This window comes from Copadichromis virginalis, linkage group LG14 (genome assembly GCF_057382275.1).
Source record: "Copadichromis virginalis isolate Kocher_CV1m ecotype Utaka linkage group LG14, C_Virginalis_male_GT1.1, whole genome shotgun sequence".
Classification (NCBI taxonomy): domain Eukaryota; kingdom Metazoa; phylum Chordata; class Actinopteri; order Cichliformes; family Cichlidae; genus Copadichromis; species Copadichromis virginalis.
In genome coordinates, this window is record NC_140631.1 from 15,671,806 (window position 1) to 15,960,163 (window position 288,358).

General features: G+C 40.8%; 3 protein-coding genes, 2 long non-coding RNA genes and 1 pseudogene across 18 annotated transcripts in view; 1 reads left to right on the forward strand and 5 right to left on the reverse strand.

Annotated features, from left to right (window-relative positions):
- Positions 1 to 1,208: 1,208 nt before the first annotated feature.
- mecom (MDS1 and EVI1 complex locus) lies at positions 1,209 to 126,673 on the reverse strand. 12 transcript variants are annotated; one of them, XM_085429571.1, is made up of 18 exons: positions 126,404 to 126,673; positions 86,542 to 86,888; positions 26,611 to 26,745; positions 19,568 to 19,670; positions 19,323 to 19,436; positions 18,933 to 19,044; positions 18,665 to 18,812; positions 18,375 to 18,528; positions 13,910 to 15,296; positions 13,638 to 13,725; positions 12,189 to 12,215; positions 8,797 to 8,963; positions 8,446 to 8,523; positions 6,854 to 7,023; positions 5,691 to 5,835; positions 3,663 to 3,908; positions 3,358 to 3,550; positions 1,209 to 3,190 (listed from the first exon to the last, which is right to left on the reverse strand). In XM_085429571.1, exons 1-18 carry the CDS (start codon positions 126,438 to 126,440, stop codon positions 3,056 to 3,058), a joined length of 3,786 nt encoding a protein of 1,261 aa, XP_085285697.1. In that variant the 5' UTR covers positions 126,441 to 126,673; the 3' UTR covers positions 1,209 to 3,055. The 12 variants fall into 12 exon arrangements, with proteins under 12 accessions (XP_085285697.1, XP_085285695.1, XP_085285692.1 ...); XM_085429569.1 differs by having other exon boundaries at positions 13,638 to 13,728; XM_085429566.1 differs by having other exon boundaries at positions 13,638 to 13,728; positions 18,351 to 18,528.
- A 10,986-nt stretch (positions 126,674 to 137,659) lies between these two features.
- Positions 137,660 to 154,740, reverse strand: LOC146693723 (sodium channel regulatory subunit beta-4-like). The gene is made up of 5 exons (XM_085429577.1): positions 153,883 to 154,740; positions 146,150 to 146,313; positions 143,504 to 143,723; positions 143,143 to 143,272; positions 137,660 to 141,849 (listed from the first exon to the last, which is right to left on the reverse strand). Exons 1-5 carry the CDS (start codon positions 153,974 to 153,976, stop codon positions 141,756 to 141,758), a joined length of 702 nt encoding a protein of 233 aa, XP_085285703.1. The 5' UTR covers positions 153,977 to 154,740; the 3' UTR covers positions 137,660 to 141,755.
- A 6,915-nt stretch (positions 154,741 to 161,655) lies between these two features.
- On the reverse strand, positions 161,656 to 179,466 carry scn2b (sodium channel, voltage-gated, type II, beta). 3 transcript variants are annotated; one of them, XM_085429578.1, is made up of 6 exons: positions 179,189 to 179,465; positions 167,829 to 167,989; positions 167,525 to 167,741; positions 165,899 to 166,091; positions 164,983 to 165,039; positions 161,656 to 164,738 (listed from the first exon to the last, which is right to left on the reverse strand). In XM_085429578.1, exons 1-5 carry the CDS (start codon positions 179,262 to 179,264, stop codon positions 165,030 to 165,032), a joined length of 657 nt encoding a protein of 218 aa, XP_085285704.1. In that variant the 5' UTR covers positions 179,265 to 179,465; the 3' UTR covers positions 161,656 to 164,738; positions 164,983 to 165,029. The 3 variants fall into 3 exon arrangements, with proteins under 3 accessions (XP_085285704.1, XP_085285706.1, XP_085285705.1); XM_085429580.1 differs by lacking the exon at positions 179,189 to 179,465 and adding an exon at positions 172,954 to 173,094; XM_085429579.1 differs by lacking the exons at positions 161,656 to 164,738; positions 164,983 to 165,039 and having other exon boundaries at positions 165,895 to 166,091; positions 179,189 to 179,466.
- A 48,869-nt stretch (positions 179,467 to 228,335) lies between these two features.
- LOC146693725 (uncharacterized) lies at positions 228,336 to 229,344 on the reverse strand. Its single transcript, XR_014914788.1, has 2 exons — positions 229,044 to 229,344; positions 228,336 to 228,659 (listed from the first exon to the last, which is right to left on the reverse strand). It is a non-coding gene; the product is annotated as an uncharacterized LOC146693725 (long non-coding RNA).
- An 18-nt stretch (positions 229,345 to 229,362) lies between these two features.
- LOC146693726 (uncharacterized) lies at positions 229,363 to 231,192 on the forward strand (annotated as a pseudogene).
- Positions 231,193 to 285,301: 54,109 nt separating this feature from the next.
- LOC146693727 (uncharacterized) overlaps positions 285,302 to 288,358 on the reverse strand; it is a 3,709-nt gene continuing 652 nt past the window's right edge. The window contains exons 2-6 of the long non-coding RNA XR_014914789.1: positions 287,278 to 287,409; positions 287,061 to 287,160; positions 286,702 to 286,942; positions 286,378 to 286,535; positions 285,302 to 285,823 (exon numbers count right to left, since the gene is read on the reverse strand). This is a non-coding gene — a long non-coding RNA (uncharacterized LOC146693727). The remainder of the gene's footprint in view (positions 285,824 to 286,377; positions 286,536 to 286,701; positions 286,943 to 287,060; positions 287,161 to 287,277; positions 287,410 to 288,358) is intronic.

The window sequence follows — 288,358 nt, forward strand, 5'->3', positions numbered from 1 at the left end:
TTTTAAGAAAGGATACCAGTGACTATGAACAATGTAAAAGAAATGTTTTGTAAGTGTAAGCAGACAGAATTCAAATCCTGCTCTGAAGTTCCCCGTGAGCTCCAGAGAGCTTTATAGTTTTATTCAGGTCATTATTTTGGCTTTGAGGCCAACAACTTGACTGCTTTGGTTGACTTTCACTAACCTTATGGTGGTGGTTTTGGCAGAAGTGAGTAAAAAGCTGTAAATATTCATATTTTCTGACTCAGTCAGTTTTTCAGTTTCCAAATGATTCAAAGTTTCTTTTTTTTTAATTGGATCAGCAGATACAAATGTGTTCTGGTTGCTGACAAACTTCCGTTGTCAGATAAGCTTGAATGAGTCCCCAATAGTGCAGATGGCACAACCCATACTCAAGACCAATATCATGTCACTTCATTATGTTCCTAGCTTGCAAGATCACTACCGCTGACCTCATCAAAGCTGGACGACCCATACTGACCTCATCAATGCAGCGTGACCCACTATGACCTCGTCAAAGTTGGGCACCCCACAGAGCCCAGAGGGCTGACGATGGGCCTTAGAAAAACAACCCATCCATTAGGGTGCCAAGAGCACTGTAAATGTAGAGTGTCAGCGCCAGCCATCTTCACTGTCATGCCCAATTCTCCAACCCCCCACTTGAGCTACTCGCTGGACAATGGGGCCACTAAACCTCCAACCCTCCCAGCCACAATGTCCGCCCACGTTGGCTGGCAGCAAGCAGTGACGGGGGCAGGGGGGTGCCGGATGGGGAGGCCTGCTGCAGGATGGGACTCTTATTGAGTGTTTGAGCGATGAGCCAGGTCATCACATCTACCCACCTCATCCATCATGCCCCACAAACGGACACAAATAGAGAGGACACATTCCTGCCTCCGCTCCCACTACCACATTCAAGCCCTCTCCAGCCTTTTCTCTGCATCTCCGTCACTTTGTGAGCCAAGGCCTCAAAAAAAAATAAAGAGGACCAGAGTTCAGACTCTCCCTCGCTCTTGGAGGCCATGGGAGCGCCAGAAGAAAGCGCCAGGTGGTGTTCTGACTCTTGTCTCTTAGTATAAATTTTGACGTGGGTCAAAATGATGGGCAGCCAGAAGGACTGTATGGAGCGAGGAGGCGCGAGGGAGATGGACGGACAAAGAGCGAGTAAAATTATTTTCTGGAGTAATAAAGAGAGAAACGAAAACATGTCAATCCACATTGTAGTCCTTTATTTCTTAGTTGTTCCTCCCACAGTATTGAATTGAAATGCATAACAGTTACATTGTAGAAAGCATTAAAACAAAGTACCTCAACTTGCTGACTACTTTTTAAAGTCGATTATAAACAAAAACAACGACAAAAAACAAATAAACAAACCAAAAAAAAAAAAGAAAAATCTGGTCCCTCAAAACGGGAAAATAAATGAAATTAATCTGTTATTTATCATAAGTTTGGCACAAGGGATTAACATGAACCGAACATCACACAAGCTTGCAGACAACCGTAGAAAATGTCAGATACAGATCTTATCAGACCAATCATGCGCTTATGAAGAAATTATACCTGGCTTTTTTATTATTAATTCCTTATACTGTTTTTCTTTTTTTTCTTTTCTTTTTTTTTTTTTTTTTTTTTTTTTACATTTGAATCAATAAATTGTCATAGAAAAAACCCCTAAGTAATATCTATTCATCAACTGATTTCATTAGTAGAATAAGGAGTGAATTGTATGTTTTAATACTATCCGGCCCTCAAATGTAATCTACAAACCCCATTGAACTGTGGGATTGGCCCGGCTGGGAATCTCCCCCTTGCCCGGGCTAAGAGCAGTGCTATTCAGTAAACAAACTACAGTTTGCCAAGAAATAAATACAATTCTCAAAATACAACAGCAAATAACAACAACAACACCAACAGAAACCAAAATGAAAAACAAAATCGTGATTGTCTAAAAATGAAAGACACACAAGCATGGAGTAGCTAACAACTAGCATTCGGGCTATTTAGTGGTATTGTTGGTGGACTAGGATGGATTCAAGGGCTTTGAAAAAGACTTATGTCCTCGACAGAACAACAGTTAACTTCAGCACTGGATACTTATTTCAGTAAATTAAACAAAACAAAGCAAAAAAATCGTCGTGTTTTCTTCTCTTCCACTAAACAGACAATCTATTTATATCCTTTCACAGACATCGCAGGTGGGCAGGATGGAGTGCAGTGGACAACAGTTGTCAGACACTTGTGTACAGTGCTATGATTGTGCAGACACACACAGCTATGAAAGATGCAGATGGGAGACTGGCCTGATTTTAGTTGAGCAATCGCTATCTTATGTTTGTACTTCAGTTCAGTGATATTAAAGCACCGCCAGTGCTATCCTTACATGGAACGATTTTCATCTGAACCGAGGTTGCTCGCCCGACCTTTTAATGTTTTATCATCATGTATTCATGGGAAACACCTGTTGATCTCTCCGGGGGTTCAAAGGGAATTCTCGTTCTGGTTCTTATGCTTTACACACTGTGAAACATGCTAGGCTGAAACCAGCTGTCTTAGACGCCACCAGCGTTACTCTCGGTGTAAAATGTTCTTCTTGCTTTGTATGTGCCGGCCAGAAAATTCAGTCGAGTGACGACAAATCAGCATATCCACTTCCCACAACTTTCAGCTGCCTTTGCTGTGCAAAACATAGAAATTCAGAAGAATAAATACGGCTATTATTACTTTAGCATTATTATTTTCACCACATCCTGGTTGGTGTCAATGTAACAAATCAATTTTAGGGTCTCAGAGGGACATTTTTGCTCTCTATCTGCTGGAGGAATATTTTTTTTGGGGGGGGGGCTTGGGTTGGGATGGATTTTGCATGGGCAGTTGCCGTGTTTTGGGGGTAAGGCGCCTCACTCAGCAGTCGGGTGGGCTGTGGTTCCTGCTCAGCAGTCACTCTGTGGACAATCAGGGATTCCTGCAAAATAGCCCCTGCAGTGGACTGCCAGTGCCATAGGCGGATCAGGGTCGGGTTGAGAGCTGAAAAGGTAGGTGCAAAGAGGTGTCATCATACATGGCTGAGGGATTGGATGGCACTGGATTCAGCGGCAGCCCGTGCCAGACTGTGCCACATGGTGGCTGGGGTGTGGGTAGCTGGGTGAAGAGTGTCCTTTTCAGCCAGGGACAGCATCATGGCATAAGCCTGAAGGAGTAAGGGGTGGATTACAATTTACTATATTATTTACATAAAAAACATTAAGTACACTGCAGATAATCGTGTATATGGATTGTCTGTATCTAAGCGTACGCGCGTGTGTGTGTGTGTGTGTGTGTGTGTGTGTGTGTGTGTGTGCGCGCATCTTTATCTACCTGAGACTTTGATTTCCTAAAGAGCGGCTGTTTGACTGCCTCAGTCAGAGATCGGGAACCAAATGAGCCGTCCTCCTCATCCCCATCCCCATCTCCGTCACTCAGTTCGCTCTCGTCCAGCTTGCGCATTTCAGTAAAGCGATGGATGTGATCCAAGGCTGAGTAGCTGCTCTGCTCCTCCTCGTCTTTATACCTGAAAGTCATGGCAAACATCAGTTAAAAGCTGCCAGGATACTTTTGACTTCAAAGCATCGTATTTAAAGTGATGCATTTTGTTTTGGAGCTGCAACCTTGTGTCAAATTACCTCCTTGGAGAAGTTTTACAGCTGAGATTCAAGTCATTTGGCTCACTCAAGTCCATTTCGTCTTGTATGATGGGATCATCGAGGTCGCTTTGGAGCACCTTGCTTTCTGATTTTTCAGGGGTGTTGCTAGGCTCCTCCCCTTCTTCTTCATCCGCACCTAACTCTTCCGCTTCCTCATCTTCCAGGTCATGTGACCTATGGCTGGCCATCAGTGGCTTTTCTTCTTCAAATGGACCGCCATTTAGCCTGCAGATCAGGAACATTAGTTCATGAGGCTTGTTCAACGCAGTAGGCATTTAAGGTTGAAGAAATGAAACATCCACCCTGTTGGCTGAATTATGTTATTCATATACTCATTCTGTTTTTGAGAAAATATGCAGTGTGATTAAGGAATTCTTCCAGTGTTTGTAGATGAACTGATGTGAGGCAGAACAGGGCAGCTGGAATTGAGCAGAGCCGGAATCCCATTTGTCATCAAGGCTTTGAGGCCCCTTTGGGCACAGCAGCACTGGGTTGATCATTGCAGCACTTAAATGGAGTGCTCTGCCTCTCTCCTTGTTTATTTTCCCTACTATCTCGTATTCATCTAATAGGCAAAATATTTAGCTGACAGCCCCATTTGGTGGGAGAGTTATGAGAGCGCTGCCAACCAGCCCATTCCTCTATCCCTGTGGAGAGGGAAAAGGCCAGCTATCCAAACTGCCTGAGTCTTAATCTGTCCCTCTGTTTCAGTGCCACAGGAAACCGCCATTTGGTAAATCATCTGGAACCACATTAAGACTGATTCACTAATTACACTCTGGGACATCTTTCGTCAGCTCCCAAATATGCCATTTCTTGCACAAAGGATTCAGAGAAGGGGACTGAAAATTGAACGGGGGAGAAGGAGATTCATAGGAAACACAACACATCAAGCACAACACCACATAATTATAGAATGCTTATAAACAGCATAGCCGCACTGGATTTAAAAGGGATACGTTTGAGAGGGGGAGAGAGGTAATTACACCGTATTCGATTTTAGCACAAAAAGGATTTGCGTCGTTTTGTCTCAGATTTCAGGAACTGATAATGTTGTACCGTCAGCAGTGTTCTCGTCAGAGTGGAGAGTTCAGGTGGTATTCAGGGCTGCAAGGAAGAACTAGCTCCAAAAGAGGGAGTGAGAACTCTGTGATTAAGAAAACAGATTCGCTAATTACGCTTTCAAACGTGGTAATTTGCTGGGGATAAAGTATCTATCAGAAGCAGTCAGCAGTGCAGCACTTTAAAAGGAAACACAAGCCGACCCTTTGACCCCACCCCCTCTACCCTCTTCCTGTAGGCAGACATGTTGGTTCCAGATGTGGTCCTCTAACTGCTGCACTACCCCTCCTGCCTCCCGTCCCTCTGACACTCTACCGCTCGGCCCTGCTCTCACAGGCCTTCTGCTCAATCACGAGCTAGTCTGCGAGATCTCTATCGGGCCTCCAGTGATCAAACCAACATGGGGCGCGTGAAAACAAACTCAGGGACCAGAGTAGACCTCGCAACTGTTATCCGATCTGATCACAGCTACAAGAATTTGTTTGCATAAAGCCCAGATGAAGTTGCATGTATATTGATATCTTTTCCTACATGTGGTCAAGAGGCAATTGATTTAAAGAGCTTGCTCACTTTTCCAAATCTTAAATGTCATCGCAGATAAGAGTTCTTTACTCCAGACCCCCCAAAATGATGCGATTGTTATTAACAAAGCCTGGCTGGAAGGTATGAAATTGGATGTCTAAAAATGGTGGATAGTGGTCGACACATTATTGTATATATATTTTGTGTGTGTGTGTAAATCCCACACAGTTAATACATATTCAATCTAATGTAGATTTACCAGTATCTTTTCAAAAGATCACCCTTCATCTGTTTTTTCCCTATCTTTTAATTATTTATTTTTGAATCAGCTCGGGCCCTCCAGGCCAAGAAACAACCATCTCCTTGTAGAAGTAGAAATAGGAGGAAAGACGGGCACGTATCACCACATAAAGCTGCTCTCACCCTTCCTCTGAGGGGTCCGGTGATGTCTGGTTCTGGCTTGTGTTGCTGATAAAATTTCTTATTTCGTTGAAATAAGAGTCCTCTTTGTCATCCAGTATGGCGCTGCTGCTGTCCAGTTCAGACTGTGGGGACGACATTGCAGTTCCTATAGAAAGAAAATACATTCCAGTCATCATGTGTTTGAACTTGATGCCCCCAAACTGTTTTAAGGATGAAAGTATGCCGTAAAAGACATGTTTTGTTTGTCAGTCTGTCAGTGTGACATCTGTATCTGTATCTACATTACATCACTGAGGAAAATATGAATCGTGCTTTAGAAGGATGGGGGTTTGATCCCTGGCTGTATCCATGGGCAAGTTACTGAACCCCAAGTCGCACTTTGTATAGAAAAAGAAAGTGCTTGTATGAATGGATATGGATTCTTCACTCTATTTGTCATTTTTTGAGACCTTAAGACAGTTTAAAATAAATTTATGTGACATCTGAGTATACTTGGCCCCACTGAATGCTAGTAATGATACAAAAGCCGAAAGCTTAAGACGCTATGGTTTTATTATATAAACTGTGGAGAAAGAATTTTTCTACAAAGTATTATTAGTCCATAGTGTTTGTGTTTTGTGTTGAGTGGGGGGAATATATTATTTAATGCCGAAAAAAGGAAAGCTTGACAGATAATTGATTTGCATTTGATGGATTGCTCATTGTGTCTGATTAAGTGGCGACCTCCTCTTAGGCCCGCTGCCGTCGGCTCCTGGCCAGGTGTCACTGCTCGTTCTGCTGATTCAGAGTCAGAGTGATGCAACCTCTCAACCCATAAGCTGTGAGCTGTGCTGCTGATGAAAGCAGCTCATTCAAAAATATTTTGTGCTGTTGTTGCAGAGGTCGATGACAGATTTATATAATTTAATTTCTCAGCCTCTGAGATTCTCTCGATCAGGAGTATATTTTGTTTTATGCTATGCAGTGGAATGATTGATGAATCTAAGGAGTCAGCAAATGCTGCTCTCATTTTCTCTGATAATACGGAAAGAAAAAAAAAGAAAAAGTAGCTTGATTATTGTATCTTATTACAATATATATATATATATATATACATATATATATATATATATATATATATATATATATATATATGTCCACGGTCTACAAAACTTGCTACACACCTGACAGATTGCCGTTCTCGTGCTTTTTGAGGTGGCGATCCAGGTTTGTCTGCTGACCGAAGCAGCGGTCGCACAGGTGGCACTTAAACGGCTTCTCCTTGTTGTGGATGTTGCGAATGTGACGCTGTAGGTTGGAGGAGATGCTGAAGGAGCGGTCACAGTACTTACACCTGCAGAAAGAAAGTAAATGCCTTTCGTTTAGCTCAGTAATTAAATGAAGAAAACATCAAAACGCACATGCCGCTGGTCATAAATACAACTGTACTGCATAATGAATCAGGAACCTGCGGTTTGTTATGTGGGGAAACATAATGGGATACATAATGTAGGACACCACACACACACACACACACACACACACACACACACACACACATGCTCATACAGACAGTCCCAGCAGTCCCACAGTCCCAGACATGATGGAGGAGCTTGTTTAAGGTGAAACAGCTCTGCCTCTTATCTCCAGCCAGCGCAATAAAATTGCATTCTTCTCTCACAAAATAAGCACGCAACAGATTTGGTTTGAGCCCTGCAAAAATTAGGAGCTCCTGCCAAGTTTCTTCATGCAAAATTATACGAGAAGATTACATCTTTTCTTCTTGTGGAATTAGCTCGCTCGATTGGCTGTCCCTCAGGAACCCTCCCCCCCGGTTATCTCCACAAAAAATTACAATAAAAGGCGGTGATCTTTAATGGCATGCCAGCATGTAAAGTGCAGGCTATCAGGCTGGGGCAGTAGAGGCCTGCATCTGTCTTTCTCTCTCCCCTGTGGTCAGCAGGCCCCTTCCGAACTTTGGGCCAAAATTCCTCTACCTTAGTAACTACAAAGCCAAGCACCGAGGCATCCAAATGTAGTAAGTCTTCAGAATTAATTTTTGCATGGGTACTGGACCACTGTTGTATTATAACTAGTACTTCAGATGCACCTGGAAAAATCTGCTGGGCTGATAGGAGCAGAAAGGGGAGCCTTTAAACAAAGCTTCCAAAATGGAAAAAAAATAATCACTAAGAGCTAAAATTACTATTTTTTTAACCACGATTTCTGGAATAAGATGGGAATAACTGTTTAGATGGGATGTAAGCCTCTATTTGGAGTAGCCAAAGTTGTTGTAGATCACTCTGTGACCACAGCTGCCGGGTGTGGACATCTGCCTGTGCTCCTCAACAACCCAAATCCCCCCAAACCTCCCCTTTCACCCAGGCGATGGACGCCATTTTTCATCAGGCAAATTGTTTAGCAGTAGTATAATTATTCCAGGCCTTTAATGGCATAAGAAAACACACATAAACTCTGTTCTAACTGTAGACAAGAAATCCCTGGGAAAACATCCACATGCTGTTAACAAACGAGTTGTGCTGTCTGTATGTGTGGCTCAGAGTACACTGTGTGAAAGTGTGTGCCCTGCTTTCACTCATATGTGTGAGGGGAGAAAAGCAGCTCTTTTTCATGGGGTGTTAATCGGCTATGGTGCAAATCAGATTTTTGACTGGACAATTATGTGCCTGCAGACTTTTAGAGCTAAGTAAGGATAGGTTGAGGGATACAATCGCAAAGTAAAAAAACACGAGGAGCCCGTAAAAAATGCTCTTACCTATACGGTTGCTCTCCTGTGTGAGTCCTCAGGTGGCGTGTCAGGTTGGCAGAGCGAGGGAATATTTTTCCACAGTATCTATAAAGGAGTACATAACATTTTGCAATTTTTAAGTGCTTCCAAAAAAAGAACAGGAATTCTTACTGCAATGTGTTCTCACTAAAACACAACCATATAAAAACAAAAAACTACCCACAAAACGCACACCAGTCTCAGACAAGATTTACAAGAAAATATTCTGAGAAAGGAAAAAGAAAGAAAAACTGCAGAGACTACTAAAAACTATTAAAAAAATAATTTATGACTGACTTAAAAGTGAAAAATACAAGCCAAACTAGGGGCTTTAGTTACCTGCATGTGTAGCGCTCCTTTCCCTTGCGCAGTAGCGTGTCGGGAAGCGCCGAGGGCGGAGCTCTGAAGTCAAACATGGAGGGAACCGAGCGCAGCAGGTCACCAGGCTCTGGCTTCAAGGAGCCAAACGTTTCCAGCTTCTCTGCCATGTTCTCGATTGCAGTCATCTGAAGAGATAGGAAAAAGGAAGGACAGAGTGAGGGGCCATGTCAGCTAAGAAGAAATGAAATCTGACTTTTCATAAACAAGATTTTGAGACAACACATTCAGCGTGTTTTGGTTTCTGATTGCCAGATGCAATAAAAATGCAAAAACTGACAATACCTAAGAAGCACAGAAATCCCACATTCTTTACATTAAGCACATAAGCCAAAGAGTTATGGATTTTTCTTAATAGAGAACCTACTTTCTATATAGATTCGCTCACATCGTTTGAGTAATGAGTCTTGTTTACAGGCAAAAAACAGTTGAAAAGTCAAACAAGTGCCGAAGGAGAATTCTCATTATGACGCTCATGAATAATTCATACATCACAAGGTCAAATTCCTGTATGTGCATGACAAGAACACTGGAAACTGATTCATAACTTTGCCGAAAAATGAAAACCAGTTTGCTTCCATTCATGGTTAGTGGCGAGCAGGTGTGCAGCTGTGAATGTTAAATTAAGCCATTGCTTGTTCTGTTCCAAACATGCATGTACAGTAGGCAGATAAACACACACGCACACGCACATAGGAGGACTGCAGCCAATCTGCTAATGAAGCTGAACCTTTACTTTCATCGGATACTCTCCGGGGAGATATCCGTGTGTGTATGTGCGCTCATGTATGTATATGAATGAGAAACTATGAGCTGCATGGTGGTCGTAGTTGATTAACTACCTTCAGTGTGTGTAAAAAACGGAAAATATATTTGTGTGAGAGAGTGAGGAATGTTCCTGTAATGTATTTGTGTGTGTGCAAAATGTGTGTGCTTACAGGCATGTCCGTTGCATGTGATTGCACATGCTTAGTGTGTATCTGTCTGTGTGTGCGTGTTTGTGTGTGTGTGTGGCAGAGGAGTGATTCATGTCCACTGCCGGGCTGTAAACCATTCTGTGCACAATGCGGGCAGACAGCACATTCGTCAATATGAAAGATGTTGACATTACTGATCAAGGGCCAGACACGGGTAATAATGATATCGCTGTGCTGAGAGGGGCGGGATGGGGGAGGAGCGGGGGGCTGGAGGGGGAGTGAAGGGAGAACTAGAGGGAGGAGGAGAGGGAGGGGCAGGGGTCTCAGTAGGCCGCAGGGCTTGACAGGCCATCTCACACACACGCACACGCACACGCACACACACACACACACACACGCACACGCACACGCACACACACACACACACACACACACACACACACACCCTTACAAAGTTTTCTTTTTTTTAGCAGACTCACACATTTGCATTATTTTGCCTGTATTGAATTTTCAGCCTGTTTCTCTTTCTTATTTCAATAAGGCAACAAATCAATGGTGATTCGGGTCCTCCACCAGAGCCCTGCTCCGACTTTGACATTCCATCTCCTGCTTTCACCCCCTGTCACTCTCAGGCTTCACGCCAAGATCGAGGAGACTGAGGGAAAAGAAACAGAGCACGAGAATTGGAGAAGAAGCATGATGAAGGACTAGATGATAGAGGAGGGGGGGTGGGGAGGGGGAATGGAAGAAAGAGAGACAAAGAGGGAGGAAAAAAAGCGTGCAAACAAGAAAGTAAGAAAAGGCAAAACAGAGTCCGGAGAGAGAAGGACTGATGGCTGATGGATGGCAGTGGAGTCGGGTGTTGGGTGTGGCTGATTAGGAGTGACGGCCGAGTGTAAAGTTCCTGCCGCAGCCGTCGGCGTTCCCACTGAGGGAGGATGTGGAGTGTCAGGTCTGTTTGATTATGAATATGCCAGTGCTACACGCCATGAATCAAAGGCAAAAGAGAGACCAAGTGGGAGAGAAGAGAGAAAGAGAAGGCGAGGAAGTGAGAAAAGAAGGGGGGGACGGGCTGAAAGATAGGCAAGAGGGAGGTGAAATGCTTTCATATTTCTTTTGAATGTATTTCATTGGGCTCTTTTCAGAAACTGGAATGAATGCTCAGTTTGTCTGCACTGCTCAATGAGAAGCCATAACTCCTGGGAACATTAGGGCCCCTAAAGCTGTCGGCAGTATCGAACCTGTTCGATAAGACATTTTTAGAGCTGAAAGCTACTCCATCTTGGCTCCATCTACTGGGGAATTCTGATCCCACCTCAGTCTACTCATGCGGCTGCTCTCTGTTAAGACTCGTCTCTTTTTATATGAAAAAATATACATGGCGGGGTATATTTTCTTTGCATACTGACTACTTGACATGATAAAAAAAAAACTCATCACAACTGTTCTTTAAATCCGTTGCTGCAATTTAAAAAATTTTTCACTAAATGCTCCAAAAAGGAGATTTTCCTTGCCAAATAACTTGTGTGCGGGGACACGGCAAATGACTCACACGTCCAGTCCAATAGACAAGTGACCATCAGTCAGCTCCATGTTACACTTCAAACACTGAAATGATTTTATGGATGTCGAGTCAGGCTCACTTGGAAATATTGCGTGCGAAATGTTCGACATTTTGATCTACCCGCATGTACATTCAACCACACACACACACATACAGACACACACCCCTACTAAAACCCCCCTATCCCTCCCTCTGGGCAGTGTGTATGCATCTGTAAACTTGCTTGTTTCTGTAGCACCACTCTGGGACCAGCAGTTGATTGGCTATCTTCAGATGTCAGTGATGCTGTTAGGGCCCTAATTAGCGAGATGCATTCTCATTTGTTGATCTTTATCGGGAACCAGATGTTTAGAGGGAGGAACTAACCTCCCGCTCCCCCCGCCAGTGTCCCAAAGAGACTGTTACCCTCTTGGTGATGTAAAGCAGCACCCCTAAAGACCACTCACCACCCCACGTTCCACTCATCCCCCCTCCCCCCATGCCCATTTGCAAGAGGTCTGCTTCATTCTCCAAATAAGCAAACATATATTCAGGGCTGGTGCATGGAAAGGGTGTAGCTCAGTTGGAAATCCCCACTGAAACACTTTCATGTTAGAAGTAAAGATACATCAAGATCGAAAGATGTAAACAAATCAAAAAGGCTTGGATACACATACCATAGTATGTTAAACATTATAAACACTGATATGAAATTTCTTTTTATTGTCTCTGAGCAGTCGAGTCAGTGTGTGAGTGTGACAGGCCAAAGCCATGCGAATGCTGGGTGATGTCAGTTGGAAACTGTTTCGCAGCTCGTGCATTAATTGTGGGATAGGGTTTGTTTGCTTGACGTACGGACACATGGCAAAACTGTATCTTTGAGAGGAACTTACCCAAGTTCTCTGATCTGGCAAATGAAACTGAGGGGCGGAAGAGAAGGAAAAGAGAAAGCAGTCAGAACCAGAAAGTGGCGCATGAATCAACAGCTTTTGATTGGACACACATGGGTACAGAAGGGATGATGGGCCTTGGTGCAATTAACTTTGAATGAGCAATGAGCTGCCTATCTACGGAGTTATGGCGCTGGAATTATATGAGGCTCTTATAGTTTCCAACACTTCCTGGTGTTCAATAAGCTCATTATAGAAGGCTACAAATTCAATTCCAGTATGTAATCTAAGCCAGTATTGGCTAGCAGTAAAATTTCCTGCCAGGAAATAAAAAGCTGAATCACTAAAGGTTGAAAGAACTTCCAGCCCCCTCAGCTTTGCAAGCTCTCTTTTAATATATTGCTCAAGAGTGACTCAGGTGACTGAAAACAAACCTCCTCAAAAGTACGTGGAACAGCCCATCGCCTGGTCTGGCTGAGACCTACCCTGGTCTGGTATTTGCGGGAATGATTTGTGTGTCCAGACATCATAAAGTTATAAAGATGGCCTAAGCACTCAGTTAGTGTTTCTACTGATAGGACACCTCATTAAGGCATGTGGGACGGCCATGTGGCTGCTGCAGGCTGGACCCATGCAGCAGTCTGGACAGGGGACATAAATCAGACAAATGAAACAGCCTGTAAAAACCAGGCCTGAAACAGCCAGAAAAGAGAGAAAAAAAATCATGTGCCTGAGAAAGTGGTGTTTTCACTTTCCAGCAGACCGTTCTCACCCGCGGGGGAAGATTGAACAAATGAACGTCAATGCAACATGTCATCGACATGCATACACACAGACCCGTGTGCACGCATGGACACATACCCGTTAAATGGAGCCTCACGCTGGAAATACTGGCACAGAAAACCCAGGGGCAGAAACCGTTGCTTTAAGAGCATATCATTTTTTTTATATTGTAATCAAAGACATATTATAGGAAGATGTGTCACAAAGTGGCCTTTCTTTCCGAAACACATCTGTTTCGGGGAGCCAGCAGCGGGCTTAACAGGCAGTAGCTTGGGTAAAACTAGAGTCACATGCTAATCCTCATTAATCCAGTCTGGTCAGTCTGTGATAACCATTAAGGATAAAAGCTCTTTGTAGAAAGAATCATAATATGCACTGGTTGGTTAAATTACATGTTGCTGTCACTGCTGTGTACATAGGAGGCCAAGAGTGGACTTGTAAGCTTGAATTGTGCCATTGTTTGATGGCAAGACCCATGACAGCTGTGATGAAACTCGTACCCTTATAAATTAGGGCAGTATAGGCATCTAAATCATCAACTTAAATAACTAAAAGAGTAAAGAGCTGCTGAACTCGTAAGAATGCAATATTTAATCCTTTATGTTGTACCCGGTATGCATCCTTTCCCAAATTTCCCCAATTCCTATGAAAGCCATAGTTTAAACCTACCTGTGGATGGAAAAGGAAGCCCGGAGCGGGTCGCATGTACTTGTCTTTCAGAGTCTCAAACGGATCGCTCATTCTCCTCTTCTCAACCCTGCTAATAGTAGATTTCTATTAGCTCTTAGTGGTTATCAGTGAGATTATATTCAGTTTTACAAAATAACTGACAAACTTTGCAAATCTGTATGCACATTTGCAGCATATAGAAGTAATTACATTTTTTAAATACTGTTATTTAACCAAATAAAGGCTTAGAGAGTTACTGGTAATAACAATACCTATAGATGGGGTCCATGAAGAAAGGGGTGGGCCTAGCATGTTGTAAGGAAGTGTCTGCTTTTGGGATCTCCACCACTCCTTTCTCCTCTTCGTAATTTGGATTCTTTTTCGTCTCCTCCTCTCTTGGATTACGCCCACGGCCCCTGGCCCCAAGGCTCAAATCTAGTGGCTGATCCTGACCCATAGATTGGGCCATTTCTGGTTTGGAAGATGCAAAGGATGCTAACTTTTCCTCCTTTCGCTTGGTGGTGAGGTCAAATGGGGACTCGGATGAAGACTTCCCTTGGGCCTTCTTGCAGTCATCTGCAGGTGATTGTGGCTCCCCCTTCAGGCCTGCAGTTCTGAGGTCTCTGTCTGGGAAGGGGTAAACCGGAGGGGAGAACGCTGGGAAGAAAGGCAGTGGAAACATAGAAGGATAGGGAAGAGACCCAACCTTCTTGTCCTGTAGGCCAGCTAGCCCAGTGGAGCCAAAATACTTCTCGGCAATTGAGGCAATGGCCTTAATAGAGTCATTCACAGCTCCTGTTACAGCTGTGTGTTCGTCCAGCGGGGACGGGATGAGGGAAGGGCCTGGAAAGTCTTTAGCAGCGCTGCTGCCCATCAGGCCGGGGCTTTGAGGGCCTCCTTCACTGGCCTTCCTCTTTGGACCTTTTCCGTTTTCTCGAGCAGCCCCCCTCTCCCTCTCACTGTCCATGTCGCTTTCGAGCTCGGAGCCTGACGTGCTCTCTAGATCACTTCCACTGGGTGTGCTGACATCATCCAGGTCGCTGCTTTCAGACTGGTCACTCTGCTTGTTCTTTTGCTTGGTATAGGATGAGCCCTGGCTGTCTGACACTGGCATTTGACTTCCAGGTGAACCGCCGTCTTTGCGGAGAGCTTTGAGAAGTTCTTGAGACTCCTGAGCACCAGGGCTTGGAGGCAGCAAAGGACTCTTGCTCAGCTCTACTCCAGGTCCAGCAACAGGTGCGTGGGATGGCTGTCTGACAGGAGAAGTTGTGGCAGGAATGAGTGGCGGCCGGTGATAAAGTCCAGAGGGGAACAGGCCAGGGAAGCTGAAAGGAAATGCTGGGGCAGCAGGGAACGTAAGTCCGCTGTGATGTCGGCTAGCCCCAAAATAATCAGCAAGTCCTGCACTGCTGTGACCCATTGCAAGAGCTGATTTGTCCAAGCCGGGGGCCCCAGGGAGTGGCATACCCTGGGCAAACAGCCCTCCTGCTGTGAAGTGGTTCTTCCCTTCACAGAAGCGCCGGTGCTTGTTGAGGGAAGAGGTGGTGCTGAACATTTGCCCACAGTCCTTACATTTGATCTGTGTGCGGCAGTCAGCGTGCATGCGTTTGTGGCGGCAAAGGTTAGAGAACTGGGTGTAGGACTTGTGGCAGACTTCACCTGTAGGGAAACAGAGACAAGCATAGATTGCATCAGCCTCTGACATGAACTGAACCCCCACCCCTCCACCCCTCCCAACTCCTCATGCACATACACACCAAAATTACATAATTTAATATGACATTTCTATGCTTCAGGCCGGCTGAAGCAAAGGCAGAGGAAATGCAGCATGAGTGATACACTTGTGTTCCCATCAATACTCTGACAATGTTCCAGCAGAACAGAAAAGAAGAGGTGTGTCCAGATCCTGGAATTGTCAGAGAATCTATTTGGTTGATGGTGTGAGTCACTCGCTGCCACTCATCAGCTGCACATCAAACCAAATTCCCAGGCATCTCCAGCCCCATTGTCCTTCCAGGGACGCTCCCAGGGAGTCCATAAACAATCACACAGAGACACACATGTGTACATGCAGTCACATTCACAAAATATCCACACACACCGCAACGAAATTGTAATCACACACACAGACACACACAGGCATAAAGCTACACACACACACAAACGCACACACATTCTCAGCCTCATTCAGTACAATGGCTCTATTTTAAGTTTGAGAAGGAAGTGGAGTTGAATGAATCCTATCCTGCAGTCCGGTTCCCAGGGACAGGTCTCACGTCCTCTGCTGCTTCCCCCCCACCCCCCCACCCCCCCTCTCTCTGGGCCTCTCTAGTCACCCCCTCAGCCCCCTCACCTTGTCCCCATAGTTGGCTCTGTCATCCTGCGCTTACTGACCTTCCCACAGTCAACAGCCACACTCTCTATGCCTGCCTGTCAGTCAGTCTGTCTCCGGAGACGTACAATGACAACACCCAACAAAAAATCCACCATCTGATGGTATCTGTTGGTCAGTATTAATCTGTCAGCTATTTCTATTGTAAATGGATGATTTAATAGTGGGAATAGTAACCCATCATATGCTATTTTGGTTGTGCTTTTCAGTTTTGTGTCTCTGAACTTCTGTCATGCAGAAGATGTCCCTCTTTGTCACACCCCTCCCACACTATGGATTTTGTGGATTGCAGCTTGTGTTCACCCTACACTTTTAGGAAAGCAGTAAGAAGGATTTCTGGATGATTGATTTAGCTCATATTGTTATTAGATCTTCTAAACGAGGATAAGGAAGTGGTTAGGCTCACACTGTGGTTTCACTTCTGCATACTTTGGATGCTTTCCAGCCTCAAGGTGCACAAGAGGCAATTCAAGGAGATGGAGAGGGAGAACAGGAAAAAAAAGCATTTTGGAAGCACATTTGAATAAACATCCCAGAGGAACTCCAAATGGGAAAGTTCAAGCCAGGAGTGAATGTAATCCTATATTTTAAAAAAAGAAAAAAAAAGGTGAATTTTCAGGAACCAGAAAAATAAATTAAAATAAGGGTATTTGTGGCTAAGCTTTTTTGGACACAGCCAGGCTAATGAAGAAGAAGAAGAAGAAGCAGCAGCAGAGGAAGGAGAAGAAAAAAAATTCCCTGAGCCCAGACCTTTCAGTCAATTTAACCAATGAAGCTGACGTCTAGCACTGTGACATGAAACAGCAGTTTCTCAGTTTCTCTAAGCGTTACCTAATCATCACCATGGGTGTGTTAGGCCATTTTAAACTGTTTAAAAGAACACTAAAGAATTTGTATTTTAAATTTGCTTGAAATTTTAAATTTTAGCCAAAAAAAGAAGGAACAAGAGCTATTAATGATCTCTCCTTGTGACTATATTTTTTTAAATACAAGTACGCCCACATAGCCTGAGCAGACTGGAAGAAAAAAGCCCTTTGACTCAGTTTAGTTCTTGTGACATTTACATCCTGAGAACATACGCATCACACTCACACTGTGGGGCAGGATTCACCACATGTGCGTATTCTTCAGCGCTTAATAAACTGAAAAACAAAATATTATAAACATGCTCCTGTGAAAAGTGCAGCAGATAAATAATGTTCACTTGAGTGTGGGAATTAACAACCCAGCACCTCTGGGTGCTTCCCGTTCATACAAAAGCTTGTATGCACGCATCCTTGACACACTGCGTGCACTAAATCACGAATACTAGTATGCACACACAAGCACATGCATACAGACCCTACAAGAGCACTCACACAAAAAGGCACTTCGCATATGATTTCTCCCAGGCAGCCATCATGTTGGAGGCTGCTTTGTCTCTCTCTCTTTTTTTAGACAGCTATTATTTGTTTTTAAACCTGCATAGTTTCTGCTGATTATAGCAAATGGACTCCAATTCAGAGGAAGCGCAGGGAAGAGGGGCTGTACATGTGGTTGCTATTTGTGAGGAATGGTGCGTGTTCTGGAGGCAAAAGATGAGATAGGGAAATCTGAAGTCTTCACTGGAGATGCCGTCACTCCTGCTTAAGTATATGGATATTTATTTATATGTGTTTGTCTGTGTGTTTTCATGACAAAAGAAAAAGATAGTATGTATTTAATGTGCACAGATTTGTATGAGCCCACTTAAAAAAACAAAAAAACAATAAAAAATAAAACAGGGGAAAGAGGAAAGGGGCAGAGGGTGGAGGTCATAATGCTTCAGGGGATATGGAGATCAGATCTCTTGTGTGAGGTGGTGAAAGTGTGAAAGGTCAAAGGTTTTTGGATCCTGCAGGAGTTAGCGAGGACCCCAAAAAATAAGAAAAAAGAAAGTATGTGCTCAAGAAATAAAGAAACCAAGACACGAGACAAAAAAGCCTGCAAGATGTATGTCAACAAAACATTAGATTAAATCACAGTTACAAGCAAAATCAAGGTTAGACAAAGATTCAACGATTCAAACTGAATTACATGCTCGTTAAAATGCTGTTATTATTATGTCAGCAGTGTGCGAGGCTTGGTGCAGAAAACCGACTGCATGGGCCTTTCTAAAGAAACGTCTTTGCTTCGCTGCAGTATATTATCACGTGTAAACCCTGTAGAACATTACAAGATTAGTTCTGGAGAAAAAGACCTGCAGAAGGATGAAGTGATTTTTCCCCCCCCAAAAAACACATTAGAAGGCAAGCCAAAGCATGTCATTACTGTTATTCTTATAATGTACTGAGTAGACTTACATAGGTAGGGTCTTAGTGACTTACACATGAAGGGCTTGACACTGCTGTGGATGTGCTTATGCTGTTTGAGGCCTGAAGACGTTGCAAACGTCTTGCCACACTCAGAACAGGCATGAGCACGCGCCCCGACGTGCTGCGAGCGAATGTGCCTTTGGAGGTTACTGGGGTCTGTGAACACCTGCTGGGGGGAGGAACCACACAGACACACGGGAGGGTTACTATCTGCTTCTAAAAAAATGTGCAGAGGGGACACATGTGCACAAATATCTGCATCCCAAATCATGAAATATTCCCTTCAACAGTCATCACTTTACCTTTGAGCAGTTTTCACATTCGTAGTGCTTGCCACTGTCGTGCGACATCTGATGTCGGATCAGGTTCGATTTCCAGTTGAAGGCCTTGGGACACTGGTCACACTTATATTCTCTCTCCTCACTGTGGGACAAGCTGTGGGCCTCCAGGCTGCAGAAAAGAAAAAAGAAAAAAAGACAATGAGATTGGAAGGATTTGTCTTGAATCACATGTTTGTTTGTCAGCACTTGCTCGAATAAATTATGGGATGAAATGTGTCGATCCAGTTACCTCTGAACATCAGGGAAGACCTGGTCACACTCTTTACATTCGTGTAGTCCTTGGGACATGTGGAGGGGTCGCAAGTCTTGAGGTTCTTGGGCTTTCAGGTCATTGTCGCCTCCTAGATTACATAAGAAGTTATACAAGCAGCTCAAAAAAAGCTTCATTCACTCGAAAGTGGAAGGTTTTAAAGTCGTCCTCATGGCTAAAGCGTAGATCAGATTCACCTTTTCCACAGAGCACTACTCTATGATCTCATTTTCAGTTGCTCCGATGAGAGACAAAGCACTTAGATCATTAGTGTCTTGGTCCCAGTTCAGCAACACATGTTTCTCGACACTCTGTACAACTCTATTTTTATGGTGGTAGAAAAAAAGTAATAATAATGAAAATTCAAACCTGGGTTCAGGAAGGAGGAGGGGGGCATCCCACACGGCTTCTTCTGGTGGTCCAGCAGCTGGTTTCGGGACTCAAAGTGCTGGTCACAATCCTCACAGCGGTACTGCCTCTCCTCTGCGTAGTGCAAGGTGTCGGGGCGGGAGGGGGGGAATTAACATAGAAAAAAAAACATTTGTGAGATATGTTTACAGCAGAGAGAGAAAAAAACCAAAATATTTGTGTCTGTGCATGCGTGAGGTGCCGACCATGAATATCAGGAGCCATCGTATCACATGAATACTCTTCAGCCTTCATGAAAAGTAGCAGCTCCTGGCCAGGAAAAATCTCTCTGGTGACTTTGTAGAATATCTGTAAGACACAAAATATTTTTATGACTCAAGCAGAAGTTTTCAAATCAACCCTTGAATCAAAAGAGCCCCGCAGATACGTATCAAAGAATTTGCTTCAGTCCTTTGTTTTATAGTAAAAATGTTGCGTCAGTCACTTTGTGTTAACTTGTCTCTTCTAGGTTGCCGATAACAGCACGAGGCAAGCGCTGCAGAGGTCACGTGAGGTAGCTGTACTGTACAGGCATGAGCATACACACATGATTGTCATAGCACCACCGCACACGCAGAAGAGACGTATACATGAAAATACACACGGTCATTAAGTTGTAATTACTCATCCTGTAAGGCATCCATCTTCATGAATACAAAAAGAAAACACAAACAACTGCTGAATAAATATACTCGTCTGTAAATACTCTACACAGTAATGCTTGTAGTGGGCAGGAAGTGGGAACGACTATGTGGAGAGAAAGCTAATTAAACAAACAGCCAGCATAACGAACTATTATAAAATCAGCATTGTGTTGATTGACCATTTTCCCAATAGGAGAAACTTCCAGCTGTGTGATCAGTTTGTGTTATTTAATGCACCTATACTGGCTTACGTGTACAGCATTTGTACATAAATAGTTTTGCTACGGCTAAATATGGGACCGTGCACTTTGAGTGGGGCAAGTCATATTTAAGAATCAGATGAGAGTCCCTGGGACTGTGGTGCTTCCCCTGGACACACAATAGGCTTTCTTTGTGAAACAATCACACATGGAGTTATATTTGGCACGCTTTGGACGTTTAACATATTACCTTCCTTTGCTGTGTCAACATGACAATGATGATAGAGGAATTTATTAGAAATGCGACAGGGGGGTGGAGAGAGTTGCTTCTGGGAAGGCGCAGGTCACGATACGCCGCTTATGAAGGGAATTCCTGACTGGGGGAACACAAGAGCCGCCGTGGCTCCTGAGAGAGTTAAGATAAACATCTCGGTCACAATAAAGATCATGAGGTATGCTTCAGACTATAATTATTTGTGTCATTGTTCTTACTTCTGGCAACTGATATAATACTAAATGTGACACTACTGAGTCGCTGGAGTACAGGGAGCTTAAGTAAGTCGGCCGGACCAAGGCAGAGCTCTTGTGTGTCAATAACCTAGGAGTGATTGATGCATCGTAACTCATGTAGTTCTGTGGTAGCATTAAAGTATGACTTAAATTCAGGCATTAAATGAATATGACCTGCCAAGAAAATCAGTGGGAGGGCAACAGGGCCTGGAAGTCTGACTCCCATTACAGGGCTGAACCGGAGTCATTACAGTTATCCAGACCAGGGGAGACATATTACATAATAACCACCAAATGGAATCCATTTTTATGATTTATTTATTAATTTTTTAGTATTTGAGAATTTTTTTTGATTTGCCTTCATTTAACAAGGAAGGCCAGTAGTTAAAGTTAAAAGTTGGGGAATGTTTTTCCTGCTATGTTGAAGGAAGCAGATCTAGTATGAATAAAGAGAAGTGAACTGTGAGGGTCCCAAAACTATAATCTCTGTCATACCCTACTCTGCCCTCTGTACCAGAGATGCATGTGCATGAATCTGGATCGTTTTTTTGTAGATCGCACATGGGCGCACAGACAAAGGGGCTCTCAAAGGGCCTCAAAGGGCACAAAAATATTGTGATTCAGAAACAATCAGACATCGGCGCAAACAGACTCGAGGGACTGTAGGGGTTCCGCTCTGAGAGACTGATACTGAGACTGAGCAGGAAGGCTCTTTGGAAAGTCACCAGAGCGCCGTTTAAAGTGCCAAACATAAGGCCCAAGAGCCGGAATCACTCCAATTGGAAAGCTTTGGAAAATGTGAAGGAGGGCACAGAATTTGAACTTTTAATTGTATTTTCAATTGATTTACAGCTCTGATTCTATTGATAAAGACCTCCTCGGTTGCCATTCATACTACAGCAAATAAATAGGTTATAGATAAATAATTGAAAGACAAGAGAGAAGTTCCTGGTTTTCCCAGTATCGACTATATCTGCTATGGAATGTTTTTTATACCTTTATCATGTCGAAAACTGAGATGTTCTTTAGAATCCCACTTCTTTTTCTTATATTGAGACATGTCAGGGATTATGCATTCAGCTAAATGTATTTACACTGACAGAGAGGGGTGTTTCGCTGGTCTGGCTAACTTAAGGCTGACGATGTTAAATTAGTTTGACATCCCTGGACGATAGCCTTAGAACATAAAAATTAACGGACACTGTTGAATTTCTTCACATTTGTTCATAAAAAATACAAAAAAAAAAAGTCCACAAAGAACGGCAGCAAACAGCAGACAACAGCCATACCGAAGTCTCTGTCAGCAAGAAGCACTCCTGGCTCTGAATCTGACCTCTGACCTCTCTCGATTAGACCCACTCTGTACTCTTTACACAAGAACGTGTATTCTTGGAGCAGCGTAAGCACACTCAAGAGGGTGATTACGAACAGGAGGGGGATTTCTCCCCAGCGGCTCCACCCCTTCCCTGAGGGTCGCCACAGATAAACAGTGAAAACACACACACGTAAACAAAGAGGCAGCGAGTCACTGTGTGTCCCAAACAGGACACACCGTCTTTGACTCTTGGGGTCATCCTTAGCATGTCATGGCCACACACATGCACACACACAAACATTTCTTTTTCCAGCAGTCAAACAGTGGCTTAAGATAATGCTAGAGATAAGATAGTCAGGGTGTTTGAGTCCACACCGAAAACCATAAAAAGTGTTGAGATTCTAGTTCATGTTTTATCCAAAAACACCCCGATCTTCTCTTAAACATTTTATTTTATATCAATACAAAGAGCTCCGCATGTTTTTTTTTTAAAGGATATGTTGCCTTTTTTGTCTGTATGCGTTAGTTTATTAGGTCACTGCTTATCTTCCTCTCTCTGTCATACACTCTCCCTGTCAAAGGTTAAAACCACACGAGGATCAGAGGCTATAATTGGATAAGTTATTACCTTGACACCATTAGTCATTAGCAGAGTAAACACAGTCACATTTTCTGTGTCCACACCCTGTTGGCGGATTCCTCTCGCCCTCTTGCACACAGACCGCATTCAACAGGTATGTTAACCTACGCTGTCCCGTCCCAGTAAACTCTCAGTCCGGCTGTTTGTTTTAGTACAAAAACAAAAAAATCCCTTAAAGTCTCAGGCTACTTTAACACGGGGCCACACTAAATTAAAGAAGCAACATCGGATACGAGCATTCGGTTCAAACATTTCCCCAACGCTGTTTATTTTTAAGCAAAGAAGGGAAAAAAAAGTGCAAAGGATAATTACAATATAGAAGATCGACCACAACATTGTGCTTAGTCAGCAGTTGCATAACAGCAACATGTCCACATGTGTTGTGGCCTCTCCAGCGGGGTCATGCTACATGTACAGTATGTTTGGCAGTTACCATCGCTTGGCTTCTAAATGAAACCATTTCGTGACTTAGATAGCAATAAAGAGTATGAGCACACAATGTGCAGCTGCTTCCAGCAATTTGGATGAACATGCTGGCTTCCTTACATGCAAAGGAAGCAAAGCAAAAGCAAAAATTGTTTTGGTACCTCTTTAGTGGCATAGCATCAATGTCAGGTAAAAAAAAGTTACATCTGTGAATTAAAAAAAGGCTGTAAATCTTCTAAAGTTGTCATATGAAGCATTAAATCGTGTGGAATTGCACGATCTGATCTCTTCTTTTTAGCTGAATGTGGTCCAATACCTTTATCTCACTGAGCTGCAATCACCTCCAGTGTATTTACATAGTGAATGGCCGTCAGTGTTTTGCTAATATGCCCCAAAGCCACTCCATCCCACTCAATACTGAGTGAGAATCAATAGCGCGAATGAGATTAACGCTCATATCCCTCTGCACTGTCTTATAAAAGGCTCTTCGGGCCTCGTTGGATGATGTTAATTACACTTTTAATCAATTTTCCCTTCAATTGACTCAGTAGAGTCAGGAGCACAGCGGAGGGTTTGTAAGCGCTAATTCCCCTGATTATATTAACAACAAAACGTGCTGGTCGTGGATGGATCTGTGGAAGCGGCGCTAAGGCTGCATCGTCTCTGCGTGTGCGTTAGCGTGCGAGCGAGGATGTCTTGCGCACTGGGGTAGGAATTTTCAAACATCAAAAAACTATATAACCGGCCAACTTTAAAGAGTTTCACATTCATTTAGAAATAAAATGAGAACCTGCATGTATGATACTTGGCTCTCTTAATACAGCTCTTCTTATTTCTAAATAAATTCAAACCTGTGAGCTGAAGCATGCTGGATTAATTACAGATTTCAGTGTGACTCACAGACTGTGACACCTGCCATCGCCTTCCCTCTCCGCTCTTTCCTGTTGCTTTCCACTCTGACGTGTCAAATATATAAAGTAGTAAAGCAGAAAGGTCACCCAAATAAAGGCTGTCCTTGTTCATTTCTTTTAGAATGCTCAAAGTCCAGCTAATATTATTATTAAAGAACAACTTTAGCTTTTTAAATTTCAACAGCTGAACACACAGTGCGCAATATCTTTAAACTTAAAAATATTCAATGTATTCCTTTGCAGGTCCTCTATTACTTCCTGCACAGTCCGCTCAAGTTTTCCATGCAAAGGGGTAAAAATAAAGACGTTTATCCTGATGGAGGATGGCAGATGAGTAACAAATGAATTGAGAGAGAAAAAGAGAAGAGAAAGGGGAAGTGGACTTGCGAACAGTTCCTCTAGTAAGAAATAAACAGACGTTGTTCTCTCTCTCTGCTCCCTCATTCATTCCTCTCTCGCTCCCACGTTCTCCTGAGATTGCTCATAAAGTTTTATGATAACCAGAACTGGGTCAGAAATAAGAAGACGGAGGCCAGTTTTACTCATGCTGGCAGGGCTAAATTGAGGCTTGAAAAGAACCAGGCCCAAATAACGACCAACACGCCTGGAAATTGCTGTCGCTGTATGACACTGCCTTAAAATCAGGCCGTACAACAAATCATCTCTGTTGAGCGCATGGCAAGGGACGATTTGTTTAAACTTGGTTTTGAAGGACGACTTTACAGAACAAGAAATGTATGAGCCCGGGGCAGCTTAGTCAGGCTCTTCTGTGGAAATCTGGTGATGCTACACGTTATGTGGCGACTGTGTAATGTGTGGTTTCAGGCTGCGTTTGGAGTCAGCACTTCTCTGTGGCAGTAAAAACCTGTTGGAATCAGGTACTGTGTGTTTTAGCGTTTCCAGCTCAGAATGAGGAGCGCGGGGAGTCATCTGAACCGCAGTGAACAATTCACAGTCCTTGCAGAGTGTGCGTGTGGGTACACACACACAAAACACACACAATCGTACATGCATACATGTAGGAAACACAGGCACTTACAGGTGTGGGCACACACTTCAGAGACACAATAAAACACTTGACACACTCACAGCAAGTCAATGAACATAAACGTCTGTGCACACAGGGACACAAAAAAAGCCCTCATGAGCACCAGCACACACACAGACACACACACTCGCACAGTCAGTACCAAAAACTGACAGCAGCTTTGACCACCCTATTCAGTCTATTCATTTTACAGATACAGACAGGCATTGTGAGACGCTACACTGTGTTTTCAAAAACACCGATGTTGGCCGGAAGGCTTAAAGACAGCACATTGTGCTGTGTTGTGACAGTGTGTAATACTTAACAATCACCTCATCATAGCCATGTCCGTGACCTGTCGGTGCCTTACACAGCCACCCAAGCAGAACCACAGTGTTGACAGCGAGTCACACCTCGTGCAGAGGGCAGCTCAGGAAAGCTCTCCTCTGCTTGTTTGTCTCTCTGTGTCTTTTTAAAAAAGAGTGGCTAAGTACTTCTGGAAGCCTTCTCCTTCTATCCCTCTAAGAGAAGTGATACACCTTTCTCTCGTCCTTGTGAGGAAGAGAACAGAACAAAAACATACATGTCTGACAGAAGAACAGGCCAGATCTTTCTTGGAAGATGTCGATCACCTTTTTTTTCTTTTTTTTTCCAGGGAAAAGGCAAACTCGGTGCATCTTTTCCACTGTGAGAAATTTCTGCATCTAATTACCACTAATTGCGAGTGCTGTATTTAGAGCATGTTACCAAGCACTATAATGGAGATTCTGCAGAAATTTCAATGGGCGACGTTAAGCAGAAAATTTAAATGGACCACCAGTGAGAAGTGATGACAAACACGCCAGCTAGATTATGGTTTTTATTCGGGTCATGCGATGGTATGCTGCGCACACGCGTCAAATAAAGTTTAGCCTCTTGTGTTCCTGTCCCAATGTGTGTATGTGTGTGTGTGTTTCTGTGTGGGAGGAGCCCCCGCCATGGCTTTGCTGAGCTGAACAGGCCCCCATGTATACAGCACGCACCTCTGCACAGCCAGGTGAGCAGCAAAAGGATGGTGACATTCCTGGCATATCTAGGAGTTTATATCGCAAGCGTGACTAGGAAGTGTGTGAAACTATCATCTTGGCGGGCCGCCTCTGATCCTGCCCTGTGGTCCTCGCACGGCAGAAGCCAGTGCACAATTACAGAAGGAAAACACACGCAGATAGCGAGGAGTCTCTATGGTGCAACGTCACATAAGACCTGTGCGTGTGTGAGTAAACTAAAGGCAGGGTGGGCCAGCGGCTCTCGGGGCTATCTGACTTAGATCACAATAACACCTTTTAACACAGCAGCACGCAGACGGGACAGCCGTCGGAAAATACAGGGAAGCCTTCTGGCTTTAGAAAAAGGCTGAGTGCATTTTAAATGCTTGATTCATCCTGCCAGACATTTAAAAGACACATCAGCATTTGGGAGTTCAAAATCGAGTCATGCAGATGTTTTCTCCCTCTCTCTTTCCTTCACATCCTATTTATCTCGCACTTTGTTGAGGTTGTTTTGCCAGGTGGGCTGCGAGTGACCCGTCTCCTCGTACCTGATCATCTATCTGGCACGCTGTCAGGTTGTGCTGCTTGGCTGCAGGGGCAAACTGGATGTGCTTCAGCCAGCTCCCGATATCTGGTTTGCTGGCATCCACGCAGAATTTTACATGGCCTGACCCATCCAAGATCTGCAAGGAATGAAAGACAGAGAGAGAGCAAGAGATCAGACTTTGATCAGTATCAGTCCAGGTTACTGTGTCCAAACACTGACTAACCACATACCTCCCACAGAGAAAAGAACTCAAATGTTAGGAGCAGGTCTCTCTCTCTCTCTCTCTCTCTCTCTCTGACACACACACACACACACACACACACACACACACACACACACACACACACACACACACACACACACACACTTTTAATATTATTATTATTTGTATTCTTTTGAATATAAGACAGTGAACATTGTATATAAATGAAAAGAAAGAGAAAAAAGCATTCAGTACCAAAGTAATTTCATTATATATCTGAGACCTTTTTAAAGCTTCAGAGGCCTGTTGAAGAATGATGTCATTACCATTTAAGTAATAAAAATGGAAATCATATTCATAAATATTCTTAAGATGCTAAGTGACGTCAATAAGTCAGTACATAAGGAAGACAAAAAAGCCAAATAGTAGGTTCAGTAACAAATAAAAACATGAATTATTATATGCATTCATTTCATATTAGCAAAGGTTTCTTTCAGTTTCACTTTGGACCGATCGCTCCTTTATTATTTTGTTACAGAAAGGAAGAAAAAAAAAAAGAAATGTAAAAATCTGCCACAAAATGAAATACATCCCTAAAAAAAATCTATTTGCATTTAACCTGATTCTAGCTGACGTTTAAATTCGTTTCTTTAAATGTAGTTGCAACGAATAAATGAACCAAACGTTACTCATTTTAACTGCAACAAGAACAGTAAAAGATAATAAACTACACACACAATGGCTGTGACAATAATAAACCAGGGGGACAGCTTTGTTCCTCTCATTGGCGAAATCAACAGAAGAGCAACAAACACAATAGAAGTGAATTATCATGCAAATCATATCATCGGTGGACTTTTATCGTTTACAAAATATTCGCGCAGCATTTCCACTCGAACGAATCGCGAGCGCTCTGACATTTTTCATGGCGCGGCTGTAAACTTTACTGGGGAACAAATCAACTGCAGGAAACCGCGAGTGATAAGAATTATGAAGACAAGCCGATTGTTGGGATGCAAAACGGAATCTCTCTCTCAGGGTCACAAATCTGTCTTTATGTCTTTGTGTAACCTGCTGCTGAATAAATATTTAGGTTACATAAAGCCCTTTGTCCGCGCTAAGAGAGCACCTAGTCGTGTATTCTGTAAACTACACCGCAGTCTTTTAACTAATAATTTAAACGTCAAACTTAGTTCAGCAAGATGGATGAGCGAATAAACTCCTAGATGTGCTTTTTCTTTCTCTGCGTGTAAGAAAAAAGAAAGTAAAAAAATAAAAATAAAACCTCAGTGAAGCAGTTTTTATTTATAAAAGTCTGCGTGTTCTTACCGTGGTGACTCGTTTTTTTTTAAACTGGCGTGCCACACTTTGAGCCTCTTGGGATAATAACAGCGGTGGTTAACTGAGTAAAAAGTGACACCGTAAAAAAAAATAAAAATACAAAAACATCGCCCTGGGAATTAAAAATAAAAGTAGAAAAATATTTTTTTTGCTAATGACGACTTCTCCAGATTTTTTGACACATTAAAAGAAAAAAAAAAGATCGGTGTGCGGTTGTTTTTCGGTCTCTTCAGGTCTCCAATCCGCGGGACGAGTCGACTTGTCTCGCTGTCTGTGTGTGTCTGTGTGCTGTCTCTCACACACGGCTCGCTCGGTAAAAGTAAATCCCTTCTCACTACACTGTCTCACAGACAGCGCCGACTCCGCGCTTCTCCCCTCGCTGTCCCGCAGACGTCGGAACTGAAATCCCCTCCGGTGCATCAACTTGATCCTAACTTTTTTTTCTCTCGCAGCGGTGCGCTTCGAAAGGCTCGTCCGCTCCTCTCTTGTCACCCCTCCTGTCCTGACGCAACCAGGTGTCTTCTAGTAGCCATTCAACTTTTCATTTTTCTCTTCCTCCCCCCCTCCACCACCTCCTCCTCCTCCTCTTCAGCCAGTCGGGATGTGTCGTCTGTGTGATAGCGGAGATATTCGGGGTGGGGGGTGGAGGGGAGATTTCAGGCATCGCCTCCCTACTTTGCGCCTCGCGGATACTTGTGTGTGATGTTTCTCATTCAAAAAAAAAAAAAAAAAAAAAAAAAAAAAAGAGAGAAAAGAAAAAATAAAGGATGATCCATCCTTATTATAAAAAAAGAAAAAAGGAGAGGGGACTCCAAGCAGGGAGACTGTCTTTACACATGTATGTCCCCGGAAAGCAGAGACTACTCTCCGCAGTAAATTTTAAAGTGACAGAGGCCCGGGGTTGGAAAGGGTGAGCGGGGTCAGGGAGAGGTCGGGATGGGGGCTTATAAAGGGATGAACTACACACACACACACACACACACACACACACACACACACACACACACACACACACAGTCTGCACAATTTAATGAAGGAACATACGCATCAAAGTCGTGAATTATTATCCACCTTTTCTTAAACCTCTCGACATTTTTTTTGTCGTTATTAAGAATTGAATTTAAAGGGGCTGCAGTGTGTTACACGTTTCTTATTTGAGCTATCTTATCATTCAGACTTGAGCTGTATGCCAGGGGGGACGAGTGATAATAATAATAATATTAGTAATAATAGTAGTAATGATAATAAACAGCCTAATTGTTCTCACACACTGAGATCTGGGAATCTCTATACGGGCCATTTGATGCCCATGCGCCACATCTTACGACCCTGGCCTACTCACCTGCTTTCCAAAGCTCACCTCTACATACAACACAACACATTTACTTTTCAACATCAGCTTGGGTTAGTTATTTCTGAATCTGCGTTAAAAAAGAAAAGAAAAAAAAGAACCTTTTAGCTCCGCGTGCGCCTTCGTGCATCTGCTTTGCCATCAAGATGAGACCAAATGTTGGACATTGTATTTCTTGAGTGTGTGTGTGTTTTAATCTCTCAGTTTAAAGCTGAAACTGATACCGTGAACAATCTGACAAGGGTAGAGAATAACACAGAAACGTCCTTGTTGTCAGTGAGCGGAGTTTATTAGGCAGCTTATAAAGCCAGAGAGAGCGGGGCTTTGGCTGATGAGAGCAGATGATGATGGATAACTCCTTACACTGTGACATTGACCTTCCATCCCAGATAATACCCATTGTTTTGCGAAATCGCGGAGCAAATGTGCAGGAAGGACAGGAAAAATCATGTGTAAATAAGGCAGGACCCGGCCACCGATTCCCATCGTCTCGCGCGCCTTGAGAACCGAGGAGAGACCCCGGTCCGCCCGGTCATTGATTTCCTGCCTCTCCTCGACTTGTCCATTGTTGGAACCCTTTTTAATTTAGCCATAAATTGGGAAAGCTCAAGTCGAATGAGCTGTTCTATTTTCTTCCTGTCAGGATGAGGGATTTGTTTTATGATGCATTGTGTATTAAATACAAGTAATCTGGGAAAGTGATTGCTTCACAGCCTCTCCGAGTCCTGATCGAGGATCCTGATAGAGAGAGAAGTGCGAGGGGTTTTGTGAAAAGGAGGAAATGTGAGAAAAAGAGGATAAACTCTCGGGGTTTGTGGTATCACCGGGGGTAAATTGGGGTAACGGTGGTATGACCCCCGCACCAACCCCCTCTCTCACACACAGACCCACCTACCAACACTCCCCATCTCCATGCACGGGCACGTGAAGGAAAAGCTACAATTCTTTTTCCAGTCAGGAGATGGCGTGCTCAGCTGAACTGAACCTCACTAAAGAAGTGTGAGTGGAGACTTGAGAGTTAAAAAAAAACCCCCAACTAATTAGGTGATTCGATTTGTTGCTGCTGTCAAGTGAGCTAAACCCAGCACGGACTTTTGTCATTTCATAATAAAATCCCGCACGACACAAACAAATTCAGAATAAAACCCTGCACATTTGTGACGTATAATTTGGTGATTTGAATGTCTATTTATGACAGCGCTGAGCAGCTGCACTGCGTCATCTCTACACACACGAGCGATCTAAGTTTGTGTGGATATTTTAGCAAAGGGAAAACAGACTCCAGCTGTCACGCGACAAAATAATAACACAATAAAAAAATCCATTACAAATAATAATAAAAAAGTGCCCACTTTGCTATAAGTCTACTTTTTTTTTGTTGACTTTCAATCTTGTGCGGAAAACATCTACACAACAAGGCGTGTAGATGCTAGGTGGGCCATGAAAGATGTGTACGACTTGAATATATAATCACCTGAACGAGCTGCCATAAAAAGCTCTCGAGTCCGCGCTGAACAGACCGATGGGGGTGAATTTAAAACACTTGTTCCTTTAATAAACCGCGAGAATGATTTGCGAGTCGTTGCTCTAATTTATATTTTGTTTGCCGTAAACGCCGTTCTGATGTGCCCGGATTTAATAGACCCGTTTTATCAGAATTATTTCCACGCCTTTGTCATAATGATTGTGACAAACGGTGGGATGGCGAGGTGGAAAAGCTGTTTATCAACAAATTACAAACCAAACACACGCAGGCTTCAGGGTATGTTAGTTCCGACTATATCATGCAACACAGCGTTTCATACTTATTTGATTGGGGAGGATTAAAACGTACAGCATCCGGATAATGTTTAAAGTGCTGTGAAATTCTTGAAAAGGAGTCTCAAATTGCTCAAACAGGCCCCTTTTTTTGCTTGCGGCTTTCTTGTTTGTTTTTAGGAGTTCGGTCACGCAAAGACAAATTCACACATGCATGTAGACACTTTTTATTTGTTTATAAGATCAATCAGCTTCATATATTATCTGAGATTCGGCTTCATGAGCTAACACACTTCCTTCTTCTTCTTAAAAAAAATCCATTAAATATCTTTTAAGCATTTTCTTCTATTTAGAAAAAAAAAAGAAAAGTGATTTAAGTTTCGGTGCTCTGCAAAGTCAGATGGGACATGCTGGAGAAGAGGGGGGGATTCCCGTGTGGGTTGCAAACTGACTCCAGCAGCAAGCGAACTTGGAGAGCCTATACCCGCTGCAGCCGAGGGGCCACATGGAAACACTGGGAAGGCCTGTGTGGTGCATTCCAGCACATCCTTCAGGAGAGAGCGAGAGAGAGGGGAGAGAAAGAAAATATCGCGGCCAAATCCACATGAAATAGTTCCACTGTTCATGACGAGACCTCCTATTGACACGGCGAAAAGCTGCATTAAGTCTCCATCGTGACTTTATATACCCCCCCCCCCCCCCACACACACACACACAACCACCTTTTCCCCTCGCTTTTTATTTCTGCCTAAATGTGGGGCGATTCAATCAAGTGGTTAAAAAAAGTCACCCGGGGCTCAAAGAGACGTCAGGCTCCAGGCGGCACAACACTCTGCGGCTTTGTCTTTTAATTAGCGCATTCATCAGGCAATAGGTGCGCGCAGGAGAATGAGTGGCGCAGTTTCAAGAGTCTTTATTAATAGAGGATGTGCACGGTGCCAATTAGCATTAAAACACGGCGAAGGAAATGAAAGGAGAAAATGTAAATAAAATTTTTTCCTTGGGCCTGGAAGTAGGCCCGTTGTGAGCGGCGTGTTAATCTCCACCTCAGTAATTTGGTTCTGCGGGAGAAGACAGAAGCCCTGCTGCTGTGCCCTGCACTTCATAAATCACTGCTTTATGTGGACAAGGTCAGCACCCTCCCTCCTCCACACCCCCACCTCCATCTCTCTCTACTGGCCCCTCCCGGACCCTCCGCCATGTTTACCCGGCCGCCCGGGGGCTCTCAGGACCAGACCGGCTCACTTCTAATTACTTTGGATTATTTTCATTTGCCGGGGGTCAGGCAGGCATTCCGGCAGAGAGAGCGAGGGATGATTTCTTGACAAATTCTGCGGCCTGCGAGGAACAAGCCCGGTGTGTTTGCTGAATTAGCACATGGTCTTTTTCGCTTTGGCACTGTCTTTGCTTCCCTTTGAGCTCATAATCCAGGGCGCACTCTTTTTTCTCCTCTTTTTAAGAGTAGAGGATTCTTTCATTTGTGTCCTTGTGGGTAGGTGTATTTTTTAATCGTTTTGAAGTCGACACTTTAAAGTTTGAAAGTGTCAAAACTGGGAAGTAACACCAAGCCTCATGCCCTGAGTGACCCACTCAGTGACACGATGCCCTGAGTGGGATTACTCACGGATTTCTCAGTCGAAACATTAAATGAAAGAAAAATCATTTCCAAAATGCAAAAACAACAGAATTACCACAAAACGTGAAAAAAACAAACAAACTGAGAGGCAATCTCTGCTGCAGAAGCTGAAGTGCTACAAGGGACAGTAAGGGACTAAACTGTTTCAGACAATCTGAGGAGAGGGCGAATGTGAGATTAGATAAGATGCAAAGCTAACTGGGTTTAGGCAACCTGATGGTGTTGTCTGAAGGAAGCAATGGCGGCCTAAGTGACTTGAGAGTCTGTCAGGCGGAAGAGAAGTGGAGACGGGGCTGAGGGCTGGCAGTGATGTACACAAAGTAGTACAGATTGTGGTAATCACAGACACTTCCTCCACAGAGCCTCGGCATATAGGGACACACTGTATTTGGGCTATTGGGTGTGATAAAGCTGCACAAGTGTCAAAGGTCAGGTTTGTGAAACATAAATTCAGTGGGCACACAGCTCCCATACGCATTGGACAGACTGGAAACTTAAACACCTCCCCACCACCTCCACCTCCAGCCTCAGTGGAGAAGGTGGGGGGAGGTAATTAGAGCATGTTGCCTTTTGCCGCAGGGAGAACAAATTGGCTCTAAAACGCTCATAGATATCATCTTTAAAAGAGGCTTTTTATGTACAAGAGGTAAAAGTGGTATGGAACTGAACACGGCACTTCAGATGTCCAAGTGTCACACATTCATTACATTTATTGAGCTCTCTTCTCACGTTTAAAGTCAGGACTCAGCTGTAATACTGTGACAAGCTGCCTTTGACACACCGTGTCCAATTGGAAGGCTAATATTTTAATGTTGGTGGATATCAGACAAGGACGTTACAGCTTTTCGCTGCGACCGAAGAAAATGATCCCGGCAGCCTTGTGATAACAGCTAACTTGATTCTGAACAGGAAACAACTGAAAATAGGTTGATACTTCTCAGAAATCTAAATAAAAAACCCAGCAGCAGATCAAACACAGGCACTCTGTTTCTTCTGCGTATTCGCTTTTATTGGAAGTTTTTTTTCTCAAACTGAAGGGGGGGGGGGGGGGGGGGGAAGCGCTTGTTGTGTCGTAGAGAAAAAAAAGAGGGGAACATGAGTGTATAATGGCTATTTTTATATTCAACTTTGCAAGTAGTCAAAACTGAAAAGTGAGAAAGGAGGAAAGTATTCTTGTGTAAGCAGACTGTGGAAGTGTGTTCAGTCTGTTCATCATGACATATAAAGAAACCCACATAGTTGTGACTCAAGAGGATATTACACTGATTTACATTTCCTGGAGATTTTCACTAACCTTTAATATAACTGCTGCTTCACTCTAACCTAACCTTAAAACCTCTATTCATCTAAAAAAAAGCAAAAGACTTATATTTTCAGGTTAACTTAGTCCCTGTAAGGAAGACATGTCCCAGTAATGTGGCTTTCTAAACACATTTAGACCCCCTCCCAACAGGAATACCTGGACCACACGCACATGCAGGCATAGGAATCTGCTACCCAGTACAGCGTACGTGGACATGATTAAAGTCAGAATTAGCTCGGAAAACAACAAATCAGTTGCAACAACCTTAAAATGAAGGAAAGCTGAGCGGCTCACACATAACACAGGAACACAGAGTGGCTCCCATTAAAGGCTTCACTGGCTTTCAGTAGCATCAAAGAGGCCCCTGAGTTAGACTGGGATTATATTTAACCCAGGAGCTTGTTGCACTGCGGAGTACAGGGCACATGCTGATGCTGCTGCCAGAACATCATGCTTCTGGCACCGCTCTGATCCAGAGCTTTCATTAAAATGTGGCTTGGGCACAATTTTCTGCAGGAACACACACATGGACGGACACACACGGAAACAACACAGAAAAAGTCAAAAACAAAAACAACGGAGGAAAAAAAACGATTGTCATGTCGAGCAGACTCAGTGACGCGTCGTTCATATTGTATGCAACCTTTCTGTCGCTCGCTTTTACGATAAAATATCTACAAGGCTGGAGGAAAGTGATGTAGTTGACCTATCGGTGTTAAACCTTTATTTAAGAAGTGAACCTTTAAAGTTTAAGAATCTTTTTTGTTTTTATGTGTGGGCCCTGGGATGAGAAGAAAAAAAAACCCAGCTCCAGAAGCCAAGCAAGGGGAGAACATCTGCACCGAAGGGACCTACTGGGGTTTGACTGCAGGGTCTAATAGTGCAAACCCCTGAGCCACCATGCTCATATATAATATACTTAAAATTTCAAAATGCTGTAAAATCATATGAGCTCTAGTTTATACTGACACATTGCTTCATGATAAACGTGAACAGGAGCATAATTAATCAGTCTGCTTTAATACATTTGAATACATCTGTGATTTTATCGAAAGTCATCCAGACACAGAGCCAGACTTACATGAATAAATGCAAAGAGTCCAACAAAACTCCTCCTGTTTGTGTATAAGTCTCTAGAAGGCCTGGGCTTGAGAGATTGCAATCTCACTTGGCACATTTCAGTAGTCAGACTTGATATGACCCATCAGACAAGCTCGTCGATACTCCCCAAGTTCATTCAATTCCAAACCAATCATCCCGGTGTCATACACTTTTGGGTTAATATTCTAACTGTGAGGCCCGGCACTAGGTGAAGATAAATCAGCTTTTATGATGGGTTGTTATGGTTTTTATGGCACTGGGGTTGTGAGGGACTGATTTGGGGATCAATCACCTGCAGGTGTCTGGCAGGGGCCGAGGGGCTGTGAGGATCGATTGAGGATCTAGAGCTGTAGTGATGGAATAGAGGTGTATTTGTGTGTGTGTTGAAATTGGGTGCATTTGTTGGGTATGTGTATTAGTTTGTGAAGGCGTGAGAGAGACATAATGATGAAGGTGTGTATGTGAGTGCTTCGGAGACACAGAGGAGATATATCTGGGGCTGCAGCAGTGATGAAGGGCTGCTGGACTATGACCAGACCATCTCAGCTCTTATCAGAGCCCCCACCCCCCAAACCACCCATTCCTCCCACCTCCACCCTTCTCGATCCACTTCTTTATCTTGGTGGCACTTTGGAAAATCTCATTGTCACAGAACATTTAACAAAGACAAAAGTCTCCGGCTGGCAGCTGGAGATGACTGGCCTGGCAGCTAGTGTGCAGAGTATCCCTCACACGGCCTCCTTCACTCACGTCTTGCTTTTTCTTTTTCTTTTTTTTTCCCCCCTGGGAGAGGCCGGCAATGTGGGCAAAACACCGCCAAAACATACTGACAAGTCCACGTATATCTAGGTGCACAGACGGCTCGAGCGGCCATCAACACACAGACACAATAATCACCCAGAAGTTTGTCAGTTTAACTCTCTCTTTCTGCTTCCCTGGAAACCATGTTTATGCACATTCAACATCTCCCCTGACTGTCAGACGGCTGCTTCCTCCACGCTGTCAGCACAGCACCGGCTGAAACAAAAGAGGCGGAGAGCGAGGCCTAGGGTTTCTGAATTAGAGGAAGTTGGTGCTGATTACGCTGCCACTGAAGAAGCATTCCGATCCTGTTAACCCCTATGTGAGCTGCCAAACTCCAAACCATGCAGTGAAACCGCACACACACACACACACACACACACACACACACACACACACACACACACACACACACACACACACACACACACACAGCCCCACCCCGAGTGCCCTCTCCATGCACACAAAAAAACATTTCCTCCTCTTGTCTGTTCTTTCCTTTCGCTTTTTTAATGATAATCCTTTGCTTCTTCTGTCCTAGATCTTTCTACATCCATTCTTTTTTCAGCTTTTTTTTTTGTCTCCTCTCTGATGTACTTTGCGCTCTATCATCCCCTTCATTGCAGAAATACAGCAGTTGGCTCTCGTAGGAGGAGGGAACATTCCACCTTCACACCCTTACCTCTCTATCCCTGATGAATGTCTTCACTCCACTTGTTTATAAGATAGAAGGGGTTATTCATAATCAAGCCCAAGAGAGTATGTACACACTGTGGACATCCTGATAGAAAGCAACGTATTAAATTTCTGTTTGTTTGACAGGAGCGCTGTCTCTCTCCTTCTCCTTGACAGGAAGACCCCCATCCATCCAAGCCGGGGCGCGACCCCAGCAGCACTCCCCCCTCTTTCTCTCTCTCAAGAGCTAACACATATTAAGTAAATGAAGAGTCTCTTCAGGCCAGCGGGAGATAAACGAGCTTCTTAAACATTTTAGGAGTGGCAGTTTGATCTGGTGCTGGTGGGTGTTTACGACGTAACTGCAGCAGAGTTGCGTTTGTGATGTTACCCATCTAAGTGTGTTTATACTGAAGGGAAGATTGTCCCGATCTTCAAGCCAGGTGCTGAAGCTCTGTGTCTGTTTGAGATGGAGGGTATGCTTATGCCTTCTGGATGTGTGTGTGTACATTCCCTTTAAGTGTGTGCGGCTCCTAGGCCAAATCCTGTTCAGACAGGCAGACGGTGTGTTTGTCCACATCCCAAGCAGGAGCAGGTTCATGTTAGGGTGTCTGCTCTGATTCTACCCCAAGCTTTTCCTCCTGTCTTTCTGTCTCTTTCTCTTTTCTATCTTTCTCTCTGTGATTATTGTCATTGTGGTTGTTTAAAAAAAAAGAGAAAAAAAGAAAGAAAAAACACTAGCAGGGGGAAGTGTAGAAGGGGGGTGGAACTGGGGAGGGGAAGCACGACAGAGCTGAGGTGGGTTGGTGGCAGTGGTGGTGGTGGGGAGGGCTATAAGGCCCCGAGGGTGGGTATAGGGTTTTGGTGAGGGCTCGGGGGTTGGTGGTGAGGTGTGCTTGGAGAGAGGGCCCTGGTGTAATCTCAGTGCTGAATAGACGGAGCTCTTAATAGAATCCCGTCGTCCGGCTGCCACCGAGAGAAACAAGAGCTGTAATGGATGGGCTCAGCTCTAGCTCCCACTTTCCCCCCTGTGACCCCTGCGTTGGTCAGAAGTAAGAGCTAAAGAAGCATTGTAGCCTCAGGCCTGATTGAATGGGGAGGGAGGGAGGTGGCGGTGGCAGTGGTGGCAGCGGGGGTGGAGGGGGTAGCCGCGCTGATAGACCAATTTCCCACTACTGCGAGCAGCAGGGCTTGATTGATGAGGGCTGGTGCTGGTGAGAGGAGGCCCATCACATGCGATCACATAAATACTTATTCAGCTCGAATTGGGCCTGACAAGCCTTACGACAGCTTTGTGCTGTCACAGATATCATTGGAAGGAAAACGCTCCATTAATCATGTGTAATTAACTTTTCCAAAGGGAGGTTCGGCTTGGAACCAGTACTAACCCACTCAGTACCCAGATAAAAAATTTCAGCATCTTAACTGGGATTGGAGAGGTCTTATTAAAAACTCGAACCAGTTTCCCTCGAGCCGCCCCGTTTGTACAGGAAACGGCTTCATTAGTATCGGTTTAGGACTCTAATGGGCTCAATACAAAGCCTCCTCTCTCAAACCCAGCCGTGTTCAGTGGCCTTACAGTGCAATATCCTGTGAGCGCACACGCCCATAATGTTCCCTGTTTGAAGTCAGAGCAGAACCCATCTGAACGCCTGCCACTGGTTAACTACCTTGACCCTCCCATAAAGTAGTGTGGAGGAGTGAATGTTGGAGAGCCCGACAAGCTGCGTGGTGTCATTTTCTCTTTCTGTCTTTCTGTCTTTAGGTAAAAGGTACCCTACCCATGGGAGTAAACTGGACCAGGGCCCCCTTTGTCTTAAAGCAGCGGACCAAATGATCTGCCACACACAAACACATATACACAAACACGCACCAACTGATGAATGCACCGACCGAGTGCAAAATCTAATCTGATCAGCAGTCCTCCTTCAGCATTCTAATGCTGCCCACCTGCAGCTTTGTAGCTACACAGATGAATGTAATGTAAGCAGTTGCAATGGAGAGAGACAGAAAACAATAAAGGGCTAAACAACCATGTACCTTGACCTGAAACTGGATTCCAAGTTCTTTCAGGAAAATCAGATAATATCTTAGATACACCGAATGATCCGAAAGTACATTTGGTTCCACAGTTAAGAATGCACGAGATGTAGATGCGACGTAGTTATGTCAATGGATCAGGCATCAGGAATCATTTTCACCAAACATTTTGACTCTCACAGTGTACCGTGTGATTGGTCTACACTTTTAAATAACCAAGGGTGCTAAATTCAGGTGATAAGAGTATTTTCTTAAAAATGTACTGCCGTTGTGGGGTGGGACTCAGCATAGAGGCATAGTCTATGATTTCACCACACATCCTGTTTTTACACCGTTGGTTCTTGAAGGCATCATGTTTCTATGATGGAATTCAGACGTGGTCATCACATGCTTCAGTGCACACTGCTCATTAAATTATATCATTTACCTGAATGGAATAAAGTCAAGAGCAAAGCTTGTATTTTGCCAGACACGCTTAGGCATCAACCTCACAAACACGTACACAGGACCTTTCGAACTCAGTCATCTCTCTTCTCCTGTTGGTCATCGGTGGTCATTTCCTCTAGACATCATCCTCACTGTTGCACAGACTTGAATCATTTCCTTCCTGTTAATTATCTCTGTCTGGACGTCTGAGAGAAAGAAGATACACTACAACTTGTTGAACTAGTTAGGAAGATACCACACGTATTGCAGTGCAGTATGTTCGTCATTATTAAACAAAGTTATACAATGACCAAAGATAATGCTACCCGCAAAGAAATAAGGGCTACAAGAACATGAGGAGGAGGACATAAATGATTGGGATCTTTGTGAGGTACACGGTGAGGAAAAACAGCTTTAATTATTGGCTGCCCTGGTCACCTCTCCAGAGAATCATTAATTAAAGTTGAAGTCCTTAAGGTGCTTATTCAGAGTGTCTAAACCAGATTAAAGGCCTGTAAAGTAAACTAGAGACAGGTTCATTTATCATTATGTACTTTACACCGACGAGTGACTTTTTTTCCCTTATGAGTTTTTAAGGTAACGTCCTCTTTAAACAATGAATTCTAATTAATTAATTCTTTGTAATCCCAAACAGCAAAACTCAACAATAAAAGCATAAACTGAGTTTATTGTGCATTTGAATGAAAGTGATGAATTTTTAATGTTATTACACTGAGGCCTTTATATCCCATCCTGGGAGAATCCGGATATAATGTGTAGATTTTCTTTCTCACAGACAGCACACAGCAGGAAACACACAGTGCGCCTTAGAAACATTCAAACTGCTGGAAATTGTCTGTGTGGTTTAGGCAAAAGTCCTTGTGACCTTCAGCAACCGCTACAGTCTGAAATTCAGATGTATGAAATTAAAACTTTCATTGGTAAGTTGGTTTGGATTTAGTGAATGCACATTTTCCCTAGCGACTGCTGGTTGCCAAGGGGTTACTGACCAGTCTGCAGCGCTGTGTGACTTTAGCTTGATGTTCTTACATGCACCTCTGCTAGAATAAAATGGCTTAAGTTAAGATTAACTGCACTTACTGACAGAAATTCAGTGTTTTTAGTTCATCAGTTTGCTCTCTGTTGCTCTCCTGACATGATAATTTTGACTAATTAGATGAAAGTTGTGGTGGTGGTGCTTTGACACACAGTGTGAGGTAATATTAAAACTCAACCCATCACCAACGTGTCATATATGGATGCCTGATCAGGAATTTCAATACAGTGCACCCTAATAGGATTTCTTTTTCAAGATGTTGGGTTAATCTTAGGATACTCTATTTTAAGTTAAAATAAGACCTTTTCTTAAACCTAAAGCTAGACCTCTACACCTTTAACATATGCCTGTAGTTTTGTGATAACAGGTTGGTTTTTGTACATAAACCTCTGAAAAATCAAGTTTTTCATGCTCCTTATTCTGACCTGTATGAGGATTAACAGCCTGGGTATTAAAGAAGAGTCAAGGGAGAATGGGCTGTATGCATGAACAGTTGAGAGGTGACAATCTCAAAGACACAAATAAGAGAAAAATTAAGTCTTCATTCTCAGGGAGAAACAAACAGGAATGCATATGTGAAACTGCATTCAATTATGTTGGTGGAGATGTGGAACAGTTCCACAGACGGGTAGTTAAAGGCATACTACAACCAGACGAGGAATAAGTTGGAGAGTGTGATAGAAAAGAGTCACTGGGTGAAAGGTCAAATACATTCACTCAGCTTAATTTGACTTATATATAGCAAATGCAGAAAAGCTCATCTGCTCTCATACTGGCCTCCCTCTCACTCAAAAGCAGGGCTTCAGCTCTCACTTGTTACCAACAATGCCCCTCATTCTCTCAAAACTGTATTTAATTGACAATTTTCATGGCTTTCCTGTGAGACGTGTTCATAAACTGTTCAAAGAATCCAAATTGCCAGATGACACAATAACACTGCCTATTTCTCATTGTGCACATCTGGAGTCGGGCTTGGGTCTCGTCAGTCTCATTTGGCACAGCTGAAGGAAAGTAGCGATTGTTAAAACCCTTTAAAATAAGCTATCCACTGTCAACTGGAAGGGGACAGCAGACTGGCTGAAAATCGTTTTTTTCCCCCCTCTCATTTACTGATGGGACTTTGCTAAAGGGAGACATTGGCCACTGCAGTTGGTTTGTCAAAAACAGGCCATTGGCAAAGCTTATAGCTCGGGTTGTGCTCTTAGCCTGGGCTTTGCCCCCTTCAGACAGATGCTAGCTAAGTTGAAGAATGGAAAGAGGAGAGAAGAGGAACGTGAAGAGGAAGAAGGCCTTCTTGGTAAAATGGCTCTCAGTGTTAATCAGAGACTTCACAAGAGCCAGAGTCATCACCTCAGGACAGAAAGACTGAGAGAATGAGGGTAGGCACAGAGGTGAGGAAACGAGAGATGACTTTAATAAGAGATAGACAGCAAGATGGAGAGGAAAGGAAGGAGGCGAGGAGCGCCGGCTACATTCCTGTGGCCACAGCTGTGGGAGCTGCAATCACTAAAATGTAGCGCTGTCTCAGTGCTGGAGATTTCTGGACATGTTACAAACGAAATAAAACAGCACGACATGTCTGTTTTTTGAATCAAAGAGGAGACTAGCAATCAACATGCTGGGGTTTACACTACCTCCCTCCCTCCTTCATTCTTGTCCTCCCTCCATCCTTCTCTCTGGCTGACTGTCAGTCCCTCAGTGGAAGGGATGACCCCTTCTCTGTCTCTATATTTGCCCCTCTTTGTTCACCACTGGCCAGTTAAGGCAGGCATCTGAGGCTGAGGCCATCGATCATTGGCCTGACAGCGGGCCCCAGGCAGAGATGGCCCTGTTATTTGGACTCTGTGATGACTTCCTCAAAAAGGGGCCCCTCCTTCCCTCATAGGGCTGGCATGGTTGAGGTTTGGTTTGGAGCCTCCATACCTTCTCTGTATGTCCATAGAAAACACATCGAACTCACTGGCTGCATGTTTGGGTCACGCTAGGGTTAGCAAGACAGATAGAGTGTGGAGTGGGAGTAAAATAGGTCGAGAGAGCTGGAAGCTTGCTGTGTTTGAATCTACTTGGTAGCTTCTCCAGTCCCTTGGAGAACTGCAATGAAGACTTTGGCAGCAGTAATAACAGAAGTCAACACAGTAGATTTGAGAAAAGGAAACAAAAAAGCAACAGCTGGAGTGCCTCATTTGTGATTTGTCTGTGTTCTGTCAGACAAGACACAGCAACACTACTTGCTAAAGTACATTTTAAGCCATTATTTAGATCTTTGTGCATGTTTGATTTAGGTTTGCTCCCCCTCCTTCTTCTCACATGACAGTGTGTGAATGTCCTTAAAAAGATGTTAAAAAACAAGGTTTATTCCTCGCACTTTACTACTTTGCTCCTCCAATGCATCCCTTCCCATCATTCTGCCTCCTCCTCAACTCTTTAGCTCAACACCCCCTCCCCTCTGTTCTCCCGTCTCCCTCCCCACACTCCCTCTCAGGCACTAGACAGCGACTTTGTAGAGCAGCAGTTGTACTATTGTCTTGCTGCTCACATCGCATCATCATTACAGTTGGCTATAATTGAAAACAGGAGTCTTTCTATTAGGCTACATGGTGACATGGGTATCTGTCTCTTCTGATATTCCCACACTGGCTAATTTCCTCCCTCATCTGCATTCAGCAGAGCAGAGACAAGAGAGCATGACAGTGGATATGGACTCTGATAAAGACTCTGATAACTTTATGGTGATGTACTCCCACTTGCATACTTTTATATATAGGAAATGTATCAAACTTTGAAAAATTACAGAAAAAAAACATACTTCAAAATTTATTTCATGGCCTTAGCTGAGATTCATCCCTTCCATGTTTTATGTTCTTTTTGTTCTTTTTAAAAAAATAATATCTTTCTAGCCTAGAGTCTGTGCAGTAAATGCTTGCCATAATGCTAAGCCCGCCTAACAAAGGGTGCACACACTTCATTAGCACTGTCCGTGAGAAGGAAGGAATCTTACACATGGAATCACTCCTGAGCTCCCGTCTCAGGCTACTGCTGTGCAGAGCCTGGACTCGCTGGCTTCCTTCCTTCGAAATCCTTCTGGCCCCTGCCTAAACACAATGCACAATTTGTTCATATCCCGCACCAAAGAAAAGGGAGATACACAAAGCGCAGGAGATAAGGTTTCAAACTGTCTTTGCACTCGCAGGTGTGGAACTTTTAAAGCATTAAAAACGTGATTTAGTCCCCCGCCCCACTACCCCCTCCCTCTCCTCCTAAGCTTTCTTTTAAAATAAAAGAAGTGACCTGAAGGATCAATGGATGATGATGATGATGATAATGAAGAGGAGGGTGTAAGATAAGTTAATAACTGGGTGAGAGTTTAGGAAGTGGAGTCCACATACAAACCGAAGAGAGCTCGTTTAGCTTCTGTCTCACATTGCATCACGCTGCCCTACACCTTAACACTAACACTTTGCTATTGCTCTCTCAAACTCTTTGCCTTTGCCCTGTTTCAATGGCATCAAATGGCTCGAGTGGACAAAAGAAGAGAGGGAGTGCTGCCAGCTGCCAGACTATGGCCACCATGGTACACCCCACTTCTATGAGCATGCCATTGACCTTCAAAAACAGCTATTTTATTTTACTAATAAACACAAGTTGACTAAAATAGTTTTATTTTTTTTCAAAAAACCCACTCAACATATCCACAGCTCCATATTTTTCAGCTGTCGTCCTGTGAAGAACATGAGGATTGGTGTCCTTTTTTCATGTACTTTGGAATAGGCTTCTTCTGTTCCTGTACTGAAGGTGGAGTCAGTCTGGGTTTTTTCTTCTTCTGATTTTTATCTGTTTGTTTGTGCAACGCGTTACTGAGACAAAACCTGAAAAAACATACCTTTATAAGTTATATAATCTCTCTTGTGTCTGTTAATCAAATATGTAATGTCCATTCTTTTTCACTTCTTACCCCATCAATAGTTGTTCTTGTTCTTTTGCATGTCGTGCACAATCATGCTCCTCTGTTGCTTTATGCCTTCCTCCTTTTTGGAATTACCCAGTGCAACTATCCATCAATCAGTCCATCCACCCATTTATCCATCCACTTGTTCATCTGTCCATCCATCTTTACCAATATGAAGGGCTTTAATATGATGAGTCCTTTGAGTCCAAGCACGGCTCAGTCATTTGCTGTCTCTGTCTCCATTACTCTTTGCTATTGGTCCCCTGGGTTGTCACAGTGGCTGCAGAAGTGGCTGCTTTTCTTCCGCTATTATCACATAAGACTTGTTATATCTGAGATGTAATTGCACGCAAGTGAGGTAAGTGTGTTGGAATTATCAGGTACAGGCTACGAGGCAGGAAAAAAAAATATCCTCTGTCCTCTTTATCTCTTTCTGGCACGCACATGAACACTCTCAAACACACAGAATTTGGTGAGCCCTCACACCTGCTTTCCCCTTGACTAGGTCACTAAGTCCATATCTCTCCTTGGTGGTGTAAACTGTGGGTGAATCACTGTCAAATATTGTCTCAAGATTTTCTCTCTTTCTTTCTTCTTCTTCTTGTCTCTTTGTCAGTAAATGACTCTTATCACTCCTACCATGAAGGCCCTTTCTTCCTTTACTCATATCCGAAAGAGCGGAAAAAAAAAAAGAGAGCCGAGTGCCTTTCAAAAACCAAAACTTCATTGAGACCACTGGTCTGTGTACATTCCACAAATTTGAACAATAACTTATCAGAGGCGAAAGAAGGAAGGGCAAAAAGAAAGAAAGCACATATGAAAGAAAGGATAAAAGGCAAAAATGTGAGGAGATAGGGGTAAGGAGGTGAAGAGGTGATCTGTGTGTATAAGGGATCTGCTGATTTGGCTTCCTCAATCCCTCTTGGTCTTCGAGGTCAACGTGAGGTTTCTCGATAGTTGTCAACAAACTTGGTGTGTGCTGAGTTAACATCCATCCATTGCACGCTTAAAATGAATGGGTGTGCGTCTGTTAATATTTAGAAGAGAAGAAATTGAGCGGATACATTTAAAAGTGCCCCTTGAAGTCTTTATTACATGCCAGCTTGCTCAACTTGCAAATCTGCTCCAAAGCAAGGTGCTATAAATTTACAAAATATACGTGCAACTTAATCGGAAAGTAGAGCTTGTTGGCAAACTTGATATTCGAATTTGAGGCCGTTTCTATGAGGCTGCAGTTCAAAAGAGATTAGATATGCACTATTTAGTCATGCAGTCCTTGAGCCGGAATCAGTTGTGAGGGAGATCATTCCAAAGGAAACAGGATCTCATCTGAGGTGATCCAGATCAGAGACCAGCTCGTAAAACTGTCCTCCCTAATGGATCACCTCATTGGAACGCATGCACTCGCACAGCATAGATGCAAAGATGTAGACTCACGTTCACACAGACAGCACAGTGTATCCGAATACACGTAAACACGTAATACAACCATATAACCAAAGGCTAACACGCTCCCCCTTCGTTTAAACCCACATGTGCGCTCTCACCAACACGGCCTGTTAGGAGAGAAGTTGAAATTTTAAGCTTGCAAATCTATAATGTGCAAATTCAAGTAAATTGTTTACTGACCCGTGTCATATTTGCATGTGTGTTTCAAGGCAAACAGGGCAGTGTGTACTGCTCCTATGATGTGGATTGGCTCTCTCGGGGGATCACACACACACATTTACACCCTCGCACACACACCAGTAACATTCCTTCCTGCCCTCTCTGGCCAAGCCCAGAGCTTGACCTTTCTGTGTCACTCAATCCAACAGGCAATATTTGCTTTCGTCATCATAAATATTAAATATGTGCAGAGGCAAATATTTGGGTTTGGCGACCTCGAAAGTGGTAAATGAATTAATGTATTCACATGAAGAGAGCCGGGGAGTCAGGGTGTTCCTGCACACACGCAGCCTTTCAGCCTTTCCAGCTCCTTACGGTAAAGGCCTGTCAGTGGTCACGCAGGGAAAGACCCACAATTTCTGAAAAAAAAGTCATGGTAAATGACTCAAATTTGGAGGTCACTGAGTGGTAAATTCTTTTCTGTTGTTATAGTGTGTCACAACTGCATGCAACGCTAAGCCAAGTTAAGAAATGCATGTACCATTTGACATAACTGCACATGCAATATTAAAACTACTAAAAAGAGTGCTACTCTGCTCAGTATAGAAACTCATCAGCCACCTCATTAGTTACATCTTGCAAGTACAAGGTTTTATTTGGCATCAGGGCTGCATTAATTCTTTGTGGCATAGATTCAGTAAGATGCTGGACCAGTTCCTCTGAGACTGTGGTCCATATGATGGCATCACTCAGTTGCTGAAGATTTGTCAGCTGCACATTCGTGATGTGAATCTCCTGTTCTACCACATCCCAAAAGTATGGTATTTGACAGAGATCCAGTGACTGTAGATTGCACTGTCACCTTAGAAAACCAGTTTGGGATGATTAGAGCTTTGTGAGATGGTATGTTATCCTGCTGCAAGCAGCCATCAGAAGATGGGTAGACTGTGGCTACAAAGGAATGGACATGGTCACCAACAATACTAAGGTAAGATGCGGTGTTTAAACTGGCACTGAATAGCTCAAAGTGTTTCAAGAAAATATCTCCCATACCATTAAACTACCATCAGCCTGAACTTTTCATATAAGCCGGCTTTCATGGCCTTTTTTGTCAAATTCTGACAAACAGTCATCAGATTAGGCATTGTTTTTTCCCAGTCTTCTATTAACAATTTTGGTGAATCTGTATACATTTTTGGTGTGGTCTTCTGCTGCTGCTGACCGTGTGCTTTAAGGCTTCAACGTGTTCCGTGTTCAGAAATGCTCTTCTGCATATCTTGGTTCTATCGAATGGTTTTTTGAGTAACTATTGCCTTACTATAGTCTGCCTTCCTTGAGGCTATCTGGAACTCTCCTCTGACCTTTCGAAAATCAACAAGCCCCAGAGAACTGCCACTCTCTGAATATTTTCTTTTTTCAGACCATTCTCTGTAAACCCTAGGGATGGTTCTGTGGGAAAATCCCAGCAGGTCAGCAGTTTCTGAAATACTCAGACCAGCCTGTCTGGCACCAACAGCCACGCCATGGCCAAGTCACTTAAATGATATTCAGTTTGAATTTCAGCTGGTCATCTTGACCATCTCTGCATGCCTAATTGTAATGAGTTCCTGACATGTGACTGATTGATTAGATATTTGTGATAACGAGCAGTTTAACAGGGGTACCGAATGAATTTACCAGGTGATTGTAATTTCTAATGCTTTTCTCCAGTGCTGATTCACAGGCTTAATTTTCAAGGCTTTTCAAACATCCAAAAAGAATCAAATGCTTACAGTAAAATGTAAATGATATAACTCCTTCAATTGTTTGCAGAGGAGGTGATTTGTGCACAACAATTTCACAAAAATGTAAATAATAGTCAAAATTTACGGACATGGACTTAGTACAGGTGATTCTGCAAGCTGTTGCACTTTCATAACATCTAGTGTTATCCGAGGTCCCTAAACTCTGATTTTGTCTTAAAAGTTGACAATTTCATATTTTTTCCCAGGCTTAATCAAATCTTACTGCATAAATAGTACTGCATATCTTGTGGGAAACTTTGTGGGCTTTTCAAACATCTTTATGTCGATTTGTAATATATGTTTCTATAAAGGGCTTCTGCTTTTTTAAGTTTTTGGTTGTATTAACAAAACCCCTGATCAGATAGCCAAAGGTATCTAATGTGGTCAGTGTAATGGTGACAAGGGGGATGGGGGCCCAGCAAGATGACTAATCTGAGAAGAGTTGTCAGAAAGGCAGTCCAACGATGACCCTGGCCTCTGTGTATAATTGTGCCCTCTGACCCACTGGACATCCCAAATCACCAATCCAAACAATCAGAGTCCCTAGTAGGTACCCAGGGAAAAGCCCTGAAAAGCACACCAGTCTGTCTTTGCCCTGGTTCTCACATGTGCAGTCCCTCTGAAAGTTTCATATACATGGCTTTAGGAAAGCTAGAAACCCTCAGTGCAGAATAGATGCGAGTTTGATCTACAGCTGAATCAGTCTTTTCAAAGTAGGGACATTCCAAAGTGATGCCCATCAGTAATATTTCCTTTGGGGGCTTTGAACATTTTGTATGAGTGTCTGGTTTCTGTGGACATTATTTTTTGTCACTACTGTGAAAAAAATCAAACAAAAAAAGCAAAACAGTATTGAAACACTACAGGTGTGTAGTTGAGTATACACAAGTATACCCAGTTTACTCACAGTTTACCCACAATTACTTCAGTGTATTTGTAACTACATATTAGGCTAGACAAGAATCATCAAAAACTCATTGGTGATGCAGCTTGTGTGATCCTATGGGATAAGTTCCAGTTTTCTCTCTGTACATTCTATATGTGATACATCTGGATCTCTGCAAAAGCAAAACTAAAACAGGAAGGAATCAGACATTTATCCTGGCAATGCTGATTTAACTGTCATCAGTTTTTTTTCCGGATAGGGTAATCACTTTAACTGTACTCATTCAGTGACTGGACTCAGCTCATTTGAAGCACAGTTCACCTGACCGTCTCTCTTGTCTGCTCTGACATGAATGCAAGGATGCATTCCAGTTGTCCCTAATTACAAACAGAACATGCTCGGGGAGACTGAGTTCCCATCTTGTTCTCTCCAATGTTCAGGACAGGATAGAAGCACTCAAAGGAAGAGAGGATTTTATGGAGGGTGGGAGGCTCATACATTGTTGTTGGAAGGGTCTGAAGTGATGGACCTCCTGGAGTGTCTGACAAAGAACTCAACAACAGAGAGATGCACTGCATCAAACCAGGGGGACAAGAGGGGTTCAAAAGTGTTCTTTCCTGGGTCCTTTCAGCCTGGCATCCCAGCACCCTGGCCCAGCAGGGGGACAAGCTTCTTCACACAAACACAGTGGGAGGATGAGATGATTGGACAGTGAAGCACTACAATAGAGGGGGTAGAGGGAAGCTCTGAAAGACAGCGTGGAAATGAGAAACATGACACACATAATACTACAGTCATTGTACTGGGAGAGCGTCCGTTGCCAGTAACTGATAATGGTCATGGCAGCTGCACTGGGTTTGTATGATGCTCCTTTAACAACTTGTGTTTTGGGTTAAGATGGACTTTTATGTACATCTCACATGCATATTCTTCCTCCTTTTTGTTCAATGCTCGACCAGCTTCAAGAAGCTTCTCATACAAATTTTTCATCCGCGCAGAGATCACTGTCACTGAAGCCACTGATGAGCACTGCGAATGTAGCTGCCATTCATCACAATTCAGTATTGATGGAAACGCCAATCTGAGCAGCGCCAAGCCAAGCTGTGCTCTGCCAAGCCAAAAACTGCCTGGCGTTGTAACCCTTCCAGGCATGCCAGAGGAGAGCATAATATGAGTCAGGTCCAACCTCTCTTTTGGGTGCCAAGAAGAACTCCATGTAACCTAAAACACTGACAGGGAGCCAGTCCGAATGTGAATGTCCTCAAAGAAAACCAATAAAACAAGACTGTCATTGTGGCATCCCAGAGACCAGACAGTTCAAGAGGGACTTTTAAAATCCACTTTGTAGCGTATACATCTAGCCTTGACTGAATTAGATGGTTTACATTGCATGGTTTACATGCAACGATAACCTAAAAATACCCTTCACAAGCAACTGTTTTGAAACCCCAACACATCTGGTCTTTCCCTCTTTGTGTGGTTTATCTGTAAATGCTCTTCCCGTCCTGTCTATTTGTGCATCTGCTTGTCTGACTCAGTGTCTGTCATATCTGTAAACCTGTCAACATTTAATAAAGGACAGCTCTAAAGTAATTTAATCTAAAAGCTAAGGACCCTAAATATTCAGTGGTTGTTTGTATACATGCTGACACTCAGTTTTTTGCAAAATAGAAAAGCCTGTATATAAAACCAAACACACACACATTCATCTCAGTCCAGTGCGGGCAATGCGTGTCATCTGGATCACCAGCTGCTCATCTACAAGAGAGGCAAGGCTGGGAAAGGCTCAGACGCAGAGATGACTATTTAAGTGTTTGTGCTTCGGCGTCTTAAATGACAGCGTTCCAAGGAAACGAAATCTGTTTTTTTTGTTTGTTTTAATAGAAACATTTAATTAAGCAAAATGATCCTAACAGGTTACAGCTGTGCTCCCCTCTCTTGCTTTTGCCTTTATTGCGTGTGGGAAATCCATTTCCACTTTATTCAGGCTGTCTCAGATTTATAGATTTTACAATTGTCTCCTCATACACTCAGCACTTCCTATGACTTCTGTCTTCTGCCAGGAGCCTGGCTGACACTTGGAGAGTTTAACAGCAACATTAAAACTCTAAATTGTAAATCTTAATCAGCTGGTTAGAGTTATTGTTGGCTCAGGGAAAAAAGTGCCATTAAAATATATTTTGTGATGAATTTCGATATGTATGTAAATAAATTCCCTGTCTACGTACTCTATTATAGGCAGACAAGGGCAATTCTATAATAGTGCAGAATACTTTTACTAATGTAGGATCATCTTTTAAAATGCATTTTAAATGAACTTCCACACAAAACCCTGCAAATGTGGCACGCATACTGTCAAGCATAAATTAATATGGCTGCTATGTCAGTGTGTGCTGTGTGCAGTCTGCATTTTACATGACGTAAGACACGCATTGTGATGAGCTCCCATCACCATGGATTAATGCTTCTAACCTACACAGATACCCCACAAACACACAGACACACACACGGACACACACCAGTTAAGCTCAGCTTGGCCTGCTAGCCTTATGGCTGTAATTGAGAGTTAATGACGCAGTTGGATCTGTTCTTTACTTCATTTTAAACAGAGCCTGCTGCTGCTGCCTGGCTGTAAAAAAGCAGCCCACCTCCCCTTCTCCTCTTCTTCCTCCTCCTCTTAACCCTCTCCTTCTCTCCTACCCAATAATAACCCTACCTGCAGCCCTCCACACTCCCCCTCGTCCCCCCGACATTTAAGAATCTGATTTAAGAAGTGAATGGGCCGTTGATGATCTCCAGATTTAGGCTACTGTGCATGCATCCTCTTGTCCACCCACATCTCTCTTAAAAAAAAAAACAACCTAAAAAACACAGATCTACTGTAACCACGCTTGCACACACGCCCAAATGGCACATCTGTGAACAAAGACCCCAATGTACAGAAGGACGACAGGAGCTCTGGCACAAGCCGCGCCACAGCTACCTGATAACAGATCAGCTACTCTTTTTAGATTTTCCCCTCTCCCCTCTTTACAAGACACTGGCGAATGAGAAGCAACAGGACCCCCCCCCCCCAACCCCTCGCTAGAGATTCGTGTGTGTTGGGGGGGTGCTCCTGCGACTGACTGGCGCCAAGAACAGTGTACTGCCCACAGTGAGAAGGTCGCTCTGGGCCCTTCCTCTATCACTGACCAGAGCGGAGGGAGAAAGTGATGGGGTGAAGGGAAGAGGGAGCAATTGCGGAGATGTTAGAAAGAGAGAAGGAAACGGAGAGAGAGAGAGAGAGAGCCAGTCAGAGAAAACAAACAGGACAGAGGCTGCAGTGTGTGTCAGGTCAGCGGGGAGTTTCAGAATGTTCTACACCGCTGTGAAAACTCCTGGAGGGTTATCTGCTCCTGGCGCTGTCATTTATCATCAGTCAGGAGAAGCAGGGCCACCTCTTTGGCCAGTGCAGTAGACACACGCGCACACACATCCACAGACATGCAAACAGATGTGTCAGGAGAACACACATATGGATGTGCGAGGAGAATGAAAACACATTCAACCGTACATGGTTGACAGTAGCGGGGGGGATGTGCAGCAGTAAAATACATGTGGTGGATATATGAATGTCATTAAAAGTGACACTCGACAAAGTCATAAAACCCATGTGGAAAGAACTATATGCTTTCTGAGCATACGCAAACAAAGTTGTGATCGCCGGGACCTCCCTGTGTTAGAGCAACACACCAGTGGTGTCTTAATGGGTTCTCTTGTTCTCTAAAGTATGGTGTAACCATTAAAATATAAGTTGTCTTTTTCGATGTCTATGTGTGCGTAACCCTAAACCAGTCACTGCAGCCCGCTACCGATGTTTTCGACCAGTTCCCCTCGGGAATCCAGCAGTGTGCATATTTTCAGTAACAAGTCAAACACAAATGATTGAACAGGACAGTCTCCTGAGGTGCTTTTTAAAATGCACTGTATATCCTTGCATGTCATAATGCGCCTAAACAACAAAACTAACGAAGCAAGTGACATCACACATAGAAAACAGGCAACTTAAAAAAATCCTTTAAGGTGTCTCTTTCATCATTTAATGAAAAAACATGTCAATGGAGGCTTTCTCCTTCCTGGATTGTTGTTTTTTTGGGGAGGCACAGCGCTGTGGAGTATTGCTCTTGTCAGCCACTGTGAAGGCATCCCTGAGGTGTCGGTAAGCCCGCTGATTTGTGTGCTCCACTGTCCTAATAGCCCCCCGTCTCCTGCCCTTTCTTTATCTTTCTCTCCTCTGTCTCTCTGGATCTGCTCTCTCACCAGCCCCGGTCTTGCATAACCATTTATTTTACAGATTTTTTTTTCCCCCTAAAGTGCCTGAAGGGTTTAATTATATACATAGACAACCCCTATAAACTTCTATTCTGAGGACGTTTTATTGACTTTCGAGCTATGCTGCCCTCCGGCACTTCAATTAACCATTTATAAGAGAAGAAAAATACAATTAAATTAAAAAGTTTCTATAAAGAGGCTGTCACATCATTTCCATTCTTTTTTGGAAGATGGCAGGCTTTATCTAAATGAGAAGGCGTGGATATCTGAAACAGCTGGTGTGGGGAGCCTCGTTTAAGGGAAAGGATATGAGGGAGGAAGAAAAAAACACAGGTAGAGAGAGAGAAAAAGAGAAGTAATGTGGAAGGAACAAAAACAGGGGGACATAATTAAAAAGTGAATTGAACAGAAAGACAGATGAGAGATATAGCTGTAGCAGGGCAGGGCAGGAGAGGTGAGAGGGCTAGTCGCGGGACCAGGCAGCACTGACCTTGCTACTTAGGCCCTAATTACATGTTGTGAAACTTTAGTCGGCGCACAGTCATCTCGATTCACTGGGCCTCCCGGAGCATAGACAGACAGAGAAATTACAACACCATTACACACACTTTAAAGAGAGACACAGAGAGTGAGTGGAGAGGGGAGCGAGGGGAGGATGAGGGGGGGAGGAATTAAAGAAAGAGTTAAGGGATCGAGAAGGAAGGGAGGTTGATGTCATTTGGCGTTTTTGAGAGAGAGTAACAAAGCGCAAGGGCTCTCCTTTGTACGCTGCTGCTGAGTGGAGCCCTGGTATTTTTACGGGCCTAAAGATCTGTGCACTCATAACAATGTGGGTATACAGCACTCAGCAGGGGTGCCACTGTGAAATATGCCCCGCTGCACCCGCCCCTCTTTTTTTCTTAATATCCTCCATCCACAATACTGCTAAACTTCCCATCCAATACACACACACACACACACACACACACACACACACACACACACACACACACACACACACACACACACACACAGACACTGAGCTTCTTTAGCCATGAGGCTGCATTAAACAAGACCAACGGTGAGCTATTTCAAAAGCATACTGCCCCGACCCCCCAGCCCCCCTCCCCAGACACATTAGATGCATGTGCACATGCTGCTCTTTTTGCACACAAACACTTCATACTTCTTAAGGAACATATCACCTTTGAGGCTACTGTGGGTGTGGGGTTCGTATGTGATTTTTGGTGTGCTGACTTGGTGGATGGGGAATGCCATCTGGCAGTCACACTTTTGCGCAACCTTTCATCCCCCTTCCTCTTCACCCACAAAGTTCAGTGTCCGTGCCGCGTAACCTTCGTACCCACCTTGACAGAATTTGAGCAGTGGCAACACCTCAGAAAACGTCTCCAGACGTCTCGAGTCATTTACTTATTCTCACTACTGACTTCTTTTTTCCTCCTCCATTTCTCTCTCGCTCTCTCTCACCTATAGTCAGAGAGTGAGGGGAATATGTACCCCCAAGCGATGCATTGTGGGAAGGCTAGGTGGACCTCGGGGTACAGAGGTGTAAATTCCAGCACGCAGTTGAAAACCATTGGGGGGCACATGGGGTGTGTGTGTGTGTGTGGGGGGGGGGGTGAGGAGGGGGTTGGTGGTGTAACCAGAGAACAAAAGTGTTTTACTCCACCAATTTTCAGTTTTATTGGCTCAGTGTACAGTGTGCTAGCCACTCACTCACACACACACACACACACACACACACACACACACACACACACACACACACACACACACACACACACACACACACACTCTCTCTCTCTCTCTCTCTCTCTCTGGCGCATACACTTGTTTCCGATAAACTGACTGTTATAGAAGAATGACAGTTCGATATGTGGTTTTCCCAAAATTAGTCTTTTTCCGTTCATTAGGGCACCTTAGCTGCATTTTCCTGTCTTCATCAAGACCAGGTTACCTCCATGTGCCTTATAGTCCCATCACATATGTTTAAGAAATTAAACTGATTATGTTCGTAGTTTGCTTTATATATCGCGATATATAAGATCTGCAAGTACTGCTGCCCCCACAGACGATGCAGAAGGACATTGTTGTTCTTCAAAAGGTTTTTTTCCCAAGCAATTGTTCATATCTTCTTGGGCAGAGAGAGGTAAGGTAAAATATAATCCTTTTATATTTTTCATGTGCACAGTCATCACTGACTAGAGAAATTCAGTTAAATTAAGTGCTTACAATTACAACTTTTGCCAGCAACTGAAATAATTTTCCGCCCAACATATTAATTAAACAGGTCTTTTCAACAGGCTGAGACACTGTAATGTCTTCAGTCTAAAACAAAAAAAAAAGTCAGGTAATAAAACAGCAATGTTTTATTACCTGACTGATGATGAGAAAAGATAAACTAAAATTTTAAGGTAGCTACTGTTGAAACATATGCATCCTAAAAAGCTGAAAACCACAAGGTTTCCTCAAGTTCTACAACACTGAAGTGAAGCTATTTCACAAATTAGCAATACATGTGCGTTCATGAGTGTGCATTGATTAGTGCTTTACTGCTTATACTCATTTCCTGATAGCAATTACCACGGTAGGTTCTTATCTCTGGCACATTGCCTGGCTGGAGGCAAAGCAAAGCAGAGACGCAAGCAGCCGAGACACAGGAGTCACTGGAGTGGGCAGAATTGCTATCTGTAATCTGTGATCAATCTTGGCCGAAGTGGCTGGTATGAAAGGGAAGTGGGGTCGACCTCTGTGCCCTTTCAGCCGCCCCTTCTCAAATCCACCTCCCCTCCTTGCTCTGCACCCCGCTCATCCCAGGGGTGGCTTGGTCAGCCCTGAGGGGAGAACATGCTGCAGAGCAGGCAGACAATTTTCAGGCTGACTGCTTTTACTTTCGTCCCGTCTAGGGCCTCGTGAAAACAAACTGACAAAACAAAGGACAGCAAATTAATGACCCGTGCCCCCCACCACCCCCATCTCCCCCCGACAACCCTAGCCTCAATCCCTGACGATTGACTCCTGGCTTGGCATGTCCTTTCCTTTCCTCCTAGCCTCCCTCCCTCTTCCCCCTCCTCGTCCCGACTTTTGGTACTTACCAAATCATGCATGCACCGACACACACATATCTGGATATCGAGACACTGGAAACGCACATGCACGCGCATGCACATCGCTACCACCATCACCCTCTTTCTTAACTCCTTGACCCATAGCATCTGGTTTAAATTGTCACAGGAAGAGAGAGACAGAGACATACAGGGGGAAAGAGTGAGTGCGAGTGAGGGAGAGAAAAGGCCTCTCTGTCTGTGTCTGGACCTTCATTATCATGTGTTAATATTAATGCAATTTGAAAAAGAAACAGACACGGAGACACACTGGGTGAAGAGGGGCTTGTGTGCGCTGAGTGGAACAGCATGCCCTCACAGTTCAAACATGCTTCCAACCCACAGCTCTCGTGCGAGACTGCATTCCCCGAGACAGGCCCTTTTCATACATTGTCACTTCACCACAGGGTTTCAATCTGTTACCAATGCACAATATGATTTTGCATGGGTCATGGCATTGTATTTGCATGAACTTTACAGTGTAATGTAATATATTTTATTAGCTATTGTTGGCCAATTATTTAATAACTTGAAAGTTTGCATGCTGCCTATCACACCGGGGGCCTGACAGTTTAACTTTGGGATTCTTATGATGTGCGCTGTGCTTTGAAATAAAACAGATCTAATTAAAAGTGGGTGGGAATACACGGCAGTAAAAACACTGTAAGTTAAAACAAGGATTTCATCTGTTTGATCTCCTCACTGATAAAATCCATCAAATATGATTAAACGTTCTCGAGTTAACAGGAAGTGAAAAAACTATTGCAAAATAGTTATAGAATCCGGTTGTGCCCTCTTGCACCTGAAGCTGTTGATATAGTAATATTTTTTAATGTGTATGCATTAGCAGTAGCAAGAAAACATGTATCTGGAGGACTGATAAGTATATCAATACAGAGCGTGATTATGGCCTAATCCCAAAGGAAATGCCTTAATTGTGAACGTCTTCTCAGATCGTCATGTGCACGAAGGCATTATTAAGAGGAAATAGCTACTTCCTTTTTTTTGCAAGTACTATAAATCATGAAACGCATTAAATATTAGCTGTGATGGTGTAATACACATGGAAGGTCTGATAAAAGTAGAAAATAATTCAGATTCCTTGTCTGTCCGTTTGACAATCGCACCACTTGTGGGAGTAGCTTAAGACCATTCTCTGGGCTCAACAGAGCAAAGCTGTGGAGTCCGACTGCCAAGGTCAAGCTGTCTGCTCATAGTTCTCATCGCCGCCTCCCTTGTCTCAACAGAAAATATATCAATTATGTTCCAAAATTAAGAGGCGGGAGCCAAATATAGTCAGCACTAGTGTTTAAAAGTTTATGAAAAGGGCTGGGTGGTTTGTGCATACTTGTGCATTCTTGTGATTTTGCAGAGCTACTTAGGGAAATCTTCCATATAGGTCAATCTCCAATTGCACATAATTTGTGTGCTGGCCATTTCTGTGTGGAGTTTGGACACTCTTCCCATTTTCACAGGGGTTTCCCTCTGAGGACTCCACCTTCCTCCCACAATCCAAGATGTGTCAGACACTTCACATTTCAAATTGAGCATTTTAACGAATTAGAGAATGGTTCAGAGGACCGGTATATTCATGGACCCCTCATTCATTTTGATGAATTAATCATTTAACTAATAAAATCTCATAAAACAACCAGCAACACGTCAAACGCCTTTAAGCAATAGTCCCGATAATGTCCGGTTAAACTCTCTCGATGTACAAAATGTTAGCTTGTTGTTAACTTTGATGTGAAAACCGTACGCCTCAGCTAATGATGTTGACAGATCTAATTGTGCACGAGCAGGTGAAAGAAGAGCAAAGAGAGTAAAGACACACACACGCAAACACACAGACGCACAGACACATTCCTGTGGGATTAGTCAAAAGATTATGAGCACAAGTGTTTCCCATTCAAACAGGCTCGAGAACAGATCCCTGGAAAAGCTCAGGTCATCGGCCTGGCTTTTGGTTATAGCTTAATATTTAAACTGGGTGCGCGATGGATTGAAAGTGAGTGTTATCAGTCATCGCTGTATTAATAAGGCTCGGTAAGTCAGACAGATCTATGTTGGCTGTACCCACACACAGCATAACACAAACACACTCGCTCGCTCAGCCTCCTCTCATGTGTGTCTTTCTGTCTGTCTGATCCCTATGAGGTAACTGGTCACTGAGGCAAGATTTATAGTTAATCAGTCTGTATCGGCAGCAGTCTGCCATGAGCCGAGCCAACTTTAGAACATTACGCATTACCACACAGGCAAGGAATGATGTCAGTAAGAAATGAGGGATAGAAAAGGGGGAGGAAAAAAAACAAGGCAAGATGGAGGAGATGAAAAAGGAAAGTGTAACGCACAAATAAGGAAACGATAGCGTAAATAAAAGCAAAGATCAAAACAGAGCTGAAAAGACAGATTTAAAGAGGTAAAGAAAGAAGAGGAGGATGCGGGATAGGTGATATGGAGGGGAAACTTCAGCCCCCTCCTCCTTCTTTCTTCACCATTAAACGCCTTGCTCATTACTCAGTCCCTTCTGCTAAGGCATCGACATCTCCCGCCATTCCACATAGAGCTATTGATCCCTCACAGTACTCACATATGCAATTCAAATCACAACAAATATATTCCTTTAGCACTACTTATCTTGCTCGGTGTGTCTTTGCATTCACGTATGTTCAGCAGTGAGAAAGAGAGTAAAGGAAGGTTAATTTGTACATGTCTTCATGTAGAGGGAAGCCAGCGCGTGAAAAAAACGAGCATAAACTATTCAAATGTGGATTTCGATTCATTGTTTTGTCTCCGTGCTGCTCTTTTCCCCCTTATTTCCAAACTGTAATCATTCTCCTTAAAGATATTGGTGTATGTTGATAGGTCTGGTTATCTGTGTGAGAATGTGACCAAAGCTTTTATCAAGGTGAGCACAATTGGTGTATTTGTATATTCTTTATATCATTATTTAGGACTAATAATAAGTAACTAAGACTAAATATTTTGTGTACTTTTGTATACAATTTTACAGTAATGAATTAAAGAAACAGCAGCAGTTATGACATGAGTGAACCACAACCATAAGTAAAGAAACAAATAAGAAGCTTTTTTTTGTCTCCATGAAACACCCTCACACACACACACAGGCACTTGTCTTGCTATATTTCCACACAATTTCTCCAGCAGTGTAAAAACAACAGCCTAGCCACCAAATACTATCTGCTTCCATAACTGTGCTGCTATCATGGCTTTTGTTGTCCATGTCCCATGCTTTCATCTCGAGTACCGCTCTGTAACGCCACCGCAGCAGGCCAGTCTGCACCGTCTGACTAAACCGCAACCGCACAGTCACAGATGGATTCTTCTTAAGCCCCTACAGAACAGCATTCAACTGCCAGCTATCAACTTCCATCACCACACAACCACAAACTAACCACTGAAAGTGAGAGAGAGAGAGAGAGAGAGAGAGAGATGGGGGAAAAATGGGGAGGATGAAGAAGTGAGAGAGAAAAAGGTGCAGGATGAGAGGAGGTCGGAAGGTCAGAAGAAATGAGAAACAAGTGCAAAGTGTCCAGATCAGATTTTTCCCTCTCTTGTGCTTTCTCTCCTTTTTAAATCCACCCTCTCTCTTTAAATGTCTGCTTCCTCTCCTTTAAACCCAAACGCACTACTGCTGCGGTAAAAAGACAGAGCGAGCCCCAGAGAGCAGCGCCATCATCGCCATCGAAACAGCCAAACAGCCGGGCAATATGCTAATGAACTTCTTAATGACTATCACCACTTAGGAACTGCTAATTAAAACCCATTTGATTCAGAGACACTTATCAAGCTCTAAGGAAAAAAAAGCATGCAAAAATTTCCCAGGAAGACAAGCAGAGTTATGGCCACCTTTGGTATTTGTCAAAGCCTTCCCACTCCTTCCCCTCCTGTTTTGCCCTCCTGTCTGTCTCTGTCACTCTGTCCCCCCGGCTCGATTGCCTCTAATGGACGTGCTTTATCTAGGCTGACCTAACCATTGTCAAAGGGAGCAGAATTTGTGAGCTTTTAGAGTGGGCACACTCATCAATGAGCTAGGGGGTTGGGGGCAGTCACGACTGGGAGTAAGCGGCGGGTGCAAGCAGGTGGGGCGTTGCTTGGCAAGAATCCATCCATGCACTCTCCAGGCCACTTCGTTAGCCACCCCGTACACATCTACACGGTTCTCCCCTCTATTCTCAGCTATGCAAATAGGATGCCAGCTAAATACTTAATGAGAAGTGAGATATGAGCATTTGAACCATCTGTGGAATGGACAGAACTACCTGCTAAAAGGCAAATGCATCTTATTGTAGCCACTGAAGATTCAAGGAAACATTTTTTTTTTAATTCAAAAACTTTCAAAAATAAATTCTTCTTTTTCTCTTCACTGTGGTAATTCCTCACACACACAGAAAAGATAGGTAGATACATGGAGAGAAGCTGCAACTGACAAAGGGAAAACAAAACTGAGAGAAAGTTAGAGATAGAGCGAGCCAGAGGGAGTGTGCCCCCTCAGCCCTGGAGGAGAAACCGGATAGGGCCACTTTAAAAATCGCTTAACACGCTCCACACAAAAGACAGCTCAGGAAACTTGAGCCGTGTTTGATTTGAGTGTCAGGGTGGGAGGCACTAATCTGCGGACATGTCGGGCACAGGTGGTGAAACAATCAAACAGCCCTAAACTTATATCACCCACAGAGATACACAAAGCTCGGTCACACACACATATACAAAAACGCTTAGACATGGAAATGAAAATGGCAACAAGCAAACCCGTTTAATTAGCCACACTTTGCACTCAGGCATGTATGAAAACATACATGTGGAGACACACATGCACACACAGAAGCCTGCACGTGCGTGCCAGCTGAATTACTATGGAGTCCAGTATTTTACTGGACCAGATAAAGACAAGGCGGATCAGGTTCCCGGCTCCTGTTCCCCTTTTTCTACCTTTCACCTTCCTTTTTTATGTGTCAGCGGCACACGCCCTGCCTCTGTGATGGAGTACTGATTGGAAAAGTGCACAGCTATATATCTAAAAAGGAAAGGCCATCAGGAGGGGGTCTTAAAGATACGTGCCACAGGGTTGGTTTTGTTCCTGCAGTGGCTCCTCTTTGATATCTATAGAAACAAAAAAGATTTAAATTGCAGCTGACACATAAAGTGCAAAACATATCAGTTTAAGGATATACCTTTGATTTTGTGTAACCTGAAACTTTCAGCCCTGGTGAAAGTCATAACTGGAATATTGTGCTTATATCAACATGGTTATTTTACATCAAATTTGATGTGTCAGAAGACTGAAAGAAGAAGAAAGGACATTGGAAATACAAACTTTTATGGGCATATCTATGAGATTCTGCTCATTCTTATATCAGCATCACCTTTACTTCATACTTATACCTACGTTGCCCATCACCCGTGAGCATGCACAGAGAACAAATGCAAGCAAAACCACAGTCAGTGTATGCATCCCATCCAGACTGTAATACATGCCTCTGCGATTCAGGCAACACGAAACCTATCATATGCTGTCAGGTGTGGTAAGTTGAACGCCTGGTATTATTTGCTAATCTTATTTACACTCTGAAAGTGAGCAGTGAAGTGTAAAGCTCTGGTCGCATCTGAGCAGGCTTCCAATTCGCACATGTAAGTTGCTGCTAATACTCTAACTTCTCTCGATAACAAGGAGCCAGTGATTTGAATATAAGTTTGTTTTTTTTAGGTGACTCGAACCTGACATACTGGAAATCCGCTGCAGTAGATCGCAAGTTTGACAACGACTCAGTGACTTTAAAAAAACAACAAAGTAAAACGATTGACTTTTGTGATTCATTACGTCTTTGTTACATATCATTATTTCTCACACTGTGCCACTGAGAGAGATTGGATGTTGCACAAGAAGAGAAAGGGGTCTTCCCCAGAGGGTCTCCCCCCAACTCATACATTTACACACACACATACACATTCTGCCCTTAGGCCAGTCTCTGTAATGGGATCCTCACTGTTATTTCTGCTGAATAAAATAAATCCCACTAATTAACATGTTAACATGATTGATGGGCTATGATTCTGCAGGGAGCGTGGAACGTCTGTCTGCACTCAAGCTGCCCTGCTGCTGCTGCCTGCACACAGACTGACACACAAAGAAAGATTCAGGGAATGAAACAGAGGGAAAGAGAGAGGGGAGGAAATGGAAATATGAACCATTTCAGACTTTCACAGGAAATCTAAAAAAACAAAAAAAACAAAAATTGGACCTATGACCATGGGATTTGCTCCTTCCTTACAATGTTTTTGAGCGCACAGCGTCACATCACACATGATACAAAATTTCAATTTCAACCGCACAATCACGTTTCACAGCACAGATAAACTGTTATTTGAGAAGCATGAGAAAAAGAGTGAAATTTCAGCAAAGTAATCTGATATGGGGATGTAATCAAGTATGATGCAGCATTGTTCACTGCAAGGATGTGGCATGGGGAACTTAACACAGGGCAATCAGAATTTAATCTCCATACAAGAGAACTCAAACACTGAGACAACTGACCTGATTAAAACACACACACACACACACACACACAGCACACACACACACACACACACACTCAAACCGATGTTCAACTTTCAAAGTTGGAAAGTGCTTAAATGCTAAGTAACTGTGTACACATTTAGCCTATATCAGACCGCCTGGGAATGCTGTATGAGTATTTGAAATGCAAACACAGCAAAAGAAAAAGTGAAATAAAGAGCTGGTGTTTTCCCACAAGTCCTTTTGATAACAACAGCTTTATCTAAAGAAGGCCCCCCACATCAAACCTTCAAAAGACACGAAAGAGTCTCGTCCCGGTGCCAAGTTTGTGGCCTAAAACCAGAAATATTGGAAAAGTTGAGAAAATGTTAGCAGTGTTTACTTGTTACTTCAGACTGTTACCATCTGGGCACCTTTGCGTGATGCATTTTTGACCTGTTCGGCTCACAATCCATTGTTAGTTTCTTGGCCCTAAGTGGTAGGTGAATAAAACGCTGTGTTGACAGTTGAGCACTGTACAATGTACCTGTCTGTCTGCCTCTGTTTCCCGCCAGCCTCCTTTTCTTTGAGTGGCTCTGGGAACACTGTGAAGTGGAAGGGCTGTCAGGGGGCTACGCCCGCTGTGCCCGCCCGTTCTTTATGAATGAATTAATCAGTAGTGACACTGCACTACATGCTTTTTCCTTCCTCATTATTTTAATTAGCCGTTTATATGGATCCCCCCCAACACCGATGTCAGCCCCCACCCCTCTTTTGCATTTCATTAATACATTAACATGCACTTGACAAAAGAGCAAGGACGGAGACACAGTGGCGGTCGCTTGGCTGGTCACTTTGTAGTCGCCCACTTGCCTTACAGGCTTTCCCTGCCCAGTCAACAGTTTTCCTACTTGTGTCCTACCCCAAACTTCCATGGAAAGCCATCAGCAGGGCCTGTTCACTGTGGTAATAATCATGAGTCTTACACCAAATGAGACACTGCAGAGTGAGAGTGATTCAGCCATCAGATAGTTGCCAAACACAACAAAAAGTATCACCTATTTTGCTGTCTTCTTGATCAGCACATTTTCACATATACTGGGTGCTAATGTTACAAGTGCTCATTCCTTTGCTTCCTTTCCACAGCTTGGGAAAACTGAAAACTGAAAACAAGTTTCCATCCTCTCCAATGGCCGCACAGGGAAAAGGGGCACTGCGGTTTTAAAGAATATGTGCCGCGTTGTGAGCGTGCAGCTGTGCACATGAATGACGGCGTAGACCTACGCATTTTTATAAAGGGGAAAGCATGCACGTGTGTGTGTTTGGTTGCTACATGTGGGTGTGAGTTAACGCGCATGTTAGCTTGGAGTCGCAACGGTGATGAGGTGAGAATGATGAAGCCCATTCCTTAAATAAGGCACCATGTGCGGCTCATATGTTGGGTCTTTGTTGAAGAGTTGCTCATCAAAACCCTAAACTAACACACGAACACACAAGCAGACACATTCAAACCCACTCCCCTCCCTCTTTGCACACACACATGTACAAAAAGCACCCACTACGGCCCGGTAACGCCCGCAGGCATGGAGTGATTGACAGTATCCAGATTGCCAGATTGTTCTCAAGAGCATGGAGAAATGACATCACGCTCATTACAGCTCCTAAATATAAGCAGTTGGACTGCTTGACTGACAAGTCTGTATACATGCATGTGCGCCTGTGTGCATGTTTGTGGTTTCTACAATGTGTTTAGATTCTGAAAGTGCGTGTCGATGTGTGATAATTGTCTCGTACCTGCTCAGGATGCCTTTAACCGAGCGTGATCGTCACTCTTTTTTTTTTATTACCCTGTTCTGTTACTTGTTTTTGTAATCATTACCAGGCATTCTTAGCAACCCAGTCTCTACAGCACCTGATGAACATCATGTCTTTGGATGCTGGACCGTCATAGAAATCGGCTTTACTGAAAAACAAAGTTAGAAAGACAAGCTGTTTAGAACATCGAGCGTGTGTTAACACAGGCCTGAAAAGGGGAGCGGCAGTAAGTGGCAGGAGGACTGATTTGATAGTGTGGCCGAGGGAAGCAGCTGAAAAAGACGACTGAAGTAACTGAAGCTGGCACAATCATTTTTGAACTTTTTTTTTTTTACAGACATATCAAATACTAAAGGAGACGTGAATAATGATGATGCACAAATAGCTCTTAAAAAAGTAAGAGCAGCCACACGTGCAGAAGACGTACACAGAGACACACAGAAACACACACAACCACACATACCATATGTTTGTGGTGCTGCCGCTGCTGCTGCGAAGTTCAAGGCTTCTCTAGCTTGTCTGGCTAGCACATTGTAATTTACAAGCACTCAGTGTCACGTTGAGATCTCAATTAAGCAGCTCGGCTACACTCTCTGGCCCTCGGGGCTGGGTTGAGCTGGGCCCACATTCTGCCTCCATGGCCAAGGCACACTGCAGAGTACTGTGCTCCTCCAGCCCTCCACCCGCCTGCTCCCTCAGCCGCCGCCAACAGACAACACCAACAGTAAATATTTGAGGTTAGAGACAAAGACGGGAGAAGGGATTCATTTAGCTCGTTTGAAAACAGGACATTGTGATTAATAGCCAAGCGGTCTGGAAAGGAAGATAGCTTCATTCTTTACTTCCCTAAGCTGTAAATGTTCCCCCTACACATTAAACCCAGGTCAGCAAACAGAACATTAAAGCCGTGTAACATAAACAACACATAAATCGACAGATTTTTTTCCATCCGAAGCTAAAAGTCTAGAAGCCAATTGAAGCGTTATTAGAAAGGATACACAGAGAAGGAGAAAGAGTAAGTCAGATGTGTAAACTCAGTGAGACGTAACGGTAAAGAGAGACAAAAAGACATCAAGACGTACTCTGAAACAGAGCTACTGACTTCAGGAACTAGAGAGACACCATATGCTCGAATAAAGCAACAAAACCCCATAAGCTGTTCCTACTGTTCTGTTATCAGATCCATATGGATCTTGGCCTTGGCCCTCCACCACCTGCCTCAAACATTCCCAGCACCTAACTAGCCAGCCAGCCTCCAACTGGTCTCAGTCACATTTTACAAGCGGCTATATTGATGGCTATTGAGCTAGAGTGCTATTTAGCTCACCAGAAATCTTAAATTATACACTAGCCATGTGTGGCTATATGCATCCCCTGCACAGGGACAGACTCCACATCAGAGCTTCCACTTACAGGCCCGGGCAAAGCTGGCTCGGAATCCAACTCGGAAAACACGGCACGCTTTGTCAGGGAATGCCAGCCCAAATACAAATTTAATTTGGAATGAAGTAAATAAGAAAATTTAGAGGAGATGTTTAAATCTGTTAAAGACTGTGGGATTTTACCACACTTGTGTCAGCATGAAGAAATATGGGCTTTTTGTGTCATTGTAAAGTGTAAGTAAAGCACTAATACTGAATCAAACAAGCGTACTAAATCTCATTTTTGAGTGCGTAAGAGTTAACTAAAATTTAGGTACTTTGCTAAGTGGGCCAGTAAAGCAAAATCCCGAGAATCCCCTGGCAACTGGGAAACAAAAACTATTACTAAATATTACTAAAACCTCAGAAATGACTCTCATGAAACCCACATGGTAGAATAAAATCAAAACATCATGCTTTGCAAAATGTGTCTACTATATGGTTCCGCTTGCTAGACCATGCTCCGGCTGCTGTACTACAGACGGTCCACAAGAAGGCCTTCAGGAAGAGGCCACAGTGAGTGCACATGGGTGTTGAGTCAGGCCAAAAGCTTCTGATTGGCATTATCCTAACAAGCTGCAATTACAGCCCTGAAATTCACTCTTACTGCAGTGGCTTTAACGAGCAAGCCATCACGCAGCCCACAATTATCATCACCAGAACTATTAAACACGATGGCTACAGCCTTGTTAAATGCTCTCATATGCAAAGGCCTCACATTTTTCTTAGGACACTAGGTGACATGTGGACATAAACAACCAGAGATGAGGGGCAGACAGTTGATTGCAACAAACCGAATGAGGCGTCATAGAGAAACAGCACACATACACCACTGTGTGTTATTATACAACTGCTAGTTCCCCACCCCTAGTTTTCTCTGCTTCTGTTTTACTTTTCTTTCTTCCTCTGTTTTTCAATGGCTTCCTCTATATGCTGCTCGACTGTGAACGACCTCCTGTGAGTGACCACAGTTAACTTAGCGGCTTCCTAAAGCTAAACAGCTTAGCTGCTGCGGCACTGCTCCAGAAAGAGGCTGCTCCCTGGTGGGCATATCCTAGCTGGGGGCTTACTCAATTTGGATTTGCTGTTGTTTATGTGATCTCAGACTATGAGAGGAACAAGTAGGGTGGAGAAGCAGAGGGAGGCATACAGAAAATAGTTTTTTTGAGGTAGTTGAACTTAACAGACCTAGAACAAAAAAGAAAAAAGAAAGAAACAAAAATTGCAAGGGTTATAATATGTGTGCCTATAATTATCTGGAATGACTTTTCAAGAATGCATAGTTTTTCACAGTTTTGCATAAATCACAATTTAGTTTCGTTTCTAAGAGGATGGAAAAATAAGTTGAAATATGGGAAAGGTGCGACCTTTGCCATTACTGGGAAACAAGCAGTGAAAGAGTTCTCTTCACTCACTTGGACACCAAGCAAAAGAGAAAAAAAAGGGAGTTGTAAATGAAGAGTGTAAGAGAGTTCTCTATGACAACATGCAACACAACATAGAGTAATTTGTTCTGTTACTGGCAGGAGCTCATGTGAGAGTGTCAAATGATTTTGGACTGAATCTGTAAGCTAAACAGCGTCAGAAACATCAACATATACGGGCAAAATGCAAATATGAGCATCTGGCCTTGAAATGCAAGAAGAAAGAGAGTCACTGGAGGAGGTGGGTTGTGTTTGGGGTTAGCCTCTCCTCACAGTTAGGGCAGTGTGCCTGTCGGGTCATGCCTGGATTTGGTTGGGCAGTTGGAGTGTGTACTTGGCAAAGCACAGAAAGAGTGGCGCAGATCAGAGATGCAATGATGCTCCTAGGGGATGTGGTAGAGGTTTGGCTGAGCCAGGGACAAGCGGGCCCAAACTAAGGCCAAACTGAGGCCAGAGGGAAGGACCGGGGCTGAGAGCCAACTCTGAGAGCGAAGCCTCTGTGCGGGACACCGGCTCTGCAGGGCAACAGCTCTCAGCTCTTGGTTGCCAACTTCTATCAGCAATCTACTTAGACCTCCTTTACAGCAATTTGATTTAGTAAAGAAGTTTATATAGCTTGTACTACTTCAAGTAGCTTGTACTTAATGTGAATAGGTGAGCTATTCTGTACGCAGTAGTATAAAAGCAGGCCTTGACAATTTTATTAAAACAAAAATTGAAAATCAATTTGAACGAGCGTATTTGCTCTGAGCCAAATATTGGGCCTTTTCCAACAGGTCTTTCTATTTACTCAGTCTTATGGCTGTTACCTGCTTTTATCTGCCAATCAGTGCTCTACTCCAAAGGAGCTGTGAAGTACAGTACGTCTCTAATCGAGGCAGGTGAATTAGAGAGCAATTCAAACACAAACACACCACAAATGTGCCCGCACACTGAGTGTGAGATGGCTGCGTGCCCTTGTATATGATGTGAGTGAGCGCTTGTGTACGAGTGTATGCTTGGCTGCCCCGTGTGTGTTTCTTGGTTACTGTGTATTTTGTCAGGGCTGTGATTAATGACTCACCATCATGATAACACTGGAGGGTGAGACACATTCATTCACACAAAAGGCCCTCCCTGGGTCCTCTCTCTTTGCCACCTCATCTGCTGAGAGGGCTGGCAACTGGTGTTCACGCCAGCCCTTTGTGTCCGTTAACCTCCGCATTCACTCACCCTCCCACTTCTCGCTTTCTCGAAATTTTCTACTTGTTACTTCTTTTTCCACAAACCGAATATTGTTTTTATTCAACCCCTTTTAAATAATGCTGCAGTATAAACACCTGTTTAAAGAAGGTAACAACCTCTTCAGTCAGTAAGTGAATGTCCTTTATCTTTATCTATAGCGAGATCTCCAAGGTGTGTGTGTGTGCATCAGTGTGTGTCCGTGTTTGCATTTCTTCCTTTTGCAAACACCCAGAAAGGCACATGCCTTTCTTTAATTTATACTCCATTTTTTTCCACACTTATACACTCTCACACACACACACACACACACACACACACACACACACACACACACACACACACGCATGAATAGACGGTGGGTGGACTTTCTGATTAATGGCAGTCATTTGTCAGGCAGAGGTGGATAAAACAGTGAATATTATCTTTGTGCTAAGGGCCAGAGCACATCACTCTCTCCCTCTTCTGTCTTTCATAAGTGGTTGAACACAGCGGCACGCAGGGACACGCAGACGTCACGGCAGCCAGCAGATCTATTCTCATTACTTCTCTATTAGGACATCAGCTTCCACTGATCAGGTGCTACATCTTTATACTGACATCAGAAAGTGAGAGAGAGAGGTGGATGACGAGAAAAGAGAAGAAGAGAATGAGAATGACAGAGGAGCGAAATAAAAGGCAGAAAAAAGGGGGACTCTTAAGTATGGAGGGAAACTTGACATTTCTGAATTTGATTAATACTGGTCTAAATCATCCTAGTTAGGGAGCTCTACTGCAGCACTCCCTTGGTAAATGGCATTTATCTGCCCTTAGACTGTCCTTCAGTAAAGAGATTAACAAATTAGCTTTGGAAAATGTTCAAGAGAACATGACCTTCTGAATCAGACACAGCCATGAGTTTTCTTGGTAGTTTTTTAAAATCTAATTTATAAACCAACAAACATTCTGTCAGGAAAATTATGAGCAAAAAAAACTAAAAAAAAAAAAAAAGTATGATAAGTAGCTTTCATTCAGATGATAAGATAAAATTCTCGCTAAGAACAAACAATTAAAATGCTGTCTAACTTGCACACTACTAAGTTTTTAGTTGAAAACCGCATACCTATACACCCAAATGCATCACTAATCTGCTGACAGGCAATTGTTGTGCCTTTGTGAGACATATATGATAGAAATCACACATTTCAAACATTTTTCATTTCTGTGACAGCTTTATCAAAATCCTTTGTGTTTGAGATGACGATGATGCACTCGGTGCACTTTTTATCTAAGGTCCCTGCCAGCACAACACTGAGTAACTGTTGGCCCTATCAGTGAGAGAAAGCACAGAAGAATCTGGGAACAAATATTTAATGTTGCTTATCGCAAAGTGCATCAGCAATAAATGCCTCAAGGTGACAGAGTTTGGCTTATTATTCAATCTGAGAAATAATAGGGTGAAGTGATTATAGCATGTTCAGAGTGGGAGGCAGGGATTTATGTGCATATGCATATCACCTGTGCAACAATATATTTTTCTAATGGTGATAAGTTAAGGAGAAAATGTTTCCATGAGGCAGCTATTAACCAAATATGAAGTGAAGCTATATTGTCCATACACATGGGGTACTGCACAAATATAGACACAGTCATTTCTTAGTAAGGTGACCTCGTAAGGTTAATGGAAAAAACTACACAGTCAGTAAGGATAAGTCAACAAACTTTAAACTTGCTTCACTCGCTAACTGACCGCTACACTCTGTGTCCTCCACTGATGTGAAAAGACACAGGTATGATTTCTTGCTTCTATTTAGGCTGCGACAAAAGGAAAGTTGAATAAAATGCCACTCGAGTCTGCCTCCCATTCTCCAGACCTCTCAGTATCTCCCAACTATGCAACCAATAAATAGCACAGCATGCTTAGTTATTTCCTCGTTGGGGCAGACAGAGAATAAGAGGTGGGGCTGAATGCCACTGCCGATATATGCACCTGACTGCTGTAAATCACCATCGCAGCGGTCCCATCTTCGCGCTGGAGATTTAATGAACTACCGCGGGCTTTTTATACCTCTTAAGGCTCGCTGAGTGACCACTTTGTACTTGTTCAGAAGAGAGGGGACACTGCTTCTGCCCACTAAATCTTCCCTGTGCCACAGAGGATAAAATCTCCCTTTATTCATGGGCTATTTACCAGATCCAGATTTATTACGGAGGGGGTACTCTAACAAAAGGGTGGGTGAGAGACAAACCCCTGACTTCCCTCTTCTCTCTCTATCCCTGGGCACTGAGCTAGAGACCTGGGAGCCCAGCATCTCACCCACATTGGGCTTGTTTCATTGTGAGCGAGTTTCCTGTTTTTTAAAGGGTAAAAGTTTCTGAATGCACTGCTCAGGATAGTAGAAACGAGTACCTGAAAACACCCGTGCCTTTTATCACGGGGTATTCGTAGTGTATGCTTGCTCTACGTATGCCTCAGCTGGCCTCTTTGTGACCCATTGCTATTGTTGCCATGGCTACAGTCCTCCCTTGTTGTATTTGCTGGCTGAGGGGTCATGGGTGAAAGGTCAAAATGATACACGACAAGCGCTTAACAAAACCTTTGAACGTCTTCACCAAAAACTCACTCAAAGAGACTTTTTTGTAAGTGGCACAAACGCACATAAAAGCTGGAGTTATAAATATACATATTGCTACAAGGGGACTGTCACCTCAGTGACCTTGACCGCACATCTTTCTGCACTATATTTCTCTGGTCTTAAACAAGCTAATGGCTAATACCAACAGCCCACCTGTCTGCCTCCCTTCTGCAGGCTACCGGCTGCCTGCCACTACTTGTATTCCGCAGTTCATGGACTTTGCTGACCCAGCTTTGACCCTGATGCATTGTGTCTCCTTATTCCTCTTGAATAGACCCTGTTCTCTCCTCCCCTAGAAAGGAGGTTACGAACTTCTACTGCAGTTTCTTTGTGCTACTGTTGTTCGACTCTGGGCATTTAGATTCCTGACTCCTGACACTCTACCTGGATAGTAAACACGCTTCACAATCTGTGATATTTTACATGATACTTGTTATTCTTAATTTTCTTCTTCACTCCAGGAGAATAAAACTGAACCGAAGACCAACCTGAAACTCAGGCCCAAGATGCAAAAAGACAACTGTGAATAATGCTAACACAATAATCAGCGTATTCCTCCCTCTCTGCTCTATAAAGAACAACCACACAACTTTAATGTTTCTAAGAAAAACAAGTTCTAACGGCGCTCAGCAGACTTTTGCAGGCTTCTCTGCTGCTTTCTCATTAGCAGCATGAAAGAAGCCTGGCGGAAACTCCAGTGGCGCACGGACACAGCTGTGAGCTTTTGAGTTTGAGCAAAAAGTTTTTCTCAATAATATTTCATAAAAAAAGGCGAGCAGATTAATTACTGAATTTGATCTCGCTGGAGAAACTCTCTGAGAATTCAGAGTTAGCAGAGATAAGGGGGACATCAAACAGCCACATGTGTTTGCTTATTTTTAAAAAGCTGGAACTTGTTATCAGGGCTGGGCAGGACTTTAGACTCCACACATCTTGTTGTTGTGGAGCCTTTCTAGTCTTGAGTGTGATGACGAGATGGGGGTGGCGGCGGTTAATGGCAGTAGTTGCTTGTGTGTGTATGATGGGGCTCGAACCCTGCTGCTAATCACCCCGCCTCCACCCTGCGCAGCCAGAGACCGATGCCTGGATGGGTGCCAGAAGTTCTGAACTAATATTCACAATAATGTTTCTGCTCCGAGGGGCCAGCGACAGAAAACACTGTGGAGTCGTGCCAGCTTTTTCTCCCCTCCTGTTCTCCTCTTTCCACTGCCCCACACCTCCCTCACCACCGGGAGTTTCTCTTTCTGTAGTTTTTCCACCTTCTTTTTCTCCTTTAATTTAAACATTTTAAAAGCTATGGCATACTGAAATATGTTTGCATATGCGCTGCGTGTGAACTATTTAAAGCCTAAGCGTGCTTAATGTTTACTATAATAAGCTGCAGTTGCCGGAATGACGGTATAATGATTACAGACTGAAACGTCACTCATCATTAAGACACTGTGCTTTTAATAGAGAGAGATTGCATTCTAACATTTAAGCTTAAACATTTGTATTTGTTGTTGTGTAAATGGTACATTGGATAAAAAATTTTTTATTGAAGTTGAATGGAATAATGATATTTTATTACGTTGAAAGTAATAAACCGGCTGATGTATTAAATTATCCTGGCATCCATAGAACTCTTTTGACTTGAAGCTATTCAAACATCACCGTTATGACATGTGTGATACGTGACCAGTACCTACGCTTGAAACTCAAAGTTTTTCTTCAAGATGTCTTCCTCCTATTTCCTCTTCCACTACAGCTCGCATGGCCTCGACTTCTCACAGTTTCTAAATTTTGATCTAATACAACAGAGTCTCGTGTACTTGTCTGACCTGTGAAGTGATCCCTGAATGGTAATTCTGTCCCAGACTCATATTGAATATAGCCTTTGGCTCACTTCACAGCACACCAGTGGAAATGTAGTGTTTTATTGCACTCTCTACATATGTATGTTGATGTGTATACGGCGCAGGGAGAAGGAGATGTACTGGATCTCCTCTGAGCTATCTCCACTCACCGGTCTTTATAGACCCTATTCACACCGGTGGCATTTATCACAGCTGTGTGCGTGTGTCTGCATGCATGTGGCATGTTTCTGTGTGCGGCTGTGATTGTTTGTGTCTCCGTGCCTCTTTATGTGTGGGAATATGGTTGTGTGAGGATGTCCGTTTGTCAGAGGCATCCACCATTGCGTCTCCCTCAACCACCCCGCTGATTGCTCCATTGATGGTAGAATGCATCATACCCCCCCTACATCCCAAAAACTGATGATGCTGTCGCCCCAAAATCCCTTTTGTAGCCTTACCATCAAGAATCATCATAAATAACCATGACATCATCCCATTCTTATCTATAGGACGTCCCATGCTGATCGATAGCATGGCTCCTGGAGTGTAAATAGCTTCTAATGCCCCATCTTCCCCTTCAAATAGGTCTACATTATTTATGATGGCTGTTAGGTTACCAGTCCAGGACACAATTTATTTCATCCAACCCCTGCTCCTATTATACCAATGCTTTTGAGTCTTGATGGAAGATTTGAGCAGAGGGTTGGAGATTGAGGGGGAGCAGTCACGGCACAGAGAAAAAAAAATCATGCCTCTGTTCCCGGAAAAGCGCCCACATACACATATTCATACTTAAACTCCTAGTCCACTCATCAATGGGAGCCCATGAGAGGAAGAGGAAGGAGAAAAAAATTAAGGAGGAGCGAAAGTGGACCTGAGTGCTGCCTGGTCCCACCCCGTGGTAACGATGGGACATCCGTTACTCAGATGACAGTGAGAGTGGCAGGCCTATTTGTGCGGCCGCTAGCACGCAGTGACGGATTGGACAGACACAGCAGTTGGAGGCTGCATGGAAGTGACAGGCTGCATTTCCATTTGGGTGAAAAATCTGGTTAACGTGGCTAACATGGCTGGCTGGGTGAGGAGAAACAGGGCCGCATGAGCTGGTTGGGGCCCATGTGGTCAGTGCATCTATGCTTATTGATTGGTCAGTGTACTTTTCAGTCTACCCCTTTGTCCTGGTTCCTCTCACCCCTGAACATAACAGACAGACTGCCTGTCTGTACTGTAGAAAAAGAATCAGACACAAATGAAAATAAGGTAAAGAGTAAAATAGATATAAAAAGTGATTCAGAAAAATTCTGAAAGCGGTGTCCCATCTAAACTTTTTGACACTTTAACAACATATAAAAGAGTTTTTAAAAAAACATCCCTCACATAGCTGTTAATGTGTAAGGACTGTGAACGGCTTGAACTCCTTGTGTTTGGAGAGCCTTGCCAGGTTCATGCTGTTGGATTGGCAGATGGTTACGGGAAGCACATATATCAACATAGACTTCTCATAGACTCTAGAATAACACGCCTTTTCATAATCATCATTTAATACAAGGTTACACACGAAGCAGGCAGCCTCTTTGTGAAACTTTTCATGGCTGAAGATTTGGGGTTTGGGGCTTCTTTCATCAGGGATGGAAAGACTGACTTTTTGCTGAGATGGACAGCTCACTAGTCAGAAGAGAGGGGCGGCGAGGTGTTATTCTGCAAGCAAAACCTGGGGGTTTGTGTGCGAGAGCAGTCTGAGGAATGTTCATCCTCACGCCTCATTGATGTTCTCATTGCTGGGTGCAGATCGAGCAATGGAGATGGAACCCTAGATTTACGGGACATGCCAGAAGCTTCACATCCTTGGGCCCCCTGGGGCCAATCCCCTGTCTTGATCTGGCCTGCAAGGAAAACAGCCGTCCCTCACAGCCTGACAGTGAGGTGGAGCCATCCAAACACACATGCAGGACTGAGACTGGTGGAAATAAGGAATGTAAAACAGTGAGGGAGGCGTGAAGGGAGGCCACGAAGCCCGCTGCAGCTCTGGGAGGGCAGTTCTTTATTTTAACAGAGATGAAACTGGAAGGCTGGGTTCATGGGGAAACCGAAAGCTGATTACTTTATCTCTGTGAAGTCATTTCAGTGGGTAGTTTCTATGGCGATGCATGTAAACAAACAGTAGCTGATCTGATTTGGACCTTTTACTGAACAGGTGTTCACATTCAGTTAACAGTGGTTTAGTCATTGCCTTATTAATGTGCTTAATGAGAGAGAAAGTACAAGAAATGGAAACTCTTTTCCCTAATTCTTTCTCAGCATCGCTCATAAACATCAGAGTCCTTAAAGAGAGGAGAGGTTTTTTGCTTCCTAAAGTCCACAAAGGCCTTTTTGTCCCCTGCAGGAACTGGTAGCTGTTCAGGAAGTAGAATCTGGTGCCAGCAGGATGATTTATGGCTCAGTGTCCTGGGTGGCAGTTGGACCTGATCCCACTGTCACTCAGGCTGGGGAGAAGCACTGCATGGCCCAATGAGAGGGTGCCCAGAACTCTAAAGCTTCACAATGCATGTCATAAAGTAGCTTGGAGGGAAGGGAAGCAACCATAAAACGGCCTAAGGAAAGAGAACAATTGGAGGAGGGAATGTGGATGATCCAAACTCTGCTCTAAGACACTCTACCAGGATCTGTTTTTTTGCATCCTCTCCTCCTCTCCTCTCCCACTTTGGGCTGATGACAGAGCGTAATTCAGCTGAGAAATAGATTTTGCAAGACTTTTTTTCATCTGTGCAAAAGACGCTAACTCGTTAGGACTTCACAGGACTTGCCAGAGCAGGAGACAACAATTAGTTTGTTGGAGATGTCAGAAATGGCCACTGAGTTTTGCGGGAAGAAATCCTTTGTGACGGATTGGTGCTGACACTGCAGGCAGATGAGGAGGGAGCGACAGACTCCCAAAGCGCCGTGTGAAGTGGAGGAACCTTTGGGCTGCATTAACCCTTATCTGTGAGCTCCCATGAACAAAGTTCCTTCACAGACTACCTGCTGTAGCCTGGAAAATCCTATTACAGACTGCAGGGGGACACTTGGGAACACTCCACCGGGAAATCTGTCTCCCTCAGCACGTACCAGAGACAGGACATCGAGTTCCCTCTCCACCTCCTCAGCTCATTTTGTCTCTCTTTCATTCATTTTGGCTGATTTTCTCTTTCTCTTGTACCCTTCACTCCCTTTTATCTGTCTTTGGTTCTCTTCTGCCTCATTTATCACTCTTCTGTTTACCCTGTCTAGTTTTTGCCCATGCTATCTTCTTCCAGACTGCCCCTCAGTTGTTATGCATAGGTTTCCTCCTAGTCACTCAGGGACTGCTTTTTCTAAAAGCACTATCTGCTAACCGCTATCTTTGGGTGACAAAGCTGCATTCATCTGCTGACAAAGGGTGACAGCTATGAGGGGACATTAATTGCCTGCTCCATGCTCCATACTTAAAACAAAAACAAAAACATGTATATATATAAACTCACGAGCTGTATTCATTTTACATCCTCAAAACAACCCCAAAACACTTATATACATAACAACAGGTATAATAAAGATTCTTGCTGTTACTTTAAATGCAGCCCTTATATATCATTGGCCAATAATTCCTTCCTTCCTTCAATTTTCCCAAAGGCATTTAAAGTTACAAATGAATCCGATCATTCATTGCTTAATGAGCAGGTGCAGTAAATTCTTCACCCCGTTTAAAAGAAGCGATCAACCCTTTTTTTGTTTTTAAAGGAATGCATGTTTATCCTGAATATAATTAAACATCCCATACTGTAATTACATAATGACAATAACTAATGGACTAAATCATTAATAAGCAACCTGAAAGCAATTTGAAAACAATTATTGGCCAGGATGTGGTCCTTTGTTATTACCAAGGTAATTAACCCCATTAAATACAAGCGCCAGAGTAATTTAAAATGTGACCTTCAAACAGTGTACAAACTATTTCATACACTGTTTGTTAATTGGCACTCTGTATCAGCAGGCCAAAGAACTGCTTAGATTAGAAAGAGATGCAGACATGAGTGGCTGGTCGAAGGTGTGTGGGCAGAAGTGCAGCACTGAGTAAACTAGACAATATGACAATTAAAATATTTATATTTAAAAGCCCAGCGTTCTCTGCATATATTTAACATATATCAAGGGACGAGTGGGATTTCCTGTGTTTGGGATGGTGAACAAGCTTTTTAGCTAGATGAGCTAGAGCAAAATTCACTAGTTTTTTTTCCCAACATAACATTTACAGTAAACAATCACAAATCTCAAAAATTAACTTATGTTTATATATAAGTTACTAAGGTTGAAAGTTTTTTTTGCTGAAAATATAGTGAAATATGGTGGACTGGAGATATAAAGGAACAATACATATGGACCTACAGTGGTAAAGTGAACATTTTTTTCAGGTAAATGTAAAACCAAACATTTACATTAATTGTGAAATGAGCAGGAAATAACTAACATTGATTTATTCTGTACACTTGTACTAGCAGTAATACTTCTATCAATACTAGTTATACTAAAAGGGTGTTTTTTTTAATCACAGTTCTATTGACCAGTGCGGCACGTGTGACATAATTCTCTATATTTATTCATGCAGTCAGAGTAGATAAGACATCTTAATTGATCCTATCATTTTAATAACTCGCGTTACCAAGCAGTATATACAACACCCTGGAACAACCTGGTGTGGTCCTCTTTTCTGCCAATCATTTGCTCCTGCGTGATTTTTGGCTTTTTTTCTTTTTTCATTCACTCCGGGACGACATCTGAGGGGAACAGACAAGGCCAGCTCACAAATATTGACTTTCCAATAACACAAGAGTGCACAGCAGCCTATCATATGGCTCAAATTAAAGCATTATGACATAATAGAGCAAAGTCGGGGTTAAGACCTCATTACTGCCACCCTGGGCCTCTACTTTCGCTCCCTCTAGAACTGGCTGCTCACAGTTCTGGTTTGAGACGTGCTCTATTGTAATTGGAGTACGAATATAGAGTAATTGGGGAAAGGTGGAGCACATTACTGTGCTAAATTTGGTCTGGTCTGAAGATTTTACCATGTTTAACCAAATAATAGGTACTCAAACCACACCAGCCACACAATACATATAGAAATGTGCACGATTCATAAGGAATACATGGACGCATATATGTATGTGGAGATTATGATTCTGTGTAGGTGATAATAGCTGTGAGAGTATGAGGGAGAGTCCTGCAGAGGCTAAGAGGGCAGAAAGCCTTGGGTTGTGCCTGTTTGCACAGCTCTGACCACAGACACTGAGAAAGTGGTTTTGTAGAGCAGTATTAGCTCTTGATTATTTGCGTTAACCGGTACTTAGATTTACTGCCTGGGTAATGCGATCTGACTGGTAGTTAAGCACTAGCAGCAACACAGGGCAGGAAAGCCAGGACAAAGTTGCTATTCCATCTCTATTTCCTCAGACTGGACCAATAAAAAACCTGCAAACTCTGCCCCCGAGTCCCCGTCTACCCCCTCACTATAACCCACCCCATTGGGAAGACATTTGGAAACAATCAGTGGTGTGTTTTAAGGGAAGGTGCTTCCCCTATCAATCCCCCTAGATAAGGTATCTATGGGCCTAGCTCCATGGCTCCGCACACGGAATTCATCACCTCGGCTTCCTGTATGCTGTTTAGCGGTCCCCTCATTTTCACTCCTATCTGTGCAGAGTGCAGAGGGCACATTTTGTGGGTCTGTGTTTGGGTGTTAAACCTGTGGCATTTATTTCACTGGGTTTGGTGAACTGTGAAAATGGATGAACTATTCAAACATGCAGTGCTGCTGTGTAAGCGAATAATGGCATTTTGTAGTATTGTTGTTTTGCATAAGGATCTGTGCAGATGATGAGATGCGTTTGATTTGATTGCTCCTTACACGGGTGGAGTCATTGTTCATTCTTTTAATTGTTTTTTCTATATTTACTTCAGAACTTTCTCCACATTTACTACCAACAGAATTGTAAATTAACAAGAGGATGTTAGCTCAAGCGTTCTCTAATTGCCGTCCAGCTTCATGGATCTAATGAATTAGCTCAAGCTGGTAAACTTTTCTCATTTCTGCTTTTACTTCGACCTGTAAATGATCTAATAGCTGTTACAGCTTTTAAGGCTCACTTTGAGGATTCCCTCTTCTATCAGAAGTATTAACAGTGCTATAGATGCTATAGCCGAGTATAGATGATCTAAATGTGTGTTACAAGGCAGCAGCGTTTATATCTCCCCCGTGAGTTAATATACCTGCATATAAATTCCATTATATCTGTGGCTGTCTAGACATGTGTCACTGCGTTATTGAGCTTGCTCTGCATGCGTTCCAGAGCCTCCTTTGTTAAGAACAGAGCATTTTATGTGTGTTTTCTGACTCCCACCATGCACTATCAGCTCCTCAAACATTTGCTTGCAGATGTGTCAGGTATAATAGGGAGAGAAACATGCCCCCTGCCTTGAGCTTTTGAAATACGTGGACTCCTCCGTCCTCATCCCTGCTTTTTCTGACCTCCTTCTTCAATCAAACAGGTTTTTCCATTCACTTCAGATCTAATAAGGCTGGTGACCTTTGCCCTGCTTGGATGGATCCCTGGTGAGAGCCTCCTTCACCTGGTATTGTGCTGCTGGCTACACCTTCCAACTGGCATAGCCCCCACTCACGCCTGCCTTTGTCCTTCTGCAATTCACTCTGACTTTGTTCAGTTAGTTAACCTAGCTTCCTCTCCCTGCTGGGAACTCAGACGGAGGAAAGGCAGGAGGCGGGGGAACCAAGAGGAGAAGGTGGAGAAGGGGGGATAAGAAATCTGTATAGTTTTTATGTTCTTTAACAAGAGAACAGTAGCCTCTGGAGAAAGTGGGGGATTTGGCTGACCCAGCACTCCTCTCGGTAAATACCCTCACACGTAATGTCTTATATTCGGTCTGTATGAATGTGTCTCGTCTCCTCTCGCTCCTCTCACATGAGATTAGAACATCAGTTACCCGCCACCTCTCGAACACCCAGATCAACTGACACACACTGGCCTCGACCAGCACCAACAAGCAACAGATTAACCCAAAGAAATGGATTATCAGTCAGCTGAGAGGCAGGGAGATGGACCCCCAGCTTGCTTTGTCTTTGGGGGTTTTGAACGGGCATCACTGCCGTCCAAGACAATCAAGATCCAGTTACACAGGACAAAAAGCCCATCTCCCTCACAGACACCAGGAGAGACAAGGGCAAGATGCTGACACACACGGGTGAATGCACTTCTGGGGTTGTTTTGACTCATGGGAGTCTACACACACAGCAACATTTGAACATCTCAGATGTTTTTGTTGCCTAGCAGGTTAAAACACATAGTTTTTACTTAGCTGAAATATAACAATACAATTACTTACTTCAGTTAGTTTTCTAACTGAAGTAAGTAAATTGTTACAAAGTTATGCTTTTTTTTCCTGACATCTATGAATTCCTGTTATTTAAATATAGTAGACAGACAGGTTGGGATAGCAGAACAAAACTGTGATTGATCACATTGACATATATGATGCATTTGAGCTCATAAAGAATGCAATTTATATTGTTTGCACACTGTTTAAAAGGCTGCTTTGCTCTTGTGCAGCATTTCTCTTGAACATGTATGTACTGCAATGTCACCAGAGAAGACGAATGGTGAAGTTGGAGAATTCTTCAAAGGTTAAACTGCTTTTACCTTCAGATATTAAATGGGTCAGGGTATCTTGACATTATCATTGCTGGTAGTGCTGGCCAAGGCAAGGCTGAAGTGTTTGATTAGATAAGGAGAAAATGATTTACAGAGTTAAACTGCAGGTGACAGCTATAATTTCGATTTGAAGTGCAAGATTTGTTTTCCTGCATAAAAGCATCGTAACATATTCAGAACCTTGTATACAGCAGCGACACTTTCTGCATTGTCACTAATCATTTGTGTGATATGTAAAGGGTGAGTGGTGGAATCTTCCAACATGAGTGTCATTCCAATGGCAATGTTTTTTGTTTTATTATAGTTTAATTATGGGAGTTGAAAAATAAACCTGGGAGTGACTGGGGCTCAGATATCAGGAAAATTTAACTAGTAGTAACACACACACAGATCTCAGTTATATCCCTGTAATTGCCACTAATATGTGATTAAATTGCATATTTCCTCTGCAGCACAGCCATAACAAGGTGTCTTGTTCAGAACATCCTGTCTATTGGGTGACACATTTGGTGGTTGTACTTGCCTACCTCAGTGATAGTGTTCCTGTGTTATTGCACACAGTGTCCCAGCGGTCAGTTGGTGCTTTTGTTGGTGCGCTTCTCGTAGGTTCCCACAACGATGTCAGCGCTGCCTTGTGTTCGCACGGCACAATGCATTGACAACCGCTGTTCACGTTGCCTTTGTAGATGCAAGACTTTTTCACTTTGAATTTCTGAAAACTACGCCCGCGCGTGTGTGTAAATGTGTGAAAATGTGAAGATGTGTGCCCATTGAGGGAGCGCGTGAGTGACAGAGAGGTTCATCCCTAGTGCTGGCCTTTCTAAGCGCTGCTGTGGGCAGGGCCATCTATGCTGACAGTAGATGGGATGTGGCAGGGGCTGGGGGATTAAGAGGCTTTTAGCCAGGACTGAGAGTGGCTCTTTCTCCTCGTGACAGAGAGAGGTGACAGGCCATCAGCGCACAGAGGACAGGCGGACAGCCAGCCAGAGACATCTGCATTCATTCAGGACAGCAGCTTATCCGTGCACAAAAAACACGCCCTCTTGAAACGCCCTCCATCTACACTCTCACACTCTGTCTCACGCATGCATACATAAAAACATACACTGACACACATGCAGCATGCAGACACACAAATGCTTCATTTCCTAGTTTATAGTAAATTTATAAAATGCTAAAGTAGCAAAACACTTCAGATTGATTTTTAATTTTTTTTTATTTATTTATTTTTGCTGTTAAGTAAATATGACCCGACACCTCCCTTATATGATCAATGTGACTGCTTAAGGTTCTTTAGGATGAAGTTTTATCAACAAATCGAACCTGAATTTTAAGATTTATTATTGTGTTGCAGTTAATCACAAGCACACCGTTTTGAATTGACACTAAGTGAAAAGATGAACCTCCTCCTGGTCAGGCATCTGCCACTCCTCCTCCTTCCATCCTCCCATCCTCTCATGACTGGGAGGTTGAGAAGACAGGCAGAGCCTGGAAAGGCCCTGCCCAGCCATTTAATCCTCTACTCCCATTCACCATCACTGCTAATCTCCTACACCACCTCCCCACCACCACCACTGCCACCAACAGTATCGCCTCCACCTCCACCTCCACTTCTCCCTCAAGAGGTGCACAAAGACCCTAAGCGCCCCTGTCCCGCCCCACCCGCCATCCCACCCCTTCTCGTATCCCTAACCTGCTCCGCCCAGTGCTCCTCCAGCAGGAGGCACCCAGTTTTCTAAGCCCAGGAACCATAATCCTGTGGGGCTCCAAGTTTGGGTGAGCCCAAAGGCTCATTGAGTGCCGGATAACTCTCTCCGGGACTTTAGCTGTCTGTCTTATTGTTGCTGCTGCTGAGAAGAGGACAGACACAAATGGAGTTTGAATTTCAATGCTAACGACTCAGAGAAAGAGACAGCAGAATATGGACTGGTGGGCATCCAGGCGTTAAGAGTATTTTCAAGGAGGCCATGGGGAAACACATGCAAATACTGTGGGCAAGTGCAGGCCATAACATCCTTATTCTAAGAAAGGCTGAATGCAATACGGTTATTTTTGTTTGTTTTACAAGATCCCAATTATATTCAAAGCTGAAGATATTTAACACTATTTGGATTTATTTGAAATTTGTTCTTGTTGTCATGAAATTTAGTTCACTAAAGTTGAATATGAATCTTAAGTCATAAAGCGGCATTTATGTTTCTGTTTTTGTTAAAAAGGAATAAATCTTACACCATCGGTATGTAAAACATTTACACCCACATTTCTTTCAGATTTAATGCATCTTTCATCGCACCATAATATTAACTTCAATATTTGAGTGAAATCTGTGACAATCTGTGCTCTCCTCCTCTACTGGATCACCCCAGGGTTGCTGCCTCTCTCCCCTTCTGTTCATTCTGTACACAAATGAGTGTCGCAGCAGTTTCACGAACAGACACATCCTGAAGTTTGCTGACGACACAGTGATCGTCAGTCTTCTAGTGGGGGATGAGTCAGGCCATGGACAGGTTGTAGATGATTTTGTGAATTGGTGTGATGAGTCCTTCCTTTCACTTAATGTGTCAAAAACTAAAGACATGATTATTGATTTTAGGAAGTCGTCTTATAGGTCATCACCTACTATCATTAAAACTGCAGATATTGGGATAGTTGAGAGTTATAAATATCTAGGTGTGGTACTTGACCATAAACTGTGTTTTGAATCTCATGCTGATGCCACTACTAAAAAAGTTCAACAAAGACTGTTCTTTTTAAGGAAAATTAGATCTTTTAATGTCTCATCTGAGATGTTGTCCTTGTTTTATAGAAGTTTTATCGAATCTGTGATGTCTTTTTGTATTGCTGCCTGGTTTGGTAACCTGACGGTGAAGAATAAGAATCGGTTGGGACTTCTGGTAAAAACTGCTAGCAAAATTTCAGGACGTTGGCAAGAGGGACTTTTGGCCATTTACAATAGAAATGTGTTTAGAAAGGCTCATTCTATTATTAATTGTGTGAACCATCCACTTCACAGTGAGTTTGAGTTGTTGCCTTCCGGCCGCCGAGGAGGACTAAAAGACTCCAGGTCTCTTTTATCCCTACTGCGTCTTGTCTCCTTAATGGCAAATAATTGTCCTTGAACTTTCTATCATTATTATTGTTATTATTATTTTATAGTATTGTTCTGTTTATTTTTATCCTGCTGCTAAACTAATTTCCCCTTGTGGGACAATAAAGAAATTGAATTGAATTTGAATTAAAAAATGCATTTCAAAATATTTTAGTATTTGATATTCTCCCCCTTTGCCGTTGAGCGGGATTGTGACGTGAAAAATGACAGCTCGGTCTCCTTGGTAGTTTTGGAAATTTCTGAGGTGCGTTTTGGATCATTAAACTGCTGCTGTATGATGATGGTTTGTCTCATGGAACAAACTTTGGATTACTGATCCTTCTGGACTTTCTCAAGGCTCTGAATGTCTGCTTCAAATGATGGGAATCAGAAATCTGAGCTTTAATAAGAAGTCGTTGCCACATATTTGCTTAAATTTAATTGACAACCTATACATACTACTACTCCAACTTAAATATTTTTGCTTATTTTAGGCATTAGATTGAATAACACATAAATTCTTAAAGGTTTTTGTTGCTTTCAGTGTTTTGAGAATTCAATTCTGACATATCTTTAAAGTTGTTTCAGGACCCCAATTTCTCTATCTTTCTTCCTCTAGTGCTCTAACTTTTCTTTGTGATAAGGCAGAGCTCTTCCTCACATTCTGAACTAGTGTCTGATTGAAGGATTTCAGACTGACACAGGTATCATTAGATCTATACAATCCTCAGCACAAACACAATTCGCTCATAAAAAACAACACAACTAACTAATACAATTGCCTAAGCATGCACACAAACACAAATACATTCACACTGTGCACACAACTGCTAGCACGGTCAGCACTTTGGTTCTGCATGCGACAGCGTAGGTGAGCTTGACAGATCCCTCGCCACTGCTTCTCTGCCTTTTATTTACAGAAGCTATCTTTCCCATAAGTCACCATTCCTGTATTCATAAAGCATCATGGTTGTCATAACTCATTCTTCCCCTTTATGAATAAAGCTTCCAAATTTATGGTGATGGCGCTGAGAAGTGGTGGCCTCCCTGGTGACAAACTTTCCCCAGTCTGTCACCACTGGCCTGAGCTGCTTCAGAGCCCTAGATCAAAAGCTCCAGATGGGAGCGCCACTTTATCGCTCCCCGGTCGGTGACATCACCTTGCTGCGCTGTGCGGGATTGATGATGAAAGCAAACATATCTATCTTAGCTCACATTTACCAAATCAATTTTATTTTTACAGACCCTCCGCAGGGTTATTGGCATATTGACGGGTTGCAGGCAAAAGGAAGGCGGAGGGAGTGGGGTGAGCGATGGCCGAGGGATAGTAAACGGGTGGGCATGGGAGAAGAGGGGGAGGGTCAGGAGGGCTTAATGGTGTTTACCATATTTAATGCAGAGGGATGTCATCACTGAATATCCATTCTGAATAATGTGGCATTTCATCATAAATTCTTTACAACTTATTTACTTAATGGAAAGAGTTATGGCTTGCTGTCAGGGCGGTAATTAAACATTGTGATACAGTGCTGCCTCGCCAGGATCCCATCTTTCCCCTCAACTCCCCCATCCGCCTGCCCCAAGACACACACATATGCACACTCACATCCAAGCTCCTCAGCTTCTTAAATACATATTATTATTCAAGCTCCCCATAAATTACCACAGGATTAAAATTCATGAAACCTTTTTTCTTTATTTCCTTCCCTGGGAAAAAGAATAACCCAGAGCTTGTTCAACCAGCTGTAAATCTCTTTGGGAGAGACAGGGACTTCATATTATGATTTTATATCATGAAAATTGGCTTAAATAAAGACTATTTCATCACTTCAATTTAATGCAAATTTATATTTGCATCCCGCTCTGCAGTTGATAAAGAGGTAGAAGTTGCTTCCTGGAGAAATTCAGCTTAAAAAGAAATAATAAAATAGCTAAGGAGCAGAAATTTATTTTGGTTTTCTCCAAACCAAAAACCACTAAGTTTGAACTGATGGGCTGGATTAATGCTGTATGATGCAAACCAACTGAGGACGAGTCCAAATCCCAAACTATTTATATGAGCTGAATGTTAATATTTTACCAACATGCTCTCAGTCAGCTATAAAGTGCAGCACGGAAACGTTCTCTGTAGTTAGACTCTACAAAGAGGAAAAATGCTGTATTGAATCATCGTTTTCTTTATATACCTTGACTTCTCACTTCAGTGAGCTGCATGGTCGGCTTTTCTTAATGAGCCTGGCTCTGCGCTACAAATCCCTGAGTTTCAAAGACTAAATCCTCACGTTCAAATGAGAGAGGATCTATTTTGGGAGTCTGAATGAAGCCAATACTCCCCCGCGCCTCTCCGTCCTGCTCCATAAAACTGAACTAGCCTGACACTGACAGAGACCACATCTAACCTTTGACCTTGTGCCGTGACCCTGCATTCGATTTTTTTGTGTCTGCTGACCAATATGTGATTTGCCAGTGGTCGCACTGGGTCCCTAACCGGGATGAAGAAGGGATTTATGGCTTTTCATTTTAATTGAGTTAAGAGCACGAGCTCAACTCACTTTCTTTCAGTCGCGCTGACCTAACATTACATCATTGGGCAACAAACGGCAGCAACAACTTTGTGGTCACTGTGCTAAATGTGAACATGACGACATGGAAGGAAATAAAAAGTGGACTGATGTGAACGCTACACAGTGTACAGGGGAAGGAAATTCCGTCTCGTCAAAAAGTGTGATACTACTGCTGTAGAAAAAACATAGTGAAATGCAGTTATGTCACATAAATGCACATAAACGCTTCTTGTTTTAATCTGGACACCCTGGTTGCCTAAAGGATCTTTGATGCCACCTATAAACATCTCTCTTCCCAGCTTTATTCCCTGTCACTAGATAACATAATGAAATACAGGAGTTTGTATATGTTCCTACCTCCCAGCCTTGAGTAGGATCTTGGAGACAAGGCCTGTGCTCTCCTTCATATGGTCCAAATCGCTCCCCGACGTTCACCTTCCTGTGGCTCCAGATGCCCAGCCCTCCAGATGGGACGGTTGACTCTCGCAATTCAAAGTCAAAGGGAATGCTCAGATCTTCTTGGGGGAAAAAGATGCTTTGGTGTTGGAATGACAGATGGTCCTGTGGAGAGGACTCATCGTCAGAGAGTGAAGGTGATCCCGGGTCTTCTGGCAGGGCCGAAGAAGGTGTAGGATCCCCATCAGAGCCGCATACGTCGTCTAAGATGTCGGATGGATAAAGAGGTATCTTATCATCTCCGTCACCTGCAAGAGACAAGAAGTCTTGATGTGAGGGTCATGTCCAATGACATAAAGTGGCAACGGGTTATTGTTCCCATCTCTTTAACTTACTTCAGAGATGAAGGACAACATATGAAAACTTGATTAGTTCAAATAAACAGTAGGAGACAGAAGGGCCTTCGGGTCTGGAAACAGCAAATGTATCATGCAAGGGGACCTTCATTCTGTTGCAGTGGAAATTAGTAGTAAAAAACAGGAGATCCTGAAGTGAGCCCACTTCTTGTTTATAATTTGTACTCGCCTGGCATGTTCCTGCCTTAGGAATTAAGCAAGGCAAATTTAATTTTTAAAATAAAACCTATTAGGTCAAAAACAGGTTTTTGGGCCCTACGGCAAAGGGTTGACCCAGCATTGTGCTATTCTGGCTGTTTTATAATTCTTTTTCCTGAACTCTTTCTTCAATGTGCAGTGAAAACAGAGGGAACAGAGAGACACACACTAAGGTTTATTGTGAGTGGAGTGAAACAGGATATTGAAGCACGACCCCTCAACCCACACTGGGCTTCTTTAGAATGGCACACGTGGCTGTTGAGCCTAATAGTGAAATAAAGATTGAATTATTCCCAGTGTTGAAACAATCTGTGATGGTATAAACTTGCAATGCTGTGAAGTCTTTGAAACAGAGGTAGATTGAAAGAAGCACATTAATTTGAAAAACAGTTGCATTTAAAATACAAAGTCATATGTACAGGTAGGACGTTTTAAATACAACATCATATATGAGATGTCGCCCAGCAAGCAAAGACACAGCAAGGCAGTAATTGAGCCAGCGAACGCAACGGGCTGCTAGCCAGGTGTTGCAGGGTGGGACAGAAAGACACTAAAAGCCGGAAATGATCCACAGGAAACTGCTGTTCTGTGGTGGGCTGTGCCTAACACACACTGACAGGTCACAGGGAGAAGGAGCTCTGCTAATGAGGCTCAACAACCCATCCCTGGGATGAGGAACATTCCTGAAGGGCTTCCTGTGTGACACTGTACCTCAGCGCTGTCAGCCACGGAACCTTTGATCCACCCAGATACACACACGCACTTCTTGTTCACTGGCCTTGAATTAAACATGTGTCTGATTGAATAAATGGGGCATTGTGATTGGCCACAGGCGGTCATGAACTAACCTGAGAAATTAACTTAAGACTTGAACAAAACCAATGCACTTCAATATTTGTATGCTTCCAACTTAGCACTGCTACATTACTCGACACACAAGATAAGCCAAGACCAGCGAGCTACACATTTGTAAATATATGCAGACTCCATTTTTCTCAAGGTCAGAACACAAGTTGTGGTGAAGAGGAATGTAAAACTGTAAAGTACTGCATAAGTAGTACATAAGATGTTTTCCTCTGTCAGTAAGAATCATAATTCCTGTCAAACTGTGTGTTTGCTGTGGCAAAGAAAAAAAAATCTATGCATGAACATAGTTTGCTGAATCAGCTCTCTGTTATATTATTATTTTCTGTGTAATCCAGCATGTGCACCTGTGTGTGCATGTTTTGTCAAGGCGTACTTACAACTAAAGCAGTTCTGATAGTCATTCCCTGCAGCAATACCTGATCACAGTGTCTACACGGTGTACAACTATTGTGTTTGACATACACACTGTGTGGGCCCAGGGAATTTAAAGGAGACGTCTTTCAAAGACTCGACTGGACTGGGCCGGGCATGAAACCCAATGTGGCTCTGGGAGTAAGGGTAATGATTTTCAGCACAGAGACTGTGTAACATGGTTAGAGGCCTGGATGTGAAGTTTGCCACATGGTAGAGGGACAAGAGCTTTTAAAGGTAACTGTATCCCACCATTGCTGTTTCTCCTCTGACATTTTCCCTCTCACGCTGGTCTCCAAGTTTATATTTGATTCAGGCCAGGAATTCCTCTGGTCCACTGGACTCCACAAGAGCATTTCGGCTCATAAACATATATGTTTCTGTAAAGTAAACGATTGCTGAAAACAAATATGCTATGTGCAGAGTTTTGAAAATTGTGGTCTCGTGTGTAGATGACTGATAATTTAGTCTTAGGGCTTTGCTTAGGTGTGTGGACAGCAGTGACACTGCAGTTGGATGATCAGATCAGTGTGTGTGTGTGTGTGCGAGTGCATGCATTTTTAATGCTCTGCCTACATGCAGCAAACGGTCGTGTTTGTTTGTTCAGTAATGGACATTACTTCACCATTGCAAGCTGACGCCCTTCATCAAAGTGGGAGCTCTGAAAGAATTTTGGATTGAGAAGGGGAACTCCATCTCAGAGCATGCTCATGACTTCAACTGCATTAATAACACAGATTGCACATCAAGATAGTACCAGCAAGCACGGGAGGGGGGGGGAGGGGGGAGGGGGTGCACTCCTGAGAAACTTTGATGTTTATGTATCCAAAAGACAAAAAGCAAAACAGTGAGGGAAACAAAATTATCTCCTCATCAGAATCAGCCATTAGCACAGGAAAGCACATATTGGCTTATTGAATAAACACAGATATGCACACACATACTTATACATCATGTATTCAAATGGTTGAGCTTGATGCCAAATTCATTAATTTTTATTAAGAGGGAAAACATTCGTTCCCGGCCCTGCTATCTGCATGGGTGGAATGATTTTCACCTCTGCCACAATGTGTTGGGCGAACTCATACATCACATGATTACCCCTAGCACGGCCGCCATCATCAGGGAGTGAATTAAAGATGATAGAAAGAGCTATTAATCACTGTGACAAAGCCCCTAATGGAGGTGTGACCCAGCCAGTGCTGACGGGACGCCAAGAGGACGCACCCACGGGACAAATGGATACATATGTTTACAGAGAGAATAACCTACCTGTGGACATACTCGACCCCTCCTCTCTGAGTGGTTTTTTTTTTTTTTTGGTTCTTTGATCCGCTGTCTTTCCTGCTGTTGTGTGTCTTTTTTTCCAGTTCTATTCTTTGTCTGTATTTTATTTAATTATTTGGCTGCGTCTTGTTGTTAGCAGGTGAGGAAGAGCTGGAGAAGTCAAAAATATTAAGACTTAAAAAAAATATATAATCTGTCAGCTAAAGCATGAGTTTTATTATTTGTAGACAGTGGGTGAAGTTAGGAAAAGAGTTTTTCCACTGTATGTCTGTTCATAGTATACAATGAGATGAAAACATCATTCATCTACTGAGCCTGAGGACAATTCAGAGTACAAATCATTTACCAGAGAAAGAGCTCGAAGACTTGATTGATGGGGTCTTAGATCATGAAATATGGAAATTAACTTCTCACCTAATGTGGAGCGGCCCTCGTGCTTATCTGTAGACATCATTTTTCTCATGTGATAACAGACAGCCAGGCATGAGGCGATGTATGGGGTCTTACCCTTGTACTACAGGTCAAACATTATCACATATGATCTCCTCCATTTGTCATCATCCACATTTAAAAACTGCACACTTCATCACATCCCTGCTTTCGCTTTATATCCAAGCACCACGGAAATCAGTTTGCTCTGCTGTTCCAAGAACTTAGAAAGAATATCTGTGCAGTAAAAATGAGCACTGAAAACACAAATACTCAAAATATGTGGCAGCGACTGAAGGGCCATAGCATGATTGCTGTTGTTTCTGCTTTTGTCCTGAAAAACAAGATACCCCAAGAGACTGTGACTGAATTCAAAACACATAAAAATAATTATCTTTCATTTGGTTAATTTTAACGCTCTCACAGCTACTGCCAATCAGAAAATGACTGCTGTAGATTTGCTAAGTACTGTTAATTACAGTGCATCACTGTGCGGCTATATTCCCTCAGCAGGGTGCATAGGAGAGCGTTTGGAGCCCCATGGCCTCGGGAGAGGCAATAAGCTTCCTAATTAACTCTGTCTTTGTGCTTAATGGAGGCCTTAACACCGCTTTTAGGGAGTCTTTTGGTCCGTGGGTCCATTGGGGTGACTGTGGAACTGACTGATACGAAGCACAAACATTCAAATCTGTAGGTAGCTCGACAACAACAGTTTTAGGCAATTGTCCACAGTTTATCTGTCAACATTTGGTTCTCAGACCACCAAGAATTTCCACATTTAAAACAAGATATGGTTTGTTAGACAGAATGTGGTAAAAATCTAAACAAATCATATAAAAATATGTGAATGTAAAATTTTGTTCTAATGGCTTTATGTGTTTGTATTTCTCTTATGCTTTTCATGCTTACTCCCAGAGAGACCAGAAAATACATCAAAGATGGTTTTGTGTAAGTAATGCTCTGTTACTGTATGTTTAAATAAATACCATTTATATAGCTGCCTTCACTCCATATTATTACAAATTGGTATTTGTATTATGCAAAATGTTTAAGCTGGCACACACGCACACACACACACACACACACATGCACACATACACACATAAACACACACTAACGGGAACAGAGCTCTTAACACAGTGTTAATTAATGAGAGCATTGTCCATGTTTTTTCCCCCTTGTCTTAGTCAATGACTCCTCATTCCAAATGGAAAACACTCCATTAAGGGCTGTGGGCGAAGTTACCAATTAACACCGTGGAACAAACTGAAACTTTGAGCTGGTCCCCTGTGCGCGCGCACACATATACACATACACACACACACAGACACCTAATTAATTAGCATTAGTTGTGATTAATAATGAGCGTCCTTTAATGGTAAATCTGCAGCTCCGATGGCAGGCTGACACAACAAAGGAGTCTGTGTACGCGCCAGGATTTATCTGCCGAGCTGCTCGGGGATTTTAACATGTTTCTCACAGGCTTGACAAATGGCCTATTAATTATCTAATGTTGTCTGACAACAACCGCTTGATAAAGATGTATGTTTAGACAGGGAGAGGAGGGGAAGAAACAGCAGAGGGAAAGAGAGAAGCCTGTGCGAGGAATCGAGAGAGGGGGAGAAAATGTGTGTTTGCATAAAAGAAAAAAAAATGTTGAGATTGAGGGGAGGCTTGTGTCGTTTCATGCAGTTGTGAGCTACTGACTGACACGCATGCATATACAAAGTCCTTTTCTTTATGAATTTGCTGTAAAAAAAATTCACTCTGCTTGGAACATCAACGTGGATGATTAACAAATCACATTTATTATTAATGAAACGCTAATGAATGAAATCTTGATGAACACAGAGATGGATGTGCTGCACACACACACACACACACACACACACACACACACACACACACACACACACACACACACACACACACACACACACTTTACATCCTAAAACCACAATCAATATCATCAACAAGGAAGTCCCTGCATCAGCCCAGCCACTTCATACCATTAAGTCGCTAACAACATGGAGCATATGGGCATCTCTCCTGCTCACTCCTCCCTCCATCTCTATCCCGCATCCCGATTCAATCCGGGCCCTGACTCCAATTTCACAAGTTTATCTTCCGCCTGTATGTTGACAGGTGTTCCTAAGTGGGATGCCAGTTGCCAAATGATTTTTATGATTGTTTTAGCCTAGCATTTGGCCTAATGAGATAGGATCCCAGTCGGACGCTAACTCAAGCCTGTCAAATGTAAAGCAAACAGAATAACAGCCCAGTACTCACATTGTTTCCACAAGCCATACATCAGCTGGTGCACAGAGAGAGGGCCCTCTGCATTATACAATGACCCTGGGATAGAGGAGATGAGAAGAACGAGCAGGAGTAAATGTAAAGAGAAGGGGAAAGCTATAAGGTGAAAAGGGATTATGGTGGGGAATAGTGGATAGCATACTTCACGCTAAGACTGTGGCCATACAAAGTTTATGGAATCTGCCTGATCCATCGTAAAGCCACAGACAGAAGTAAAGAAGTAATCAACAACAACTCATGAGCATGCCTGTGTTGAGACGCGGATCTTAATTTCCTAATGAGTGCCTGCTGATTGCTTGCTTGAGTTAGAAGTAGAAGTGCAAATAAACAAGATTTTAAAAAGTGCCTGCCTCTGAAGTGACATGTGTAAAGAACATGTTGACAAAGGTCATTAATCCCCTAAACTCCTACGTGTTTTCCTCTGAAATTACCCCCAGCTCAGCGCCCTGCAGCATGTCACACACCCTAAGCTTTTGATTTGTTTGCTCTGGTCACCTGCGCCATTCCTTTCATCTATCTTCCTGCTTCTGTGTCCTCATCCTTCTATCTTCCTTTTAGACAGCAGCATCAGCAATCTTCCACTAAGCTATAGAAAAATGAAAGCAAACCTATAAAATCTAGAAAAAAAAATGTGTGGAAGAGTTACGTTCACCAAAGCTAAAAAAATATGTTTGACCTAAAAAATTGCCCATTTTTAACAATAACAACGATTCCAGTTCAAACCTGCATAGATGAGCATTCTCTTTCTACCTCCTCTCTCTCTCTCTCTCTCTTTCTTTCTCTTTCATGTCATGGCTAACTGCCATTGGGCCCTAATATAATTATGGCTCACAGTTGTGCACATTTGAGAAATTGATTCCTTTGATGAAATGTGAGTGAGGCCAGTCTGCGAGAGATGTATATCCAGAGTGGTTGCTGCCAGCCACCCCAGCCTTGCGGAAGGCCCCCTGGGTACAAAACCGCCAGCTCAACCAGGCCCAGCCTGGCCCGGTCTGGCCTGGTCGTTAAAAGAAATGATAGCATATGTGCTTTGTTTGAGTTTGATGTCTTCGTAATGCATTACACAATTAGATTGATTTGACAATTTCCATTATACTTGATAAAATATTTATGTAGGCCTGAGGATGGTAGTTCTTATCAAAGGGGGCTGATCTGCAGTCCAGATGGGAGCCCTGGTCTGCAGTAAGAAGGCCATTAGTCAGTTAAAGCTGGGCACATTTGTGGGCAAATACAGCCTGTACCTACTCAAAATCTGCAATGTTAAAGAAGGTAGTTTGTAACTCATGAAGATACGTAAAATATCTAAGTGTCAGATATCAATAATTAGATGCAAATAAATGAGATCAGTGAGTATCAGTTAATCAGTAATGTTGTCCTCGAATTTCTGCCTTCCGTACAAACACTGATTGCTTTAGAAAAGAGAAGCTCAGCGGTGAAAAAAACAAACAAAAAAATCCAACAAAGACATTTTTGGTTACTCGCATTTCCGGCACATTAGCTTCAGATTTGCTTCAGCTGAAACCTGCAAAGAAAGTGCCAAAACATACTGTGTGTGGGCATCAAGCATAAAGACATACCGATGTTTGCTGTTAGCCTCATAGCTTAATTTGTCAGGTCAAGGGTCTGGATCGAGTACCCCATTATATCACCTCCATAACTCCACTGTGTGTGTGTGTGTGTGTGTGTGTGTGTGTGTGTGTCCTGTGCACTCAGAAGAATTCTAAACTTTATGAACAATTTTGACCCCATGTCTCCAAACTTTCTATGTCTGCGCCGTACATCAAAGAGTAAAATAAAAATCCAATAAATACACCAATTTAAGCAATAAATTCAAACCACTCATGCTCAGAGGTGAGTCTCCTTCACCCTTCTTTCCTTCCCTGTTCTCACATTCTGTGTCACACTGAATGTCCCCCTCTTTCTCACTTTCCTCACCTGTCTCCCCTCTCTCTCGCCCATTCCCTTTGCAAACCTCTCAGCGTGCACAGCCACCCCACATCCATCACAGCCCAGAAATTTAAGGACCCAAATTGGCCTCATCTGTCTCAATGTTGGATGCAGATGGAGTTTCTTCTGCGGAGGGAGGTGCGGTTAGTCACCCCTGCTGCCCCCACCCCTTCAATGTACTGACTTAAAGCCAAACCAGTCTGCACCAGTCTCAACACTAGAGCCGCATTACGAGGCCGGCTGCTGGGTATAAAGAGGGCACAGCGGCGAAGTGACCACCGCACTGACCACACGCGTTTTCTGTTTCATTCAGTTTTCTCTCAGTGACATTTTTTATTGTGTTTTTCCATCTAGCCTTCATTCTGGTTCACTCTCCTTCCTTCCCCCCGTTTCCCTACTCCTCCTTACTCATACCACCAGCACGCAAACACCTACACAAACACAAGCCATTGGTGGCCATCGCACAGTCTGCAGTACAGTCTCAAGCAGCCTGGTCAGGCCTGGCTCATTAATAAAGGCCCTAAATGAGGCGACATGCATAAAACATGAAGCGCTGCGTGCTGCTGTAATGAACTGCTGCTCCATAATTGCATCTCAGAGCCGTAAAATGAAGACAAAATATTTGAAGAGGGATTCTGTCACCTCTCTGCAGATGCAACACTAATCACAGGCGTTCTGCGGGGCCCCGGGGTCCCCCCCACCCGACATTGGCAATACCCTCCAACTGTTGGGACATAATTGAATAATTGCTGATTAGAAAATAGGGGGAGAGGTAATAGTGTAGTGTCCAGTGTGTTATCTATAATAATCCCACTGGGAAGGACAAAATGTATATCTATAGTGCCCACTAGGAAATTATTTTATTAATTGACGGTTCAGTTGTCTAGTTGTCAGTTGTCTAATAGATGATAGAAAGATGTTGTTTGTAGCTGTTTAGGGAACCAGTAACTAATATTACTGTTAGTTACAGGGCTGATTTGTCAAAGTTTAATACAATATAATGATTAAAAAAGGCAGATGGAGTAAGGTGTAAACACACAGGCAACAGAGACATCCAGACTCAGTGTGCGCACAGAGTGACAAGCTCGGAGACAGGCAGGCCTCCGGATGAGAGATTGGAGTCTCACCCAGGGGTGTCACACAGACGGTTAAAGAGTTGCTGTAGTGACAGGGTGGCCGTGGTGACATAATGAAGGTGCTGTGGTTGTCACAGGGGGTCAGTGGTGATCACCATGCCCATCTGGGAGGGGGACAGGAACATGTATAATGATTCCACCATTGACAAATGGCCTTCAACACAGGGCTGAGACATGTGACAAACTCAAAGTCATCACTTGGAGAAACGCACACACACACACACACACACACACACACACACACACACACACACACACACACACACACACACACACACAAAAGTAACAAACCGAAAAAAGTGAGAAACAAAAAGAGACATGTACACCCTGTGTTCTCTATGGATGTGGCGATTTTAATACCACTGTGTAATCCTGGTGCCACTGAACCTGTACTGCTCATCGACCCCTTTCAAAGAGTTTGTTTTTCTGGTCACAGCTCCCATTTCTCATTTCTCTCACATAAAGCAGCCTCTTGAAACTGTTATGCCACTGCAGTTGAGGGTCAGAGGTTATCAGTGTGAGCATTGTTCAAACATGCACAATGGACCACATGAATTACTGATCCTCCCCCTTCTGGAAGGATTCGGAAGCATGAGAACATACAAACTCAGATTATTCAAAAAAATGTTGGATACAGGTTCAAAACACCAGGCCCGATACCCACTTAAAGAGCTGAATTCATTCAGAGTGAGGTCTCTGTTTGGTAAGGAAAGAAAACTGAGAGTGTTTTTAATGTGACAAGGTGACCACCTACTACCCACCTGACATCCTCTATTTAATATTTCTGGATATGAATAGACTTTGTCTGAGGGCTGCTTTTCTACTCTCAGACTTTGCTTGCCTTGACCACTAACGCAGCAGCAGGCCAATTCTACCTTAACTTTGTTACAGAACTTGTTACATACAATAACGTCTGCGCATGCGGAGGCTTTCCAAACCACAGTGTGACATGTGGAATAGACACAGGCATGGAGAGGTCCTGGAGAGGATGTTTGTTTAATGATTGCTGGAAGGCTAACATTCAGCCCTGTGCTCCGAGCAACAAAATCCCCCTCGGAGCACTGAAGCTGTTATGTTATTTGTTATGGATGTCAATTTCCCTCTATTTAGGAGGTGATTTAACTGGACAATACAGTAGGACTTTGGTCTTGTATGGGGATTGTTGTCTTCCTGTGTAACACACTATACAGCACTGCATGGGAGTCCAGGCATAAACATTATCGGGCCCTGTGAGGACTGAGGGAGGCTCATATTTACCTCTTGAATATGAAACTCTTTTTTTTATTGTATTTTTTATTGTATTTTTAAAAAAAGTGTCATAAATTATTATCATAAGAAACAATTTATTAAAAATTTCTAAAGTGTAGCTAGAATTTGGTGTAAATTAAATTGTTTAGATGACACATCTGATGATACATCAAAAAGCTTCTTTTTTTCTTTATTCAAATTCACTTGAAAAAAGGTGTTTCATGCAGGTGAGGGAATCGGAGTGTTCGTGTGTGTGTGTGTGTGTGTGTGTGTGTGTGTGTGTGTGTGTGTGTGTGTGTTTGTGTGCGTGTGTGTGGAGTAGGAGGTGGGCATAAATGCAGAGTGACAGCTGCCAAATGACAGTGAGATTAAGGTGGGAATGCAGAGGGACAATGAGGGAAGGAGAGGGACATGACAGTAACAGCAGCTCAGATTAGACTGAGAACACACATGCACATGCACACAGCAACACATACACACAATCAAAAACACATCACTGACAATCCATCTCCTCATTCAGGGGGAATAGACGGGAAATGCCAACTTGTAACAAGTGTTCAGCGTTCCATGCAGACGGGATACAAGAAATCCCCCCCATTTCTTTTTTTGCTAAATTAAATTGAACAGGAAATCTAAGCAGAGCCACATGGCATTGCTTAATGACTGACATTTTGTTTAAGAACCATTCATAATGACCTGGTTTAAATTTAAATACTTGGTGTTTATTTCACACTGAACTGCCAATATTCACCAATGCAAAATTCCAAAGTGCTTGAGTGACTTGGGACTGTTGATTTCATGCTTCCCCCCTCCCCTCCTCTATGGTTACATACATATTTGGAGTGACATGACTGTATAATTAATGACAGATTGCCTGAACGCAGCCGCAAGTATAAAGTAAAGCAGAAATCTGTTACACGAATGAATTCAATATAATAGTATCATATAAGTCACTTTAAATCCTTGAAACATTTTAGTTCAACTTCATCAAAAGACAGTTGTCATACTCAGCTGAACTTCCTCGTATTTTACCAGTTTAATATGGAGATCTTATTATCTCTAACATCTGATTATATTTATGTAAAGAAATGTGAGCTTGATTTCAGAGTCAGCATGCAAATGAAGACAATATAACAGGGGTATTTGTGCTTCTATAGTGAAAAAGGGGCATTGATTTAAGAACTTTATTGACTTGGGAAATAAAGCAATTACAAATCACAACAGCCAAAACGGTAATTTACTTTTGAAATACTTGATACTTTCACTTCTGGTAAAAAAAAAAAGGAAAAAAAAAAAGGTCCAGCATTGGAAAGCGTCCCCCAAAGACATTAAAGTGTTTCCATCAATTAATAATCACCTCATTTTACCCCGCTGCACGCACCCATGAAGTCGGAAATCAATCAGGGTCTACTTTTTTCATATTGATGGACTGAGTGAAAGAAGGCTAACGCTCAACTAACAATACCGCAACCGTGTACATAGATGGAAATCAATTGTAATTAAAACTGTACAAGTGTTCTGCTTTATACACTCAAAGACTGCGTCGGTCATTAAAAAACATTTTCATCAGTTATCAGTTAAACGTTTAAAATTAAGTCCATGGCTTCTGCCTCCTTTGGGATAGCACTCTCACACAACAAATTTACCCGTGCTTGCTTTGCAATCAAAAGCCGGCTGAATTAAGTATCAAACCATTTAATGTTACGTGTCACCCTCCAAAACGATCTATATTAGAAGCACTTAATTAAACTTTCAAATTCAAATGTACTAATCAGTTTGCGGCAGAGTGGGCACTTGCTTTTCCCACATGAAACGCCACGGCTGGCCAGCCTGGTCCGCTGCCTGCTCATTAACATGAAGGTGCGATTTGCATTTCCTGATGGACTGTTTAGTTTTTAATATCCCTTTTTCTGCTCTTGCATCAATCACAGAAGAGGCAGGCCACCATAGGCCACTATTAACCCCCCAAATCTGCCACAAAACAAATATTACAAGAGTTCACTAATTTGGAGATCAAAAAGCCACTTGTCCATTATATAATTGAAAATGAAGGTGGAGTGTTGCACTTCTGAAGAGCTCTATAATTACCAGCTGTTAATTGCACACTTGTGGTGTCTCACTTTTAATTAAAAAGAGCGGCTCGTTGCTGTATGATAAGCAACGGTGGAGAGGCGGCAGTTTAATCAACAAAGCGAAAGGAATTTGTTTCTGCTGTGGCCAGCAGCGGGCTGAAGAAATCTTCAAATAACCCAGGGAGATTAAAATATGTCCATTAGGACCAGTCAGGTTTTATTTGGGGTGGCAGGAGCGAGGTGCATTTGAAGTCGTCCCGCTGCAGAGTCCTCAGAGAAGCGCGGCTGGGGGTGTGGGTCTAATCAGTCCGCTGCTGGCCCTGAGCGTTCAAGTGGAGGAATTGGACCCCGCTGGTGGTGAGGAAAGGAGGAGAGGAAAGGCGGGAGCGAAGGATGGATAGAGGGAGGGTGCGAAGGAAACATAGCAAGGGAAGGAAAAGGAGCCCATTCACTCTCGCTTTGCACTTTCTCCTTTCCTGCCTCAGGCTGTTGCGTGACTTTGTTTCGCACCGAGAGACAATGAGCCACAAACGTCTTTAAACTACATATCTTGCACTTCAAGTTGGCTGTTTGCTTCACACATTAGTCAAGAAAGACAGCCTGCTAATCTTTACAAGCAGCGCTATCTCCCTGCAGGATGTGTCAGTGCCCTTAGACAATACACAAGCAACCTCAGGTCCTTTGGACACCCTTTCCAACTATTCTGTGAACTCCAGCGGCACGCTGAGAACCAAGAAACAAGAAGACAACAAAAGAAACAACTTCTGCACTTGATGGACCCAGCATTCGGTTATAACTCACACAGTGTTTATATGAAAGAGACAGTTACCTTGGTCAGCAGCTCTCGGCTTCTGCCAGGCACTTGGAGGACCATTCGCATATAGGACATGATTACATGAGTGTGATAACCTCGTTCAGCCGTTCTCTGACCCCTTTGCTCCCTCACTGATAAAACTGTCTGCCAGGAAGTGTCCTTCGCTACACTTCCTCCTTCTCATGCTCAATCAACACCTGTCACCACGGTGATCGGTGGTTCGATACGAAAGTATTACCAAAAGATGCTACTTCACATTTCCGTAAGGTATAAAAATACCTAGATGAAAGCTGAGACATGTTGTACATTAAATCTGTTTTGGATTAAGTGTGTAAAATGTAGATCTGAGAACTAATAACAGAATCACTAGGGGCTTCCCAGGCCCCCTGAGTGTCGCAACTCTCTTAGATAAAGGCCTCTGGGTTTATCTAAGGAAACAGTCGCTTGGGCGAGGATGGTCTGGCCTCACTGACAGATTAGTCCAGCCCAGGCCCACTTCCTGCCCGCTGAGGACACTAATTAGAAGGAAGGACTGACACCACAATAAGAGCTGACAGTTGAGTGCACTTAGCACAGCTTCACACAATCTGCTGCTGTATTAGTACAGCAGCCACGCCGAGCCATAAATTTCATCACATTAGCTGGTGCTTATCTGATGTGACAAAGTCAACCTGGATGTTATTTGGACAGAAAAGTACAAGGGCATTTGTGGGGTGTTGATTTATCAGTGGAAGTATGCGAAGCGTTTCATTGGAAATTGTATCAACCGTACACTCTCTCTCTGCCTCCCAGCCTTACACGCCTCTGTCTCACACATGCACACAACAGAAGGAGACAAAAGTCATTGTGAGGCTGGCCAGTTCCCAGTGTTAATGACATCCTGTTTACAAACACATTGAGCAGCATCGTGGGGGCCAGGGTCACTCGTTCCCTCTCGCTCCTTCTGTCTGAGTCTTATATCTGACCCCATCTATTCAAATGACCTTTGAACTAATAAGGCGATGCAAGTAGCTACTTCTTCAAAAACTCTGAACACTTCAAAAAAGAAAAAACAAGAACAAAGAGTAGCTCAACTTCCACCGCGCCGCTGCAAAAAACTGGAACGAAAAGCATGTACTGGCATAAAACACAATGTAAGAATAGATTTGAAAAACACCGCTACATGTGCATGAACCCAACCGCACACACACACACACACACACACACACACCACTATTATTATAATCCCCGAATCACCAAATGAAGGAAAAATGTGCTATTACCCAAAGGGCGAATTTACAATACAGTTACACATACGTGCGTGTAATCGGCTGAGCTGTTTTACAACACCAGCGTGAGCTGAGCTATTGTTTTATTTTGAGAGGTGCTGGCTGTTATTGGATTGTTTTACACTAGCTGGGAGAATTTTATTCCAGAGGCGCTCTGTGTGGTGTGGAGTGCGTTCGAATGAGTCAGATACAGAGAGAAAGAGTGGATGCAGAGAGAGACGTGTGTATGCACATGTGTGGCACTCTTGAACCTATCGACATTAGCCGAGTTTGTGTTGTGGGCGCTGAGCTTCTGTTGGTATTTATTCATCAGGAAGCTAATGTCTCCCCTGCTGAGGTCCTGCAGGGGTCCTTGGATTCAGGTGGTTGTTCAGCACGCTAACGCAAAGATAAACTAATGAAACATACTACCCTTAAAACATTGTCAAGAGAAAATTTGGCCTCTTTTATTTCCTCACTACGGGTTTATCATCTTGGGTCAAACTTAGACTGCCTTGACATCTGCTTATATTTATACTTTCATGTTCCTCTGCATGCATTGCTAAGGTGAACACGCAGAATATGGAAGTAGGAAAGCAGGTATTATCTGGTGTTCTCTGTGGCTGTGCCAGCGGGTGGTGCAGTACGTCAGCAGGACTCGAGCACCACAATGTGCCTGTCAATCTGTGGGACATCCCAAAGGAGAAGGGCAAAAGGCAGCCCCCACCAACCTTGCCCATCCATCATCATGACACTATAAGCTGCAGTCATGGGAAACCCACTACTGGCCAGTCGCTTTGGACCAGAGCTAGTAGGGGATGGGGAGACGAGACTCGCCATCCATTAAAAACACATTGTTTTGTTTATTATAACTAGTTAATGAGGTTGAAGTGAAGCCTCGCTTTGTTTTTCAAACACTTCCAGAGGGGATTTGGAGGCAGGAGGCCCTATTGCTGGGTTCATAAGAGCCTGGGTGTTTTATAATGGATGGTCTATAGATTTTATGAGAACGGAGTTGGCCATGTTCAGAGCGAGATCCTTGGTTCTTGTAAAATGAGTCGTTTTCAGGGCTTTTCTCCATATGCTGAGCTCAGAATGAAACTTTCTTTTCAGCTTGCCTTCACTCCTTCCTTAACTCGAAAGAGCTCTGCTCCATTTTCGCTTATCGTTCTGTGCAAGTATCCAAGTGCACTCTTGTTTTGGACAGTTAAGCCAAAAATCAACAACAGGCATAACTCCCTAACAACAGTGGCCAGCAACCGCAAATCAAAAATCTATATTTTAAAGGAAATATTGCATATTATGTTAACAGGAGATAATACTTCTGGTCCAGGAAAGATTCATTTTTACAAGATTAGAAAAATAAACACGAACAGAAATGAAGGGAGGAATAAAAAGTAGAGTAGCCTAGGTTAGCAGCACGAGCATCAGAGGCACGCCTGTCTCCCTGTCTTATTGACACAGGGAGACAGCCCACTCCCTGTCCGGCCACAGCAGGGACCCAAGCTGCCTGCCGACACGTCTACTTTAATTGTTAGTATTAAATCACTTGCACTTCAGCTCAAGATGCTATCTGTCAGCCGTTAAGATCTTTTTACAGTAGCAAGTGTGCACTGCTTAAATGAGAAACACCCTAGAGTACACACATATTCCCTGCAAGTCTCACCCACAGACAGTGTGACACGTGAGCACGTGTACAGACATCTAGTTAGGGAAACACTCGTACACGCACATGCACAAACACTTTCGTTGGACTGATTGCCGGTGGAGTGGTCAGAGAGGCAGTGGGACTCTACCCCACCCTTACAGCCAGCCACCCGTCAGTCACCAAGCACACCACACCACCAGCTACACCACCAGCTGTTTGCTTTAGGAAGGCGGCTCAAAGCCAATTAAAATACACTTAGAGTCGTGTCCGACTTGTGTTTGGAAAGATAATATGTGTCCAGGAGTCCAGTCAACACAGCGTAAGCAAGCAGGCAGGAGGGGAGCACTCTGCATCATTGTTTCAAAATGCACTGTGCCATTTTTGCACGGACAAGATACTTATCTTTGACTCGAGGCAAAGCAGAAAAACAGGCGTGCACTTGATGCCAGCTTTTTTATCCCCTCCAGAAAGAATAATATTTTCTTTGATTTCATGGTTCAGCAGATGTTTATGTTACTTTAAAAATATCTGCTTGTGCATTAGGTCATATGTAGATATCCCCTTTACTGTCAGATCATTGGCACACTTTGGACTTTATTTCTTGCACATTCCACAAAAAAAGAGAGACTAAAGGTGTGACTGAAAACATTAATCAAAAAATTAGCAGCCTAATAAATAAATGTGAAACATATGGGCTTATTAAATGTCACACTGAGGCGGGCAATATTAAGGTAGTGAGAGAGTAACACACACACGCACACACACTCACAGACGCAGAAAGAACAGGGTGCTGATATGAGTGGTGGTGAGTGGCGAGCAGAGACGGGAGCTCCATGTCTGTTCAGTGTGTTTTAAGAGTGTTTAAATGAGTGAAAAGTCAGTTATGGCTTCCAGATGGGGGCTGGTTTGATCCGGATCATTCTGACAGGCCTGGACTTTGATGTGCTGCTGCCTATTACTGACATTACAGGAAGACAGGCATATTTCTCCCTAATCACTTCCAACTCCTCCACCAGTTCCTCGTATTGCCTGCACCAGCGAGCCACACTGGAACGACAGTGGGAGTCTGTGTGCATGAGCGTGGGTAGAAGTATGCGATCACTGTGTGTCGACAGAGAGTGCCTTTGCTGTTCGCATAAGCTGAGCCACGTCTAAATGCATGAATAAGAGAAAAGATGTACACCTGCCTGATTTTAAATAGGTGGTGAAGTTAGCGTTGTTGGGTGTACACTCCCATTCATAAGCGAGTTTTGCAGCATGTCAGCATTAATGCTCAGGTTGTATATCAACCTGATTTTGAATGTCCTCCTGACATTATAGACCTCCACTTACAACTAAAGAGCAAGGGAGAAGCCCAGGGAGCACAGTATAATGGCTTCATTTATGTTGGGGGGGGGGGGGGGGAATTCCCTTGGAAACATCCATCTTGTCAGGCAGGTTAAATATAGTCCAGACAGACAGACAGAAGGGAATAATTCCTCAACTTCCCTCTCCACCCACACCAGTAAGCCCACTGGAAGTCATTTCTCAGTGACCACAGAAGAGGAGGACCAAAGGGGAAAAGGAGCGCCACTCTGCTTCTCACTAATCACTCTCTGACCCCAAGACCACCCCTCTACTACCCCTGGCAAGTCTCTTCTTTTCCTCTTCCTCCTCCTCCTCCTCCTCATCTTCTAGTTTTTTGGTGGGCTGTGGAGAGGGATGAAGAGTGGAGAAGTGAATCAGCCCGAAGTTCCCCTCTTTATCTCCCAAAGGCAAGGGAATGCCAAGGGGCCGGCACTTTGGAATCCACTGTTTTGTCTGTTTCTTGGGGAGAGGTGGGCTGAGTCCACTTGGAGAAGCACAGCAAATCTGGAGGGCCCTTAAGCAGACAATGGCGTAGGCCTCAGACAATGCGAGTCCTTGATGAGGGATCTGTGGAGAGGTGCAGGTGTCTGAGGTGAAGAGCAGTCTCTCAGGCTTGACCCACTTATCTTACTTATCTCCAGCAGCTCAGCTCTTCTCTTCTCTTCTCTTCTCTTCTCTTCTCTTCTCTTCTCTTCTCTTCTCTTCTCTTCTCTTCTCTTCTCTTCTCTTCTCTTCATCACATTTCTCCAAACAACACATCCAGATTCTTAAAATGTAAGTCTAAAATGGCTATTTCGCTGTACTTAGATTTCCCATATACCTATCCAGAGATCTGGCTGCAGCTACGCTTACTCATTTCAGGGAGGGAGACAGGAAAGGGCCTCTGACCCCAGGGCTTCACTCTATGTCCTTGGTAATTGCACCCCACCATACTTTGTGCCGGAAAAAGCACACATCTAAATAAACCCTGTCAAACCATGCTGTCCATCTGCAGGCAGATAAGATGAAGAAAATAAGGCATGTTCCATAAACACAAACATTGGGGATCACAAATCAGCGGTGACAGTCGCCACAACTATAAATTAGCCTCAGAGGCCATTTTTAGCATTTAAGTTGGACAGAGAGGACAGTGAAAGAAGAGAACAACCTACTCCTTAAAATCTCATCACTGCTGTCGCTGTGGGTTCAGCACCATGAAACAACACTGGGATAGTATCTGCATGAGCTACAGAGGCAAGAGGAGCAGCAGAGATGCAAAGAAAGAACTGCTCAAGGCCCCCTAGTGGAAATTATTCTACTATTTTTTTCTTTCTTTTTTCCTTTTTTCTTTTTTCTTTTTGCAAATATTTTATATATATATATATATATATATATATATATATATATATATATATATATATATATATATATATAATTTATTTTTATTTTTTATTGGCTGTACAGGCACTATGCAAACTGTGCATTTCTGCCAATTACTCCACATTATGACATAGGACAAACAAGAGACTTTCACATACAACTCTGGGAACAGAATCATGTCTGAAATTAATATTTGCAAAAAGAAAAAAGAAAAAAGGAAAAAAGAAAGAAAAAATAGTAGTAATCATTTCCACTAGGGGAGTAATTGGCAGAAATGCACAGTTTGCATAGTGCCTGTACAGCCAACAAAAAATAAAAATAAATTTTATATATATATATATATATATATATATATATATATATATATATATATATATATATATATATATATATAAAATAAGGGACATATATGACTGTATTTTGTAGTTTTTGTAGTTCCCACCCCTAAATTATACTTTAAATGTTCTGGCAGATTGTGGAATATATTATGCAGAATAACAAATGAATTTCTCAGACATTCATTTCCCAATGTTTTGCCTTAATATTACATGGGTAAGAGCCTCTGGGAAGACATTACCTTTGTGCAGGAGCTCTCGCAACATGAAATGACAAATCGACAACGGCATCGCAGCAGCCTCTCAAGAGCGTGCGTGTATTACACTGCTCTAACTCTCCAGGTTGGAACATGCCGTGTCTGAAATTTCACACCCAGATTTATCTCATTTTCTCAACTTATTTTCATATCTATTTTCTTTTCTTTCTAGATTGGGAAGTAAATAAAGCCACGGGGCCCCGTGCATAGTAAAATCAGCTGGAATTGCTGCATTAAAAATGCAGGCGAGGTGCAGCCTGAGCCATCCTCCTGGATTTGGGCAAATTCAGCTGATGCAAAACAAGGAATTAATTTGAGGGGAGCGGCTTGCGTGCTGAGCTTGGCGCTCTGACAAAGATGAATGGCATCATTCCAAGCGAATGGTAATTTTACTTTTTGTGACAGTGCTTTAGAGCAAAAGCGACTCTGAACGCACAAAGCATTTGCAATCCCATTGAGGGCCCTTGGTACCTGCCTATCAGACACTGCACATTGTTTACCAATCATCTGATATTGATTGGTTTCAGACTAAAGTTTGAAGATGAATTGGAGTGGGAGAAGGTTAAGTCCTAACCTTGAAAGATTTAGTGTCTATTCAGCCCGCGTGTAGGACTCTCCTCAGCTCACTCGGAGAATAGAGAACTTTTAAATTCAATAGGGGGTGGGAGACACAAAACGTGTCACATTCACCAAGTGAATCCACTGGAAGAAACGCAGAAGAACACCCAAAAAGCATAATCTTTCTCCCCAGTTGATAGAAATGGTAATTGCATGTGTGGGATAATACTTTGAAGCCAAGGCCTCGGTCGGACAGACCGCCTATTTAGGTTAAAAAAGGGGCAACAAAACAGCTCCTTCTTAACGCTTTTGTTCACTTCTCCACTCTTTTAAATGTTTACTGAAAAAGAACCTTCAAATCCACTCTCCATCTCCTTCACAATGTGGCACCTATCACTCTTGGGTGCATGGGCACATTGTACTATGTGAATCATTGATATGTAGCGATCATTCCCATGAATCATTTTCTATTTAACATTCAGATTCTCAGGAATCCGATTTTCATCCTCTTGACGTGGACAAAAACATTTTGTGACATAAAGGACACCATTTTAATACTGTTACTTTGTTCCAAAACGGACTGCATGGAATTGCTTAGAAATATCACCAGGACAGTGAACACCATAGGTGAGATGAAACCACTCTTTAAATCTAAACCCTCAGTTGATCTGCGTCTACTTTAGTTGGTACTCTGAAGCTCTCGGAGACGCACACAAATGATAGAGCACCACAGGACATAAGAAGCGTCCAATTTAACATGCTGCACAACTTATGTTCCGACAATTTTACTTTCGTATTTTCACATTTTTGATAGAGCCACAAGTACACTGGTACAAGAAGTCCACTCAGGTTGTTGGGATGTACTATCTCCCAGCTTGAGGTTGGTGCTCTAAATGGACCACTGGGCTACTCATCACAGCTGGGCCACGCCACTTAGCTTCCTCCTCCTCTCCCCCTCCAGCCGACAGCTCCTCTGGTCTACTCTGAGACCCTCTAACCCACTCGACTTCCCGTCACAGCACAGAAAAGGCGCAGGCAGCACTAACCCCACAAGATTCCCAGGTCAGAGGTTGCGTTTAGAGAGTGTACGCATGCCTTGTGGAGTGATGTGGAGAATGGAGAGCAAACACCATTCCTGGGCCCATAAAGCGAATTGTTCTGTTATGCATTAAACATCCCTCTTGCAGCAATGAAGTAGCAGCGCTAAAGAAAGAGCTAGTCCATCTCAAACGATGTCTAAAAAGTAGGAATAGTTGGTAAAAAAAAAATCATAATCAATAATCAAATTCAATGGCAATGTCAGTTTTCAAAACATGTTAGTCAAACATACCTCTGTGTACTGCATATGTTAGAACCTTGCAGGTTTTTTTAAGTTACAGGGCCTGTGTTAAATAAAGCCCAACTGCTGACAGGAAATAGTCAAAGTTTATGGGCTGGAGAAGGCAGCTTAGGATGCAGGTGTGTCCGTCATGACACAGACACTGATGAGCAGAGCAACAGAAGGCAGACAGAAAAGGACAGCAGGGCTAAGGGTCTGATGGCTACTGTAAATCATGCTGAAACAAGTATTTAGACCCACTGGGGGAAACCCACGTGTGCCCTGCTACAATAGTAGCAGAGATCATGACTGATGCTCTTTAACTCAACAAGTGGGAGACCCAAAGCCAAGTTTAATGCCAGACTAAGCAGAATCAGCTAAAGAAAACCTCATATATAATTAAAAAATATAATTAAAAAAAGGCTATAGCCTCCTAAGTCTGTATTTCCCTTTTCTCTCCTATCACATTAGTGTTGAACTCGTAATTAAAGCTAATTAATTATGCTTGGCCCCATTTTGGGAGTCAACTTTAAACAATAGTGTCCACTTATTAGATATCGATAAAACGATCCTCAAATATCCAATGTGGTGCTCAGGTAACACAAGCAGTAAAACCCACAGTTTTATACATTTAAGTGTTACTGACAAAGAAACTCAAAGGTTATTCCAATCTAGTAATGGTGTAAGCACACATGCACAAACACACAAATGCACACACACATGCACACCCTGAGGCCTCGGGGCTTAGCTAACCCTAGCAGCCTGGCCGTCAGCCCTCATCCCTGAATACGAGCAGCACTTAAACTTTCCCCTTTTCAAACAGCAGAGCACAAAGAGAGGACCACATCAGTAGCCTGCTGATCATCCCCACAGACGGCTGAGCGCGGACAACAGGCAGGTCCCTGGGCACGTCCCCACATAATGTCCTCATGTCCCCCCGTCCCACTTGCAGTGGTTAAAGCCTGTAGCCCGTGTATATGCCGTTCTCTCTCATGTGAGACTAGATAAATGACAATTCTTTCGAACAGGGCAGTTAGAAGAAGTGGGGGGCTTTAGGGTGATGGTCGGGGGGGGGGGCTTGCTGCAGCTGCCCCACTGGCCATGTCCACCCCTTGAATCCCCAAACCACCCACCACCACCCCCTCAGCAGCAGGTTTCTCCCTACAGAGTAAGAAAAAAAACCACGCTTCATTACGTCCTCTCTCCCCAGAGCAGCTAGGGGCCTTTCAGTGCAGATAAGCCTCTTAGACATGAAGTAGTGCTCAGAGCAGCATTTGAGTGACAGCAGGAAGGTTTAGCCATTCAGTGGACAATGCTCACATTCTCTGGCTTTAATCTAGGAGGCGGACAATGATCTGTTTTTTAAGGCCTCATCTCCTCTGCTTTTCCCACAGCAGTAGGTGACTGGCACAAGGAAGAGAAAAAGAGACAGAGCGGGCTGAGGGCCGGCTGGGAGAGCACGCTGCTATCTCTCAAGGCCTCATGTTTCCTTGATAGCCCAGACTGAGGTGAGACAAGAGGTATTGGTGGTGGTGGTGTTGGGCGTGTAAAGTTGATGGAAGGCAAAGTACATCAATCACACACACACGCGTGCGGGCGTACGCACGCACACACGCACTCATGGGCCCAAACAATCACTCTGTGATGGTTGAGTGCGTCTGTGTGACAGACAGGCAGGTGAGAGGCCTGCTGGTGACGTGGCTTAGCGCAGAGCTTTGTCATTCTTATCTGCTCTGACCACTGACATCCATCCCTCCTCAGTTATTGTGCGCGCCTCTATGATGTATTTATACAAACGCTAATGCACAGGCAACTGAGGGAAAAGAAGTTCGGCAGTGTGAAAAGATATCCAAACAAAATCATTTGTTTTGGTTTAATGATACAATGTAACCCCGCGACCCCGTGGCCCCTAATGTGCTTTGATGACATCATGGATTATATAATCTACGCCAACCCTTTATGAAAGTGAGAGCTAATTCTGCTTGCCAATGAAAAGTGCTTTTTTTTTTCTTTTTAAATCTCAGAATATATCAACAATATTTCAACAATCTATACAGTATTCATTTGGTGCTAATTTGGATCAGCTCTGCTGTTGACTGAACCTAATCTCAGATATAACAACCACAAAAGACTCCTCTTTTGCTGTCACTATCTAGTATTGGACCTTTTTTTAAGTACTAAAGGTCAAGTAAATAACGTAGTACTGCTGTTGTGAAATCTAACTCACTCTACATTTGCTATATATATTTAAACCAATTTCAATTTCAAGTGAATTCAGAGATACAACATGAGATGCTATTAGCAAATCACATATTTATCCAGTCATGTATACCATTTATAAGTAAGGCTTTTGCAAACATATATGCGTTGCAATGAAATTAAGTACATCTGAAGAACAAGTAAGAAACAGTCCAGAGTCAAAGTGAAGAAATAATACACACGGGAGCTTGGTGGAATCACCTCACACTCCAAACTGCTATACAAGGAGTATAAACATCCACACCTCATCTACAATAAACAGACACTGCCTAGAGTGAGAAAGCCATCCAAGTAGACATTTCCGTGTCCGTGTGTGTGTGTGTGTGAGAGAGTTTGTATCTCCTTATGGAGAACAAGGTTTTATAAAACCTCTTCAGTATCAGTCACTGGGCTACATATTACTGGATTCTTCCTACAGTGTAGCGTTGTATCTAAACATGGCAGCACTCATAACTGTGAGAAAAAATAAACAAGACTTTGTAAAAAAGATGTATGGACTTAAACTTTACATATTTACTAGGTTACTACTGAATACGTGCAGTCTAATAATATTTCTGAAAATGTTTCCTCAGCAAATTCAGATTCAACAACAGCTTGAAAAATTCAGAGCCGGATGAGGTAATATTGTAACCATCCAGAAAGGTGTAAGATGTTGTTTGTTGAACATCAAAGTGAGATTTTGTATACTTCCTGTCACTCTGAATGAGCACATGCATTTCTGTTCGACAATTAAATCTTACCAGGAGAGGAAAATAAATAAATAAGTAGTAGCTTATGGATTCAACATCCACACATGTTTCAAATTGCACAATAACATTTAAGGGTGGTGTTTCAGGGCACTGGGTTAAGGATCTCATACTCTCAGATTCACGTCAGACCATATGTAAATTTGAAATATGGCTGTCCTCTAATCAGCAGTGAGCGAGCATGGGTGTGCATGCAGGTTTTTCACAACCACTAGACAAAAATCCCCATCAGCCACTCAGCATGTCCACAGCACCTCATCCCCTACTTTCCTCTCTTCTCTTACAACTTTACTCCCATTAATCTCACACACCTCATCACAGTCCAAGCACCTCAACCCCCCAAAAAATCTCATATCCTCCACACACCTTTACCTCCTTTCTGGGCTCAGCCACAGCTCTGAAATCCCTCAACTAATAAGTCCCTTGCATGCTCTGTACGACTGGACTTAACAGTGGCAACAGCCACTGCACCACATATGGTAACATTATTTATGACCACAGTTCCAATTGTTTGTGTGTATGCATGCGTGTTTCTTCACATGAATGTTATTTTTCAATATAAATTGCCCTGAGATACCTGATCTGTGGCTGTGCATCCTAATGGCTAATGTGACTTGATCTGATGGGGAGCGGCAGAAAAAACACGTGTTACAGGACACGCATGCAAGAAACATCCAAGAAATTCCAGATCAATCCAGAGACCTGAAATGAGAAGGTCTTATTCCAGAAATGTGTGGTTTAAAAAAAGGAACTGTGAAAGAGGGGAAAAAATGCTTTCAAGTAGATGATAGACGAATCAGAAGACAGACAGAAACAGATTGGCCAATTAAACAAACATACAGAGACAGATCATTACATTACACGGACAGACTGGCATGGCAGGGACTGAGACAATGGGCCCCTTCAGCATACTACTGAGTGTTTATGCCCCCCGTCAGTCTGCATCACCAGTGTCCCCCTGACTGCTTGCAGCTGACACATGCAGACACACACACACGTGCACAGGCACACACACATCTCTGACCTCCCAGGCTGAACTCGAGCGTGCACACATCCACACTCGCGCTTTGCTTTCTGTCACACGTCAACGTATCATGTCCCATGTAGGCTCAGAGCCCCACGTCAGAGTCTCTGCATGTGAGTGTGTTTGAAAGAGAGAAAGACAGAGGGTGTGCGTCCACATGTGTGTGTGTGAGTAAATGAGGATGAATGAATGAATGGGCTTCTGTTGGACTGCTCCTAATGACTTTATTTTGAGATGTTGTGTTTCATGTCAGGAAACACCAGTCATGTATGCTGCCAGACGTGTCTAAGTTTAGTGTACCATGGGACCTCTCATCCTCAAAGCTCGATTCAACCATCCAAACTCGTTGCCTTTCCTTCTTTTTTTTCTTTTTTTTAGTTTATAGGTATGAAGTGGCGATCATTGATACAAAACTCTAAAGGAGAGCTTTGTCATGTTCCACTACCCCCTAACCCTCTGTTACTTGTGTTTCATTTCCTCCTAAAATCGCATTAGTCTTCTTCATTATCTTGCTTTTCTATACCCATTGTCCCCCCCTGTTTTCCTGCCCTCATTTCCCTCCTCCTGCATTCTGATACCAGAGCATAAAACACACCAAAAGTTTTCACTGGAGCTGGGTAATGAGGCAGACCTTTGACCTTGCCTTGATGACTTCCATACCTGTGCATGTGCAGCAATACGTGCAGGTATGTGTGTGTGTGTGCGTTTGTGTGTACGTGTGTCTGCAGCTGGCGGCTGACAGCGACATGACTAATGAGGGCTTGGGACAGAAATAATAGGTGGGAATTATAACACAAAAAGGGTACAAGTGAAAAGGAAAAGGAAGAACAAATGACAGAGCAGTGCACAGGACAAGGGGAAGGTAAAGAGAAGAAAACAGAGGAGGAAAGAAAGTTTAAGATTTCAAGAAGAGTTGAAATAATTAGAAAAGTACGGTCTGTGGGCAATAAAGGGGCCACGGAGAAAGAGGTTAGCGGTGTTTTACACAGAATCAACACTGCTGACACTGCTTAGTCAGGGCTCTGTGAATTATATGTGGATTTAGTGAGAGGCTGTTCAAGTTATTGTATTGTAAATTACTGCAGTGGTACCTTAAGAAATATTGTTGAAGACGTACAGACCCTTAAGCAGTTGAACACCGAAACCATAGCTTTAAGACACAGAATTATAGCTAGCTAGATAAGTTTAACAATGTTTTAACAATGATGTGCAAAACTGTAGTAAAAGTGGCTCAACATTACTTGAACTTTTACTATCATGTGTAACACATGGGCTTTCTCAAAGAATCATGGTCTTTCTATAATTGTGTCAAATAAATCAAAGTACCCAAATGGTCCCTACACATCTTAATAAAAAGCACCTTTTAAAATCCTCCATCATTTAAAATGGAGGTCCAAATAATAAGTCTTCTGTTAAAAAGGAGGGATTTTTCAAATCAATGGGCTCAGATAGACAGATAGCCAAGGATATTTGATCCAGGAGAGGAAATCGGGATTTGTGAAGCAGTATAACCTGGACAGCGCATTTAGGTGTCTGGCAACCAGCTTGCAATTGTCGCACTCAAGGTCAAGGGTCACTGCGTGTAGACAGAGCAGAACTTCATAATTATACATGATAAATGTAATCACGCACAGGAAGCATTTCGCTCAACTATTTACTGGCTTAACCTTGTCAGATGTTCCAAGCTGCAGCCAAAAACGCACCGAAGCATCACATTAGTGGAGTATTAGCGCATTCGCTGCGTTCACAGCATTTACATGTAAAGTGAGCCACAGGTAATAGTACATAACAATTCTAGACTAACACGAATCAATTGTCTAGTTGTATGTTTGAAGGAATCGTTTTGCATAGGAACATAAATGCAGATTTTAAGGGCCAGAGCTTGTTGTGATAATGATGCTATCTGGTCCAAAGATATCTCCTTAGTGAACCCTATGCTCCTGCTGGATCAGATCATTGCCCATAATGGCTGACTGCAGTCAGGGGGTCTTGACCCGCAGACACAAAACATGGCGCCAAGACAGGAGTGAGACATATGGACAAACAGACAGATAGACATTCAGACAGACATCCTGTCTCAAACCACAAATAGATACAACAATTAAATACAGTCTGGTCATTTTCATTTCACTGACCTCTGACCCTCACCTCCCACACATAAGGAGACAAATTACTTCTGCTGTTGGATTTGGCCAACATTTCCAGTGCAAGCGAACATGCAGTGTGAAGTCTGAGACAGCGGACATAAATCATACCTGTATTTGATCTGTGGGGGCCCTGGGCTAGCTGGCTGCGTGACAGCTAGCATACACCCTATGTCTCTGAATCCCCCAGGGGGTGGAATGGGTCACTTGTTTTGCAGGGCAATTGAATTTTCAGTGGTGTATAAATCTGGGGACAACTGTAGTGAGCAATTAGCTAATGAATGCTGAAAGTAGGGGAGGTGATTCGAACAAAGAGACGGTGGCTACAGTACTACTGTTTGAACACAGTGAAGCTAATACTAATAAGCAAGACATGCACACACACACACATCGTGTAAAATGTAACTACATGATGTATTGAGTGAAAGTGACTGATTGGTGAAGGCGGCTGTACACGGAAGCTATCATTCACATTTTTAAATTTATAGAAGTTATTAGTGAAAGTAGCAACTCTCCTGCAGGCTGTGAGATGAAAAGTTTGTCAGTGGTGAGTTTTGGCATTAGCTAGACTGGGTACAGGTACATGTTAAATGACATTCAATCTTCTTGCAAAGCGACACAAATTACTCTTACCAGAAAGACGGACCTAAATCAAAAACATCGTGCTTATGCCTGCTTCACTGGCTTTGTTCACCACTGCTTGCTGCATCACTGTGTAAACATACAGCAATGCTTATTCCACAAAAACATTACCAAAATTATATAGTATCATTCTCTGGTGACCCGAGAGAGATTACTATGTTTCATCGGGAAGTGTCCTTCAAAGTTTCCACCATTGTAATTGTATGCTCTAGAGCTTAAACTTTGTTTTTTGCTTTTCAGAGCCAGTTTTAAAACCCCCGAGGTGGCTAGTCTCCAGGCTAGGCGAAATCAGAATTGCATTAACACCCAAAGAGCATTTCATCAGAGCTAGCAGGGCTCTGTGGTCCAGAACACCTGTAATAGAGTTTCCCCTCTCGCAGGCGCAAAAACATTTTAACTCCTTTTGTATGGGAGGTTTACATGCTCCCGCCTGCGAGGAAATATGCTACAACTGATCAAATCAGGCCAAACAAATTGCATTTGTCAAGAGAAGGATCAAATCCGAGCACCCACAACAAACATTAGCGGCCCGATCTACACAGAATACCCTTGGCAGAGCGATAGTATTGGATTAACAAAGTAACATCGAATAAGAGAACAAAAAATATGTGTATAAATCCAAACTGACTTCTTTCCTTTGCTTTTCTTTGCTGAATTGCTCTTCTGCGCGGTTAGGAATTACCACAGTCGCATGCAAAGAGATGTATTGGATTAGTGTGAATTCATCTAAAGAGATGCTGCAAGCCAATTTCAACATAATATGCTAGGAGAAATAGATATAACTAATGTTTCAAACTACCACACCCTTGGATAACAGACAAGTTTTCCAAGTTTCCTAAAGGTTGGTCTAAAAGTGATCTTAGAATAACTCCACACTTCAGTGTCTGTCCATTATTTGCACTATAAAATGCATGAAAATGATCAGATTCAAACATTTGGTAATGGGAAAAAGATATATTTTTTCTTGCTTGTTATTTAAATAAACAGAGACAGGGATGTCTGGGATGTATTGGTGTGTGAAACACAGAGAAGAGAGAGCGAAAAAGACAGACTAAGGGGCCTGAATGTCTGACAGACAAGCAGACAGATGGACAGGAACTTGGCATTAGGGAATATGATTCTGCCAGAGAGTGATCCATAAAGACTCGAGGAGGTCGAAGGGCACCATCTCTATAATGACTCATCATCACTCAGTGGTGTCCATGCTGGGATGGCCAGTGTGCGTAAGTGTGTGTGTGTGTGTGTGTGTGTGTGTGTGTGTGTGTGTGTGTGTGTGTGTGTGTGTGTTTGGATCACTGAGAAAGCCAGCGATCTGCTGAGAGATAGTGCAGTATAAACAGCCAGTTCTAGGTCTCTGGGGAGAAAAAGAGAGATCTCCCTGTTGTTTTATCAGAGCGCTAGCCAAATACTGTCACCCATAATGTCAATTAATTCCTTCTTTAACTTTTTTTCCTTTTTTTTTTTGGAAGGAAAACATGGGTGAGAATGTGAACATGACATTAACTGAGTTATGGAGTATGATAAATGTCATAAAGCGTATAGCATTCTTTCTGTAGTGGGATGGGGTGGGCTGCAGACTGTGTTTGACATCTTGGGGTTGAGTAAACGCCACTGGACGGACCGTGCCATGGCAGCTGTTCTCATGGTAACGTGGCTGGTAGTGGAGCAGGGCCGAAGGAGTTGTGGTGATTTCATTAACAGATTTTTTTTTACTCGCAGCCAGCCATTACTTTTACTACAGCGCACCCCGGACTGACCACTAAAAGGGTGGCGCCGACTGCCAACACCTTGTATATGGAATTCATAAAACAATGGCTCTCACTAAATTCCCTTGCTGCATTCTCAATCAAATTGCATGGCAGTGACTGTGTCTGTGCACATTTATGTGCATGCACGTGCAAGAAGCTTTTTTTGTGCGTGTTTGTGTGCAGCACTGGATGAATATATCCATTTCTTGGCACTTGACAGCCTGTTTGTCATCCACTCCACAACCAAGAACTGACCTTCAGAAGCATAACTACTACTATCCCGCAATATCTCTCCTCTCCCCTCCCTTCATCCTTACATTTCCATTGCCTCTCTCACCCGATATCTTCCTCACCCCTACCTCGCTCTGCTTCTCCTTCACTTTTTTGCTCTGGCCCCTACTACAGCCTTTGTCATTGATCGCTGATGCGATTCGCTGCCTCCGTGCTCAGTAATGACCTGCACTGGTAACCAGCCGGCTGCTCCTTTCGGCCTCTCGTAGATTGAACTGTCAGATGGCAGCGATTAATGGCCGGGCAGAGAGACACAGACTCACACCTGCATTGCCCCAAACTGTGCTGTCCTGCCAATCCTCTGTCCCACATCAGGTACGTGTCCACAGGTACATGTCTGCATTTGTAAATATGCCGTGTCCAGATTTCTGGTAGGGTTTGTCAAATTTTCAAACACAGTACTGCATGTGCTTATGAATACATATAAAACATGTCTTTCATACATGTACGAGCCCAAAGGCACGCATTAATCCTGCCCCACTGCAGTGGGTGTTGGGAAACATAAAGTGAAAGATTACGCAAGAGAAGCTAAAGAAACAAGAACCTAAGTACATAACTCTAAATGCTTTGAGAACCTTGAAAGGTAAAACAATTTGTCCATTTTTAAAATAACTCAACCTAACCACATCCCTCTTTCTTCTCCATGTAAACGTAATCATTATTTATCTGCTGCGCTATACTTGCCCTGCGTTCTTCTATATTACTAAATTAGTTATGATTGCACCCGTAATCATTCACTTACTCTACTGTTCACACTTGAGTAACTCCGAGCAAGAGAATCAGAATAAACGCCCGAAATGTTAACATATGTTATTTCCCTGAACAGAGATGAGTAGGGTGTTTGGTCTGGTCTCTCTCACTTTGTCTGTTAAGCTGAACACTGCAGGCCCACGCGGCTGTCCCGTGTTGTACTTGGCTGGCCGTCTGCTAACTGTCAGCGCAGTATCTCCTTACACTGATGAATGGGAAGTTTCCAGACCATTCCCAAAGCTTTCATTCCCTTGTTCCAACTCTTATCCAGAGGAATGACCAAGGAAACAGGGGCTCCTCCTCCTGGCTACCAGCCTCCCTCAAGGGAAGTGCCAACATGGAGAGGGGCATGGAAAGAAAAATCTGCAGTAAATTCAGGAAGTTTTCAGACCCACTTCTTGCACACTTTTTGTATTGAAGATTACATTTTAAACATGCAAAACTAGATTTTTCCTCACCAATCACAAACCTAATGACACAGTGAAAACATCTTTCTTCCTTTTTATCAATCTATTATTGCATCGTGCACTGAAAAGTGGACCATTTTCCCAGCCTGAGGTCACTCTGAGGCCAGTTTTGTTTTTTTATTTATCATACAACCTAAACTTAATTCTGACCAGTCTACCCATATCTGCTGCTAGGGAATGTTGGGGTGGCTGTAGCTCAGGAAGTAGCGTGGGTCATCTACTGATCAGAAGGTTGGCGGTTCAGTTACTGGCTGCTTCCAGTTTGTATGCCAAATATCCTTGGACAAGATACTAACCCCATGTTGCTCTCTGATACATCCTTTGGAAAATTAATGTTTGTGAATATTAGATAAAGGAAAGTGCTTGTATGAATGGGTGAATACCATTCTTTACTACAGTGACTGCAGTAGCAAGGTGATGCACAGACATTGTTTTAACTTCTACTGAGAGGATTTAACTTTATGTATATCACACCAGAGACTCATCTTCCCTATACTCTCTGTCATTTCAGAGTTACGTGGCAAATACATACGTTTTACTCCAGAGTGGATCCTGCTACTCAGGTCATTTCACCATGTAGGCCTCACAAAATGAGTGATGGTGAGAAAGATAACTAGTGAGTTACTGTTGAGTTCTTTTATGCTTCTCTGACCAAGTGCCCTCTTTCTTAGTTTCTTCATGTTTTAACATGAAATCCAACTCTAGACGAAGGTATAGTGATTTCACACTTGTTCGATTTCACAACTGCTTAGGTCGCTGTTTTTCAAGGTGCACTCAGAGCCCTTTAAAGTATTTCACAAACAATTTGATATCTCACAGTATTTTAATCAACAGGTCAAGAAAGAGTTTCTTGGATTTCATGAGTGACATGCACTAGAAATAAAACCTGAAAATATATGTGTGCCATACTACACTGTATTTATTTTTGGTTTAGGTTAATGGGCTTGATTAAAACGGAATCCTTGGCACATCAAAAATGTTCAAGAAAATGGAGGATACACAATTTGCAAGTCCTCTGTAAAATGCTCTCTACTTAGAGAACTAAGCTGGAACAAGGGGGAGGGAAATAGAGATGATGGTAGACAGTAGACAAAACCTAGTAGAAGAAAGACAAATGGGAAACATAAGAAACACCAAAGAACGGGAAAAAAAAGAGAAAGTGAAAGAGGAAAAAAAGATAGACGGGAGATGGAAGGCCCATAATCCTCTGAACAGTGAACATGTGAATATCAGGCCAGTAGGGGTTTGGCGTGGTGTGTGAAACGGAGATAAAATCGATTAGCTTGCCCACTGACCCAGCGAGCAGAGGGGCCCCCCATCGCCCCAGTCTTGCCACAGCCCTGACAGAGACGTCCATGCCTCGAGGTCCCGAGGGGTTGCCTGTGGACACTGAGGTGAACAAAGTGGTGCCCTCCTGTCAAACTAAAGCCCTCAAGCACCAGCAAAACAACAGACCATGCTGTAATGCTTCACTGCTCTCTGATTCCACAAGAGACAAAAAAGATGTAGTACAGGCTGCTGAAAGAGCACGTTGTGCATAAGAGAATACAGCTTAGAATACAGTACTGCAGAACTTGCTTAAAGAAAAGTACTGCAAGTTAATTAGGAATTTCAGTAATGTGAAAACACCACACTTACTCATTTTGATTTAGGTATTAAATTTTTTATGACTTTAGTATCATACAACTGTGTTTCTTAAAAGTATTACGAGTAAATAATATATTAAGTTAACAGTTTATAAAATGCCGTAGCAGTTATAAATGGATTAGAGAGGCAGTGAATTGTGACTTTAATCACACTTAGACATTTATTTATTTTCAACTTGAAACACAACTTTTATTGACTTAGTAATTCCAGACATTATAAGCTATTGCTTGGAAAACTGTAAAAGCCATGGCCTAACAAACTCTAGACACCTGTTGACGCACCGTGAAAGCTCTCCCCATCACTTTATCGCCTTGTTTTCCGCACATGATTTCCCAGTCACATCACCATGTGAGGAACACCTCTTTGATTTCTGGCTCATTGTAGTGTATGTGACCTCGGAGGTCACAGCGTGGAAAGAAGTGGATGTGTCACCACTAAGCTCTTCTCCGTGTTAGAAAAATATTTCTATGGTGCTTTTAGGATGCTAACGCTAATCAAAACAGGACATCCTGAGGAGGGCCGTGTTCTCTCTTCCCTGGCCCCACTCACCGGCCACTTTGTGTTTTTGTGTTTGTGGAGGAGCGACAATCCCAGGAAGCTGCGAGGAGGGTTCATCAAAGCTCCAAGCGGGGGTCCCGGGTTGCTGGATCGCTGGAATGTGGCGTGGAAAGGAATCTCTACTGTCCTATTGTTCCCTTGTTTCCTCAGTCTCATCACATGCCGGCACGTCCAGTTCACTTACAGGTAAGCAGCGCTAATCAGCACAGCATTCTTTTCCACAGTCACATTCTTTTCTCTGCTGTGACCCTGGCTGACCAGCAGCAGCGGTACACACACGTGAAGTGCACAATTTATACAGACGCACACATGCACACTGGAGAAATCATCAAGACGGACCTCTGAGGACAGGGACATGGACTTCCCTTTTCAGAGATAAGGCACTAGATGAGATGAACACGGATGGAGCATAGATCAGTAACGACAGAACCTGAGAAGTGTTTAATGTTTAAGAAAACAAGCATCTGTGAGAGACTTGGCCAAAAAATCTAGTTCACCTGAACACACAAGCAAACAAAAAAATAAATAAGTAAACAATACCTACAGTTTGAATTTATTTCTGGTGTATAAAATTAAGGTGCTGTGTACCCCAAAAAATAAAAATAAATGTGTTGCATATTTAAATGTATGTCGCTACAAGTTAATAGCGAATTCAGAACTTTTCGTGACTTTTCGTCTTCGTGTCTTCCACTCTAACATCACTATTTCAACACTTAACACAGCCAAGGCAGCCGCTATCAGATCCAATGAGGTGGCTGCGTTGCAGTCCAAACTTCATCAGGAAGGGCCCGGCTTTGATCACATCTCCTCCCCTCATCTCTCCCGTCCTGAAAAGGTGAGAGGTCACTCCTTAATGAGCCTCAGGGTCCAGAGTGGGAAGGGGGTGGGGGGCTTATTGTAGCACAGATAAAAGGTGTACAGGAATCACATACACATAGCACACAAACACATGCATGCGCACATCTGACTACATCGGGTCCGTCCTGTCCTGTCCTGTCTCTGCACAAGACCCGATGCCCTGTTTTGTCCCCTGGTAATCAGAAACAACTCTTGAGCTCGTTCCTTCCATTGGGCCAGCCTGCTCCACCCAGGGAGATCCCCGAGCAGTGCTGGAACACACTGTTATCAACACATTCACAAAACGATTGTTGGGTAATTCCTGTTTATAGCTACGTGCTCCCTCCAGTGTGTAAGCACTATTCTCTCTATCACCCTTGCAGCACAGCCATTAAAATACAATGTCCATAAGCAATTCCACGAACACCTGTCAGTACAAAGTAGTGTATCACTGTCTCAAGACAAAGTTTGGAGATGTACGAAATGAGCATACGGGTCATTAAAATATGGGCTACTGGAATAAAATTGATAATTCTGTGTTCTATACTCGCAACATCCTGTTTGGGTTAAAGATGAAAAGTGAATAAAGTCAAACATGATTAATCAGACATCTTCAAAAAAGGTACATATGTAACATGATTGGGCAGCTGCCTTTAAACTAATAACAGTCCAGCGAAGTGCTACACATGTATACTGGCAGCTACCAAAGAGTCATATCAAATGTTTAGCCTTCCTGGCCATAAAAGCACTCAACAATGTAGTAAAGTGAGTTAGGGTAGTTAGCTGATGTGAGACATAAGGACATAGTGTCGGGTTCTGTTTCTACCACCTGCTCCAGGTAATTGATTGGCGCATATAAAATGATTGAGTTTCTTTAATTAGCTAACAAACATCTCTCCTCCAAGCATGCCGAGGCGTGCTAATTTCACACCGCCTCATTAATAGCCTGGGTGAAGTGCACCATCAGCAATCTGTTGACGTTATATCTCTTCGGACATCATAACGACACACAAATCAGTTTGATGTCTGGGTAAACTTTTCAGCGCAGCAAAATGCCATTTATCTCAGACTAATTTGCGATGAGAGAAACTGCAGCACGTCTCACATTTGACAACTGCGCTCTGTGCACTCTGCGCGCTGCCTCTTGTTTTGCGCATACACGCACGCCAAAGAATCGCTCGTGCACGCAGCCCTGACCAAATAAGCGCATGCACATGTTCACCTCGCTCCCAAGCAAACACATACACACACAATCTATAAAAATATGCTTAGCTCGGGACTGCTCTGTTGATAATGACCTCAGTCTTGGCACCGTACGGGGCCAGACCAGACTGACGACAGACTGGAGGCTTTTGTGTGGACTCCCTATCTCTAACTCCATGACCTTTAGGGGGAAGAAGAAAGCAGAAATGCGTTTTTTTATTTAGAAGGGGTAAGGCTCACTCATTGTTCTGCACTGGTACAGTTTCCCTGTGGTAAACACACAGTGGTTCCCAGGCTTGACATGGTGCTGCACACCCCCTCCCTCCATCCATCCCTTGGTGTTCCCACACTGCCCTGTCTGGGTCGCTGCATCAGCACCCACACACACACACACACATGCACACACACACCACCATCAGCGTACAAACACGGCTTTATGAAATTCCTTTTATTCACGATGGTCTGAGATGTAAGAAAGCAGGGACTACAGTTGGAGAAGTGGGAGTGAAACCCCCTGGGGCAGGGCCACTGTGTCAGGGCCTGAGAGGGGACTCATGATGAGGCCTGGAAGCTCCCTACTTGCTTGGGACAGAGGCCATCCTTCAAGTGGGTGACAACAGTGTATAAACAAACCACTAACCTCGTCAGCTCTCTGTTTACAGCTGCGAGACTAAGTCCTGGACGACTCATTAACATCAGAGACCTTCCAAAGAAGCCATTTTCTGAAGAGGGGTGAGGGTGGGCGGGTGAGGGCTTTGCCCGTCGTAAGGGTAGGGGGGGGAGACATGTAAGACAGATGGGGACGTTGATAGATGAGAAGGTCCTGGTCAGAGTCAAACTGCCTCCCACAGCCCATATTCTACCAACAAATACACAGACAGACATGCAAATACCGCAAAACTCCACCAATACACCCCAAACAAGCTGCTTGTGTACATACGAGTGTGTGTTTCGACTTATGGGACTGGGATACATTTCACACTTGGTTTGACAGCAGTTTTCTGACGATATTGTAGTTGTTCAAGGATTTTTTCTTTCTTTTTTGTAAGGGTTGCACATAAATTAGAATGTAGCCTTAAATGTATTAACAGAAACATTTTAGACTCATTCAAACAAGCATTTCTCATATGTGCCACACAAACATTCATCTAAAGCCATTACATAAACTCAGAAACACCAGCAGTGTGTCAGACATTTCTGAATCATACATGCAGGCCTTCAGATACATCCTGCAACAAAAGTGTTTTAAAAGATGTTACATTGCCAACAATGTGAGCCAATCCTTGTTTTCCCTTGTTACAGATGCAATGAGTTATCTTTCCAGTGCTCATTTAAAATCTGCTTTTATATATATATATATATATATATATATATATATATTTGTCTTTGTTTGAAGTGATAGTAGGCCCTGATTTCCATATGAGGATTTGGCTCTACTGTTATTTATTACATCAGAAATAAAAGTTCAAAGCAACAGTTAACTAAGGAGGACAACAGAAGGGGGTAACTTCTGCCTAGGGCCCCAATGATTCTTGACCCAGGCCATTACTGAAGGCGATATGGGACATTTGTATACAGAGCTTTGGCACCAAGCGGAGCGCAGGCAAAGAGCGCCGCTCCGGGACAACAAGGGCCGTTTAATGGGGTCTCTATTTCACTTTCCTCGCGCCAGCCCGCTCCCTCTCACCTTTTAAATGGGCCAATCTATTAACCGTTTTAATGAGCTCCGCCAGACAAACGCGAGATGCATGGCCCACTGCACAATGTGGGGAGGACGACGCACTTCTCCCAAGACCGAGAAGAGAGGCGCTGACGGACAGCGAGGCCCAGCGAGACCCCTCCCTCCCACATTCACACACACACACACACACACACACACACACACACACACACACACACACACACACACACACACACACACACACACACACAAAGGGCGATAACCCATCTAAAATGCGTTATGGCTCCACATTTCTGGAGACTGAGTGATGACTGACGGAATATTGTGGTAAAAGTGAAAATGATTAGGCATACCAAATAGTGCCTGCCTTGGGAGACACGTTGTATTTGATTGCTCTGCTGGCACTTGTTAAACTTCCAAATATTTTTATTCACTTAATTGTCTAGTTTGCTTGAATTCAGATGCGTGCTATGGTTACTCTAGGCTGGTCTTGGTAGATTAATCGCTACTGTAATGCACTCCGAACGCATTATAACGAAACGGTATTTATCGAGACTCAAAAATGCTAAGTGAACCTTTAATTAGGCCTACACCGAGCTAGTTTGGATCACCAAAGCCCCGTCCATCTTTCTGTGGCTAACATTTCACCGCGGGGTGCGGCCTGCACGCCTTGGCTTAGCGTGGTTGGGGAGTTTTTTTGTGGCGCACCGCATTACATCTGGACGTGCGGACTAATCAGTCAGCCTCCATCAATCACTCTCACGTTTACCACCTCTCCATCACCTCCTGTATTACAGGCACTTAAATAAAAAAAAGAAATGCACGACTGTTTTGCAAGGAGGGAGGCACACACTGAACGCATTTACCAGCAGAGCCCTTATGAGGGGTCTGGGAATTTAAATATTCACTGTTGACACTGTGCAGACCTGGCTGTTGGCCAGAGCGGGCCCGCTGCTCCGGGGGCCAAAACATTTCCCCATTCTTACTTAACAGTTAGAAATTACCTCGAAAATAATAATCACACGAAGAATTTGACCTTCTAACTTCATTGTAGCTTTAATTGTGTGCAAAGAAAGTTGGTGCAGTTGTTCCGCGCAGCTGCTCGTTTTCTGCATTTCTAAACAAAATCATAAATAATAACAACAAAAAACTCACAGGTCTGTTTTTGTACTGTGCACGATGACGTTCTGTGTGTTTACATAACCTGTGCACCATCTTCACAGGAGTCACAGGATTTTCTGAAGCTCCAGAAGGTCAGTGAAGCAGTTTATATATTTAGAATACGTCAATTAAGCTTCATCAGACTGTCAGCATTATGCTGCATTTCTGTGCGGACAAATAATTACATTAGAACTCGGTTTCACCTGACCACGTGCAGTCTTAAAAAAAAAAAACTTCTGTGGAGCCTGCTCGTTAATGACCAGCTGCCCGGGGCGTTTCACAAATTACAATTACACCGTTTTATTCCGTGCAAGTAGCTGAACTCCAACGACATAGGCGCAGATCTTTAAACGCAGTAAACCTCCTCAATATGAACATTTCTGTAAACACCTGAAATCTTGCAGGCCTCGGTCATTGCACTGTAGCCTTCTTGGATGTGACTTGCCAGAGTTTGCATTACAATTCAAGGTGAAGGCACAAACGCATCTTACATTTAGACATAAAACAAAACAAAAAAACAGCGTCACAACTAAAAAGAGAACCGCATTTGATTTAAATAGATACATTTTGAAAATTATTGTAGCATGATCATCTCATTCCATGAAGTTAATTAGGTTCAAGCAAGCAAATAAACGAAGACGGTAGCATTTAATTTAATCAAACATCAGTGGATATTTCAAGTTATCATTTTATCCTGAATGGATTTTGCATTAGTAAGAAGCCTGCATCCTGTAGTGATGAATCTAAACTTTAAAGTCCGTAAAGTGTAACACTGTAGCGTTGAAAGTAATATAAAATATACACGTCTCAATGTCTTTTATTCACAGGTGACACAGAATTTAGCAAATGCTACAAATTATATATTAATAAGACCTCCGGAATGAACTGCGAGACTCAAACACACTAACAAGACTTAAAAAAAAAAGTAAGAAAGAAAGAAAGAAAGAAAGGAAACTCCCCGAATCATTTTAGCGTCTCTAAATCGCCGTTTTCTCCTCGTTTCGCTCCACTTTCGCTTTAGTTGTTTTTCCAAGTTTCTCCCGGGAAAGTGAAGTGACCCGCAGCCCACAGCAGCAGCGTGCAGCGAGTGCAACACAACTGCCGATGCACTGGACATGGGATTTTTTAACTCGCAATACACCACGTTACACTACAGCGCCCACTACATGCAACGAGCAATTCCAATACTGGAGCGGACGCCTTGCACAAAGTTCCTCCATCGCACCCTCAACTGTAAAGTTTACGCTCTACTTCTGCTCGACTTTAATTATTTTCTTCGCGACAACATCACGGTTTGCTCTTTTTTCTTCTTTTTAAGCGGGTGAAAGTGAGGGTTTCCTCGTGGAAACGAAATCGTAACAGAAACTATTAATAGAAGCAGTGATAACAGCGACAGTCTATAGGTATATAAGATGGCATGTTTCAAGAGAAAAAAGAAAGGGATGTTGCACCTACTCGTGGCCAGTTTCCGTGCCCTGCCTTTGGACCTCATGGTGCCAGTCTCTCGGCGTGGGTTTGTTTGGATTTTTTCGTCAATCTTTTTTTCCTCCTTTTTGTTTTTTCTCTGTCCTTTTTCTCTGGGTTTCTCAATCCAAACGCGCTATCTCTCCAGCATTGTCAGTCTGGACACCTTCGCACATGCGCACAGCCAGAAATCTGCCGGCAGCAAGTGCCAGAAAAAGTTTGGGACGATTTATCACTTTGATATTAACCTGATCTGGTCAAGATGAGTGAATCGCGGACATCTCATTTCGTGTCAGTTTTTCAAACGACCACAGAGTGAGAAAGCGGGGCACACTGCAAAAAATGTCAAGAGTTGATGTTTCACATTTAGCCGTGTGTTATTTCTTTCTTCTTTTTTTAAAACCCCAAAACTTTACAAAACTTTTAAATTGAAGTCTATTCATTAGATGGGAGACTTACGCTCCTATGTATTTTGATTAAAAAAAACAACCCCAAAACAAAACAAAACCCCTCCTTACAAAGACCTAAATTGGTGGATTAAAAAATAAAGCGGCGATTCACTACAAAATTAGACTGAAAACTTTCCCAACAAGTTCACTTTAGTTACTCTGCCTCGTGCAATAGATTTTATGTACTTTTTAAAGACATTAAAAAAAGGTTTTTCAGATTGAGCCCTGCACGCTTTTTTTTTCTTTAAAAAAAGATGGATAGCTATTTTTTGCAGTGCAGTCAGCACCCCGGATCTATGGAGTGCCGAGGGCATTAATTATAACGATCCTTACTCTCAATACTCTCAATCCTTACAGCGCACCTTTTCTCTTTAAATGACCTCACATTAATCAATGCTCACTTGAATTGCCGATGATGAGTGTGGTCATTAAAGATTTTATATATTTTAATTGTGTTTTTGAACATTATCCCGAGCACTGGAAAATGAATTAAAAAGTCCCCCCTCCCTCACCCGCTTGGGCACCCGACTGACAGCTTTAATATGAGAGTGACCACGTTTTCTTTTCCTCCTTCTTCTTCCTCCTTTTTTATAATTCTTTGTGTCACTCCGCTGACAATTACTAATACGTTAAGAGCTTAGTATTAATGCTCTTTTGAGTAGTTTCTGTTGAATTTCATCTCGTGGTAATTGCTGAATGTTCCAAAAGGATGTTTTTACTTGATTTAACTGCGAAGGAGAGGGTTTCTGTCAAGAAAGAAAAGCCTTTTCTCCACACCCCCCACCTCTGCAGGTGGAACAGACGTCCCCTTTTTCTCCTGTGGATTTTAAGGGCCACATTTTTTTATGATTGCCGTCCAGGCAAAAAGCAACTTCATATACTCACTTCATCTCATATATTGCATTACAGAGTAACATTTTGAAACAGAGTCATCAGCAGAAACCAACCACACACAGGAAAGCAGATCCTCGGTATAATTCATTTTATTTGGTAACAACAAATAAAATGAGTAAAATCGGACCCACACATCAAGAGCTGATATCATATCTTGTTTATCCCTGTGCAGTGGGAGCCTATTATAATTAAAGTAATTGGCAATTAATTAGACCCACAGGAGATATGGCTCCTCTTGCAGATGAGCACATTAATGGCTGTTTTAATTTGAGCTATCGATTCCAAAGTGCGCAGAAACTGGCTGAACTTGTGACATCATATCTTCTGGCGAAAAAGAAAAGAGTGAATGGATGAATGAATGAATGAAATAACAGACTGGTCAAATTTAGACAATGTAGTGTGTTCATACGTCCACGCCGATTATACTGCGGATGAAAACCTCTGTACACACTTTCAGCTTCTGCAGATCACATTTATCTTCTGAAGGATTTGATTTCGGACCCTTTTGATGGGGCAAAAAAAAAAAAAAAACACACCGAATCTCACTGTAAAAATACACACCGGTTATACTCAACTGGCAACGCCAACAGACACACTGTGCACGCCTCTATTAACATATTCTATATTTTTATTTGATTTTATTTATGTAGCTCCGTGTTCACTTAAAGGGCAGAGTTGAGAGGTTAATGCTGATACTTTATTGTGGTTGTACCTCACCCTGCCTTTACTATATAATGACATAAATGGTGCTATTAAGTGGGTTGCGCCTATACACCGTGAAGGTGGCGCGTCGGGCGTGCACAAAACACACCGCACACCGACTGAGAGGGAGAGAGAGAGAGAGAGCTTCAGGCAGGGCGCTCAATTATCCTAAATGGAAACAGTTTTCATTCACCGCAATAACTCACTCTTCTCTTCTTCAGTCTTCTTCTCCCCTTTCGGAGCATTTTCCCCACTACATATTTTATCACGACACGCTGATCCCGATAGTAGTGCAAAGAGAGCCCCGTGGGCTGTAATTATTAGACATTAATTGGGCTCCAGACACCAATTCCAAGCACTAAGGCAGCCTCACATCTGCACTTAACGTTAAGTCCGCATGTAAAAAAGTTAAATTTCAAATTGTGTAAAACGAAGAAAACTTGCCTGAAACAGAAAGCGTTTGGGAGGTTTACTGTAATGCAACGGCGGGTTCAGCTGTGGAGGGGTTAAAAAATAACACGATCTGAACAAGGGGCTGTGGAGACTAAAAGCGAAAAGGGAGCCTCCGGCGCAAGGAAATTACCAGGGCCCGCATGACCTTTAAGCAACGTAGCCTAATCAATCAAGTGATCAACAGTGATATTTATCACCACGTTGTCCCACCAAACCAGTCTGCGCGATCAAAATAAAGGATGTAAAATGTGGATATTTACGTTATTTGATGATGTTAACTTCGACATTAAAATCAAGGCACACAGTATAAGTGTCATTTTATTTCACTTTTAATTTATTATTATTATTATTATTATTAATAATAATAATAATAATAATAATAATAATAATAATAATAATAATAATAACTACATTTCTCGTTTCATTGAATAATAATATAAATACAAAATATGTTTAGAATGATTAAAAACAGACAGATAATCGTTAATGGAAAACTTTTTTTTTTTCAACAATGGGCCACATTTTGGTAGATTTGGTGTCCTACTGTAGACCTGTATAACTGTACTGACTTTATTATTATTATTATTATTATTATTATTATTATTATTATTATTATTATACGTATATATATATATATATTTTTTTTCTTAAAGGCAATTACTATTTTGTCCGGTGCGTGCTGCCCCTGTGTGGCTGCACCTGTGTGGAGAATTATCGGTTTAATCAGTAAACAGCAGCACAAAGAACCGCTAAGGCAGTATAATAATACTGCGCTGGAGACATTAATCCATCTTCACTGGGAAAACACTTGGCAATACCCTCAGTTAAAATAAAAACAATGTGTAGGCTGAAAAAAAAGACAACTCCTTAAATACAGTGTAAACGTTGCTGTCCCTCGCAGGGTTTAAAAACAGACATTATAGACAACATTTCTATTTGTAAATATGAACGCACAGCACAGTCATTTATCCTAGCTTGCCTACAAGATGCAAGTGATGTCCTTTTATTTATTGCAGTGTTTTTTTTAATGGTTTTACCATTTAATCACATTTTTTTCCTGGAAGAAATTCTTTGCTCTGTTTTCTTATACTTATTTTTGTATTATCAGATAACACAACGTCAGATGTATTTTTTTTTTTAAGGTAGAGGTAGTTAGTTGTTTTTTGGTTTGTTTGTTTTTTAAATCAGTTGGTTTGTTTAGTAGAAATATGCACATAGCACATCATAATTAAAATGAGATAAAAGAATATATATCGTTCTTTGGAAACATGTTTTTCAGCGACGGAACAAGGCTGACACTGATTATAATTTTAAAAGACTTAGTCACACTCCAAATTTTAAACTTGGATGATTTTTTTTAGAGTAGTACAATTAATAAAAAACCCAAATAGGAAAATGTGATATTCCTTTTATGCTCACGTTTATTATTTTTATTATTAATTCAGGCTGTGTCGATGTGTACGGAAGGCCGAACTCGTTGAAAGTCTTTCTTTATACTATACCCCCCTCTAGTGGATGTCATCCAGGAATGTTTGAGATTCTAAAAAATAAAGTATGAGTGACTGTCAGTGTGTAACCATCCAGCAGTCAAACGTCAGCCCTGTCAGTACTTTCCAGGTAGATGCACATAGACTATGGACCTCTTCCCTGAAATATAGAGGACTGCATGATAACAAGTCTCACAAACTGTGAAATTTATCATTGGACCACAAGAAGAAAAACTTAAAAGCAGAAGGTAAAAGTGAGAGATTAATGGGCTGGCCTGGCTGGTACTGAAGTAAAGTGCATTTTAACTGCGTCTGCCCTCAGAGTCCAGCAGGGCATACAGATTACGATGCGCTCCGGAGACAATTTGTGAAAGTACTATTGATAGGGCTGGTGTTGTCGGTGGACATATTAATCTCTGAGGACTGGTTGATGAGCAGGTCTGATTCCCTCCTCCCACGCCACACATGATACAAGATACACACTCATCCCATCAATTTGCAACTGACTGTCCTCTTGCACCAGTCACATCAAAAGAGAGATCCGAGATGTAATCAATAGGACAATCGATCAGGCTAATTTATTCCCGTTTCCAGTAACAACAGACAGTGGGATCCTTGTCAGGTTCCCGGTTGCAGAGCAATTAAAGAAACACACAAATGGATGCTTAGGCCACAGAAAAAGTCAATAACCTCCAATAATGCGGGCAGCTGACTGCTTACAGCTCAGTTCATCTGAACTTGAACCAGACAACATAAAAATAAACTTGAAATCTTTACAGCTATACCACATGTATGTATTGAGAGGTTTATTCCAGTGACCATCAGGAATCTTTCTCTGATCTTTTGCCACAAATATTGGCCTCTCCATAGCCAGGATGAAGAATCTGCAAGGCACTTAAAAGTGAAAAATGGGACAGAGAAATTATAATATGAGTCATAACAAGCTATAGTGTTATTTAGACATACACATTTTATTTTTAGGATGGTAAAAAAAAGATCCTCTGTTTTTCTCTTGTCGTTGTTCTTGTTCTCTCGTGAGATTAGTATTTGCTGTAAACTTGAGCTCTTTTGTTTTAATTAAGCTATATCAAATCAAGATGGAACATAACACTGTTATGTTACGTCTGACAAAAACAATTCATGGCTACACTACTAATGGTAATCCATCCATTCTCTTCTTCTTATCCAATTCAGTCTGTTCCAGCTGCCATAGGGCGAGAGGCGAGGTACACCCTGGACAGGTGAAGGGTTAACACAGAGAGACAGACAAGCATTTGTACTCACACTCACACCTACGGGCAATTTACAATCACCAGTTAACCTAACCCCACTAACTGCATGTCTTTGACGGTGAGAGGAAGTCAGAGAAAATACACGCAGACACGGGAAGAACATCCAGACTCCACACAGAAAGGATTTGAACCCAGGTCCTTGCCTCAAAGTGCCTTCTTGCTGTGAGGCAACAGGGTTAACCAACAAACCGCCGTTCTGCCCACAAATACAAATGATGTTTGGTATAATTAGTGCAATTCTTCCCATAATACCTGCTATAGACGTCTAAGTGATAATCTTCAAGTACTTGCTGTGAAAACTGAAACAAAGCAGCTCAGTTTTTCCCCAAGTTAAATATAAGTTGTTTCTTTTTAATGTACCATTTGTGTTTTATAATTATTTAAAGCAATAATACATTTTATGTTCCAGACTCACCAAAATTCTGGCAGGTTGTGCTTTTGCAAGTTTGACATTTGCAAGTCAAACATTTGAACCTATCTCTTCTCATTGTTTTACCTGACCTTGATTCATTCATGGCTCAAAAAAAAACAATCAGTGATAGAAGTGATGCCAGCTGTCTCAAGTACAACATTTTGCCATTTTTACATGCACATTCACATGCATGGTTCCATAAAATTATAGTGTCACACATATTATCCTATCCTAAAAAGGGTCCAAATGATATGGTTATAAATCTGTGTGGTAATGCTGCTGGTCTAAGGCCATTGAGTGTTTTTAGGAATCTGACATTGGACATTGAATGGTTTCCTCATCAGGAAAAGAGGCTTTCTGTGCTGGCTGTGAGTCTTACAGTCTGGTAATAGCATAGGCACCAACTTCCTGGAGGTGTGACAGTCAACCACCCTGCAAAGCTGGTGAACGATGGCTTCCAGGAACTCACCTTTACCACTTGATACACAACTTGGCAGGAGTGAAACTGAGATTTGTTGTGGAATGAACACTGCCTATTTGCCTTGTGGTAGCTTTGTTTTTGTTCCAGCTCCCAATACAGGTCCTGAGTTGTTGCTTAAAATGATGTCACCTGATTCTCCATTGCACATTTGCAGCAGATCCACCTTCTTAATTTCTACCAATTGTCTGCTCACAAATTTGTTAAGCATTACAAAAAATGAGAACGGTCAATGGGACCATAGATGTCTTTGAGGCTAAGACCTCAAACAGCTCTGTGCCAGTTCCTGACATGGCACAGATACATATGCCTGCTCTTAAGAATTGCAGAACCAGCCCAGGTTTGTCTGTCTGAGCTTTGGTATCTCCTGTTGAGTTATGGTGCAGAACATAGTTTCTGTTTAAAATGAACTGTCTGGCCATAGTCAAGAATGCAGTTTGTCAGGAACTGCAGGTTGTTCTGAATGGTAGTAATTGTCACTCATAGTTGTTTGGAGGGTTATGTTGTTAAAGGTCTCTACCCAGTAACTACAGCGTTGGTCTATCCCTGCTGAGCATGAAACCATAGAGTGTGTAAAAGTGAGACTGGATACCAATCTCAGCTGGGTCTCTGGTGGGACTCACATGAGCTCACCAGCCCTCACTGTATTTAAGGGCCTCTGTATTTTAGAGCAGTTGGGGCTCAGGAGATTGAGCAGGTTGTCTACCAGTTGGAAGTTCAGTGGTTTGAGCACCAGGTGCTCCAGACTGCAAGCTGAAGTGTTCATAGGCAAGATATATTTGTACATATATTTATTCTTATTTTTCTCATATTTCTTATATTTTGTTTTGTTTTTTATATTTCTTGTATTTTGAACATCACTGTTGCTTTTGGGAAGCTTGCACACAAGAATTTCACTCACATGTGCTGCCAGTGTACCAGTAATGTGATGTGACAATACAAGTGATTTGATTTAATTATTCCCAGTAGCCACTTCATCCCATCCTCTCCTGTTTCAATATTGTCAGGTGTCAGTCACCCAGCGATCCCTCTCTGCCTGTCTTGGTCGTTTGTTTACCTCTGGAAAAGGAAATAACTCTCCCTGGAATACACCCCCTGTTTTCCCAGATGACCCTGCCTCTCTGTCCTCTTTATCCACCATTTCCTCCCTGTCTATATTCCCCACTGCTCAAACAAAACAAACGTATTCATCCATAGACTTCCACTGGTAAATACAACCTATGAACTTGTTCCTGTCTTATGTCACCTTTTGGGCCCAACAGTGTTTTCATTGTATTAGAAAAGAGTGTTTATACTAACTGTGTCATTCTATTGCTACTTCACAACATAGGCTGTTCGCGACTCAAAGGAGGGCAGTTGCGTACTGCTTGATCAGATTTTATACTCATTCTCTGCTCTTGAAAGTGGCGAAAGGCTTTGTGTTCTTGATGATATCTCAGAGTAAACTTGTCACAGTGATGCAGACACATGTCAGTCTATTATAGCTTTTGCTCACAATAACATGGTTTTTGGCAGGGGTGATAAGCTGTGAGGAGGCTCTGTGCCACATGGGTCTTACACAGTCTGCCCCTTAAGGATCTTCCAGGCTGCCCATCCAATATAACAGGTTTTATAGGATGGGAAGTTAATCAGTTAACTTTCCAGCAACTGGAGAGAAAATCCAGCTAGGCAATTATGTTTCTGTTGCAGTATACTGTACAACAGCAATAGTAGCTCACTGGCATAGAAAATAACCATGAAGTCGGATGTACCCTTTAGATTTTATATCTTGATTTGTTATTCCTTATGTTTTCTGTCAGTGTTTTTTTTAAAATAATAAAACAATGAAGAAAGATGTGTGACTTTTCAGAGAAGAACTTTGTTTTTGTTTTTTTCCATTTTCCACTCTAAAAATTAAGAGGCAGACACAAACTGCTGCATTTGCAGAGTTGTAAAACAAAAACTGAAACACTGCAGCACATAATATGAGAAGACAACAAACAGAGCCTCATTAATTACTGCCTTGGTTCGAACAGAGGCAGAGAGAAAGAATACATTCATTAAGGATTGTGTCTTCCTGTGCTTCCAGTGGGGAAGGTCTGTGCTTGTGGATTTAAGATGAAAGACCCATATAGGAGAGATTTCTCATAGGCTTGTAGGATAAAGTAAATGCCCACAGAGCAAGATATAGAGCAAGCACATAGTTCCACATGTTTGATGTGCCAGATTTGAATGCTTTCGTCCTGGCATAACCCCAAAGTGGCTTGTCCTAGTTTCAAACTAAGGACCTTTCGCAGTTTAGGTTGATGTGCAGTCCACTGTGCTCTGGAGACATAGTGAAGCAAAAACAAAAACAACAAACAGGGATTCTGATCCAGTAATATGATGGGTATAATCAATGAAAAGTCAATGAAAATAAATCAAAGATTAATATTCCCATTTAAAAAAATTTGGCATTGTGGCATACAATGTACCCAGTGTGTGGCACACATTACCTGACAGGGAGGACTCCAGAATTGAAGGTTTTATTATGCTTACACAGATAGGTTAATCAGAAAGTAGCTAAAAGACTGACCATTTCCATGGCAACATTCCCATCATAGAATCATAAGAATAATTACTTCAAAAAGGAGCTTTCTGTCACATCATTTAACTTCTACAAGTGCATTTTTTTTTTTTTTTTTACTTTTTCTTTTAATTGAGGCGTAAACATGGCTGAAAGACTGCTTTCATTTGCAATAAAAATATATTTTGTTTGTTTTGTGCAGTGCCAGGTTCATCTCTACAATATAGCATTGTAAAGGAATGGAATAGAATGAATGGAATAATAAGAGAAAACTATATTGGTGAATTACTATGAATTATTCCTTTTGTTTAATTATTTATTTATTTATTTATTTATTTATTTTTTTTGGGGGGGGGGGATTAGAAATCATTTTCCATTCAATTAGTTGGAGTTTAGTATGGAGTACTATACTACTATCAACACTAAAGTTGTATGACATTTAAATCATATTTCTAGTTTATTTCCTTAGGATGAAAATATTAACTAGTACAATATAGTATAAATCATATAGATGTTCTGTTATGCTAGTGGCTGTGTAGCTTTTGTTTTGCACTAATATATTGACCACCAGTATAACAACTACACAGACAAAGAGCAGATCTAACCTATCCTAAATCAACTGATTTCAGAGCTGAATAAACACAGAGAAAGAAAACAGCACTCTGGGAAATTCAATCAACATTTTATTTTCAGGATGTACTTTGCTAATAATTGAAAAGTTTGAAGTGCATAGTCATGAAGGGAGCATGAACAACGTGGACACAAATACAGACAGACAGCTGAATATTCACAGGAAGGTTGATCCAGAAGAAATGTGTTTGCAGATGTATTTTGCTTGTGTGTTTATGTTGAACAGACTACAGTAATGTAAACAAAACATAAGAATTTGCTGCAACAGTACGACTTTCTATCAATTGCTATAATTTGTATGCTATCAGTGGCCTTAGCTTGCTCTAGATATGACCTTGTAAAATCATTTTTTTGGGATAGATTTATGTTTTGCAGCCCCAGCATATGTAAAATATTGATAGAATACTCTAAAATGCAGGACTGCAGTAACAGCATGTGGAGAGGTCAGTGCTTATAAATGAAACCTAAAAGAAATTCTCGATGTCTTTGTCTGTCAAACGTTAGTTATTTGTTTAAATCACAATATGAATCATAGTTTAGTATTTTTACCACTAATGTTAACTTCAAATTATCAAAAAAGACAAAAAATTCCATTTTTTCTGAACTATATTAATCTTTCCTATAATGTGTAAGAGGGGAAAACCCAGAAAATGTTGAGAACGCAATGCTATAAAAATGTGGGCACTTTTTACTTGAAAGATGACTTACAAACTATGTCCTTAAAATAGTTGTCAATTCCTTTTCTTGACTAAGTAACTGACTAGTAGTTGCAGCTCTGGTGTGGAATGTGGGAGGCAGACATTAGACTCTTGGCTTGGCAGTGTGAGTTTCAGCTGCTAGAAATACAGAAGTAGTATAGAGCATCATCATATACAGATTAGCTTTCATATGCATTTTATACAGCAGTAGACAGTAATGCAACATCATGTTTTAGTAGTGTTACCGTAGTTAATAGATTGCGTGTCATTATAATCGTGTTGTAACAACAGCAGACATGAGACTCTTGGATTGGCAGTATGAGTTTCACCCGCTCTGGCAGTAAGAGCAATACTAACTCTAAAAAATCATACTAGTCAATGAGAATTCACAATACTGTGTTACCTAGTGAATAATATTACAGCAGTACGAATGCTGTCTATAACCATTTTATGCTCACCAGTAGTAGTCTGATGAACAACCACTGTTCATACGTGGTTTATTGTTCAATGTATTTTTTTCCTAATTTTTTTGTGTAAACTTATACATCACACCTCCCCATTAGACTACTAGCACTATATAAAGCAGGAGAAACAATTGCAACATGATGCGTAATCATACATCTTTGAACTGCTGTAACTCTGAAAATTGTGGCAATGGTTTGATAATGTGCAATCCTCATAGTCCAAATCAAAATAAGATAAGTTAGATAAGATAGAACTTTATTAATCCCTCGGGTGGGTTCCTCTGGGAAATTCGACAATGCACACTAGTAGTACCATGGCTTGTACTACAGGGGCATTTACCACTGGGTGGCAGTCATACTGTATTTGGCGTGCTGTATTGCACCACTGCAGAGGAGCATTGTACACTGTACCGTGCACACTCAGTACTGCAGCAATCACTGCAAGCTGTTGGCTAACTTCAAGAGTCACAAGAGGTTCGGTATAGGTGTTTCTTGGAGGAAGACAGGACAGATCAGAACACCAAAGATGAAAAAACAAACAAACAAACATAACAATAATAATAATGCATTCAATGCTTAGTACAATGTCTTACGATTATAAAGGCAACTGTACCAAAACCAGACCTGCTTTATGCATTAAAACAGCTCTCCTCTCCCCATCACATATACATATTTTATCACATCAGTTATGGTTGTTATTAAAACAGTACATACCTCTTATAACCCGCTCAGATACATACATACATATGCCTAATTTGCTGCTTGTTGTTTTTTAAGTATTTTATTATCATTTGTTTTTCTTCTTTAAATTAAGAATAAAATCCGTAAACACAAATAGTGAGGTTTGAGTTATGTATTATGTGAATCCACCTATACTGTATTTTGAGTGTCAGGGTTATGAAAAGTACACTAACGGACACATTAACTCCACAATATTGCTTTTCCCTAACAGGAAGACTTTGGATGTATATACCCTCTTTACAGAGGGGTCCCATAACTCTTAGACAGTGTGTGATGCCTTACATCCACGTCATTCACATTTTTACAGGTTCACCAGGATATATTCACTTCTAACATTGTACTGTTAAGGTTGATCACATTTCACTCTTGATCCCATTTATACTCAGCGTATACTTACACTATTTAGTAATGTATAATAAAATAAACACTTGTGCTTCTTGGGCATAGGCGTTGTACTTTAAATATTGTATGAAACCTGATTGCGTGAGTCAATTGAGGTCATATTCTACACCTTTCCTTCCAATGGTAATTAAATGCATCCCTCAAACACATAAGTGCAACCAAACAACTACTCAGTACATAACATCAAATCTTATAATTAGGACTCCAAAGCAAGAATATTTGTAATAGGTCAGTTATGATGTTTTCTGTGATTGCAACGATGGCTGCTTTTATATTACACACAGAAAAATATATTGTATTCCTGTAAGGGGGCAGCGCATTGGTTATCTTGTAGGGCATTTCATATTTGTCAGTTGGCAGTGTCAATTAGGGTGTTTTTAGCCCATTAGTACAGTAGCCCTGAGAGCTCTGAGTAAAACATACATTGAAAAAATGTAAATAAAAGCATACTGAGACACATCTTCAACAGTTTGACAAAGTAATAAATACAAAAACAACAACAAACTAACAAAGAAATAATCCACAGCGAAAACAGAAACTGCAGCTGCAGCACCCTGAACTCCCAGGGCCACCACTGTGTTATTATTCCATCTAGATACAACTTTTATGAAATAGCAAAGTACAAATGGGGTAATATGTTAGACATGTGTTATAATGCAGGCCTGGGTTCAAGCTTTTCCTGATACAGCTTTCATCTGCTCAAGGAATTTTGAGCCAAGTGTAAATGGGACCTAATATAGATTGATCCAATGCAGACAAAACCATCTGCTGTAGATATATGATCCTAATCACCATACTTAAACTCAGCTGAGATACATTTCTGTGGTGTGGATACATATATTGGTACAATGATCAGTGCCTTGGACAGAATTGCCAGCCAGTCCAGACACATCTTTAAAGTGCCTTATAACAGGTTATTGCATAATCTGATATCTGTCTTATTGCTTCCATTGAAGGCAAGGGAAATGCACTCCAGTATTAGAGAGGAGCAGGCTGACAGACGTGAACAAATAGAAAAATAAAATAAAAGCTTGTCATAGAGCTCTGTTCCAGTAAGTGAACATGTACTCGAAGTTAAAACCATTTGACACAGTGCTGCTGTCAGGTACTCGGTCAAAATGACAAACACAAAGTGAGAATGTTGAGTTTTTGTTAATTCTCTTAATATATAGTATAAAAGAATGGCAACTGTGAGGCCACTTCCGTGATTTGCCATTGTAACAAAACCACTTTAACACTGATAAAGTGCTGTATTGTTTGCAGGCAAGGCCAGTGAGCTGTTTTCTGGTATCAAAATGAATCCTCCTATGTGGGTATTTGTGTAGTAGCGTGTAATGTATGTATGTAGCTTTCAGCTGTTCAAACTATTTATGCAGAGCATGTCTGCGGTCCTCATAGAAAGGACGTCAAAGTGACTGTGACTACAAACTACAAAGAGAGGTGGTTCTAATTTCCCAGGGGCATTTTAGCAGTAAACCGATCCTTGTTGACTTATGAAAGAATGAAACAGAAATGTGAATTTATGAAGATTTTGTTACATTTTCCAATTCGGCGTTTCTTGAAAGAAATATGTACTGGTGTTTATATTGTGCACATTTAAGCATTTACTTAAACATTTTTTAATTTAAAATTGCTCAATTTACTCTCAGCAACATCAACCGACGTCCCTTTTAAACAGCTAAGATCAACACTGGGGCTGTTTGTGAAGTCTGAACAAAAAGTTTAAAATCTTCAATGGTCAGGGTTTTAAATACAGTCAAGAAGTAATTTTATCAGTTTAAACTCTATAACATGCTCAGTTTTGGCCAGTTGTAGATGTACACAAAATAATGTAGCTGACCAACAAGCACTTATGACTGCCCTTGAGGGGCATTCACACACATTCAATTCAGAATAATATTAATATTTCTTTGATATATTTTTTGTACTGAATGAAAACATACATTTTGGGCAATATTTGACTGCCCAACAGTCTTTACATTCTTTTGCAGTGAGCTGCCCCAAGACAATGCTACCTGCACTACCAAGGCTATATTACTGGACTTGTATATTCTTGATGGGTTTGGCAAGTTTCCTTTGAGTTATATGTATTTCATTGAATCCACATGTAAATTTGGAAATTAGCATTTTGAGCTGCATGTGCTTATAAGGATATCCGGCTAATAAGCCATCAAGCAGCTTCTCAAACTCCTCTGGCAGGGCTTTTCAATTCTTTCACTTAAACAGAGCTGCTGAAATGTTCTCACTTTTTCAATAAGTGTAAACTTTCTTTCATTTATTAATTTTTCTACAGTAAACCTGTCGGCCAATATTCTAAAAGTTATTTTTCAATAACCCTGACGTGGCTAAAAAGGTGTTAAACAGTTGCAGCAGTGTTGAGATGAGCATTGACAGAGCTTCCCGCAGTTCTGGCCAGCGTGGAGGGGACCAAACAGAGACACACAGAAATGTTCCTGTATTATGGTGTAATATATAATCTTATACGAAGCTATATAAAATGTGCACATGCTGAAAATGCATTGGTTATTAGTCAGAAGCAGCATGATTAAGTTCATTCCTTTCAATAGGGAGCTGGGTCTGGGGATTGTCTTTGATGGTGGTTAGGGTTCTTCTTTTTTTTATGTAAGTTCTTCTCACCAGCCAAGGGAGCAGAAGCAGAACAGGCACCTGTGTTTATCTAAAGCAAAACAATAAAACCTGTGCAGAACTGGATCTTTTATTCACCTAAGGTAAGCCCATTTGTTAGTCCCTGCTAACCAGCATTTCACAGAAAATCTTTGGCCCAAACAAACCAGCAGTGTGTCTAATCTGAACCCAGAAGTCACATGAAAATTGGCATTTCAGAGGTTAATGTCAGAAAGATCCTTTGGAAACAGTTGGGATTTACTCGTTACCTTTCAAACACAGTTAATCAGTAAAACAGCGCCCAGTGTTTAAAATGGCAAAATACAAATTTTACAGTCAGTGTTTAAAATGTAAAACTTCCTATTTTATTTATAAACAATTTATGTGATTGGGACTAAAAAATTTTATCTTTTCTTTATAACCAAACTTCTAGTCAGTTACCACCTGGCTTATTTTCATCCAGGTGCGTTTATATCATTTGAGAGCTAAGGGAAAGAATTTGAGCAGTGTTGTGCTGTTCTTCGACTGACATCCTGGCAGTTTTTCATTATGGCAGTTCAACATGGCATCAAAGATATTTGTTCCCACTGGTTGAGTATATCTAAGTCCAAGTTTCACTTGGAGTTGTAGAGTTCCAGACTAAGAATCCAACATATTGTAGCTTCTCAGCTGATACTGTAAAGCATGTTTTGGACTGGAAACTGAATACTGACATTGGGTGTATAAAAAAGATTTCGGCCTTGTGATGCGTTTTTGCTTTAACGTAGTGTGAATGTTATTAGATAGTAAGAAAGTACATAGAAAAAAATAACACATCAACTGCATAAATTGGAGATTGCAATGTGAAGAAAGTGGAGCAGAAGCTGTACAGTGGAACAAATGGGCTACCATGGTAAGTGAGAGAGATCCAGGCCTATGCACACTTCACACTTCCCAAATCTCAAGCATGATTTAAAATAGACATTTTTACAAGTTGTTTTTGTTAGCCGCTAGTAAGATAATTGATTTTTCGCTGAGTGTGTACATTTGTCTAACATATATACAAACATGTAGGCATACTTAACATTTTGTTCAAGCCTTTGGTGTCCCTTTGTTTTCAGTTTTGGCTCCTGAAAGACCATTTTCTGTGTTGTCATTCCCTGAGGAGCTCACTAGGCACTCTTTACTGTAGAGATAAGAGAAACAAAGGTTATATTGAACACCTATAAAAGGAGACAAATACAAGCGATAAGGGCCATGTGCCATATAAATTGCAGGGGTTTTAAAAAAACTTAACCCAATGAGCTTCAAATAATAATTTTGTTTTGGAAACATAGAATATGGGTGACATTATTTCGTTATTATATAATATAACAGATTCATAATAATTGCCCACTTTGTTCTGAGACAATTTGACCTATATTGTCAGCATAAAACCATTACTGATTACATCAGATATTTTAATTAGAAAAATACAAAAAAATCTATTAACATGGCCAAATGAGTGCCTGGGTCAGCCACAGTCAAACAACAGGGTAAATCTTTGTGACACAAAATTATTTTTCAGTAAATAATGTAGTTTTATATGAACTGGTGTTGATGATATGACATTAGACCTAGTGATAAAGGTTACAATGATTTTAGTTGTATTCATCGAATATAAATTGTTCATTTGTTATATGAAAGCAAATACTCTTGAAATTATGATGTAACACATTTGAATTTCCTCTAATATCAGATTTTCACTGCTAGATGCACTTTTTATGTCAATAAAAAAGATAACAGAAAGCTAATAATTCTACTTCTTTTGCAAACTGGAGTATGACAAGCAATTTCTTTCATTTTTATTTCCAACATTCAAACTTTTTGTTATACTTTTTAGAAATCAAATAAGGCTTGCACATTTTAAAAATATTTGTAGTACATAAAAATATTATTTACGACATGTATGTATAAAGATCACTTGACTTATTCTTCATGTCAGTATGTCTTGTCTGAAAAATTGTGTTGCCGTAACAGTGCATTACTTGTGTGATTAAACAGGAAATATAAACAGTACTTCACCACACTTAATTATTCATAACTTCTGTACATTTCGTTTTGAGCTGCGTGTTGCAGGCTATAGTATCTGCAAAAGTCAATGACATCATAGGACTTGTAACATATGTATATGAATAAAAATATATGAATAAAAACCATATCAGGAAAAAAAATTCAATGGTTCCTTAAAAGCTGGAATTTTTTTTCATTAATGGTGAAAACTTCACAAATGTTTACACCCTATTTCACAAGATGTTAAATTTGTAGAAACAGTTATAAAACTAGCATATAATAGACCAAATTTCTTTTTGCCAGCAGTACACAGTTTTTGGCTGTTTGACTGTAGCTGACCCAAATATATATGATAAAAAGATTATCTATAATCAGTATTGTTGATTTGTTCTAAATGTCCTTATAAGATAGTCAATGATCTACTCACTTTTTCTCATCATCCTTCTGCAGGAAGTGAACAACAACAGCCTTTATCACCATGACAATGATAACTAAGCCTATGACTCCACCCAACGCTGAGACAATAATGATTGTCAAAGTGTTGTCAACTTCCTTCACTGAAAAGGTAGAGAGAGAAAGAGAGAGAGAGAGAGAGAGAGAGAGAGTGACTTTGTGAGGACAAACAAGTATACAGAGTATGTAAAAACTGACTTAGAGCTCTAACAAGATTGAAACTAGATGCTAGTAGCATATATGTACTTGTATATGTACTTTATAAACACTTTCAGTCAGCAAGTCAGATAAAGCTCTATTTTTGTATGCCAGGTGTTTGTGCAACTTTTACATACTTTGATCCACCACTATAAGAGTGAAGATAGCACTGTGGTTGCGGTTCTTCTCTTTTGGATTCCTGGCAAAACAGATGTACTCTCCTTCATCTTCAAAGGTGATATTCCATAGCAAGATCGAAATGTTGTTACTCTTTGAGGAGCCGACAAACTCAACACGCTCATGGGACACACGGACCTTCGGCTCCACACCCTCCATAGGGATCAACGCTTCACATAACTACACACAAGATATTTCCTTAGATACACAGTATTGGGTGTCAGCTACACAGCATTGGGATGATGACACACTGTGTTGTAATTTTGCCTTTGTACACCACCACATCACACTGAAAACCAAAGACTTTAATTCAAGGGGTTTAACAAAAGTGTTTTATTACCTGTTTGGGCATTTTTATATATAGTTCCCCATTTTTAGAGACTCAAAAATAATTGACAAGCAGTTTTATGGCCAGGTAAAGGGTCCCTTGACACTTTCTTAAATATTAAGGAAATTGTGATCTGGACTTGAACTTGTATTTGGTAGCTGTCTGAAAGAACATGTAGTTATGCCATAATCAAGCTAAAAAAAACAAAACGTGGCCAAATCAGCTATTTGGCACATTGATCAAAAGATGGAATGAACCGGGCAGCTCAGCAAGACTTAAAGGCCAGGGAAACCTGTGGAGACACCTGTGAAGTGAATGATCATAGAATTCTTTCTTTGGTCAAGAAAAAAGTTCCTTCACAACTTCTAACAAAGTCAGCAACACTGTGGAGGTAGCTACATCATTGTCAAAGTCTACAATCAACAGATGTCTTGATTAATGGAAATACAGAGCATTTACAACAAGATGCAAACCAATGGTTAAAGATAGAAAAAAAAAAGAAAAAATAATGATCTGAAGCGTGGTGAAGCCAATATAATGGCATAGGTATGTATGGTTTGCAACAGAACTCATTCACTTGTGTTTACGGATCACGTGGCTGGATGAATTCTGAAATGTACAGGGCTACAATTGCTCCTCAGATCCTGACAAATGTTGAAAAATTTATTGGGCAGCACAAAGTGCAAATCGTTAATCACCCAATGTATACTGCACAAGCAACCAAAGAGCCTCTCAAGACAAAGAAACAGGATTTAATTAAATGACCAAGTGAGTCACATGATATCAGAACATGCTTTCCACCAGAGCATTCTTTTCAGTAGAGTTTAGAAGTCCAGTGTTGGGGAGTAACGGAATACATGAACTGGTGTTACGTATTTAAAATACAAAATATGAGCAACTGTATTCCCTTGCAGTTACCGTTTAAAACGGTGATAATTAGAATATAGTTACTTTGTTGAAATAACTGGATTACACAACGGTCTTTTCTTAGGCTATCACCTCTCCAATTTTGGTAACTCCACACATAGCCAGAAACCCAAACAAGACACGAAATAAGAGGCTCCAATGTAAGCGTCCCATTAACATTGGTGGTGTCAGTTACACAATGGACCCAGCGACAGCACAACAGAGCCAGCAGAGTACGAGCAGGAATGGATTTCTTACTTTGAAATTCCGACACCACTTCATATTTAAAGAAGAAAGGGATGGGTGAATTTGACCATGCCATGCAAACACTGTTTGCCAGCAACCAAGCTGCTCGCAGCGTCAAAAGACTCCAACCTAAACAAACATCTGGAAATAAGTTCTTTTTTAACAATGAATGTTAGCCTACTGCAGCTACCTTGTTTTAGTTGTGGTAGCTACCTGGGTTATGTGCCACTTCAGTATCTCTGATGTACTATTGCTGAGTGATTTGTTACTATTACTGGATGCTACTCGCCACCGAACTAACATTGTTAGCTGGCGTTAGCCTAAGTTAGTTCATAGACTGCAGATTGTTAGACCTGCTTAAACATTAACAACCTGCGAGCTGCAAATAATCATGTGCAATTCTGAAAGCAGTCTATGAACTAACCTCAGCTAACGCAAGCTAACAATGTGATTTTGGTGGCAGGAAGCCTTCAGTAATAGTAATAAATCACACAGCAATAGTACATTCACGTAGTTGTAAAAAAACACGACAATATATTAAGTAATCCAAAGTATTCAGAATATGTTACTCACACTGAGTAGCTTAACGGAATACGTTAAAAACTACATTTTGGGGCATGTATTCTGTAATTTGTAGTGGAATACATTTTAAAAGTAACCTTTCCAACACTGCGGAAGGCAGACCTCTAGGCAGAGAGACCCACAAACAAGCAGCAGCTGAAGGTGACTGCAGTAAAGGCCTGGCATCTCAAGGGAGGAAACACAGCATTTGGTGATGTTCGTGAATTTTAGACTTCAGGCCGTCATAACCTACAGAGGCTTTTCAAATAATACAAGCAGATCCTGTGTATTAAAAAATGGCTGCATTTCCTAAACAGTTAATACAGGCTGTACTAAAAAAAAAAAAAAACAATCACATGTGATAGTTAACAAAGGCAAAATTACAAGAACTATCTGTTCATCAAAATACTTATGAACAAAACTGTATCCCCATGCCTTCAGAAATACAACAGCATACACTCACTGACTGTTTATGCGATGAGACACGAAACATATGAAAATGTCAGGAATCACTATTTTTATGCTTTTTTGTATCCCTGTTGGTGTTGTGGTTGTGTGCACGTACCTTTATGAGAGTTCCATTGTCATTATATTGCCAGTTGAAGTAGAGATTTTCGATGCCAATACATGAAGAGTAAGTGCAGGGCAACAAAACCGTGGAGCCATTCATTGCTTCGATTGAAGACACTTTACCTGTGGAAACTTCCAGTCCACCAACAGTCCATACGCCTAAACCAAGGGAGAAAGGAAAAGTTAAAAAGTTTTTAGAAAAGGATAGAAAACGGTTTTTGAAAAGCAATAAAAACACAATTATATAAGGCAAAATGAAAATAAAAAAGTAAAAGATAGTACAGAGTTTTGTGTTTGTTTGATATTTGCAATATTTGTTGTGGCATCAGTTTATTGAGACTTAATTATGTATGAATTCATTATGATATAACTTAAGTAAAAGTAGAATGTGGCCAAGTAGGCAACACTATTCTGTCTCTCTTCTTTTAAAATTAAATTGTGAATAAAAATCTTAATATGGAGTCTAAACCTAATATATTTAAAATTGCTGTCACAGGGAAAAAAATGACCACATGCTCCCTGATTACTTTTTTTGTGTACTTTATGGACTTTATGGCGAACTTTAGGCTTTGAAAAATTAGGTTAGGTTCTAAATGCAACTTTGCAGAAGCAACTGACAATTTTACCAAATGACATTTATACTGTATGATGTCCTCTATGTAAAACCTCTCTCTTCTATTGGTCTTAATGTTAAAAAAAAAAATGTAAAAAAAAAAAAAAAAAGAAACATAGAATTTTGGTACCATTTCTAAAGAGAAAAGATTTGTTCTCTAGTTCATCAGGTCAAACTAATTAAGCAATCAAAACCTTTGATTTTTTCAAGACCCAACTAATCCAATTTATGAATAGAGTATAAGAGTCATGCGACTTAAATTCACATGGCCAGGCATGTTATGTGGGTTTTGCAATGACAGCTGGTGTAATTCTCAGATTGTTGCTCTGGTTTCTCTCTCACACACTTGGGGTCTATTTATAAATACTCTCTTCCCCATTGACCTGCTCAGGATCACATTTCACTTGGACAAGGTACAGACAAGGTTAGAGTACATGTATGCCTCTGCTGAGGACACATAGACATAGACATGTATGTATACTTGCTTAAAAGAATTTTGCATCACCTGCTCTGGAATGCTTTGAATAAATCTGCGTTAGCACAAGAATCTCAAACACTTGAGTCCTCATATTACTGGATATGGATGAAATCATTTTACTACTTGAAATCACGTGTTCTAGGCACACATTGTCATTTACCATTTTTCAATTCAAATGTTAAAGAAATCAGAAAATGTATTAATGTGATTTGGAGGAAAAAAATTCAACAGCAGAAATATTGATACAAAGTTGCTTTTCAGCTGTATTGTTACCATCACAACACTGGCACTGGGGCTGGTTAATGAAACAAAAAAATACAATTAATGTGAAATAACCTTTTCTTAATATACATAGAAAAAGTTACTTGGATAGAACTCATTCAACAGACAGCACAACTTATTTTGTATTATATTAACTCATTCACTGCCATTGACGTCTATAGCCGTCAATTGCAGTGTATGAGTCAATGGGTTTAACTCATTCACTGCCAATGGCTGGCAGTGAATGAGTTAAGTATATTAATGGTGATTTGCTGTGTATGGCTAGAACTAATAAAACATTTTCAGAAAAAAAGTAATAGTGTTGTAAGAAGATTGTTTCAAGTAAGACTTAATGGAGCTGAAACTTTTAATTCGTACTGGGAAAAACACTCAGTATTTGAATAGTCATTCTTTCTGTTTTTTTATCAGCTGCTTTTGTAAAATGATATAAATAAAAAGAAAGATATTGCTGAAGTAAGCGTTTAGGGTTAATGATACAAGCAAGGGATTGTAAGTGTGGGTGGAACTCCCACTGAAGAGTATTGGGTTCCAGTAGTGCAAATACATAGACAAAAATAAACCTCTGTCTGTGGTCAAAAGAGCTTGCAAAGAAAAGCGCCTGGACTTCTTTAAGTTGCTTGAAGACGTTTCACCTCTCATCCGAGAAGCTTCTTCAGTTCTAAGGTCAAATGGTGGAGAGTCCCAGATATAAACCTAGTGGGAGTAACCCCCCACAGAGGGACAAAAGGACCCCCTGATGATCCTCTAATCGCCTGAGCCAAGGTGTGAAACTGGGTGTGGGTCCCAATCAGCCAGAGTTTCGGGTGTGTTCATTGTGAAACCTGGCCCCACCTTATCATGCGAATTCCTGAGGTCAGATGGCCCAGGATGTGAGTGGGCATTAAGGCGTCTGGGAAGGGATCTCAAAACTGGATTATAGATGGCAGAGAGTTGGTGTCATAAACCCCCGCCTCTGTTCAAAGATGGTCGCTCACAGTGGACATAGATGGCTTCTTTCACTCCTCTTTCAAACCAAAGAGGAGTGAGTGAAAGAGGAGTGAAAGAAGCCATCTATGTCATCTATGTCCACTGTGAGCGACCATCTTTGAACAGAGGCGGGGGTTTACGACACCAACTCTCTGCCATCTATAATCCAGTTTTGAGATCCCTTCCCAGACGCCTTAACGCCCACTCACATCCTGGGGCATCTGACCTCAGGAATTCGCATGATAAAGTGGGGCCAGGTTTCACAATGAACACACCCGAAACTCTGGCTGATTGGGACCCACACCCAGTTTCACACCTTGGCTCAGGCGATTAGAGGATCATCAGGGGGTCCTTTTGTCCCTCTGTGGGGGGATACTCCCACTAGGTTTATATCTGGGACTCTCCACCATTTGACCTTAGAACTGAAGAAGCTTCTCGGATGAGAGGTGAAACGTCTTCAAGCAACTTAAAGAAGTCCAGACGCTTTTCTTTGCAAGCTCCTTTGACTACGATGACCTGGATGACTGAGAACCTTCACAGACACAAACCTCTGTCTGTATTTTATTTATTTATTTATTTTTTCAGATGAAATTAACTAAAAGAGTTCCTTCTGCAAGTCACATATTGGTTATAATAAATATGTGCACTACCTTACAAATAAATATTTATACATCAAGGAAGCAACAGTTTGTTTGGCTTTGCTTTTTTGGTCATCTATATGCTTTTGTCCTACCCGCTCTTCTTGATTTTTTTTGTAACACCTGGTATTTAACTCTTCAGTTATGCTGACTCATCCACTTTCAGCTCAAGCATTTTTAGTTTTGAACTTGTTTGTTTTCTGATTCCACTTTTGCTCTGTTTTAATAGCCTGACTTACTTTTTTATAGCACTGGACAGTCTGGACAATTCTGCTTTCACTCCTTTTATCCCTCAATCTTTCTGTCTTAGTTGCTTTCAGAAGTTGCTCCTGGGGGAGACAATCCCTAAATAAGAACATGGAAACATATGTGTGTGTGTGTGTTCCTGTCTAGCTATCTTTGTGAGGACCGAAATCTGCATTCTATTATACTAGTGAGAACCAACAGTCACTTGTGAGGACACACAACCCGGTCCTCACAAATTTGAAGGCATTTAAAGGTAATTTTGAGGCTCAAAATGTGGTTTTAGTGTCAGTTTTACAATTAGGTTATGATTAGGTTTAGGGTAAGGGTTTGGGTTAGGCATTCATTTTTAATGGTTAGGGTTAGGGTAAGGGGCTAGGGAAAGCATTATGTCAATGAAGGTCCTCAGTAAAATAGCTCAACGGGGTTGTGTTTGTGTGTGTGTGTGTGTGTGTGTGTGTGTGTGTGTGTGTGTGTGTGTGTGTGTTTGTATTTTCTACTTTAAGAGGCTTAGAGGTTTTGAACATTGAACTATCTTTTAAACTCTTTGGTAATTGCAACAATGAAAACAAACATTTATCTCTATCAGTAATTAGTTGCACATTTTCAATGAATAGTCTGTGAAACAAAATGCTCTAGTGGAGAAAAAAAAAGATGTTATCCATTTCCAAAAACGTTTCCAAATGGATTATATGGTGCCCCCTCCTCATGCTTAGAAATAAACTTGACACCTCCTTGGCTTTACTGCTCTCTACTATCATGGTTTTGTACATCACTTTTCTCTTCACTATCCTCTTTTTTTGTCTAAACAGTTTGTCCTGAAACCGCCCACAGATTCACATCCTGAAGTAGTGTACAATTCACTTATGTAATGTATGCACTGTTATCTTTTTATGTGACGTGTGTGTCTGTGTATGTGTGTGCATGTGCATGTATGTGAACTGTATATATGCACTTACTTTAAGTGTTTGTGTACATATCAGTAATACTGAAGGTCTGAAAAGCAACTGAGTGTGTGCATGTATGTGCATATGTGTCTGTGTGCATGTATGTGTGTGTGTGTCCTTGCCTGACTGTCAAGGTGACTGTTTTTTTTCTTCTTCTTTTTTTAAGTAGGCCAGTAATTGAAAAGTTAATGTATTTCTAAGAGAACCCATAGAGAACTGACTGAGGACACTATTCTGCAATATATACAGGGAAGTGATGGGAAATGTGGGAGAGGGGGGTACTATGAACAAGGAAGCGTAGGTAATGCAGGAGTTACAATGTGTAGGAAGTGATGGAAAGGGGTCACAAGGAAAGAACAGGGGAATGGATATGAGAGAGGTGAGGCATGTGAGATGTCCTTTTCAAGGTGAATGGGCAAAGAATTACACCAGCAGCTGAGTTACTTAATAGGCAGAGCTGCTGGTATTGTGGGACAAGATAGTTTCAGTTTTTCACTTCAGGTAATATATGCAATGTGATATTCATACAAACAATGCTGCAGTAACTGCATTTTCAGGCACAGTACTGGAGAAATGTTAACATGATTACTATGTTACTCCATGATCACTCTATCATTTTGCTTTTTACTGTATCTTTTGTTTATTCGTCACAAAAAAGGATGATGAATAATTTTGCGTGAATGAAAATGGAAAAAATGAAAGTAGTTGGCATGACAGTTGTTCCAACCTTTTGCATCTTCCATGCTGAAAAGTTACAGATATCTGAAGATTGTCTTTATTCTGCAAAAAAGTCATTATTCCAAGTTTTGTCTGTGGTCCTGCTGCAATAACAGCTTCTGTCTGTTAATACTGAATGACACTTTCATATAGATCCGGAGATGTTAATGAGAACAACCTACTGTTAAACATTTTTCCTTAATTTCACACCTGACTTTTATTGGGACCTTTGCTTCACTGCCTTCATTCTCTTCATTCTCTGTTGCCAAAAGGTTTTGTTGTGACATATTGCTGTAATACTTTGCACATTACTTGATTTAGGTATTACTTGATTACATAAGAGAAACAGTTGAGCATTCCAATACAGACACAATTTAGATAAATAACCATATCCTGAATATATAAGATGTTAACAATGATAAAATGCATTTAAGGTGGACATTTTCATAACAGATGAACCGGATCTCTTAAATAGAGGTGAGAATATCCTCCAGAGAACCAGCCCATCCATTTATGTCCATTGTAATGGACATTTGTTTTTGGTCTCTATCTTGTGACTTATTTGAGCTATCATAATAAGTCCTAATGTACTAAATAGAGGACATCCTGGGCTTTCCATTGATATCTTGTGCATTTCGGTGCTCTCTTTTAGCTCCAAAGAGGAAGGAAATCCCAAAAATAGTTCAATGGGAAGATTCTTTCCTCAGTTCTCAGGAGGATATAGTCAAATGAAAGTATTTATTCATAAGTGTAGACCTTGAATTGAAATTTAAGTGTTCTTCTAACTTGGAATATGGACTGTCGGGCTGTTGTTGAGTCATGATGTTAAGTTAAAATTTAAGTTATAATCTATTCATTTGTGAAAATGAAGGTATTTTGGGGATATTGAGTTACATATTTTAATGTTTAAGAACCTACGGTGACACCTCTTATATAATCTATTTTGTTGATTGAACTTGATGTTGCTGTTTTACTGCTCCCATAATTTTCCTGAGTGTGGAAATGGGTTGGGCTCTTATGGGTTAAAAGATATTTGAACTTATTTTATTTAAATTTACAGGTACTTAATGTAAACCAATCTCGCACCACCACTTGAGTCAGACTGTTAATGCTCTATAATGCTGTGGCTATCCTTTAAGAATTTGCTGATAAAAATATAATTTGTTATACAGTTTATGCTTCTTTCTTATTTGTGTTAGCCTTGCCTGTACTTATCTGTTGGTGTATCTAATGTCTGCTGGGACAGTGGGATTCAGTCTGAGAATATGTACTTATGAGAAAATGATTTCAGAGAAATTCCACTGAACTTAGCTGGTAATTTAGACAAAACAACCAGATCAATGCTGTTTTAGCAAGATTTTTGGGAAAATATTTTACTAAGAAGGTGTTATTTGGTGCAGTATGACTTTCCACAACACTCAACAATTTCATTTGGAAATATGTGTACTGACAATGAAATACAACAAGAAACAAATGAATATGAATAAGATGTATAAGATGAATAATTGTAAAATTGTGCTTTACAACTATTTTTTGTGTATGCGAACTATGATGTAAATGAAGTGTGTATATTGCCTGTATTTGTTCCTCTTTCTTAAATGAATATTTTGTTAAAAGTTTCTGGTACATATATTTATCATATCTATTCAAAAGAACTAAACTATTGTTTAATCCCTTTAAAGTGAACTAATGTTGCATTGTGTTAGCTAGTCAGAAGTGTGTTCGCATGTTTTCAGTATGTGATATGCTATGACCAAATTTGACCCTACTGGGACAAGTGATGATTTGGTCTTGGTGCTGCCGCTAACCTGGACTCATGGACTCTTGAATAATTTAGTCAATAACTTTACCAAAATGCAAAATTACATGTGTTATTGAACTAAAGTTATTTGTTTTAATATTTACCCCTGATGTTTGGTTGGAAAACATAAAAAGCCCAAATATTTGCCAAAAAATAAAACAAAACAAAATTGAAACAACAAAGTGCTGTTTGTTTTTTTTGTTTTTTTATCTAAAACACATTTTAAAAAGCGGAAAGATAAGATGCATTCTAATCTTACTTGTCGGTTATCTAAAGACGACACTAATATTGCAATACTGGACACATACTAGTCCCATTTTTCTTTCATAAAACTCAATGGTGCTCAACTTTCCAAACAACTGAGAGCCAGGGGGGGATTTTTGGATGTGGGGGCACTATTGGGCACTACAACAAAATCAGGGAGGGTACGAGCAAAAGCACAGATCATCACTGCACCACTACGTCATTACCAGTAATGCTATGTTCACACAGGCATGCATGTAGATAAACTATAGCTTGTTTTTCTTTACTTTGAAAACCAAAAGTTAATTATTTGTTTTAGTTTCTCCTATATGAAGGCTATGTTTAAAGTAGAATTTCAAAGTGCGAAGTGTCAGTTACTCAAACAGTCCAGCAGCAACCCTACAACATGAAACTGATCTAAGTCAAAGGTTTGTATTGTTGGCCTGATTGTTTAACAATTAAACATCACCTGTGACAGCACCATACATTGTAGTGTTTGGGTATGGAAAGATAATGATTAAACATGAGCGCTGAAGCAGATGCGACAGAGCAGCAGATGTAGATATAGCAGATATAGAATAACCAAAAAAAGGTATTGATTTACTGTAAGAGGGCTGTACCACCCACTCAGACATAATAAATAAGAAAAAGCGAGCAAAAGGAGCAAATGAAGAAGGTCTAAAGGGCACAGAAACAAGTTAAAATGTATAGGCAATTAAAGGGATAGCCCCATCCAGAGACATGTTTGAAAAGAGTGGAATGACATGGCACTTAAAGGTACAGAGATAAGTGTAACTCACCAAGCAGCAGTGCAACTGCCAGACCAGCGTGAAGTAGATCCCCTGATCTCAGTCGACCAGAGACACTTGAACCAGTGCTGTCCACTGACGCCATGACACCTACGCCACCTGTCTGTCTCTGTTCTTCTCTGCCTGTCTATATGTATACAATGTGTGTCTCTGTCAGTCTGTCTCCTTGTCTGCCAGTCACTGTGAGTGTTTGACTTATGTGCCTCTGGACCAAGGTGGGACACTGAGCTGTGCAGCTGAAGGCAGAGTCTTGCTCTCAGTCCCTCCCTCTTCTCTCCTCCTCTGCACTCTGTCCCAGTAATGAACAGAATGAGGAAGCGCAAAAGAGAGAAGGATAAAATTCCTTTAGGGAGCTTTCTCACATCAAGTTGTTCCTTGCACTGCTCTCCTGCAGCCCGGGGAAGCAGAGGAAAGGAAAGACTGAAGAATGCAGCAGTTGAACAAAGAGTGCAGCCTCTCTGTTTCTTTGCCTCCCTCCTCTCCTGTCCTCTGTCGCTGTCTCTGGCAGACACAGTGGTAATTATCCAGCAAAGCAGAGTGTGAGGCGAAAGGCATAGAGGAGTAGCGAGGCAGAGCGGCACCAGGGTAGCAGCGTTGTGTCAGACCGCTCCACTCCTTTAACAGCAGCAGGAATAGTCAGGTAACCAGGCTGGCCAACAAACCCCATGGGTGGGGGGGAGACATAGGCTGGAGGGGGAGGAGAACACACAAGAGGCACAGAAGGATGCTGGAGGAGAGCCAGCAGGCAGAAAAGCAGAAAGTATGCGTGTTTCCTGTGCCGGCACAGGGAGAAATGAGGTACTGCAGAGGTAGAGGTGAAGAGAGAGCGAGCGAGAGAAGGAGGGGATAGCGAGTGGGGGTGAGGGGTACTGGGTGATGTCTGCTGCCACATAGATGCACACACACACATGCGCCCAGCACAGAACGGCTGAGTCAGCCTTTGCTCAAGAAGGTCTCCGAGTCAGTCACGGGGTGGGTGTTTCACCCATACCACATACTCACATGTCTCCACTTTCATGCTTCTCTCATTTCATGGTTCAACTTTATATCTGTGTTGGCAATCGCATTTTGCTTCCAGTGGCTCTCTTCCCTATACTTGAGTTTCACAGCAGCAGTGTTGAGTTTGTCATCAAAATATCACTACAGTGGAATTTTTTGTAAAGAGTTTTCAGGTTTTTATCCCCCAATAAAATCAGTATGTGCGAGCATAGTGTCCACAGTTCACATGGTAGCAATTCACTTGAAGATAGCAACAACGACTGACAAGCTTTTGGTATTAGCACTTTTTTCGATTTTTAGATCATCTCAAGAATTTGATTCAAAGTTTTAGGTGATCTATTGGAATGGTTCCTAAGCAAGATCTTCAATTTGAACAAGACTTTTTCTCGTACAAATTTGGACAAAACCCATATTGCCTGTTTGTTGCCTGACAAAGACAAAACTCCACCAAGCTTACTGATGGTGCTTTGGCTAGAAAAGTTCAGAAGGACCCCCCAGATACTTGCGTGCAAAATGCCAGAAAGAAGTGAGAACATGATCTTTGTGCAAAATGGACCCATTTAAAATGTCAAACAAAAATAGGTTTATGGGCATACAATAATTATGCAGCGCTTCCATATGTGTGTGACCTGTGTCTCCTTTAGATTTGCTTGACATATCACTTATATCTGCAGGCCTCCTCATTAAAGTTCAACCAATACAGCTGTTTCCAAAAAAGAAGCCTTCATTTACTGCACTTTAGCTTTCATAGTTTTATTATTACGGAAGACAAAAATCTGTATCTGACATACATTTGTATAATGTTTATTAATTAATTAGCTTTTCTTTATGCAACAAGAAATATATATTTTTGGAGATTTAACAGTAAATTAGTTAGTAAATCAAATAGTTTAAAACTTGCAATATTTTATATGTATATTTGATTTATCACAGTTGATTAATGAACATACTAGGCTATTTGATACTTGTTCATGTGCGACACATCATGTGTTCTGACTCAAACAGAGTGATGCAAAGTGGTGTCTCATCTGTAAAAAATAGGCGATCATAACATTGCAAAATAAAGTTTTAACCCTCGAGTTTGTGATTTTGTTTTCTTTTGTTTGCCATAAAAGTTTGGAACAAACTACCTATTGATATAAAAAAATATTCAGGTGAGCAAAGTGAGTAAATATGTGTGTTAAAATGTAAAAGAATTCTGTTAAATAAAGTGTTGCAGAAAATGACTTTGCATAATTTTGAGTGTGTATTGTGGTTAAATGTGTTAATGTCATGGTTTAATAAAAATATTTATTCTAATTCCCTCTAATTGAATTGTGGTGTTATTGGACTTTATTTGAGTGTAGCAATACTGACAGTCAACTACAGAAAGGGTGGAGCCTATCATAGGATTGTTTTTATGCCTGATTGTTTGCTTGCAATGTATAAAGGGTCTTCTTAACACCATGTTACAAAACATGGATGCACCAAGGCATTACCTGACCATAGCATACCTTTCAATAATCTAAGCCTGGCCTTCAACCCAACTCAGCGAAGGACCACTGCGACAAGTTGTAGTTGAAATGTACAGCCTGGCCTCATTCACAAGATTCATGTCTTCCCTACCAATCAACAAACACATTAATAATATTGTCACTAACGTCAGAGCCACACAGGGCCATTTCTCATAACAATTTCTACACCCAGTATAATTTCCCATTTCACTTAGTGATGTAAGTAAAACGTAAGCAAGCAACAAATTTTGCCTCTGCCTCATGTCAAGTCTACTGGCCTTTACCTGCCATCATAACATTAAGCTGAAAGAGCGAGACTACTTTTTTGCGGCACTGCAGCCTTGCAAATGGAACTGTTCGTCATCTGTAAATTGCTAGCACTCCTTGTGTACCCCACAATCACATCTAACATCCTGAAGAAAATTATAAATGAATCAGATTAGTCATACACAAAATAAGCTACAGTCATAACAGACTCATCCCGCCCACTGTACTCTTTGGCTGCAAGTGAATATCCACAGACAAAACACCACAACATGTTGACATGTTTAAGAACATCTTCAAATGTCTGTGTATTTGTTCTTCTTTACTTTGATTTTGATTATTTAAATTGTTGTTATTGCTCGGGAAAACTGATATAAGGTTGAGGAAGGCAACATTCTGCACATTTAAATGTAAGCAAAAACACTATAAAGTCTGCTGATACATGATTTTATCTTCACTACATTAAAGAATTCCATTTTCTAGAGTCTGACACATTTTCACAGATTAATATTTAATTATCACACAATGATAATGATCATTGGTGTTAATTACACCATTCAGTCTTATAAAAAACAAACAAACAAAAAATGCAAACACATTTGATGTTTGACCCAAGAAAAAAATAAAAGATGAATAAACATAAATAAAACACTGATGATGTGTATTATGCATGCTCCTTACCACTTTCGAGATTTTATTTCCTGTTTTTTCTCCTTTTTTTCAGAACTATCCAAAGAGACGCGATGGATCCTTGACCTCCCCAGCTTGCACACACCCACATGTTGTCAGATGATACATCGTTTGGAATTTAATGTCATTTCCAAGTTCGAGTATGTGTGGGTTGCACTGATACATAGTGAGAGACATCCTCTGCCTTTACACAGCAAGGTATGTGTAGGCAAATATGTAGATGAATTCTTAGTAAATCCATGATATATGCACACGGCAAAAGAGGCAGAATGAGATGCATACACATATACAGTGATAAATCAACACATCCATCTTTGCATATGCACACTGCCACACAGTCACATGTGAGCACATGCTCACACACCTGCCACTGGACAGGGTGACCTTGGATGTGTGTAAAGAAGGAAGGCAAAGCAAGAGAGGATGTTGCACTAAAGAGAGAAGAAGAGAACATTTAGGATCAGGAGTGGAGGATGTGGGTCAGCGGAAGAGAAGTTAAAGGAAAGGAAAGACAGGATGGGTACAGGAGGAAAGAAGGGATGAGCGGTCAGGGGAGCAGGTGGGGGGATGACAGGAGCTAGGGGAGGAGAGATGACAGGAGGCAAAGGAGGGAGGTGAGATGAGAGGCGGAGAGAGGGAGGGAGTGGAGGATCTGTTTCTGGGACGGCCAAGCCAGTGAAATGCTGCAGTGGTGCCATACTGCTCTGAATACAGCTACAGAGAAACACTGAGCTCTTAGTCCCTTCCCTCTCCTTTTTTCTATTTCCATACCTCCATCCTCTCATAGCCATCCACCCAGCCACCCACCACTTTCACCTCTCTGGTTAACCTTCATCTCACCCCATACTTCGACCCCCCCCCCCCCCCCCCAACCCCGCCCCCCACCCCCCTCTCTCTCTCTCTGCACCAGCCGGTGAGTGAGCAGATTTCACAACGCATCTGAGTGGAGGAAGACAAGGTGTGGGCCTCTCTCCACCTCTCCTTTTCATCTGTCCTTCCTCCTTTTCTTTACCTGAGCAGGTCAATCTGTCTCTGCTTCTCCAGCACCCATTCTCTTTGTCGCCCTTTTCAGATGTTGCTGCATGCTTGACTTTTTGTCTTTCATTGTCTTTGCTTTCTTTTTCAAATTTGTGTTGTTCCTGCAGTTTGTGCTCCCGTTATTTATATGTCTATCCATCCATCTGTCTGTCGGTGCGGATCCGCATTCATCAAAAGGTGAGTCATGTCTAAAAGTTAAGAGCAAATGTGCTGTCCATTTTGATTCGCACACTCACACACCTACCAGTAAAGTTAGAGATGTTAAGTACCAGATGGCAAAGCCGATATTTTATGAACCTCAGCTGGCCTCTTGCTGAAAATTAGTTTTGGAGGTTTATTGTGCAGTATTATATTGTCTCATTGTTAAAAGTCAGATATCAAGTTGTGTATAATTGGCTCAGTACTCTTTAACAAGATGGTAGCTTGGTGTCTAAAAGGTTTAAGTATAAAAACTGTTTGCAGAAATAGGTTTTGTGCAGTAGCACTGTAGCCAGACCCTTTAAACTCATCATTTTGTTGTCTTTAAGTTTTTATTTTTGTTTGGGTTTATATGTCCCACATGTTGTGTGATTAACTTCACAAGAACATTTAAATCTCCTATTATACATGATAGGAATGTTTGTCAAACTACACACAGCTGTTATTAGCTGTTTCTCTGTAGACTTGTGCTTTTGGTTTCTCGACCATGGTTTTTAATCTGACATTTCTGTATCACCTTTGTAGTTGAAGTGTCAGATTTGTTGCACTGTTGTCATTATGAAAGCTCTTCCAGAGCTGAAAACATTATTTCAAAATCGAAGTATTACTGAAACTGCCTTCTGGGTCTAAGATAGATCAAAACAATCTGTGCATGGTTTGATGTAGGTTTGCTTCTTGTCTGCGTTGTAGTAAAGACACTGAATGCATCCTTTAATCTTCATTAACAAAGTCACCTCTGATTCATTCTCAGTGGAGCAGCTCCAACTTTTCCTCTTGGATGAGATCAGAGTACAGCTTGGCTTTCTAGCTTTGAGACTAATTACTGCTCGTATAATGTGTACTTGAGCTATCATAGTGTAAAGAACAGATCCTTGGAACAGTTGAAAGATACTCACTTGGTGGCATAGCATAGTAGTAAAAGAAAATATGCTGCGCAATACTGTCAAAGACAGAGGTGAATGATGGGATGCTATAAGTCGCAACATGGTTACAGCTGTTAGCGGTGTTAATGGATGAAGGATTTGATAGCACAGGTTAGCTTTGACTCTGAAAAAGGGGTTCCTACTGTGGCAATTGCATGGAGGTCTGAATCCTTGCCAGTTTTCTTTGGTGACTTTGTTTTCCACTCAGTGCAAAGACATGAGGCGATGCCAGGACTCTAAATAGACTGCAGCATAAAGCGAGAGTTATGTTATCATGCTTGTGACAACTGGTGCTATATTGATTTTTACTTGTTCCTGTAATCACACAACATTTTTGATAATGCATAATGCGCTTCCCCATCTTGGTGTTGATCCTGCATTGTCATAATAATGTTCCAAGATCAACATTGCACCTGACCAATCACTTTGTTGTGATGTCCTAGCTTTGCAATGTGGGAAGAAAAGAAACAAATACCTTTGTTAGTATAAAATTTCACAAAGTGTTTTCTTTATTAATACACAGAAAACAATAAATTGAAAAACAATAAATATATATAAAATTAGGTTAGCTATTAGCCAAATTTATGCTACTCATGTTATTGTGCTAGTGGTAGCCTTGAATAGAATTAGCCAATTTTTGCTAATGATAAAAGAATCCCACATACCACAACATACTAAGAGGAAGCTATCAAAGCAGATTTAATGTATGCCAACCTCAGCCCAGCAGTCAGAGCCTGATCTTTATCAGGTAACAAAAGCAGTGATGAGCAGCCAGGCTTGTAGCACATTGGCTTACATTTCTCCCTGTACATGGTTCTACAGTGTAGAATTGTAGTTGATTGCTTTAAAGTGTCTTCGCGCTGGTTTTCAGCTTTGCTTTGTATTTTCAGCTCTGTACAGAAGACGATTCGGGCTACTGGAATAAAAAAGTGGGGGCCTCTTTTTTCAGAATTCTGAGAAAAAAGTCAGAATTCTGACTTTCTTTCTGTGTGGTCAAACAAACACTAGAAGACAAATTGTTGGGATTTGTGCCAGAGAGTCAATAAGTAGCTCAAGCTTAACACTATCCGGTTGTTCAGTGATGACGCGACGAATCTTACTTCCAGGTCTAAAGTAGTCTGCGTTTAATATGGCTTTTGTGTTGTTAACATGTTTAATGTTATGTATTTTCTTTTATTTGATCTCAAAAAGCTCCTAAAACAGTCAGTGATCCCTGTTGAGCTCCCTCGGCTTTTATTACCACTAATCATTTATTTAAGCTCAGTTTTAAAACCTTAGGATGTAACTACAGCCCAGCCCATGCAGCAGTATATGAATGACTAACCTCGTATTGTGGATGGATTATCTCAGTTGTTCTCCTGGCTGAAATTTGGTCCTTTTACAGCATCCTGCCATGCGATTACATTTGTTCCTGACCACCGAGAACACTCACGTTAACTTTTATCGAGTGGAAAAAAAGTTAGCTTGTTTATATTATGCTAACATAGCTGTGTCGCTAGCGGTCACGTAGCACATCATTAGCTATAGCTAGCCCAACTTCAGTAACCCTACAAACGTCACTGCTGTTTAGTTTTCTGTCTTCATTTATACTGGAAGTGATAACAGAGCTGTACGTTTTAATTTGTTTCCTAAACCCCGCAGTCAGGACATGCTATATTTTATTTAGATAGAAGCTAGCGAGCTAACTCCCTGCTAACTTCTAACTCCGTTAAATGTCATAAATTCCGTTTTCATGGATGCCTGGATGTTAAACTCAATTGTTACACCTGGTAGAGCAGAACGCTGATCATTTTATTAAAGATGAAAGACTTTAGACAGTTTTTCAACTCTCAGTAATGCCATAGTGATCGTTTGATATATGGACCTGCAGCGGAATTTAGACCCAGACATGGCTAGTGACGTCAGACTGAACAATCGGCTTGACTGGTAATAATGTGACAGTGCATTTCATGTTATGGACTAACAGGAAAGTAACATATCAATCAGTGTAACAAATAATTTTCTCTGGTGTGTAAATAAGTAAGACAATGAAATATGAAATGAAGAAAAAAAAAAACCCAAAAGGTACCAAGTGATGTGTAACATATTGCATTTTTGCAATGATCAGAACAAACATGTATATCTAATGGATGGATGGTTAAAAAAGGACAAAAACCTGATATTTTCATATATATTTATTTGAAATACATTGCCACTTGTTTAGAGGCAGCGCAGTGCAAGCATAACTTGATGTCCACTAACATGTAAAGTGATATAACAGAAACTATTCAGGGCAAATTCATAGCTTGAGGTGGAAAACAGCAGTGCACAATATCTAGCACATTATATTTTTTTTTAACTGTAAACTGTTTTGAATAATAAGTATACTACACCACAATATATACTATATTGCTGATAAAACCTGTCTGGTGATAACTGCAGTAAATTTGCCCTAAATGTTAATCTGCCATCATCTTATGGGTCAACAAACCCTGTAACTTAAACATGCATGATTACACACAGACAGCAGTGTACCAGGAAATGTGTGTGTGAATGGGTGGATGACTGGATATGTAAAGCGCTTTGGGGTCCTTAGGGACTAGTAAAGCGCTATATAAATACAGGCCATTTACCATGTGAAAAAGCTAATGAAAAAACTCAAAATTTTGTAATCACTTTATTATTCTTTAGCACATGATTGTACGAAGTGACAATTCTAGCTTTTATTGACCAGCACAGAGCAATACAAGGTTGTGAACATATTACAGTGACTAGATGTGCCATTAATATTTGATGAAATTATGCAGTGCATCATCCATAATAATGGACAACAAATGATAAAATCATAGATCTTAACAGACCTAAATATAGACCTGTACACAACTTTTTTAAAAATTTTTTTTTTAACAGAGCCAAAACCCAGGTCAGGCCAAGCCACCAGATTTGGAACCCTCCCGTTTAACAGTTACTGAGACATCACCTTGTGACACTGCTGTCTCATTATCGTAGTAAACTGAAGTTGAATCATCATGGGACATTCTGACAATAACAAAGTGTACATGCTGGACTGATATTAAAGAGTGATCAAGTATTTTACTAGGAGAATATATATTTTAAAAACATTCAAGATTCTCTAGTCAACCTTATAGTGAAATACACAATCACACATTCCCTATAACAGTTTTAATATCATTACAATATCTGCACTATATATGTTTTTTTCCCCATTTCCATTATATTCACATGATCTCCACTACATTAACATTAGAATATGTATCACTGTTTTGAGGTGCAAACAGTTTTGCACACCGTTGTTGAGGTAAAGTCATTACTTTGGAGACTTAGCTAGAATAGAATATGTAAAGCTTTACAACTATTTAATACACATTTTTTCTTAAGCTTTTATATACACTCTAAAAAGTGTATAAATTGGGAAGCAGTGATTCAGTTTGTCCATTTTTATGTTTCTATAAAACAGGATTTCTGTCAGTTAGGAATGTAAACATTCAAATATTTGCTTTCAGCTGTGACTTATACCAGCTCGTGATATAGGAGATGGAGATTAGTACAATATATTGCTGTTGTCTGTGTGTAGGTCACTGTTGTGACAACCTTTAATAGATTCTATCAATAAAAGTTGGCACATAAATTATAAGACTCAATATTCTTCAATGTTGTGGCCGTCATTTTAAACTTTCTTTCGTATGTTTTTGTTCTTTGACAAAGTGTTAGTTGTGTTTATATTGTGTGGATTTCTGAGAATCCTGAGTGGAATATGCAAATGACTGTATAATGCAGTGCAGTCACAGATATCATCAAGACTAAAACGTTTTAATTGTATGTAAAACAGAGAATGAATGAAATCTGTGCTTATCACTGCAACTTCTCTATTCAGGCACTCCAAGTCATTCCTATACAGTATCAGGCTTAATGGAAAGGTTCCTGTTATGGGGGTGGACGGTATGACATACAGTAGAATTATTTTAAAAAGAAATAGAAAAAAAGAATAAAGAATGCTATTTTGTTTGCATTAGTATAGAATCTAACCTACATAACATATTCTGAAAAGCAATTCATGTAATCAGGTTATTCATTTAAGTTATTCAATTTATTAATAACAAACTGCTAAGACATAGGACAGAGGCAGCTCAAAAATGTGTAGATACTAAAAAACATTTTGTTATTTTGAAATATTTGCAATAATGAAATGGTTTGAAGTATTTGCAGTATTCTAGTGTAAAGACAAATATTAATGGGGCACTTGTTTTTCTGGTTTCTGAGAGAAGTTGACTGAATAAAAAATCTGTAGAGTGCACAGACCAACTGCTTTGTCAAAATTCACCAGATATTAGGAATGTTTGAGAATGCTTTCTGACTCAGACACAAGTAGATTTCGAGCTCCGTGTAAACATAATTTGGCTTACTCACTGAAAACTGGTCATATTTATATAATAGCAAAATCCAGCTGTGCATCTAATGTATGTTAAGACATGGTGTCCATACAGGCAGTTAAAAGACTTTAAGGCAATGTTTAAAAATACCCCACTAGATTCACAGTATGTATGTTAAAAAACAACAAAAAAACCCCATTCAAAACAAAACCCCAACATTGGACGTGTTAGACATTGGAGTTATCAGCAATTTACTGCCACAACAGATATACATGCTGCATATGATAGTTGAAATAGCTTCAGCTTTCATTATGTATGAAGCGTTATCTCCACAACCGCTGTTATATTTATCAATAGCTCATTGCAGGCAGTTAAAGGTTTTTCTCCCAAAGCATGGGATTGAATATAAAACATTACAGCTATACAAACAGTAACAGCAAAAATATTACACTGTCATTCAGTTTTTTAGTTAAAGTTCTATATTCAAAATATACCCTCATATAATTTTTTAAGTCATACCGCCCAGCCCCATAGCCCACCATATATTATGCTATGAAAATGGCATTCTGTGTCATAAGAAAAACCTCTAATGTTATTAACAGTGAGTTAAAGCTATGAATAAAACAATATGCATTTACTGGGTAAGTTACCAGATATTTTCGAGGAAATAGACACATTTGATTCAGACATACAAAAATATCCTCAACACACACACACACACACACACACACACACACACACACACACACACACACACACACAAAGAAACAGATATATGTGCATTAGACATCCGCGCACACACAAACATGCAAACGGGATGGAAGCATAAAGAGGTGTGATTACTATAGATCCTCAAGAAGGGATGGATATGTCTGAAAGACAAGAGAAAGTAACATTTTTTACTTAAATGCAATAGGTATAGTGTCTTCTGTTCATTACAAGTCCCTTTAAATTTCTTGCTAATGACATTCTTAAGTAGCAAGTAAGATGGAAAGCTAATATTACTAAGGTTTAAGTTAACTGTATTTCCTTTTTTTTCTTCAGGTCAAGTTACACTCCATAGCAGACAATGGGCTTCCAGTGGATAAATAACTGTTTAGCTGAGGAGATATTTACCAGGGTTTTGGGAGCTCCACAGGCTTCTGGTTTAACCACATGATCCATTATGGTTGCCTGTAGCAAAAAGAGATGCAACATTATGACAGCAGGTTGGCTTTGAAGTAGAATGACACATAGATAAATAGCTACGTACTTTATTCACAACCAAGGGGAAATTCAAACATCCAGCATCTCAATTTAAAAGCACACATCCATACATTTATAACCATAAATAAATACATAAATAAAATATTTAACTCATTTCAAAAATGGGGATAAAAGAGGGTGTTAAAAAGACTTAGGAGCCGTCTGCCCAGCCAGTGTGGAGAGGGTGTCTGCTGTTGTCCATTATAGCTTTCAATGTTTTCAATGATGATAAAGTGAATAAGTCAAAGACATAGTTCTGTCAGGGCTATTTTATTTCTTTTGTGCCAGCAAAACTCTTTCCATTCCTGGCCATTGTTAACAATTAAACCTGCACTATAACCAACACCTGGCACAAACTCACTGGTGTTTTTGGGTCAAAACAGCTTCTGTACTATTTATATTATAATAAAGTTAAACTTGGATATTGCATAGTTCACTACTCCAGCACTTCTTTCTTTCTTTTTTCTTTTAAATAAAAGCACTTGCTACATTTCTGCCCAAGAAGAGCCAAGCATGGGGCGTTTTGTTTTTTTCCTTTATAAGTTGAACTTAACTGGGAAAAAATGGCAGTAACAATAATAATAACAACAGAAAAAAAGTACCAGACATTTTTCCTAAGTGTGCTATGTGATATTTGCCATGGCAGAATACTCTTTTTATACGTAGCCTATGTTGTAGGAAAACAGCTGCTGTAAGAGAAGTGGCATCCAACTTCTTTACTTTTCTGTGTTTGTGCTGCTCGTAGTTTTCAAGTGATGGTTAATGCTTTTATGCCAAGATCTCTTACTTGGTTCCTTCTTCCGCAACACCTTCAGCCTCCAGTTTCCCCTCCTCCTCCATTTTCTCCTCTGAAATGAGTTCCTGTTTCCTGTGTCGACGGAGACATTTCACAACTACCATGGAAAGGATCAGCAGTGCTAATGCTCCTCCCACAGAAGCCCCAATGGCAACCGCAATGGTTGAATCCCTTGGAGGTGGGACTGAGGAAAGGAGAGGAAAGGAGAGGAAAGGGTTAAGCATTTTGTAGACAAGTGAAGTGCTGACTAAAAGCTCTGTAGGGTTGATTAAACAGAGTGGAAAGTAAGAAAGTGCTGCTGAGTTGGTCCATGTGAGTGCATATGTGTGTGTGAGAGATGCTGATGGACTAAGTTCAACCTCTTGTTGGTCATTAATAAGTAAAAAAGCTGAATCATCATCATCAGGAGATCGTCATGCTCGAGAAACAAACATATACAAATTTTGGCGATAACGATAACAAAATAACGCTGAAAACCAATAAAAACCCTGAAAACTATACATTTAACACCTGAGCCTCAACTCTCGCGGCCCGGTACCAAACGACTCACGGACCGGTACCGGTCCGAGGCCCGGGGGTTGGGGACCGCTGGTGTATTATACGTGGGTTAACGAGAAGCGATTAACACCTTACGACCAGCTCCCGATCATCAATCGCTTGGTCGTGAGGATTTCAAACAAGTTTGACTGAGGGTGTCACCGCAGCTTGTCACACTGCGTACGCGCAAACACAAATGTCAGCGAAAAAGACAGCGTAGCACGGCAGTGCAGCGTGTGATCTGGACACAAGCGATGGAGGCACAACTTGTAGAACTATTTCAAGCTCACCCGAGCCTTTTCGATGTGGCCTCACAAAATTATCATGACCACAACAACCGTGAAAATAGTTGGATCTACACTGCTACTCAATCACAGCTGCCTGATCAATGTTTTTCATTAGCAATTTAGCAAAGTTGATGGTGGTGGTGTGCGTGTCTGTGTGAGTGAAAGACAGAGAGAGAGAGCGAGCGACAGAATTTCTGTTATAACCTTCATTTTATGGAGGCACAGTGTGAGCACTCAGGTCGCATCAGAGCATCGGGCGGTATAGTGTGAGACCCAGCATCGTGACCTACGAACTTCTAACCCCTGCGAGTCAATAGTACAGTTTGAGCAGGAGCTGAATCGCGCGACTGAAAAAATCGCAGTGTCTGCCCAGCATAAGAGAGGAGCAAAGCTGCAGCTCATCCTACACAGGATAATCAAAGCAGTCAAAGCAGTGCAAACAGCCCCAGTATGATCAATGTTATGATAAAGTTAAACTCGCATGTGGTATAGTTCACTATCTGCTACTACTAGTAGTGAGATACTATTTTTTGTCTTACTGACAAGTGGAATTTTTTAGGAATCTGGTGTAGTTGAATATTTGTTTTATTTTCCAAACTGACAACATTTTGTGCTGTGGTTATTGTAACTTGTTGTTCTGAGATGATTTCATATTGCATGATGTTAAATGGCACCAAATGATGCTTAGTGAAATGGGAATGTAATTCTGACGCACATGCATTTGTTTCACAAGTTGATCAGTGGGATAAGGTTACCCACTTTGTGTGTGCAGAAGTTAAAATAAGAATCTTACGTTCTGTGACAACATTAAGCTGTATGATACCATGTCCCTGGATGCGGTCTGGGGGGTTTCTCACATAGCAGTTGTAAATACCCTCATCCTCCAGTTGAACATTTGATAGAGTGATTGACAGGTCATTCTTATCCAGGTTCCCAGCAAACGTGACCCTTTCTCCGAACCGTTCTGATCGAAGAGGCACCATTCCCCTTTTCTTATAGTATGTCATAAACTATGAAAAGAGAGCAAGCTTTTGTAACAGGCTCAGAGATTTAAAATGTAAGTACTTTGCTAAAAATTAATGAAGTATCCATTTTACCAGTTCCTGTGTATCGTTGAGTGTTTCTTGGTAGGTCCAATTCATGGCAAACTTGGTAACATCCATCTTATAGCAGGAAGTGAAGACACAAGAGATTTTTACCGTTGTTCCATTTAGTGCATTAATGCTACTGGCCACAATTACGTCCATGCTTGAACAACCTGTGAATACAAATAAACAGCATTAGTGATGATAGTACTAAGATTAATACATTACATTTAAACCATTAAGGAGGCCCCAGGGCAGACCCAGGACACGCTGGAGAGATTACATCTCTCACTTGGCCTGGAAATGTCTTGGTGCTCCCAGGCCAAGCGAGAGACGTCATCTCTCGCTTGGTCTGGGAATTTGAGGTGTGGGTTTCTCTGCTTAGGCTGCTGCCCCCGCGACCTGGCCCCAGATAAGCGGAAGAAAATGGATGGATGGACATTTAAACCAATTTATATCCATTTAAAGTTTGAAAAAAATACAAAAATTTATGAGAATGATCAACATAATTTAACATAAAATGTCTATCAACTGGTTTAGCGTTATTAAAAGCTGAGAACTATGTTTGTATATGTACAGGGTTGGCCATTTATATGGATACTGTCACAGGATACTGTCCTCATGTCTGTATTTAAGCCTTTTGTTTTCTTCATGCCATTGTCGGTTCGTCTGTTTATCTCACCAGGGTCACAGTTTTAGTCATGGTCTTAGCCTGTTTACCTCACCTCAGTCATAGTTCTAGTTTTCATCTGTTATGTATTATTAGTCTTAGTCATGGTCTTTGTTTATTATTTTTCCACCACAGTCATAGTTTAGGTTTTGGTCTCAGTACCATTTAGTATTTTGTTTCTTAGTGTTTTGCCTGTTTGTTTTTGGTCTCTTGGTTCATTTCCCTGCCGTCATCGCATTAAAGGTTCACCTTTCTGTTAATCATTACAATTCCTCGTCATCATCTGCTTTTGGGTCCTGTTTCCACACACATCGGCGCACCCCGCCGTGACAGTACGAACCGACCAGTCATGGACCCAGCGGATTCTGCTCTCACCGAGTGTCTGGAGGAGACTGCTCGGATCCAAGCGATCCTCGACCGCATCTTTTCAGCGCCCGATTTGAAGAGCAAGTTGGTAATGATTAACGTTGCTGAAGCTATTATGGAGAGGGATCCCCGCCTTCTCCAGCTCCCGGACTCACCTGCCATAGTTGCTGCCTTTACGAGGATAAAGGAGATGCTGCAGGCTCAGGGACTGTCGAGTCAGGAAATGGCTTCCAGCACCCACCAGTCACAACAACCCCACAATCAGTCATCACCATTGCTGCCTCCGGAACCTGAGTGTGTTCGTGTCGGTTCGCTGAGATTCGCCGCAGCGTCACCACCTCTCAGCTCGCCAGTTTCCACGCCCTCATCACAGTTTCGCCATACTCCTGTCACAGTTCAGCGCGAGGAAGCTCCGCACACCATAGACTTGGACGACGACGAGCGCCAGTCTATATTCTGCGCTCTCTTGGAGGAGGAGCTCCGGTGGAAGCCGTGGCTCATTCCGGAGCACGAGCATTCTTTCCGGGGAACTCGACTGGCTCTCGGGGGACCTCGGAGTTATCAGGGACTTCCACTCATTGCTCCGCCATCTTCCACTCCTAAGAAAAAGCGGCGTGCGCGCCACCGACGCTCCGTATCACAAACACAAGTGAGTGACTATATCTTGGCTCCTCATGTTTTTTCTCCGGAGGTTTTTGAAACTGACACTGCTTCTCCGGTTCATGAGCTCGGCTGCAAAGAGACTGTTTGCACAGGAAATGCTAGCCATCAGGCTCAGCTAAGCTGTTGTGGGACTGCAAACCAGGCCGTTTTGGAGCCGGGGACGGAGGTGCAGTTTGTGCAGCCTTTTTCAGTGTTAGCTGGAGGGCCCGAGGAGCCCGTCCGGCCTCACATTTTGTCTGCTGGAGGTTCAGAAGACTCCAGCCAGCTTCATGCTTCGTTTGCTGGAGGTTCAGAAGAATCCAGCCAGCTTCATGCTTCGTCTGCTGGAGGTTCAGGAGAACCCAGCCAGCTTCATGCTTCGTCTGCTGGAGGTTCAGGAGAACCCAGCCAGCTTCAAGTTTCGTCTGCTGGGGGTTCGGGTGAACCCAGCCGGCTTCAAGTTTCGTCTGCTGGAGGGCCCGAGGTGCCCGTCCAGCCTCATGCCACGTCAGCTGGGGGTTCAGGAGAACCACACCAGCCTCATGCCTCGTCAGCTGGAGGGCCCGGGGAGCCCATCCAGCCTCATGCCTCGTCAGCTGGAGGGCCCGAGGAGCCCATCCAGCCTCATGCCTCATCAGCTGGAGGGCCCGAGGAGCCCGTCCAGCCTCACGCCTCGTCAGCTGGGGGTTCAGGAGAACCGCACCAGCCTCATGCCACGTTTGCTGGAGGGCCCGAGGAGCCGTTCCGGCCTCATGCCACGTCTGCTGGGAGGCCCGAGGAGCCCTTCCGGCCTCATGCCACGTCTGCTGGGGGGCCCGAGGAGCCCTTCCGGCCTCATGCCACGTCTGCTGGGGGGCCCGAGGAGCCTTTCCGGCCTCATGCCATGTCTGCTGGGGGGCCCGAGGAGCCTTTCCGGCCTCATGCCACGTCTGCTGGGGGGCCCGAGGAGCCCTTCCAGCCTCATGCCACGTCTGCTGGCGGGCCCGAGGAGCTCGTCCAGCCACCTTCTGCTTCTGCTACGCCTGTTCCAGCTTCAGCCTGTGCTTCTGCTTCGCCTAGTCCAGCTTCAGCCTGTGCTTCTGCTTCGCCTGGTCCAGCTTCAGCCTCTGCTTCGCCTGGTCCAGCTTCGGCCTGTGCTTCGCCTGGTCCAGCTTCGGCCTGTGCTTCGCCTGGTCCAGCTTCAGCCTGTGCTTCGCCTGGTCCAGTTCCAGCCTGTGCTTCGTCTGCTGCGGCTCCGGCCTGTGCTTCGTCTGCTGCGGCTCCGGCCTGTGCGTCGTCTGCTGCGGCTCCGGCCTGTGCGTCTTCAGCCTCGTCTGGTCCGGCCTGTGCGTCTTCAGCCTCGTCTGGTCCGGCCTCCGTGTCTTCAGCCTCGTCTGGTCCGGCCTCCGTGTCTTCAGCCTCGTCTGGTCCGGCTTCGGTGTCTTCAGCCTCGTCTGGTCCGGCTTCGGTGTCTTCATCTTCGCCTGGTCCGGCTTCGTCAGAGTCGTCATCTTCGCCTGGTCCGGCTTCGTCAGTGTCGTCATCTTCGCCTGGTCCGGCTTCGTCAGTGTCGTCATCTTCGCCTGGTCCGGCTGCGGCCTCTGCTACGCCTGGTCTGGCTTCTGCTTTTGTTTCGCCTGGTCCGGCTGCGGCCTCTGCTATGCCTGGTCCGGCTTCTGCTTTTGTTTCGCCTGGTCCGGTTTCGGCCTCGACTCCTGTTTCGCTGTCGTCAGTTCCGGCCTCGGCTTTTGTTCCTGCTTTGCCTCCGCCTGGGCCGGCTTCGGCTTTTGTTCCTGTTTCGCCTCCGCCTGGTCCGGCTTCGGCCTCTGTTTCTGTGTCGGCCTCGCCTGGTTCTGCGGTTGTGTTGCCGTCGCCCAAGCCTCGTTTTGTCCCTCGGGATCGCCGGCCACTTTCCGGGCCGTCAGCTGGACATCATTGCCGTCGGGGTCGGCCCCCTGGACCTTTGACCTCCGACCTGCTGTGCTTTCGACCTCCGGGTCGGCCTCCTGGACTTTTGTCTTCTGACCTGCTGTGCTCTCGACCTCCGGGTCGGCCCCCTGAGCTCATGGGTTTTGGACTGCTGGACCGTTGGCCTCCTGGTCGGCCTCCTGATCTTTTGGATTTTCTTTGGTTTTGCTGTCGACCTCCGGGGCGGCCTCCTGAACTTTTGGATTTTCTTTGGTTTCGCTGTCGACCTCCGGGGCGGCCACCTGAACCGCTTCGCCATGCGCTCCTGTTCTGCCGGGTCCGTGGTAGCCCTCCTGAAGATGGGTCTCGGATTTTTGTGCCCTTGTTGTTTTTGGCCTGTGTGCTTCTGGTGCTTTGTTTTTGGTTTTGTTTCCGGCCCTCCTTCCTGGTCCCCCTCCGCCCGCCCTGGGTGGGTTGTTGTGGTTTTTGTGTTTGTTTTCTGGTTGTTTTCGGGCGTCTGGAATCCGCCCTTAAGGGGGGGGGCTCTGTCACAGGCTGGGTCTCCGACCCAGCACTCTGAGTTTTCTTTGTATTTTTTGATATGTTATTAGTTTGTGTTATTTCCTATTTTGCCTTTAGTTTAGGCAGTTATTGGTTATTGTTCCTGGGTTTTCTATGTTTTGGGGTTTGGTATTTATTCATCACGTGTTGGGTCTGTTGAGTTGTGTTGTCATGTTTAGTTGTTAGTATTTCCTGTTTTATTTTGACAATGTCATGTGTTCTTTGTTCATTGTATTTAGCTTTCTCTCCTGGTCCTGTCATTAGGTTTATGTCTGTCAGCTGTTCCCCCATGTGTCCCCACTTCCCCTGATCACCTCATGTCTGTATTTAAGCCTTTTGTTTTCTTCATGCCATTGTCGGTTCGTCTGTTTATCTCACCAGGGTCACAGTTTTAGTCATGGTCTTAGCCTGTTTACCTCACCTCAGTCATAGTTCTAGTTTTCATCTGTTATGTATTATTAGTCTTAGTCATGGTCTTTGTTTATTATTTTTCCACCACAGTCATAGTTTAGGTTTTGGTCTCAGTACCATTTAGTATTTTGTTTCTTAGTGTTTTGCCTGTTTGTTTTTGGTCTCTTGGTTCATTTCCCTGCCGTCATCGCATTAAAGGTTCACCTTTCTGTTAATCATTACAATTCCTCGTCATCATCTGCTTTTGGGTCCTGTTTCCACACACATCGGCGCACCCCGCCGTGACAGATACACCGTAATAACATGGGAAGGGTTGGTGATATCAAAGTCCTGTTTGTGGCACAGTAGTATATGTGAGGGGGCAAACTCCTCAAGATGGGATCTTTCATTTCATTTCAGGTTAATCTCGTTGAAATGACCTTAACGCCACAACACGGCAAATCTCCATTAACGAGCTACCGCCGATCGCTCCGTGCATGGGGCTAGACGGCCAACACGTTAACGAGCTAACTGCGCTAACACACTAGTTCACACCAATGTAATTGAGCATTGCATGGCACATTCAACATACTGTTTTACTTTAGTCCATGACTCGCTTACCTTCAGGGTCATACGTCACATGAAAACCAAAATAATTCCAAACGCCAGATCTGAATGAGAGTGGGGGAGGTCCATGTTAAAAGGAGAGCTTAACTTCTGTCTCGCTAGCTTGCCCTGCGCTCTTCCTTCTGACTATGCTGTCTGTGTTGAGCGCTCAGTGGATCTGCGCTGGACAGTGCAGCCTAGGCGGAGTAGTCGAACGCAGATTCACTGAGCGCTCAACACAGACAGCATCGTCAGAAGGAAAATTGATAAAATAAATTACAAATGTTGTATTGTTCGATACATATGCGTACCGAACCGAAAGCACTGTATCGAACGGTTCAATATCGATACGAATATCGTTGCACCCCTAATATATATATATATGCCATTTAAGCAACTATTCTGATATTCTCAAATGAAAGCCAAATGCTTTTAAATGTACATAATATAAAATGAAATGAAACAGAAGTATCGTTTAGGTTCCTCAAGTTTCCTCCTCCCCTCTAACATCCTGTCTCAGCATGGGCTCACACTCCCCAGACAGAATCTGTGCCTCTCTCTCAGTAAGTATGTGTGTGTTTGTGCGTGCGTGTGTGATGGGACTCTGCACCATTCTCTCCTCTGCAGTCGAGTGTTTCTGGCTCCCTTCCCACTGCTGCTGCACCACTCCACCGGCCTGCCTCTCTGCACCACACGCGCACGCACACACACACACACACACACACACACACACACACACACACACACACACACACACACAATTTTCTATGTGCACAGTCCACCATAGTCAGGTGTGCTGTGAAGCAGCACTGCACCTGCTTTAACCCCTATCTCCCTAATAAACACACACATGCATGCATACACATCCTCCAAGAAAGTGTTAGCAGTGAGCCCACCCCACTAGCAGTGCTGTTTCAATGTCATCCCTTCGTAGTGACCTATCTTTACACTGCTAACAGCAATGCACTCAAACAGCCTTTGCTGTCCTTGCCGCACATACACACGCATACAAGGACTACCGTCATACATGTGTCTTTGGTAGTGGAAGCTGTAAACATTCAGATATAAAACAAGGGAAACTGTTTGACATAGGCTCCTGCTGACTCAGCAGTCCTGTGGAGAGTCGGAAAAAAAGAGGCAGATGCAGAGACTTGCTAACAGATGAAATACTGCAGTGAAGAACCCTCATGTGACTCCTCCCTCTCACTGCCCCTCCTAATTTCCCTCTCCCCCATCTTTGTCCACCTCTCTTCCCTCCTTCCTTGTACCGCTTTCCAACCCCTAACACAGCCCCCCACCCCCTTTTTTCTCTTTTTGTCTCAATTGCTTCTTTGTAATGCAAGGTCAGTGCAGAAGAAAGTAAAGTGAGGTAGATCTCTTACCTCCTCCGTATTGTTCCCTCTCCATACCTTTATTTCTTTAGGTTTGAATTGTGCAAATGAAATCAATTTCACAATAAATGTGTAAGTTGGTAAAAAAGTATCCATTTTCATTTAATAGAACAAAAATATTATGAAGGGGTAAAGCCAGCAGTCTAATCCAACACTAAAATGATTCGCAGACAACATAGTGTTCCAAATAACTACAGCCCTTTGGTTATCCAGTAAATATAAAATCCAGTAAAGGTTTGTAAAAACATATATATCTAGATAGTATGCATATAGCATGATTTTCTTTTAGAACTACTCTGGACTAATCTCCTCTGCTTCCAAGTCTCAATCCAATTAGGCCTCTGCAGGATAGCATGGACAAAACTTTCAGATAAAGAATCCGCTGAAGAGCAACTTTACAGAATACACAATATCTGAAAGTCTCTTGTACACATAGCAGCAAAACAGCTTTGAGTGCACAAATGCTTCAGTTAGGTATTGAGAGGTTGTTCCAAATAAAATGACATCCCCCCAGCTTATTTTAATTTAATTGATTTAAAAAAGACCAAATAGTGCAGTTCCTAAAAGTACTAGGGTATTAGCCTACTGAGGAGTGGCTTAATATGAACTTCATGTTTGACTCTGACCTCTGACTTCCTCATCCCTCAGAGCCTGACATCCATGTTTACCACAAAGTGCCCATAACCCACTCTAATTGGGTTTTACATTTTACCTACACTGTCTGTCTAAAGACCTCTGTTGTTCTCACAAAATCTAATATTTTAACACCAAATCTGCCTTCAGCATTCAGTCAGACAGTGTCTGCTGGTTCAGAAGTGCTTATTGGTTTCTCTAAGCCATGGGCACTATATTATGTGCACAGGAGATTTGTGAGATTAAGTTGGGACAAGACAGTATTTGTTATTCACTTAGCTTCCACTTGGACAATGATCGTGTCACCGCATGTACTGTTTTTGCGTGTGAAAAATGTTCCAACAAACAAATGATTTTTTGGTGTTTTGGGAGACTTGGTGCAAGCTTGATTGCATGCGGGAAAGGGAGAGAGTAAACACTGGGAACTGTATATATTGCTCCAGCAGCAGAGATCAGTTTTGTTGTCAAGAGTTACACTTGTTTTTAAACAAACCAGACACATTTCTGTGGATAATATTTCAGCACCGGCATGCTGCTTTTAAATTTCTGACTCACTTGAACTGTCTCTAGTGCCCTCTGCCTTGGAGACAGCCTTACTACATTCTGCATACTGCAGCAGCCAGAAGCAACCCCCCGCCCAATCAGATTTTCTCTGATTACGGCACAACTCATTTAAAGATAACACAAAAAGACAATGGAGACTACTTGGGTGATATGTTACACAAATGTTAGTTTTGCGCATGGGAGACAAATAACCACAGATGTAGCCAGGCCTTTATTGATCTTCTTTCATTTTAGTGTTTTAGCCTTAGACTTCTCCTTTAGACTGAAAACAAGACACGAAAATGGAGCAAGTTTAAGGAGGAAGCTTTAAAAAGTACGCCATGTTCTCTGACTTCCTTCACCCTTTATGCATTATTGACAACCAAGTGTACTTATAGTAGAGTCTGGATGTTTTATGGTACACTTTACAGATATTAAAACGCTCAGCAGCCTCACAATCTTTCAGCAAAACCACAAAAGTTTGCACATGTTCACTCAAGTTTTTATGTGGAAGATTTTTTATAACAAACTAAGTATCACTTATTGGTATTGGTACTACAAAGTAGGGCTGCACGATTTTGCATAAAATGAGAATCACGATTTTTTGGCTTAGAATTGAGATCACGATTCTCTCACGATTTTCTTTTCCAGTATAAATATTTATTGCGCTTATTAACTGCACATCAACTTCGTAACAGTTGAGACTGAACATAAAAACAATAAATAAACATAAAAACAACAAATGTCTCACGTTTTGTTGTTGCCACAAAATGTTGTACTGCTTGAAATTCCGTCTCCACCGTTGCTCGGCGCTGCGTGTATAGAGCAGGTAGTGCAACAATAGAAAAATAGTTGCGGACGGCACTGTGTAGCGTTTGTCTAGGGTGTTGATCATTTTCCTAAATCCCTCGTTTTGCACAGTGTTGATGGGAGCCATATCTTTGGTCAGGTGATAAGTGATAGCCTCCGTAATTTCTTTGTGCCTGCGGGAGTTCGACGTGTATAGGGAAGCGCTGTATAAGGTTCCCGTTATTGATGTTTGGGTGGTTGACCGGGACGGATTTTCTCCTGTCACTTTCTCGTCATCCCTGACGTGCTCTCCGTTGTTTTTTCCCTGCTAATTTTAGGATCACACGGCACAGCTTCTGTATCACGTGGTATAAGGCTCCGCCCTTGTCATTTGTTGAGCAGGAACAGTGAGCGCTTGTTTTCATGCAGATTACGTCCCGGATCAAAATGCGGTACAATCGTCGTCGTCTTTTTTTTTTTTTTTTTAATCGTTGTCATTTGGAAATGAGATCGCACATAAGTATGAATCGAGATCGCGATTTTCTAACGATTAATCGTGCAGCCCTACTACAAAGTACCAATTATTACTGGTTATTAACCAACCAAGCAAGGTATTAGCAACCTTTGTAATAGATCATGTCCACCAGGACAATGACTTTGAAATTGTTCATTACTACCTCTAAATAACAGCTGTACTATTCCAAAATATACTAAGGTAAAAATAATTTGTTTAACAGTTCCAGTTTGCTCGTGTGCTAGGAATCATAACTGTGTCCCCAGTTTTTTCTTGCCAAAGTATACACCATACATAAAGACACTTGGACACCCTTCCTCTGCAAAACAGCAAAGTGGAGCTGCACATGGCTTTCCAAAGTACTTGTCAAATATCTTCCAACAGTCCAACTTTCTGCTACAGTTACCAAACTCCCATCTGCCACAGAACTTCTTCATTTTTCTTCTTCTTGACTACTATTACATTTGACTCAGATATCATGACTGGTGGTAAGCTACATACACAATGGAAGCAAATCACAGGAATATCATCTCTGAGACTACACAAAGCGTGAAGTGACTACTGCCCATTTCCCATCATTCCCATAACTGCGGATGATAGGAAATGGGCAGGATGCGAAATAAACTTTTCTCAACTGAAGACTGAAGTGACTACCAATGAGAGTGAAAAGCACTGTGGTGTTAAGCTGCCCAGTTTGGAACTAAGCCACAGTGCCTATGACAATAATGATGTTAACATCTCACATAATACAGTCGTGTTTCAAACATTTGTCATTTATATAAACAAATTAAATTTCCACCACTCTGAATTACTGTAAGGATTCAGCTGTGATAACCTGAAACTTCTGTACTTAAGCTTGCCACTGTTATTACATGCTTCCTCGTGTCATTGTGCTGCTGCCCTCTAGTGCCTCTCTGTGAGAACTGAAATGGTGCAGGTGATGAGTAAAGTGACACTGATGGACAGAAGGAATTGTGTTAGAAAGAAAAACTGCAGAAATAAAGTCTGTAGGATGCTACACTCACATGTTTACAGAATTATTTGTCTAGACAACTAAAATTCACAATCCATAACAACATGTAACACAAAATATGTATATGTTTATGGGAACAGGGTTTTAATCACCTACTGTGTCTGAAATGTGGATCAGCATTGCTAAATGACACTGCAGCTAGCTGCTTAGTTCAGATTTTTAATAATGTGAGGTTAGGTTATTTTTGATATATTAAGAGGTATCTCAAACTGATGAGCCTATGTAAGATGCATTTGTCCCAACACAAATGCGCACTCACACACAAAGAGGGTGTGTGAGTGTTTCAGCGTTTCTTTCCTTTAGTACTGGATTTACGTTGCCAAAAAACAAACAAACACTAACACACAAAGAGGGTGTGTCAGGCAACAGGTTTGCTGGCAAAAGTTAACTTTTGTGCATCTATTTTCAGCTATAAAAAAGGGTGAAACAACAAAGGGTGCTTTCATTGAAAACTATGCTGCTATGAGTTTACCTATATTTCTAAAATGGTTAATATAACTTACACTATTGAAATATGATCCTTCATGACATCTCCTTCCTGTGCTGTCCCTAAGACCGACCTTCCTAACACAGTGCTGGGATTTTGGATTTCACATTTGAGACTAACATAAGTAGCAGTGGGGGAATATTGGGGCTTCTATTATGGTATAATAAAGAGAGCACCGTTCCGATCTCTGGTAAAGATGTGCTTAAAATTTGGGCCTCTTTACTTATTAATACATTGTTGATGGTAAGGATCTTGTAGGGTGTGCTCACAACGTTACCGTGAATTATCATGTCTATCTGTTGTTGAACAGCCAGGAGTGTCTCCTGGTAATATTACCACAGCGTTAACACGCCATTAAAGGCCTATTTCTATCCATCACTCACTGCACTCACAACATTGAGCCATACTTGAGCGACCTGCTGGGTACTACTATTACTTGCGCAAACAAAGCCAATATTTATTTTTGTGTGCTGCATCATAATCCTCTTTAAGGGCTGTGATGTATTGGGTCAGTATTTTAGCTGTCAACAAAGGCTAAATTAAGATACAGAGGGGCAAACGGGTCGTTTCCCAGTCAGCACAACGGATCAAAAAAGCAGCGCTTTGCTTAAACTGGTCGCATAAAACCACAGTATTATGTTTTTTTGTCATGGCCTTGTCAAACTAGTAAATTCAGGGATGTCAGTCCCGCGACATTATCTCATATTATAGGAATGCCCCCCTCCACCCCTCCCATCTACCCCCTCTGTTGCCATACAACCCACACGCGCAAATACGAGTGATAAGGAAATATAATGTCATCGCACCTTTGATCGTGTACCTATGTATCAGAGCATCGGTTCGGGTGTTTTGTTTCTTACCGGAGAGCGAGAGCATTAGCAGCAGCGCGCTCACCAGCTGAACGCCAGACCTTCTCTCCTGCGCGGAGTAAGACATTTTCTGTCCTTCTTGTTAAAAAAATGAAGCCTATATCTTTATAAAAAAATATAGTAAAATATAAAAGCACAAAGCCTGCTCGTGTTTGCCTTAAAATGCTAAAAAGAGTGTTTCTTTTAGAGGCAGGAAATGGCTGGCAGTGTCTGTAGCCTTATGACGGTTGATTTCGTGGTTGTCGAGTTCTTGGGGGGTAACGCTATAGGAGGGAGGGCAGGAAGGAAAGCGTGAAAAAGGGAGGATATCTCCATACAGATGCGACCTCAACAGACCATTTGTCAGAAATGGTAAATATAGCCTAAAACAAGGCAGTAAGCTCAAGGATAAATAGATGGACGACGATTCTTCTTCTTCTTACTGGATACATGTACTGACTTTGGTGGGGAAAATATGTAATTTTCACTTTAGCAAAATTAACTCTGGCGTTTTATACTTCAATTTCTTATACATCAAAATGACAGGGACATTTATATGATTGTAGGCTCAGTAGGAAAAAAATGTTACGTATTTTTATGATCATTTATTATCATGAATAACAAAGCTTAAATTGAAGCCTATCATTAGAAAAATAAATAAATACACATAAAATAAATACATTTTTAGTCTGTATTTATTTTATGCGTTTTATTGTGTTTTGCCCTCACAAAAAAAAAAGAAGCGGTCACGTAGAGAAACAAAAAATAAATGAATTAATAAAACAAAAATCGACCATCCTTTAATCCATTTCTCCATCCAGCCTTACCTTTGTGGTAGGCTGGAGACGATGCTGGGAAATAAAAGAGGCAAACACCCCCTGGCCACATTCACTCATCTTTTCACCTGCTATGTCATCTGCTGCTATGGATACAAACTGGAGAGGCCAGCATCAAGTGCGGCATATGTTTGATAAAACGAGGGAGATGGGCTGGAGGAAGACATGGCTGTGAGATGGATGCAAATAGGAGCCAGTTTATTCCTCACAGCAGAGATAATATCAACTTTCCGAAGAAATCGATAATGTCAGCATTTAGGAAAGAGAAGAAAATTTGGGGAAACAAAGACTGAGATGGAGGGTAGCGGGTGCCTAGACAAGAAGCGCGTAAGAACCCTGGGGGTAATAATGGGGGAGTGGGTTATGGACATTGTTCCATTAGGAGTGGAAAAAGGTTGGAAGGAAGAGAGCAGATTGGTTGCCACTCTGTGTTTATAATAACAACCCTGCTGACTACAACAGAAAAGCACTTAAAAACATCTTTATCAAAGCAATAGGGAGTTATATATAGAGTATAAGCACAGTCAACTAAAAGTTATGTCCATGGGTAGGAGTCTGCTGCTATCCAATCCATTTATGAAACTGTCATACTGTAACCAAACACCACACAGACATGTTATCTTTTTTTGCCAGATTACTCAATTCATCAGTTACTCCCCCAGTTACTTGTGTGTGTGTGTGTGTGTGTGTGTGTGTGTGTGTGTGTGTGTGTGTGTGAGTGTGTGAATGTTAGAATGTACTTAGGCATAGATATGTGATTGGGTGAGTGAGACTTGTAGAAAGCACTTTTGTAGAAAGCCTCAATTGAGGCCATATACTTACGGGCCATTTCCAGACTTTATTGTTTACAGGATGTTGGATGTTGCTTCAGAAGATAATCTGAAGAGCAGCTTGTGTACATACTCCAGCACCATCTGACAGTAAATCAATCACTTACATTAATTCAACAGAATTAATGTAAGTTAATGGTTTACGCTGCGGTGGTGCTGCTGGTGCTAAAGAGATGCATTAGGCTGAAGAAAAAGTCTGGAATGTTGGGGGTAAAACACATTAAAACACATAGAAATGTCTGTTTGTCTGACGACCCATCATGGCAGAACCAAAGAGCCTGGACATTGGTGGTGGGACAATTGGGGCTTAAATGGAGCTCTGAGTGACTTGGATGAGGTTTCACTAATGAGAGTCTAAGCACAGATTTAAACCACGCAGAGTGATGGCTGATTGACTCAAAGAAGGTGGGCAATAAGATGATTATTCAATCCAAACATAAAAAAGTATGAAAGCTATGCTTCATGCAGAATTGTCTCTATGTTTTTGTCCTTGACAGTTTAAACCACAATAAATAGCAACAGCATATATTTTGCTATGGTTATCTGCCTCTTATAACCCCAGTGATTTTCCTGTGATTTGAAATCTCGTGTGATCTTGTGAATTTCGTGAGTGCAGGCAACTAACCGCTCTTCCTAGATTGTATCATGTCATCTGAACAAGAACAAATTAAGTTTTTGAATTTCATGCAGATCCAACATTATTTAATTGCATTCACCATAGAAACATGAAATTATTTTGTTCAAATGACAAGTTAGACTTTTGTAAATGTAACAACCACCCAATTTTCTTTTTTTGAGTGTAAGGCTACGTCCACACTAATGCATTTTCGTTTGAAAACGCATCTTTTTCTCTGTGTGGCCTTTCATACACACTGAGACGGTGTTTTCGCTCAAGGAAAACGCAGCATTTTGAAAACACTCGAAAACGCATACATTTGAAAACGCTGCTTTCGTGTCACAGTGTGGACAGCGAAAACTGAGACTTTTTGAAAACGATGACACATTTTAGTCATGTGATGCAGTGAAGTGACCAATTAAACTAAGATAGCCCTATTAAAGATTAATATCAGTTTGTACATGCTTCAGATAGCTTTTCTTCAAGTTCTTTAACTCTCACTCGCTTTGCCAACTTTGTACTTTTGTGTTAATCGCAGCAACAACTCCACCTCATTGTTAATCCATTTAAAAAACTCAGTGCTTTTCCTCAACATTTTGCCGCAATGTTTTCAGCTGTTTCAGCTTCACTCTTAGAGATGCTGATTCTCATTGTTGCTGCTTCACACTTGCTTGCAAAGTGATCCAATGAAGACTGTAGGCCACCCTGATGAAGTAGATCACTACCCTATCCACATGGCACAGAACCCCCCTGCAGTTGGTGGGGCCAAAGGAGAGAAGGGTTGAGGTTCTTTTGGGCTGAGTTATATGCTAAGGCACAGCCACCAGGCACTGTCCTTTGAGGACTCTTCCTGGGCCTAGCTCCGAGCTGGTACACTGATAACATAATCTTGGGAAATATATATTGGAATTTTACAGAGGTTTTCTTGTTTAAGACTGGCCCTTTACCCATTTGCCTTGAAAAAACCTACCAAGGTCAAACTGCCTACGGAAACATATCTCCAGGGTCAATGCAGTCTTTCAAAGCACAATAAAGTGGCGATGCATAGAAAGGTGTAGTATAAAACTCACACAGATCTTCTTCAAAGTCCTTGTTAAACTATATTAGGAGATGTTAAGATGTTATGTTAAGAGATCCTTTGCATTTTGCAGCCTAAGCACTGAGTATTATCCACTGTATTAACTCTTAATCAGAAGTATAGATATTTTGCTACTGTACTTAAGGACAATTTTTTTTTTTTTTGGGGGGGGGGGGGGGGGGGTAGATTATTTGAATACATTGTGCCTTCTGGATATCAAAACAGTTCAAACATGGAGGAAACAGTGACACATTCATAATAATCCTGTTGATGTATCCACCACTGGTGCTCATTGCACATAAAATGTGTATCATTTATGTATCATTTTTTCAGTATACTGTGGTGCAAATGTTCACAAGTTGTACTCATGGTGTAGGTAGCACTAAGAGGAACAAACATGAAGTGAGATTTTCTTTATGTGAGAAGCAGCGAGAAATGTTAGTATCAATCTGCTATATAATAAGAGAGGAAGTAAATGCTGCAACTGACAAAACTACAGCCCCAGCTTAATTCTATGAAGGAGGATTTGAGTGAATGCAAGAAGAAACTTATAAGTAGAACAAACTCTCTCAAACATGAAGGATCGCGAACATACGTTGGAGAAATCAAAACAGTTACTCATGAAAGAGAATAAAGAGTTGAGAGAAAAGGCTAAAAGTTTGAAAAGCCACAGCAGCAAATTCAATTTATGTGTGTTTAGACTACCAACGACTTCATGGTGTCTCTCTTTAATGAGTTGTTTAGGGACAAAACGTAGAATTTCGTGGAATTTGCCCACAGAATTGGATCAGAAAACAAAATTTGGATGTAGAGTAATGATAGTGAGGATCCAAAGATATGTAGTGAAAAAATCTATCTTGAAAATTGCTAAAGAAAATATGATGGTCAGAAGTTTTATCTGAAATATACCCTGAAAATCCGTTGGCAAAGTTTGAAGTGTTATATTATTTATGCAGGTGGTGGAAAAGCATGCACCGATAAGAAAATGTACTGGTTTGACAGAGAAGGAGCATATGGTAGAAAATTAACAGCCAGCAAATGTGGTTATGAATCAGATTGGCAGGTATATATTAAATTAAGGATTTTTTTTACTGGGTTAAATAGAAAGAAAAGGAAATTATTTTATGAAAATAAGATTAAAGATGAAAAATATGATTAAAAGAATATGGAATATATTAAAGGATTTAATTGTCAAAAACATAAAAGATATGCCTTTCTATATAGAGACAGGAGGTCAGTTTTTATCTAAGCCAAATGATATTGCAAATCATTTCAATGAATATTTTCTAATTAAGTTAAATAATCTAAAAAAAATTAATATGCCTAGAACAGACACGCGGGTATTATATCTAATTAAAAAGAAAATCCTAAAAGGAAAGAGAAACTTTAACCTAGTAAATATAAGTACAACAGACAATATGTTAAAAAGATGTAAAACAAACCTCTGTGTATTGACTGGATTGACATGACACTGCTTAAAGTACTGCTAATCCGACTGCTCTGGCCATTTGTCATATCATAAATGTATGATAAGTTTTACTGAAAGAATGCCAAGCATGGAAAATTGCAGTAAGAAGTATTTTTTTTCCTCTGCGAGAAAATAGTAAATGACATTTTTGTGGGTCTAATAGTCATCCAATAAGTTTATTACCCGTTTTATTAAGGATTACTGAAAGAATTATGAGCAGATAAATGTTTTTTTCAGTGTGAATATTTAATTAGTGAATATCAGGATGCTTATAGAAAAGGGTATTCTTTAGCTACTGCCTTAACTCAAATGAGTAACTAGAAAAATTTGCATTTCCTGCGAAAATGCAGTGTGGATGCCTTAACGGCTGAAGATATCTGCTGAAAAAAGCTGAAAAAGTTGAAACAAAAAAAAAAAAAAAAGATGCCCTGAGCAGGATTCAAACCTGGCCCTCCTGATCAAAGGGCAGCTATTTAGCTCACTGAGCCAAACACTTTCTCACAAAGAAAAGGTGGAGAGATTGACAATTGTGCTAGCAGAATTTGGGCAAAAAAAAAGGGGTGAAAATTCTGCTGAAAAGAGTTCCATCAGCAGAATTTCTGCTGAAAAGAGGTGAATGAGCAGAATTCTGCTGAAAAGAGTTTTTTTCTGAAAACAGCAGAAAAAACTGATAATTTTGCTGAAAAGAGTTGAATGAGCAGAATTCTGCTGAAAAGAGGTTTTTGCTGAAAAAGAGCTGATAAAGTTTGGATTTGTGCTGAAAAGGGGTTAAAAAAACTGAAAATTTTGCTGAAAAGGGGTGAATAAAATGAAATTTGTGTTGAAAAGAGTTTAAAAAAAGTTTAACTGTTAAGTGAAAGAAATGTTGCCATAAGCTGGATTTGAACCCAGGCCTCCCAGTCTGAGAACGGATGCTTATCTCACTGAGGTAAAGCACAGCTCAGCCCATCATGCAAAATCAGTGACCACATTGATAATGTGTACCATTCATTTCAATGGTCAAAAGTCATAACACACATCAGCAGAAATAGCAGAATTTTTTAAAGTTTAAACATAGCATTTCTGCTAAAACTTAGTATTTATACTAAATAATATTTTTTTCCTGCCAAATCATAGCATTTGTGCTGGAACACAGAAAGTTCCACCAAATCATACAATTTGTACTAAAACATTATTTATGATTTAGCAGAAACATTGGGACTTGGTAGAAATACTATGATTTACATGAAATACTTTGACTTAGCAGAAGTACTACAATCTAGGAAAAAAGTACTAAAGCATAGCAGAAATTCTATCATTGAGCAGAATTACTAGGATTTAGAAGAAATACTAAGATTTGGCACAAACACTGATGTGGCTCAAGAACCTTTATTGTGCAGTTATACTATGATTTGGAAGAAATACTATACTTTGGCACAAATACTATGATTTGGAAGAAATACTATGTTTTAGCACAAATACTATGATTTGGCTCAAATACTATAACTATCCTCGGTCAGAAGGAGAGGCTGACATCCAGGGATTAGATTACCACAGGTGGAGTTTATTGCGGTCAGATGGATGGTACAGGGAGGTATGGCATACAGTAGGAGGATGCTATAACAACGCAGAAATACTATGACTTAGTAGTAATACTATAACATAACAGTTCAATGTTCTTGCACAAATACCACAATATGGCAGAAATACTATGTTTTAGCACAAATACTGTGATTTGGTATAAATACTATGATTTGGCACACATACTATATTCCGCAGATACACTATAACATAACAGATATGCTACAACTTAGTAGTAATACTATAACATAACAGAATTATTATTTGGGCACAAATACCACGATTTGGCAAAAATACTATGATTGGGTACAAATACTATGATTTGGCAATAATACTGCATTTTAACACAACTACTGAGATTTAATTGAAATACTATGATTTAGAAGAAATACTATTACTCCATACAAATACGATACTTTGGGACAAATACTATGTTTTGGTTCTAATACTATGATGTGCAACAAATACTATGATTTGGCACAAGTACTATGATTTAGTACAAATACTATGATTTGGCAGAAATACTATGACTTAGTAGTAATACTATAACATAACAGATTTCCTAAAAAAAAACTATGAAATTGCATTAATTCTATGACTTGGCAGAGATACTACGTTTTAGCACAAATACTATAACAACGCAGAAATACTATGACTTAGTAGTAATACTATAACATAACAGTTCAATGTTCTTGCACAAATACCACAATATGGCAGAAATACTATGTTTTAGCAAAAATACTGTGATTTGGTGTAAATACTACGATTTGGCACACATACTATATTCCGCAGATACACTATAATATAACAGATATTCTACGACTTAGTAGTAATACTATAACATAACAGAATTATTAATTGGGCACAAATACCACGATTTGGCAAAAATACTATGATTGGGTACAAATACTATGATTTGGCAATAATACTGCATTTTAACACAACTACTGAGATTTGATTGAAATACTATGATTTAGAAGAAATACTATTACTCCATACAAATACGATGCTTTGGGACAAATACTATGTTTTGGTTCCAATACTATGATGTTCAACAAATACTATGATTTGGCACAAGTACTATGATTTAGTACAAATACTATGATTTGGCAGAAATACTATGCCTTAGTAGTAATACTATGACATAAAAGATATACTATGGTTTTGCAGACATACTATGATTTTGCACAAATACCATGATTTGGCACAAATGCTATGATTTAGCAGAAATACTATGATTGGGTACAAATACTATGATTTGCAATAATACTGCGTTTTAACAACAACTACTGAGATTTGATTGAAATACTATGATTTAGAAGAAATACTATGACTCCATACAAATACGATGCTTTGGCACAAATACTGTGATTTGGCAGAAATACTATGACTTAGTAGTAATACTATAACATAACAGATTTCCTAAAAAAAACTATGAAATTGCAGTAATTCTATGACTTGGCAGAGATACTACGTTTTAGTACAAATACTATAACAATGCAGAAATACTATGACTTAGTAGTAATACTATAACATAACAGTTCAATGTTCTTGCACAAATACCACAATATGGCAGAAATACTATGTTTTACCACAAATACTGTGATTTGGTATAAATACTGCGATTTGGCACACATACTATGATTTGGCAGAAATACTATGCCTTAGTAGTAATACTATAACATAAGAGATATACTATGGTTTTGCAGACATACTATGTTTTTGCACAAATACCATGATTTGGCACAAATGCTATGATTTAGCAGAAATACTATGATTGGGTATAAATACTATGATTGGGCAGAAGTACCATGTTTCAGTACAAATACTATGATTTGGCAGGAATACTCTGGTTTAGCAGAAATACTCTGATTTAGCAGAAGTACTATCTTTTGGTAGAAATTCCTGCTAAAAGGTACTATTTCTGCGTTTTAGCAGAAATACTGTAATTTGGCATAAATATTATAATTTGGGATAAATACTATGATTTGGCACATATAATATATTCAGCACATATATTATAAAATAACAGAAATATTTGGCCCCAAAACCATGATTTTGCACAAATACCATGAATTTGCAAAAATACTATGAATTGGCAGAAATACTATGATTTAGCAGAAATACTATGATTTGGCAAAAGTACTTAGATGTAGTAGAATTACTTTGCTTTAGCAGAAATACTATGATTGAGGAGTAATACCTAAACATAGGAGAAATATTGATACACAGACACACATACACAGACAGTAAAGGGAACAGGAGCTGTGGAGAGTCTGGGCTTGGTATATGTAGGTCAGTTAAATTAGCTGCACCTGCTGTAGTCAGCCCTTACACACACAGACACAGAGAGAGGTGTGAGTTTTCTTCAGTGTATTTCTGACATTCAGGATTCCCCTCGAACAAATGGCCATAATTTCCTAACCGTAGAGGCTAGAACGGTCATTCAGGCATCGTTTTATTCAGAAGAGATGGGGGAATCTTCAGGTCTTCATAATTCAGAGATAAAACATAAATTCTTAAAGATATATGACTTGTAATACACTGTAACTGAGTAGAGGCGAAGCAAAAACTGCCTTGACTTGCGCTCAAACAACCTTTGGTAACTCTAAATCTATATGGAGCATCAAAATTATTCTTTCACCGTAAGAAACAGCAGGCTTTGGTGAACAGTCATGGAAATTTTCAGGGCTCTGTGGAAATCCATCAAAAAGATATGACGAGAGAAAAAAGTGGTTCATTTCCAGAGATTGAAATCTGATGAAATCTGAGTGAGGGACAAATTTCCTACCCTCAAACAAGTCCAACTCATTTCAGAACGGTAATAGGTGAGAAAGAAATTCTTGAATTGTGAGCGTCAGGAGTGTCTGAACATATACGGGGACAAGCCTCATGTCTTAACTTCGCTTCGTTAAGGAGATATGACAATTTGAAAATGCCTCTCATTAGAGAAATCCAGCGGTGATTTTGAACAAACTCTCCATTGAGTTTATATGGAGAGTTTTCTGACTTTGTGTTACTCTGAGGAGATTTGCAAAATATCTATGAGTCCCACAACAATGATAGCCAGCAAAAATACCTACGTTTTGGTGTATAATTTGTGGGGCTTGAGTGGAAATTGAGCGAGTAGCAAGAAGTTGTTTGGACATGAAGAGAAAATTCAAACAGTTTCACTGTCCCCTCTGAGTTAATTGCATAGCAACCATAGCAACGCATGTATTTTCTGAAAAATCACAATTTTGCAACTGAAAACTCAAAGAGGGATAAGATTAAAACGGTAGAAGATCTGAAAAAGCTGAATCATACAGGAATAGCCAAATCATTTGAGAACATTTGAAAGTTTGAATGAAGTTTCTAGGTGAAAGTATGAGGCAGTAGTTAAGTTTCAAAGACAAGAAAGTTTTAGCAGAATTGTGGAAGTTTCCCATTCATTTCAATGGGACAAATTAAAGGAAAAAAGTGTAATATTTTAAAAAGTATAATAGTAATAAACACCAAAAGTCATAGCCGGCATTAGCAGAAAGAGCAGAACAGTTTAGAGTTTGAACGGTGAAAATAGCACAAAAATTGTGGAAGTAGATCCACGGCAAAAAGTGTACGGAAACACCCGGAATAATAATAAAGAAGAAAGAGAAACAGGATCTCAATAGTGTGGATGCCTGTTAAGGCATCCACACAATGATTGGTTAAGGTGTACAGAAGAGAAGAACACAGTTGGAGCGGTAGTGCTGGCTTTTACAGCTGCTTTTGATATAATCAATCATGAAATACTATTGAAGAAATTAGAATGTTATGGATTTGTTACGGTGTTGTCCTTAATGGTGGTGGTTAGCATACGGTGGTTAGCACTGTTGCATCACAGCAAGAAGATCCTGAGTTCTATTCCACCATCAGGCCGGGGTCTTTCTGTGTGGAGTTTGCATGTACTCCATGTGTTTGTGTGGGTTCTCTCCAGGACTCTAGTTTCCTCCCACAGTCCAAAGCCATGGAGCCATGGAGCCATGGATAGGTTAATTGGTAACTCTAAATTGTCCATAGGTGCGAATGGTTGTCTCTCCCTATGTGTATGGAAACATGGACCATATTCAGACATTAGTGTTGTAGATTGTGGAGTACCCCAAGAAAGTTATCTTGGACCACTCTTTTGTACAATTTTTTTCAAATGACATGCCATTTGTCCTCAATAAGGCAACTATGTCTATGTATGCAGGTGATTTAACTATATATATATATGTATACCGAACCGAAAGCACTGTATCGAACGGTTCAATATCGATACGAATATCGTTGCACCCCTAATATATATATATATATATATATATGTATATATATATATATATATATATATATATATATATATATATATATACATACATACATATATATATATATATATATATATATACATATATATATATATATATATATATATATATATATATATATATATATATATATTAGGGGTGCAACGATATTCGTATCGATATTGAACCGTTCGATACAGTGCTTTCGGTTCGGTACGCATATGTATCGAACAATACAACATTTGTAATTTATTTTATCAATTTTCCTTCTGACGATGCTGTCTGTGTTGAGCGCTCAGTGAATCTGTGTTCGACTACTCCGCCTAGGCTGCACTGTCGAGCGCAGATCCACTGAGCGCTCAACACAGACAGCATAGTCAGAAGGAAGAGCGCAGGGCAAGCTAGCGAGACAGAAGTTAAGCTCTCCTTGCAACAGGCAAATTGAACGTCATTCAGATCTGGCGTTTGGAATTATTTTGGTTTTCATGTGACGTATGACCCTGAAGGTAAGCGAGTCATGGACTAAAGTAAAACAGTATGTTGAATGTGCCATGCAATGCTCAATTACATTGGTGTGAACTAGTGTGTTAGCGCAGTTAGCTCGTTAACGTGTTGGCCGTCTAGCCCCATGCACGGGTGATCGGCGGTAGCTCGTTAACGGAGATTTGCCGTGTTGTGGCGTTAAGGTAATTTCAACGAGATTAACCTGAAAGCACTAGCGGGAACACAACGAATATGACTGCACATTTACGCCGACATCATCGTAGTGCAAAGACAAGTGGAAGCAGACAAAAAAAAGCAAGCATGCTACTAACTTTAGCCGAGTCATTTAGACAGCTGTTAGCACATGATTCTCCTTATGCTGCTGAGAATATAGCCCAGAAGAAGCGGATAGTATAGCTTTTATTTTGGAAAGAGACATTTCTCTGTAATAAACTCTCTTTTCCAAAGATGAGTGATTCCTCAATCAGATACAGGGCTTGCAATATCGCTAGCCCGACGTCCCGGAGCTAGCGATTTTTTCAGTCGGGCTACCAAAATCTATCTCTTCCCTGCCCGTCGGGCTATTGTAGGAAAAATATATGTCAATGCTTTTGCATTCTTTCGGAAATGTAGCTGGGTAATTATGTCATTGGCATCGGTGAGCCACTGTCAATATGTGACATATTGAAATCGCGTTTGAATTTGCGCTTGTTTTTTTGCTTTCACTTTGCAATCGTGCGAACTGTGTATAGAGAGCGACAGCACTGATCTGTGAGTGATGATAATTTGTGCACCAATTCCTCTGACATCGTCTTATTAATCGTTAGCTTACTATGCAAACATGACAAGTGAAATCTCCCGCAGCAAGCTTAAACATGTGAGAGGTTGATCGTGCAGAGAATCGCTGAGCTTATGTGAGTGAGTGTGTAAAAGCATTTCAGTTCTGCTGAGCCAAATAAGACAGGTCAGGGTGAAGAAGTGACAGCCAAAGAAAAGCTTACCACAAAACGGAGAAGTTATGACAAATCAGACTGTGAGGCAAAAAGAAAGTGCAGCTTTATGGTTTCATGGACAAAATAATTTCTGTGGCTGCAATATGATGAGCTAAATAACCAGGGCTGCACATAAGTGGTCCGCAGGTGCGCATTCGCTGTCAAAATAAAAAACACGCACAAGGGTTAGGGTTAAATTCAAAAACTGTACTTTTGAGTTAAAATATATATTTATAATTTTAATAAATGACAAATTAAAAATGCATGAACATTTTTTGTATCGAAAAAATATCGAACCGTGACACCAAAGTATCGAACCGAACCGAACCGTGAATTTTGTGTATCGTTGCACCCCTAATATATATATATATATATATATATTAGGGGTGCAACGATATTCGTATCGATATTGAACCGTTCGATACAGTGCTTTCGGTTCGGTACGCATATGTATCGAACAATACAACATTTGTAATTTATTTTATCAACTTTCCTTCTGACGATGCTGTCTGTGTTGAGCGCTCAGTGAATCTGCGTTCGACTACTCCGCCTAGGCTGCACTGTCGAGCGCAGATCCACTGAGCGCTCAACACAGACAGCATAGTCAGAAGGAAGAGCACAGGACAAGCTAGCAAGACAGAAGTTAAGCTCTCCTTGCAACATGGACCTCCCCCACCCTCATTCAGATCTGGCGTTTGGAATTATTTTGGTTTTCATGTGACGTATGGCCCTGAAGGTAAGCGAGTCATGGACTAAAGTAAAACAGTATGTTGGATGTGCCATGCAACGCTCAATTACATGGGTGGGAACTAGTGTGTTAGCGCAGTTAGCTCGTTAACGTGTTGGCCGTCTAGCCCCATGCACGGGCGATTGGCAGTAGCTCGTTAATGGAGATTTGCCGTGTTGTGGCGTTAAGGTCATTTCAACGAGATTAACCTGAAAGCACTAGTGGGAACACAACGAATATGACTGCACATTTACGCCGACATCATCCTAGTGCAAAGACAAAAACAACAAGCATGCTACTAACTTTAGCCGAGTCATTTAGACAGCTGTTAGCACATGATTCTCCTTATGCTGCTGAGAATATAGCCCAGAAGAAGCGGATAGTATAGCTTTTATTTTGGAAAGAGACATTTCTCTGTAATAAACTCTCTTTTCCAAAGATGAGTGATTCCTCAATCAGATACAGGGCTTGCAATATCGCTACCCCGACGTCCTGGGGCTAGCGATTTTTCCAGTCGGGCTACCAAAATCTATCTCTTCCCTGCCCGTCGGGCTATTGTAGGAAGGAAAAATATATGTCAATGCTTTTGCATTCTTTCAGAAATGTAGCTGGGTAATTATGTCATTGGCATCGGTGAGGTACTGTCAATATGTGACATATTGAAATCGCGTTTGAATTTGCGCTTGTTTTTTTGCTTTCACTTTGCAATCGTGCGAACTGTGTATAGAGAGCGACAGCACTGATCTGTGAGTGATGATAATTTGTGCACCAATTCCTCTGACATCGTCTTATTAATCGTTAGCTTACTATGCAAACATGACAAGTGAAATCTCCCGCAGCAAGCTTAAACATGTGAGAGGTTGATCGTGCAGAGAATCGCTGAGCTTATGTGAGTGAGTGTGTAAAAGCATTTCAGTTCTGCTGAGCCAAATAAGACAGGTCAGGGTGAAGAAGTGACAGCCAAAGAAAAGCTTACCACAAAACGGAGAAGTTATGACAAATCAGACTGTGAGGCAAAAAGAAAGTGCAGCTTTATGGTTTCATGGACAAAAGAATTTCTGTGGCTGCAATATGACGAGCTAAATAACCAGGGCTGCACATAAGTGGTCCGCAGGTGCGCATTCGCTGTCAAAATAAAAAACACGCACAAGGGTTAGGGTTAAATTTAAAAACTGTACTTTTGAGTTAAAATATATATTTATAATTTTAATAAATGACAAATTAAAAAGGCATGAACATTTTTTTGTATCGAAAAAATATCGAACCGTGACACCAAAGTATCGAACCGAACCGAACCGTGAATTTTGTGTATCGTTGCACCCCTAATATATATATATATATATATATATATATATATATATATATATATATATATATATATATATATATATATATATACATATATGGCATTTAAAAAATAGTTAAAGATAGATCCAATTAATAGTTAAATTGATAGTGGATAATAAATAGATTTTGAATGTATCTAAGACTAGTAGCATGGAAATTGGCTCTAACCATTCTATTAGTAAGAATCCAGTTTTGCAGGTTTCTATTAATGGTGCACCTGCTAACCAAGTCCGTGAGACCAGGATCCTGGGTGTAACTTTAGACAGTAAAGTGTTCTGGACAGAGCACATTAATAATTTTGTTGCTAAAATAAGAGTATTTCAGTAGTTAAATGCCATGTAAGGTCTTTGATTGTCTAATGTTGATTATTAGTATGGTCTGATAGTACAATGGAGCAGATTATGAAATTGCAAATGGCACAAAATAAAGCAGTACAAATGATCCTTTGTTGTGGATATAACACAAATATTGTGCATAAATATCTTAATTGGTTAATTGTTAAATATAGATTGCTTATTTTTTAAATTGTATTTATTAGAAATATTATTGTTACAAAGGCACCATCACGTTGTATAAAATATTGAATTGAAGTATCAACAGAAAGGAATACTGTACTAGACAGACTACAGGAAAAATATTTTTATTACCCAAAGCAAGAACCAGTTCAATCAAAAGAACAGTTTTGTACAGGGCTATGGAAGAATGGACTTTACCAATACAGATAATACAAGAAACTTCTAAAACAATATTTATTTGGTCTGACTTTTGACCGGTGTTAAAAATGGTAATATGAATTTGAAAAATGGGCGTGTGTGCTGTAGTAATGACAGTACATTAGTCTTATGTTTTTTAAATGTTGTATTATCAGTGCTTATCCTGATAAGAGGCCTAATTTGTGTTATATGGAGCAGTTTTGTGTTGTGTATATGTTTAGTTGCACTGTATATGTGTGTCTGTCTTATAATGCATTGTTAAAATGTAAAGAGTTGCAACGCCAGGAAGAAGGAAGAATAGCTGCTGCATTGCTGCAGTTATTGGGGATCTTAGTAAACATAAACAGTTACATTAACACTGGCTTTATACTGTCTAGTTTTGGGAAATCGGCCATGATAGGCAGATGTTATTAAGCTGTTATGGCTAAATAAACAAACAAGTCTACTGGACCTCACAACAGAAATGATTATGATTTATTCTGAGTGATTGTTTTCCCCATGCTGCACTACCTCAGCCAGTCTTAGGATTTCACCACGTCTCAAATTCAAGAAGTTGGCCTCATGGTGTAAGTTAGCATTACTGGTTGAAGCCCTGACTGCTGTATATTGTTCCGTTTGGATGTGCAGTCACATTTACAATGCAGGAAAAATCAAATAAAGCTAGTTTTGTTTCTTATTTATTTATTTATTTTCATGCTTGCGTTGAAGCTGAAGAAATACATTAGAATTTATGTTGAATTAAAGTTTGTATTCCCTTGTATTAATATTTTATTATCATATTAATATGGCACAAGGTTCAGTTGGCTTTGCACAAAATAGCTGGAAGGAATGTCCCCCAAATAACCATTTTTATTTTTAAACAATAAGTACATTTTGGAACATTTATTTGTTCACTTTTTCTTGTGTAAGGAAGTTGAATCGGTATTTCAGGTTTTACGAGAATACACGTACATGAGTATCTGTTCATATACTTGAGAGAAGAATGAAAAATGTTGCATACAATATTGATTGGTAGCAAACATTTGTTTACAGAGCTACAAAAAATAAAGAGCCTTTGAAACTAAAGCTATTAAAGCAACAAACAGAATTGTAAAAGAAATTATTGTTTTTTCTTTTCTGTTTCTCTCTCTTTCTGTCTGCAGTGAGAAGAAATGCTGCTATAAAGAGAGGCCTTTTGTTGCTAGGCAGCAGCGATATTGTACAAGAGTGCATCCCCACTGTCCTGGCTGTTGCTGGTGTTATGTACATCAAAGGTAGGGATCTGTGGAGGTACTAGACTAAACAGTCTCAGATGTTGGTAAAGTATGCAGAGTAAATATTTTTAGGTCTTAAAAATGAAATTCATCCACTTTTTTTCACAGGACTGAAATAAATAATACAAGTAAACAAGCACTATAATCGATGCATGTTAATGTTCTGGCACAAAAGCAGGCAAGTAAAGTATATTGTACACTTACAATGAATTTGTTTTTGACAAAAGCTATACTTGCAGCTGCACTCAGCACACTTTCCCCAAGAACAAAACTGCATCTACCATAGTTTTTTCTCCAAGGTTTTGTTAGTACCACACGACCATATGACACACACACACACACACACACACGCACGCACGCACACACACACAGGCTCCTTTACTCTCACTTTCACCTTTGAAACCAGTTAAAAATTGCTAAACAGGTAAGGTAGCTGTAAGTTCAAAAGTTATTTCTTTCCCTTGTGACAAAAGAACACACTGAAACTTTTCACCCTTGCAGGCAAACTGACAATCAGAATCTGGAAAAAGAAAAACATAACCCATAGATATTTAGCCTTGGGTGTTTATTTGTCAATAATAAATGTATTTCTTGAGCTGCTCCAGTGAAATTCCTCCCTAGATATGTGTAAATAACATTACAGAGGCATAAACTCCAATTTTTAATTCTCCTACCAGTGATTTTGCACATGGGTAGCTCACTAATGGATAACTGGGATTAATGTAGTGTTAACGTTTTCAAATTACCCTATAATGCAATGAAATGTATGAACCTGCTCAAAAAGAGAGAGAAAGAGAGAAGACACTTACATGTATATTTATTATTAGTTTTGAATCACACAATTCTGGATGGATGAGCAAACCCAGCCTGCGTTTCATCTCCACTAAAAGTCTGACCTTTCTTCAGGTAACCCAACACCTGATCCCCAGGACAGGTGTAAGTATGCAATGTAAATTAAACCATGATACAATCTATATGTTTTAGTTTGTGTCACATTTATTTGCAAAGGTGAAAATTTGTAGAGTGTTTTTCCCACTGAAAACACTACGTCCAGATGAACAGAATCAATTTTTTGGAACATAACTGGTAAATCTCTTTTAAACCAATCATTTAAAAACTATAATAAACAGATAAAACCCAACCCTAAACACCCAAGCTATTTTACCTTAAATGCTATTTTTAATAAACTCAGTGCATACTACAGAGACACTGGGATTTTATCAGTCTACTTATTCCCACTGAATTGACAGAGCCTTCCTGTCTGCAGCCTAAAAAGATGGGGGAGACAGAGAAAAAAGGACCAGGGTTATTAATTGAAATACAGTTAGTTGTGTAAAACAATAGGGATAAAAATACATTTTTGTATTAATTTAACATTTTATTTTTATTAGAATTATTTTTGTGTCTTAAATGTTGCAAAAAAACCCTACATTTTTATCAGACTTATTGTAATTATCTCCAATTATTAAAGGCTGATCAAAATAAAATTGTCTTTGGTTAAAAATAAGTATGACTCTTCCAGATCTTTGCATTGCCTGTAGTTGAGTATACACAAATGCAGTGAATGTCTCAACCGTGTCCATCTATTTTCAGCTGGATCCAGAAGAGGGCGCTGTGACTCCACGGTTCACACAGCAACCATCGGGACTAAAACTATTGCCGTATTATTATTATTTTTTCCCCTAAGCAAACCTACACGTACACATTTTCTTGAGGTTATTAATCTCCAGTAGCAGCATTTAAGCTATATTTAAAAATAGGGGAAAAAAAGACACTTTTTACTGAGGGTATAAAGTTGTAGTCATCCTAAAGACATGCTTGTTAGATTAAATGGTGATTCTAAATTGGCCGTAGCTGTGGGTGTGAGCATGTGATGTTATCTGCCCTTCTATGTCAGCCCTGGGAGCTACTGGTAACCTGTCCAGGGTGTACCCCATCCTTCACACTGAAACAGTTGAGATAACCTCCAGTCTCCTTGTGACCCCAAGTTAGAAAAGCAGATAAGAAAATGGATGAATGGATACTTTTCATTTGACTTCACGAAAGGTTGGGCTTGAAGGTAAACACAACTAGATTCACATACTAACAGTAGATTATCTTCGCACAAATAGACCTGTGCTTCAGTGACACAGGGAAAAGTGGCTTCATTCCCTTTACCATGGTAATAAGGTTAATTAATTAATTATCTCAAGATTTTTTTTTTAATTCAATTACAAACAAAGAACAAAGGTAACAACTGTAGCAACTTTAATACACTGATGGTCATGCAGGTAAGCTCAGAAGTCCGCAGGTGTGCCACTGGGATAGAAACTCCACGGAGTTTGACTGAATGTCTGATTGACAGCTGTGTTCCCCCAACTTCTTTTCTTATCTTGTCTTCTACACACGTCCATTTTGTCCCTCGATTCTGACACCCCCAGACTCTTTGATCACTCTGCATGTTTGTACTGCACTGCAGAGAACGACTGAAGACTGTAGCCAGAGTAGGAGAGAAAGAGATGGAAAGGGGAGGATAGAGAAAACATTCCATCTCTTTGTTTTTCTCTCTGTGGCCTTGTGGGAGTGAGACTCTTTGAGGGGAATTTGAGAGCTTAACACTGGTGTGTGATTGAATTTGTGTGAATTTGCTTGTGTGTGTGCGCGCACACAGGAACCCAGGGGACCGCCGTAGACTCTCTCTTGCTGACTTCTAAAAGTCCTCCAGTGGCCTGAGACACGACGCTGTACCACGTCCTCAACTAACCAAACAGATGTGACGACAAAAACACAAAGAAGATATCAAGAGGAATAAAAAGAGGGCAGCTGGGAATAAAAAAAAATTAAATGTACCAGGAAGAATTCATTAGAGTTAGATGTAGAATACGAGTGAGACTCGGTGCAAGAGACGGAAATAAAGACAATTGACAACAGAGGTACAGGGGATAAGATAGAGGTACGAAGCTGATAAAAGTAAAAGACGTTCAGAGGGATAACAAGGAGACGTGTCATTCATCTGTCAAGGTGACAAAAAGTACAGCTGCCAGTTTCCTTCACTGAACATGTCTTTGCAGATTTATTGACTTGTTGTCTTCAAGAGTTCAAATTGCGGTTAACTGCTGAGTTTGAAGTGGCTTTGGCTGACACTGTAGACGCCTTTTAAGTGAAGTAAAACATCACAATAAATTCTTATGATCGTGTCATTGGGATCAGTTTGTGGCACTTACTGTCTTGCAGTTGGAGAAAGGTGAATCTGTCCTTCATAAAGGTAAAGTGGTGAATTTTCATGCCATCATGATCAGAGATGGGCAGTAACGCGTTACTGTAATCCGATTACTTTTTTCAAGTAAAGAGTAAAGTTAGGGATTACTATTGCAAAAACGGTAATTAGATTGCCGTTACTTTCCCGTAGGAACACTGCGATACTGCGTTACTAAAACCGTGATTTTTTTTGCGAGAATATCTCATGACAGTGACGTAAGCGAGTGCGACGTTCGTGACAACAGCTGTGTGCAGATCAACCATGGATCATATATGGAGTGCGGGAGAGAGTATGAGCGTGCAGCGTTTAAAGCGTGGAAGTACTGACCTTACTTTGAGTTTGATTCCATAAAAAGTGACAAAAACATTAGTGTCCGTTGTGCGTGGGAAGAAAACTTCTTTTTACAGCAAAAAACCCCTAAACTTCCAAACAAGCACCGAGTGCGCTACGACCTAATGGGAAATTCACAGAGAAACTCGTGGATTGTTCAACTGACCGCTGCGGCACACCTGCACCAGGGCAAACCTCCACCTACCCCGCTCCTGCTTTACAGGTGAAAATAGAGCAACAGTACTGCTAGTCTTTGATTTTATTTATTTTCTGCTGTGTTTTACTTGCATCTATTTGAAAGAGTGAGTGTAAACACAAAAAAATATTTAATTTTATGTGCTGGAATCATTCCTGGAATCATTTGTTTAACATTTAAACCTATTTTCTGCACATTCCAGTGGAATTTCTTCCAGTCAGAGAATGTTGCAAATAATTACATTTTTTAAAAGATTAAAACTAATAAAACAAGTTTTAAAAAGAGACTTTTCCATTTGATTACACTTTGTATGATGGATTATGCAGAACAAGTAGAATTGGGCTGAAAGATCTATTGCTTTATCACCAGGTTGTAAATCGTGTTTTTAAAAAGTAACTAAGTAACTAAGTAATTAATTACTATTGAAAATAAGTAATCAGTAATGTAACGGCATTACTTACTCTCAGTAATTAGTTACTGATTACTTTTTTCAAGTAACTTGACCAACACTGATCATGATTACTGTGATGTCCTTATTCTATCCTCAGTGACTAAGTAGATAAATCATAGAAACTAGTAACATTTGGGTCATTTGATTGTTTTCTCCAGAATACTGTAGGGTCTTTACCTGAATGTTCATTGAAATGAACTTGAATTGAAATTAATTGAGTTTACTGAGACTCCAGTAATTATTACATTTATTCACATAGTTAACAATTCAGAAAGTTATGTCCAATATGCTGGTGGTCCTTGCCACTGCTGAATGCAAACACTTTCAAACCTTGACATTTTAGTGATGCCCTTCTCATATTTATAATGATCTCTCCTACTTCCAGTATGTTTACATGGACACTATGACTGACATTGTCACAAGATAATCAATGTATCTCAATTAGCTTCTGATACAAATCTCGGAACCCTCCTAATTCAATCCAGCAGTTGTGCTGTAATACACCTAAAGAGGTTTTGTAAATGCTAGGACTACGTCCAGTCATTTACTGTAGATATCTAGGCAAGTGTGGGATTTAGTGCCCAAAATTACAATTTAGTTGTAGCGCTATAATAGTTCCAGAACCAATTTAAAAATGCTGTTTCATCCAACCAAATGGAGGTGGATTTTTTTAACTTTAAATCTTTTTCAATTTTAAACCATTCTTTAATTTTAGTTTTTAAATTATAGTCATTAGATACTTAAATTGCATGGAGTTAAAAGCAGATCATTAAAACTGAACCTTCAAAAGGTAAGAATAGCAGTTGTAATACTGTTTTCACATTGACATTTTTAAAGAAAGTTAGGCTTTTATTTGAATTCCTTAAATTTCACATTACAATAAGTTAACACTCCTCTAAACAAGTGCAATGGCTTGGGGGAGTATAAGGTTGCACAGCAGGTCTGACGGACTGCAGGGGGTAAATACAGGAAAAAATCAAAGGTTTAGACTCACACCTGCAATCTAATTGAGTTATTTAACACGTTCATGTGGTCATCTACTTCAAAAGAAACAATTGTAAATTATTTCACGTTTTTTTGTAGATGGCTAAAAAATGACTGTTTTCAAGCCGTCATGTTGCTTTGTACTTCAAAGATTTTAGTTTATTAAAGGGGTTAGCAAAATTTCAGTTTGTCAGGGGGTCAGAAACAGATGTATTATAATTTGTTGGTGTCATCTAGAGGCGAAAACCATGTCACTTTGAAGTTTGATTAAAGCATCCAAGTTATCTATCTATACATAGCACAATCATCACTACTGCACATATTGACTTTGAATTTAAGCATTAACATAAAAATAGGGAAAAAAATCCTACTGAAGTGAATAACTTAAAAAAAATCTTTAAAAAATAAAATGTTGACTTGGTGTGTGACAGCTCAATATGGCTGACTGAGTTGTAAAAAATAAATGAGTTTACTGTGAAAGAACTTGACTGGCCTACAATAGTAACCTGAACACCTTTAGGATGAATAAAAGCGTTGACTCTCTCTCTCTACATATATATGTATATATACACACATATATGTACAGATAGATAGATAGATAGATAGATAGATAGATAGATAGATAGATAGATAGATAGATAGATAGATAGATAGACAGAGAGGTAGATATATAGATATGGTGTTCACAATGTGAATGTGCACACAGGCTTTATCTTGTGTGCAGAGGAAAGTACTTTAACTGTTATACATATTTCATTTGATAAATGAGAGGCTATTAAGCTTTCTTTTATTTATGGCGGTGGGATGGCATGGTTGCACACAAGATTTCCCTCTATGTTCACAAAATTCCCATGGCAAAGGCCTCCACCAATCATAATGTTTGAACTTTCTTACGGTGAGGCAGCGCTAACTTCTACACTTCCTTGCGCGTCTGAACTCATGGTACAAAAGAAAGAAACCCCCCCATCCCCAAAAAGGGCTAGGAGATGGGGGGAGCAACAACAGTAAGAACTAGGAAAAGAAAAAAAAGCTGAGAATTTTGTAACAATGATAATAATAGGCTTTTATTACAAATGACCAAGCATAAAGAGACTGCAATGCAACTGTAACAGCAAACAAAGATATCCTGAAAGGGAAGAGGTTAAATAAAATAAAAATATTTCTGCTGTCATCAAACCCAAACTGCTCACTAGCAGCACCACTAGTCTGAAGCACGGAAACTCAAAGCACATCACCACAGTTCTCCACTCTCAGGGCTTGTTCACACACAAACCGACCAAGTAGCCTTTGTTTGCTGATTGCAGAGTGGGGCCAGGTGCACACTGGCTCCTCATGGAAAACAGTGTCTGAGTTCAACAGAGACACAGAACACACCCACACAACATGCAGGCCTGCTTGGGCTGTAGCACTCCCTCCCATAAGTACAAACTCAAGTTTGTTAATGTGGGTCCTGCAGTTGAAAAAAAAAGATAACAAAAACAAAGGGTTCAATGACTGAACTATCACAGTCGCAGCCAAGGGTACACTCTAAAATTCTCTCACCATACACCGTAGCTCCAGTTCACTGGCCAGGCTCTGTAACCTATGAGTGTCAAGTAAGTGATCCATGTGAGTCCTGTCAACTCTAGGAGCAGATGTCTGTGACACCAAGGAACATTAGCAGGCCTAGCTAAACCACTTGTTGCACTTGTCCCCATTGGCTTCATTATACTGGCACGCTGTTGTGCATGGTGATTGTGACTGCAGAGTGTAGGCTATGTCATGGAATGATGCAATATTAGGTGACAGCACTGGGCTGGCACATCCAGCATGGATTTTGTCAGCCTGCAAGAGCGCTGACCATCAGTCTGACACCCATGACTGACTGACAACCTTTAAAGCTGGTTTATAGCAAACGGCTGCCACTTGTGTTTTATTTATTTATTATTTTTTTAAACCTGCTGTGCCTGGCAGCGTTAGTGAGCAGAATCATGATCTGAATGCACTGTTGTGCCAAACACATTTGCTTTGCCAAGAGGAACTCTATAAACTCTCTATAAGCTTCTCTTGTTAGTCCTTTCTTTTCTTTATTTATGTATTGATTTTATTATTCACATTAGTATACGTGCAGTTTAACAATGCCAGAGTTGACAGGTGGGGAGGGGCAGATTAGCGAAAAAGAAAACAGAGAGCAGAGAGATAAGGAAAAGAAGTGAAAAGGGAGGGAAAAAGAAAAGAAAGTGGAGGACATAGGAGAAAAGATAGAAATAAAGGGCAAAGCACAAAGCCAGTAAGTGTAGCATGTGTAACAGAACACATTCAGAAAATAAACAGCACCTGAACAGTTTCCTCAGTGGATTGGTATTCATCAGCCTACAGAATGCATGTGAATCAATAAGGCCAGTGTCTTTATAAAGACTGGTTTCAGGAACAGCTGAGTCAAGCCAATATACAGCTTTACAGTGTGTACAGTTTCTATGAGTGTGTAAACCAGCCTATTCCTGTTCTTAAAGAAAGCCAAGACAGCCACACAGAGTTCCCGTGCTTATGCTGGCCGATAAAACCTCATCAGAACCAAATCTGTGAAGACAATTATCCTACAGAAAAAAATGTCTGTAAAACTCAAGCAGGTATGGAAATAAAGTTCAGCCCACGTCTTTCACAATGTGACACACATACTTAATTAGGCTGAAGATGACAGAAACAGAATCTGAACTTTCATGCAAAACCTCAGAAGCTCCTTGTATATTTTCTGTTTCCAAGCTCAATGTCACTTCTTGTCACCTCATACATATGTCCTACTTTCACTAATTACAACTCTTCTCTTCTCTTCTCTTCTCTTCTTTTGTAGAAGCAAGAGGTAGAACCTGTAAACAAATATAAAGTTCATCCTTTTGGAGTTCAGTTCTTTTACATGTGGACCCAAAGCACAGGGGTCTAATTATTTATTTGCCATGCTGAGGGCTTGAAACCAGGACTCCCTTGCTTTGTCGGGAGCTGTACAATCTGACACTATGTACACTTTTAAACAGTGAAAAAGCAAGCTTAATCGTATTAGTCCCGGGATTCCAGTAATCCCAATTTACTGTATTGTAAAACATCAAGGTAATCTAATAGCTCTTTAAAGGATACAAGAAAGATTACACAATAAGAACTCCAACATCCAGATAATGAGGACTACCCAAACACACACACGCACACAAAACACAGTGGAGCCATTATCTTGTTCAAACACAACAATAATGTGCACATGTACAATATGCATGTAGTATGCACCACAGAGCAAAGATAGAGTCACATACAAATAGAAACAGAAAATACCCAAAGTCTTTTGGGGAGATATTTTCAAATGAACCAAACCCTCTTCGAACAAACTGAATCTATCAAAAGGGTCTCAGTAGGAGTTGGCCAGCGCTCGTCTCTTCATCTCTTTCTTTGCCTGCATCGTCCTTCTTAGCTCTTCTCCAGGGATTTTTTTCAACCAAATTCAAAGTGAAAGGATTTTAGAGGCTAACATTCACAGCTTTGTTTGGAGATTAGTCAAGTAGAATAAAGACGATGAGGGTGTGTATGTGTGTGTGAGCAAATGCGTACTGTGGCCCTTTGTTGACAGCTGATGCATAGTCAATGTGATAATGACAAGCAGAGATGCAATTTGTTTCCCAGGGAGCTGCATCATTGAGCTGTTGTGGGGGGTTAAAAGGTCCAAAGCAAAGCAGCACCAGGAAACTGTACCATCAGGATGTTATATTTATAGCCAATCACACTGACATCAACAGGGATTATATTATTTATCGGCATCAACAAAAGTGACATTATTTATCTGACTTTGTAAATCAGTCTTTCCCTTTACTCATCCACTTTAAGCCGTCTGTCGCTTATACTGTTATTCACTGTTGTAATACAGTATGCCTGGACTTTGCCAAACATCTGTTGTTTAAGTATCAGTTTTTCACTGGCAGTAGGGTCTGAAAGAAGGCTCTGAAAGTAAATTGCTTTTTTTGTCATAGATGGCAGCTAAATTCAGCTTGGATTCACAGCAGGTATGTTGGAACAACATACTGCATGTGCTGATGAAAAAACGACATTGAAGAAAACAAGTGTCCTTTCCAGCAGCATGCACAACATCTCTTTCATGTTGGAAACATTAATGGCTTCCTAAAGCAATGGCTACATGCGGTGCTTCAAAACTACCAGAAGGCAATGGTGTGACAAAACCTTATATAATTGGCTATAACTGTGGTTCTTAACTTGGTAGCCACAAGCTAATGGAATATGAATATTTTCATCTTCAAAAAGTGGTGCTATCATTATAAAACCCAGTTTGTGGTTGCTGTATAAAATCCAAATAAAAACACAATGCTAATTGCAAGATTTGCTAATCTCATAAACCCATAGGGCAAAACAACACAGAAAATACTTCAAACGCCTTAAATTTACTATTTTCTGAAAGAATATGATCCCATTTTAAATTTGAAGGGAGCAACACATTTCAGCAATGTCTGACGGAGCAAAAAAGGCTGGATAGGTAAGTGGCACTAAAAAGAAAGAGCTGAAGCTTCTTTGGTGTAAAATTGCAAACACTGAATATTTCATCTGTTGTGGTAACACAAATCACAATTTGAAATTCTTTTTTGAAAACATGGACACAATATTCTCTGGACTAAAGAGCAAAGGAACCATTCAACTTGATATCACCACATAGTTATAAAAAACGAGTCTCTGATGGTGTGAGGGTACATTGGGGCTTTTGAACACCAACACATCTTTTTGCCATCAAATTCCTAAAATGGTACATTTTGTACGTTTAAACACTTGCTATATTTTCTAAGTTCTATCATGAATAAAACATGGATTTATGAGATTTTTAAACTCACTGCATTTTGTTGTTATTTAACTTTTTTGGAAATTGAGTTCTGACTGTACAGTATACTTGGAAAATGAGGGAGACTCATATCACATTATGTAAGCAAATTGTTCTGTGCATTTAGCTTTCCAAAACATACTGAGTACAGCGCTCTCACAACTTGAACAGTTAGAACAATGTGCGCTTTTTGCAGCATGTTCTCTCCCTGATGTAATGTTATTGCTTCCTTCTCCCACATGAAAGCGAAGATTAAATCAAGGCACATTTACAAATTTTAATGACATATTTCTAAGCTCCAAAACAGAGTCACTGGGTTCCAGTTGTCTTCTTCTGTGAAACATATTTAAGCTGACTTCTAAGCCTACTCATGATTCCACTGTTGTTTGACAGTAAAATGTAAGTTTTAACTTGTTTCTTTTCAAAAAGCTAAACAAGACAGAAGCTTGTAAAACAAGGTTCTACTTCATGCTGCTTGTTTATGAATTTTCCTAGCTAAAGTGTAAATAGTTTTTCAACCTATGCAACCAGGCTTATATGCAGTCCTCCAAAAACCCAACACATGGACAATGATATGTTTAGGTCGAATTTAAAAAGTTTGATTAAAAGTGGGCCAGAACATGGCATTGACTACAATAGCCAGTATAAAAATACACGTATTTTGACTTTTGTTGCCATGATGCCAGGGTCTCTCTTAGAAATTAGATTTTTAATCTCAATTAGATTTTTTACCTGGATAAATAAAGGACTAATAAAAAAATAAATAAAAATAAAAAAGATGGATGATGCTACCGTGGTGTCACCCATTGGTTTCTGAAATTATATTTTAAACTCTAAAGATTAATATTTATTATGTCACTATCTTGGTTGCAAAATACTGAGTGAGACAAAGAAAGTTGGGTCTGGCAGTGAAACTGTATGCTCAATGGCTAAAGGCTTGTGAGAAAAGTTCATTAGCCAACGAATGTTGATTTTCACACTACAGATATTCCTCCATTAAAACAAAAAAACATGACCAAGGATTTACCGAATACTTTTTTTTTTCAGTAGCGACTGAGCCCAAAAACGTAGGTAGTTAAAATATGTTTCCCATAGACTTTTGTGTGATCAAGATGGCGCCGAGTATGGCAGCCTCGTCGCGAGCTCCCCCAAGCAACGGCTTTCTTCTGTGTTTAATTTTACTTTTCCTTTATTTTTTCACGAGCAGCACTTGTCTCCTTGTGTACGACCGACAAACCTTACTGGACATAAAAGACGGTCTTTCTTATAACTTTCCGGAGTTCAAGTTTTGCAACACGGACGCTCCGTTTGCAGACCCCCCATTCATCTCACCTGAGACGCCTTTGTTCTCTGGCCCTGGAGGCCGCAAACGCCGACGCAGAGGGAGAAGATCTGGCGTTCTGGTTCGACTGAGACGGCGCACTTACAGACCACCGTTACCCAGTTTATTACTGGCTAATATGCAGTCTCTGGAGAACAAGCTGTGCGAGCTTCGGGCACGGATCTCATTCCAGCGAGAGATGCGGGACTGCTGCGTGATCTGCCTCACAGAAACCTGGCTATCGGACAAAGTACCGGACTCCGCAATACAACTGCCGGGGTTCTCTGTGCACCGCGCGGACAGGTCACAGGATCTTACTGGGAAAAGCAGAGGCGGTGGTGTGTGTTTCATGATCAACAACAGCTGGTGTGATTATGCGAACGTGCACCCGGTCAAATCCTTCTGCTCACCGGACCTGGAGTACCTGATGATTAAGTGCCGGCCATTCTGGCTACCGAGGGAATTTACAGCAGTGATTATTACGGCTGTTTACATTCCCCCACAAGCCGACACTGACCGTGCACTCAGGGAACTGTACAGCGCGATCAGCAGCGAGGAAACCGCACACCCAGAGGCAGCGTTTATCACAGCCGGAGACTTTAATAAGGGAAACCTGAAGAAAGTCTCACCAAAACTCCATCAACACATCCTTTTCAACACACGTGGAAACCGGGAACTCGACCACTGTTACACCTCTTTCCGGGATGCATACAAAGCCCTCCCCCGCGCCCCATTCGGCCAATCAGATCACTGCTCCATCCTGCTCCTGCCCGCCTACAGGCAGAAGCTGAAACAGGAAGCTCCAACCCGGAGGGCGGTGCACTGTTGGACGGACCAATCGGAGTCTGCGCTGCGGGACTGTTTTGATCACGCGGACTGGGAAATGTTTCACGTGGCCGCCAGAGACATTGATGAATACACAGACTCAGTCTGTGGATTTATCAGGAAATGCGTGGAAGATGTCGTCCCATCCAGAACAGTCAAATCCTTCCCAAATCAAAAACCCTGGATTAACGGAGATGTTCGCGCGGCACTGGCGGCACGGAACACCGCCTTTGCCTCCGCGAACACATCGGACTACAAACACGCACATTACCAACTCCGGAAGACGATCAAAGCAGCCAAACGTGAGTACAGGGACAGGGTGGAACAACAGTTTGACAACCCTCGGAGTATGTGGCAGGGACTAAACACGATCACAGACTTTAGAGGGAAAACCAGCACACCGCAGACCACGGCCTCTCTGTGTGAGGATCTAAACGTATTCTACGCTAGATTCGACACAGCGAACAACATGAGACCGGACAGTGTGCGCACCGCGGATGACGTCAGTGCGCACACTGTGTCTGAGGAGGATGTGCGGAAGTGCTTCAGGAAGGTGAACGCACGCAAAGCTACTGGTCCGGACGGGATTCCCGGCCGCGTCCTCAGGTCATGCGCGGCTCAGCTGGCTGGAGTGTTCACGCACATCTTCAACCTTTCCCTCTCTCTGTCTGTAGTCCCAGCCTGCTTCAAAATGGCCACCATCGTCCCTGTACCCAAATCCTCCACCATCTCCTCATTGAACGACTGGCGACCTGTAGCCCTGACCCCCATCGTAAGCAAATGCTTCGAGAAGCTGGTCAGGGACTTCATCTGCTCTGCACTACCCGACTCACTGGACCCTCTACAGTTTGCATACCGCCACAACAGGTCCACTGATGATGCCATAGCCCTGACACTACACACTGCCCTGTCACACCTGGAGAAGAGAGACACGTATGTGAGGATGCTGTTTGTAGATTACAGCTCAGCATTCAATACCATCGTTCCCTCGAAGCTGGACAGGAAACTGCAGGATCTAGGACTGAGCAGCTCCCTCTGCAGCTGGATCCTTAGCTTCCTGTCTGACAGACGCCAGGTGGTCAGACTGGGCAGCATCACCTCATCCCCCATCACACTGAACACTGGTGCTCCACAGGGGTGTGTACTGAGCCCTCTCCTGTACTCACTCTACACCTACGACTGCACAGCCACTAACAGCTCCAACATCATTGTGAAGTTTGCGGACGACACTACAGTGGTGGGTCTTATCACCAACGGTGATGAGACGGCTTACAGGGAGGAGGTCAGCGCCCTGACCCACTGGTGTCAAGACAACCATCTCACCCTCAACGTCGCAAAGACAAAGGAGTTGATAGTGGACTTCCGGAGGTGCAGAGAAGTACACACCCCCATCACCATCAACGGCGCTGCTGTGGAGAGAGTGAGCAGCTTCCGGTTCCTTGGCGTACACCTGGCTGAGGATCTTACGTGGTCAGTACACACAAACAAAACAGTGAAGAAGGCGCAGCAGCGCCTCTTCTTTCTCAGGAGACTGAAAAGATTCGGCATGAGCCCCCGCATCCTCAGGACCTTCTATCACTGTGCCATTGAGAGCATCCTCACTGGATGCATCACCACCTGGTATGGCAACAGCACCGCCTACAACTGCAAAGCTCTCCAGCGAGTAGTGCGGTGCTCTGAACGGATAATTGGAGGTGAGCTTCCCTCCCTCCAAGACATCTACAGGAAGCGCTGCCTGAGGAAAGCGGGGAGGATCATCAAGGACTCCAGTCACCCCAGCCATAAACTGTTCAGACTGCTTCCATCAGGAAGGAGGTTCTGCAGCATCCGGTCCCGAACCAGCAGACTGAGAGACAGCTTTTTCCATCAGGCCATCAGACTGCTGAACACGTCATAGACACCTCAGCTTCACTACTGGAACTTCAACATTATGCACTCCACACTGTATATAAATGCCACTTGTTTTGCACATATTCAACTCTGTATATTTTATATATTTTATTATTATTATTATTATTATTATTATTTTATTTTATTTTTTTACTATTTAATTTGTAAAAATGTGTAAGATAAGATAAGATAAGATAACCTTTATTAGTCCCACACGTGGGAAATTTGTTTTGTCACAGCAGGAAGTGGACAGTGCAAAAGTTATGACGCAAAAATTAGAATACAATAAGAATAAATACAGTACACAGCTGTACAGAATAGAATAAAATAATATACTATATACAGTAGAATAAAATAGAATAAAAATATACAATAAGATAAAAATAGAATACGAATGCTATATACAACTGAGTAAAAATACAACGATGCCAGAAAGGATTATTGCACTTAGTGTTATTGCACATGTGTGGATGTGTGTGTTTGTTCAGTTAAAGTCTTTGTTGTGGAGTCTGACAGCAGTGGGGAGGAAAGACCTGCGAAATCTCTCCGTCCCACACCGTGGGTGCCGCAGTCTCCCACTGAAGGAGCTGCTCAGTGCTGTCACAGTCTGCTGCATGGGGTGGGAGACGTTGTCCAACAGGGATGACAGCTTAGCCGCCATTCTCCTGTCACTCACCACCTCCACTGTGGGTATACACACACACACACACACACACACACACACACACACACACACACACACACACACACACACGTAGGAAAATATTTAGTATACACATCCAGAAATGCATACACTATTATATATTGTACATATATTTATTAGTTTCAGGTTGGCCATTCTTGTATTTTGCTCGTTTGTGTTGTTGTGTTTGCACATCTCTGTTGCTTGTGGGGCTCACACACAAGAATTTCACTCGCATGTGCTGTGCCAGTGTGCCTGCACATGTGATGTGACAATAAAAAGTGATTTGATTTGATTTGATTTATAGAAAGTCATTTTGCAGCTACAGCTATCGCCATCTGGTGGCGTTCAGATAGAATGCAGATTTTTTTTGGTAGTTCTGCTGGAGCTTCATTGTTTTTTTCGACTACATCCACTCTGCGTGCTTTTTATGACAACAAATGGGGATCCCAAATAACTGAAATTCAGCACATCATATACTCCCTCTCTACTTTTACGTTTAGGCTTTAAACTTTCCTTTTTTAGTAAAGCTTATAGTTAGGGCTGGGTCAGGCTGAATCCTCCTGTAGTTACACTGCAAATGGTTTGGCCTGCTGTGGGCTTCACATAAGGCACTGAGCGTTTCTAGTTTTCTCACGTATTTTCACTCACCATGTGTTTATACGCCACTCTGACTTTACTCACGAGTTATTATTAATCTCTGACTCTCTTCCACAGTGTGTCTTTTGTCCTGTTTCCCACCCTCACCCCCAACCAGTCGCAGCAGATGGCTACCCCTCCCTGAACCTGGTTCTCCCAGAGGTTTCCTTCTGTTGAAAGGGAGTTTTTCTTTTTCTCTGTATTATTGAAAGGTCTTTACCTTACAGCTTAAAGCACCTTGAGGCAACTGTTGTTGTGATTTGGTGCCATATAAATATAATTAAACTGAACTGAATTGAATCATTACTGTACATATGTGAGTATGGAGTACTGCATGTTTGTGTGGGTCTTTGGAACATTTAAGCTTCTGCTTTTCTCTGATGATTTTAAAAGTTTAATAATAGTTTATATAGAAAAATGATAGCAAAACACATCACATCTGTTCACCTGAAGCCGTGGGACCAATATAAAAATTAATTTAGCATTATTTTAAGACGAACAGATTGTGTTTTCCACCCCCAATTGAATGGGATTGATAAAGTATATAGAGCAGAATTTCAATTTTGTGACCAAATGTCCACACTGTAGGACATTCTTGGCTAGGGGGGGATAAGGAGTCTTTTCAACTAAATCAGTTGCTTTGTTTTACAAACCTGCACTAAGCCTTTTTCTATTTTTGCTTATTATTTGTTATGCACATGTTACCTATCCTGTCACATTGTTCACAAAACCTTAATCAAGGTTATACAGTGGGGCAAAAAAGTATTTAGTCAGCCACCGATTGTGCAAGTTCCCCCACTTAAAATGATGACAGAGGTCAGTAATTTGCACCAGAGGTACACTTCAACTGTGAGAGACAGAATGTGAAAAAAAAAATCCATGAATTCACATGGTAGGATTTGTAAAGAATTTATTCGTAAATCAGGGTGGAAAATAAGTATTTGGTCACCTCAAACAAGGAAAATATCTGGCTCTCACAGACCTGTAACGTCTTCTGTAAGAAGCTTTTCTGTCCCCCACTCGTTACCTGTATGAATGGCACCTGTTTGAACTCATCATCTGTATAAAAGACACCTGTCCACAGCCTCAAACAGTCAGACTCCAAACTCCGCCATGGCCAAGACCAAAGAGCTTTCGAAGGACACCAGGAAAAGTATTGTAGACCTGCACCAGACTGGGAAGAGTGAATCTACAATAGGCAAGCAGCTTGGTGTGAAAAAATCAACTGTGGGAGCAATCATCAGAAAATGGAAGACATACAAGACCACTGATAATCTCCCTCGATCTGGGGCTCCACGCAAGATCTCATCCCGTGGGGTCAAAATGATCATGAGAACGGTGAGCAAAGATCCCAGAACCACACGGGGGGACCTGGTGAATGACCTGCAGAGAGCTGGGACCAAAGTAACAAAGGTCACCATCAGTAACACACTACAACGGCAGGGAATCAAATCCCGCAGTGCCAGACGTGTTCCGCTGCTGAAGCCAGTGCATGTCCAGGTCCGTCTGAAGTTTGCCAGAGAGCACATGGATGATACAGCAGAGGATTGGGAGAATGTCATGTGGTCAGATGAAACCAAAGTAGAACTTTTTGGTATAAACTCAACTCGTCGTGTTTGGAGGAAGAAGAATACTGAGTTGCATCCCAAGAACACCATACCTACTGTGAAGCATGGGGGTGGAAACATCATGCTATGGGGCTGTTTTTCTGCCAAGGGGACAGGACGACTGATCCGTGTTAAGGACAGAATGAATGGGGCCATGTATCGTGAGATTTTGAGCCAAAACCTCCTTCCATCAGTGAGAACTTTGAAGATGAAACGAGGCTGGGTCTTCCAACATGACAATGATCCAAAACACACCGCCCGGGCAACAAAGGAGTGGCTCAGTAAGAAGCATTTGAAAGTCCTGGAGTGGCCTAGCCAGTCTCCAGACCTCAACCCCATAGAAAATCTGTGGCGGGAGTTGAAAGTCCGTGTTGCTCAGCGACAGCCCCAAAACATCACTGCTCTCGAGAAGATCTGCATGGAGGAATGGGCCAAAATACCAGCTACTGTGTGTGCAAACCTGGTAAAGACCTATAGTAAACGTTTGACTTCTGTTATTGCCAACAAAGGTTATGTTACAAAGTATTGAGTTGTATTTTTGTTATTGACCAAATACTTATTTTCCACCCTGATTTACGAATAAATTCTTTACAAATCCTACCATGTGGATTCATGGATTTTTTTTTTTCACATTCTGTCTCTCACAGTTGAAGTGTACCTCTGGTGCAAATTACTGACCTCTGTCATCATTTTAAGTGGGGGAACTTGCACAATCGGTGGCTGACTAAATACTTTTTTGCCCCACTGTATTTGTAAATTTTACTACAAAGCAATAAAAGTAACAGTTGTTGTTATCTGGTTGAGCCTACCAGCAAGGTTATAAATAATGATGTCAGATGAACAATTTCTGAAAAATAGCTATGAATTCAAACAGTAGTATTAGAGTCCTTTTGATTTAACGACAGCCTGACTAACAAACACAGCTCGTGTTAACATTTTCTCATATGGATAAGTCTTGTAATAATCTGTCCTTAACCAGTTTTAATGCTGAAATGTTGAGTCAGCCCTGTTTAGCCATATATGTATGGTGTGTGTGTATGTGTGTGTGTGTGTGTGTTTCATTTTTAATAAAGGCTTTGAGGCTTCTCATTATGAGAAATGTTCTTGTGCATTGGTTACACATATGATATCATAGTAGCAGGCAATGTGTTTTTAGCCATATTTTCAAGTTGTGCCAAAGGGCCACAGTGTGTTTTTCCTTGTAATTACAGAGCTGTACTTGTTGATAATATTGTAATCATGATTTAAAAGAATAATATTAATAAGAAAAAAACAACTTCCCTCTGGTCTATGCCAGGGACCCCTGCCGTTTAGTGATCTCTGGAAATGACTGTGCTGCCTATTCATTGCTCTAGTTCTTTTTTCCTTACCAATTGAGCCGCAGCAGTGCGTCTCACCAGATCTTTGGCTGAAGATCTGATAAACAGATCTGCTCTACCATGTTTGTGTTCTCGCATTTCTATAACAGCATTGCTAATGTGGTCCAGGGTGGATGGCAAGTGGGAAGGGACATGCTGCAACACTCATGGGAACAGTGCTGGACAAGTGTGCTCCACTTAGTGTTCTGCCAGAACAACTCTGACAGCATGTCAATGCTAGTGAGGCGATGGGTGCCAATACTCTACCCCATATTAAGATTTTACACTAGAGCAGATGCCATATGATCTTTTCTGCCACTGCCACATGTCTCCTTCCCCTTCAGTTTCTCCTCAAAGGGATCCAGTAAATGGGAGGTGTGTGCGTGCGGGGAATAAACAGACTTCTTTCCAGCTTTGTGTTGCTAATGCGTTTCAGTGTTCAAAAGTCAACACTGCTAAAAAAAAAAAAGAAATAAGCTAACTTAACAGCATAAATACATACATACATAACAATAAACATCACCATTCTTCTGTTCCCTCACAGTAAGTGCACAGTTTTTACATGTATTTTACATGGCATCTGTGTTTGTGTGTGTTTGTGTGTGAGAGTGAGATAATCAGGTTCTTTTTTCAGACAGTTGCAGAAACACCTTGGCAACAGTCCCGAGCTTCAAGTTTCAGCTGAAGCCAACTGCTTAAAATCTCAACTATAAACAAACTAAAAAAATACACAATGTAGGTTAGCTAGCAGACATATATGAGAGGCAGTATATATGAAAAAGGTCACAAACTGTTGGTAGCTGTTCTACCTGCTCTCTCAGGCTTCCTCTGACTGCTGTTAGCGTTCTCGCTTTTATCATGTGATTCTTTTGTCAACTGTTGTTCTTGTTTTCTTTTCAGGATGAAGATGATGTCTAAAAATTCCACTTTTGACATCGTCAAAAGTGACATGCATTTTGACAGGCTGAAAGTACCCTTTTTTTATGGTATTCTCTGCAGATAATCTGGTCTTACCGGGACACTAAAATAGAAGAGACCCTCCTATGTTAATACATCTTGCTGCTCATCAGGCAATTTGAAATGTCTCCAGTTTCATATTTGTGTTATTCTGAAGAGGGTCGTGCTTCATTCTTAGACTGTCAATAATAACTTAAATTTGTGAAAATGGTCTTTGGCTCTCCTGGCCTTCCTTTGCATCAGAGGTTTTGGTTTCTACTCAGGGTAAAGATTTATCATAACCCATTTCTCTTATAGTAATTAATCTATTGGCTTCACATTCTCTCCTGCCTCAGTCTCATTATTTTGCCTTTTTTATTCTTTGTTCATTTTCTTTTATTCTTTACTTCACATCTTTCTGTCTCTTTCATTCCCTTGTACACTAGCTGGTGTTTATTTTTTAAAATTTTCTTTTCTTTTTTTTTTAAAAAACTATGTCTACAAGCCTGTCAAATTGAGTTGAGATCATCATTTGTTGGGTAGATTTCTTGTTATTATATTTTTGCTCCTTCTTACTGGTGCTTATATTTATCCAACATTATCCCCATCTGAACCAAACTGACTTGTTCTAGATTCCATTTTGTATGACAAGATTTTTCCTGGCACCTCATAATGAAGAGAGGGGGGACTTTGTTTACTCAATTTACCAACTTATCCATCAGACTCAGTTTGGATTAGTCTTTATTTTTGGCACAGATTTACTTTTCCTATCAATCTCTCTCTTGCTCCCTCTGTCTCATACTCGTGTACATCACTCAATCTTGCTGTCTTCGTGTGTGTATATCCCTGTCTTTGCCTCAGTGTTTAGTGTTAATGGTTAATGAAGAATGTTGATAAAAAACTCTACATCTAGAATACAAATGTCAGTGAGTTAAACAAGGGTCTGTTTTGCTTCTCCTCTGCTTCAAGGCTCTTTTTATTTATGATATTCAGTGTTATTTCGGGGGGGTTTTCCAACTGAGATTAAAGCAGCTAAACAGCAAGTTGGCCTGCTGTCATCCGCTTGTATCATGTGAAGAACCCATTTATCAGGAATCTACAAATAAATGCATTTAATGACCAATGCCTCTCGTTTGTCAATCATGTTCACTGATAAGATATGTTTAAGCCGTGCAGATTCAAATTCTACACATGTTTTTGACATGAGTGGAAAGACTGTAGAACATAATCAATGTCTTTCTGCATAAAAACGCAGAAAGACATGCAAACACGGTTAATTTCCATGATTTTGTTACTTTGATGCATGCTTAGAGACTTTCCCACATGCTTCCCATTGAGATGCTGAAGAATCTTAAGAATCTTAGGTTAATTGTCTGTCTTGTTTTTCACATTTATTTCATTTTGTCTACAAGCTGCATCAAAGAGGAGTTTTGGAAAATAGTTGGTGAACATATCTGACATTCTGTAGGTGCATAAACAGATCGAAGTATAGCAGATCATTGTTAAATAAGGAAAGATCCTTAGAAAGAACTGAGCATGATTTATTGATATATAGAATTCAGTTATGCTGTTTAGCAATTAGACTCCGATGGCCCATCACATCAGAATGAAATCCCAGCTGTGATAGGAATTAGGGCAGGACCCTAAACGCTGGTGGTGGCGAAGATAAGATGAAGGCTTGGATGTAGTGACCTGCATGAATTGGAGATAGTGAGGAGGTGGGTTCCATGAAGGAGTCTGCAAGTGAGAATGAAATATGAGCAGTAAGATGTAAAGTACCCAGAGCGGAGGCTGATTGGCTTGAGGAAGGCAGGCAGAAAGATGTCAGAAAGAGTACAGCGATGGTGTCAGCATCAGGTTTTACAGCATGGGAAGGTGGATGTGAAGTAAAGAATAGACTAGCAGCCAACCACCTGGGAAAGCAGACAAATGAGTGAATACAAACATCCTTTATTGAACTCATGTACAAGCTTCATATTTTATTGCTCAGTTCAAGATTAAAATAATTCCACCAAATAAATAAATATATAAGTAAATAAAACAGTGCAATGCTGTGTAAGTCTTTCCTTTCAGAAACTGCAAACTGAGGGTCAGCACACTTCCTGGCTATGCTGTCTCTCGTTCACAAATCAGTAAGCAACTAACTCTTAAACAGTATCGTTACATTAACTGTGCATCCAGTGGGTATCACCATGTATATATTTATGACTGTTTATTTCTGCTGTTTCCCCCTCTGCCTGGGCAAGCCCAGTCTGTAAACCTTATCAAAGATTCTGTCTGATCAAAATCTATAAATTATGAATACACAAACAACCATGTGTAACTGTGTGTGTGTGTTTAGACATCTTTGTGAGGACAGAAAAATTGGCATGCTACTATACTTGTGGGGACCAACACTCACTTATGCTAGCCTAGGGAAAGCATCATGTCAATTGGATTTCCTCACTAAGACATGAAAATGCGCGCGCGCGCGCGCGTGTGTGTGTGTGTGTGTGTGAGTGAGAGAAAGTGTGTAAGAAGAAAAAAATTACAGTGAAAAGAATAGTTGGATCAAGTCTGATCATATTTAATTAGTTCTGATAGTGAGAACAAACAACTGTTTGATAGTAGAAGAGGAAGCCCTGCAGATATTCTCAGCTGAGTGCTTGAGAGTAAGAGAGAGAAGGCAACTGTGTTATGCACTTTCTTTGCTCTGAGCATTTGGTAAATTAACAAATGTTAGATGTATTTTCAAGTCATTTGTTGTTTGCATTTAAACTCACACAGTGGCCGGACGCCTCATTTATTAACCATTCATATTAACCATACATACAGTTTTGAGAGAATGCCGGTGCTAATTTCTATGCATAGAGCCTGTTTCATGACATTAAATTTAAAACTATTTTACCAGCTTAAAAAAACAAATCAAATAAAGGACAGCACAAAACAGCCAAAAATAAATAAATAAATAAATAAATTCTGAAGATCTTAGGAGTCTCTAAAAAATATCCACCTATCACACATTTTCTTTACATCAGTTGTCAAAGACACATTCAGTAATAAATTTTTAAGCTTACAGGTTACAGGTCACTTTGCTTTGCTTTCTTATTCAAGTGGGTTGTAGCATTATACTATTATATTTTGGTTCCATTATTTTTAGTAATTCGTGCTTTTAAATCAGTATAATTTTCTACTCCCTGGCCATGGCCAAGTGAGGCCTCTTATCTCATTATTCCATTTTAAACTCGACATATAAAAGACCGGGAGTTGATTCCGAATGTTAGCCATGCATTTGGTTGCTATTCACTGGAATTCTCAATGTGAGGTACAAAGATATGTTGATGCAAATGAGAGATGCCATTATTAGGCTGAAAGCCCCAAATAAACTAACCGGGAGATGCCAAAACTGTAAAAAGGGCCAAATCAACAATCTGGCACATTGCTAAGAGAAGTAATGCATTGGAGAGGTTCACACCAAAACCAAGACCACAGAAGATAGCTAAAATGGATGTTCACAAATTTCATCATTCGTTGAGAAAAAAGTTTTAACAACTTCAAGACAAAAGCACTCTTAAGGACGGTGTATCATTGTGAAAGTCTGCAATCGAAAGATACCTTCCCGAATGGAACTACAGAGGTTTTATGACAACTACTGGTAACACTCAAGAACAAGAAGGCTACATCAGAAGTTGCTAGTAAACTTCTACAAGAGTGCGAAAAGATATGGAAAAAAGAATAAATCTGTGCACATGTAAAGCTGAGAAGAAACAGTTCATGATCCCAAATATTCCATGTCATCTGTCAAACAAGGTGCATGGCATGGGTCTCATTAGTGTTTATTGATGATGTGACCACTGACAGAAGAAGCAGAATGAATTGTGAAGTGTATATGGCCATAGTCTACTCAGATTCAGCCAAATGTTGCAAAACTGGTCAAACAACACATACAAAAGCAGCACAAAATCAACTGAATGCAGAAGGATGCACTATCAAGCAGCAACTGAAGGTGGCTGGCAGAAGGTCTCAAGGGAGGAAACAGTATCCAGTGATGTCCATGACATCAGGCAGTCACTGTCTGCAAAGGATTTTGTCCAAAAATTAAAATTATGTTACTTTTGAGCCTCTAAAAATGGGGGACTATAAATAAAAGGGACCGAAATGAATGAAAGACTTTTGTCAGTTAAAGCTGAAACTCCGCACATGCCATTATCCAAAAACTAATGGAACTAACTGTAGGTGATGGAGACGAATAATATAACTGAATCCAATTAGCCATTTCCCTATTTTCTTATTGCTTTTTGTGGTATTGGAGTAAAGCAAAAATCTTAAATTTGATTTAAGATATTTTTTTTCTGTTTTTGCAGGGCAGTGAAAGACAACTAAACAGTTAAAAAAATAAAAGAGGGATGCCTTCTTAAAAGTTACCGTCAATCAAAATGCTTCATTAGCAAACTCAGAAGAATATGACAAGTAACACATGCATGTGTAATTGAAAGCTGCTTGCCACAGAGATGTGTGAGATCTACAGAGATTAAAATTTTCATGGCTATGTTGCCTCTCTTTTTCATCAGACGGTCCAGTGGTTCAGATGACTGTTTGAAACTTCTGCTGATAAACTGAATGTGGTTTGACACGTTGTAGTCCTCATTTCCCCCCCTTGTACATGGTGTGTTTGTGTAGCTGAGTTTCCTCTTTGAAAACTGTGCCCACCATATCTGTGTGCAAAGGCTTACTTCCTCCCACACAACAGGACGGCCACCTGGCCCATCCGCCAGGAGCATTGCAGGGCATTAAATACACACACACACACACACACACACACACACACACACACACACACACACACACACACACACACACACACACACACACACACACACACACACACACAAATGCTCAACACTCCCCTTGACAGCTGATGTGAGTGTAACATCATAAGCTGTGCTGTTCACTTAGAAGAAGACTAGCTCAGGGTAAGTATTGATTCCTCTTTTCTCTTTACTCTATCTTTCGCTCTCCGCATCTCTCTCTTTCAAGCCTGGCTTCCACAAGTGTTGTAATTAGTTTCATCCACAGACGCACGTCCCTTTGCAAAGACAATCATGGGAATGAAACTACAGCACTTTGAATAAATGGGCTCTAAATATGGTTCATCTGATTCATCTGTCTGACAATTTATGCTTTTTGCAAAGTAAGAAAGTAAGAAAATATTGCCCAGTGCTGATGAGCCCTCAAAAGCACATCCTTATGTTTAACAGCAGGTGTAAAAAGTTTATCTGGTTTAGGATTTTGAGTTGATAAGCTTTTTGCCTTGTGTGTGTTAAGATGGGGCTAAATCAACTGCTAAAAAACAAAAGTGTGCACGTCTTTCATGCGTTTGAGTAAGTGCCTTGCAGCTTCAAACTCAGTCTAGAAAGGAGCAGGCATGTTTTACTTTTCACAACCATGAGTCTGTCAGGGTCCTCTTGGGTCTGAGTGATGTAATTACATCATCAGACGGTGAGCACGAGGCTCTGAGCAGACAATACACTTCAAGTATGCATGGAACTTTAAGGCAAACTTCAAAGAATTATAAGAAGAATGACTTGGCTGTGGTGTCTCCAGCTGGCTGTGTCCACAGCAGAGTATAATCTCCACTTTAGACAAGTCCTAAAGCCAGAACTAAGCTTAATGGAGAAGACTGGTAAAAAAAAGAAGGCACTAAGTTATGAGGCTAAACCAAAGAAACTCAGTCAAAATAACACTTCAGTGAATACTGACTAAAAACAAATTCAGAAACTTCGACAATGCTTTGGAGAACAAAAGAATGAAAGCAAGACTGATTTAACATCAAACACAGGTCGAAGGTGGCGATAAATCAAGACAAATAAAAGGAAATCCCCTCTCTATGGGAAGCTCTTATTGCTTTCAGGAGGGGGCAAACAGGTCTGCTTAGAACTACCGGAAAATAGGATAGTGAGAAGATCAGAGCTGCATCCCCAAAACAACCTGGTCAATCAAGGATAATTTCAAGAGTCTGAGAGGGGAGGAAAATCTCAAATCTGAGTGCAATTGAGGAAAAACTGAGAAAAAGGTGCAAGAGAGCCAAAGAGGAAAGATATCTATAATAAGACAAAGGTATTCAACGAAACCACAGAAATAAGGAGGTTTATGAAATACCTCTCTCTAAAGAGCTGCACCACAATAAGATGGAGCAGAAAGTAAAACCCACAATACTGTTGAGAAGAGCCTGTGCAATATAAGCCAGGTGGTGAGAGTTGATGATCATGCAAAAACAGAATGGCTACATTTAACTATTTTACTTCTTTATAGTTTCTGTTCTCCAGGTTTGCAACTGAGTGCTTTGGTTTCCTCCCTTTAATTAAAATTATTTAAGTAACAATAAAGTAAATATTCTTTTGTACTAGCTGCCACACAAAGACAAACACGCGCACAATAGTTTTAGTGTCAAAGTCAATAAGGGAACAGTGTGTGTTTCATGTGGAATGTGGTTTGTTTTCACGCAACTATGCAATGCAAGCAGGAATGCAATTAGAAATGTCAAAGCTGACTATTTGTTGTTTGAAACATTAGACAATCTGAATAAACCTGTGACATTTTAGATCATTAAACCGTTGATGGAGATAGAAAAGCCCTAGAACTCCCCCCACAAAACATGATGAATGTGTTGAATATGAACAATACAAGCATCACTTTGCCTCTGGTTCTCGGTTCAGTTCTTTTCATGTTATGCTCCTATAGCACGTGATCAAACAATCATATTGTGCCAGACCATTCCCATAATTATTTTTTCTTATGTTGCTTAAAGCACTCAAACATTGAGATACATTTAGATTTAGAAAGGAAGTCAAAAGATAACTACAACAACAAGCAAGTAACTGAGTTTAGTGAATTGTCTTTGACTTATATTTTCAATCTCTCCCTGGACACTAACAAACGTCTTCTACAGGATATGGAAATATGTTTTTGTTCTTCCTTGTTTAATTGAGTTGGCTTCAAATGGAGCAGACTGGGATTGTACCACAAAGGGTGGCCTAAAGAAACAGGGGTAAAATGAGTCATTTCAAGCTGTTTGTGAAAAAAGGTGATGCAACAACATACAAACTGTAGACATAAATAAAAAATAAAAAAAGCATATAAACCTATTCTAGTAGACCTCAGGAATAAAATTATAAAGCCAGCAAATCAGTGTAATATGGAGCCTTTAACATTTTGTTACTATGGAAACTTACAGTCTCATCAGGCAGCCGCACTGCTGACAGACAACAGACATAACAACACTGCACTGGGGCTAGGCTGTATTGCATATTGATCAATAATGCATGCTGCTGGCAGGATGAGAGAAGAATTGGATTCCCCAGAAAGAGGAATGGTAATAGAATTGGCAAACCCTTCTTGATCTTCCTGTTTTTTTGTGTGTGCATCCTCGCTTATTGAGAACATACTTGCTCATACTAAATTAAGTTAAAGCTGAGCGGAAGAATGCTTAAACTGAGTTCTTGAAAGATAGATAATAAAACTGCTGCTGTGGTGGAAACTGTGAAGATATGGAGCTGAGTATAAAGTGCTGGTCCGTACAACTGACAGGTGTAGACGTATATATGTATATGACAAGAGCGGTGAACTATCATCTTTGGCAACTGGCATTCCCACCTGAAACACTGGTCATCAACGAAAAAAGTATATCAAACGCTCACTTTTTGGGTTACTGATCACTCTAGTATTCATATACACTGGTCACCTTTTTAGGTACACTTGTTCTTTCACACTCAATGTATTAAGGTGTTTAGAAATAGTCAAAGACTAGTAAATGAGCATCAGAATTGGGAAGAAAGGTCATTTAAGTGACTTTGAACGTGACATTCTTGTTTGTGTCGGAGGGGTTGGTCTAAGTTATCCAGAAACTTTTGACTACTGAGACTTTCACACATAACCGTCTGCTTTGTGCTGATAGGAAGGGAACAGTAACTAAAAAAAAACAAAAACTCATTTCCAACAAGGTAGGCAAACACCCAACACAAGGAACTCTTAAACAGTTGGGGATATAGCAGCAGAAACCACACTTATGATAGCTAAGAACAGGACACTGAATACAATTCCTACAGACTCACATAAATCTGACTTTCCAGGTCAGCTGCCACATTTGCATGGTAGTGTCAGAATATGGCCTAAACAACATGGATCCATCCTGGCTTACATCAGTTGAGGTTGTAATGCTGATTTTCTCGGAACCTTAGTGTTGTGGCTAACCATGTCTATACTTTCATGACCACAGACCCATCTTTGGAATAACTCATTGTATCACAAAGCTCAAATCACCTCAGACTGATTTCTTGAACGTGACAAAGAGTTCAGTGTACGGAACAATTTCTCACGAAATCTCAACCCACTTTTGGCATGTGATAGAACAAGAGATTCACATCATGAATGTGCAGCTGACAAATCTGCAGCAACTTTGTGACGGGATCAAAGATCCCTGAGGACCATTTCCAGCATCTTTCTGAATCTATTAAGGTAGTTCTAACGGCAAAATGAGATCTAACCCAGTGTATCCAATAAAATGCCCGGTGAATGTATTATATATTACTTTTTAATGTTTTTTAGAGGAAGGGTGGGCAAAATAAATACACGTGAACAGTGAGAACACCTAACATTTCTACCTAGTTTAACAGACTCACAAGATCTCAGGCATTGTGGTATTTGGAGTCAAGTTATCAAACAAGTAATTTAAGAACCATGAAGTAGGCAAGTTTTGAAAGGACTGGAGCAAAGATGTTTGGCACCTGGGAAGAAAAGGGGGGGAAGCCATAAAATGAAATGCTTTAGACAGAGAACAGTAGGGGCCACTCAAAAAGACAGATATTCAAGTGATTGTTTTGTATACTGCAAAGGCATAAAACTGATGCAAGACCTTGTAATGTGGGTGCCCCCACACATACATTGACATGCACACAGACTCTTCAGTTATTTATTTCTATCCATATCTTCAGCTAAAAATCAAGCGTAAAGATCACAGAAGAAATGTTTATTAAACGCTGCAGCTTTGCATGGGCCAAAAACCAATTGACCATGAGGAAAGTGATGCACGCAAACACACAGCAAACCAAACTACCACTACTTAAGCAACAACAACAAAAGACATCTGTCCTAGACAGATGCCAATAATAACTGATGACAAACAGTTTGTGACATAAAAAGATAGCCATGCTTCGGTGTGAGCAAACCTGAGGGCTAAACTACCACATAGCACAGAGCTCAACACACCTATCCTTTCATTTCATTTGCTGGCTTGGCAAAACTTGACAAAACCTAAAATTTAAATGATAAATTGCGATAGGCAATCCAAGTTTTCTTCATCAGGGTCTGTGCAGAGTTCCAGATAAAGGGCAAGCAACATTTCACCCCTCTTCTACACAAAACAGACCAATTCAGTACCACCTATTTTAGACAAGAAAAGCAGGTCTTTCAAATATATTGTGTCATCAATAGACCTGTCAACAGTACTGCTGAAAGTCTGTTTTTTGAACCAAATCAATCATAGAACATTAGCTATAGTAGCACTGGGTTTGGAACATGCATCAATCATAATGTGCTGAGGGATCTAGTCAGACTTGGGAATACCTGCAGATGATTGGTGGCAAAAGAAAATATGTCACAATGACCCAGCAGCAGTAAATGTCCCTTTGTTCTTCTTTATTGCACACTATACAAGTGGTAAAAGATGTACTTTTTCTAGGTCTTCCAAAAGTATTGTGTGTAATTCTATGGTATTATATGGCAATTCATTGACTTTAGGGAATGCCAGTGACTGGGGCTGTCTGGATGGTAGAAGTAGATAATTACGTTTTGGAACTATGACATTTTTTAAAGACTAATAATGACAACTTGAGAGTTGTCAACATAGCCTAGTTCATTTCAGCCTTTATCCTAACACACATCATCAGCAAGAAACTTCTGGAAATGCATTATCTAACCAGGTTTATTTAACTTGGTTTCTAAAAATATACATTAATTAATCACATAAGTTGGCCCTACAAATAGCTGCAAGAGCACTAGCAGCAAACCGATGAGGACATTAGTAAGAAGGACAAGGAGGCATGTGGTGTACAAAATAAATGATATATCCCACTTCCGAGGAGAAAAGTCAGACTGTAGGTGCTGTCTGTTTACTAAAAGTTCCAATTAAGATTTCTCTTTATGAGGTGAAGAGATAAAAAACGGAGAAGGAACCATAAAGGCAAATGTCACACACAGTTAAGGAAAGCCTACTCAAGCTAGAGATGTGGTCTAATAAACTCCACAAAGATATCCAAATACCATGCTCTAATTATGTTATCAACATATTCGTCTAACATCAAAGTGAGCTTTTTATTAAAAAAAATGACCATGCCCTTTTTCGTGTCTCTTATTCAAGCGTAGTCTAATCAAATGCATCCTAAAACTTGCTTCTTTGAAAAGTTTGGACCAACCTGAAAACTTTACTTCAGTTCACTCGTGTTGTTTCTGAACATTTGTACTCAAGACAAGTTTTGCTTTCAATAAATGTCACTATATCAATTGCACTGGACACTAGAGAACCATTTCAAGACCCAGCAAATTTCACAAGGAAGATTTCAGCTTAAAGTCCTTTGCTGTTTTTCTATCTTGCCGAGGTATAGCCTATTTATCATCTTACCACCATTCAATGCCAGCTAAGTTTAAGTATATGTTAACTGCATCAATGACAGCAGTGATTTCCCAAGTATTCTCGCTTGTGAACCCTACAAAAAGTCACTTGCATACACTGTCAGGCCTGTTGTGAGCAATTGAAGCAAAGAACAATTTTCTGTTCAATTTTGTTCCATTTGAATAACATTTAAAGGCCTCAGTAGACAGATTTCCCCTTACAATGAAAAATAAACAATTTTATGAAGCAGAAACATGTTTTTCCTCCTCATTTTTCCGTTAGTCATTTTACTATCCTTCATTATCTTGCAACTAGATGAAGAGTCGTTACCCAAAGGATTGGAACAAATGCTTTTATAGAATGGATAACACATGCAGCTCTCAAATACTGACAGATGAGAAAAAGTCTTGTTTTTTCAGTGGTTTCAGTGATCACAGCTTATCTAATACTGGTGTAAGAGCTACTGATCATGTTTCCAGTGGGGATTCAAGCACTTTGACTTTAGTATGGAGGTATGCTGATATAAGTCAGAGATTTTATTTAAAAGGTCATGTATTGATCTTTTATACAAAAATAATAATAAAAAAAAACAATTAAATGAATGTTATTCATCCCAGTGTTAGCCTTTTGATGCTCTCCACAGTCTATCCAAATGTCCAGATGGACAGACTTACAGTGTGTGTGTTGTCTTTATGAATGACTTTATGTGGGTGTGTCACTGGAGGCCACAAGACAGTGAGATGCCTCCTGACTGGCAGAAAGAGACTGTGACTGTGACAGTGAGTGAAACATCTGCAAGCATTTAACCTTAAAACGTCTGCAAGCATTCAGCTTTAATCTAATGACAGTTTTGTGCAAAAGCTTTTTTTTTTTGTTTCCATCAGTGGCCTGTAGAGGTCCCTCTTGTACTATGACAATGGTCAGATGTGTGCGGTTGTAAGTAGGAGCAGTGTTCGGGGGTCTCCGTACATACCTTTTTAAATACCTGTTCTGGCTAAAGGTGACATTGCATAAAAAAGTTTGAATGTTAGTAAGTTACATTTTTTGCATACAGTAAAAGTAAATTTGCTTTATTTTACTCAAAGTCAGCGTGTTGAGAGCATAAAGAAATAGGATAAACATTGCCAATGTAACGTGTGCTGCTTGTTTTGTCAATGCAAATGCTTCTTTTTACCAATATAAAGTATATTGCAGAGAGAGAGAGCAACAGAGGTACCCTTCACATGTTTGCCTGTGACAGTTGCTCTAAGTAGGTCAGTCAGTACATCGGGCCCCTCGCCAGTATCATCAGAGCGTCTGCTAAGAACCTTGTTATCATCTTTGACCAACATCTGAATTTTGAATCTTACATGTCATCCAGCCTTGCTTCCTTTATCTCAGAAATATAGAAAAAAAATCAAATCTTTACTGTAATTCATTAATTTGGACCTCTTCTTGACTTTTGTAACTCACTTTTCACAAGCATCCCCATAGCCTGTCTCCAATTGGTGCAGAACGCAGCAGCAAGGCTGCTAAAAAATGTAACCAGTGCTCATATATCAAACCTTTTCTTGCTGTACTTCCCTCTGTCCCAGTGAAATTCAGAATCCACTTTAAAATCCTATTATTAACATATAAAGCACTAAGCTCCTGCTCATATATCAGAGCTATGAAGATCTTATCACTGATACCGACTTCTCATCTGATCTCGTAATTACTCATATTTTGAATCCAGAGCTGATTACACTTTTGAGGTTGTAGTACCCAAATTTAGGAAAAGTCTTCTTCAGCCTAACAGGTTTGTTTGCTGAAAACTCATTTTTATAGATTAGCTTTCCCTTAATCTTTTCACCATTATTTGGGCAATACTGTGGATCTATTTTTGTGTATGAAAGTGTGTACGTTGGAATGAATGTCTTACTCTATGGTTGATTATGAGTCTGTATGTTGGAACGTGTATATCTCTAACGTGTGGCTTTTATTCAAACTGTGAAGCCAGACAATATATTAATCAATCCATTTTTCCTCCACTTATCTAATTTAGGGTGGAGAGGAAGATGCAGGGTAGACCTCGGACAGCTCCCCAATCTATTGCTGGACAGTGACAATATATTAATGGTACCACTTTACAATAAGGCTCCCCTTATAGATGTTAATAAATAGTTTATAGCTATATTATTAATTAATTTGTAAATGCTTTATAAACCATTATTAATGGTTTATTATGCATTAGTTAAGGGTGAGAAAGAGGAAAAAAACTGACCGGTTTCTTGCCAAATAGTGAGCCAAATGTGTTCACCTATATATTTCATCTAGAGTTGCTATATTAAACATTTCAGACTAAGTTACTATCCTGTAAGCACAATCAGCATTTGTAAACATATTTTTTATCATAGAAAATTGTACTTCAGAAATGCATTATAAATATCCACAACTATCAATCGGAGCTTTGTTGTAAAGTGTAAAGCATAAAACCATTTATTAATGTATAATAAATATTTATAAATGCCAAATGGGAGCCTTATTGTAAAGTGTAAAGCATGACACCATTTATTTATGACTAATAAACATTTATAAATGCCAAATGGGAGCCTTATTGTAAAGTGTAAAGCATAACACCATTTATTAATGACTACTAAACATAAATGACAAAAGAGAGTTTTGTTGTAAAGTTTAAAACATGTCAACATTTATTAAGGACTAATAAACATTTATAAATGCCAAATGGGAGCCTTATTGTAAAGTGTAAAGCATAACACCATTTATTAATGACTACTAAACATTTATAAATGACAAAAGAGAGTTTTGTTGTAAAGTTTAAAACATGTCAACATTTATTAAGGACTAATAAACATTTATAAATGCCAAATGGGAGCCTTATTGTAAAGTGTAAAGCATAACACCATTTATTAATGACTACTAAACATTTATAAATGACAAAAGATAGCTTTGTCGTAAAGTTTAAAACATGTCAACATTTATTAATCACTAATTAACATTTTTAATTGCCAAAAGTGAGTCTTAAATGTATAATGTCACCATTTATAACACTTAGACCTAAATTACAATCAGTGCTTGAAATAACATTTAACTACTGTCAAAAATGGCAATGTATTGTAAGAGTAACACATGTAACATTAAATGTGTTTTTTAAAACACCAAACAGTCACCCACTCCAAAAAAAGTTCATGCCAGACTGGTTCAAACTGGAAATATTTTTTGTATGTCCTTAAATAAGCGTCCCAGTGGTCCATCAGGGTGTCGCGCTCCAGTTCCTCCTTAAGAAAAGTCAGTTTCTCTCGCTCCTTGTTAAGAAGGGCAGTTGCAGTAGGGGCAGGATTAGAAGAAGAATCTAAAGAACAAACAATTATTAAATTACAATACTAAAATAATTTATAATCTAAACTTGGGAAACTCAAATAAAATATTGATTAAAAACGGTTACAACTTGAATTTATAAAAAGCCACTTTGTAAAAATTATGTTATATACACGTGGTGGTTCAGACATTTCTAAAACAAGGCAAATAATTCTTATGTGTACTGCCTTACCAGGGTGTTTAATATAAATTTAATGATGCACATAAACAAAACTAAAAATATACAACTAAGTGATATCAATCGTTTGGAATAACCAATAGTAATAGAGCTATTCACATGTTATGTGATGTTAGTTAGCCACTGTAGCTAGCAGCCAAATGGCTCGGTAGCTAGCTAGCTAGCTAGCATTATACTCACCTTCATGTCTAACTGCTGACGTCGTTGGCTTAGTGCAATCTAGATCATCCAGTCTCTGCTTTTTGTATCTCTTCGAACGTGTGCTAACTGTGTAAGTCGCAGACGCACACAAATTTTTATCTTCTGCTCCATCCATGGTGCAGCAACTTGAACGAGCGCCTTCAGTGTGTCTGTTCGTGCTCCTTTGGCTTGACCTTCCAGAGCGCTCCACTGCCTGTCGCGCTCTGAGAGGAGGGGCTTTCCTTAATAAAGTTAACTGTGATTGGATGGTTGTATAAGCTCCTCTGCGTTTAAATTAAATTTGTTTTCCCTCCCCACATATTTCTTTAGCATGAATCCAGCGGGTTAGATCTACATAACAAAGTCGGAGATACATTATAACAGGTGAGACAATCCTCTTTTTTGCGTGGGACTATTTTTGATTATAGGGCTTGTTTTATATAGCATGTGAAGTTCTTTAACTCTGAACCGATTTGCACTAGACTCCCATAGAGTATTTTACGGTGTTTCGAGGTGATAATAAAATAAATTACTCATTTTTTCCCACCAGAATGTCTCTGGGAATGAGATTGCGCGCCAGAATAGAAGGAAAACAAACTAAATATAAGGCACTAAGGCTCATTAAATGGCTGCAGAAGAAACACCTGCTAAAAAAGAAGCTTAGATGTCCTGTTTGTCACCATAAGATGAAAATGATTTCCGTGGTGAAGAAAGACCAATATATGTGGTATGTATAATGCATGATAATGTAGTGCATGTAGTAAATATAACAAAATATTTCGGTTATCAATGCAAGAGGGAGCATTAACCTCTTTTCATTATTATTTTCTTCATACTTAATTTTGTGATTATCTTTTCAATTAATGCTCTTGTTTAAGGGTCCATTTCTTTACTTAACTCATTTGTATGTTCTCAGGTGCTGCAAAAGAGCAAGCCATAGGAAAGTTTCCAGAACAATTAGAACTAGCTCCCTCTTTGAGAAATCAAAAACATCTCTTTTCAGTTGGATGAAGTTCATTTACAGGTATATGTAGATGTAGACATTAATAGCAATGCACCTTTCATAATTGAACACCAATACGAGACTTGTGAAATAAAATTAGGGCCTCAGTAAGTAATAATTGCCTCAATTTCTATCACAGATTTTCACAAGGGCTCAGGCTCAGACAAATAGATATGATCGATGATGAAGTGGCTGGCAGCTCCAGAACACTAAGTAGCATGGCAAGACACATTCGACATGTTTGTATACGTGCAATTAAAAGACACAGAATAAACAATGGACACCGTCTTGGTGGTGACAGAGAATTTGTGGTTATAGATGAAAGCTGTCTCCGTCATCAGCGAAAGGTTGGTAAACTCTCAGACAGGTTTGTTAGAATCAATGCAGATCTGAATGTGTCCTCTAAACATGGAAACCTTTACCATAAGTTAAAAAAATTAGTAGAAGCAACCATCTTTTTGAATGTTTCTTTGTAGATATTCTGTTTAATTTTATTCTTTTTGTTTTCAGTATGCACGTGGACGCTTTGGAAATGCATGGAAAAGGAAGAAATGGGTATTTGGAATGATGGGAATTAAAGACAAAAGGCGAAGGCTCGTGTTAAAACTTGTTGAAAAACGATCAAGGCGCCACCTTGTTCCTCTGATCAGACAGCATGCTAAGTTGGGTAGTGCCATTATCAGTGATGAGTGGAGAGCCTACAAGAATGTTTTGACAAACATAGGGTACAGACATTACACTGTAAATCACAGCAGGTGGTTTGTAGATCCTCAATCTGGCAGTCATACACAGCATATCGAAAGGGCTTTGATGACCATCAAAGGACATGTCCGTAGACTAAGGAAATCGCACTGAGAAGTTGCTGGAGGAACACCTGATGGTTCTTGAGTGGTCATCTTGGCTTGGTTCGCGACACCCTGATGGACCACTGGGACGCTTATTTAAGGACATACAAAAAATATTTCCAGTTTGAACCAGTCTGGCATGAACTTTTTTTGGAGTGGGTGACTGTTTGGTGTTTTAAAAAACACATTTAATGTTACATGTGTTACTCTTACAATACATTGCCATTTTTGACAGTAGTTAAATGTTATTTCAAGCACTGATTGTAATTTAGGTCTAAGTGTTATAAATGGTGACATTATACATTTAAGACTCACTTTAGGCAATTATAAATGTTTATTAGTGATTAATAAATGTTGACATGTTTTAAACTTTACGACAAAGCTATCTTTTGTCATTTATAAATGTTTATTAGTGATTAATAAATGGTGTTATGCTTTACACTTTACAATAAGGCTCCCATTTGGCAATTATAAATGTTTATTAGTCCTTAATAAATGTTGACATGTTTTAAACTTTACGACAAAGCTATCTTTTGTCATTTATAAATGTTTAGTAGTCATTAATAAATGGTGTTATGCTTTACACTTTACAATAAGGCTCCCATTTGGCAATTATAAATGTTTATTAGTGATTAATAAATGTTGACATGTTTTAAACTTTACGACAAAGCTATCTTTTGTCATTTATAAATGTTTAGTAGTCATTAATAAATGGTGTTATGCTTTACACTTTACAATAAGGCTCCCATTTGGCAATTATAAATGTTTATTAGTGATTAATAAATGTTGACATGTTTTAAACTTTACAACAAAGCTATCTTTTGTCATTTATAAATGTTTAGTAGTCATTAATAAATGGTGTTATGCTTTACACTTTACAATAAGGCTCCCATTTGGCATTTATAAATATTTATTATTCATTAATAAATGGTTTTATGCTTTACACTTTACAACAAAGCTCCGATTGATAGTTGTGGATATTTATAATGCATTTCTGAAGTACAATTTTCTATGATAAAAAATATGTTTACAAATGCTGATTGTGCTTACAGGATAGTAACTTAGTCTGAAATGTTTAATATAGCAACTCTAGATGAAATATATAGGTGAACACATTTGGCTCACTATTTGGCAAGAAACCGGTCAGTTTTTTTCCTCTTTCTCACCCTTAACTAATGCATAATAAACCATTAATAATGGTTTATAAAGCATTTACAGATTAATTAATAATATAGCTATAAACTATTTATTAGCATCTATAAGGGAAGCCTTATTGTAAAGTAGTACCATATTAATATTATGCAATTTTACAAAAAATACCACACATTGTGAAATTATTAACTGTCTCATTGCAGTAATATGAAGCCACCTATTTGAATACTCAGTGCCTTGGGCAGATATTGTACATGTTTTTTCATACATCATGTTAACCAAGAGAGTTTCAGTGAAATACAAACACTTTGCTATGTCTCTCGGTCTGTTCTCTTGGTTTTCCAGATCTTTTCTTAACTTCCACAATTTTCTTTAACATGAAGTTCTTAATGATTTTTTAGAAATGGGAAACTGCAAGCTCAGAGTGCTTTGATATCTTTTTATAGTCCTTCCCTGTTTTGTAGGCACCAATTTGCTTCATTTTCACATCCTTACTCAGTTGCTTAAGGAAGACTTTGTTTGCACAGTGCTGTGTTAAGGTCTGAACACTCAGTCAAACTCATCAATATCTGGGAAAACAGGTAATTTGTGCAGTATTGCATACAAATTACATGTGGGGTAACTTCAAGTGAGGTTAAAGCCTTTCTCATGGCTGAAAAATAAGCTTAATTCAGTCAGCCAAACTATATGAAAAGCGTAAATATTACATGCATATGTACAGCTCTGAGTTGTCTAGGGCTTTGACTTGATTTCTCGCCACAAGAAAAAACCAAGCTCAGCACAGCAGGAGGAGGGGAGTAATGGTACTGACTTGGGGAAAGGTAAATTCGCAACCTACACGTGGGCACTACAGTAAAGGAGGGAGTTATGAAATGCTCATTACTGCCAGAAGCAGTAGCAGCCTCAAATCCCAGCACAGTTTCGGTGAGCGGTATGGTACCAGGCAGCAAAAAACTGAGGGGCACATGTTAAACCCACTACCGGCATTCAAAGAGTCCATTGCGTCGATTTCGCCATGTGAATGGGAATTTAATTTTTAAGCCACAAAGTTTTGTTATTCAGCTTCCAACATTAAAGTCAGATAACAGCCCAATTTAATCCACTAAGTGTAGCTGAATGAATACCGAGGTACTGATATCATTACTAATAAGTCTTGGTTAAATATCAATACTTGCCTCAGTTGGATTGTTACCAAAAATAAATTGCTCTCTTGCTCTTCCTAGTGTCTGCAATTTTTCTGTGTAGCTTTTTTTTGCTCAACACATTTCTTAATTATCATAGAGAAAAGCCTAGGGTTTTATCAAGCTTCTTTCCTACATACTGTACGTTTGGTAATAACATGGTAATAAAAAATGACTGGAAACACTCGGTGCTGCTTAGTATCAGATTAGAAGATGATTTTGTGCTATTGCCTACCATCCATTACCCTGACCACCACCTCTCACTTTCATTTTTCACCAGTGCTTCCTGGATTGACGCTGAACACTGCATGGGTCATGAGCCATGCACTACTGAATTATAGATGCAAGTAATTTCTAGGAAGATTAAATCTAGGCTCACATCTATGTGCCATGCATTTAAAGGGTAGCAGGTAAAAGGTGTGGGATGACAAGAAAAAAATGTACTTTCACAATATAATACTATAAAGAAAGTAGCCACCAAATATTATAAGATAAAATAAAAGAAACAAATCAGCAGTTAAAGATTACATCAGATGTCACCAAAACAGTTGGGAGTTTTTCTTAAGGTATCAGTATAGAGTTTGGAAAAATTTGGATGGTTATTGTATGCACAGTGAGGAAAACATCAAACATCAATTTTATATCCTGTGATATCAAGAAACCATAATATTTCCTAAGAATGTCATTTTGCACTCAACGTCTCCTACCATTGCAACCGAAGTTCCGAAATGAACTTTGTTTTTGCTTATGTGAACATGTCTGTATAATCACGTTGTATTACCAGCGACAGTAGTCAATCTCGGGAAGGCACTCCCATATACAACGCCCAGAAGGTTTTAGAGATAAATAAATTATAATTTAAGAGCCCTTCTATCTCTGGTGATAACTTTTAGCTTATTTCAATCTTTCAGTGACAGCATGCACTATGTATTTGTGTACATATGTGTGAAACCTGGTAAAATACACCACGTGTTGACCTGAGTCAACACAGTTTAACCTAAATAGATGGAAAGAGACGTGAGAGCAACTTTAGAAGGACAGTGAGTGACAGAAAGATGGAGTCAGATTAGAGCAAGGCCCAGATAAGTGTGCTGGAAGGAGCTGAAGAGGGGAAGAGAGAAATTGGAGACATGGTGACAGAGATATGTAAATGACAGAGAGAGGCGCGCTGAGAGTAGATGCTCAGAATGGTGGAAGTGGAAATGTCTGTCTGGTGACATGTGCATTAGCATCTCATCAGCGGAAGAAGGCCATGACATTGAATGGAGGTGACACAGTGAGATATGTAGTAGCCAAGAAGAACTCTTTAAGTCTTCTTCTTCTTTATATAGTCTGTCACTCTTGCTTTCTCTGTGACCCCTCATTCCACTCCTTTCAGTTTTTTAAAGTTCTGTTTTTTTTCCTCTCTGTGTTTGCTGTCACTGTATTTTATTTTTTCTCTACCCTTTCTCAAAGGAATAAGCACCACTCCATTAGCCCAAAGCCACGTCCTCAAAGATTAATCTCAGACTGCAAAAATAAATGCCAAGTTTCTGCTTCTTTCACTTGACCTCAAATTCTTTACGTGACTTTGGGTGTTTTTATGCGCATGTAATGCACCAGTTTAAAGAATCTTAAATGTCAACTGTGCACCTTGGAGCTATTTTAGTGCAGCTAACAAACCTTTTTGCTTAATCTCTGTGTCATATTGTAAGTTGCTGGTTACTTGAATATGATATGCAAGAACTGAAGAAGCCTCTCAGATGAGAGGTGAAACATCTTCACAAAACTTAAAGAAGTCCCGTTGCTTCTTGTTCCAAGCTACTTATACTAACATGACCTGTCACCTACACAGACACTAGCTAAAACAGTAATAATTGGCACTATAAAAAAAAATCCATCCATCCATCTTTTACCACTTTTCCAGGTTTGTGCAGGGGAAGCCAAGCCCTCTGGCACCTCTGAAAGTCAGTCAAAGATCTCCGTCTGCATCAGAACGTATGGCCTAGGGTTTGTCCTGGAGGCTTTCTAGTCAAATATCAGAACCATCTCAATTAGCTCCTTGTGAACAACTCCACTCTGAGCCCCTCCCAAAAAACTGAGCTTCTCGCCCTATAAAGCTGAGGCAAGACATCCTTTGGAGCCTATTTCCCCCTTTTGTATCAAAGATCTTATTGTTTGGGTTACTACCCACAGCTCGAAGCCATTAGTGAAAAGAATAAACAGAATCTGAGACAAAGGGCAGTCTTGGCAGAGTCCAGTGTGCACCAGGAATGAGTATGACTTATTGCAATGCAGACCAAGCTCTCACTGCAGTTGTACGGGGACCAGAAAGCCCTCAACATGAGACCGATACCCAATACTCCTAACAGGATGCCCCAAGGATACATGTAGATTGGTTGGCCAAATTCCAAATCCCAAAGAAAATTCCAAAATGTGGGATAAATAAAGTATTTCTTATTTTATCTTACCTTATCTTATTCCCCTGAAGTTGGAACACACCCTCTGATCCCCTGAAAAAAGAAACAATGAGCTGGGTGTGCAGTTCAGAAGCAATGCTCCAGACCTCAATGTCACAGAGGCGTGTCAGTCTTGACAACCCCACAACATCCAGAGCCTAAATAAAACTGAACTGATTATTGCATACCAGGCTAGCATGGTGTGTGTTTATCTCTCATATTCAAGATGGAGTAGGCTCCATCACAGACAGAGCAGCAGATGTCCGGGCAGCCTGACGTGGCCTCTCTACTCACCCACAAACGGGCAGCATATTGACAGTCTACATTCAGTGCGACAATAGTCATAACGATTGATTCACAAGCTGCACTACACACTGCTTCCACAAAATCTTGATATTTTCTGTTTAGAACTAGCGAAGTCACTATAGTATGGTTGTAGCGCATATGTAGAACATGTCATTTGAAAGGTCATTCAGAGAAATGAAGACACACAACACAAATGGAAAGAGGTAAGTGAATTGTATTCACTTATTTTACTTCTATTTCTTTATACACTAAACTGCAGCTGGAGAGGCAAATGTCAATAAGGTGTTAACTGCTGCCACGTCATCTCCTAAGCCCAGATACACTAAAAGTATGTCTATATGTGATGTGTATGTGCATTCCTATGGGTGTGAATAAGTCCTTGTAAAATAAGTAAAGGAAATAGGATTCTGTGTCGTAATAGGGCTTCCTAAAGAGTGATTGTCAGTGTCTTTGGAAAGAAATTACATTTGCATTTTGTATGTGATGCCCACTGAAGTGTGAGCTCACTTAACCTAATTTATACTTCTGTTGTTTCTATTGCAAATGTAGGCATTGCCATTTGAAAATACTGTTAATTAACTGATTTAAGCTCAGGATATAGTTTCTCAGCAAGGACACTTTGTATTTGTAGATGGCAATGTGGTTTAACCTGATCATTACACTCAGAATCACGCTTCATGTTTTCCCTCATAATGGCTGAAAAGTCAGCAAAGACAAGGCGCATCTCATTGTCTTTCTTGTTTCCAGCTTAGGATTTCTCCCAGGTTTCTCTGTATTTTCAGACCATCTCCCATGGCCTTCTGTTATAGCCTTTCTCCAGGTAAGCTCCAGGAATTTGTGTGACCCTCAAAACTGACTTTGACTTTGAGCACTTGGAATTCATGCATCAGTAAGTTTTATGTGTTCATCTAATGTTACACGTATCGCCAGATTGTCTCTAATATGCAGTCGACACACACAATCCACGCTGAATAGAATTTCAGTGCATCTGTCAATGCAATGTAGCAACACACAACCCGATTCAAGTGGTGTGTGTTGCCACTTGTCTGAGATAATCAGCCCTTATCTGTTGTTTCACTAATTTAGCTCTCCTTACTTCAAGGACAGAGAAAAAAATGGCTAGTTAAAAAGAAAAAAAAACCCCAAAACAAACAAAGAAAAGCCATATGTGTGACTCTTCAGATGTGTGTTACAGGGAGTTTCTGACTTCATTATAGTTGTAAAGCTCTTCACTGAGTCGAGCTTCAGAATTAATAATGCATAATTGAAACATTAATGATGCCTCTTTCTAACTGTAGACAATGAGTTCCAACCATTTTCATTATAATTATCCATTCTGGACCATTAGATGAAAATGCCTGTAAATTGTTGTCTATGTTTGGAGAGAGATACCGAGATGAGTGTGCAGGGACTGTCTTCAAAGTGCAAGTCTGGAAAAATTTTGAGACAGTACAAAAATATCGTGTCCCTAACTTATTAGAGAAAATATTTAATAATTTCAATTCCAAAATAACATCACACTTTATATATATATATATATATATATATATATATACGAGTCACTGGAACTCTATTCTTACATAAGATATTCTCTCACTTGGTGTTATGTCGTGGTTGATGTACAATTGTGATTAATCTGATGAGTACAAATGCCATTGCACATGATTCACATCACAATCCTACCCAGCAGGCTCTGCAAGTGACCAGTCACCATCACTGAAATAAATCATATGATGAAGATAATTACTTATTTCAAAATACTGATTTCTAGTGAATTTTGTTTCTACAGAGAGAAGTGGACCCAACCCATTCCAGAAAAAAATCCTTTCCTTTCCTTTCCTTTCCTTTCCTTTCCTTTCCTTTCCTTTCCTTTCCTTTCCTTTCCTTCCCTTTCCTTCCCTTTCCTTTCCTTTCCTTTCCTTTCCTTTCCTTTCCTTTCCTTTCCTTCCCTTTCCTTTCCTTTCCTTTCCTTTCCTTTCCTTTCCTTTCCTTTCCTTTCCTTCCCTTCCCTTCCCTTCCCTTTCCTTTCCTTTCCTTTCCTTTCCTTTATTAACTCACTTTCCCCTGTCTACCACTTATACTGAAGGAAACAGCTCTCTTTCCATCTGACCCTGTGCAATATCAGCATAACATTGTTAGGTGATTACTTGCTGAGGGAGCAAGATGTAACCGGTTACAGAATATCACGCAGCACCGCTTGATTAACAATCTGTCTGAGACATGTTGTGCAACGGCTGCTTTCCTCCAGCGGTTTTGGCTGCTGCCTCAAAGGACAGCAAAGGGACAGCAACTAGAGTCCAAGAGCATTAATAGAATCTGACGCAGCCAGTCAGTAGTGTATATATACATGTATGTGTGCGTGTGTGCGTATGTGTGTGTGTTTGCCTGTGACAGAAAACAGAAGGATAAGTGGGAAAGGTACAGCACTCACTGTAGAGACATACAGAGACATCTTTCACCATATTGCTCTGTCTTTCTTCTTTTACTGACTCAAACACCCCTTCTCACTTGTCTTTGTGGTTCTCTCTCTGCTTCCTCCATTCCTCACCTTCATATGCAAATGAGTAATGGTGAGTAGTACCTAATATGCTTCAGTCTCACCTACGCTAAAAGGGAAACAGTGACACGATCCAGCCCAGTATGAAATACGACACTCGGATTCTCATAAGCACATTTCCAAAAACTTTTCAAAAGTTCGTGACTCTTGAAGAGGAAAGAAAAAAGAAAGATGCCCTTTGTGGAAATAGTGGTTGAGAAAGCTGTACTTGTGCCTTAGAATGCAGGGTTTGTGAAGAGAAGAAACAACAATGGAGCCAGAGAAAGGGGGAAAAAATACAGACGAATAGAAGCAAGCACAGAGAGACAATGTACAGGCAGAAACTGATTTTTGTTGAGTGTACCACAAGTGAGAGTGATAACAAAAGACAGAGAGACACAGAAAAAGAGGCCAAAAGTGGATGCATTTTTCTTCCCCTCAATTAAGTGGCACACTTTATTTATGGTTACTTTTCATTGCCTAGATCCTCAAGCTCTCTGTGTGCCGGGGGGTGTTTTTTAGCAAGTTGTCCCAATGACTGGGTGAAACAGATGAAAACGATGTGATTTGTTGTAGGAGTGCTATTTTCATGCCATCACTTTTTTTTCTTTTCCTGAGCTTTTTGTTGTTTTTGTTTGGTTGACACTTAGAGAAGGGGATCTTTGGCCCCCTCCGGAAATGTTCCAGTTCCAAATTCCCAGTTTGCTCATCAGCGCATGTGGGCGTGTGTGCATGCACATTTGTGTCTTTGTGTGCATATATTAGCTGTTTTCATGCTACGTATTTCAACATGAATGGATTTAAATAGAGAGCCTAAAAAGAGAAACAAAGCAACAAAGCAATCTCAATAATCATCATCACCTTAGGTGAAGGATCAGACATTGACAACCAAATGATGGAAACTGTGGGTTAAGCTGTGTTGAAAGAGTTATTCCCTCAGAAAACATGGCCTATCTTAGTCTTGAAAAGGCTGAAGTGCTCAAGAGATATTCTGATGGCTGAACATGAAGAGATCGTGTTACATAAATACAACTTAGATTTGTCATGTTTACCTTTCTTGTAAAAATGTGTCTGCTGCACGACGCATTAAAATAAATATACATGGGCATTAATACAAAATGTGTCTAAATAGATTTGAAAGAAATAACAAGCAAATTTATTCATAGTGCCAGCTACGCCTTAGTCTGGATTGTATCTGGTGTCATGGACATGTGTATCAGACTCCTGTAAAACATTGGCAGGAGGAGGCAGAAGTTTTAAAAGGAATTTTGAAGCCATGCACCCACAAGCTTAGTCATTGTGGTTATGTAAAAAAACAACAACAAATATGATGCAATGAAAACAGCTGAACTGGTTAAAGTTAACAGTGTGAAGGCAGGGTGCAGATGACAATGACAAATGACACTGTATATGTGACTATATTGTCAATATTAGGGTTAATAAAGAATATATTTACAACAGTACCTAATACCAGTGTTGATTTTATTACTATGATTGTGATAACCCTACTGCAATGCATTGATTATTTCATTTTAGACACAAAAGCACCATAACGTATTGACCCAGCTAACATTACTTAGAGTGAGTTTCTCTTCTGAGATGGAATTAAATTCTACACTAAATAAGCCAGAGGTCATACCTTACTGTCATGATTTAATGGTGTCAGTAAATGGTCTGTGGTAAAGGGCACCATTCCTGTAAATGGCCAAACTGAACAGTAGAATTTTCAAGGGACCATACAAATGAAATATGAGTTGTTCTGAAGTACACTCAACAAAAATATAAACGCAACACCTTTGTTACTGCTCCCATTCCCCATGGGATGGACGTAGAGACCTAAAATTCATTCCAGATACACAATATAACCATCCCTCCCAAACAGTGGTCACAAATCAGTCCAAATGTGTGGTAGTGGGCACATCTGCTATATTGAGATAATCCATCCCACCTCACAGGTGTGCCACATCAGGATGCTGATCTGACATCATGAGTAGTGCACAGGTGTACCTCAGACTGCCCACAACAAAAGGCCACCCTGGAATGTGCAGTTTTGTCTCACAGCAAAATGCCACAGATGCCACAAGCAATGAGGGAGCGTGCAATTGGCATGCTGACAGCAGGAATGTGAACCAGATCTGTCGCCCGTGCATTGAATGTTCATTTCTCAACCATAAGCCGTCTCCACAGGCGTTTCAGAGAATATGGCAGCACATCCAACCGGCCTCACAACCGCAGACCTCGTGTAACCACACCAGCCCAGGACCTCCACATCCAGCAGGTTCACCTCCAAGATCGTCTGAGACCAGCCACCCAGACAGCTGCTGGAACAATTGGTTTGCACAACCAAACAATTTCTGCACAAACTGTCAGAAACCGTCTCAGGGACGCTCAACTGCATGCCCGTCGTCCTCATCGGGGTCTTGACCTGACTCCAGCTCGTCGCCGTAACAGACTTGTGTGGGCAAATGCTCACATTCGATGGCGTCTGGCACGTTGGAGAGGTGTGCGCTTCACGGATGAATCATGGTTCACATTGTTCAGGGCAGATGGCAGCTGAGAATGTCCCAGTTCTTGCATGGCCAGCATACTCACCGGACATGTCACCCATTGAGCATGTTCGGGATGTGCTTGACCGGCGTATACGACAGCGTGTACCAGTTCCCACGAATATCCAACAACCTCGCACAGCCATTGAAGTGGAGTGGACCAACATTCCACAGGCCACAATTGACAATCTGATAGACTCCATGCGACGATGTGTTGCACTGCACGAGGCAAATGGTGGTCACACCAGATACTGACCGGTTCTGGGTCCCCAGACCCCCAATAGCGCAAAAAACTGCACATTCCAGGGTGGCCTTTTGTTGTGGGCAGTCTGAGGTACACCTGTGCACTACTCATGATGTCAGATCAGCATCCTGATGTGGCACACCTGTGAGGTGGGATGGATTATCTCAATATGGCAGATGTGCCCACTACCACACATTTGGACTGATTTGTGACCACTGTTTGGGAGGGATGGTTATATTGTGTATCTGGAATGAATTTTAGGTCTCTACGTCCATCCCATGGGGAATGGGAGCAGTAACAAAGGTGTTGCGTTTATATTTTTGTTGAGTGTGTTTTCACAGATTTGCTGACAGCCACAGGATGTGAACTGATGTTGATAGCTGCTGCCCATTCAGCCAGTCAGTGTTGTCACCTTATAAAGATTGTATCCTGCAAACATTAAATGCTGAATGACCAATGTCATTGTTCAAAAGTCCATTCAAGTCGCTGTGTCATTAGTGAAAAATAGTTTCAAAAGGACACCTGTGCTGATGTCCGGGACATTAATCCGAGGTCTGTCGGATGTCCTTCCTGGGTGTTTAGTGATACCATGTCCTCAACTTACTGAACTAACTGACTGCAACTCTGACGACCAAAAAAATCACAGGCTCATAAGGCTTACATGAAAAAGGACAGAGGAACAGTTGTTAGGTGGTGTCTAGAGGTCTATACTGATAACCAGGAACACCACTAACTTCTAGAAGCCTTAACTTTTAGGTGCCATAGCCACAGCTAATGTCTGTGAATGCATCACATGGATAAACAAAAATCAATTATTTATAGTACAGAGAAAGCACATGAGAACTAAAAATGGGCTATAAATGCCACAGGATACAACATGTTTTTCCTACTAGTCTAAAGAAGGAAAATATTGAGTTAGACACTGTGGGAGCTAAATGGGTCATAATATAAAAATTAATGTTATTACCAGCCTCATTTGCTTGAAGCCAAACAATGGAGATGGACAAATGATTTGAGAGACTGTTCTTCGCCTGAAATTTAAACAAAAACAGGTATTGGATAAATTAAAAAGAATGAACTGTTAAATTTTGGAATGCACATTAATCATTAAATTAATCAAAACAAGTGAAAATTTGAATTTAATCAGACTCTCACCTCATTCAAACTCCCAGTTCAGAACTTTGGAATAAATAAATGAATAACTGCAATCAAACTTACAAGAGTTTTAGAGTTCTGAACAGTATAGATTGGTGATATTGACTCATAACATTTACCTTTCACATTTGAAAAAGGATAACGAGGGATAAACACAATATGCATTCTGACTAAATGTGTTTAAGAAAGTTCAAAAGGAACACGTGTGAAGGATGTGTTTAAAAAAAACTGCTTTCTGCTGTATATTTGCTGTGCACGCTGTAAACACACGTGTTCTTTCAGAAGCACAAAGAAATATGTGGGGCTCTGAGTTTCCTTACTGTGTGCGCTTCTGTTTAAGCCAATTCAAAATATGTGTAGGCTTTGTGATCCATGTAGGATGGTGCCAAGTTATGAAGGAGGATGGATACTTTTTCAGCAAGACTATCTACGTCTATTTAAAGTATAACCCACAACAACCTTGCAATCACAATAATACAAGTTACTGTAAATAAACCAAATTAATACACGTACTTTGATATGCACTCCTATGCTTAGCTATGGTACCTGTTTTTTGTGTGTGTTACTCCACTGGCTGCAAAGTCATCAATGAAGTCATTGCAGAGCTAGGCTGTGGAAGGTTTGGTTCTGAAGTCTAAAGCAGCTTTTTCTATGTTGTGTGATGCTACAGGTCACACAAAACTACTTAGATACGCTTTATAGAGTTGCTAACCCAACTCCAAACTTCTGCGTTGCTCCAGTTTTTTCTAAGTCATTTGGGAGATTTTGTGTTGTACCTGCTAACACCAACTATACCTGATTACAAGTGCACAATCTGCTGGCTCTGCTGTTTCTTCTGGTCAGAAGTCATAGTACAATAACAGAATAATGGGGTGGTGATATGGTCATTACAGGAAATGAGTTGCATTTGAAAGTCAAAATTCAGTTTAATTTAGAGGCATGGATAGATTCATGTGGGGGTTTTTTTTTTGCTTTTTTTTTTGCTTTGGAGTCATTTACTGTGTACTTCATTAAGGTTTACATGTTAACTTATGGCTGACATGTAGTGATACAAGGGATTAAAAAATCTTCTCTCACCTGCGGTTTAATGCCTTATCTTTGTCTTTCCTAGAGTATAAATTAGACCTGAGTTGTACCCATTGTTGTGAGTAATCTGCTTCGACACCTTCTCACCAAAATAGGCTTTATTCCCAGGCTTGGTGCCATTATAGAGAATATGTTGTTATTATACTATGATGTATCTTGTCCAAGGTGCAAACAGGGACTGATTGTGACTATGATATTGGCAAATAGTTGATTAGATATTTAAAAGGTGTTTTAAAAAACATTAGCAAGATAATCTAATGCATTTACATAAATCTTGTTTTATTAATCCGACCTGTTATGGCCCATATGCAGCAATAAATAGCCAAATTGTCAATACTACCACCACCACCATTCTCCAAAGATGGGTAACAATAGGCTTCCTCGATAAGTATATAATTTGTTTTACTGTAGATAGGGAAAAGAACCCAAAATTTTAAGTGATGTTTTGCAACTTTTTCACTCTAATGGGCATTACCACTGCTGATTTCTAATATTTTCAGAAATCACCTTCCCTCATACCATAAATGACTTTGACTTACATACAGAATTAGATACATAATGTAAATTTAAGTTATTTAATAATAATACAGATAACATAATAGTAGGCAGCATGTAGGGAAACATACAGCAAAGTGACATGAATGCAAGCCAGTAGAAGACATTTCATTATTTTAGAGCCTATTACACCATTAGACATTGAGATGGGGTTGAAATTGAACACTTCAGACATAACATTTTTCTAGAATTGGACCAGTCATATCTTCAGTGATGCTGGATGGCCAGAGGCATAGTGCCAATAAATGACAGTAAAAACCTTCATGTCATGTGGACTAAAACACCTGACACATTTTCAATGAAGAGACAGTAAATACATTCTTCAAGTTAATAGTGTTAAATTCTATTAATATTTAGTGCAGTTTAAAGTGGGATCACTTTAAACTGCACTACTGCTGTGTACATTTTGTGAAATAATTTAACCTGAAAAACTTGAAAAAGAATGACAGAAAAGGGATAACTGCTACTTCTCACTTATGCTGCAACCAAAAATTACAATCACAGTAACATGAATAAATGACTACCTTTAGCTAAACTTACAGTTTAGCTAAATGCTATTTAGTTTATTTAATAGCTAAATGCTATTGCTCTGATAATTATAAATATTATTATTCTAAAAATATACATAACAAAAGTTGTAGTTTGTGTTTGGTGTTAATTAGGAGCATTTTCTATAGTTATGTGCTAAATTAAGTTATTATCTGTGATAAGTTGTTAGTAAAAAAAAACAACAAAAACATTTTAAAACAGGAAATAAATGCATGATAGTATAATGAGATTAACAATGTCAACACATTAGCAAAAACTATTCTATATTCACAAAAGTATTCATTCACTCATCCAAATTACTAAATTTAGGTGTTGCAATCACTTCCATGGCCACAGGTGTATAAAATCAAGCATCTAGGCAGCAGAACCCTGAACACATTTAAATGAAAGAATCGGTCACTCTCAGGAGCTCAGTGAATTTCAGTGTGGCACTGTGATAGGTTGCCATCTGTGCAACAAGTCCATTCATGAAATTTCCTCACTACTAAATACTCCATTGTGTCAAGTGTAAAGTTTGGGAAGAATTATGGTCTGGGGATGTTTTTCACGAGTTAGACTCAGTCTCTGTACATGACTGCACTCGAGTGCACAAAGCAAGGTCCAATAAGCAAGCGAGTTTGGTGTGGAGGAACTTGCACAGAGTCCTGATCTGAAATTGATAGTACATCTTTGGAATGATTGAGAGTGAAGACTGTGAACCAGGACTTCTCATTCACCATCAATGTCTGGCCTCATATCTTTGCTTCTGGAAGAATGGTTAAAAATTCCCATAAACACTCCTAAACCTTGTGGAAAGCCTTCCCAGAAGGCTGCAAAGGGTGGGCTAGCACTATTGCAAACCCCATGGACTATGAAGTGGATGTCACTCACAATATAGCAATATAGTATATCTTTTCAGCTCTAATTTTATAGAGTTGCCCTCATCATGTACTACTTTCAGGTATCACATTTGTGTGCAGTGAGATGAATTTATTATCATCGAACTTTGAAACTCTCTTTGAACATTAGTGTTTTGTGATCATAAGAAGCTAGTCTCCTTGGTTTCATGTATCAAGGCAAACTGAAGGCTATACCATAAAAATTGAAATGTTTACAATTGATTTCAAAGAGTAATCCCCAAAAAGTAATCCATCAACCCATCAAAGAAAACAAAGCATTATTTTATCTGAGAACCTAAACAGATCATTGTCAGTACAGATGTTAGTTTTTCTAGCTTTTTGCATGTGCAAATACACAGTTTACTGTAAGTCTTTACATACATTCGCCCAGGTTTGTTGCAGTTGTACTCAGAGGTTTGGGAGTGGCCAAAAATGTTTGGCAAATCCTTGCAAGCAGATTCAAAAATTGTTTATTAAAGTGTGTTTGTGTATGTGACAGCTTGCTAGTTTGCAAAAATTTGTTAAAGCAGTGAATTCTATTTCAGGCTTTTCTCTGAATATAGATCACTGAACAGGGACAACAGTGGTTGTATTCAAACTCATATGTTGCAGCAGAATCTCAATTACCTGCACTAGTGGGCCTAATATGAATGGAAAATTTATGCAAACATTTAATGCATGATTACTATTACTATCTCTGCTCTGTTTGTACAATAGGTGTGCGTGTGTATGTGTGTGCATTTATGTGTGGATGTTTATAGCTAAAGTTTGTGGAAGATTCTTCTTTTCTTGCATCAAGGTTGAATTACAATGAGATTTGCTGTGAGGGGAAATGTTTTGTAATGTATCTTGTCTCCCTTGATGTGCAGTTCAGCAGACCACTAAATCTTCTGAGGAGAAATTCAAAGTGACAGAAAACAAAAAGCAACCATATTTTTTATGTTAGCACAAACAAGAACCCGGAATAAAAGAGAAAAGCGAGCAAGAAAAAGAGAATTAACAGAAAAAGCAGATGGAACCCATCCTCTCGAGCCGTTTAATCCTTCTGCCTCGCTGTGGAACAAAGGAAAACTGGGGTGAAAAGTTTGTTTAAACCATTTCTGTGAAGATTAGCCATTCTAAGAAAAAAATGTGGAAAAATTACACATCTCTAAGTACCCTCCTCACGATGACCTGCCTACGTGTTATGTGCTCTTTACACATGGGAACAGATGCTGTTTCACTCACCATTACAAATTGTGCTTAGTCAAAAGGTGGCACTAGTACCACACTTTGGCCTTTTGTTTTACAGGCAGTGAAAGGGGGCAAAAGAGAAGGGGTAAGGTGCAATGGAGCGGGGTGGGGGGTGGGCGGCAGTGGAGGGTAGCAAAACATTAACAGAAGAAAGTGTGTGTTGAGTATGTTTGTTTGGTGAGGCACAGGGTAAAAAAGGAAAATAAAGTTGTTGGTTTTTTTTAGGTAGTATAATTAATTTAGCAAAATGAGCCTCAAACTGAGAACATTTCTCAGGCTAAACTTCCAACCCACGTGAAGAGGGAAGGATCATTTTACACAACCTCTCATGCTAAACCTGTCCCTAAAAATGTGGAGTGACTTAAAGTCCTCATCTATGATAAAGTCAAAGAAGTGGGACAATGAGGCAAATTCCTGGGTGGACAGTAAGTGGACATGAAGAGGATGCTCAACTGGACAGGAGTGCCTAAATATTTTACTTTTTTATTATATTTGACAAACCAGAAAAAGTGCACATATGTCTGCTTCATCTCTGCTAAAAGACTTATGATATTGGTAATCTTGTGCTATAAAAAAATCTTACTTTGGAATAGTTATCTTTTTTAATATAAACAAATTCATATAGTAGACAAATAACTAAAGTATTATACACTGGATAGGGTATTAATGATGATGTGTTGAATTTCCAGCAAAATGTGTAGTCAGTAGAAGATGATTAAAAAAAAGAGACTGTCCTAAACTTTTCTGCCATTTTTGACTACTATCCCATCAGTATCCATATGACCACATGACCATCTTTTAGCTCAACAGTTTTTGAAAACTTTGAGAACACTGACAAAATGGGAGTATGTGTTCAAGATGAATTCCATGCCTATACAGAATAGTTATTTTGTTCTTTTGTCCAGCAGGACATGTTAGGGAGGCATCTAAGGACATGCTGTAACTGAGCATATGACTGGATAGAAAATAACCTGGAATTGAATGTATAAAAGAGAAGAGCATAAGTATAGTGCATGGGAATGGAACTGGTGACCTACTCCATGCTTAGTAGTTTGGTGACCAGTGACCAAACTACTAAGCATGGAGTGGGTCAACTTGGGACTGGAAGAGAGACTGAGATATTTAGATCTTTTACAGTATGTGACAAGTCATTTTATCAATTATTAATAGTTTTTAAATATATGTTTGAGTTCCAAGCACACTCTGTGGTTTCTAAATCTGTGTAATTTTAGATGTGCTGTAATGGAAGAGTCAGGGTCCTGGGTCTGAGCGACCCAGGATCCCTGAGCAGTTATGAATTATGTTATTATTATTGTATGTATATTTGGTGTTGCTGTCTTTCTCCCTGTTTGCGTGTGTCTGTGTGTATATGTGTTTCGGCGGGCGCCTTCAGGCCTTGTGGGTGTGGCCCTGCTGACGGTCTGGCCACACCCAAAGCCACACACCTGCTGCTGATCAGGCCTCGTCAGGGGAGCTACTTAGGAGTCTTGGAGCTCCCACCGACGCGGGATCATTGCTTGAGACTCCACGAGAGGGGTGGAGTGCCAGACAGCAGCCAGCACGGGGGAGTGCTGAGACACGGGAGCGGAGAGCACAAACACTGGGAGAAGACACGACACAGGAGTCTGGGGAAAGCACAGGGATTTATTGTTGTTTAGATTCATACACTGTAAATAAACGCACTGTTTACACACAGAGTGCCGCGCCTGGGTCCTCCTTCCCTACACCCCCACGGTCTGCCAGCCAGACCGTGACAGGAAGGACAGAATAGCATTCGTCTAAAAGATATTCCCTCGTTTGGCATTTTGATAATGGCTGTGGAGGACATTGTCTAACACAGTTGGTTCATTGTCTTCCATTATTGTTCAGTTATTGAGATCTAGGGACCACAAGGCCACAGTATATCATTCTCATATTTTTCATACTTATCAAGCCATTAATTGACCTCTTGTGGCCATGGGAACATTGTTGTCCTCACCACAGAATAAAAGTGATCACTGAAATCAACTTGTCCTGATTTTAACGCCTACCTCTAAGAGGACAAGTGGATACAAGTATTTGTCAGTCTGAAAAAAATTAGGCACATGTTTAAAAATTCTACAGAAACATTAGCAATGCCTTTACCTTTTGTTTCTTATTGCATCACTCACTGTTTCTTTACAAAAGATTTGTAGTTGTTGTATTTGTCAATATGACCTGTTTGTGGTGCCAAGAATAAATCCTTCACACTGCTTTCTTTCCAGAAACCTTTCACTTATTAAAAGAAAAAAAGGAAATCAGGAAGGGGGCAAACACATTTTCAAAAAAACATTGAATTAATGTCAATTAGCCTAAATATGTGTTAAGTACTGTTGCGGGTTCAGATATTGAGGGTGAGCACAAAAACAATAATGGTCCAGAAGAGCTTCGATCAAACAATGATTTTAATGAACACACGCGCGGGGAGATGAACACTGCCCGCAGACAGCATCGATCTCCGCCCAATGATACACAAACGGTTGTTTTATACCATCAGGGTTTGGTTTATGATGCCCCCCTCATGCGTCAAACAGATACAATTCACATACAATAATATTGACGACTTTCGACATATATGGAAGGAGCCTTCTCTCCGTCTCGAGGCCAGGTGCCGATTCTCACTTATCTCCTGGAGCATACTTTTGCAGCTACAGGCATTTGCAAACTGTTATTTGATCTCCTAGCCTAAACACGAGCCTAACTGTTGTCTGTGTGTGTGTGTGTGTGTGTCGACCTCCAACGCACTCAGCCTCACCCTGCCCGTTGGCGCTTCTAATCTTTTCCCAGACAGAAGCTCTCAGTGGTATGTGTAATAATCTTAACTAAAAGTATGTGTTATCTATTGAATAAATGTTTTACCAAAATGCCCCTACTCAAGGCTTAATAAAAGAATGTAAAATATGTGTTGTGTAAGCGTGTTCTTTCCATATGATAACACCAGTAATACAAATTATAACATAATGCCAACAATCAATGTTTTTGATGAGAATAAGAATTAATGCAATGGTTAATGATAATGGTTATGAATAGTAGCAGTAAAATATTTCCCTGATCTCCACACTCCTCCTTTTGACCTCTTGACCACAAGAGGTCACCATACATTGCTTGTGTCACTCCTCGACCCACTCAGCTGCTTCCATGTCCATCAATGGCATCATGGGCCGTGTCACCGTTGCCAGGTCCACTGCCCTCGCTCTGACCCTCTCTACCCATCCTCTGGCCGAGGGAATGAGACAACAACCTCTGAGACATGAGACAAAAACAAGCGCCTTTCCCTACTACGCCTCCCACACTTATCTCTTCAATTGGTCTCTTAATTCTTCAGACTTGGTTCAAGCTATTATGTTTGGGACTCTCTAATCAAAAGCGAGCCTGACTTATGGCCTTGGCTCCCTATTTCATCTACCTTCAACAATGGTGGGAGTGAAGCTCCCGTGGAATGTGCTCTCTGTCTCCTCTACCATCTGATAAAGCAAGGTCCTGACTCTCTGAAAACAGTATTTCTTATCACTCAGCAGTATAATGCATCATAAACAATATCATTCATTCACAATAAATCAGCAGTCTAATGTAATACAAATCAGTTTAACAAATGTAATAGTTTCACCTTCTTCTAATTCGGGAGAATAATGCAAACTAAAACTACATAATAATTTCACAATCATTAATCAGGGGCATAACGTGGCATAAGATAATATAATAATCTCACAGTACGTTTCTGATTTCCCTCTAATTTCTCTCTCTCTAATTTGTCTCTGAGTTATTTTCAAAAGTGTATTTCTCTCAGTTTTCAACATGGGTCTGTTACTCTAATACTGTATCTATACAGGAAACAGTTCACATCAATGTGAATTGTACTGCATCTCTGTGTGCACAAAAGTACTGGTATATTAATAGGGTAATAAGTATATTGGAGTCATACATAGGCAGCTGGAACCTGGAATTTTCATTTGTGACCATCGGCTTCAAAAGGAATGCTTAAAAAGTATATCGCAAAACTGGTTTTACACTTGTAAGCCAAGTTATCAGTGGAATTTATATAAGGCACCTATATGTTTAACAAAAATACATAAATAAAAAGAACACTGTCCTGCTTTCTTGAGGAAATTTGAAAGTTAGGAAGCAGTAGAAGCTACAATGCAGTTAGCATATGCTTGTAATAAAAGTTATTACATCCTGTAAATTGAAGCTCTAAATACTTTGAAGGTGATTTGAATAATATGTCTGCCTCTTATTACATCCAACATTCAACAGTAGCTCTGACCTTATTAACAACTAATTCCTCATAGACGTGTATATCTTAAAGTGATTTTCTGATTATCCATCATCATATCTATTATCATATCATATTCATTATCTTATCATTATCTGAAGTCTGGTCATAGTAGCAGCAGGCAAAGCAGTGTATTTCAGACATCCTTCTCCCCAGCCACACTTTCCAGTTCCTCCTGAGTGATCCCGAGGCATTTCCAGATCAGACAAGGAATATAATCTCTCCAGTGGGTTCTGGGTCTCTTCCCAGTTGGGTATTCCAAAAACGCCTTTTTTTCTACTCTGTCCCGTTTGAGCTCCTTGCCATATCTCTAAGACTAAACCTTGACACTCTGCAGATTGAACTAAGTTTATCCACTTGTATTTGCAACCTAACTCTTTCTGTCACTACCCAGATTTCATGACCACAGGTGAGATCATGGAACGCCGATAGTCTGATAAATCAAAAACGTTGCCTTTTGGCTCAGTTCTCTCTTTACTCTCAGTCCAGAACAATGGCCCTATTACAGCTGATGTTTGACAAATTTGCTAGTCCAACTCGTGCTCCACCTTTCCATCACTCAACAGTAATAATATTCTAAGATACTTGAATTCCCTTGCTTAAGGCAGTGGAAGCATTCCACCATTTCTTTCAAATCTGATGATATGGTAAAGAACCACGGCCTCACATTTGCCACACTCTGAGCCGCTGCTTCTGTGAGTGAAAAAAGGCCTGCTGAAGTGGTGCAGGCATCTGGTTAAGATGCCTTCTGGCTGTCTCCCTTTGGAGGTGTTCCAGGCAAGAGAACGCATAACACACTTGAAAGATTATATTTCTGGTCTGTTGCCTTGAGATCATGTCCATGAAAATCAAGAACAGTATCGGAGTAAAGGTGCAACCCTGGTAGAGCTGAGTACCCACTGAAAACATGGTTGACATTGTGTCAAGGACGCAAGACACAGCCCTCACAGTTGTTATACAAGAACCTAATGGCCTATTGCAGCAGGCCTGGATGAGTATGGGGTCAGTCTGGTCTGGCCCTTATACTCTTGCAGTAGACCCCACAAGTGCCCCCGGGGAACCTGGTTGCAAGTCTTCTCTAAGTCTACAAACCACATGTAAACTGAATCGATGAACTTCCATGATCCCTCCAGAAGTCCTGCAAGGGTGAAGATTTGCTCCACTGCTCTACATCGAGGACATCATCCACATTGCTCCCTTTAAATCCCAAGTTTTGTGACTGTGATTTGCAAATGTTGCCAGAATCCAAATCCATGCAAGGTATCACTTTGGATGTCTTCTTTTTGATCCATATTCTTCAAGTCACTGCCACACTTGGAGAAATGTTGAAATGAAGTCCATAAATAGACAATTTGCTATTAATAGTTTCAGACCTTCAAGATGTTTAGCTTCCAGGGTTATCTGATTACTTTCCTTACAGGCACAACATGATCAGGAGACAATTTAGTAGAAGGGAAAATGGGAGAGAAAAATAAAGCAGCATCTGTGTTTGTGATGCTAATAATGACAGTTTAATGAGTGTGGTAATGATAATCTAATTTGATGACGTATTCACTTGTGACTGCAGGGACATGTTCTCTTCTTTTCTCTTCTTGTTATTTCCTTTTCGCTTGCAAAGTTGCGGCATTTTCAACTGCTGTGGAAAATTGCCTCACATTTGCATTTCTTCCCTGCTTTGTTTTCTCTCATAACTTATTCTCCTTTAGAGCGCACAGCTTTACTTTTTTCATCTAGTTTACCTCTCCACATTTACGACCAAACCCTTTGAGTCATTCTCCTCTATTCCATGCACCCTTTTACCTTTTCCCAACTGTTGGCAAATGAACCCCGCGAACCCACTTGATTTCTTTTCCTGCTTCCACTTTCTTTTCCCCGATTTTCACTCTACTAGTTTAACCCCTCCACATCTGAAAGTCTTGCTACTTCTTCCCATTTTGTCAGTACCTGTTCACCACTTCAAAGTCCAATTTCAGCCTTACAAAACTTTAAGAAATAGTCCTCTTAGTACACTATGTGTCTGAAAAAACTCAGCCCTATAGAAACTAACAAGTGTTTTAACACTATTTACTAAGGTGACAGTTCAGCTGTCCTGAAATTTTAGGTTTGGTAACAGCTAGTCTTTGAAGGGCCATGTGTCACCCTCTGTTCATTTTACTTTTGCCCCGCTCTTAAATACTTCAGTTCCAGAGCATAAATCCACATGAATCAATCTCCTTTTGCTCTCTGGTCTGTTCTAACATTATTTACCTTTTATTTCTTTGGTTCTTGGCATTTTCCCCTCTCAGCACTCTTTCTTTTAATTTGAACATAGTTTAGTTTTTACTTCATTATTCATCCTTCTTCATTTTGTAACTTAATGTGATCTCAGCAAAAAAATTCTTTCTCTGTCTGCCATTCCACCCACATTCTCTCATTCATTCCTGCTGTGTAGTTCTGATCAAATTCTCAGTAACATCACAATGAGCTAAAGGCAAAGAATTATTGTGAAATGTACGTCAGAGTAAGACTTACAAAATTACAACAATAATCAATCTTACATTGCGTTGTTTTAAAGATCGAAATGTGATGTTCAAAGCAATCCTTATTTAAGCTTTAGGCCCTGCATTCTCTGGACATCAAGAGTTTGATATTAGAATCCAATGCCTATGTGAAATTGCCTTATTATCATGAGGTCAAACATACAGCACGCTGCTGTAGTTGTTTTCAAACCTTTCCTGTCTCGGCTTACTTATTCAGCGCTGCTCTTCTGGCCTTCACATCCTCATTGTCTTTATGGGGCACATTGATCGATGTGCTGCTGTAGCAGACTGTGACGAGGTTAGGAACTCTGGCCTCGGGGGTGTCTGTGTGTTTGTGTATGTGATGAACTCAACCGGTTATTGCATGGTTGTGCACTTATTTGTATGTAGGATGTACATATACTCCGCAGGAAAACATCCATCTGATGTCAAGTTGACTGTGAAGACTGCAGGAAGCATGCTATTCTGAACAGTGTTTAATGCTATATTCTGGTTTGTTATTCCACGTATGTGCGAGACTGTGTGTGACTATGAGTCTGTGCGGAGAAGGTTTGTAACTGTCAAAATAATGATTCCACTACTCAGTTTCTTGCTGTTCTTGCAGTGAACTGAATCAATATCACACACACACACACACACACACACACACACACACACACACACACAGAGGTGTCATACTTGTGCTCCGTCTCTTTGAACTAGTCTCATCGATTGCTCTGCTATTCAAACTCCCGTTAGGAGTTTGTCATGGTTTTAGCTCATTGTTTTTACCCCTGACATCTTAAAAGCTGTGTTCCTTTAGACAATCATGAACATGAACATAAACATTTACAGAGACGTGCATGCTCAGGTTCATACAGTGTATTACTTTCTTGAGCGTATAAATATTCTGCATTTAGAATTTTGGAATAAAGCCTTACAAATGTACAGATGGGTGATGGACAGGAAAATCTGACTAAAGGAAGTGGAGAACCACAATACATATGAATGCTTTCTCACAGCTGGGCTGGATACTACACAACATTCAGTCACGCTCTGTGACATGTATTAAATGTTGAGCAGGCTTACATGATTCTGTTCCTTTGTTCCCACATGATGACCAGAGGAAATTAGCAAAGTGACTTTGAAAAAGGGTTCAATGTTGAGGCACAGAGCTTTAATCAAAAAGACTGCTTTAATAGGAAATCTGAATAAAATGGTTCCTTTGCTTGTATGTAAGAGAAAGACACTGGTAGATGCCAGAAATTTTGCAGAATTTATGACTCGTGTATTAGTGAAATATAAACAAAATAAACTGAGGAGCAACTCTTCTTCGGGTGACTGAGCACATCAGTCGGACTGTGTCAGTGAGAACAATATATCGATTACATAGCGATGGATGTGATAGTTGGGTTGCAGTGCATAAACCCTTCATAACCAAGATGAATGCACATTTGACAGTTCAGCATTGGCACTCAGACTGCAGGGATGAAAATGAACATGCTGGCATTTGCTCTTTAGACTGCACGTACCATTTTACCCATATATTCATGTAGCACTTTATTCTACACACTTGATTACTTTATCTGCCTCACATCCACAGCCAATTCAAAATCACCAATTAGAGATTACATCTTGCTGCGAGGCAACAGAGCTAAGCACTGCAGTATAACAGAATAACACATCTGATATGGCCCGATGATTTATTCTTCACCGCATACTTGATATGTGGGCTAGTGTTTGTGTGGTCTACAGTACACTAGAGTAAGGAACAGTACAGCCCTGAATGCTTGAGGAAGGGACATATTATGAGCAATCACCTTTGTCCTATGATGAAACAGTTCCATCCTATTGAGAGCGGTCTTTTCTAGACAAACTCATGATACATAGGGCTTTAGAGTATGAAAATAATGGGAATATAATATTTTGGCCTTTGCAGTCATAATAGGGAATCTCGTTGCTAGAAGGGCTCTTTACCACAATCATCAAAACACACAGCAGACTTTTTTTTATTTTATTTTACACATGAACTCTGAGATAATGTTGTCAGAAGTTACGCTTTCTCACATGGAGAACTAAACAGGAAGGCATGTTGTTGTGCACGACCTTCTAAGATGATTTTACCTTTTTTTCTCCTCCCAGAATGTTTTCAGAATGCTTTGTTGTACTTAGCTGGTACATAGCATGAGATTTAACATTGTTTTCATGTCCTAAGCTCTGCAACAGCATTTAGGGGCTATGAAGATTCACAAGGTTAGGGAAAGAAAACAACTCATCATGTGTAACAGGATCACAAGGCAACTGAGAAAAAAACAAAACGAAAAAAAACCCCACTTCATGATATCTGACACCCGGCATCTCTGCATCTTGGCAACTAGTAGTTACCATGGTGATGGAGTTGGCAACGGCTATAACATCAGCTGATGACATCAGCTGATTATGGTGTTGTTGATCAAGATGAGGAGCAATAAAGATGAGATTCATGTCTCCCTAATATTTTGAATAATTATTGTAATCTTTGTACTTTCTTTATCCGTGCCTTTGACCTTAGCTGTTTTGCAGGGTGTTCTTCGTCAAAGTGTACCCCTCATGGTTAGCAGTTTTTCAGTATCATGTTCAAGGACACTTCAGCAGGAGAGACGCTTAGTGACACAGCAAGGCACAACAGTGATATATCAGGAAACTGTGCCCTGTAGTTAAAAGACAATATATCCACTCTGGTGCTAGCTTGTTACAGGGATAAGCTTTAGCTTTCACTTAATTTTCCTCTTTGACAGGAAATTATGGCAGAAGTGAATATGAGGAAGAGACTGTAATAAAGCCATACAGTTATTTGGCATGGGCTACTGGGGTGTTCTGCTCTAACTCTTCTTGGCTCAAGAGGTGTGTTTCTGGTTGAAATCTGGGCATGATCATATTTAATTCAGTTGGCCTGTTTTCAAGTTGATTTTGGTCTTAAAACATTACAAAGACAAGAGTGCTGTAGAACAAGAGAAACTGGATACAGTACACTGAAAATGAATTTGAGGAAACAACATGAAAATAATTTGAGAACATCTACAGAATAATATTAAAAATAGTTGTGGTAAATTCATAGCGATTGTTCAGGAATTGTTTGAGAAACACAACAAAGAGCAGAGCCTCAACCCGACCTCCAAAATCCCCATAGCTCAATCCACAGGTGTTTCTGTGTGTTGACTGTTCAGAAATGTTTTGCAATCAAGAGAATGACAGGTGAACTTTACAAGCTTACAACTAGAAGAAGAAGAAGAAGAAGAAGAAATTTAATTTATTGCTAATTTTCAAAACACTCAAGGTCAGCTTACAGCACTAATGAATAACAAGAACAGTATTAAGAGAGATTTAAAATGTAATGCAAAAAATACATAAAACAAAACGCCACCAACAACGAGAGATGGTTGTAGTTAATAGACTGCTGTAAAGAGCTGTGATTTAAAGTGGTAGTGGTTCCAGTGACACGGCAGTGCAGATAAAGGCTTTGGCACCCATGGTGTTCAGTTGCAGCAGAGGCTGAGTGTACAGTACAGGAAGGGGTGTGAAGATGAAGGAGGTCTGTGAGATATGGGGGTGCCAAGTCACTGACAGCTCAAGAGTGTGGAGCAGAATCTTGGACTGGGTATGTTGGGGAAGAATGAGCTGCTGAAGGTGAATGAGAATATGTGTAATATGATTGGTGGATGTGGTGCAGGTGACACATCTTGCTGCAGATTTCTGTACCATTTGGAGGTGATTAAGCAGATTTTAAAGGAGACAAGAGAGTATAGCATCACAATAATCCAAAACAAAGGTGACCAAAATAACATAAATGGCGTGTGTGTCTCTTATATTTTTCATGTATGTGTTTTTATTTAATATTAACTTACTATCAAATTACTTGGCAAATTAGAGAAATTAAAGTGACAAAATTTTGTAAACTGCAAAGAGAAAGATGTCAGGCAAACACCAAAAAAATATCACTGGACACTATCTTATCTTGCCCTTTGAGTGCCATTAGAGCAGCAGCTAAGTAGCACTGTCAGAACCTGTGGCGCGCGCGCGCACACACACACACACACACACACACACACACACACACACACACACACACACACACACACACACACACACACACAAAAAAAAAAATTCTGACCTTGGAGTGCCTTTTTTAAGGGAAGAGTGTTCCTTTCTGGAATATTAGCGACTCAATGGCACAGAAGAACTAATGAATAATCTTGAAGTATAGAATATTTTTTTCTATGTCCCTAAAATGGAGTGTTGGCTTTTCAATGTCCTTATGTAATTCCATTAGTTCTCTGATATACTGTAGACTATAGAGTGAATATGAGCAGGAGTGTGTGCGTGGATAGATGACTTTGACAGAATGTTATGAGCTGATATTCATATCCGAGGACAAAGGGGGCCTAAGCACTGCTTTAACAAAAAGTGTCCAATGAGCCATACAAGACAGAAAAATCGGAAAAGTTAGTGTATCTCAATCACACCCTCATAGTTTACTATGTACCATTTTAGGTATTTGGCTGCCTCTTGGTTTTCAGAAGGGTTGGGTTTTTACTGTGTGAACGTGAATGCTTTATGTTTCTATGTATTCATTCGATTTCTATTTTTAACATGCAGATATGATGAAGCTGACTGTTGTATTTAAATAGGCTTGTGAATGCGTTAACCCTGTGATCTCGGCTCTGTGACATGCTTCTCACCCATCCCAGAAGTTTGTGGCCTGGGTTAAAGTGCAAAATTACAAGCGAGACTGCTGCCATGACACATGTGCCACAACTACAGAATTAAATTCAGCATGCTTTGTTTTACTGATGCTGCCTCGATATATTTCTCATTATTTTGATACCTTTTTTTCCCCTGTGATTGGTGTCTATGAAAATCATGAGAACTGTAGTAAATAAAGCATAGATGGATAAAATCATTAGTCCTACCATACACTTACACAGTTTTCTGTCACCTATCATAGAAAAGATGCCTAGACGTTCTTCTCCCCAGCCAGTCCCTGCAGCTCTGAGCCCGAGAACCTAGCCTAGCCATCACTGCCCACAGCGTCTGGCCATAGGTGACTGTAGGAACACAGATCGACTACTATATTGAGAACTCTGAGTTTTTTCTTCATCACACCAAGCTTTCCCAAACAGCATCAGCATCTTTTAAAAACCCACTCCACTCTTCCCCTACTTGTGAGTAAAGATTTGATCCTGAGACCACTGAACAGGGCACCGTCTGACACTTGACCTGCAGGGTCTGTCCAAAAAATAAGCAGAATAGGTGAAAAAGTGCAGCACTGTTGCTCACAGGAAACAATTCTGAGTTACTGGTTTCATCGGGGTGAAACATCCAGGTTTGACTGTTATTTCTCAGGAAAACTTTGAGGTTCCCCAATAAGACCACAGGGTCTGTGACTAGGATGCTTTCTAGCAGCCAAGAAAGTTTTAAAGGTATTCCAAGAAGGTTGCAAATGTAGTGGTGACTGGTTCTCCGGTGAGATTTATTTCAGTGTTGCTTATCCTCTGTCTTGTTCTAGGGTAGAGGTTTACTGTATACCAGTGGTATACTATTGAGCTGACTGTTGAAAGTAACCAGCACTAGACCACAGTAAGAATCTTCTGTGAGGCGAGTCTGTAGAGGCTAGAGGCTATCAAGACATGTGTAGACATTCAAAAATACATGAATCTTTTCAGGTGGTGGTACAAAGAAATTGTTATTATTTTTGTGGTTTGATTGGCAGCCAAAAAAGCAGGGTGCAATTTGGCATCTGATTCAACAGCAGATTGTATGTGTGTGTTTCTTTGTGTGTGTATGTGTGTGTGTGTGCCCAGTATATTTCGAACTTATTAATGATTAAGTCTGAAGAAAGATCTTTTTGAATCAAACATTTAGCTGACTCAACACTCGCATCTGACATTCACGTCTTTGGAGGTTTCATTGCATGAAAAAAGCTTTTTCAGTTTTGAAAGAACTAGTGAAAAGTGGTAGCTACTCTTTGTATTCATGCATTATTGTGTGCATATCCCCATGTGAGCAAATTCCATTTCTGTGCATTGTTCCTTTGAATTGAAGAAAATTACATTTAGTCCTACAGAGATCAAGAAGAAGCTCTGTGTTACTGTTGCAAAGACCCACCGCTCCAGAATAACGTCTATCACAGAAGATCCTGGCATTTTCATTGGGGTGAAATTTTATCACTGTAAAACATAATTTTGCAGTTTTTGAATGTGTTTTGCAAACAGGTGTATAAATAAAGTTTTTCTTCTTCTGCTATGATGATGATGATTATTGTTATCATTAATTTAAATGTCCACATATTTAGCAAGCATTATCTAAAGCACTATGCTTGAACATGCTTGAAGAAAATTGTGAGAAGACTGGATTGCAACTTTATTTGTAGACAGAATCAAACTAAATTATAATTACTAATTTTCCAAATTGATAACTCGTGTCATGGCCCATCAATAAAAGAGGAAAGCTAAAATACAGATTATGAAATAGTGATTATGTTCACAGATAAAAACAGGGTTTTGATTGCTGCAAGAACACGGGGCTAATAGATTTGAATATCCTCGCAAACATTAAAAAAAAAAATAAACTGATTTTTTTTGGATATGTTAATGGAAATGTTTTATTTATTGTTCTTCCTCCAATTTTATGAGTGAATATTTGACCTGATATCACTAACATATCATCTTGGTTAGCATGTTCGGTTACCTTTAAATGGTGGAAGGAAATAAAATAATTAGCAACTAGAATGTTTTGATAGTCATAGCTTCAGAGTTGAATTATTCTACTCCTGTCAACCTGGATTTGTTTGTATTGCTGCAATATATCTGCGTGCACAATATGTTACATTTATCAATTTGAGACAGGATTAATTCACTTTCACTCAATTTAAACATCAAACATACACAAGCTTCTAGATACAGATAAACATAGTACATGTACACACAATCTCCACCGTACAATCGCTTGCTTACATCCTACATGTACAAGTACAGCTTATAAGCATGACCAAACCACATGCTTATAAATATGCATACTGCAGTTATTCATATAAATATAGTGTGCCGTGTCTTAGCTCCAACTGTCGGAATAGTGGTGTACTGAAGTGCATTCACAGATGGAGTGGCAAATTGGTCACACTCTACATAATGTGTCACAAACTGGTAAACTTTTTTCTTGGTTGCCATGGAAACAGCTTTGAATGACGGCAGCAGTAGTAATGGGGAGTTTCCAAAACAAAACTGCTGCCTGTGTATTTCCCTTTTTTTCTATTAAGTATATCTGTTCATACATCATTTACCATTCCTCAAAAGTTTCATTCGGATTTCCCTGAAATGCTTCAGACAAAAATAAAGTATAAGGACTTTTAAATTTGCAAGTCATACTCACCATTGTGCATGCATCATTTATTCTTTCGGGTTCTCTGAGATTAAACAGATACTATAACTTCCCCTAGACATGTATTAAACGTATTCTCTATACTTTTTAAAAATAACTATAATTTTATTCATTGCCATTGGAGGTTGAGTCAGAACTTAGAAAGCTGACAAATATATGAATACGTATTTATGTCTGCTTACAACTGTAGTTTAATTTGGTGCCAACATGTAAGAGTTTGTGGAATGTTCTTTGTCTGTGTCTCTGTATATAAGATGAAGGGCAGTGGCCACAATTCAGAGATGGTCCTGGTGTTTTACTGGGATGCTCTCTCCACATTGCAATGTGTTTATTAAACCCATTTCAAATCAAGCTTGCTGGGTGTGTTGCAGGTTATTGTTAAATTTTCCACGACAGTAGACAAAGTAAAGTACTGGAAGAATCAAAATTCTAATTAATGTAGTCCACAAAGCAATGATGATCACTAAGTCTTTGTCTCATGAGTGTCTCTAATTCCAGGATGATGAATTATTTTGTATTTCATAATGAGCTGATTCTTTTCAGTTACAGTAAAGAAAGTACAGCTAATTGGCTCTGGCTCTGCTTTGTCTTAGTGTTCTGTAACCCTTATTTGCTGAATAGATTCATTGATTTTCTTTTTCTTTTCGCATTTACATTTTACTGCTCTATTTTGTTTCGTTTATTATAACAAGTGAATCATTGTTGTTCTGCAGGACACTCATCCTTTAACATTTTCTTCACTTAGCCCCATTTATTTTCCTTAGTCAACCATTCTGTCTTTTCCAAGCCTCTCACTCACTTTCTCTTAGTTCTGGTTTCTTTCTTCCCCTCTTCACTGTCATCCTCACTTCCCCACGTCTCCCCCACTCCTCTCCTTTCTTCCTTTTCTCTCCTCCTTCTGTCTCTAGCTCATTCTGGGCAATCTTCCAGGCAGATTGTATGTGATGCTATCTGTGGCTCTAATTGACCCTGACAGGACATTCATCATTAGCCACAACCTTTAATGCTGCATCGCTGTTAGGGATTCAATTTCTTCACTAAAACTGACTTGGGCCATAATATATGACCATTAGAGAGAAAAATATATCCAAATCTTCTTGGAAGTCCCCTTATATACAAACAACTTCCTGAAAGTACAGCACTGGGAGATACACCCCTATAGGTTTTTACAGTAGTGTTAAAATTTTCACCTCAATTAAAAACCACCAATGTCAGATTTAGATTTAACATTGTCTCCCTAGAGAAAATAATTCATTTTCAAACATAAGTAGACAGACAGCTTCAGCTGACTGCAGTTGATGATAAATAAATAACTGGCCTAGCCAGTTTGACTCCATTATGCTGATTTTTTAATCTAGCAGTTCATCAGTAGGAATTAAATCCATCAAATCTAGGTCCAAAGAAGCTTCATCTAAGTTCTCTTTGCCGTGGATCACTGGATGTACTCACTTGTCAGGGCTGTTTGTCTCCTCCATTCATCCTTTGTAGTGTTTACTCACTTTAGGATGCTTGTGCCTCCACACCTAATTAATTTGCGCAGCTGCCAATTTCACAATTGTGTTTGTTTCACGCTGGAAGAGACACACACAAACACACAAAATTAAAAATAAAAAAAGTCTAAGGTTATATGCTTTTAACAGACTGATACATTTGGATGGCTCAAATTCGGAAAAACTACACCCAAACGACAGGCTCCCTGACATACGTTCACCTAATCTCTTTGCACCTCATTCACGTGCAGGTAGTCAAGCGATTATGCTGTAAGTACTACACAGAGTCACTTTAGAGCTCCCACAAAGTGAATATTTGAGTATACCTCTTTAGTGTCTATGGAGTGTTTGACTAATTATTTAAACCAGGAGTGTCTGGGGTCACTCCCTGCTATCTTTGGCTCTCCTCTGCAATATTAACTCTTAATAAGAAGTAATTCTTCCATTGTACCTTTCATCACTCCCCCACTGTGCAGACAGATGAGGTGTTTGACATTTCTCAGCTTTTGCTAGAATAAATTGAGGATAATCTTATTTTTGCCTTTTTAGAATATCTGCAGGGGTACTGCTGCCAATTAATTTAGATCATCAGCTTTCCTCTGCCTCCAAGTTGCTGTCTTTTGTGTCTCATTACTTATCGCTTGGTACTTTTCAATTCTAAATGTGTTTGTCTCCTCACTGGAAATTGTTGTGCATCTCCCTGTCAGCTCTAGCCCTATGGTTTACATTTATCCTTGGTTTATCCCTTTCTCTCTGCCCCTCTCATCATTCTAACCGCTGTGTCTCATTTGTAGGGGGAAAGGATGGGAGAGACAATAAAAGCAGAAGGATGGCAAGGAAAGAAAAACGGACCAAGGTGAGCCAGATAAGACTAGGACAATAATGCAATGATGAGGATGCGGTGATTAGACAGTTCATGTTCCACTTTCTCTCTGCGATACTCACGCTCTTTTGCAAGCACATGCGCATGTACGTGCACACATATGCACCCTCTCAAATCAGATTCGGTTCATAATTTTGCATAATGATACTCTGCAGTCTGTGCTCAGATCGGTTGACAGTTAATGAAATTAACCTTGAGACGCTCAGAGATGCTGCATAACAGTGTCTCTCAAACACACTTGCACACTCACATGTGCAAAAGCTAAACTAAAGAGTTGATTGAACCTGGAAATTTGGGAATCTGTCTCATAATTAAGAGAACCTCTTTTAAAATTCCACTGGCATTTCTGAAAACACAGTTTTGGAACAATGCCAGTTTTTTATTACCTTTCTGTGTAGTTCCTCATACAGGCGGCTCATGTTAATTTCTTTTTTAGCAGCTTTTTGTAAACATTTCTCTACATTTGTAGGTCAACATCATGGTGTGAACACAGAAACTGGGGATCAACTATCACATTAAAGCAGTATTGCTGTTTGTTTAAAAGGAAATAATATAAAAGGTAAACTGAATAGAATATAAAACACAGGCAATCAAAGATGTGCTTTTAGAAGAATAATCCAAATAGATCTATGAAAATATTACTTTCAGTAAAACGAGTCACAACTTTTTAGAACTACAATTATAAAGTTTCCAAAGAAAAATTATTCACTTTGAAATGTGGTTCGACTGGCAGTCCTTCAGATGTGTACCCCATGTTATTTTCTCTCTGTAGTGGATTTTTATACTGGACAGCCTCATAAGGTCATTAAAACTGACTTAAACCTAAATTGACAAAATGACACAAATAGACAATATGGAAGCACAAAAAAGGGTCTTGTTAGAAAAGAAGCAGTTCTTATGGAACTCCTGCACATCTCTGTAAGAGATAGGATAGAAGGTAGACAGTTCATAGCAGAGTGAAGAATCTCATTTTCATGTAATCTCCACAAAGTTTAAGAAGGAGGCTTATTGCTCTTTCCTTTTCAATGGCAAACAAAAAAAAAAAAACACAACAGAAGAAGAAAGTGTGTAAATTGAAGGAAGGAAGAAAGGAGCTCAGAATCTAATCAAACCAAGGACACGTTGCTGATTGCCTCTTCAAAAACAACAGGGAGAAAATTGGTTTGGTTTGTTTCCGTCATGAAGGCAAGAGACAATTGATACTAAAAATGGTTAAAATGTTGCAGGGGAGAAATGAAAGAAGCTCAAAGTGAAATAACTAAATTACTTGTTCGCAGAATGCAATGGGGGAATGGGTAATCTGTGGCGTCAATCCCATTCTCTTCTCTTGCCTCTTTCTTCAGTCCATTCCTCCCTTTAACAATTACAGAGCTTTTCTAAATCCATCCTTTTCCCCTTCTCTGCGCCTTCAACTCTTTCTTCACTCTCTTATTCATGCAAAGACACCAAAAGCCCAGAAAAGGAAAAGCCACCATATAATGGGTCTGGTTCTAAGATATGCGTACCGCTAATCTAGAAATAGGCTATGCTCTATTTAAACCACTGGGCACCACACACACATAAAATGTTAGTGAATCTGAGTGGGTTAAAAATAATAAAAATTAGTCACTATCTATCTACACTGCTTTTCTATACATTCTAAATCTGGAGAACTTATAAATACTGTGCTCTTGACAAAATGTTTTTAAAGTTACCAACACTTGGCCAATGTCTGACTCAGTGTACTGGAGGTCTGAGTGTCAACAGTGATGCTATGAAGTGGAGATTGATGGTCTCTTGAGTACGCTATGCTCGGCCAATTGCAACAATCCAACAAACAACAACATCAGCTACATTAGCTATGACAACAACCATCTACACCAGCACGAGGACATTGTCGGTAACACAAAGTGTGGCACCAGCTAATTAAAACATAAGTAACTCAGAACCTAATGAGTTGTAATTGTAGATAATTGCAGAGTTGTTGATGTATGATGTCTAATTGGCTCGCATTGCTGAGGTAATGAGAAAAGTTTGATTACTTTATGCTAAACGTGTTAGCAAGGTAGCAGGTGTTGTTCAAGGAGGTGTCACAAGCAATCCCATAACTCACATCTCAATCTCATCACTCAACCTCTGCAGAGAAGGAAAGGGAATGGTCTCTACCTGAGTGTGTTAACCAAGACTCTAATTATACTTGTGAGCTAATGGAACTTGCTTTGTTCCTTTTTTATCTCATTTAAAAGCAAAAAAAAAAAAAAACATTACAAGTTGAGTGCGATTGATTTCATTCCTTTTTTAAAATTTTGCATTCCTTACATATGACAATGATTTTCAGAAAGACGTATCAGGTGATTTTTATTAAAAAAAGATAGCTTTGCACCCAAACAGGATCAAGCTCAGGTCTTTGCAGTTTCATTCCACACTGAGTTATAGCGTGGGATTTAATTATAAAGGTACTTTCTTCGTTTCCCTTTTTCATCATGTTTCATCCTCACCGTTGTCTATGAAAAAGGCAAAAGTAATTATCTTCAAACCCTACACATATGCTTGATATGATCTTTGGGATGAGTGATAATACAGATCTGCCAGTGTATAGGCAGATCTAACTTTTTGTTACTTAAAAGACCCACTGTCCCCGAGACATCAGATCTAATGCTCACTTTATCTGTTCATTTAGTTTGTGCCTATCGTAAGCACTTACAATATATCTAAGCCTCAACATGTATGCGCCTCCTAATGTCGTGGATCATATCGACAAAAATCAAATAATATTCTGACGGTAAAAACATGTACAGCTACAAAATAAAATAGATAAATACACTAAAATTTTCAAAAGCTATCAACTGACTCTTTAGAAAATGTTCTTTGTGGCTTATGAACATGCTTTTGAGATTGTCTACTCTCCTGAAGGGAATCATGTTGATGTAGGCAGTCATGCAGATGATTGAAATTAAAGTCAGATTATGTCCTTGGGATACAAAACCTGTTAAGGTTCCCTGACCTGTAACTTCTTAAAAGCAAGTGCAAGTGTATGCATACAAATGGTGACAGCATAGATAGGCACGCAATAAAAAATGAATTTGTTAAAGAAATTAAAAACAGAAGCAGAAAAAGTCTTGAGTGAAAAACTTCAAAATAAATTTGACTGTTATCAGTGTTCATTTCAAATCAAATCAAATCAAATCACTTTTATTGTCACATCACATGTGCAGGTACATTGGTACAGCACATGTGAGTGAAATTCTTGTGTGCGAGCTTCACAAGCAACAGAGTTGTGCAAAATACAATAATGTAAACAAGCAAAATACAAGAATGGCTACATCTGAAACTAATAAATATATGTACAATATATAATAGTATATGCATTTCTGGATGTGTATACTAAATATTTTTCTACGCGTGTGTGTGTGTGTGTGTGTGTGTGTGTGTGTGTACACATATTTTACAAATTAAATAGAGTAAACAATAAATAAAATATATAAAATAAAATATACATATATTTGATTGAAATAAAGCACCCAGTAGCATACAGTGGGGCAAAAAAGTATTTAGTCAGCCACCGATTGTGCAAGTTCCCCCACTTAAAATGATGACAGAGGTCAGTAATTTGCACCAGAGGTACACTTCAACTGTGAGAGACAGAATGTGAAAAAAAAATCCATGAATTCACATGGTAGGATTTGTAAAGAATTTATTCGTAAATCAGGGTGGAAAATAAGTATTTGGTCACCTCAAACAAGGAAAATCTCTGGCTCTCACAGACCTGTAACGTCTTCTGTAACAAGCTTTTCTGTCCCCCACTCGTTACCTGTATGAATGGCACCTGTTTGAACTCATCATCTGTATAAAAGACACCTGTCCACAGCCTCAAACAGTCAGACTCCAAACTCCGCCATGGCCAAGACCAAAGAGCTTTCGAAGGACACCAGGAAAAGTATTGTAGACCTGCACCAGACTGGGAAGAGTGAATCTACAATAGGCAAGCAGCTTGGTGTGAAAAAATCAACTGTGGGAGCAATCATCAGAAAATGGAAGACATACAAGACCACTGATAATCTCCCTCGATCTGGGGCTCCACGCAAGATCTCATCCCGTGGGGTCAAAAAGATCATGAGAACGGTGAGCAAAGATCCCAGAACCACACGGGGGGACCTGGTGAATGACCTGCAGAGAGCTGGGACCAAAGTAACAAAGGTCACCATCAGTAACACACTACAACGGCAGGGAATCAAATCCCGCAGTGCCAGACGTGTTCCGCTGCTGAAGCCAGTGCATGTCCAGGCCCGTCTGAAGTTTGCCAGAGAGCACATGGATGATACAGCAGAGGATTGGGAGAATGTCATGTGGTCAGATGAAACCAAAGTAGAACTTTTTGGTATAAACTCAACTCGTCGTGTTTGGAGGAAGAAGAATACTGAGTTGCATCCCAAGAACACCATACCTACTGTGAAGCATGGGGGTGGAAACATCATGCTATGGGGCTGTTTTTCTGCCAAGGGGACAGGACGACTGATCCGTGTTAAGGACAGAATGAATGGGGCCATGTATCGTGAGATTTTGAGCCAAAACCTCCTTCCATCAGTGAGAACTTTGAAGATGAAACGAGGCTGGGTCTTCCAACATGACAATGATCCAAAACACACCGCCCGGGCAACAAAGGAGTGGCTCCGTAAGAAGCATTTGAAAGTCCTGGAGTGGCCTAGCCAGTCTCCAGACCTCAACCCCATAGAAAATCTGTGGCGGGAGTTGAAAGTCCGTGTTGCTCGGCGACAGCCCCAAAACATCACTGCTCTCGAGAAGATCTGCATGGAGGAATGGGCCAAAATACCAGCTACTGTGTGTGCAAACCTGGTAAAGACCTATAGTAAACGTTTGACCTCTGTTATTGCCAACAAAGGTTATGTTACAAAGTATTGAGTTGTATTTTTGTTATTGACCAAATACTTATTTTCCACCCTGATTTACGAATAAATTCTTTACAAATCCTACCATGTGGATTCATGGATTTTTTTTTCACATTCTGTCTCTCACAGTTGTAGTGTACCTCTGGTGCAAATTACTGACCTCTGTCATCATTTTAGGTGGGGGAACTTGCACAATCGGTGGCTGACTAAATACTTTTTTGCCCCACTGTATACATTATAAAAAAGTTAGATGTGTTTCTTTCCTTCTTATAACAGTGTGTTAGTATCACATTCATAATAGCAACCACAGCTCTTGTGGTAGGATGACACCTGGCATAACAGTATTACATTTTTGGTATTTCAACCCCTTGTCCTGCACTTTTGGCATACTTTGCTCGATATTTATGGTTCAGACCACACAAATCATTTAACTATAGCTATATACAAGTTCAGCACCTGTAAACTGGATGAGACAGTGTTGAAAAAAATCTACCAAAGGATATCTAGGTAGACTGACATGTTGGTATTTACCAAAGTGTGCAAACCCTTTTTTGTGCTTCTCTCTAGGACCACATCTTGCCATGATGACAGAGCTGATGAGGACACAGGTACACCCAAATCAAAACAATACAAATAATATACATATAATTATATATAATACAATGTCTGCGACAGACTGGCGACCTGTCCAAGGTGTACCCCGCCTCTCGCCCTATGACAGCTGGGATTGGCTCCAGCACCCCCCGCGACCCTGAAAAGGATAAGCGGTAGCGAATGGATGGATGGATGGACATTTAATACAATACTAATAAATGTAATCTTTAGACAACTAAATCAATGTTTCAAAAGCAGAAATATATGAGGTATATGATTTGTTATATGATTTCTTGATTTTATTAAAAGAATACTTGAATGATGGTAACTATTTCTAAGATTAAATTTGTAATTTTACACTACCTAGTGTAGTATATTAAAAAACACAAGTGTAATTACTTAAATCAGTTTTATCGCATTTTCTTTATTATGCTGCAAAATTTCCAACTCCCTTTTTTGCCTCTTCTTTTTGAAAAACACACACAAAAAAAACCCCCAAATAAATAAAAACATAATAGATTTACATATGTTGCTTTGTAAAGTTAGCAAATCCCAGTGTTATGATTCTTAATTTAGGCATGCTTTTATGAATACTTTTAATTTTGGAAATAATAAATTTAAATGTACAAAGGTTAAAATGTGGCTAAAAGATTGAAGTTACTGCAGCTGGCCCTGTGGTCACAAACTCACAACTAACCACTTTAGTTCAAACTTGTTTATTGACTGGGGCCATTTTTTGTCACGTTTGCATGTTCTACTACTTCCCAGTGACATACCTGTTAGCGTAACTGGTGGTGGTTTAAATTGGCTGTAGGTGTGTATGTAGGAGATTACTGCTGTCTCGTTCTCTGTGTTAGCTTTCTGTAATGGGCTACAATGGGTGCAGTTAGCACCATTGCCAGGCCTGGGTCTGAATCCACCAGCCAGCTGGACCTTTTTGAACTTGTTCTTCTTGTGCCTGTATGGGTTCTCTCTGCTTCATCCACTTTGTTTGCACAGAAGTTGCCAGAAAAGTTACATCTACCAGTTTATTGCAATATAATTAACTTCATAGCTAGTGGACAGTATATTAACTAAGTACAATATTATACCGCCACATTCCCTGTCACAACCACTGGGCTTAACAGCCTTTCTATTGGAAATCCTACACTGTCAATACATTAAATTATTGGCTTAATTAATAAGCTTCTTGTCAAATGTTAGCACTGACAACTTTCGTCTTTTCTTCTAGCGTTGAAGTTTAGTGTAAGTTTAGCACTTTTCTCCGATTCTTATCATTACATTTCTTTTCAGTCCAGTTTAGTTTCAGTTTTCTTTCCCATTCACTAGAATACCATCCTTCCCATCCCACCCCCCTACCAGCATTTCATAGATGTTTTTGTAGATCGCACTGTGGGTGGAGACTATTTAAATGATTCAAACATACATGGTTTTCTACGATTTGTAGCAGGGAATTTAGTGCAAATTGTGTTCAAGTTAATGTAAAATAAATCATGTGTTACTTTTGATTTTAATAAAACGACAGGTGGAGAAGTTTTCAGAACAAACGTGCAATTAATGTGGGCGGCTTGCTCAAAGCTATGAGAATGTTGCCTAGGGTTTGCCTTTGTCTAGCAGCTCTTCAGTGAGTTCTTACCCCGAATATTTAAAGCTAAGCTTCACATTTCTCTTCCTTATTCTTAACAGAACTGAAATAAAATGAAATAAAACTCTTTTCTCGACAGTGCACACACAGAGTGTGTCATGAAAAACTAACAATAGCTTCATTAACAAACTTAGATGTCAAGAACTGACAGTAAGTAATATTTTATGTTCTGCTACGCATCATACAGTTGAGTGTGACACAGATTTCATGTTTATGTGGTGGAATAGTTTGTAATAAAGCATCTGTCGTTTGGATAAATCCTGTGCTCCACCTGAGCTGTCAGTTTTATTCAGAGAACTGTCTCAACCCACAGAATCACAGTCCCCAGAATTTTTTAACAAAAGAATTAAACCAAAATCAAGCTCCAGGAAAAGGTCAACATGTAGCCACACATCTGAATGCATATTGATTTGCTCTCCTGATATTTAGACTGGCAGCACGGTGGCACGGTGGTTAGCACTGTTGCCGCACAGCAAGAAGGTCCTGAGTACAATTCCACCATCAGGCCGGGGTCTTTCTGTGTGGAGTTTGCATGTTCTCCCTGTGTTTGCGTGGGTTCCCTCCAGATACTCCAGCTTCCTCCCACCGTCCAAAGACATGCAGTTAGTGGGGATAGGTTAATTGGTTAATCCAAATTGCCCATAGGTGTGAATGTGGGAGTGAATGTGAGCGGGAATGGTTGTCTGTCCCTGTGTGTTGGCCCTGTGACAGACTGGCGACCTGTCTGGGTGTACCCCGCCTCTCGCCCTATGACAGCTAGGATAGGCTCCCGCAACCCTGAAAAGGATAAGTGGAATTGAATGGATGGATGGATATTTAGACTGTAGTATTGATATTTATATAATATTTGCTATACTGTGTGCATAACCAGGGCTCTAGAGTGCGACCAGTGCGACTAAAAAAAATCTTAGGTCGCACCGGTGCGACCAACTGTTAGAGTAAAAGAAAAAAAAAAGACTCTGCAAGTGTGAAAGTATATATATTAAATATACATATATTTTCCCAGAAACTCCAGAATCTCAGGTTAAAGCTCACAAAACTATTTCAACAACCACCAAACAGTAAATGAGAGTAGGGCTTCCACAAACGATTATTTTGATAGTCGACTAGTCACCGATTATTTTTGCGATTAGTCAACTAATCAGATCATGCATCCATTGGACGTAAAACGTACAGCTTATTGCACCATCATGCATCTGCTCTTAATATAACTATCATTAGCTTACAGCTTTAAGTGTTTAAGGTATGTGCTAACTAAAAATAAAGACAAGATGATAGTTTATTAAATGTTAATGAAATTTGCAGATTGTTTCAGTGAAGTTTAATAAACTCAGCCGTCTGCTCCTTGCTATCTAAAATATAACAGGACACCGGAGTATATTCTCGAGCATCTCACACTTTTGATAATCAGTTGTCTGCTTGACGTTTATTCAGCTGTGTAAAAACTATAACTTTAATCTCAGCCTAACCGAGTTACTCAGGAACAAATAAAATACTAAAAAAAAAAGCCAAATAATTACATCTAAGTGATTCATATATCATGTTTAACCTGAGTAGCGAAAGACGGCGGTGGGTTTGAAAACGATTTGCCGGGAGTCCGGTGTTCTCACGGGCTCTAGTGAGCCTTGAACCCGTTAGCTAGTGAGCCTTGAACCCGTTAGCTATCGAGCTGGTGGGTAACAGACGTCTCCGAAAACGTCGGAGCAATTTTGAAAATATGTCTTGATAAACTGAGCAGATATTTGAGGTTTACACAGCAACATTCTCGCCTGAGAATATCTTAAACGTTTATTTTGTGACCCAGAAAGAATAATAAGAGTAATATTAAAACTAACTAGCTGCCGCCATTGTTGAAAACTGAGCAGGGCCGCGCTATGAACTCTGGGACACAGCTTCTTCTTCTTCTTCGGGGTCTAACAGCAGCTGGCATCCTTGTACATGCAGTGCTGCCATCTTCTGTTTCAGTCCGTTATTACACTCTTAAATCCTACTACTTATTCCTGCCTCTTTTGGGATTTTACAAAGCTTCAAACGACGTGTCGACTATTAAATCAGTCGTCGACGATTTTGATAGTCGACGTAATATTGACTAGTCGACTAATCGTGGCAGCCCTAAATGAGAGCAGGTAAACTGATTCCACACAAAGACATAAATGCAGAGCGCGGACTCGACACATCAGAATCAGCTTTCTCTTTCTCGGCTTTCTCACCCGACAGCACGTACATGGACACGCTGTCGGGGCTGAAAGCCGACAGCTCACTGATTTTGATGCGTCGGGTCCGCGCTTTGTGTTTACGTTTTTTTTGCGCTAGATTCTGAGCTGCAGGTTTTGTCTCTCTCCAACCAAAATTCACTGAACCAGCAGCAAAAGAAGCAGCAAACTACGCTTCACATTTGATAAACATCATCATGAATTACTTACTTTTGCTGTTTTGCTTCCACCACGATAAAAAAAATCACACTTCATGCACAGCTCTCTCTCTCTCTGTACTTCAAGAACAGTTTCCCATCTCAAATCTCTGTTTTGCATTATTCATTCATTGTTAGTTAATCAACATTTTTTGTGATTGCAGCATCATGCTAATTTTACTACTGCTTAGTAAACCCAGCTGCGCATCATCTTTTTCTTTGAGGTATCAGACCTACTGTACAACAGCATGGAAACTCACCTTGTGGTTCATCCATTTGCTGCCTTCCTTTAGAGAGGTCCTTGGGTATGTAGCTTAGCTGCTGCAAATGGATTTAAAAGTAGAACCAAAAGATCCTTCATGGGCATTAATAGGATTGGCTGTGATGCGTAACCCATCCATACTGATCTTAATGCTGATAATGCTGATTATCAAGTTTCTCTGGAGGGATGTGTGGACCCTGCTATCAGTTTGTATATCAAAGTCTCGCTACGTGCCTTTGATAAAAACTACCTGAACTTTGATTCACTGATTGACGCATATGTGCAAAGACAAGATAAATAAAAGATTTTATAACCTTCAGAAGGCTGACTGCAGAAGCAATTATGATTCTCATGAATATGTAGTGTAAATGCAAAGTTGTCAAAGCTTATAGAAACTTGGTTTGATGCAAACTGTTAGCACTCTTGGATTACCTTGAAACTTTCAGTGGCTTGTATCTAATAATATGAAGATGATTACCTTGCTCTGATGTGCCATTTCACCGTGTATCTTCATCTCCCGTGTCTAGCCCTATACCATAAGCACCATGAAACAAATGCAGTTTATCAAAAACTGACACAACTGTGGGGTGAGGAATATAAATACTGGCAAAGTTGGAGTAAAAGAAAAAAAGAAAGAGGAATTGCATTGGTGCAGGCTTTATGTAGAGCCACAACATGGAAAACTTTCAGTCTAATTTTTTTCTCTCTGCCTACCATCACTTGCTACAGTTCCCTCCATGTCCCCTCTCTTGCTTCCCTGCTTGGATGGGTAATTGGATTTCAGTGGTGAGCCTGGGGTCTACTCTCTTAGAGCTTTCTGGAAGGTCAGAGGTGGCAGGGCAACACCGTGGCACAGTTAATCTGTCCCTGGACAGCTCTGGGTAAGTCAGGAGAAATGGCACTGTGGGTGCATGCCTATGTGCGTGTGACAGAGAGTGTGTGAATGTGTGTGGCAGGTAACGGTAATCCTCTCTGTGCAGTCCCAGTATTCTTGGATGGGAGGAATAACAGAAGGAGGAAACACTGATTCTGTCTTAGTCATTTATTAGGAGGTGACCCACTCTCCACAGACTGAAGGAGAAACTGAAGAGGAAACTTGCAGACACTGACAAGCCTTACCTACGCTTACTTAACTTATTCTCAGATGTCAACCAACACTCAAGGTCACTTACAGGCAATGTATACCCCTATCTAAGATAAGATCAAGTTGAAAAGATAGGACAGTGATTCTTACGGGGCACTGCAATAACACACGTATAGGAAAATTAGAAAACTGCATCTTAGACTACTGACCCTATAATGGGGACATAGCAGGTATTATACAGTTTCAAACAGATGAATTGATGTGTAACATGAGATCTGTTAAGGGGGGGGACATAGGAGAGATGTTTACTGTAGCCTGTGAGAAAAGCAAGAGGTTCAACAACCATTTGGTTGGGATAAGATGGAAGAAGCAGCACAACTTGGAACAAAAAGTCTGGAAAACTTGGGACACATGCTGTGAGCTTATGACATTTGTTTTGCAGAAAATGTATTTCTTTGTGTTGTTTGACTTGCACTCAAGCAGACCTCTGCTGTTTTGTTGTTATATCCAGTTCTGATATCATTCTTGTACACTTTGGAGAATGTGTGCTGATATGGTTTTGTGTATCTCTGGGACTCTGACTTGTGGTAACTTTGAAAGAATACATTATCTACCTAATCACAAACTAGGTTTCGTGTTTACACCATTGCCCCAAGTTTTGTTTTGGTTTGTGTGCATGCCTGTGTTTGTATCTCATTAGAAAGAGAGTAGAATATTTAGGAGGGCCCAAGCGATTTATCATACTAATGAACATAATCCAGAGGGGAAGGGATACAATTTTGGGTAAGAGAGGGGGCTGGTGAGCAAGGGAGATGTGAGAGAAACTTGCAGAATTGCAGAGAAAGGGATCATTAGAGATGCCAAACCAGGACAAATCTTATAAGAAAGCACTGTTGTCCACATTGACATTAAGCATTACTACGTTGGTTATTAATGTTTGGTGTCGCATCACTTTACATATAATTTTGCAATTCCATTAATACAAGCAATTTTTTCACCTCACATCTTAGGTAAATCTAGTGAAATAAAGACAGGAAGAATGGCATATGAAAAAAATAATAAAATATATATATATCTCCATAGTGTTATGACACACGATGTTCTTACTCTCAGCACAGCTGAATGAGAGGATCACTGAGCCATGCACAAACAAATCTTATTCACTCAACAAGAAGACATGAATATAATGTTTCTGTTGTGAATATTAAAACAAGAAGTAAATAAAATAAAGATGACAAGTTGTTAAGTGGAGCAGTTACTGCATCTGCTTTATTCTGACTGATTGCTTGAATGCTATGAGATTGCTCACAGATGGAGGAGCCTTTGAACATGTCGTAATAATATGAAGAACTGTTCATGCACCAGTGAGAGAGCATGGACATGCTTAGAATTGGGTGCATGCGGCACAGGCACACATATACTGATTGTGTGTCAAACTGAAGGACTCTAGTGCTCATTGCAAAATGAGTTAAAGAGAAAGGATCTTGGAGAAACCAGGGAAGATGACTGCCCATGAAAAATAAAACAAGAAAGTGAAGGAGACAGAGGGTGTCTTGGGACAGGAAGCTAAGATATGAGAACTCTTATTGGTGGCCTTGCTTTAACTTCTGCTTCTGTTTTCACTGCAGTGCTTCTGGTTTCTTACTGTGGAGCATTATTCACAAAACAGTGTAGCTGCTTTTTTTATCAGAAGTGGCAGTGTCCTGGTTACAGAGACATCTCTGGGTTCAAGTTTAATCACCAAAATCAAACACAGAAGCGTCCTCAAGGAACCTCCTGGCTGTAGATAAAATTAAATATAACCATACTGCTATATATCACATGTGCCATGAAGTTGCAAGAAGCAAAACTCATATGAATCAATAAAACATTATATATTAAAAAAAGATAAGTGAACTGCCTTTCATAACAGAAGGAACTGTTCAGTATAGATTTTTCTTACCCCCTAACATTTGGAGCTTGGCATTTAAATCCAGAAGATATTCTTATTAGTGATAATAAGACAATGTATTGGCTGACTGGATGGATGGTTGTCAAAAAAATATCACCCTTTGCTATACAATATCTTAACATATAAATGTTAATGTATGCATGTTAGGAAGCTTTTTGTTCCTTTGTAAGTAAGTTTGCGCACATATGAAGAAATGAACAGTCCCTAATTTTTTGGTAATTTCAAAAAGGAGATCTGAGGCACCCACCCTTTTGGTTGAGGTTAGTTAAGGGCTCATTAGAAATTCAGCATGAAGCAGCAGTAGCAGCCTGCCAGACACAAGAACAGCCTCAACTCTTTTTTGGTCTCAGGACACAGGCAGGCTGTAATGGCTGTTATTGTCTCCATATGGGTGCACACTTGCCCACCTCCTACTACCCCAGATACTGTACCTCCCTCTGTCCAAGGGTTCATAGTCAACACGTTTGGGACAAGCAGACACACCTGAGTTGCATCGGCTCATCACGCCTCCCGTGCATATCAGAGTGTGCTGGCTCCTGAAGTGTTGTTGTTGTTATTGGTGTGCACGGCTGGGGGTTGAAAAGCTTCAGCCGAGAGTGTAAAGGAACAGCAACTGGAATAAATAAAGAGGATGCTGAAAAGCATTGAAATGTGGTCGGGTGCGTCATTCTTGCTAGGCTAGCCTATTTGTTGCACAGGCGCTTTGCTGGAGCAAATTCTACCAATAATACTGTAACCTCCCCAATATGTGTAGCTTTGCTCTCAGGTCCATAATGTATTGAATCTCATTCTTATCTGGGCTTGGACCTTCCTTTCAGTTTTCCAGGAGTGCAAACTTCAAACAACAGAGGGTCTAGCTAGTGATCCGAATTGGGTTTATCCTCGTGAATGAACTTATGAATCCTGTTCAGCCTCATTGCCTGGGAAATGATTTCTCCATGTCCCATGGAGTGAATTGCTGGAAAGAACGGGCCTTCCCGAGAAGCCTCCCCTGTCTCCTCCTGCCCAGAGTCAGCATTGGGCGACCTTGCATCATCACTGAGTGCAGCAAAGAAACCCTTGTTACAACAGGTTATTAAATACCAGCCAATCTGTTCCCAGAATTAAAGGATGCATCAGGTTGGAGCTTTGCCCTTGTATTTAATTTTCAGAGGCATTAAGGGATACTTGTGTATGTCCCCATGTACACACCTAACCTTCACCCACTAAGGCTAAGACCTGGTGTCTGGACGTCCCTTGAAAGCAGCAAGAGCAGCTGAGTCCATTCTTCAGCAGCAACCAGATTCTCCAAACTTTGATCTGATGTTTGGGCTGTAGTTGGTCCAATTATCACTGGTTCACCGAAGCCTGCTCCAAATGCATGGCAGCCAACTCCACTATCATTTGGGCCATTGCCTCCATAGGATGTGCTGGTTGCTGGTCCTTCATTGTAGGAGCTTGGATTTCGGCACAACTTGTGATATCAGGACCGAGTACACACAGCGTTGCAGGACAGTGAACGTTTATTTACAGTATACCTTGCTGCCAGTGTTGGTTTCCAGCCCCTCCCGTCTGCACCAGCGCAACGGGACCTCTTCCAGGTCCAGATGAGGGTAGACATGATAAAAATAACGAGCCTCAGCTGTTCCCACCAGCCTCTCTTGACACTGCCCCCTGAATCCGCAGTGACTCATGACTGATGCCAGATGGTTGTGGACCACTGTGACCCGGTCCTTATTCATTTGAACCTTGTCACCATGATTGTCACAAAAATTGATTGAAAATAGTGGACAAGTTAACTTCATGTAGTTAGTGGCCATGTGTCTGTAAAATATTTAATTCAGTTTGTTAACATTCAACAGTGTCATTGCTCTATCCATTATTTGACATCCATATTTGCTCATCCTTCCAACCTTTTAGCACATATATCTCTATCGCCATTCCTCACCTAAGACTTTTTATCAAGAATGTCCACCCAGTCAACCATTATATTAGCTTCTATGCCACTGTCATCACCACTCACATGTCTGTCACTGATCCTCACCTGTTTCAGTCAAGAACGTTTAATTTCATTTATCCATTACTGGTATTAGATGAATACACATGTAGTACACGTTCTTCTCATTATATGTTCTCTTGTCAGCCAAGTCAGTGGTGTTGAGAGGAATGAATATAAAATGTTTTTTTTTATAACTCATCAGTTTTCCATCGATCCATCCATCCATGCATCTTCTTTCGCTTATCTGGGGCTAGGTTGCTGGGGCAGCAGCCTAAGCAGAGAAGCCTAGACCTCCCTCTCCCAGACCACCTCCTCCAGCTTGTCTGAAGGAACACCAAGGTCAGCCGAGAGATATAATCTGTCCAGCATGTCCCGTGCGAGCTGGAGGCCATCACCCGATGAACTAACAGAATCACATCATCTGCAAATAGCAGAGATGAGATTCTGAGACCACACAAGTGAAAGTCTTCCGCAGCTTGGCTAGGACCCATGTCCTTTTTTCAGGCTGTGTCCAGCTGGGCCCCAACCACCAGACGCTCACCCTCGGGCCCTGGTAAACCTATCCTGGGCAGGCTTAACTGTTCCTTTGATCGTGTACTAGGGGGTTCTGAATCGCTTGTTGTCTAGTCCCTCACCCAGGGCCAATTTATCATGGGACACACAAACCCCCTCCACCACGGTAAGGTAGCAATGCGTGGTGGGAGTAGCGATTCGTGGATATGGATGAGTTTTCCTCTCATCCATATTTTTTTCACAAGTTACAATACCTACTTTTATTTATTTTATACATTTTATTTATTCGTTCTGATGTCTTTTTTTTTGTTTTGATTCTTTTTGCCTAAATGGAATTCAGAATTATTTCTTCCATTTCATTTTTAAATAATGCTCTTCTTCCTCTCTGAAACTGGCAACAGGCATCCTGTCACTGCTGTTGAAACACTCTGTTTTTTCCACCATGATTTAAAAGTTTGCTGTGTAAGCTTTCTAAAATGAGTTCAATGCCAAAAGATCCCATAGCAAAAAGGAAAAAAAAGTAAAACTTTATGACTTTTACTGTCTATACCATCTTGTTTATTTCCATCTTCTGTCCTAGCTTTGTCCTACAACATTAGGCTGTGTTTACTACCTAGCTTTTAACACAGACATTTGCACATCTACATTCATATGCACATACACCTGTACAGACACTCTCATGCACGTAAACACAGCAATATCCCTGTGCAGAAGGAGTTGTAATCTAGGTGGATAATGCAGCTTTCTGATGCTTTGTCAGATTAATCCCTGTCCTCATCGTCACTCTAGGTACTCTTTGAAGCTTGAAGGGGAAATCAAATGCAAGTGTGTGTATATATTGTGTCTTTGAAAGATATAGAGAAACAGAGGAAGAAAGAGAATGATAAGTGTGTGTCTTCTTTAAGTGCTGTTTGTAGATATGCATTATCTGTCAATCTACTTGATACACAGAGACAATCACAGTTCATAGAGGGCTTTGATCTGAATGTGCCCTTTCGATGACTGTGGGTATCCACTTTCAAAGTTTCCTTTTTATAAGCTGTGTTTTGCCTTCATTCAGACCTGACAAAAGGCAATATCAGATAAAAATGTTAGGGGTATAAGCAAACACGTCCTTTTTAATTAAATTTATGAACATTGACAATGTTTCCAGAACCTTTTGAAAAAAAATCTGGATCTAAATTTAATTCTCATTTTGATTTGATCATTGTATTATACTCGTATTGTATATAGCATTTGTATTCTATTTTATTCGATTGCATATAGTATTTTTATTTTTATTTTATTCTATTCTATTGTGTACAGTATCTTATGGATATATTATTCCAGTGTTTTCTCTAATTTTTCTATGCAACTTTGCACTGTCCACTGCTGTAACAAACAAATTTCCCACACGTGGGACTAATAAAGGTTATCTTATCTTAATGGTGTTAGTTGTGAGGAATCTGAACTCAAACCTCATCTAGGTTCAATTTTGCCACAGTTTCACCCTTCGAGTTCTTCTTCAGAGCTTGGGATCATATGCGATTGAAGTTAGGTGGAATTAAATTGAGCAGGAAATTAAGGGGTCTACAAGCCTTCTCTATACCACCTCCGTCTAACACAAAACTTAGACTGCATCTATGTGCATCCTGTGCTTAGTCTTAGACACCAAGATATCCAACTTAAATCAAAATGTCCTCTCTACTCTTAGTTGCACAACATTACCTTCCACTATTATTATTGTGTATTGACTATTATCACATGTTAGTATTGTGAACTTCTTTGTAAAAGCACACAGTTGTGGGGTTGTAGCTAACTGTATTTAACCGGTTGTTATTGCAGTGTTCTCTCTTTTGGTCTCTCTGAGCTGAGGATTCTTGTATCACATGTCATTGATCGACTTTATCCTCATGTCTGCCATTCCTTTACCAACTCAGTTGTACTCCTCTGGCCTCTGCCTTTACCTGTACAAAGTGGATCTAATTATATTAAAATCTGTATCAAAACCCTTTGTAGATATGCTTCAGCTAGGACAAAACTCCAAAAAAACCCACAAATTTTTAAAAAATGGCACAAAATGTAAGTCGCAAAAGCTGTAAGTCTTGAAAACCACTTCCTTGTCTTGTGCTCTAAAGCAAAGCCAGTCTCTAACATCCATGAAATATCCCGCCTTACCAGAATGTCTGTGCAGTTTCTGTCATTTCCTGACTTTACTGCAAGAAACCAAGAAATCATCATTAAGAAGGCTCAGTTTACTTTTAACCCTGTCAAATTCTCAGTAGGAAAGTACCAAACCAAAAACAGTCAAAGGCCAATGTTGCCTTGTGGAAGTTGTGCAAGTAACATCAAGACCTCTGAAGTTAATATCATACTTCACATATAACAGACATATAAGAAGAATTAAATAAAAGTAATCAGTAGTTCAAAACAGAAAGCTTGAAACAGTCAAGTCTCTTACATTGTCCCATTGTCTTTCTTTTTAACACATAATTACAAATTCCAGAACTCTCACTGAGTAGGCAGCCACTGTCAGTAGGTATGATAATAAGATGATCTTTCACCTTTGGCATTTATATACTGTAAAACTGACAGCAAACTGGCAGCACAAACACACGCATACAAATATGCAAATTTATAATTATGCAAACAAGACTTTAAGAGCTTTTTCTGTGTTGATTTATATTTATTTTTTCTCTCTGATTTTCTATGAATGTCTGTTGCTTTTTCTCAGTGTGTCTTCGTGTATCTTCAGGTGTCTGAGGAAGATGAGAAGTGACTGTGGTGTCTCCATGTGTCATGGATGGAAACAGGGTGATGACTCTTCTAAATGGACAGCCTGCAGCAACCATCATCCAGACACTCATTTGCATTCAAATTCATAACTTGTCTAAGTGTGCTTGTGTGTTTGTGAATGTGTTTGTGGTCTAAGTATTGAATTTAGCCACATTTATTGGGCACAACATGCAAGTAGTAGTATGCCATGTGTGTTTTTTGGCTTTTTGTATGTCCTCATGTACATAAATGCACATATGTGTGTCTGTAATATATGTTTGAGGAAGTCACAAGAGGTAAGAAGTTGTGGGGATTTTTCATGCAAACACACACACCCACACGCGCGTGTGTGTCACAAGGTGTCAGCTTGCAAATTGGTTTCTCTCCTCTGGGCTGACAGAGTTGACAAGCCCTTTATGAGAGGCATAAACAAGGGTGCTTTACCCCCTCCCAACACTCTCCGTGCTTTCAAACTTAAAACCTCAAATCTCATTTTAAACTGATGAACCTAATGCTGCTTTAATCTTAGTGCCCACTTATCTGTGGGATTATAGTATCAGATTATAGTATCACCTTGTTTTAAGGCACTATAATTGTAAAACATGAAGTGGATTCTTTGCAGACATACAAATAATATAGAGTTTGAGTAATGGATGCTGCATTATTCTTGGGGCTAAAAGTGTAGGGTGGCTGGGTTTGTGAATGAGTAAAAATAAAAAATACCCTGGGCTTTATACAGTGATGCGAAAACATATTTGCTCCCTCTCTTATTTCTTATTTTTTGTGTATTTGTCAGACTTTCATATTTCAGATCATCAAAAAATTTTAATATTAGACAAAGATTACCTGAATAAATAGAAATATATTAAAATATATCCAAATCTAGCTAGCCCTATGTGAAAAACTAATTGCCCCCAAGCCTATAACTGATTGCAGTTGAGCATTTGTGATAACTGGCAATGAATCTTTCACATCATTGGGAATGAAATTTGGCCCACTGAAGTCTTTTAATTCAGCTAGATTGGAATTTTGAGGTTATTGTTGTCTAAAATTTCAACTTTAAAATGTGTTTGATGATCTGAAAGATGAAAAGAAAGGACACTCATTCAGTTCTAAGTTTTTATGTATCAGAAGAACCCAAATAGTTTCCTTTAGGATTAATAAGGTATTCTGATTCTGATGACAAAAAATGGTCTGACCTGTTATTCAGCTTGTAGAACTACCTTTAGCAGGAATAACCTGCAGGAATGATTTTTTGCATTACTTCATCAGTCTCTCACATGGTTACTGGAACGCTGGCCAACTGTTATTTACAATATTGCATTAATTCCCTGATGTATGTGGGTATTTGTTTTTGATTCTTTTAAGGTCCAGCGTATTTCAATCAAGTTGACTTTAACTAGGCTAGGGGTCTCAAATTCCAGTCCTTGGCGCTGGTGTCTGGGGAGAGGGAGGTCTGGGACTCTCTGCTTAGGCTGCTGCCCCCGTGACCCGGCCTCGGATAAAGCGGATGAAGATGGATGGATGGATGGATGGCGCTGGTGTCCTGAAACTTTTTCATGTGCCCCTGCTGCAACACACCTGAATAAAATTAGTAGGTCATTAGCAACACTCTATAGTTAGAACTTTAACTCTATATATAGAACTTGACTGTATGCTGAGGTGGCAACCATTAACCCTACACAAGTAAATTTAAATACATGTAACCAGAGGTGTGGACTCGAGTCACATGACTTGGACTCGAGTCAGACTCGAGTCATTCATTTTATGACTTTAGACTTGACTTGAAAAAATGTTCTAAGACTTGTGACTTGACTTGGACTTGGATTAAACAAAAGCGAGCCTTTTATTATGGCTGATAACAGAACAAACCAGAGCGAGGGCAGTATAAGGGTAATAGTTCAAACAGAAAACCTAAACTGGACATAAACTAAGAAAAAGCTATGGCTGGAGATACGGAACACAGGGGGTGGTAACACAGACGACGCAACACAGACTACATGAAACACAGAGACTAAATACACAAGAGGAATGATCAGGGGAAGTGGCCACACATGGGAACACAGCTGACACAGATAAACATAACAAGACATGGCAGGAGTAAACAACACTGACGGGAGACTGTCAAAGTAAAACAGGAAGTACACAGGTGCAAACATGAGGGGAGAGAGAGCACGGGCATAGTGGGCTGGGGAAACATGGAATGAAACAAGGAGGGGAGATGAGGGCTCACAGATACATAGAGGGGCACACAGGGGATAAAAGTCACAAGGGGAAGTCAAATAAGGAACACCACAACAGGACAACGTAGGAAACATGGCCTAAATAAGGAACGAAATACAAAAATACAAGAAACTAAGAATACTGGGCCCACATGGCCCAGGACCATGACAGCGATAAAAAGAAACACAAAAATGTCAAGAAGCTGTTGTATTATTAACTGCAATAGCCGGTCGCATGACAGCCACGGGAAGCCGACGGGTAAAGAGATCGGTTGTTATCGGATTACGTCGTTGAAGAGAAATTGTTCAAGCCATGTTTCCGAAGTAACAAAGACGCGACGGATGGCCTGGATTGCAGCCATTCAAAGATCAAATATAACGTCCCAGAACACTCCAGCTCACAGGTTAGTCTGCTCCAAGCATTTACACGAAGGTCAGTGTTTTTTAGTAGTTAATACGTCATTTTCATAACATAATTAGTGATAGGTTACAAGCAAGTCTGGCGCTGAACAGAAATTGTCGCGCTATGCTCCTTTATTTATTGTGCATAAATAGTGAATTGTCCTGACACAATATTGCGTTTCGCTTCTGTTATTATGGTACATTGGCAAAAACATATACTTTTATTCACAGGATAAAACAGGTTTTTTGTATCACTAATTGCCCAGTACGATTACAGCATACAATATTGTTGTCACTGCTACATTTCTGTGATGGGTACCAGAAATTATTTCCACTACTAATTAATTGGTAAATGGTAAATGGCCTGTATTTATATAGCGCTTTACTAGTCCCTAAGGACCCCAAAGCGCTTTACATATCCAGTCATCCACCCATTCACACACACATTCACACACTGGTGATGGCAAGCTACATTGTAGCCACAGCCACCCTGGGGCGCACTGACAGAGGCGAGGCTGCCGGACACTGGCGCCACCGGGCCCTCTGACCACCACCAGTAGGCAACGGGTGAAGTGTCTTGCCCAAGGACACAACGACCGAGACTGTCCAAGCCGGGGCTCGAACCGGCAACCTTCCGATTGCAAGGCAAATTAATTACCGTTGAGCTCAAAGGTCCTATTAATAAACGGTTAAGGAATGTGTATTTATGACGACAATTTGTGAGACTGGTAAACTTATGATACGTACGATGGTCTTTCGTTCTACACGGTGCATTTCAAGGTCCTGTACCCATCCGTCGGTAAACTGTACCTGGGCTTGTTGCAGTGACCTGAAGTTACTAAACTTCATGAGTGTATGCACTCACTCCACACTGTAAAAAAAAATCTGTCAAATTTACGGTAAAATACCGGCAGCTGTGGTTGCCAGGAATATACCGTGTAAAAAATGTGGAATCTGTAAAAGACAATACGGTATACTGGTTTTGTAACCCTAATTTTTAAGGTAGACAACGTATTATTTTACCAAAATCATGATAGAAAAAAACAAATATATTTGTCAATTATACAGCAATTTAATGTAAAAAATGCAACTTTCCATAGCTTTTTACAGATATTTGCAGTAAAAAAAAAAGTTATAATATAATAATATTTACAGTAATTTGTTGTTAATTTAACAGTAATAGGATAGACCCTATTATTGTAAATAACTGTAAAAATAACAGAAATATGTTAAACCTTATTAAAACCTTTGACAGTAAAAAACACAGTGAAATTGTATAACAAATTACAGCATTTTATTTTGACCAGATACATTTTACGGTAAATTCCTGGCAACCACAGCTGCCGGTATTTTACCGCTAAAAATACAGTACAATATGAGGAACATAAATGGTTTACCGTACATTTTACATTTGCAACCGCTAAATATAGAAAAATCTAAAGATGCTCATATACAACCAAGGTAGAGAATATTACTGATAAACAATGAGAAAATTTGACATACCATTTGAAAACAGACTAAACATATCATTTTCTCTATTCCTACAAAACAGCATAGATCTTGAGAATACAGCATGTGTCCATATATATGGCTGGTAATCCATGGAGGAATGAATAAACATGAAACAAAATATTACCTGCCCCTGACCTATCAACAGTAATGAGTCACTGGGTCCTGCCTTGGTGAAGGAAAGGACTCGGTGGAGTTTCTAATGCGCATGGTGTTGAAGATACAAGCTCTGCAGGAGTACTTCAATGTCCATCAGGAGTTCACTTTGGAGTGGCAGGATCCCCTCTGCAGCAAAAAAAAATGGACAAAGTTTGATCAGTGCTTGAGCAAAATGCACAGAAATGAACAAAACGTGCTGCCAAAAACAGATCTAATGATAAATGATTTCTTAAGTGTAAAATATACAGTTCTTAAAGGATAGCTATTGTCAAAATGCAACCTGGGCTGGGCTGTAAACGAGACAAACATATATCTAAAAGCATAATTACAACAAACAAGCCGTTTTTGAGATTGACCGTGATTTTATTTTGTGGTCAATAGCCAGTGAATGGGAATACTAGGGGGCCGGGGCATAAATTTGAGCACATCAAAATCGATACAGTAAAAAAAAAAAAAAAAAAAAAAAAAAAAAACACACAGCCCAGGTTGCGTTTTGGCAATAGTTATACTTTAAATCTTGAAGTTAATGGCTGAATGCATGGTGATGAGACCTATCATTCAATCTACATTTTATAGCGTATGAAACTGCTCACCTGGACATGAACCTGAGCTCGGCTGATTAAGATTAGTGTCTCCTGTCCATCTTTCTTTAGCAAAACTTGAATAATACCACTGCTTACCTCTTATTGAATCTTTGGGTGCAGACTTAATTGAAGAGCCTCGTATAAACAGGCAGGGTGTGATGTTTAGGGAAACTAAAGAATACAGCCGCCATCATTTCTGCCAGAAGACTCATGGGGTGCAACGAAGCTTTCATTGTGGACTGGCTAGATACCTTCTGCATTCAGAAAGAAAACAAGAAGGGCATACACCATAAACAATAATAACTGACAAAAATAATGAGACAAGAAATTAAAGTAACAAAATAAGTGCAAATCAAGTTTCCCTGTGTTGCAGTGTAGCTGAATGTTTTTCAACAATTTGATTTACGGTAAAACACATACCAAATATTTCCAGCCAAGGTTTGTTTCAATCTTCAGCATGTTTTTCCTGCCATTGTCTTGAAACTGTTTCATCGGTCCCTCTCATTTGATGCCGTTTACAAAAACAAAACAGCAATATTGTAAAGGGGAAAAGGAAAATTAATTTAATGGGAAAAAAAAAGATTATGACCTGAAATCTCACCATTTCCTGAGAGTCACAGGTCCTTTGAGTATCCTTATGGTTTCTGCTCAAATTCAGTGTCTGAAAAGGGCAGGAACAAAACAAACCTTTTTAATCATAATAAAGACAAAATAAGATTTAGAGACAGACGACAAAGAAATGTGTAAAATATCTTCTTGAATCTGTTTACTTTACTAACCTTGAAAGAGACTCTTGGGTCTTAGCTGTGCCACCACCCTTAAACCTTAAAACAGATGGAGACGATATGCTGGCCTGGCTTGAAATTTCCATATTTGGTGCTGTAAAACAATATCACAAACAATAGATTAATTGTACTTTTTGGACCTTGGCCAAAGCATAATCGAAAAAACAGAAAGCCCTTCATGGCTATTGTGCAATGAAATCATAATACTTACTGGTTTGTTTCTCAGATGTCTCCACTCCTAATGATTGTAGTGCCTCCAGTACAATTTCAAGGATTGAGGCAGACAGGTCCGGCAGCACCTTAGTAATGGAACTCCTTATGCTGTCCCCCATTTCCAAGATGTCTGATAAAAGAATGTGAATAAAGGTCAATTTACACCAAGTGGTACCTTTGGTCTTAAAATATGAAGCTGATCTTGCTTGATACTACACTTTTATACAGTGTTTCGTAAGTACCAAACTAACAGCACCATTATTGTGACAGCACACTGTGTTTCAATGGAACCATTTGGTACCCATACTTCATGTAAGATGTTAATGGATAGAAATCAATTAAGTCAATGGGTTTTGACCAAAAAAATCATTTTATTTAAAACAGCTTACTATCACTTATGTCACACAGAACATCAGCAGGAGGCTCAGTAGAGGGCTCTTCTGATTTCTGCCACAGATCAGACTCTAGCAGACATCTCAAAGTCTCTCTTAAAGGCACATAATAGGCAAACCTATCTTTTCTGTTTTCATCTCTCCCTAAAAATATTTTCTTTGGTTCCGCATAGTTGAAGGCTTTTTTAAAGATCTGAGCTCTGGAGTGCACTGTCCTCAATGGCCCGGTATGACATGCAGAAAAAAGATCATAGCTTTTGACAGACTCGCAGACTTTATTGATGTCCTCCTCTGATAATGATGTGTCATCTTTTAACAGTGATGCAAGTTTACCCAAACTGTATGTCTGTCCCAACTCATGCATGTTCTGCATTTCCTCTACAATGTTCTGTATGGTTGAAGCAGGCAGTAGAAACTGACCCTGCAATTTTAAGTAGAATAGTGAAACGTTTCTCAGAAAAATATCACAGAATTCAGGGGGCATTTCCATGTTATCTTCATGTGTAATAGACTGTGCAGCAGGCTCGGAAATCAAGGGTACAAAGTCATCTGATGTGGTTGGAACAGATGATGATTGACATGCAGACTCTCTATATAAATCACCAATGCTGCTGTCTGAAAACTCTGTGTTTACGTGACATGTGAGCAGTAAAAGATGATTTAACTCTAAAGGTATTTGTGCATCCT

Excerpts from the sequence above, each read along its gene's own strand:
- scn2b (XM_085429578.1), bottom strand. The coding sequence starts at position 179,264 with ATGTCTTACTCCGCGCAGGAGAGAAGGTCTGGCGTTCAGCTGGTGAGC. Across the intron at positions 167,990-179,188 it reads GCTAATGCTCTCGCTCTCCG|GTTGTTCAAGCATGGACGTA; the intron begins GTAAGAAACAAA and ends TTGTATTCACAG. Across the intron at positions 166,092-167,524 it reads GCTTAATGTTGTCACAGAAC|TCCCACCTCCAAGGGATTCA; the intron begins GTAAGATTCTTA and ends TCCTTTCCTCAG.
- mecom (XM_085429564.1), bottom strand. The coding sequence starts at position 126,440 with ATGAGGTCCAAAGGCAGGGCACGGAAACTGGCCACGA. Across the intron at positions 13,729-13,909 it reads TTCATGGACCCCATCTATAG|CAGGGTTGAGAAGAGGAGAA; the intron begins GTATTGTTATTA and ends ATCTACTATTAG. Across the intron at positions 3,909-5,690 it reads CCGGACCCCTCAGAGGAAGG|GCTAAATGGCGGTCCATTTG; the intron begins GTGAGAGCAGCT and ends CCTGATCTGCAG.
- LOC146693723 (XM_085429577.1), bottom strand. The coding sequence starts at position 153,976 with ATGGCGTCAGTGGACAGCACTGGTTCAAGTGTCTCTGGTCGACTGAGA. Across the intron at positions 143,273-143,503 it reads TCTTATAGTGGTGGATCAAA|TGAAGGAAGTTGACAACACT; the intron begins GTATGTAAAAGT and ends CTACCTTTTCAG. Across the intron at positions 141,850-143,142 it reads CAGAAGGATGATGAGAAAAA|TAAAGAGTGCCTAGTGAGCT; the intron begins GTGAGTAGATCA and ends TTATCTCTACAG.